At 47.7% G+C, this 281,636-nt stretch overlaps 7 protein-coding genes and 2 long non-coding RNA genes across 21 annotated transcripts; 6 read left to right on the forward strand and 3 right to left on the reverse strand.

Moving 5' to 3' along the window:
• Nucleotides 1-17,862: 17,862 nt before the first annotated feature.
• SDC4 (syndecan 4) lies at nucleotides 17,863-44,956 on the reverse strand. Its single transcript, XM_032767405.2, has 5 exons — nucleotides 44,791-44,956; nucleotides 23,038-23,182; nucleotides 21,747-21,790; nucleotides 21,278-21,467; nucleotides 17,863-20,822 (listed from the first exon to the last, which is right to left on the reverse strand). The coding sequence occupies exons 1-5, from the start codon at nucleotides 44,875-44,877 to the stop codon at nucleotides 20,671-20,673; spliced, it is 618 nt and encodes a 205-aa protein (XP_032623296.1). The 5' UTR covers nucleotides 44,878-44,956; the 3' UTR covers nucleotides 17,863-20,670.
• A 10,909-nt stretch (nucleotides 44,957-55,865) lies between these two features.
• SYS1 (SYS1 golgi trafficking protein) lies at nucleotides 55,866-170,737 on the forward strand. Of its 7 annotated transcripts, none has more exons than XR_012656992.1 (4): nucleotides 55,866-56,027; nucleotides 56,905-56,972; nucleotides 58,801-59,244; nucleotides 169,611-170,737. XR_012656992.1 is itself a non-coding variant. In XM_032767416.2 (3 exons), the coding sequence occupies exons 1-3, from the start codon at nucleotides 55,866-55,868 to the stop codon at nucleotides 103,612-103,614; spliced, it is 234 nt and encodes a 77-aa protein (XP_032623307.1). In that variant the 3' UTR covers nucleotides 103,615-103,692. The 7 variants fall into 7 exon arrangements, 4 of the variants coding, with proteins under 4 accessions (XP_032623307.1, XP_032623303.1, XP_074928395.1 ...); XR_012656993.1 differs by lacking the exon at nucleotides 169,611-170,737 and adding an exon at nucleotides 68,823-68,844; XR_012656991.1 differs by lacking the exon at nucleotides 169,611-170,737 and adding an exon at nucleotides 65,058-65,709.
• DBNDD2 (dysbindin domain containing 2) lies at nucleotides 56,930-106,057 on the forward strand. Of its 3 annotated transcripts, none has more exons than XM_032767407.2 (4): nucleotides 56,930-56,972; nucleotides 103,611-103,763; nucleotides 104,040-104,183; nucleotides 105,508-106,057. In XM_032767407.2, exons 1-4 carry the CDS (start codon nucleotides 56,960-56,962, stop codon nucleotides 105,708-105,710), a joined length of 513 nt encoding a protein of 170 aa, XP_032623298.1. In that variant the 5' UTR covers nucleotides 56,930-56,959; the 3' UTR covers nucleotides 105,711-106,057. The 3 variants fall into 3 exon arrangements, with proteins under 3 accessions (XP_032623298.1, XP_032623297.1, XP_032623299.1); XM_032767406.2 differs by lacking the exon at nucleotides 56,930-56,972 and adding an exon at nucleotides 94,160-94,331; XM_032767408.2 differs by lacking the exon at nucleotides 56,930-56,972 and adding an exon at nucleotides 102,054-102,133.
• On the forward strand, nucleotides 106,096-108,095 carry LOC116817375 (uncharacterized). The gene is made up of 2 exons (XR_004371891.2): nucleotides 106,096-106,783; nucleotides 107,130-108,095. It is a non-coding gene; the product is annotated as an uncharacterized LOC116817375 (long non-coding RNA).
• PIGT (phosphatidylinositol glycan anchor biosynthesis class T) lies at nucleotides 111,639-118,982 on the forward strand. Its single transcript, XM_032767349.2, has 12 exons — nucleotides 111,639-111,859; nucleotides 112,108-112,285; nucleotides 113,215-113,342; nucleotides 114,198-114,298; nucleotides 114,567-114,653; nucleotides 115,043-115,130; nucleotides 115,229-115,326; nucleotides 115,744-115,909; nucleotides 116,309-116,509; nucleotides 117,296-117,461; nucleotides 117,669-117,752; nucleotides 118,401-118,982. Exons 1-12 carry the CDS (start codon nucleotides 111,676-111,678, stop codon nucleotides 118,651-118,653), a joined length of 1,734 nt encoding a protein of 577 aa, XP_032623240.1. The 5' UTR covers nucleotides 111,639-111,675; the 3' UTR covers nucleotides 118,654-118,982.
• Nucleotides 128,531-148,576, forward strand: BLCAP (BLCAP apoptosis inducing factor). Its single transcript, XM_032767387.2, has 2 exons — nucleotides 128,531-128,634; nucleotides 146,763-148,576. Exon 2 carries the CDS (start codon nucleotides 146,881-146,883, stop codon nucleotides 147,142-147,144), a length of 264 nt encoding a protein of 87 aa, XP_032623278.1. The 5' UTR covers nucleotides 128,531-128,634; nucleotides 146,763-146,880; the 3' UTR covers nucleotides 147,145-148,576.
• SRC (SRC proto-oncogene, non-receptor tyrosine kinase) lies at nucleotides 168,004-237,824 on the reverse strand. 4 transcript variants are annotated; one of them, XM_032767383.2, is made up of 15 exons: nucleotides 237,313-237,824; nucleotides 202,001-202,075; nucleotides 194,898-195,147; nucleotides 194,484-194,583; nucleotides 192,524-192,541; nucleotides 186,234-186,266; nucleotides 185,087-185,185; nucleotides 184,030-184,133; nucleotides 180,775-180,924; nucleotides 179,376-179,531; nucleotides 178,551-178,730; nucleotides 177,565-177,641; nucleotides 176,264-176,417; nucleotides 175,217-175,348; nucleotides 168,004-174,745 (listed from the first exon to the last, which is right to left on the reverse strand). In XM_032767383.2, the coding sequence occupies exons 3-15, from the start codon at nucleotides 195,136-195,138 to the stop codon at nucleotides 174,537-174,539; spliced, it is 1,653 nt and encodes a 550-aa protein (XP_032623274.1). In that variant the 5' UTR covers nucleotides 195,139-195,147; nucleotides 202,001-202,075; nucleotides 237,313-237,824; the 3' UTR covers nucleotides 168,004-174,536. The 4 variants fall into 4 exon arrangements, with proteins under 4 accessions (XP_032623274.1, XP_032623275.1, XP_032623276.1 ...); XM_032767384.2 differs by lacking the exon at nucleotides 237,313-237,824 and adding an exon at nucleotides 237,036-237,247; XM_032767385.2 differs by lacking the exon at nucleotides 186,234-186,266.
• Nucleotides 237,825-241,150: 3,326 nt separating this feature from the next.
• LOC142047732 (uncharacterized) lies at nucleotides 241,151-250,702 on the forward strand. Its single transcript, XR_012656994.1, has 3 exons — nucleotides 241,151-243,660; nucleotides 247,754-249,013; nucleotides 249,904-250,702. It is a non-coding gene; the product is annotated as an uncharacterized LOC142047732 (long non-coding RNA).
• Nucleotides 250,703-256,681: 5,979 nt separating this feature from the next.
• Nucleotides 256,682-265,007, reverse strand: MANBAL (mannosidase beta like). Of its 2 annotated transcripts, XM_032767396.2 has the most exons (4): nucleotides 264,875-265,007; nucleotides 262,671-262,752; nucleotides 260,025-260,222; nucleotides 256,682-257,107 (listed from the first exon to the last, which is right to left on the reverse strand). In XM_032767396.2, the coding sequence occupies exons 3-4, from the start codon at nucleotides 260,172-260,174 to the stop codon at nucleotides 257,000-257,002; spliced, it is 258 nt and encodes an 85-aa protein (XP_032623287.1). In that variant the 5' UTR covers nucleotides 260,175-260,222; nucleotides 262,671-262,752; nucleotides 264,875-265,007; the 3' UTR covers nucleotides 256,682-256,999. The 2 variants fall into 2 exon arrangements, with proteins under 2 accessions (XP_032623287.1, XP_032623286.1); XM_032767395.2 differs by lacking the exon at nucleotides 262,671-262,752 and having other exon boundaries at nucleotides 264,875-265,006.
• Between the last annotated feature and the right edge of the window lie 16,629 nt (nucleotides 265,008-281,636).

Below are 281,636 nucleotides of genomic sequence, written 5' to 3' on the forward strand. Positions count from 1 at the left end.
CACAGCCCTGAAGCAGCAGTTATGGGCCCTGACTGAGCCCCTTGGTTGGGAGACTGCTGGTCAGTAGCTGTTAAGCCAGGCCAGGCAAGAAATCACTGTCAGACTGACTGAGACAATAGCTGCTGAGCAGAGGTTGTAATGCTGGCAAACCAGGTGCCAGCTCATGCCAAGGCCTCCATGTCTCAACTGAACACTGACAAACACATAGCTGGAACCAGCCTGGCTCACCTGTGCAGTAGTATTGTTAAATAGGTCTTAGTGTTACAAAAATGTGCTTAGTGTTTAGACTTTATTGAATGCTTGTAAATTGCCACTTTTAAGGTATGTCTACACTACCCGCCAGATCAGTGGGCAGCAATCGATCAAGCAGGGGTCGATTTATCGCGTCTAGTCTAGGTGCAATAAATCACCCCCCACCACAAGTGCTCTCCTGTACTCCACTGTGGCGCGAGACACACAGGCAGAACTGATGGGGGAGTGGCAGCAGTCGACTCATCATAGTGAAGACACTGCAGTGAGTAGGTTTAAGTATGTTGACAGCTACGTTATTCACATAGCTGCAGTTGCATAACTTGGATCGATTCCCCCCATTCCCCCCAGTGTAGACCAGGCCATAGCATCTGTATGCCATCTCAGAAGGTAACTGATGAGTGTTTGCACTGTAAGCCTCTGTAACTGTAAATCAGCAGGCAGCAGGGAAGCATTAACTACTGTGAAATACTAATCTCCAACAGAAGGGGTTATCTCCTGCCTGACAAAGAAGGGCCATCAATACCAGACAAACTATTGTGGAACATAAGATGACAAAAGACTTTGTTGATTGCTCCTCCCATCCTAGTGAATTCCTCCAGTCAGCTGAGTTGGCAGCTCAAAGAGGAGGAAAGGGAATTAAAATCCCTGTGACAAGGAGAAACAGTGTCTCAAAGAAAAACAACAACAAGGAGTCTGGTGGCACCTTAAAGACTAACAGATTTATTTGGGCATAACCTTTTGTGCGTAAAAAACCCACTTCTTCGGTACCTCTAAGCTGCTCAGACTCTCCAGAGTAAGATTTTCTAAGCATAAGCAAGAACTCTCTGGTGTTTAGCCTAGGTAGCCTTAAGGGACATATAGAACTTGCTCATTATAGATGCTTCCATTACCTCTGAAACATGAAACTGCAACTCTTTTGTGTGTGCATGTTTACCTGCTTTAACCTTGTAAATAACTCTATTTCGTTTTCCCAGTTTATAAATCTTTAGCTAGTTTATTATAGGATTTGTTACAAATGTTGGCTTTGGTGTGATAGCGAAACTGCAATTGCCCTGGGATAACTGCATCCTCCTTTGGGAATATTGGGGCCTTTTAATCTGTACTTTGACCCATCAACCTTTTACCCTCAATTGGGGATATTGCAGATTATGTGTTCCTTATGCCACCCAATCTTAAACCAAACTTTGCACCCTCGATAATCTGTACGTTATTCCCTGATAACCAGAAACTTCTATGCTCAAACTCTGTTCACTTTTTTTTAACATCATCTTAATAAAATTTTTAAATTTGTTGTGATGTTTGCTGTAAGGGATCATCTATCACAAAGGCAAGCTTGCTGAGGTGACAAGATAGAAGAGTTCCCTCTGACTCTATGGTTAGGCTGTTATAGGGCCTGAGGAATTCACACTTGATAGGTGAAATCTAAGCGTGGAACTCACCACCCACTTGTGGTTTGTGCCCAGCCTGTTTAACAGTCTGCCCTGAGGCTGATACTCATGTTCTTGAGCCGCTTCAGGGCAGCTTAACTGATATGGACACGTTTTTCTGGATCCTATTGCACCAGCAGCTCCTGTGCAGAGTGGGCTGGTACTAGGGTGGCCAACATTGTATTTAAAAAATAAGGAACCATTTTCTTAGCACCCCTTCCATCCTCCTCCCAATATTATATTATTATCATTATTAATATTAATAATAATTAATAATAAATAAGCAGTGCTCTCCTACATACACCAGGGGTATTTCTTGCTGCTTTTTGCAGCATTCAGGAACTCCCGATCTTGTTGTAGGGAGCTCAAAAAGTAAGGGACGTCCCTTGTAATAAGGGACTGTTGGCAACCCTAGGTGGTACCCGGCTGGCACCAAGGCAGGCTGCATCTCCTGCTGTTAGCTCAGCCGGTGCAGTGCAGCTCCTGTCCAATAGGGGGCGTGTGCACTCATAGTGCAGAATGTGAACGTCAGACCCATACCCAATAAAAGGGGTTGAAAGGAACAGGTGATAAATGCAGCTAATCCCTTATTAAGTGACCACTCCAGGGACTGACAAAAGGGTGCAGCAGAACTGTAGCCAAGGGGCCAAGTGGTGTAAATCAGTGTTATAGTTTATGACTTTGACACCACTCCCTACAGTGAGTTACACCGGCTGAGGATCTCATCCACTCTCTGTGGGACTCTCTAGGGTCTAGGGCACTCTGAAGATGAGAGGCACAGCGGGAGAGAGGGAGTGCCCCAAGTGCGGGTTTTCTGCACGCCCTGAATTCTCCCTGCAACACAATATTCAGGGTCTAAGAAGTGATTTTTTTCCCTTTATTAACTGTAAAGGTGCCGCACTTGCCCAATGGGTTCCATTCACCATTCGCTATAATCTATTGGATACAACTAACACTGAAGCACTAACCCATACAGCAGCCATCCACTCGCCCCACACTCAGCCATCACCCTGCACTCCATCACCCCCACCCCCCGATCCCTGGCAAGAATTCCTTGGCCCCCCATTCCAGCTCTGCCAGAAGGAAGCTGGCGCTTGGCAGTGGGTTTGAAGGGCTCTTTGTTATCCTGTGTAATTTTACCTGAGTGATGGAATAGAAATGTGCTGAAAACTCCTCACTGGAGGCTTTCAAAAGGAATAACACAGTTCAAACAGAGAGCCCATTGTTCCCAGCAGCGCCAGGCTGTTGGGGGCTCACACTCCGCACTCCCCATTTCATATGTTAGCCTCGGATAATCAGCCAGTGATAAAATGGGCCTTTCACTTAGCTAAAGTCAATATTGGGCAGAGAGCACCTTGAAAGTTTCTCCTTCATCCAGCAGCAATTATGCTCCAGGGAGGCAGACCCACTAGGGGATGGCTAGCCCTGTAAGGAGCGAGGTGGAACGTAACAGCAGGTTATAAAAAGTGGGAAGATGGAGGTTGAACCAAGTTTGGGAATGAGGAGGAATTTTGGCCCCAAAGCTGGTGATCTGGGCTCTTAGCTCAGCCACTGCCCATAAACAGCCCATGGGGAATATCCACCATGGTCCTTTATTATGCACAGTGTTCAGATACAAACAGTCCTGCACATGATGAGCTCCCCATCTCATGCTTGATGCCCGTGCCACACCACTGAACAGCCCTGTGCAAGCAGATGAGGAGGGAGCAGGGAGATGATTGGTTCATTCCCTGTGAATCTGGGTCTAAACATTCAATCCTAAGAGACTTTTTGACGCTGGCCTCAATTTTCCAGAGAGAACAGCTCCCACTTGGGTACCAAAGCACATGGCCAGGTTTTCAGGAGGTGTCTATGGTGGGCACTGAGCTCTTTTGGAACTCTGGCCCCATGAAGATTTGAACTTGTGTTCGTAAGTGTCTAGTCTGTCCATCTCAACCCCATTGATCTGTAGGGGCAGAGATCCAAACAGCATGGAACACACAGCACCAGCCAACCAATGGTGAGGCTACTATAGCATATTTGGCTATATGTATAATCAAACCAATAGGCCAGCCTAGGGCTGTGTAAATCCCAAAGAACCTAAGGCGAATCATAGTCATATAGTCTCTTCTGCTAGGTTATGTGGAGAGGAATTGGATCCTGCTATGCTTGACTTCCTCTCTCACTGTGCCGTGTGTTTCAGGGACTGTAAACACTGGGCAAATGGCTCCTTGATCAATGGCAGACCTGGGACTCTCTGCAAACTATATGGCCTGTTGGTTCCTAGGTATGAACTGGTGTTTGCCAGCATGAATATCTGGCCATGCAGCCTTTTGCTCACTGCTGGCCTCTCCCTGGTTCATTTACTGCTGCTGACCAAGCCCATCCCCCAAGTATAGTGGGTCTTAACGCATACTCTTAACAGGGAGGGGATGGGGGACAGTAAAGCAATTCTCTGAGCAAACATGGCGGTGTCTCTGCAGGAGGTCTTTGCCTTCAAATGGAGCCAATCACCGCTGTGTAAATGCAGCTATGCTGCATTGTAAAGTAAAATCAGCCCCTCCAGCTAGCATGTCCCTCTGCAAAGCACTTTGTAAACACACATCCCTGAGGCAGGGAACCTCCCAGAGATCTAGCCACTGGTGCTCTGTTTTCACACCATGCTCCACCTGTGGTGTCTGATACAAGGAGCACCAGACTGTGAACACAGCACAACAAGACTTCTCAGTGAGGAAATGACACAGTGCTGGGGGAAGGTTTAAGACATAGCAGGATTAGACCTCAGTGCCCTGGGAGCCCAGTTCATGCAAAACAATTGCTCCTCCCTGCTGACAGGCTGGATTTCCTGCAGGGGCAGCTCTAGACATTTTGCCGCCCCAAGCACGGAGGGTCCGCTGGTCCCGCGGCTTCGGCGGTGGGACCAGCGGACCTTCCGCAGGCACGCGGTCCACCAAAGCCATGGGACCAGTGGACCATCCACAGGCAAGCTGCCAAAGGCACCCTGCCTGCCACCCTAACGGTGACCAGCAGAGCGCCCCCCCGCAGCTTGCCGCCCCAGGCACGCGCTTGGAGCACTGGTGCCTGGAGCCGCCCCTGATTTCTGGATTTTCCCAGCTTCTGAGAACTGCTGGTCTTTCCAGACCCTCAACAAGAGCCAGAATCTCTTTGGTGCAGAGGCATCACATGTTGAGCCCTACAAATCCACAGATATTCATGGACCGTTTTTGGAGATTGCGGATTGGACACAGATACAAATTCTGTATCCGCGTAGGGCTCTAAGCACAAGGACAAATCTCGCCTGACGTTCTTCTTTCTTTCTTAGTTCTTTGGCACCTTGGCCAAAGTATAACCACGAAGCAGTCATTGCAAGCTAGTATTTATGAGACTGCCACATTTCTGAGCAGGAACTCGTTCCCTCCTCTGCTGTCTAGACCCAAAACCTCAGCGAGGTTTGCACGATAAACATTTCAAGCAGCTTTCAAAGAGTCCTGACCAGTGACAGGAGACTCGAGAGAAAGGGAGAGGTGCCAGAAGCGATAGTGAAAGCATGAATGAGGGGCACAGAGCCATAGGGAGGGCATGGGCAAGATGAAAGTGGGAAAGAGGGAGACATGCATGTGCGCACACACCTTCTACTATGGCAGGGATCTGGGCAGACTCTTCCAAACTGCTCTGAGAACTGTGGTGATCTAGGAGCAACCAGTATAGAATTCCACTCACTATCAGGCAGGAACTCCCCTTGGAAACTGGAAACATTGAGAGGAGGTGGGAACTGTGTTCTGGGCAGCCTACAGTCCAAATCTCCCCACAGTGCTGCCATGCCTGCAAAATTTTATTTCCTTTCCATGGACTGGCCAACTGTAATGACACCCTATTTCAGAAGGGTCGCCGTGTTAGTCTGTATCAGCAAAAACAATGAGGAGTCCCTGTGGCACCTTAGAGACTAATAAATTCTAGCCCACGAAAGCTTATGCCCAGATAAATGTGTTAGTCTCTAATGTGCTACAAGGACTCCTCCTTGTTTTTCCTATTTCAGAAGAGTACGTCCACAGGAAGACTGAGCTTTGGGAAGTACCAGGAGCAACCTGCTCATGAGTAGCCACAAGGCATCTCTCTGAAGGTCCCCATCAGGAATTGGCCCGAGTCACATCAGTTAAGAACTGTGGTGTACTGAGGACTGTGTTGGAATTGCAAGCTATCACTTTAAGACTGGAGGGTATTCTGGTAGGCTAGGATCCCCGGTAGGAACGTATGTTAGCAGCAGCCAGCCTACAATAAAGTAGAGTTGTGCTTCTCTGTTTTAGGGAGCAGTCTGCTTTGTTTCTCTCTGTTTTGGGGTTCTTACGTGTTCTGAATTTTTAGTAGTGTTATATTGCAAACTCCTAGCCAGTGTATTTATTTTTTCATCCAGTTTTTTTTGTACGTATGCCATGAAACATAACTAGAACAAGCTTGTGTCCAGTCAAATCAAGGCTTTGCCCAAAATGCTCAGGGCCTAACCCCAACCATTCGCCACGATCACAGGGCTAGAACCAAGGGTGACAATGTCATGTCAGATGAGGCAGGATCGGAAGAGGGGCAGGGGAGCTGCTGCTGCACACTCTGGCTATGGATTTTGTTAACTTCAGCATCCCCATTGACCAGGACTCTGGCTGGGCCATTGCCAGGCATCTTTGCTGCTGAGCACTGGAAGGGCTGCCCAGAGGGCTCAGAGAAGCTGCTACAGAAAGGACTGGAAGAGACTTGGCTCAGGATTCTTCTGTTCAGGCTCCTCTTCTCACTGTGGAAGGTGAGTAGCTCCTGCTTGGGGCTGGGTTTGCCAGGACAAGGGTGGCTCAGTCACTACCATTATTTAGGTAGCACCAGGGTGGCACAGGGCACTTAATGAAATGGACCCGACTGGGTTATGTTAATACAGTATCCTTACCCCAGAGATCCCTCTATTGACCTGGGGCCCAAAGAGGCAGTCATGATAGAACAGGATTTCTTAGATTGCTTTAAAAATCTGCTCTGGTCCATAAAACAACCTCCCACTCCTGCCCCCAGGCTCACACCAGACCCAGCCCTGGAGCCTGTCACTGTTTAGTGTAGCCCTGACACACCCCTGCTGCTGTGTTTACCTGCGTGGGTGCAGGTCTGTGCTCCTGCCGCGTCCGATTGATTAAGTTGTGTACAAGGCGGCTCTGCAAGGCGGGCTGGCGGCAGGCCGGCTGGCAGCTGCACGGAGTGTGGAAGGGCCTGAGAGAGGGGAAGAGGAAAAGCAAACGTCTGCCCTTGAGCAGGCAGAGATGGGCCCTGGTAGCTCAGCAGGACGAAGGGGCAGGAGGCTAGAGAGACCAGTCCTATTTGTGTGGGGGGACAGGTCCCTCCCAATTTGGAAAAAGGTGAAAAGGGGCCATCTTGAGAGTTCCGTAGGCTAAAAGGTCCAGTTTAATCCACAGAGCAGGGACAACACAGAGAGTGGCAGACCAGCCTCTGCCAGGTCACTCAGCCCCACCTGCCAAGGGCAAGGCCCATTCAATCCTTCCCTGAGCAGAACCCCCCAGCAATGGGTCCACTAGGTGCAGGTTGTGGTGGCAGGCTGTTTTTGAGATGTGTCCACCTGGAACTGGATTGAGACCCACCAGCTCATCCCACATATAGAGACCAATTGTCACTGGGACAGTCTCCTGAGCGAAGGGGCTTTCCGGGTCCCACTGGACATGAGAGACGCTCTCATTGATTTAAACAGAGGTTCTCATGCCCTCTCCAAAGGCAGGTACTCAATCCTTCTGGATTAGACAAAGGCCTGCAGTGGGGTGGAGGGAGGACACCAGGACCAGAGCCAATGAACAATAGTGCCAGCAGGGCTCAGGAGTCAGATTCATGACACGTGCAATTCACTGGCCTAGCTGCTGCATCCCTGAGCTGGGGACACCAGGTATCTCAACTGAAAGCTAGGCTGGGTGAAAATGAGCAAGAAAATGGCCTCCTTGTTTGAATAAGGAGCCCAGGGACTGGCTGGGCTTTTTAGCCTTAGTATAAGACAAATGCTCTGGTTTCTTGGGTAAATGCTCTGGAGACTTCCGGAGAGCTGGCTGGCGCTAAAAAAGCCACCTCGCTACAGACAGGAAATCCACAGACTGGATGCACTACGAGGGCCTGGTGGAGGTGAAAAGGTCCAAACTAGTCCCAGGCACGTGCTTCCAGAATCTGGGCTGCCCTTTATACGTGATTGGTGCCATCTTTGTATGCAGTGTAGCCGTAGCCATATTGATCCCAGGATATTAGAGAGACAAGGTGGGCGAGGTAACATCTTTTATTGGACCAACTTCTGTTGGTGAGAGAGACAAGCTTTTGAGCCACATAGAGCTCCCCTTAAGGCTGGGAAAGGTGCTCCCAGCATCACAGGGAAAGACAAGGAGGAACAGCCTTCTTTAACAAACAAACATTTTTCTCCAGTTCACACCACGGAGCCCAGCAGCAGCCCTGCAATAAACTGCCTCCAAGAGCGTGGGATCCTCAGGGCAGGGTCTGGTTTTGTTCACGTCTCCTACTGCACCAAGAACATCCTCAGTGCTTGTCATCAGTAACAAGCCAGAGCATGCACACAGCTCACAAATGACTCCACGCTTGAAAGCAACCCTATAATAAGAAAGCAGGGTGCAGCCCCAGTACTCAGGATTGATCTTCAGTGACAAACCAGTGTGTGCCGCCCAGGGCTCAGCAGTAACCCTACAATAACAAACCAGAGAATGTACGCACAGTCTAGGGAAATATATTGCAGCACAAAGTCACATTGCAGTACCACGCTATTATAAAGAATGAATTGTTTTTGGGGAGTTTTTAAAAACTTTTTTATTTGATCATCATTCATACCTATGGACTTTCCACAGGAGTAGTAACAAATCTTTTTCATAACCTGTACTTTTATCTTTAAAAGACACATTTGTCTGTGGTCACCCACTTCTCATTATTTATGCACTGATTTTGGTAACCCTATATTATAAAACCGACTTGTTCCTAGTATAAGTCTGTCATCTTTGCCCATTTGAAACACTTCCCACACTCTATTTCTCCATGTCACTAATGTTTAACTGTAACTCTCCCAGTTAATATTTCAGTGCACAAAGCATCAAATCATAGCAATGTAGGGCTGGAACAGACTTCAAGAGGTCAGCCGGTCCATCCCCCTGCAGAGGCAGAAGCATGCTAACCTTCAAATGTTCTGTCATTTGCAGAGAAGCTCAGCAGCAGCAGATCCTCACAGAAGGGCTTTTCAAAGTGATTTCTCGATGCACAAAGTGACTTTTATAATATGTTGATTCCTTTTTTTACAACTAATACCCAGTCGCTCAATCAGATACAGTTTAACTTCTTTCAGGTCTGGGCCTAACTGGCATCAGCCAATTGATGTTTCCTTTCATAAGACCACCGTAATGGTTTTTGCAAACACATGGCACCTCACGGAACTATTGTGCCACATTTGGTTCCATAGCAATGGCTGGAATGCTCCATTTTGAAAGGGACCTTGTGGGAACAAATGATGTGGCTTTAAAATGCAGCTTCCTCCCTCGAGTTACTGCCGCCAGAGGTTACTAAAACCGAGACATTTTTGAAAATCGAATGTGGGCTTCTGGCTCTTTCTGCTGTTTGTTCTCTTTTTGCCTTTCACTCAGCTAGAAGGAAAAAGACAAGGCCACGCCCCTTTGTGGTCTCAGATACTAGCGCAACATTGGAAGGTTTGGTTGCACTCAGGGCAGGATACGTTTGAATTCAAGCAAACTACACCTCAGTCAATAGGCATCTGCTTAAGTTGAATGATTCCTAAACTCCCTGGCATTGGCCTCTAAGGTCATCCTGGGAGGGAACAGCCTTTTCCATTTCAATTTATCCATCATCTCATTCACGCGTGAGACTGTAAGCTCTTCAGGGCATGGCTCTGTGAAGTGCCCACTGTGTTTTTGGGTGCTGTAAAAGACATAAGATCATAATTTGGGAGCATACAGGTTTTTTTATTTCCTACACCCTTGCGAAGGGCTTGCTGAGCATCCACAGACAGGAAACGTGTAGTCTCCTCCACTCTCTAGGCATCGGCATCAGGAAGAAGAGAGAATTCCCAGCTTTACTGATGGCCTCCTCCTTTCAGAGGTTGGTGGAGGCAGGGAATTGTCCTTTTCACAGCAGAATCTCTCCCTGGGAAGTAACCCCACCTTTTTTGACCAATCACAGCCAACAAGGGCTCATTCCCCATAAAACAGTGACTCTGGCTTGTCAGAGAATGAGCCTGGATTCTCAACCCTGCTCCATCTGGTTACTGGGCTGTGGAATTTGGAAGCTAAATCTTGGGAGCTGCAGATCAGGACAGGACCTGCATTCACTCTAGCTCACTGCTATGGAAGGCATCCATTTAGCAAGTCTAGAACATGAATCTTGAAATATTCTTGAGCATTATCTGAACATGAGGCCATCTCTGGGAGGATCCTATGCCTCCCCACTCCACAGGCATCACACAGACTCCTTTAATTCCTTTTTGTAGTGGGATGTTCTTTGTACCTCCTTTCCAGAATCCCTTAAAATCCCCCTCCCTCTTCAACCGTCCTACCCACTGGCCTGTTTTGCTGGCTGAAGTTTAGCCTCTTGGTTCTACTGAGTGTTATTCATCTTCTCTGGAGTCTTTTCACTGTGAAAATGATCTGGATTAGTAGGGCTGCTAAAAATTTGGATTTTGGAAGCCCCCTGGACTTCCACACCACAAATCTCCTCTCCCCCACCCCTTCCCAATGCCTCTAGATTAGGGTTTATTACAGCACCCATCACTGCACAGGCAATGCATGGGGGGCGGAACTGCAGGGTCACGTCCCACCCCCCTCCAGTTTCTGTCAGGGTGGGAGTCAGGCTGAGTGTTACTAAGAGGGATGTGCCTGGGAAAGGCATCGGCATCTAGCGCCCCCACTAAACCCTGCTAGAAGGCACCCGGAGGCAGGGAAGAGACATGGGGCTAGCTGCAGAGCTCTGCCAGGGGGGGCATGAGGAAGCCCGCTGAGTCCCGACCCTTCCTCGCCCACAGCTGCAGTTACCTGCTCAGCAGTAGGTGTCCGGAGCCTGCTCTGGCCCGCAGCGTGCCCACAGCAGGGAGGCAATGTAAGTGGGGGAGAAGCTGTGAGGGGGGTGGGAGCAAGGTGGTGCTGGCTTGAAGCAGATGTGGGAGGTGCAGAGGGAGTGGGAAACGGGCCAGAGGCAACACGTGGGGCGGTCACATACCCCACCACCCCTGAATCTTTAAATTGCGACCCCCCCCACCAACACCATCAAGAGTTACGGGTTGTCTCTGCACCACTGTGCTGTTGCATCTAAGAACTGAGGCTCTTGAAAATTCCATTTGCCAGCTGGTCATTGATTAGTGGCACTACGTACCTGCAAAATAGTTAGACTGCCAAGTCTTGGTAACACCACCACTTCCCCTGCTCTCTGCTGATGCAAGAGGAAGCCACACTGAATGATATGAGATTATCACCAGCTGCTGGTACTCAGGGCTTTACTGAGAATATACACCAGAAGGAATAACATGCCCTGTGGCATATAATGCTGCTAATCCCAAGAACAGCCCTCGGTCCTGCCCCTGAGTGGCCATGTCTGGGACAGTCTCCAGCACCCATCCTTGTTCAGGCAAGATGATGTGGCCTACCTGGAGCATGATTTGTGCAGACACAAAGCTTGCCGAGACTGGAGATTTGCTCTGACTCCCACACATGTAAACCCATAGTGTAGCCCGGCAAGCCCCCTCATTTGCACTGGCAGAGCTTACACTGGTTTCAAAGATGGCCACTGACGGCTGCAGTGAGGGCAAATCCTTTGCCTAGACAAGGCCCCTGGCTCCCTTATGGAACTGCAGCTTTTGACGAAGAAGTGGTAGCAGAAGCAATTAGGGAGTGCGTTGGGCTCAGCACACAAACAGATGAGATCAAGTGAAGCAGTGAGATGGGAAGGAGAGAGGAGAGTCAGAGCGGCTGGGGGGTGGGTGTTTGTTCAGCAGCTGTTTCTATTGCCACCCAGTGAACTGGTTGCCGTCTAGAGGAGTAGCCCCTTTGCCAAGGCAAGCTGAGCTGGTGAGCTGCAGGCATGTGGAAACTACTCCCCTTCCGCCTGCCCTTTTCCATTTTACCCAGGGTGGAAAATCAGCACCGTTGATTTGCAAAGCACGCAGAAGTGAGCGCTCTGAATGTAGCAGCAGGCCTAGGCTGCACACCGAGTGCTTATCTCGCCCCATCACACACGCTCCAGGGTCAATGGGGTGTGCCCGGGTCCACAGCTGGAAAAAGCTCCCTGCTGACTTCTGTTCCACCCTGACATCACGGACATGGAACGAAACCGTTCCCAGAGCAGCTTGCGGCACTTGGTGGCTTGAGGGTCCAGGGACGCAGGGAGCAGGTTAGTCCAGCAGATGGCGGTAGACTACAAAACGAGTGGGGAGTTATTTATGTACTGGGGATTTTAAATATTATCCTTGGTTCAGGCGTTTAGCTAGGTGCATGCAGCAATTCATAGTCCACATTTTACTGACACTTCACCGGTGTTAACATGCTGCAACTGGAGCCCTGGCTTGTCCCTCCCTCAGGAGAATGGCCAGTCCCTCTGCCCTCTTTTCCATTCCAGATTTGCAAACTCACTACATTCCCAGCCTTTCCGAGCTCACTCCACTTTCCTTCTGACTGGGTCTTGTCACCTTTCCTCCTAGGGCCCCTCTTATAAGGGTACTATAGATAGGCCCAAGCCAGAAAACCAGATCCTAATCCCAGACTTTAGAATCCAGGTCCAAACTTCATGTCTCAGGCCCATCTCCATCAAGAACAGAGACACCACTCCTTTCAAACAGCTCAGCAGTCCATCTGTCAGACAGGGACCTGTACAGAGATTTAAACTTCCATAATGCACGTATTTGTGCAACACTCACATGGCATGGGGGAAAGGGGTATTCTTACCAACACTCCTCCCCCGCTGCTGATCAACTACTGACCTAAGCAAGAAAATCTAGAGCCCTTATGCCAGTGAGTCACTGCAGATGTGATTTAGACGTAGTAAGAACTGCTCCCTTTTTAAATCCTACTATTCTGGGTGTTTAAATATGAAATTTTATCATGCAACAGCAAGTTCCGCAGGTTAATTATGGTTCTACTAACAGCACTCTCCCTCTTTTGGTGTCTTGGATTCTGTTTTAAATTTGGAGCAGTTAATAGCCCTGAATGCCAATGTGTCTGTAAAGGTCCCAAACCTTCTCTCCTTTTGGTCCCTCTTTGAATGCTCCGGTTTGTCTCTGGCTTTTTATTTTCAACAGCGCAATGACTGACACCTCCCCTATGCCAAGCAGAGCAGAATAACTACCTGGTGTGGTGTACACATGATGCTCCTTTTCATACGGCTCAGTAGAGCATTTGCCCTTCTGGCGACAGCCTCCCGTTGATTCACATTCAATTCACCATCTGCAAGGAGGCGGCAAATGTCCAGGGCGGTTCAGAGAGGTGCAACTCAAAAGGACGGGTTCCAATGGGCAGAGGGAAGTTTTTAGGCTGGATTCCAGGGGGAAAAAAATTTCTGACAAGAAGGGCCACGTGCACCCTGGGATGACAGAGAACATCAAGAACAAAGGCTTTTAATTGATGGCTGCCTCATGCCCAAAGGCAATCTGCCTGATTTCCTCCCTCAGAGACCTAGGTCTCACCTAATCCCCATCATTACAGATGTCCAGGGCTCAGGCTAGTCACCAGCTAACAGGGATAATGAAGCCAGCCCTGCTGTGATACTGGGGAGTGGACTGCATTGCCTAAGGCAGGCTCCCGCTGACCCAAAGCACTGTGGAGTGAACGCTCCAGATATAAACAGACTGGCCTAATCTCCAGCTCACTTCTTGTTAGCCAAGCTGCCCACACTCAGGTCCCTGCGCCTCTCCAAGTCCCTTCTGATGATATACCCTGAATGTGTTGACATCTCTCTTATACTGGGGGGGCCCAGAAATACATGCAAGGCTCCTGGCATGGTCCGAACAGGGTGGCTGCTGCCCATCCCAGAGCCCAGCACATTGTTTATCATTTGTATTATGGTAGCATGGACAGGCCCCATAAGAGCTCAAAGTCCCATTGTGCTAGGTGTGGTACAAACAGTGAGAGATGGTCCCTGTTCCAAGGAGCTTACCATCAAAATAGGCAAGACGGATCAAGGGTGGGAGAAGAAATGGGCACAGAGAGAAGCAAGTGACTTGCTTAAGGTTACCCAGCAGGCCAGTGACAGACCCAAGTATCCTGAGTCCCCAGTCCAGTGCCTTACTATAGTGCCCTCTTCCCTTTAGGTGACTGTGGAGGTAGGGAGAGGATGCGTGATCACCCACGGGGCATGGCCAAGGGTTCTTGAGATTCCCTTTGCTTGCTGCTTCCCTTATCCTTTGCCTTTCCAGCCCTGCCTGCCTGCAATTAGAAAGCTAGATGCATGAGCCTCCCCTCCTGCCACCCACCTTAGGGCTGGGCCCCTCTGCTGTTTGTGGGGGAAGTGCTGACAGGAAATACATTGTTTCTCAATTTAGGAAAATACCATTCCCTCTCTCCAGCTGACTGTGGGACTGCAGGACGGATGCAGTGCCCCCACAAAGCCCGACTCTGCTCTTCTCATGCCCCTGTGCCTCTATGTTTAGCTGAAGCCTCCGCGGACAGCTAAACATAGAAGCTGCTGCTGAATTGCCGCCACCGCAGAAACGCACGTGCTGCCCTAAGGGCATACGGACGGCCCCCACTGTCCCTGGTGGCAATTTGGCATGTTGTTTGGGGGCAAAACAACAGGGACTGCTGCCCCTTGCAGATTGCTGCCCCAAGCACCAGCTTGGAATGCTGGTGCCTGGAGCTTGCCCTGCCAGCACCTCCTCCCTCTTAGCCATCTCTGAGTCCATCTACACTTACTGCGGCATGTACAGACACTGTATGCCCATCTAACATGGATATAAACAGCAGTGTAGATGGTGAGGCATGGCTTAGGTGAGTATGTATACTCCACAGGGCTCTCAAAATGCCCAAGCAGTGCCTCCCACAGCTACTCTGCTCTCTTTAGAAGCACAGTGGCCCACTCCTTCCCCTTGCAGGCTCCCCCCTGCAAGGAGCCTGTCCCCACTACAGTGAAAGGCTCCAGCAGTGGGAAAGACTCTACAATCTCCCTGCTGTTGGAGCCTTTCCCCATGGCTGAAGCTTTCCGAAGCAATGTATAGCTACACATCAAAGTGCCAAGTGTGGACACAGGCGACAGTCCCTGCAGTGTTTAGCTATACATGTAGTGCCTATACTCTACGTGCTGCCGAAGCGTAGACATAGCTGTTACCTTCCTTCTCTGGCAGGGAAAGCCCAGCCTGGGTTCTCTTTGGGCCCAGGGACAGGGATAACTCACTGCTCCTCTCTTGAGCACTGAGATCTCTGTTAGCAGGGCCCTGGTAAATCTTCTGCCTGGAGCAGGAATCCTCTCTTTGCTGTAATCAGCAGCACATCCCTGGAGTCTCCTTGCCAGGTTTTCTTTTGACCGGTAGAGGCTTTTTGTTTTCACTTGAACTTTGCTACAAAAAGTCTCCTAGCTACTCTTCAGGCCTGGTCAAGCAATCTGTCTCCTCCCTCTGTGGAATGTCCCTGCAGCTCCCTGAGGGAGCGGCTCCCTCCCAGGGCCAGAGTGCACTCCCTTTAAGGTAGAAAGGCAGGCAGTTTCATCCATCTCCCAGGGATGGCACTGGCTTCCCACCCCACCCTTTTCAGATTTCATCCAGATAACACTAGCTTTTGAAAAACTGCTCAGCCCAAGAGAAGGGACTGGCAGAGTGCAGGGACTATACTGCAGCTCATTCACTCATGGAAGCAGCAATTGGGAGCAAAAAGACAGTTCTGCTGAGGGTCTCACATAAAACTCTGCCAATATCTATCTATCCACCCAGTTTTGTCTACACAGGGACTTCAGTCCTGTTAGCTACACTGCTCTGGAGTGTGGATTTTTCACACTGATGAAGTTAAACTGACCTAATTTTCTAGCATAGATCAGGCTTCAGTAGGGATGGTGTGAATGTCCCACCTCCCATTAGCTTACACAGAGTCTAGCCAACCCCACATCATCATAAATCATGAGTCAGACATTCCACCCCCCAAAATCATGATTGACATAAAATTAGATTTTAAACAAATTTTGGGTGCCTGCCCCCCCTTTTTTGGCCTTGAAGTAGCCCATGGGCACAGCCAGTCCTGCTGCATGCAATGCAGGCCTTCCATATACCAACACCATAACACTGGGCCAATGGGAGTTAGGTGCCTACATATCTTTAAGAAAGTGGGCCTTACCCTCTGTTTTCCTTCTTTAGCAGTGGGGCACAATTAACTGTCCTTAAAGTGCGAGGACAAAAACTTGCTACACTACATGGTAATGGCGGCTCATAAGTACCTATGACAGTCAAAATAGAGTATTGATTTAACTAAAGTTACACTGGCACAACTGGTGTGTAGACAAGTCCTTAGATGCCAAAATAGAAACATTTTTGAAAATAGACACCATCGCAACACACACAAGATACCCAAGAGTAAAATGAATGTGTATATTTAAGGCCATTTGGGGAAGCACACTTAACAGATTTTTCTTTTTGATTAAAACATAGGTTATCTTTAGCTCAGAATACAAGAGAGCTCATTAAGAGGATAAAATTTGTTATGTTGATTCCAGTTGGTGGGGTAGATGTGCCTGCCTCTGAACTTTGTCCTCCTTCCAGCTTTGTTTTTATGTAAGTCAGAGCTACCTGAATCCACGTGACTGGGCTGGACTGGAATCTGGGAGGGTTTGGGGGTGAAGTGAGACTTTAGACTTATTTAAGAAGTGCAGCAGATTTATACTACTTATGTGCCAGCAGGTGAAATGATGAAGTTACATCTCATGGGTCAGAGCTGTAGTATAATCAGCCTTTTTCCTAAAGTCTGTTATGCAGAGAGTCCGTGCTGTAAACTCTGAAAGGCAGCGAATGCTGGAACTGAACAGTTGAGCGCTGCTACTTTGCTCAACAAAATGTTGCAAATTCAACCCTATGTCTGAGAAAGCCCTTTCCCCAGGAGACTGGGGAAATGGAGCAGGGCCCAGGTTCCTGATGAGGGCAAAAGCCACCAAGCTCCCATTACAAAACAAGCTTTTGCATTATTATGTGTTTCATCTGTGCGAATAGTGTGGTGGGAGTTTTGGAAAGTTCAGGCAATTTCCTCAGCTCAAGAAGAGGAAGTCTGGGCAGAAGAGCTTATTCAGAAAAGTAAATCCACCCACCCCTCATGACTGTAGCAAGAGGCACGTGAACATTGAGAACCTAGGAACAAATCAGCCTGTTCCCTCTGCAAACAGCAAGTCCCAGAGGAGTAAACGTCACACATGATTCAGAGGAGTTGGCTGATATGTTAGCCTTACAGAAGTAGCAGATTGCTCAAGAGCCTAGTAGACAGGCCATAACATTAGCAAACAATGAGGAATGAAACAAACATTTCTGCTACAACCATGTAGGAGTCTGAATGCGTGAGCCCCTCTCCATTTCCCTAGACGTCTGCTAATTCTGCCCACTAAGCGCCTGGGGCAGACGTTCTGCTTCTAACACCAGCTAGAAGGGAATAAGGGCTTGTCTACACTTACGTTTTATAGTGCTCTAACTTGCTGGCTTTGCGGGGGTGGGGGTGGAGTGGGGAAAAAAATCACCCCGAGTGCAGCAAGTCTGAGCGCTTTAAAGCACGTGTAGACAGGCTCTGAGCGCTGGGGCTTGGAGCAAATCCCCTCCTGAAGGTGGATGACCAGGAGCATTTATCTATGTGTAGATAAACCCTTAGTTAATCTGGAATAAGGTAAAGTGTAAATTCAAAGTGAACTCACTTGGATTAAGCTAATTTGGATTTAAGTGCTCATTCTGGAATGAGAGCATCCATGTGTGGAGTTAATCAGAAGCAGCTATTTTGGAATAACTCCTCATGTAGACAAGCTATAGATGTGTGGTTTTAAACCTATTCAATTAGCTTGTCAGTAGACTTGCAGGCATTAAACCCAAATAACAAGTTTTCAACTAATGTGCATCTCCACACATGGATTTAACTAGATTACACACAAATTTGAGTCAGGTAAAAGCTTATGTACCAGATATCATTTATGTAAAACAAAAAAAAAAACAAAAAAAAAAAAAAAAAAGACACCAAACAAGTTTTAGAAAGTACCAGTTTATTTGATCAAGTATCAGTGGGGAAAAAACCCAAACAAAAACAAAAAGCAATTACATGAGAGAATCTCTTTCATACATTAAAAAAGACAATTCATGCTTCATAGGTGGTGCTGTCTGTAGACAAGAATTGCAAATGGGTCATTTCCATAAACAGAAGAATTAAAAATATGTAAGTTTCCACATATTAATTCATTCCAGAGCTAGGCCCTGGGACAGACTTGTCTTTGAATTGAAAGGACCCCCTCTCTCCCCCCCCCCCCTTTTTTTTTTTTTTTTTTTTTTTTTTAAATAAAAGGGACATTTCCTGCTGGAGACTGTTGCAGGGGTTCTCAAGCTACAGGATCAAGCCTTAGCATGGAGTCCACAGAGGAGACCTCTTGCCCCATAGCTATCGAGCAAAGAAGAAATCCACTTGTCCTCTCCTTTACACCAGTCTAGAATCAGGTGCAACTGCACTGATTTCAGTTAAGTTATACAGGTGCATAACTACAAATGGAAAGAGAATCAGGTCTAAGGTCTACAAAAAGGCAGATTCTCCAGGGCCTTCAGAACCAGCATGACTTCAAATAGTCTTGTGCAAGATGACATCAAACCATGCTATGGGTTATGTTGTATGCAGTTGCCCCCACTCTCCCCACACACACAAAAAGCCACCCTACAGTCAGCTATCTTCATTGTGTCTGGAAAGGCAGCGACTCAGCTCTAGCAAATAAGACTGATGCAAAAGGACCAAGATAAGTGGGTGTGTTTTATACACACCAATTCTGGAACTAGCAAAACCCTGTAGGATGGGCATGCATCTTCTACTCATTAAAAATGAGTTGTGGAACTGGACCAACTCTGACAGAGGTAGGATCTGCTTAAAATGACACACTAGAACACCTTTAAAAAAAAAAAAATGCAAATGGCTTGAGGAAGTCAGTGTTTCCATAGAGCCACCTTAGCAGGAGACACGATCAAATAATAAATCTAAATACTGAAAGCCATCCTTCAGAAGGGAAAAGGGAATAAAGGAGACTAGTTCCAAAAAAAACCTCTTTAAAATAATAGCTTAGCTATAAACTGAACAGCAATTTTGCAAGAGAAAAGGTAAAGGTTACTTCTTTTGCACAGTGAGCTTCCAACTTTTGTTTGCATCCCATACCATAAATTAGAAGTGTCACTTTGAAATGAGGGGCAAGGGATCTCGGGTCCACCACCTGGCTAGACAGAGCAAGGCTGGCATTTTCAAAACACAGCAACAGTTTCTAATTCATGGAAGTTAGTTAATCTGATGGCCACTGCATTAAGGGCACACAGAGCATTAGTGACCTGGCTAGTTCAGCAACCACTAGCCTGACCCCCAGCTGTTATGAACAAAAACACAAGGAAAAATATTACTGCATTCAATATAAACAAGACATTGCACAAAGAGCAGCATATAAACTAGACCAATACGCCCTTCCTTACACACAGTAAGGCTGCACAAGCCCAAAAACCTCTAGCCTTTATTCATAACATTTGTACACTTTGCTGGAAAAATATATATATATATAATATATAGCTCTATAGGACCGATTACAATATATTACAGGCTAAAAAAATTCCCCATCTTTCCCTACAACATACTTTAAATCATGTATTAAGAATCCAATTTTGCATACAGAGAAATTCTTGCAGAAGTTATTGCCTTCAGTTTATAATTTAAACAAGTCACAGAATAAAGCTTAAATAGTTTTGACAATCATAAGAGATTCATTATATTAGTGTTTTATATATAAAAATTAAAAAACCAAAACATGAGAAGGAACCATAAATAATCCTATAAAAATCAAATCCAAAAAAGTTATGGAAAATCCCCATAAATATCAAATTGCATACAGTAGCTGCTATATAGAAAGAGAAACCTGTAACATACTGTAGTCAATGCTGCTTCAGTTCAGAATATGAGTTGTATAAAACACAATATATACATCTAGAGAAATGCCCAGCCAAAGGAAACTAAAAGAATTAAAAAAAATAAAAAAAATAAAAAAAACTTAAGAATTTTTTTAAACTAGATTTAATTTCAGAACCATTTCTACAAACGTAAAACATTAGGCTACTTTTCCTACTAAAAAATTATACAATCCTACATTAAAAAGGTAATATTTCTCCACCTGTAAGAGACTTGATACAAGGAAAGGTTAGACTCAGAGCCAAGAGGCTTTCCTGATTTTTGTGGATTGTGACCCTACCAAGGGCCAAAAAGGAAGAGGAAACTTCTCCCTAAGGGCCATTTAGGCCACAATGTTATTTCTCCCATGGGCATCCAGAGCCAGGGGCACAGCTTCTCCCAAATAAGGCAATGGCACAATGTAGTGTAAGAGATTCATAGATAATTCTCTATATGATGTGGCTGTTCTGCAGCAGGCCAAATACTATAGGGGAAATAGAATAAAAACTTCTACAAAACAAGGCAAATTGGAGAGATGCACACCGGATGCAAACACACACAATTGGCTTCCATACAAGCTACATTATATACACCCTTCACTTAACCAAAAGTGAGGAATTTGGCAATCTTTTGCACTCCTCCCCAATACAGCCACGACAAGGTTCCTTCCCCCCCCACCCCCCCTAAGATGCTTTGCATTTTGTTGTGCCATTGTTAGTTTAGCAGGATGGAAGGGTTGCACAGAATTTTTTTTTTTTTTAAAAATCACTTTGAAATTAGATCCAAGAGAGCATTTATTTGGAGCATCTCAGCTGAGGTCCAAATGCTTTAGCAGTCAGCTCTTCTCCCCAGAGGGGCATAAGGTGCTGGTAGCTTTAAGCGTAGAATTCGTTTGTTGGGGCTTTCTTGTAGATTGGTTTTTTGCCCAGATCATAACTCCCCTCATCCTTTTTCTTCATGCGATAAACCAACAAAAGGATCAGGAAGACAGCGAACAGCAGCCCCACTGCCCCACCTGCAATAAGAGCTGGAAGAGTGTATGGAATGAATATAGCATTTAGAAGGAAACAGCTACCCTATGAGAAGCTGCCTCACTAGTCATAAACCCATGAAATCTATCCCAGAGTTGCAGCATTTTGGAGCTTTCTACTGGAAGCTTCCATCTTGCCGAGTGTGACATTGAGTCCAAATGGCATCTAGAGACCAGAAGTCACTTTCCACCCAGTTTATCCATAATTAAAAACCAGAGTAATAAAAAAAAAAGTTTCTTCTGATTAAAGCAGGACAGACGCTTCCCTAATACTAAGTGCCTCCCAGCTTACTAGAACAAAGCCAGCTGGGTTGTGTGCTTTGGTCACCATTCTTGCCCTCTAAAGTAGTGGAACAATCATACAACCCCATTTTTGGCATCCTCATTCCCCCCTCCTCCCACATTTACAGTGTGGCTAATGAGTCATTAGACTTTGGGGACAGTGACGTTACCTGCAAGAACTTCTGTTCTCTCAAAGAGGCTGCTGTTGGCTGTGCTGGCCATGGAAATCTTGTTGGATATGTTCATTTCCTCAGGGGGCAAGACTTTACGTGGAGTTAGTTCATTGTCTACCACCTGGTTTTCATCCACATTCTTTGTCCCCTTACCAGTATCTTCAGGGATATAGTTGTCACTCCAGAGCTGAATAAAGCAGAGACAAACCACACCCGGTCACGAACAGCTACAAAACACTTCAAAAACAGGAGACACAGGGCAGACACCATTTAATGGCAGGCCAGCTGAGGTCATTTAAGAGTTCAGTGCATTGTGAGCACCTTATTCCAGTGGACTGGATGTGGAAACTAGCTGCTGTGGGGGGTGTGGGAGGAAGAGGAGGAGTGGGTTAAGGCGACAAGAGCCTTTCACAGGCAGGCCAGATACCACACAGAGGGGCTGTTGGGCTCAAACACCACCACCTACCATAGGACTCTCTTCAGTGGTTGAAGTCATGTCATCTTCAGCATCTAGATAACATGCAAACAATACAGAATTAGTTTCCCTTTGCTTCCAGAGTGTTTCCCCAAAGCCCAGGCACACTATAGCAGCACTAGCTGCTATTGTCTAACTAGGGCTCTGCTTTGATTAAAGTTCCCTCTTATCTGTAGATATTTTCACCAGTTAAACACAGTTTTGATTACACAAAGCCACATGATGCAAGCTCAAGATTGCCTCATTCAGAGAGGAAATCTTCAGCTCCATTAAGTGGCTCTTGCTGCAGGGTACCATGATTTGCTCAGAAAGTGAAATATGCTCGTGTGCTATGCTGGCTTCAGGAGGGCACTCTTTTGAACTCCCATCCCTAAGGTACTAACCACCAGATCTGCCTGAACATGCCAGGTACTAATTTCAGAGCTTGTTCTTTACCTTTGAGAACACAATGTGCACATAAAAAGGGCAACAAGGAGCTGTTTAAACTAGTTTATGCTAGCAGTTTTGAAAGCCATTAAGAGTTCTCTGAAAACACTGACTTAACGAGCTTTCACTACTACACTGGTTTTAGGGTCAAAGTGGGAAGATTCAGAAGTCTTGGGGCTGGAGAAAGATGAGATTTAACAAAAACTATTTAACTTTACAGTCCCTTGGTATTAAGAGGGGGGAGGATTTAAGTAGTGCATTGTCTCCCCATTGAAGACAGCGTGTAATCTCATTACAGGGGTTAGTTTCTTGGATGCCCCTATAGAGAGGGAAGACCGAATGAGTCCCACATCATGGCATGGTGCCCTTTTGCTGTTCCTATCTGTGTACTGCATCCAAGCAAGCCACCATATGGAGGTATTTGATTAGGCTGCTCTACTGATCGCTCAATTACTTGCTACTCTTTGTTTTACAGACGGTGTAGCCCATTACAAGTCCCATTAGAGCAGGGGTTCTCAAACAGGGGTCGAGACCCCTCAGGGGGTTGTGAAATTATTATATGGGGGGTGGGGATTGCAAACTGTCAACCTCCACCCCAAACCCTGCTTTACTGACAGCATTTATAATGGTGTTAAATATAAATTTTTTTTTTTTTTTTAAAAGGGTTTAATTATAAGGGGGGTTGCACTCAGAGGCTTGCTATGTGAAAGGAGTCACCAGTAAAAAAAGTTTGAGAGCCACTCCATTAGAGAGCCTGTGAGACTCAGGGGACTATGTAGCTTTGCCAGGTCAGAGCTATGAAGATGTAATAGTCAGAGGAAGACTCCAATATAAAGGCTATTTCTTGCCTACATACCATCATCTCCAGAACCAGAAAACCAGTCACGCTCTTCGGTCAAGTCAGGCCTGAGGTCACTGATATCTTCATCATCTGGCAAGGCTCCAGAAGAGAAAGAGTCCTCTTCATACCTCTCTGGGTCCATGGTCTCAGTTTCTCTCACCTAAGAATGGAAAACCAGCATTAGATATTATGCAGAAACCCAGACAGTTCTCAGGCTGCCAGCAGCCATTGACAACCAGATCAGTTGAGCCGGCACAGTAATGTTTCACCATCTAACTGGTTCAATTCAGCCCAGCTAAAAGCATCATCTTTACTAACTTGAAAAGAGCTGAATTCCCCTAGTTTTCTGAGAGCAGGAACAAAGATCAGCCTGGGTGGGGATTTCCAGAAAGACTGTATTCAGAAGGTTCCCATGAAGTGACCAGGGTCTAAATTTACTGAAAACAGCTTTCTGGGCAAGAGCTCATGGCAGAATCCCTTGAGGTAGAAGGGAGGAATAAGTTCAGTGTGATAGGCAGCAGAGTAGTAGTGGGACGTATACTTAGAGAATCTTACCCAATCTAGCTCTTGACAGAGGCTTGAAATCTCACTGTAGCATTAAAACCTCAAACCCAGTATGTTTAATAGCATCATTATTTCATTTACAATTCAGATAGTTTTAACCTTTGTACGATAAAGTGAGATTTGTCTGCTCCCTCTCCCCATCTGTATATTCTGGGGAACATCACAAGATCAAAAGCATTACAAACAGGAACACATTTGTATAAAGCGTCCCCTCAACAACATGCACAATTCAAAAAGCAAATCGCTCAGCAGTTCCCACCTGAAAATAAAACCATGATACTGGGATCTGACTAACAGTCAGAGATACATGCATTAGTGTGGCAGCAGCAGCACATTTAAAACAGTCTGCAGGGCATACAAAGAAGCCCAGCCAAAAAATTGGATGTTAAACTGCCTGACAATGGTTTAAAATCAGAACCCATTTTTGCTTGGGCCTCTGAAGATTAGAGGGTGAAGGTAGAAGATTCAGACTATGATTATACAAGTTCCCATAACTATTCTGTATAACTCTAGTGACCCTTTAGGGTCAGTCCAGGCAAGGATTCCATAACTCTGAGATCATGGACTGTCCACACTTCCAAACTGGCAGAAGCCAGTGTTTGCTGTGGAATTGCAGCAGCAATTCACAATTCCACAGCCATTAAGTCATTTGCTTGTTAAGGAATTTAACCCTTTGCTTACAGTTGGAAGTACAATGCAAACTGAACGGACAGCCGCTGCTACCACCACCAGTTTCACTAGCCTTATTTTGCTAATGATTCCCATTGCTATCACCAGTTCTGCTTCACTAGCGATAGAAATGCTGGGAGCACTAGTGTGGCTGGCGGCACCTGGCCACTTGTTAAAAGCATGGAGATGCAGGATTAAATGCGGCGGAGGGAAGTGGAGACTTAGGGGGCAGGGAAGGGAACACAAAATGTTGGTTCTCCACCAAAGCAGCTCACCCTCCCTTCCTCTAGATGGAATGCTGCCTTATCTGGTAGTTACTGGAACCATTGCATCATCAGTGTTAAGTACTCTAAGTGCTTCAAGGCGGGGTGGGGGTCAGAAAGCAGCCTGTCTGCTGCCTTGCTCCAGGCATGGTCCCACTGCAATGAGAGACCTGTGGGATGGCTGTAGCTAGCCCTGTTCAACTTCTGGGCACAGGCTGCAGAGCTAAAAACTAGTATAGGTATAGCCATAAAAACTTTATTACAGGACCAGATACAAGTGGTCTCCCCCCACCACACCAACAATCCACTTCCACATCTGTAGATATTGAGGTTGCCCCAGCCACCAGGCTCTGCTGTCAGGGTATGAGAAGCTTCTCCTTATATCCTGAATTTGAGGGGCTAGAACAGTGATGCAATAGCTTTTCAGGCAGCTCTAGTTCATTCCACCTCTTCAGCGTCAAAAGGGACCAGAAAACATTCAAGTGAGCATCCTGAAAAACCAAGAGCAGCCTTTTGCTGCCAGACTCCTCATCTCCCATTATGCCCCAACTAAGACAGCTAGAAATACAGCCTGGAACAAACATTCCCAGCATCACTGGTCATTTATAGGACAACTTTTATGCCAACCTTGGCTAGCTTCAGATGCCTCCTTTCTAACTAAGAGACACCAGGGCTCCCTAACATGGTACTGCAGCACAGGCCACAGCTGGAATGATGAAGTTGCTGCTCCCATCCCAGACTGGATGTTTTAAGATACAGAAAGGGTTTGATTCCCATTTGCCACCAGGCCACTATTCGATAAGTCAGGGTGTCCCCCCCAGATAGTAGCTTTCATGTAGTACAATGGCAATAGGTGGAGGAAGTTTTCCCTTGTAGAGCAGACAAATATTGGCAGGTGTGAGTACTAGGTTACATCTTTGTGTCAGCTCAGCCAGACTGTACTCACAACTGGTGAATCACAGCCATCAGGCAGACAGAAAGCAAACGCCTAACAAGGGAGGCTCAAGAGATAACTAGGCTGGATCAGAGAGTCTGAAGGGACTGAGTAACCTGCCTTATGAGATCAAACCAACAATGAATAAGAATGACAGACATTTGCTATTAGTGGGTACTTTGGAATATACCAGGTTCAGATATCACAGAGGCTTATTCATCAAAATACACAGTGTGTGTGAGTGAGTGAGGTCCAATACTAATTAAATTAGTGACTCACAGCAATCAAGGAGATTCTATGGAGTGTTTCATGCCGTTGCTCATTTGGCCCTGGGCCCAGGAGAATGTAAGTGGGAAGCTCACGCTCCATCTATAGTAACTTCCTGGAAAACATGCAGACAGCTACACTGGGGGAGGTGAGCAGCAGCAGAGGGACTGACACCTCTACACATTTACCCATAGAAGATTAATTGAAAATTCTTAGGGGTGTGGAGTTGATTATTTGAGATCCTGGGGTGCTGTTGGGCAGTTCACTTCCTTCCTGTGTGGGTAAATGTGGTGAAGTTCATTCCATGTTTCTCCCTACACAAACTCAAAACATACCCACGTAACAAGCAGGCACCTCCCTGGGGCTAGGTGCAAATCCCACCTTGCAAAGCACTCTGAATGGAAAGAGTTAATGGGGAAGTGTCTGTGCTCTTTGCAGGGTAGATCTGGAACAGTGACATTCCTCACATACACACTTGCAAAGGGCATACAGGAGCAGTTCAGAGAGAGAGAGACCCCAATGGGGTTTGTGGGCTCAGGGAGAGGCACAGTGCAATGTTAGTTTCTTTAACATTGTCTAATAGGGACATTGCATTTCTAAAGCTGGAGGAAAGTCTCCCTGCTTCCCCATATTATATATATATGGTGCTTCCCTAGGAGCAGTTTCCAGGTATGCAGACCCCTCCCAAATGGGAATTTGAAGCCCATGGGGTACAGAGTCAATAACCCAGTGGTCCCCCACAGATTGAGTAGTATAGGATGCAGCACACAACACATTGGTAAAGTAGGTTGAGAACCACTTCCCCTTTTCAAAAGCATCTGGCACTTGCCAAATGTCCTCCACAGCCACATTTGGCCTAACTTTTGGCAGTCACCAGCTGGAGGCTGGCATCCGATCGAAATGGCTTGTGGCCAGTTGTTCTGCCACCCGCTATTACTGTGCTGGAACTGAGCTCAGCCACCCTTATGATGGGAGAATGACTAAGGGTACGTCTACACTACAGGATTATTCCGATTTTACATAAACCTGTTTTATAAAAACAGATTGTATAAAGTCGAGTGCATGCGGCCACACTAAGCACATTAATTCAGCGGTGTGCGTGCATGGTCCGAGGCTAGCGTCGATTTCCAGAGCATTGCACTGTGAGTAGCTATTCCTCAGCTATCCCATAGTTCCTGCAGTCTCCCCCGCCCCTTAGAATGCTGGGTTGAAAGCCCAGTGGCTGATGGGGCAAAAATCATTGTCGCGGGTGGTTCTGGGTAAGTGTCGTCAGTCATTCCTTCCTCTGGGAAGCAATGGCAGATAGACAATCATTTCGCGTCCTTTTTCCCTGGATTGCCCTGGCAGATGCCATAGCACGGCAACCATGGAGCCCGTTCAGCTTTCCCCCTCCTCCTCCACAGTCACCATGTGTGTAGTGGATGCCGCTGACAGAGGCGATACTCCAGTGTTACACAGCAGCATTCATTTGCTTTTGCATGATAGCAGAGATGGTTATTAGTCATTCTGTACCATCTGCTGCTGGGTTCTGTACCATCTGCTGGCCGGTAGTAAACTGCGCAATGAAGATCTGATGTGTTATCTGTCCTTCGCTGTACTGTCTGCGTGCTATCATGGTGCCCTGGGCTGAGATCGGCCCAGGGCGACATAAAGCAAAAACTGGAATGACTTCCCTGAGTCAATCCCTCCTTTATGGGGGTTCTAAAAATAGAAGTCAGTCCTGCCTAGAATATGGGGCAAGTGTGCATAGAGAACCAGTGTATCAGAGAGCACAGCTGCTCCATGGTCCAGATCCCGCAGAAAGAAATGATGAGCTATCGCATGCCATTCACGGGGGTGCCCCTGCAACAACCCCACCCGTGCTTCCTTCTCCTCCCCCCAACCCCCTTTCCTGGGCTTACTGATTGCAGTGTCCCCGTCCGCATTTTGTCATGAAGTTATAAGCAGAATCCCGCAGAATAAGAAAAGTGAACATTTTTAAGTGAGATGAAAATGAGGGAGGAGCCTCCCGCTGCTATGACACTCCCAGGGTGCAGGACATTAAGCACGTGCGGGGAGCGAGAGGCCAGCATTCCGCTATTGCTGACAGTCCAGAATGCAGTACAGAATCTTTCTCTTACACAATGAAAGGAGGGGCGTGATGGAGCTCAGCGCCCCGAGTTGCTATGATGAGGACGGTTACCAGCCCATTCATGTACCATCTACTGGGAATGACCTCAGAATCATTCCTATTTTTACCCAGGCTTCCCCCGGCCAGCCTCACCTGAGGCCAGCCAGGAGGCACTCACGGCTGATAACAAGGACAGCTAGCAGTCCTACTGCACCATCTGCCACCAGGGAGAGGAGAGGAGATGGATACTGCTCTTCACTGCTGCAGCATCGCGATCTACCAGCCCAGCATTCAGTAGACATAGAGTGACATTGAAAGAAAAGTCAAGAAACGATTCTTTCCCTTTTCTTTTCACGTGCGGGGGGGAGGGAGTAAATTGACAAGCTATTCCCTGAAACCACGCCGGACAATGTGTTTGAACCACAGGCACTGGGAGCTCAGCCAAGAAAGTGCAAATACTTTTCAGAGACTGCTGTGGACTGTCTGGATAGCTGGCAGTCCTCAGTACCCCCTCCCTCCTCCATGAGCAGTCCATTTGAGGGTCTCTGGCTTTCTGTTACGCTTGTCACGCAGCACTGTGTAGCCCTGGAGATTTTTTTCAAACCACTTTGGCATTTTGTCTTCTGTACTGGAGCTCTGATAGAACAGATTCTGTTCTCCCCATACAGCGATCAGATCAGTATCTCCGAAATGCTGTATTGGTCCATGGCTGGAGCCTCTTTTTGGATTTGGGACTGCATTGCCACCGTGCTGGTCAGAAGCTCCACGCTGGGCAAACAGGAAATGTAAATTCAAAGTTTCATGTGGGCGTTTTCCTGTTTACCTTGGCCCACGGCATCTGAGTTCAGATTGCTGTCCAGAGCGGTCACAGTGGTGCACTGTGGGATACCGCCTGGAGGCCAATACCGTCGATTTGCGGCCACACTAACCCTAATCCGATATGGTAATACTGATTTTAGCGCTACTCCTCTCGTTGGGGAGGAGTACAGAAACAGATTTAAAGAGCCCTTTATATCGATATAAAGGGCCTCACAGTGTGGACGAGTGTAGTGTTAAATCGGTTTAACGCTGCTAAAATTGGTTTAAGCGTGTAGTGTAGACCAGGCCTAAATGACTGCGCGACCTCACCTACATCTGGCAACTGAAGTCAAGCCTTCCTGCTAATATGCTTTAGCAAATAGAATCCTTTAACTACAGAAGGACGTTGCTTCTGCCGAAGTCCAGTTCCAGGATTTCTTCTGGATGTTAAGCAGCTTTTACCCACAGTGATGTGAGTGCCAAGTAAGATTAACAAACATCATTGGGGGAGGGGAATAGAAGGGAGGAGAAAGGGCAGGAGCTTTCCCTGCCTAGCAGTAGCAAAAAGAGGTTTACTTCTTAGCTGCCAGCCAGAGTGCGTGCAGCTATGCACGCACTCTGCCTTTACCTTCACACGCTGCTTCAGTAGGATCCACGCAGCTACTACAAGGATTAGCACACTAGACGTGCCAAAATGCACAGGAGGCCCATACCTCTGCATGGATCATTCATGTAGAAGAAGCCTAAGGCTTCAGGCTGAGGAGCTGGCAGGGCTGGGATACCTGATCCCCTCTCCAGATGAGGAGTACAATTTCAGAGTGGCTTTGGCTTGATTTCAAAACCCAGATCTGCACTAGCTGCTGAAGTCTGCTCACACTGCAGCCCACAAAATTCCCATCTAACATGTAACTTTCCTCCACCACTGACTAGTTCTGAGAAGGAAAAACGGTAAACTCTAACCAAGCCCACCTCCTCCAGCCCACACACTGCTACCATCGTTTACGTGCCCTTTCACAGGAGCGGAAAACAAGTAACATTCTCTAGGGCAAGGGCATGAAATGCACATAATCAACTTTTAGTGCCGGCCATTGTCTCTGATCAAACACACCAATGTTTGAATTCACTCCATGCTTCTTTGAAGGCTGGCAGAAATGAGTTGGACAGGGGTTGCACATGCTGGGTCCCAGGCATCTGAAGTGCAGGGAGCTCTTTATAGCGTTTCCAACAACCCAGATAATGGAGCCCTATAACTTGCTTCAGGGTCTCTGTTTCCCAGCACTGTGTACACAAGCCCAGGAGTAAACAGGAGTGAGTTGAAAGTCAAAAGAACATGGACCTGGGCCAAACTTGAGAGGGCGGGAAGTGATGAGAGGCAAGTCAGAACTAAGTTAACTATTTGCACCCTGCAAAGACAGAGGTATGGGGAGTGTGTCTGCAAAGGAGCCATCAGACCATCTCGTTTACTGATAGTAAAAGAGTTCTATTCTTAATTTTAACACCTAGGAAATCAAGAACTGATTTTCATCAGAGCTTCAACAGACTGTGTCTCACACACATACACATCCATTCATATGACCACTGGAAAGTGACTCCAATCTGACAAGTTTCCCCCTGCTCAGTGAATTTGAGAACAAGTCATACAGGATCAGACTAGGGATCCATCTGGTCCAGTATCCTGTCTGACAGAGGAAGATGCAAGACGTTCCATACTGGAACAATCATGGACCAGCCTGCCCAGATGGGAAGTTTCTTCCTAATCTTGTCAGTAGTTGATTTGTGCTCTGAAGCAGTCACCCTGCTCAGTACAGCCAGTTCACAATAGATATCTAATCCTTTTGAATTCTGCTTTAATCTTTGTCTCAATATCTTCTAGCAATGAGTTCCACACTAATGGTGCACTATGAAAATATTTCATAGTTTTGAATTTGCCACCTTTCAGTTTCATTGAACGTCCCTTTGTTCTTGTGTTACGAGACATGGGGGAAGCTAGAAGTTCCCCATCTACCTGCTCTATACACCATTTTATATGGAGAACCATCTTGTCCCCTCACTAAAGTCAGCAGTCCTGATCTTTTCTGTCTCTTAATGCAACACTGTGTTCCTCTAGTCATTTCCATTGCTATCTCTGAACACTCTGTGCTCTGAGGTTTGAACACTGTACTCCAAGTGAGGGTATATCATGGACTTATATAATCGAATTGAACCTTTTCAGTATTCTTCTCCAGCCAGTTCCTTGCTTCTTGTAGTTCTGCTGCACACGGAGCAGAAATTTTCCATTGGAGTTGTCCACAGGGAGGCCTAGGGCTTTTAAACTGTAGCCACTCAAGGAAAACTGCTCACACACAACTTAGTTGTAGGGAGGATTATTGAATCCCCAGTTACCCAGACAGGCTGGAATGGTTCTGAGAATATGCTAAAGCTTGTCGGGCCAGTGAACATTTGGGACTTCCTCCAAGACACAGCTCATAGCCTGGAGACCTTCAGAAATTAAGCCATTGTGGATTTAGGGACTAGCACAGAGTCTTTACAGGCCAAAGTATTAGTTGGGAATTCATGATAGAGACAAGAGCCCTTACAACACAGCTGACCTAAAACTCAATCATTTAGTGTTCTTGGCTTCACTTCAGAGGCTTCAATAAGAGCATTCGGAAAGGAGTGGCATGCGTTGTTTATCTTATGACACCAGAGCGTACTCCCATCCTCCCCAGACACACAGTGTCACATGCAGAAGTCATATTACTAAAATGCACATCAAGATTTCAAATTAAAAGGATTCTCAAAATGGGGTTTACACAATACTGAAGCCAGCCCTAGAGCCTGTACTCTAAGAATGTGTTTAATAGAAGCATGCCTACACAAAAGCCATCACAACTGACACTAATTAGCCCTCTTGCTGGATGAGTCAGCAGAGAGGCCAAGGACCTAGACTATGGAAAGTGAACTGTCAGCACCAGATGTAACCCCTCAAGGGCAGGGATGTGTGGCACACTGGTAGAGTACATACATGTCGCTTCACTGCTGATGCTTGTGACATGACTGACTGAAATCTCCATGGCTGTCCTGACATTAGCACTGAATTCACTTAAATACTTCATTTCTGCCCCTTTGCCCTTTGTTCCAGGCCAAAGAGTTGCTATTCTTTTATCAGGAAATCCCAGAAATTAAGCCATTGTTGAAGTAATCTTGGCCAAAATGGATCTGTCCTACCATGACACATGGCTGGGATCCAGCTTGTCAAACTAAGTGTAAACCACTGGAAATCTGATGCTGTAATGGAAGTGCTGAGGCCAGCAAGCTGCAGCATGTGTGCTAAGAGAGCTCTGAAGACAAAGCAGGCAAAAAACCCAAAAACCATTTTCCTAAAAACAAAGGAGCTAAGCCTGGGACAGGTGGGAATTTCCACCCACAGCCCTTTGTTCTATCTGATTTACTTACATGGGGCTCCTCTCTACTCCTATCTGTTGGAAGAGATTTTAACTGTGTATTATACTTGTCTTGTTATTTTTAATGTATTTTAATGCTAGATTGCCTTGCTTTTCTTTCTCCACCTTTCCCCTTTAGTCCTTCACTCCAGTTTTCTTTCTTTTACTGTATTTACTGTCTGATTTGCATCATTATAATTTGCATTATTTTCTTCCCATAATTTTTCCTCCAGTTTCCTTCTCTCTTCTCCTTAATCTCTTTCTGATAGCCTTGTCTACACTTTCTTATCATAGGTAACAATGGTGGGAGTGTTAGTGTAGACCACAAACTGACAGTTGCCAGCATTTTAACCACCATGTTGGCTAGAGCTGGTCAGTTTGAGTGGATGTAGATGACACCACCGTTAAAATTTAAAACGCAGATTGTCTACACTAATGATCTGGGGGCAATGAGGGTAACTTGTAAGGGGTGGGAGCGACAAAGCAGTGCAGACAGAGCTTAACTCACATGCTTACAAACTGGCACTCGCCTCTGCCCCCCTCCCGCTGTGCCCAGCCTTGCCTAGTCTCTCTTGTTGGAAGGGAGAGTAGTAGACTGTTACTTTAACAAGCCCTCAAGAAGAGCCTTCTAGAGAATTCAGTGATCTTCAGATACTGAACCACAGACCATTTTAGCATTTTACAATATCCACCAGACTGCTCTCTCCTAAAGAGATGCCTTGAGTAACATCAGGCTCAAAACACCTCCAAAACAAGAGCTACTTCTTGTTCCCTTCCAGCTTCTCTAACATGGATGCACTGTAGCACCATGGGGTAGGCCACCCGCCATCTGCCCCTTAAAGCACAGACAGACAAGAGCCTCCTCTCCCATTAAGAGCTCTGTTAGATACTTCAGAAGCAAGAGTTTCTAGAGACTTCTGTCTTGTGACTGCTTACTACTGTGGAAAAAGTCACATGACTGAACTTGAACTTTGAGGGCTCCTGCACGCTGTGGTAGTAGAGTTATCCCCAAGTTAACGAGCATTTCTGTATGTGGTGAACACAGGCTTGGCCTACACTTAAAATTTAGATTGACAGTTATTTCGCTCGGGGGTGCGCAAAATTCACACCTCTGAGTGCTGTAGCTATGCCAGTCTAGCACCTGCTGTAGAGCCCAAATCTCACCAGCAGAAAGTAGGTTGCTCCTTTTCCTCACTCCAAAACTCCTTCTCTTTAGATACGTAAGCTCCTTAACAGAGAGACACTGAAGAAACTTTGTCTATGCCTGGGAGCAGAGCAAACATTTCAATCCAGGTCACATCTTGCATCAGCGTTCATCTGTGCTGCAAGTACTGTAACAAATCCACATTAGCTGGCTCATTGTGCCCTCTGATCATCTTTGGTGACTGTTTGCTAGTTAGCTTGCTCCACATTATTCACAGGATAGATGGCCCCTTCTGGCTTTAGTGCCAAGGAAGAGTAATCAAGGTTTCCCTGCACGTGCATGCACTTAAATAGGCTGGAGCCTGCTGAGCCAATTGTGCTAGGAGCTTTCTGAGACAGAAAGTGCCAGTGTGCATTTCCTTCAATATACTTAAAGCAGCGGCAGCTCTCACTAGGCAAAACTACCTTTACACCCAAACTATCACAACTTCTCAGCTAGGGTGTCCTCAGGTCAACAAACTGCAAATAAACCCAGAACTTTAGGTTAGATCCTGAAGCATGTGCTGAGTAGGAAGTGGCAAGAGACAGAATGGCAGGCCAGGACTTCTGCAGACAGTTACCGTCTGGGTGGCAATGAGACTGGAGCAAGAAGAACAAGTTCGTAGGCAGGCATATTCTAGTTATCTGAGACTGGGAGACTCACTTTCAATTACAGTGCAGTCTTTCTGCATTTCCACCTCAGGCTCCCTACCAAGAACCTTAGCAGGTGGACAGTGGTAAGAGAATAGAATCACTTGTTATTCCTCCTATACATTCCTATTGTGATGTTTTAAATACCGTGGCAGTGAGGGGCTTACCCCCACCCCCACCCCCACCAGCAGCCAACCCTGCAGTGAAAGGATAATCTCACAGCAATATATTATAATTACTAAGCAGAGAAGTCAATTTGCCTTCAGCAAGAGGGCTTTACTGTAGCCAGAATCCAAGAAGAGCAAGTTCCAATATGGAATCCAGAGCAAGCTCTTGGTAACATTGTATTCTGAGTTTCATGCTCTCTGGGCTCTGTTAGCTTTTGACCCATGTGCATTTGCCTAACAGAGCCCACACTTCGGGTATGGCTACACTTAGAGCTGCATAGCGCTGCTGCGGAGCGCTCCCACGGCAGCACTTTGAAGTGTGAGTGTGGTTGCAGCCCCAGCGCTGGGAGAGAGCTCTCCCAGCGCTGCACGTACTCCAGCTCCCCATGGGGATTAGCTTACAGCACTGGGAGCTGCACTCCTAGCACTGGGGCACTGTTTACACTGGTGCTTTGCAGTGCTGTAACTTGCTGCGCTCGGGGGGGGGGGGGGCATTTTTTCACACCCCTGAGCGAGAAAGTTGCAGCGCTGTAAAGCACCAGTGTAGCCAAGCCCTTATTTAAGGCTAGGTGTGCATGTCACTTTAAAAAAAAAAAAAAAAAAGCCCCTCCAGAAGATGCAAAGAGGAGGAGAAAGAATTGACTGGGAGGGATTTCTTGTTTTAAAATAGTCTGATAATTAGCAAACAGAGCCATAAAAGAGGTTGTACAATTCCCATGAGAGATGGGCACATGCAGGGATCTATTTAAAAAACAAGGGGACTCATTAACTAGCATCATAACCTTTTCTGATGAACCAGCTATAGGTGTTTGGAATCTTAAGTATCTATTGGTTACAAAGTCTAATTTCAGCATCTTCACCACAGGGATCTACTCATGTTTTAGAGCGAGATTCAGTTAAGCACCTCATGGCAGGATGAATAAAGCCAGCCAGTGTCCAAATTCAGGGTGCGGGTGGGAAGAGTCCATTATGCCTGTTCTCCCGGGGAGGTGAAGGCACATGGATACTCAACAGGAGAGTATCCTCTTATCAGGGGATTTTCATTCAAACATCAAAGTTTGGTATACAAAAGACCAGAGTCAAAGAATGCAATGTAATTTACCTGTTTTCCAAAGTTTAGTCTTCTTCCCTCACATGAAGGAAACATATGGAGAACCTTCCTAGAGCATAACTCAATCCCACAAGTTATTTTGCAGGGTTTTTTTTTTTTTTTTTAAACTTTTACATGTTTATTACATTACTAGCTCATGTGTCTTGCACCTTTGTATTCCTTTGTAATAGTGTTAGAGATCAGACTTCAAAGAGAATAATGCACACAGCAGAAGTTTGGTGCCTTTCCTAGCTGGCCCAATACAGAGCTAAAATGGCCAGACATACAACTAATCTAGGCTTGTTTGTACAGTTGAGATCTTGATACTGCACCTCGAAAATGTTTCAATTCCCCACAATCTATTCAAGTTTAATCATATCAAGAGACTAGAGATTTAGGTTTGATTTACACTTAGCTATGTTAGTTTAGGAAGGTTTTGCTGGCATAGATGTGTTTTGTTTTTTTTTAAATTAACAGTGTAGTTAAACCAGAAAATCCTTTAAGTGTAGCTAAGAAAGGCGCCACTAAGGTCTTGTCCAGGCCCAGAAAGCTAATGCCCACATCTTAACTATTTCCAGGTACTCATACTTTCCCAGAATCATGCAAGTCACCTACTAAAGTTAAACATGTTTACAGCACCCCAGCATTCTAGGGCTTGGTTCCCCTGGCCCCCTCCTCCAAAGGAATATTTCAGCTTTACACACACACTCTCCCTCCCTGACCTCCCATCATCTGCATGGAGGAGAGGGGGGGTGTCTTTCTAAATGCATGCTAGTAATCTAGAAGACCAGAACATTTTATTGTTCACCCCTTCTTTGGCTTCTGGAATCCATGGACCTCACAGCACTAACAAGGCATTTAGTTACCAGCATGCAATGACAAGGCACATTAACAGTAGTAATGTTTATACAACAGTTTCTCAGGCTTGGCCTTTAGTTTAGTCAGAATTAGTGCCAAGACAGAGTGTATAAACAGCCTCCTATAGAAGAGGCTTCAGAGCATGAGAGAGAATATTCTGCATTCAGTATGCATTTCGATTTGCAATAAATATTTCTTTTCTGGGAAAAAATCCTCATAAATGAAGTCTCCCCCACCTACCATCAAAAGTAGAAACAAACAGTATTTTTAAATGGGCTCAGAAATAAAATTGGAATCCTTACCATCTTAAGAAAAAAAAGATACCTGTTCTAACGAGACTGGGGACTCCAATCACAGGGCCAAGAGGGCTTGCTGTGCTAACCAAATTCCTAATTCCATAAGGTCAGACGGAGAAGAAATCCCATTTAGGAGTTGCAGTTTAGCCTTATCAAATTTGAACAATGGTCCATCATTCTAGGTACATCTTCCTCCCACCATACTACATCAGGCCATTGGTCCAATAATTCAGCCTCTGGTCATCAGAAGTAGCCAGAACCTGATGTTATAGACTGAAAACATACTCATAATACGATACATCTGTCCAGCTGGAATAGCCTCAGACACAGGGTGTCTTCACAGCAAAGAAAGAAAGAGGGTGGGGGTTGTTTTGTTAATTAAAGAATTGCTAGCTCTCCAGAAAATTCAACTCCTCCTCACACTCCAGAACTGCAACATCAAGGAAAGTTTGAGTCACTGATTCTCAGAAGAGACACTAAACTATTACTCAAGTGCTGACAAGAGGTTTACAGAACCACAGCAAACTTCTGTCTTAGCAAAAGTAATTTTCAGACTCCAACAAGCTTCTGTTTTAGAAGTGTGACTTCCACAAGTCCAAATTAGAACGCAATCTCTACATTATTAGTAATAAGTTCTTGGAGAAGTTCTGAACACAGGCAGCTGTGGCTTTAATGCTTCAACAACTCATCTGTATGACAAAGAGGCATTAGATTCTAAATATGTAACTTAAGCTATGTATTTAACACTAAGACCTTGTCTACACTGGCGCTTTACAGCACTGCAACTTTCTCGCTCAGGGGTGTGAAAAAACACACCTGAGCGCAGCAAGTTACAGTGCTGCAAAGCACCAGTGTAAACAGTGCCCCAGCAAGCTAATCTCCATGGGGAAGTGGAGTACCTGCAGTGGCTGGTGCTGGGACTACACTCGCACTTCAAAGCGCGGCCATGGGAGTGCTCCCACGGCAGTGCTGTACGGCTGCAAGTGTAGCCATACCCTACGTGAAAATTCTCACCCACTCTGTCCTAACTGGGAGTCTGAAGTGTTTAATCCAATAAAAAGCCAAGGCGGCTGCATTCAAGTAAGATCTTTTATGGCCCAGCAATGCAGTAACTTACCACATCTAAAAAGTGTGAAATATTTAACACACTGCCCCCATCCCATTCACTATTAATGAATTCAGCTCTGCCTTACCACAACAGCTCCATTCTAGTGCTAATCATTTCATGCATTAATCTAAAGGACCTGCATTCTACCAGGTTTCAGCAAGCAGCCACTCGCTCACTGATAGAAACAGTTTAGAGGTCAGATATACTCACAGCTGGTCTACACAATTTTCGGCTGCTTTCACTATATTGTAGTTAGGGAAGTGTACAACCCTCTATTGTTTGACACAGTTATAGCAGTAGAAGGGTGATGACAGAAAAAAGGTATACCATCATGTAGCTTATTTCTGTCAGCACCTGTATACAGGTATAACTGTGTCAACATAGGGGATTCTACTTCCCTAACCACAATCCATTGCTAAACCCACATGGTTAAAGTGGTACCCAAAAGGAATAAAAACCTTTTTCAGATCAGCTAGGAGAGCAAGTCTCCTGTAGGGACAGGATAAAGCTAACCAAGTCACACACCTCTACACTGCTGTGAAGATATTTTCCAGTTTGGAGGAGTCCGTTATATGCAAGGTTACGCACCAGAGAATTACCCAGCTGTCAATCACTACACAAACATTTAATTCTACTCATCTCAGCGCAAAACAGGGGCTACTTTGACAACAGAGGTCACTTATTTTACGGATACTAGCACCCACTATACCACACTATTCCCAGAGATGCAGTTCCAGACCAAATCACACCAGGCATTTAGTGAGCACCATGTACAGAGCAAAACAAAGATTCTCCCATTTGAGTACTTTACTTATTTATTTATTTTAAAAAGCAAGAGAATCAAACCAACTGAGGATTCAGAGTCAGCCAAGTGGATTCTAGCAGCAAGTGAGATTTCAATAGAGTATTCAGCAGCAATAGAGTTTGAAGTGTGGTAAAAACAGGCTATGGGAATTCTGCTGAAGTTTGCACTGTGAAGGTAGACACTCACTCTCCTCCCCATTGTTAGGCTTGAAGTCAAGTTAACAAATCGCAGCCTTACAGTTGGGAAATAGGACAGAAATAGGGCAACACCAGACATTATGCTGGAACAGCAGGGTGAGACAGCAGAGTCATATCCTGAAATGGATTCAAGTCACGCACATTGGAAGGGCCATTGTCCCCTCTCCCCCCGAAAAAACACAAGAGTCCATGGGAAGGTGGGATAGCTCAGTGGTTTGAACATTGGCTTGCTAAACCTAGGGTTGCGAGTTCAATCCTTGAGGGGGCTATTTGGGCATTGGTCCTGCTGTGAGCAGGGGGTTGGACTAGATGATCTTCTGAGGTCCCTTCCAACCCTAATAATCTATGATTGTATCCTAGCCATAAGTAGTTTTCACAGCTGCTGGACTGGAGGTGGATTTCAGCAGACAAACAGTCCACGTATCTTTGCCGAGCCATTGCCAGCCACCTCAAGAACCTGGTGCACTAGCAGTAATGTGGGAGAAGAACAAGGTAGAGTATTAGGATAATAATAGACTTTAAGGTCAGAAGGGACCATTATGATCATCTAGTCTGACCTCCTGCACAACGCAGGCCACAGAATTTCACCCACCCACTCTTATAAACCCCTAACCGAGTGCTTCTCAAGCTATCTGACGTAGGGGACCAGCAATTTTTTTTTTTTCCTATTGTGCTAGGGACCAATCCCATATTGTTATCCTATTCAATGCTCTTATGAGGAAACTCGCCACAGACCGGCACCCGATGGCTCACGGACCAGCATTGGTCTGTGGACCACCACTTTGAGAAGCACTGCCCTAACCTATGTTTGAGCTATTGAAGTCCTCAAATTATGGTTTAAAGACTTCAAGGCACAGAGACACCTTCAGCAAGTGACCAGTGCCGCATGCTGCGGAGGAAAGAAGAAAAAAAAACAAACAGAAAAAAACACACACACACACACACAACCCCAGGGCCTCTGCCAATCTGCCCTGGAGGAAAATTCCTTCCCAACCCCAAATAAGGCAATCAGCTAAATCCTGAGCATGTGGGCAACACTCGCCAGCCAGACACCCAGGAAGGAATTCTCTTTATTAACTCAGATCTCACCCCATCTAACATCCCGCTAATTATTACCCCATCTATTACTGAGAATAGTCAAAGATCAGCCTAATTTTGGCAATTAATTATCCCATCATACCATCCCCTCCATAAACCTATCAAGCTTAATCTTTAAGCTAGATGTGTCTTTTGCCCCCACTGCTCCCCTTGGAAGGCTGTTCCAGAACTTCACTCCTCTGATGGTTAGAAACCTTCATCTAATTTCAAGTCTAAACTTCCTGATGGCCAGTTTATATCCATTTGTTCTTTTGTCCACACTGATACTGAACTTAAATAATTCTTCTCTCTCCCTTGCATTTATCCCTTTGATATATTTATAGAAGGCAATCATATCTCCCCTCAGTCTTCTTTTGGTTAGGCTAAAGAAGCCAAGCTCTTTGAGTCTTTCATATAACAGGTTTTCCATTCCTCAGATCATCCTAGTAGCCCTTCTCTGTACCTGTTCCATGTTTAACAAGGATGAATTCAAACTGGGAGACCAGAACTACATAATGGGTTTGGAAGTCTTCACTTTTTTAGAGAATTCTAATATTACAGAGTTCAACCCTGGACTGCCTCCATCTGTTCAGAATGGAAGAGCCCTCTTGACCTCTTTTCAAATAGGGGACTCAAAGTGATTTATGCAAGGAATGTGTTCCCCTGCTTCCATCATGGAGACTACTTCATGAGAGAAGTTCCTCTCAGCGACCCAATCTTGCCAGTTTCGAAAGGATTTCATTCTCTGGGCCACAAGGAAGGGCTCTGGAGACTCCTGCTTAAAAGCTACTGATGAAGATCTTGTTCTTCGTATTCAGAGTACTGAACTGAGGGACTATACAGATATCACTCCCACGCTATGGGTTGTAATCGATTTGCATATTAGAAACATTTCTGTGAAGTGCTAAAAACTAAAAGCAACTAACCACCTGTTCCAGTGGTTTTCAACCTTTTCATTTGAAGACCCCTAACAAATTTCAAATGGTGGTGCAGACCTCTTTGGAAATTCAACCTGTAGTCCAAAGACCCCTTCCACAGAAGTCTTAGACTAAACACTAACTGAACAGAATTCAACTGTAAATGCCATGCTGAGCACATGCTGCGTTTGATGCACCATGAAAAGGGCACTAAACTGTGGGCATCTATGGTAATGACAACACTTTTGATGGACCACAGGTTGAAAACCACTAGTCTATTCCCTCCAGTACAGCTGCTAGTTTGAGAAGATGCACTAAAAAGCACTTGATTTAGTGACAAGAGCCCATCATTTCCTCTTTTTCCTTCAAAGCTCTGTTCCAGGTGCATTAGTCTTTGTAAAACACTCTGCTGCTCTATGTCGGACAGGTACTGTTCTGGACAAGTTAAATCACACCCATTCCATGAGCCTGCGCAAGTCAGAAGATGAAGCAGATGGAAAATAAAGTTATATATGCAGATAGCTATATCTTGATTTGATTGGGAGGGACAGATGAGAAACTGGGCAAAGAGCAGAAAGACCAGGCCTCGGGAACTGAGGTAGAAGGACAAGCCAAACCGGTTTAAACATTAATAATGCTGCATTACTTTCCAAATACCACCACCAACAAAACATCTGCTCAGCCAGCCAGTTGCCCAGTGAGTTCTGGGAAGTGTTAACACTTTTTTGAAGCGTTAGTAATAAAGCAGGCAGGTGTTGCAGTAGAAAAGCAGCGCCTACCTACCTGCTTCACTCACACTCCCTCCCCTCTCACATCTCCCATTTAATAAGAGCTTGATTAAAGAGATTGTCTGGATGTTATAAGTGCAGAACTAGTACATGAAATGGTGCTATGATCCAACATGCCAACACCTAAAAGGCAGAAGCACAGCACCTCAAAGATTGATCCTATGTACCTAAAACCTATGGAGCTCATAGGAATGTTCTCACATTTAACTATTACATCATGTTAACATGATCCAGTCTGTTACTTAACAAACATAGCATAGGAATTATGCCATGGAGTTTTCCGGAATATGTTCAGCCCTTTTACATGTGGTAAGGCTGCCTCAGTCAGAGAAAACCTGGCTGCAGTGAGAGCCACATGAGGCATCACATGCCACTTGAAAGAAGTTAGAGCTTGCTCCAAAGCATTTCTGGTTCTTGCACTGTACAGGTTCTGAGGGACCATCACCATACAGGATCACATAGCCCTCAAGGCCCTGCCCTTACACAAACACAAAATAGACTCCCATGTCCTGTGGAGTCTCAACAATATGTCTGCACCCTCTCCATATCTTGGGTGTACAAAAGTTACAGGTCACATGCTGTGTAATCCAGCATGTTGTACCAACACTACAAAAAGGGACCAACTCCTCCCACACTAACCTAGATGGTGCATCACCAGAGACCGCTCCTCAGTGGGGGTTGGCACATTCTACTAAAGGAAACTTGGTGGTGTAAATAAATTCAATATTGCAACACTAGAATACAGCCAAACTAATTAAGCATGGGGCAATATGCTGTATTGCGTGTTCTGTAAACTCAGCATAAGAAGTTATAGATACAGCTATGCAGAAATGTTTTCTTTGGAGGCATCTTAACTCTTTAGGACACAGCCTACCAAATCCACAGCCCATTATATTCCCCAAGCACACTAGGTTGCAATGTTAATTTCATACCAAATGTGGTCAAAGAGCATCCACAAGCTGTACTACTCAAGAAGTTTTTGCCCTATGCTAGGCTTTGGCTTTAGTTGCTAGGAAGCCTGATGGCAGCCATGACAAGGATTTTGTATCTGATGAATTCACTCAGGCTTGCTGATCATAAAGTGGGCTGCCAAATGTTAAAGGAGTAGACACTGCACGTATTCTGGCCTGAGAGCTTTCTTGCTAAACCAGATTAGAGCTTCAGGGCAGAAACTGAACAAAAAGTAATAAGTAGTGACCTGCCTACAGAGCCTCAGGCTGCAAGAGAAACAATGTGGACAATTAAACCTAGTTTGGGGATATTCTTATCTCTTGCAATTGCCCCAGTCCCAATGCAGTCCCTACTAACCAGAATCAAAGTAGGAGTCAGAGCAGGATGCCTTCTGATTTGAGCACAGACACTTGTTAAAATTAAAAGTGAAAAGACAGAAACCCCTCTGAGTTACATACAGGCCTGGTGTTTGTACAGGGTCCTGCCTCATTCTGCAAGTTAGAGAGGGTGTAATGCCCATAAAAATGAGGAGTCCCAGTAGAACTCTTGTAAAACTTCTGATTACATTTTACAGCACTCTGTATCTGAGCACCTTACAAGTTCAAAATGATAATGTTGGAAAGGAATTTTTTAAAAAAATCCCTCTCCATCCTCCCTCAGACTTTTGATCTCCATACATCTTTGCTCTCCAATCCTAATCTATATCCTTGATATGCAAGTTCTCCCCCCCCTTTTTCCCCAAACTCTACCACTGCACCTCAAGCCTAACCTGCAGCACCCTTGTTGCTCATTCCTGAGCCTCAGAACTACTGGGGTACAGACAGGCAAGAGGAGCAGGGTCCATCCAAGGGCACAGTAGTCACAGAGGCAGAATCAGAAGGGAAAGGCACAGAGGTAAAGGAGCACAAAAGAAAGAGCATATATTGCGGTAGATTAGTTATCGAGTGAGCAGAAGGTGAAAGGTTGTAAGGCATGGGACTAATGCTGATAAAACTAAGCCTGCAGGGCAGGAGCGTGGATAAGTTGGTTGGTAAGAAAGTAGGGTCAGCATCAGAAGAGGTATCACCTGATGGGAGGAGAAGAGAGGAAGATTTGTGAATAATCAGAAGGAGCTGGAGGACTCCATGTTGGCACAGAGAAGGGAGAGGAAAGGAGTCTCTGACCCAGCAGAGGAAAATAACGTGGTAAGGACTGAGAAGAAAACAAGTAACTTGGTTTAGAGAGAGGCAAGTGGGGAGCAGGACAGGAGTTGAGCCTGGGGGGTAAAAGTCAGACAGGAAAATGGTATTTGGAAGCATAGCAGTGCAAAGGCAAGCAGCAGATTCATTTGAATGTCAGGCCAAGTCGACAGAAATCGGTCCTCAATACATAAACAGTGAGTAGTTCAGTATCCATCAAGCCACGCAGCCCTATCAGGGTATTTTCAGATGGAAATAAGCTAGTCTTCTCCCTCATCCCACTCCATTCAGCACACAATGCCAGCAAAACTAGGAACAGTTTAAAACCACAAGACAGGGACCGCCTTAGATAGATCTACCCCTTTCACCTATCCAAACTTTATGGAAGTGGGGAAAATCATGGCCGTATTTATTTCAAAGCCTCCTGCCAAGTAGCATGTTCCCTCCCTGGATAATGGCTATAAATTGGTTCAGGAGTAGGCACAAAATCATGTGGAAAGAAAGGCCTTTCCGTTCTCCCTTGGAAAAACCTAATTTCCTCCTGATGGGAAAAGCCAGGTTTCTGCCACCAGCACATCTGATATTAAGTTAGGTAAGGACAAAGTCTCACGGGACATTTGGGGTAGCTAAACCTGGAGTCCTGGCTCCACAGTTTAAACATTCAGAAAGATGGGGTGTGGGGGGGAGGGGGGAGAATAGGGTGTATGAGCGCTGGGAAAGCCTGCATAACACTTCTCTTAACAAGGCGAGCTATAGTCCATTACTCCCCCCCTGAAGAGGTGTTAGATCTAGTTCGCGATCATAAGGCGAGAGCGGAATTGGAGCAATGCTGCTCTTACCCCAGCTAGAGTATGGGTGCAGCAGCCCTTTGGTGAAGGAAACTCAGCCGCTTATCTGGGCTTCCCCTCAGCAGTCCGGTAGTCTCAGCAGGGGAAATCGGGGATTGGCACACGATAAAGGAAAACCCCAGCTGCGGGGCGCGCCGTAGGAGGGGGATTTCAGCAGATCCCGGAGACTGGAGGCGATTGCCGCAGAGCCGGGGTTTGGGGCAGCCTTACTCATACCCAGCTAGGAGGGCTGGGCACTATTTGCGCCATGGGCTGATACTGGCGCCCGGGGGCGGCCGCAGGAGAGGGGCATGAGATAACGTCCGGGCAAGGGCTGTCGCTGTCCACCCCCGGACGGTGAGGCCTCCTGCCCCACCCACGCACCCCGCCAGCAAGGGACGGAGAGGGGAAGAGACTCCTGGCAGAGCTGTCCCGCTTGGGGCCGCGGCGCGGCCGCTCCCCAGCCCTTCCCTGGCGCCGGGCCGTGGGGGACCATCTGAGACACGGCGAGTCACAGGAGGCCGGCCCGACCCGACCCCGGTAGCCTGCAAAGTAGGAGTCCGGACCCGAGCCCGCCCCCAAGCGCTGCCCCCCTCGCTCAGAGCCCCGCAGCCCGGACACCCCCCGGCGCGGGCGGGCGCGCACTCACCGACTCGGCGGAGACAGCGCTGGCGGCCACCAGGAGGAGCAGAGCGGCGCAGAGCGCCCCGGGGTGCCTGGCTGATAGCAGCTGCATGGTGCTTAGGTCGCAATAGTGAAGCAAGCAGCTCTGACAACACGATCAAACGGCTTGAACTAAGGCCACGGCCACGCTTCTTATAGGCGGCCCGGCCCCGCCCCTTGGGGAGGCGGAGCTGCTGGCTCAAACCCGGAGGGGAATGCCCGGAGCTGCTGGGAGTTCGGGACGTGCTGTCCTCCTAGTCCCGTAAGCAAGGACGGGGCACTCCTGGGCTGTGGGTAACCACCCACCCGGCAGCCCCCTCCCCCGCCCCCATACAATCCCCCTCCCCAAGCTCCTGGGGCCCAACACCACCCTGTTCCCCTCCCAACAACCCCCTCCCTAAGCTCCTGGGGCCTCACACCCCTCTGTCCCCCCCCTTCACCTAACAGCCCAATCTCCTGGGGTCCCACACCATCCTGTTCCCTTCCCTACAACCCCCTCCCCAAGCTCCTGGGGCCCAACACCCCTCTGTCCCCCCACCTTCATCTAACAGCCCAATCTCCTGGGGCCCAACACCACTCTGTTCCCCTCTCAGTAACCCCTTCCCAAGCTCCTGGGGCCTGACACCCCTCTGACCCCCCTTCATCTAACAGCCCCCTCCCCAATCTCCTGGGCCCAACACCATCCTGCCCCCCCCAACAGCACCCTCCCTAACCTCCCGGGACCCCACATCACCCTGTTCCCCTCCCAACAACCCCCTCCCCTAGCTCCTGGAGCCCAACACCACTCTGCCCCCCCTTCACCTAACATTCCCCTCCCCCAACCTTCTGGGGCCCTGTTTCCCCCTCCATCTAACAGCTCCCTTCCCAGGTCCACTGTATTTCACCCCCTCACCATGCCCTACATTTCACCGCCACTTTACATCCCCTTTCTAAATGCCACCATGTGCAACTCTAATACTTCACCTTCACCCTTGAAGGCTCTGCCATCCCCTTACACCTTGCTTCCTGAACTCCTCTGACATTCCCACCATCCCCCTTCCACCCCCAACCCAGCCCTGTACCACCTTCCCATACACCCCCACCCTCTTACACCAGTAAGTACTTTATGAATATGTAGGAAGAGAGGGAAATGGTAAGTCAGATTTTGGGCCATGCTACCTCAGCTTTCTCTTTTAAAAAACAAGGTATGAGAGAGAAACCAGCATATGAAAATACTATTCTAATTATGATTTTTATATATATTTATAACTATAGGAGTTTTTTAAAACAATCCTCCTGTTGTCCTCCCCTCCAGATTTGCCTTTTCTGCCCATCTTCTCTGGGTCTCTCCTGTGGATTCCAAATCCTTCTAGGTAAGGCCTGGCTGTATTTCTGGGTGTTATACGATGCTTATTATACTGTTGGCTGTTAATAAATAACAGATTATTGCAAAAGAGGTTAATGGGAATTAATGTTAACAAGAGTAAAAAAGAAAGAAATTTTAAATTAAAATAAAGATGGTTGTATTTTAAGGGTACCAAAAATGTTCTGTTAGTTATTCTAGTGAAACAAGCAGGGCACATGTTTTATGACAGTAATGAGGGCCTGATCCTGTAATTTGATTAATGCACTTGGACCTCTATGCCTATGAGGAGCCCTGTTGATTTCAATAAGACACCACTCCAACATAAGGGTCTGCCACAAGGATTTAATTACAGGATTCAGGCCAGTAGCTGAATCCACAACATTAAAATCAATACAAACCATGATGACAATGTTTTTCCAGCATTTAAAACTAAGCTGTGAAGGCAGGTGATGTTTCCAGGGCAAGTTTTCATCATCAGGCAATCTTTATGCAAAATAACTTCCAGGAAAACCTATTTTGCCCCTGAATACTGACTGCAACTACGAGACTTTTTAACACTGCACTTAGATACTACAGTGCCTAGATACAATATCTTTGATAAACATGGAAATAATCTGTTACTCATGTATGATAGGAGCAAACATTTTAATTTTTTTTCTGGAAGCTTCACATTAAGGCACTTAAAATCTATATCTGTTTTTGATTAATGCAATAGAATTTTAAGGAATATTCCAGACTTCATCAGATATTTAAAAGCAACAAAAGTGTTTCAAAAAGAAAAGGAGTACTTCTGGCACCTAAGAGACTAACAAATTTATTTGAGCATAAGCTTTCGTGGGCTACAGCCCACTTCATTGGACACATAGAATGGAACACATAGTGAGGAGAGATATATACAGAGAACAAGAAAAGGCGGGAGTTGCCCAACCAACTCTAAGAGGCTAATTAATTAAGATGAACTATTGTCAGCAGGCGAAAAAAAACTTTTGTAGTGATAATCAAGATAAAAGCAGCAATGAGTCTTGTGGCACCTTATAGACAAAGTGGGTATTCACCCATGAAAGCTCACGCTCCAATATGTCTGTTAGTCTATAAGGTGCCACAGGGCTCTTTGCTGCTTTTACAGATCCAGACTAACACGACTACCCCTCTGATACTTGATAATCCAGACAGTCCATTTAAGACAGTTTGACAAGAAGCCGTGAGGATACTTAACATGGGGGGAAATAGAGTCAATGTGTGTAATGGCTCAGCCATTCCCAGTCTCTATTTAAGCCTAAACTGATAGTATCTAGTTTGCAAACTAGATACTATTTCAGCAGTTTCTCATTGGAGTCTGTTTTTGAAACTTTTCTGTTGCAAAATTGCCACCTTTAAATCTGTTACTGAATAGCCAGAGAGGTTGACGTATTATCCTACTGGTTTTTGACAGTTATGATTCCTGATGTCAGATTTGTGTCTATTTATTCTTTTGTGTAGAGACTGTCCGGTTTGGCCAATGTACATGGCAGAGGGTCATTGCTGGCACATGATGGCATGTATCACATTGGTAGATGTGCAGATGAATGAGCCCCCAATGGCGTGGCTGATGTGATTAGGTCCTATGATGGTGTCACGTGAATAGATATGTGGACAGAGTTGGCATCAGGCTTCGTGGCAAGGATAGGTTTCTGGGTTAGTGTTTTTGTTCTGTGGTGTTAATATCTGGGACAGGCAGCAGTTTGATCCTGATCCTGCTATGACTCTCATGCAAGTGTAGGGCTCTGCTTGCATGGAGCTCATTGCAGGATTGGGGTTTTAAGTAGCTTTTGCTTTTAATATTTTAAGCTGCAACAAATATTGCCACAAATAAGTGGAATCCATAAAAGAACATGAGTAAGTAATGTAGGTCCAAAATGTAGGTTTTGTAACTTTTACACAACCTGACAGGAATACAAATGTATGTTACATTTGATGAAAAAATGAAAATAGTTTTCTGTTTACATTTAAAATTGCCACTGCTGTTTTTGGAAACTGGGAGATTACATCACTGTGTTCCTGAATGAGAACCTGAAAGCAAAACTGCGTGGTCCACTTTCTGTGTCTAATCAGAGGCAAATTGCCATTACACCTGGTAAAAAGAAAGACTTCTAAACATTTCAATTTTAATTAACTCAAAGTATTAGCAACACAAGTAAGGGAATTTGTTTATGCTTTTTAAACTGACAAAGTCCCTTTAAATAAGAACCTCATCTCTTTGTAACCAAACTGATAAAATCTTGGCTCATGCTCAGTCAGAAATATAGTGGGAAATGAGACTTGCCTCTAATGTGGTTTCCAACCTTTAGAGTAAATTTGCATAAATCCAGTAATGACAGACTTCCTGATCACATTTTGTCTATTCTCTCTCCTCTTTTGGAGATGTAAGTTTTCTCTCTACTGTCACAAAAAGAAATTGCATGGTAGGAAATACAGCCCTAAAAATCTTAATATTATGCTGTGAATTCATGACACAGAATTGCTTGGTTCATTTTGCACTTCTAATGTCCCCTTTCAAAATGTTTATATTTTACTCTCACTAAAACAGTGCAGGAGAAATCTTATGTACATGACACTGAGAGCGACAGGATAAAATCGGCAGAGAGAATGAGTAACTGACATTTTTACTGCTGAAATCTACTACTATCAAGTGGCATAAAAAGTCACATCTCAATGTTGTGATTTGATCAAACTTGTGAATTACGACATTTTTAGTTATATGTCAGCCCTTGTACAATGTAACATTACAGCTTTCAAAGAAACTGCACAAAAGTCAACGTGGCTCAGTCTCTGCTGTTCCAGTTCCATTGCTTAATAATAATTCACTGTTCATTAAATCTTAAAATCAAACCATAACTGAGTAAAAAAAAAAAACAAAAAAAACCCCTCAAAGTTAATTCACTTATAACTGAATCTGTGACAAAAACATCCAGGAGGAGGAACTGTGATTCCAGATCAATTTTAGTTCTAAATCCCACATTTTTCTTTTGTCATATATAAAGCACAGACTTTGTTATCTTCAGGAGGCCATGCAGAAAGCCAACAAAGACTAACTTCTAGTCAAATCCATCATAGTTCCTACTGGACTGGCCAGGGAAAGACAACTTCCAGCCAAGACTCGCCAAGCACAGTTTCTATGGTCAGATTTTTAAAAGAGCACAGGCCTGGATTTTGAAGTAGTCAGAACCTATTCCTGAGTATTTTCAAAAAACCTCACACCTAACATGCATTCAGCATGCTGAGCTCTTTTGCAAATCTGACCACTTGCTTTGGTGCCTAAATGGGAGCTGAGCATTTCACAAAATCTGGCCTCAGTTGTGGATACTGAGCTTTTTGAAAGTCTACCCTTTACTTTCTCCCTGCCAAGACCACCTTAGTGGTCTATTACTAGCTGCTTGTCCAGAGGGTGGTGAGTCTCAGCAGTGACCAGCTCAGCTAGTGAGGCTTCCATCACCTGGTAAAACCTGGCTAGTGTATGTGTAGGCTAATAGGTCAGAGTATTAGTGAGCCATTACTAGGGAAACAATATTATCTCATATAGCCATTTCTTATAAAAAGAATCACTAGCTAACTAGGAAATTCTTAGTCCACACCAGTGCTAGAGAAATGACTCTGAGGAGTGCAGGTGACCCTGGATAATCTCCACTGAAACCCATTCTCAGGGCATCTTATGTATCCTGGGCACATTGCCACTTCTCACATTTGCTGCTCTTTGTGACCGAGAGTATAACCATAAAACTCACTGCTGTTTAGGAAAATAAATGATTTTGATTCAGGAGAAAATAGCTTTTCTATTAAAAGGGTGAAAATAATTGTCTCCCATCAGAAAGTGATAGTGTTTCTATGTGGCCCCATCCCCCAACCCACATTCCCTGAAAGCTGCCTCCTCATTTAGCTGGGGCTAAGGGAAAGAAAGGGTATTTAAAATGTATTGTTAATTACCCCCCAATTTCTGCTTTTGAAACTCACATTAGTCCTCTCTGTGGGCTTAAAATCCTGGGGGCAGACTAGGTGCACATTTCCCCATCTGTTCCTTGACATTTTCTCCAAATATGTGAGGAGAATAACTCACTGTTATCTTCTCTCAACACAGAATGGGAATGAGCAACTCTCTGAAGTCTGTGCTCTTCTGTTTCTGAGGTGACTGCTGCTTGGTTGGCTCCTTCAACCATTGTCCAGTAGCCGTGTAAGTGGAAATCTTGTGATTTATCAGGTATTCAAATTCTGTAATTCTCAGAAATGTCAGAATCACATGGTTTCGATGATCACAAGTTGAGTCAGAGTGCTGGTTACTAAGAGTTCTAGCTGAGTTTTCTATAGTGGATTGATGGGAGATTATTATTATACAAGCATTTCTAAAGTTACCACTACCATAGTCTTTGAGTGCTTCATTTTGTATGTAAAAACTGCATAAACAAAGGGAAAGTCAGTCTGTAAAAACTGAAAACGAAACTAAGAAGAGCTAAAAACTGGAAACTAATGTGTAAAAGTACTAGAAGAAGCAGTGGTTTGGCTTGCAATTCTCTGTGATATGCAGGCAGCAGAGAAACTATGTGGGCCTCCATGCCAGGATCTGGGACTTTCCCACACTCATTTGTAAGGTCTAGAAATTACATCAGAATCAAGCTATATGGAGGGCACTTAGCCAAGTTTCTGAAAATGGTGCAGCCATAAAGAGCTTCCTCTCCCTTGCACAAGCCCTTTTGAGGGAGGAAGGAAGCAGCTGGCTTCAGAGGGCAGCAACTTGTCAAGAGCTGAGCTTGCATCACTGCAGTGACATCACCCAGAACGGGGAAGGAAAGGCAAGCATCAAAACTACACAAGGAACTTCCCAGCTGGGTCACTGGGAAAAACCAAGTGTCATGGAAGAATCTGCCAGAGAGAATGAAACTTATCTTCTTATTGCCAGGAACATTCCCCCCCGCTCTCCAGTACCTTCTCACACCACAAAGAGCTGGCTATTCTTCATCCTCCTCCATCTTACATGGACCTACAATTCCTGTGTTACCTCCTACATCCCGCAAAGACCTGGGATTCTTCCCCTCCCCTGTCCCACAGAGAACCTGAAGTGTCTCCATCATCTCAGTGTTGGGCATTAACTAATGAACTAACTACTCATGGTCCACAGGAAATGAACAAATAGTGACAGGGAGGATAATTGAACTATTGAATTATTTGTAGGTAAAGCATCCAGGTTTCCTTTTGGCCTGACAGCTCAATACATTATTTAAATAAATATCACACTATTCAGGAAGAGGACAAATCAAAAACCATGGAAAAAACTAGGTCACTCACCTGACTAGAGAAAAACAAATTCTAACTTAACTGGAGAATTTCCCATTTAGAGTAAATCAACGTGTGCAGTAACCTTCCCTAGGAAAACCCAGTATTCCATACTGCTTGGTACACTCTCTCTCACGAGGCTCCTTGTATTTAAATCCTTGTTGAAGACCCATTTCTGCTGCGATGCCCATGGGGAATCTAATGGACAAATACTATCTAGTCCAAGGTGCAGTCAAGCAGTAACTAGACCTACGTATATGTTGCACCCCTGTCTGTTCTTTTGTCATACTTTAGAGTGAAAGGTACTTGAGCAGGAATTGTGACTTATTTCTGTGTAGAAAGTTCTTATTGGTAGTGCCTACTGGTACTGCCCATATCTTGGGCACTACCAGCAATAAATAATAATAATGAAAAGCCAGGAAGCTTCAAGTAACTGCTATATATCTCCATTTAACATTTCTTAACGGTCATATTTATCCAAACATTGAGGATACCGAGGGTATGGGAGGAAGCTGCCAGGTCCCCTCAATCATCATATCGAGGGCAGCGACTACCCATGTCTGATCACAGTGTCCAAATGAATTTTTGGAATTTGGAAGATGATCAAAAAAAGCTTCAAGAATCAAACCCCAGAATGGAGAGGGTTAGACTAGGATCTTAACGATAATGGGAACAATATTCTAAACCAAAATATAGCATTTACCTTCTCACATGGATTGGCTCAACATGATTAACTGGTGGAGGGGATGGCATCAGTACGGAGCATGATGGAATACTATGTCATCCAAGACAGCTCTGAGTATTGTAGATCACAAATCCAGCACAAAATCAAGATTTGACATTAAAATGTGTGCAGTACCCCTCCTCAGTTTGGTTATGTTGGGCCATTCAGATCAGCATGGAATTCTACATCTATAGTCCTTCAAGATATCTAAATCATTATGTGATATACAGGGCCGGCGCTAGGATTTCTGACGCCGTAGGCGCCGGGACATTTCGCCGCCCCCCGCACGGGTCTCGCGGCTCTCGCGGCAGGTCCACCGGAGCCGCGGCTCCCTGACCCCGGCGGGGAGGGGGGCGCCCCGGGCCGCGAGCCGCGGCTCCTGACCCGGGGCACCCGACCGCCGACGCGCTTGCCCGCGGCTCCCTGACCCGAGGATCGCCCTGGGTTGCCGGACCGCGCAGCAGCTCCCTGACCCAGGGGACCGCCCTGGTTGCCGGGCCGCTGCAGCGGCTTCTGACCCGGGCGCCCCTAAGCTGCCGGGCTGCCGCGGCTGCGCACTGACCCCGGGGGTGCCCTAAGCTGCCGGGCTGCAGGCAGCTGCTGCCGCCGGCAGCTCAGACTACGCAGCGGCCGCTGCAACCATTTAAAAAATTTTGGGGGGGCGCCGCTTTTTGGCGTCCCCAAATCTTGGCGCCCTAGGCAACCGCCTAGTTCGCCTAAATGGTTGCACCGGCCCTGGTGATATAGATATATATGTACACATGCACAGTATTTGCCAGTCACCTTTAAGGAGAACCTGCTTTACTAAAACCAAACTGGCAAATACATAACAAAAGATAACTACCACCTAGTGACTACATGGCAGTAGTGCACCAAGACAAATGGCTCCATAGCTCTCTGGTCAGAAATTCAGCCCCAAGTTATAAGCAAACATTTCTGGAAAACAGAATTGTTTAAAACGTCTAAAGTGAGGAAAATTCCCGCATTTCCTTGGGAAACTGTTCCACGGTCTGATACATCTCATTGACAGAAGATTTCCCTGAAATTCAGCCTCAATTTTCCCTTTCTTAATTCCATGTTGTTAATCATAGTTATAATTCAGAGTAACACATGAAACAATTTCTCTCCCTCGTTGTTTTTCCCCTCAGATCTTGCAGACAGTTATTTTGTCACCATGTCCCATCTGCCTCTCGTTAGCCCTCCAACTCTCTGATCATTTTGGGTTACGGTTCTTCAAATGACCTCCAGTTTGTCTATATCTCTGGTAACAAGGTGACCAGAACTGAATCAACAGTCCAGGTCTAGTATTCCATCAGTGAGGAGAGGGGCTGCCTTGTCCACATTGCCTTGTCCCAGAATGCCTCTGTGAATGCATACAAAAACTGCATACAAAAACTGGACTGGCCTTTTAACTTGTATTTATATCTAACTTGCTGTCCATTATCATCCTGACTTGGTACCGTACCACCTTTTGATGAAAAAATATAATGATACAAAATTAATATTGCACACATTAAATGGATTCAAAACTGGCTAAATGATAGCTTTCAAAATGTAATTGTAAATGGGGAATCATCAAGTAGCTGTGTTTCTAGTATGGTCCCACAGGGATCACTTCATGGCTATGTTCTATTTAACATTTTTATCACTGACCTAGAAGAAAACATAAAATCATCTCTGAAAAAGTTGGCAGATGACACAAAAATTGGGGGAGTGGTAAATAATGAAGAGGACAGGTTGCTGATACAGAGCAATCTGGATCACTTGCCACAAACAAAAAATGTGTGTCTTAATATGGATAAATGTAAATATATACATCTAGGAACAAAGAATGTAGGCCATACTTAGAGGATGGAAGATTCTATCTTGGGAAGCAGTGATTCTGAAAAAAGATTTGGGAATTGTGGTGGATAATCAACTGAACATGAGTTCCCTGTGGTCAAAAGGATTAACGCGATCCTTGATTGCATAAAAAGGGGACTCTTAAGTAGGCATAGAGAGGTTATTTTACCTCTGCATTTGGCGCTCGTACTACCACTGCTGGAATACTGGATCCAGTTCTGGTGCCCACAGTTCAAGAAGGATGTTGATAAACTGGAGAGGGTTCAGAAAAAAGCCTCAAGAATAATTAAAGGATTAGAAAATGTGCCCAATAGTGATAGATTCAAGGAGCTTAATCTAGTTAGTTTAACAAAGATGGTCAAGGGGTGATTTGATCACAGTCTGTAAGTACCTACATGGGGAACAAATATTTAATAATGGCTTCTTCAGTCTGGCAGGAAAAGGTTTAACAAGTTGAAGCTAGACAAAATAAGACTGAACATAAAGCATAATTTTTTATCAGTGAGAGTAATTAACCAGTGGGACAATTTACCAAGCATTGTGGTGGATTCTCCATCACTGACAATCGCTCCATCACAGTGGGCCCATCTATGAAACCGTTGGTCTACCAAGGCTGCTAACTTGTAGATCATCATTGATTTGACCCTAATCACGTTAACAGTGAGGTCTTTCCCCATTGATTCTACCCCTCGGTATCACATTCTGATCCTGTGGCACCTTCACAGGATCAAAAGTCAGGGCATCACTATGACACCCCTTGTCTCTCATGTTAGCAGCACCTGGGCTAGGCAGGTGAGGTCAGAAGACCATCATTGTCCTGCAGAGTATCAAAGTGAGCCCAGGCCTGACAGGCAGCCGGGGTCAGAGGTCACACCACCGTGTCCAGCGAAGCTGCACTGGAGCCAAAGTTCACAAGGTCACGCCTCATTTTCTGCACAGCCCTGACGAGGTCAGAGGTCACCGGTCTCCTGACCCCTTGAGAGGGCGCCGAGCGCTGTACGTTGTTGCCCATGCGCAGGGGGTGCTTGGTCGGAGAGGCCTCTCTAGGCCCGAGTGTCGTCTCCGTGGTATTTCCGGAAATCCGGTCCCGGTGATGCTGCTCTAGGCATCTGGCGCCATGTCTATGGTAACTGGCTGAGATGTTGGTGCCGCTGTAGGCGAGCGTTGCGGGCTCTGTGGTCCGCGCTGTTTAGTCGCGCCGGGCCTAGCTGTGAGGTGGCCGTTCCTGTCTCGTCCCGGGTGAGCCGGAGCCCCGCGCGGGGCTGAGGCGGGGGTCTTTGTCCGGGTGGGGTTGGGTCGGGAATCGGAAGCTGACGGCAGCCGCTCGTGAGTGCGGTGGGAGATGGGGCGGGGGGGCGGTCGTGAGCTGAGTGAGATGCATGGGGGAGGGGAAGAGATGCTGGGGGGGAAGGAGGAGGAGAGGTTCAGGAGCTGAGGGAGATGCAGGAGGGAGGGGAGGAGATGCTGGGGGGAGGAGGGCGAGAGCGAGGGTTCGGGAGCTGAGGGAGATGTAGAGGGGGGGAGGGGTGGGGAGGAGATGCTCCGGGCAGGTGGAGGAGGAGGATTTAGTGAGTTGAGGGAGGTGCAGGAGGAGATGCTCCAGGTGGGGTTGTGGAGGTTGGAGGAGGGGTTTGTGAACAGCTGGTGGGAGACGGGCTGAATCCATGTAATAGTGGAGACCCCTTGGGGCTGGGCTCAGATGGGCGACCATTTAACAGGGCCCAGGGGGTGAGCTGGATGCTGTTGTTGGTATTACTCCTGCCCTTCTTTTCCAGGTGCTGAGGAAATCGTCCAGTGTCTTTCAGGGCAGACACATCTTTCCCCTGGTTGTGTGTGAGCTGCCTTGGGAATGGCAGGACAGTTCCGTAGCTATGTCTGGGACCCTGTCCTCATTCTGACGCAGATTGTCCTCATGCAGGCAGTCTATTACAGCTCCTTGGGGCTCTGGCTAGCTCTGGTTGACAGCTTGGTGCAGAACAGCCCTTCTCTTGACCAGATTTTCAGTTATGAGGTAAGATGCTTTTCCTTAGCTAGAGCATAGAGAAGGTCTCTCAAATTCAGAGAATAAAACACTGCAGTCTAACATGGTCACTGGCACACTCCAAAATGCGGAGACCTCAAACCACATTGGATCTTGAGTCGCCAGCACCACTGAGCACAGAATTAGGGTGATTCCACAGAGGAGATCTGGGTTCAGTCTAACAAAAAATTCATACATGAAAATATTTAGTTGTTGATTGTGGCTTCAGACCTAATCTTCTGGCAGTACCATTGCTAGAAAGAGGACCACAGCAATCCATACAGCATTTTTGTTTGCAGTGCGCACACTGACAGTTCTGCCACAACTCAAACCTCCCGTGCTCTAAGTGCTCCAGAAGAGTCAGTATCTCAGAGTGCAACTGAGATTCTACATTTAGTTACCACATGCAACAATCATGGGAATTCTAATAAGAGAAATCCCTGCTCTGAAACCTGAAGAGAGCTGTGTTGCAGAAGCTGGGATCTAATCTTGTCATTTTTGTTCTCCAGACTCTCTTTAGACCTACACGGCCAAACTCAGCCCTGGAGTAAGTTTACTGAAGTCAGTGCAGTTCCATCCAGGGTGAATTTCTCCCTTGTGTGTTCTGACACACAAGCTCTAAAATTCCCAGATGCCCAAGTAGAGTTACCTTGTAAATACAAACCCACAATTTAGGAAAAGCAAATGTTTTTGTTGTTGCTATTTTTGGCTTTTTTGTCATTGTTTTCTAAAATCTAGAAATATTAGTTTGTCATCTTTGTAGGAAGCAAATAGAATGGAACTGGGCCACTGGGAAGAGCCTGAGTTGAGTAGAGTCCTAGCTGAAGCAATTTATTTCAGTGTCTTTCTTCTTTATAACCCTATATAGATCTTGGGATTCTCTACCCCACCTGGAAGACTTTCCATGATTGCTTTCATCCTCAATGCACTCACCTGGTAAGTCAGCTCTCCAGTGATCAGATGTGAGATTTTTGAGTTTCTGTTTATCCATACTGGGATTGGACATCTTCTTTCTGGAATTAGCCATCATTGCCTTTAAATTAGAATTTAAAACTGTGATGTTACCATGTGCTAGCTAACACCTTGTAAAAGGCTACTGACTGTATACAAGACATACTGCCTTTAACACAGCGGGGAACCTAGGCTGTAACTCAACCAGTTTAGCACATGTTAAAGTCTACCCTGCTGCACCGTCTATGCTAGACTTTTCAAATATATTAGAACACATTAGCTAACATGCTAACAATACAGCTTGTTACCCTACTCTTGATGAGGCTCGTTCTGTGCTGATGATAGGAATGTGGACTGGGTTCAGAAATAGCCGAAGCCTTTTACTGTGCCCAAAATGTTATGTCTGAGTCTGGTGAACCTTGCAGACTCTGTGGGAAATTGTGTTTATTGCAGTGTGAAGGGAAATGATGTGAGTGCCTCTGTTGCATGTCCACAGTGTGAGCCTGAGGCTTTGTAAGTTAAATTTGTCCCAGTGAGAGAACCTATTTTTATTATTTATTTGTTCATAGCACTTGCAGCGTGCTAGGTATCCCACACTTACAAAGAATACAGAGCCACAAGTTCCCGGCTTGAAGAGCTTTCAGGCTAATGGTAGACATGATGCAGCAAGTGAAAGCTACAAACAATAGGTTGTGAAATAGAAGGATGGGCTATAGATGAAAACTGTAAAAAAACAGATCACACATTTATGCACATATTGTATCCCCAATTCCCTACATCCCAATTTACTAAAATGCTCTTCTGCGGCAAAGTGTCCCCTTAGGACCGTCATCTTCTCCATAGCCTTCCTTGCCATCCAACCACTCTCTGTTCTTTCTTCATATGTCAGTCCCAGGCACGTCATTCTGTGAAGAGTTTTCCATCTCCCTGGAACAATTGCCCTCTTTCTTCAGCACAACTTTCCTATCCCTCCTCATTGATCCTGCTCTCGAAAGCTATTCCTGTTCCCTGCCCCTTTGCCAAGCTGTCCAAGCAGACAGCTGGTCTGTGTCTGATTATGTCTTGTGTGCTAGAACTAGCCCATAGTAGCAAGGATCTTGCCCCAGGAGGTGCCAGCTAGGAGGTCATTTGAGCCTGGTGATTCTAGTGTCTCCTTGATCCTTCTTTTGTTTTAGGTGCGGATGTGTGCACTATGTTGTTGCAGAACAAACGTATCTTGTTCTTGTTGGCTGAGATCTGAGAATTCCCTCCATTTATCAGTAATGACTCCTGAATGGGACAGTTGGCAATTAGGAGGTCTAAGCGCAGGACTGGGAATGCGGAACTCCTGAGTTCTAGTCTTGACTCTGATGCTGATTCTTCTGAACCCTTAAGAAATCATTTAACTTCACTTCCTCAGTTTCTCCATCTTTTAGCTGGGGATAAAATCTGCACCTGAGGGATTTTTGTGGAAATTAATTAATATTTGTAAATGATTGTTTATCTATAAAATGCTAAAAAGGTGCAAAGTATTTAGTCTCAGCCAGTAGCCAAAGATTGCAGAGACAAGGCAGAAAGCCAGCCAGGAATTTTTAAACTAAAAGCTTATTCCTCTGCCATCACATAATTAAAATGCTACAAGCTGCTTAAGTTTTACTGCAGGAACATTGGGCAAGGTCAGAATAGTCCTGACTTGAGAACAGTTAAGGTTTATTTTTATGGATAAATAATCAGTACAGATAATTCCTGATGGCTGCTGCTAGATCCCTCCCTCTCAGACCACTGCAATTTACATATAGTTCCAGTTACATCTGTCTCTCCTTTCTTCTTGCAGTGCTTTGGGCTTATTGTACTTTATCCGGCGAGGAAAGCAGTGTTTGGATTTCACAGTCACAGTTCATTTTTTCCATCTGCTGGGTTGCTGGATTTATAATGCACACTTTCCCACAGCTCTAACTTGGTGGCTAGTGCATGTTGTGTGCACAGCACTCATGGCTGTGATTGGGGAGTATCTCTGTATGAGAACAGAACTCAAAGAAATCCCTTTGAATTCAGTCCCCAAGTCCAGCGTATAAACTTGTTCTGGGGATGCACTGCATCAGGCCAACGTTTCCAGCACCTCGGCCGTGACGCAAGACAATGCCAGAAAACTTCAGTAAAGAAGCACAGCGGGTCTGTTTGGACTTTTTTAGGTCTTGGTGGCTGCATGAGTGTGAAGTTCTCTGCTGTTGCCATTAAGACGTTGAACAAGGCAGAAGTTTTATTCTAATAACACAAGGTATTTAATATGACTATTCTATGTGAGTGCTTTCACTATTAATTCGAGTGATACGGACCAGGGAAAAATCAGGCAACAAAACCTAGAGCATGAGAAGCAACTGGAATTTAACTCATGTGCGAGGTCTTTGGAGCACATGTTGGAGCTGAGATGATCAAACCTTCGGGGAGAAACGCACAATGATTGACTAGGAGCTGCTTGTTACATCTTTTTCCTTTGGTTGGTTTTTGTTTTAAAATCAAGGAGCTAAACTGATGTAGGATTAAAAAGAATTGTGTTTGTCTCAGTCACCAGTTGTGAACCTATAAGGCCTGTACGCTCATATGGGCTTCGTTATTGTTCCTGTGTTTAGTTCCTAGAGTAGATGTAAGGCAACAGATGTTGCTGGATTGAAGACACTTTTTTTTTTTTTTTTTTTTAAACAAAATAGGAAAAATGGTATTAAGTTGCCTTCAATGTGTTACAATTCTCCTGGTGAGCTGAGCACTTTGAGCTACGTAATGAATATCCACATCACGGCAATGGAGTAAGGTCTGGCCAGAAAGGAACACCAGTGGTCACTTTCTAGGGTTTGTAAAACTTCCCACTATGAATGTTAAACACCACGCCAGAAATCCAGGAGCCAGTGAAAATCAACCAGCTTATTCTCGGCTTGCATGGAGGGTTGGCCATAACGTTCACCAAACATTAAACTGTAGGTTGAGTTGGTTGAGGGGAGCTTTCTGCTGTGTGTTACAAGTACCATTTCATCATTCCCACTCTAGAAACCTGCGTCTTCCTACCAATCATCAAATTCCAGTACTTACTCCTGCCTGAAGGCTGCCACCAAAGACTGTTTTCCAAAATTGGTAGGTGTTTCTTGCTGCAGGACGCCATACTTGGGACTGTTGTTTGTCTCTTATGCTGTTAACAGGATGGTGCCTTTGACTGATAGGCAATTTAAATAGAACGTCCTTTCTCATAAACCACTGACTCCAGTATTCCCAATGAAAGGAGTAGGCCAAATGGTTTCCTAGGGTCCTGCATCCCAAATGGTCAGACTTACCTTTAGTTGTGTAGTTTCCTGTAAGGGATGTTAAGTCTGTGCTGTCTGTGTGCCATTCTAAATTGGGGGCAAACTAGGATTTTAACATTGAAATTCCTTTTTTCTTGTGTGGCTTGCTGCTGCCAATCTCTTTCCTTTGTACATTAATATTGGTGAACGTTATTAGTTGGAATAAATTATATTTGCTAAATTAATGTGCAGTTTGTAAAGAATTGGAATTGGTGGGATGATTTGACACAGAATTTGATACACTCCCTCTAAAATGGGTCTGATTATTTTGTTGTGTTAATTTCAAAGCTAAATTGCAACTGTTCATCTCATATGTTCCTATATAGTGGTTTAATCCAGGGTAAAATATTTGTTTGAAACTCACCTGAGGTATTACGGAGGAGAGAGAATCTCTTTGTACTATCAGTGAACAGAATGCTGCTGTTTTCATGAGCAGATAACAATGGCATTCTGAGGGCTGCTGTCTCTTGATTTTCATCTGTCCTTTGTGAGTGGGGACATTGTGAGACTTGAGCCTATCCTATTGGACCTTTGAGTGCTGTCTGGAGAACACAAACTGTTTCAGTTTAAGCACAATTCTGCTAATCTGTATTTTTCTCCTCACTACTTTGGGGGTATAAGGAGGGGAAGCATTTGTACAATGACAAGGTCCTAGTTCCCTCAGGGTATGGCTACACTTGGAATTTCAAAGCGCGGCAGCGCTTTGAAGTGTGAGTGTGGTCAGAGCAGCCGCACTAGGAGAGAGCTCTCCCAGCGCTGCACGTAAACCACATCCTCTACGGGTGTAGCGTGCAGCCCCCGCCCTGATTACACTGACGCTTTACAGCGCTGTATCTTGCAGCGCTCAGGGGGATGTTTTTTCACACCCCTGACCGCGAAAGTTGCAGCGCTGTAAAGTGTGAGTGTAGCCATACCCTCAGAGTTCAGTTGCTCCCTCCTGCTCCAGTAAAGTCAGAATCTTCTTCTGTTGGCATAACAAGCCTTTCCAAATAATTCCATTCTGATTTAGGAAACCAAGAATCTGTTTCCATTAAATGACCCTAGGAAAGAAAGGAGGAAGGGAATATGCAAAACAATTGTGGCACAGCAGTCTTTCCCTAGGGCGTAGTTTAGGCAGTTTTTTCCTAAATAGAGCAAAGAGCTCTTTAGAAGGCCTTTTCCTGCTGTTTACAGTGCAACACTCCGGTAGCCAACCAACCTTAATCCCCCTTGTTCTGTTTTGCCTAGGCCAAAATTCTACTCCTTCCAGGTCTGTTTAGGGATGCGTCTCTTCCTTTACGCATGTTCAGTCTAGCCAAGCCTAGCCAAAAACTCAAAAGGTAATAATAAAATGTTTAAGTACATCAGAAGCAGGAAGCCTGCTGAACAACCAGTGGGGCCCTCGGACGATCGAGATACAAAAGGAGCACTTAAAGATGATAAAGTCATTGCGGAGAAACTAAATGGATTCTTTGCTTCAGTCTTCACGGCTGAGGATGTGAGGGAGATTCCCAAACCTGAGTCTGCTTTTGTAGGTGACAAATCTGAGGAATTGTCACAGATTGAGGTGTCACTAGAGGAGATTTTGGAATTAATTGATAAACTTAACAGTAACAAGCCAGATGGCATTCACCCAAGAGTTATGAAAGAACTCAGATGTGAAGTTGCGGAACTATAAACTATGGTTTGTAACCTGTCCTTTAAATCAGCTTCTGTACCCAGTGACTGGAAGATGATTAATGTAACGCCAATATTTTATAAGGGTTCTAGAGGTGATCCCGGCAATTACAGACCAGTAAGTCTAACGTCAGTACCAGGCAAATTAGTTGAAACAATAGTAAAGAATAAAATTCAGACACATAGAAGAACATAGAGGTTTATTCAATGACAGGAACAGTGTCTAAAACAGAGCTTGTAGATGCAGCGAACCGGACCCCTCAGCCAGGTCCATTCGGGGGGGGGGGGGGGGCACTTCACTTCTTGTCCCCACTTCTCATCCCCAGCCAGCTCTAGACTAATCAGCCCCTCCCCCTCTGCTCAATTCCTTTCCCGGGCCAGGTCACCTGATCCCTTTGTCTCCAACGCCTTCAGCTGGCACCTTTGCAGAGGAGGGGCCCAGGCCATCGGTTGCTAGGAGAAAGAGTGTCAGGCATTTAGGTGCACTGGCCCTTTGCTCTGCCAGATACTTAAGAACTGACATGGGGACACTGAGGCACCAACACAGTATTCAGAGGGTATGGCTACACTTGGAATTTCAAAGCGCTGCCGCAGCAGCGCTTTGAAGAGTGAGTGTGGTCAGAGCGGCAGCGCTGGTCTTGCACGTAAACCACATCCTTTACGGGTGTAGCGTGCAGCGGCTCCCAGCGCTGCAGCCCTGATTACACTGACGCTTTACAGCGCTGCATCTTGCAGTGCTCAGGGGGGTGTTTTTTCACACCCCTAAGCGCGAAAGTTGCAGCACTGTAAAATGTGAGTGTAGCCAAGCCCAGAGAAAACACTAAGAACATTCCTAGTTCATCACAGCGGTAGTGTCAGCAAACTGGATATTTTCACCCAGGATCTGTAAGGTTTGGCAGGAAGTAGGCTTGGCAGAGAGTACTAATCATTAAGACATCATTCCGTCTTCTAGAACTGTTTAAAAGCTTGAAAGTTTAACAAAGGGGAAGATACCAATCTGTTAAAGCAGCTAAGAAGAGGAAGCCTGTTAAGGCATTAGATAATTGTCTATTCTAAACCATACTATTGCTTTCTTTTAAAGCAGAATTAAGTAGGTGTGGCCACAAAGCAGTCTCTGCTTTGGCCGTTGGCAGTGTCCAGCTACTCCAGCTTTCCCCCACAGGAGAATGTGTAGAGAATGGGCAGGGACACTGATAGTAGGGAGAGGAGAGAATGGAATGAAGCCACAGCATATACTGCATTTTGTATCAGAGCAGAAAGTAGAACCAAGCTGAGTATGGAGTTGAGACTAGTTAAATCTAAATCCTACAATGCTCTTTGTTAACCGCTTCACCCACCAGCTACCATTGTGCCCAATGCCAGAGATGTTTGTCTCTCTGAAATACATATGCTACCCTTAAGAGAGTGCTATTAATGTCTTCCTCATCAGCCAAATCTCTGAATGCCCCATCTGAAAGTGGAGTTTAAATACCTGCTGCCCCTCCCCTGAGCTGTTTCAGATTTCTTGGGAGCTGCCACTTCATTAATGTTGTAGAGGACTCTCTCCTTGCTGACAATGAGAACAGGGTTGCTTAGCAGTGCTGTGGAGAGCAGGGTGGTAAATAGTAACTAGGGTAGCAAGCAGAGTGCAGGAAGTTACACAGGAAGGAACTTGACTTGTCAAGGGTGGCACTAATGGACCTTGTGTTTGCAGTGTCAGCAGAAAGATCGAAAGATGTGCCTTGCTGAAGGAGAAGCTTGTGTATGTGCCTGTAATGTACTTGGCTAAATCCCAAGGGCTAGCAGTGCCTCACTTACTCGTCCACTCAAGTCATTGTTCACACTTTAAAGAATGTTCCCGGATTTGCAAACGTTGTTAGAACCTTTATACCTATTGTTTCTAATTCATACATGCTGGTTTGAACCAATCTGTGGATGTGAGAGAGATTAACAGTAAACACAGGCTCCTCATTTGGGATAACTAACAATTTCTTCCCTATTATGGGAATGGGAATCCTTAGAACTGTGCAACTCATCCATACTGTATGATGCTAGATGCTGCTTCCCTCTATTCAAAATGGAGTGAGTGCCCTGCTCAAAGGCCATGAGTGTCATAATAAAAGTATATACAATTTATGCTACAGAGAAAGTAGAGCAGGAACTTCTGTTCTCCCTGTCTCATAACACAAAAACAAGGGCACCTTTAATACCATTTAATGATGGAAAATTAAAAACTGATCAAAGGAAAGCTATTTTCACCCAGCACATAATTAAACTGTGGAACTCATTGCCACAGGAAGTTGATGAGACCAAGTAAATCACAAGATTCAGAAAAAGATTGGAGTAATATCAATGACAAGAGCATCCCAAGTTGCTATACTTAAAGCTAACAAACACTTTGGAAAGGATATAAAATTATATATTTAGGTCTTAAACCAGTCTCCAACTATTAGGGATCAGGATGAGACCTTCAATGGGCACAGATTATCACACATCTGCCTACTGCAGATTTCTTGTACCTTCCGCTGGAGCCTGTCAAGGGATAGGTTACCACACTAGATGGACCTTGGGTCTGATCCATTCTGGAAATTCCTGTTCTCTTTGAAGTGCTGTAATAGGTGTGAAAAAGCATACCTGCATCGATGCAGATTATTATCTTAGACCCCCTTGCATGCCCAGGCAGGCCTCTAGGGCCCAGGAGATAGTTCTTAGTGCCCTGGAATTGAAAGGGCACAGTTAAGTCACTGCTTTCAACTGCCAAATAATACAATTGAGTTTTGCAACATATCTTGAAATCACTTGCAAGAGTCTCTTGGTATTGCAAATATATTTAATGGCAGTGCTGAAGCCGTGACATGAACAACTGTCTGGGCTGCACAGGAAGAGACAGGGAGTGACTGTCTATAGACCAAGAAAGCAGGACAAATGATTTCCAATTTGACAGGTGTATGTTATACACCAGACATTTGATATTTTTGAATTACACAATCAGTCACAGTGCTGCTCACAGGTGTCTCCTGGGATACTTTTGCTTTAAAGGAGTTATTAGACATCTTTATTTTGCCACTAGCCCAACTCTTCCCCTTTCCCCATTATGTTTTTCCCTCTTCTTTTCTTATGAAAGGGATTTACACACAACACAAGAATCACTCAGGTAGCCAGGTACATCTCACAAGAAACAGACATGTCCGAGATTGTTCTGCAAGGAGAGGCTTCACCATCCCCAAAGGGGAGGATTCTACGAGCAACATGACAAAGAATCCTTCCTGCTTTTAACAGGTTCAGTATATTCTCCCTGCACTTCAAAAACACCACCAGTAATTGCTTCCTCCCGCCCATCACCACTGAAAAAAAGTGGAGCATTTGTCTGGCAGAAACAGGCAGCTGAATAAACAGATTCACTTCCAGTGACTATGGATAGAGTGCAAAAGAACCTAGTGTTTAGCACTAATCCTGAATTTCTCCTCAGTCCTTTGACCCTCAGGCTACAGCCTTCAGCACTCTGCACCATCAGTCGGAGCTGTGAGTGCACTTGCAGCTGGGCAAAGTCACATTAAAGCAAGTGCTGAGTTTATGATTAATCATGTAAGTTACTTAGAGACAGTGCAACCAAGGAGATGCTGCCGAGCTCTTCTGAGGCTCACAGACCTGGAATAATAATAATCAAATGTTCATCCAGCACCATACACAATATTTCTCAAAGGTTTGGAAATACTACGTTTCTGATCATAACTACACTTATGACACTGATAATACCTCTTCATTCCAATACTTTCAGAGCTGCTCCATTTACAAATTAAGCCAAGTAACCATCAGAGAGATGCTTAAAACAACAAAATTTGAAACATTTGTCAAACTGAAGCTCTGGGAGCTGTTGGGACTGCAGAGATCAAACAAGCTGCCTTGGAATTTGATTTTTCTAGATTCCTTTTTCAAAGTCTCCCAGATACTTGCTGCCTCCTTCTGGCATTCCCAAAGAGCAGTCATGGCGCACATGTGAAATTCATCCCAATACCTGTAGCAGAGGGAAGAATGGAGGCTGTTAGTTCATTTAAAATGCTACGGAGCAGAAAGACCCAAGAAAAAACCTTTCTCCTCACTGGAAACTCAATTCAATTGGCCCCACATTTACATTTGGGGCACTTATTTGGCACGATGGCTATGTGGTCAGCATTGTATAATGCCTCAAGATAGAGAGTCTTAGTCCTGAATTGCTTACAGTTTAAGGCCCCAATCCTCCAATGAACTCCTCCCGTGAGAACACCTATACTTCCTTGAGTTCAGTTGGGTTTTGCACAGGCTTATGGCTCTACCTGCACTGAGAGGATTGCAAGACCAGAGCCTTAAAGAGAGGCAGAAGCCAGATGCACTGGAAATCTAAGGGAGATTGACCCAGTGTTGGTTTTTGTTAGTGGAATCATAGGGTTAGAAGGGACCGCAAGGATCATCTAGTCCAACCCCCTGCCAAAATGCAGGATTTGTTGGGTTTGAATCATCCAAGACAGATGGTTACCCAGTCTCCTTTTGAAAACCTCCAATGAAGGAGCTTCCACAACCTCCTTAGGCAGTCTGCTCCATTGTCCTACTGTTCTTACGGAAGTTTAGTTTTCTACCTCCCTGCTCTGGCATCATTAATCCCCCTTTGTGTGTCTCACAGAGTTCATTTGCTAAAAACTAAACCCCTAAACTTGTTGAAAGTGTTTCTACAATTTTTTTGAAAGTCAATTAAATCCATTGTTTTTCATAAACTGATGTCCCCCTTCAGTGCTTGGAATTCCAACTCTGAGTCCCTGAACGTGAAACAGATTAAGAGTAAATGTTTAACTGACTTCCTTGCTCTTCTTTGTCCAAGCTGAATGATGGGCTTGGGCACAACGTAATCACAGACTGGGGGTAAGGACACTGGCTCTTGAATACAATGTCAGTTTTCTAATCCAGTGTCTATACAGAATGAAGGAAGAGTCTATATTATTTTTTTATGTGCCTCGGTTTATTTGCTTGCTATCATGCCTAAGTGGAAGGAGTTAAATCAAAGGAGGCTGTTAATGAGGTGTGAGGGGAGGGGAAGAAACAGGAAATGAAACAGTGACAAAAATAAGATGCCAGAGAGAATACCAAGGGTCCTGGATAAAACTATGGAGAATTTGGAGAATGCCTCTGCCAGGCTCCAACTAGACAAACAAAGTTTATTCTTCCTATGCCTGAAACTAGAATCAAAGGGGATTCTAAAGCCTTAAAACCCTGGTCTAGGGAGGAAGGAGGGGTGAGCAGGCAGTAGTGACTGGAGAGGAATCTCTGACAGGGAGAGACAGGATGTTCAGGGCTGGAGCAGGGAGGTCTGGGCTGAGTGAAACTTACCCAACACTGGCGAGGAAAGAAGGAAGGTTAGTTAAGACCCGTATGGGCCTTTTGTTGTTTTACCCCTTCTCTCTGCAAACTGTGTGCCTTTGGTGAATGCATAATGCTGTTTTTGAGTCACTTTAATTGGCTGCTGTTACGGGCCTCTGGAGGAAAAGGGTTTACAGGGCCCTGATACAGCTGGCATGTCAACACAGTTGGGAAACAGGGGCTCCCACTCAGAGATCCAGCCCAAGAGTGGTTGGACTGTGGGGTTCCACCTTTGGAGAGAGGTGCAGGAAGCCAAGTCTGTCATCTGAAGGATGCCCTCAAGAAGAACTGAAAGGGGTCTGAAGTGCATCTTTCCCTGTAACTGTGACAGTGTCATCTGTAGATAGGTTGCCAACTGTCTAATTGCACAAACCCTTGCCCCACCCCCTGCCCTGCCCGAAGGCCCCACCCCTGTCACACCCTTCTGTGAGACCCCACACCCTCTCACTTCAGCTTCCCTCCCTCTGTCACTCACTCTCCCCCACCCTCACTCACTTTCACCAGGCTGGGGCAGGGGGTTGGGGTGCTGGCTCTGGACTGGGGCCGAGAGGTTTGGGTGCAGGAGGGGGCTCCGGGCTGAGCCTGGCAGGCAGGGGGTTGGGGTGAGGGATGCAGGCTGTGGGAGGGATTTTCAATGCAGGAGGGGGCTCAGGGCTGAGCCAGGACATTGGGGTTCTGGAGGGGGTGAGGGGTGCGGCTGTGGGAGGGAATTTGGGTGCATGAGGGGGCTCAGGGCCTGGACAGGGGCTTGGGGTGTGGGAGAAGGTGCAGGATGTGGACTGTAGGAGGGAGTTTGGGTGCAGGAGGGGGCTGGAGCAGGAGGTTGGGGTTCAGGAGGGGGTTCAGGGTGCAGGCTCTGGCCAGCAGGCATTTACTTCAGTGGCTCCTGGAAGTGGCAGCATGTCTGAGAGCGGCTCCTAGATTCAGGGGCAGCTCTGCACAGCATGCGCTGCCCCTGCCTGCAGGCACCGGCCCTGCAGTTCCCATTGCCTGCAGTTCCCCATTCATGGCCAGTGGGAGCAGTGGAGCTGGTGCTTGGGGCAAGGGCAGCATGCAGAGATCCCCTGGCCGCGCCTCCGCCTAAGAGTTGCTGCTGGATATGCTGGTTGCTTCTGGGAGTGGCGCAGAGCCAGGGCAGGTAGGGAGCCTGCCGTAGCCCCGCTGTGCTGCTGGACTTTTAGCTGTCTAAAATCTCCCGGATTGGCTTCAGTAGCCTCTGGGAGATCAAGCCCGATTCTGGGAGACTCCCGGCCCGGCAACCCTATTGTAGAAGAGGTGAAGAGAATTTTTCATAACACATTGGGCCCAATTCTCAGTTATTCTTTATTCCATAAAGGAGTAGGGGAATGCCCCCCTGAGAAAACCCTCTGTGCAGAGAGCCTCCCTGGCCAGCACACTGGATCTATACTGCCCTGCACCAGGTCACTGAAGGTAAATAGGTACATCTACAGTCTTTTGAGCTATTAGACTGACAGTGAATTCTCCTCTGTCATCTTACTAGGTTTGCTGGCCATATTCTTCATGGAGGGACACATCTAGATGTCCCATCTCAATCTGGGAGATTGAGCAGACCATCTGGCTGGGGTCAGCACCCCAAGCATGAGAAGACATCTTTTTACTTTTGTCCAAATCTTCCTTTCCTGGAGATGACACTATTTCTTCTTGAAGTATGGACATTAGTGCTTTTCTTTTTTAATAGGATTTATGTCAGAACACCAGCTGCATAGAATTCATTAAATAGAGCCAGTGTGGCAGAATAAATGTCCTGAGATCATAATGAGAAATATTGGTGCCAACCAAGGTAAGGTATTGTGTTCGTTAGGGAGCTGCACTCAGGACCTTACAGCAGCTGAACCGGGAAACACAGCTTGGTCAGGTAGGGGTTAAAAATGATCTCTCTCTTCAGGCAAAAGATTAAGTGGGGCAGAGGAGAGAGAATGTCAACTTTTAGTGGTGGTTCTACTTTCAGCTGGATGATCAAAGTTCCCACAATCCTTCACTCTTCACAGCCTCCATCTGTTCAGCCAAAGAGGCTATGATCAAATGACTTGTCAGTGTTGGACTCTAGGGAAATACTGCACAAGCAGAACTGAACAACAAATGCTGCTGATTTCATACTAGACTGCCTTCCAAGGCATCAATTATTCTGATCTCCATATCTGTCACTGACCTGCGTATCTCACTCCTGGAGAGAACATGCCACAGGAGGGGCTTGAGAAAACCACCCTACGTTAGCTGAATTGTAAATGGCATAGGGAGAGTTAAGGGTTAAAAGCCAATAACTGCCCAAGATATTCCTTGGCAGGAAAGGGGATCGTTACTTTTCTCCTTCAATCACAATAGCCCTGGTTGTCTTGCAGGGTTGGCAATTCACCAGGACCTACACAAGGACCCTGCTAGCGTGGTCAGGATGCCGGTGCTACGTAGCACCGTCTGCAGTTTCAGTGTTTTACTAATTTTTGGTATTTGTTTTCAGCCACCCTAGTGCCCTGTAGCTTCCTGGAAAATCAGGCTTTATTGCAATTGGAGCAGAAATCAGTTGTTTCTTTAGAAATGAAACAAACAAACTTTGTTTTTTAAAAACACTGAAAAGCTGTTTAGTAAAGCAGACAAATACATTGTTCCCATCCACAAAAAGGGCAGTGGTATGATATGCTGTTGTGTGCTGCCAGGAAGAGATACATGCTACGATTCACAGTATGATACATGGACTCCTCTGAAAGCCCCTTTAAAGGAACCTGGCCATTTTCTACCACGAGCGAAGATGCCATTTGTCTTCCATTCCCAATTCAAACCAGAATCTCTGCCCAGCATTATCAGTCCAGGAGGCTTTTCATTCTAACCCCCTTCTAATCTCTGAAAGTTCTAATTTGTACATGGGATTTGCCATTAATTTTTTTTTAAAATGGAAAATGTACAACATTTTCTATTATCAAAATTAAATAGTTTGTTTAATGCCAGGCGGACCCAACACAAAACATTTTGGTTTGTTGAAATAAATTGAAACATTTCATTGTGGGTCAGTTTGATGTTAATCTGTGTCTGTCTGAGTTGCCGTGGTACCTCATGGGAGTTGCAGTTCAGGCGCTTCATGTCCCTTTTCTTCTCTACGGGCTGGACAAGATCTCCTACGATTAAGGCTGCGTGTCTGTCACAGAGGTCATGGAAGTCATGGATTCAGTGACTTTCTGTGACTTCTCCAGCAGCTGATGCTGGCTCACGGGCTGCCAGGCTGGTCAGCCCCTGGGCCAGCAGCAGCAGTTTGGGTGTGTGGGATGGGGGTCCGAGCTGGGGGAAGGGATTGAGGTGTGGGGCGTTGCTTACCTGGTGGGGGTCCTGGCTCCCACCAGCATGTCACTAATTCCTAAGCCGAGGGGCCAGGGGCTCCACACACTGCCCATGCCCACAGACGCCGCCCCCGAAGCTCTCATTGGTTGCAATTCCCAGCCAATGGGAGCTGCACAGCTGGCACTTGTGGCGGAAACAGTACATGGAGCACCCCCTAGGAGCTGCAAGGACATGCGCAGCCAAGTAGGGAGCCTGTGAGCCCCACCAACCCTTGCCCACCCCCCCCCGCACCAGCTGGGGTCCTGGACACCCCCCTGACCCAGCATGCACAGCACCCCTGGGATGCCCTCCCAGAGCACCATGGCCTCCCAGCCCAAGTTTTAGTTCGGGGTATATAGTAAAAGTCACGGACAGGTCACGGGCTGTGAATTTTTGTTTACTGCCCATGACCTGTCCATGACTTTTACTAAAAATACCTTTGACTAAAATGTAGCCTCACCTATGATGCACCAGTTCAGGACAAAAGCAAGTATGAAATATTGGAATTTTCCATGGCATGGAAATTCTGATTTGTGACCAGCTTTACTAGCTTGGGCCTGATGTTTCTCCTCTTTACAGCTGGTCTACATTAGAAAATATGCGCTGGTTCAACTAGATTAACTAGACTTAATCGTAAATCAAAGTGGTACAAATCTCCAATGGTGAGTGTGTGTCTACATTAAAGCTCTGCACCAGTTTAAGTAGACCAATTTAAAATTGGTCTAGCTAAACCGATGCAGCGCTACTAACATGGGAAATGTGTGAATTTCAGATTTGGTTCACGCTACAGACCTGGGAAAGTTCATGTGTGCAATGATGATGGGGAAGATCCACCACAAAACAAGAGCACCTAGGTCAGGTTTACATTACAGCATACACCTGGGAGTGGGGGCAGGGTTATGTCACACCTGGTAGCTGGGTCAGGTTATATTATTGTGTACAACTGGGGATTGTGGAGGGAGAGTTACTCCAAAGATCCCCTAGGAAAACAGAAAGGCAGCTTTTCCTTCAGGGCACCTACTCTCTGGAACTCCAGTCTGTCCTCTGAACCAACCTAGTAAGGTAACAGAGTTTAACAAAGGTCTTTCCTCCTTTCTAATCCAGAGTTAGATTTCAGGACATTCCTATGAAGTGGTTAACGCCAACAGAAACAGGCATGCACAGCTCTCACTGACCAGCTGAAGAGGATGGGTTTTGTGGAGGAGCACTACTTGCTCAATCCAGGGAAAACTCCCCTCTACTTTTAGCCTAGAGGAAGCTCTGTTCACCTCACTCCACCCCCTGCACAGCCTCCCCACTTACTTCCACCTCCTGTTCCCCATTTCTATGTCCTTTGTTACCTTGGTTATAAGGCAGCATCCCTATCCCAGAAAAAGACCTTGCTGACACAACTGAATTCACTAAACAGAGACCCCGCCCCCTATGAAGCTGGAGATATACATAATCAATCAGCTCCTGGATTGCATTACTTCCTTTAGAGCTAGCTTAAATGATCTGTAACCCCATGCTGAGTTGCCTGGTGGCCTTGGCAATATCGTCTCCCTCCTCTGTGCTTCAGGTACACCTTCTGTAAATGGGGTAGTGACTCTTCTCTGCATGGGGGAATGGAGTGGGGTGTAAAGCTAGAGGGTCAGGGTTTGGGAAGCACTCAGATCCCTGGGTAGAAGGTTACAGGAAGAAGAAAGAAGCAATCTGTACCCCTTTCTAAGCAATGCTCCCCTTTGCTCCACACAACAACAGTGAGGTTGACTTCTGTCCACCTGGGACAAATGGATCCTGCACTCACTGTCAGGGATCCTGCAGAGCGCTGGCAGGAATCTCCACTGGTGCTGGAATTTTGTTGTGTTCTCCTTTCCAACTGCTTGGGCTGGTGGGCTCAGCTCGGTCCCAGTATTTTTCTTCCCTGGTAAATGGTTGCCTGTTGCATCTCACTCCTGTTCCCATGCAGGGCTAGGAATTCATTTCTGTTTTCAGCAGCTCCATCAATCCCACTGCTTGTCTCTTTCACTAACCCCTAACCCTGAGGTGTAAGAGAAATGCCTTCATTTGGATCCTGCCTGTCATTTCCACCCCTCCCCCTTCTCTTTGATTCCTCATTAGTTCAGATGCTTTTACTCCTCTAATTTTCTCAGCTCTCCTCCTTGTGCTTGAAGGTTTACACCTCCCCAGTGCATCTGTCTTTCCCTTGATTGCTTTCTGCATCTCCTTATTCCCCCCCTTGGCCTTTTCACTCCTGTGGATTCATTGCTGGGGATGCTCAGAACCTCAGCCATCTTCATTTCTCTCTGCCAGCTTTTCATTTCCTCCCCTTGTCTCTCTTCCCTCACTTGCTTTAGCTCATTCCCTTTAATCAGACCTTTCCCTCAACACACTCTGTGGTGAACTCCAGCAGCTTTACTATTTTACCCCCTTCCTTGCTTTCCCCTTGGTCCTGATTGGGTTATCACCCCTGGTAGCTGAATGGATCCTCCACCTTTTGAACTCAGCTGTGAAGCTCACCTGCTCACTTAGGGGCCTGAAATTAATGGACTTTTACCAGGAATGAACTGGGCCCCAGGCCTGACCCTTGAGTTCAGCTTGCTTGTAGGCTGCTGACATTCAATGCAGTCTGGCTCCAACTGCTATTGTGTGCTTAGTCCTTGGCAGGGTCTAGCCTGGGAGGGATTTCTTGACACCTTTCTTGCTATGGGTAAGAGAATGTGCCTTCTGCAGCCCTAAAGGCTAGAGCCATGCTTAGCGGGAGTTATCTCCACCTATGCTAGCTGAGTGCAAAAGTCATCTTCTCCATCGATCTCCTGAGGGCAGGAAAGAGTCATTATCAGGGATTGGCAAACAGTAGCCTCTGTCCCAGCACTTGCCTGAGGTGGGAAGCAGGAAGGTGAAAAGAGCCTGGTTTATATTTGAAAGAAATCTATTTTTGTCAGAGAAAGCAGCCAGAGGCAGGTGAGGGCCTGGGAGGCTGAGTGGAAGAGGAGGTTAGAGCAGGGTATCCCAGAGGAGTGGATTACCTAAATCCTCAGGAACCCTACGCTGTTGATAAAAATGCACAATAATAATAATATCCCAAACTAGTCTGCATGGGTTGCATCCTTAGCTTTGATTGTGAGTCCTTGGAGGGTTTGCTGACTCCCTGCTCTGCAGGCTCTGTGGTGCCCTACTGTCTCAGCCTGCATGAGACTGTGTGTGAGAGGGTGTGTCTGCCTGGGTGTGTGTGTTCTGCATCTCAGGAGGCTGGGGTGAGCATGGCAGTGTGTGCATTTGCCATGTGTTCGTAGGGAAGAAGGGCCAGACCTGGGGGGTTGCTACTCACCCGCAAACAGTGTGCAGCCCCTGTACCTCATCCCTGTCGTCGTCCTCGTAGATGGCCATGTTTTCCCCCAGTTTTAAGATGCAGTCAGAGAAGCCTTGGTAAATGTTTTCACATTTAGTTTCTGAAGCCAGTGACCTGACCAAATACCCTATAAACCAAAAAGGGGGTTTATGTAACAGTGTAGCAACCCAGCTCTGAGTCAGCCCAGTACCGTCACCTTCCATAGGCTTCCCCAAAACTTCTAGCATGGGCTGTGGGAAAAAACACCAGCATAAACCGGAGGGCAAACTGGGCAAGCTCATGGCAGCTATTTCCTGGGTGCTGTCAGCTTGTGCTTCAGTCTCAGCTTAAAACAAGCACTGTTGAGCCCTCCTCACTGGAAAGAAACTTGTATCAACATGTGAACCAAGTGTAACCAATGCAGTGACATGTGCCTGGGTTTGCAAGCAGCCTGCAATAATAGCTCTGAAAAGGAGAACTGCTCATATTCATTGTGATGGGACTTCAGCAGTGAATCCTAACGATGACGATTTAAATAGCAATGTTGTTAACTCTTTCTCCCTCTTTTTTTCTTCAGCAGTGAATCATATTAGGCAGTTTGGCATAAGCTACACAGCAACATGTCATTTTAGTGTTTTAAGTGGTCAGGTCTTGGTTTGTGGGAAGAGCTAGGGAGATTACCCTCCCCTACACAGACACCGTTCCATCCCTGGAATAAATATGGGGAAAAAAAGGAATCATTAATATTCTCTGTTCTGCTAGGAAGGGGAGAAATGCACTTTAGCCCTTAGTAAACAGGGTTTCTTCTTAAAACTCAGTGGACTCAGTGATGACACAAGTTGGGGATCTGTTCCTATTCCAGCCCTCAATGAATCCCATTCTACCCAAAGGGGAAATAGCAAGAAGAATGGCCAAGAATTCAAATCTGCACTGCCCCCTTTTTTTGATCTCTTTGGGATGGTTCCCAAACCTTCTGTGCCCAGGATTTCAGGAGGAAGATTTCTCGTGCATGACTACTGAGATAAAGTTTGCAGATGACACAAAAACTGGGGCTGTGGTAAATAATAAAGAGGACAGGTCACTAGTAAAATGGGCGCAAACCACCACTACACATGTAAATATCGCTAAATGTAAATGTGTTCATCTAGGAACAAAGAATGTGATACTTACAGGATAAAGGACTCTATCCTGGGAAGTTGTGACTGAAAAATATTTGGAGGGTTGTGTGGATAACCAGCTGTACATGAGCTCCCAGGGTGATGCTGTGGTCAAAAGGAGTAATGCAATCCTTGGATGCATGAGAGTACGGAGTTATTTTATTGTTGTTTCTGGCACTGGTGTGACTGCTGCTGGAACACTAAGTCTAGGTCTGGGGTCTGCAATTCAAGATGGATGTTGATAAATTGGAGAGGGTTCAGTGAAGAGCCAGGAGAATGATTAAAGGATTAGAAAACCTGCCTTATAGTGGCAGGTTCTCAAGGAGCTCAGTCTGTTAGCTTAAAAAGAGAAGATTGAAGGGTGACTTGCTTAGTCTATAAGTACGGATATGAGGACCAAATATTTAATAATGGGCTCTTCAGTCTAGCAGAGAAAGGTCTAACAGGATCCAATGGCTGGAAGTTGTAGCTAGACCAATTCAGACAGGAAATAAGGCACACTTTTAACAGTGAGAGTAACTAACCATTTACCAAGGTATGGCTGTGCTGTATTCACCATCCCTGACCATTTTTAATTGATTGGATGTTTTCCTAAAAGCTCTGCTCTGGGAACTACTTCGGGGAAGTTCTCTGGTCTGTGTTATACAGGAGGTCAGATGATGGAATCAATTGTGAAGCACTTGGAGGAGGGGAAAGTGATCAGGAACAGTCAGCATGGATTCACCAAGGGCAAGTCATGCCTGACTAACCTAATTGCCTTCTAGGAGGAGATAACTGGCTCTGTGGATGAGGGGAAAGCAGTGAATGTGTTATTCCTTTACTTTAGCAAAGCTTTTGATACAGTCTCCCACCGCATTCTGCCAACAAGTTAAAGAAGTATGGGCTGAATAATTGGACTATAAGGTGGATAGAAAGCTGGCTAGATCATTGGGCTCAAAGGGTAGTGATCAAAGGCTCCATGTCTAGTTGGCAGCCAGTTTCAAGCGGAGTGCCCCAAGGGTCGGACCTGGGGCCCATTTTGTTCAATATCTTCATTAATGATCTGGAGGATGGCATGGACTGCACCCACAGCGAGTTTGCAGATGACACTAAATTGTCAGCCACTGCCACCCACTAACTCCCCCAGCGGGAAGGGCCCGCGGAGGTTCCCGCCCACTCTGCTCCCCTGCCCAGGATGGGCTCGGGGTTGAGCTGGGCAGGGCCATTGGCTGCCTCCGGAGGTTGGGTGCGTCACACCGAAGGATGAGCCCCTGGAAAGCTGCAGCCAGGGGCTGCCTGGCAGAGGTAACTCGCGGTGCCCGCTGCGGGCCACACGCCCCCCCCCCCCATCCCCTCCCAGGTGTAAGCCGAGAAAAGCCGCCCCCGCGGGCAGCCTGGGCGGGGGCTGCCTGTAGGCTCCGGGATCGTAGCGCGCCGCGCCAGGGGGCGCCACCGCCGGCTGCGCTGGGGTGACCCCGCCGGGGCGGTGCTGCCCCCCAGCGGGACTCTGCCCTATTGCTGGGGGGCCGGTCCCTGCCTGGCTCCCCCGTGTCTCCTTCGGGACCGGACCGCCCGGGTTGCCCGTTTCTTACCCAGCGTGAGGAGCAGCAGCGCCGTGCCCAGCCTCTGGCCCATCGCCTCCTCCGGCGGCTCCGCTCCTCAGGGGCTCTGGCGCGGCTCCGTGCCCGGGATCAGCAGCAGCCCCCCGCTGCAAGGGGAGTTCATGGTCCTGGCAACTCCGCGATCGCTCTTCCCGCTTCCCGGAGCAGCGCCCGGCTCCAGCTGCCTCAAGCCCTTTGCATTTCCCGGGGGTTCTCCCCCTGGCCGCTCCGTCCCTGCTGTGTGATGCCCCTGCCCCCCAGGACAGCTTCCAGGGGGCTGGGGAACCCCGCGGGGAGTCCCCTTCCTTGGTCCTGCAGAGCTGGGCGGCTCAGGCAGCTGGAAAGTTCAGCTCCTTCCCCATCCCCTTCTCCTCCCCCAGCTCCCTGCCCCTCCCATAGCCCCGCCATCCTCACACCTGTCTCCTGATGGAGAGGAATAGCCAGAGCCCGTGTGAGCGCTGAGCTCAAGGGATGGGGGCGGGGGGAGGAAATGCTGGGGGGTAGTAATAGTCTCATGCACATGCAGCCACCAAAATCGATCCCGGGTGCAGCGCAGGTGGAACTGGCTTGTTGCAGGCTCTGTAAGAGAGGGACTTCGTATCAGAAGACCCTGGAAAGTGCATTAGTTCCCAGCCTTCGGCGTTCTTAACAACCCTCCCCAGATTGACGTGGCCCCTCCTGGCGCCTCCAGCGGGTGGCACTTTGGGCTCTGGCTTCCAGAGGAAGGGCAGCAGGAAACTTCTCCAAAGAGCAGCACCTGGAGCCAGCTAAGAATGGTCCAGAGGAGAGACTCAGGAGAAAGGTATTGAATATAGGGGTCTTCTGTGGTCATGCTGCTTGGCACTCAGGTACAAGCCCTTACAACCTAGTGTAAGGTGTAACCTGGTGTACAAATGCCTGGTGGCACACAGAAACACCCCCCATGTACACACACACACACACTCCCTTACAAACATACGGATCCCATCACACACACACACCCCTCCCAAACACACAAACTCCTCAGTCACCCACACCCACCGTGCTTCTCCCTCCCATGCACCCTCCCCCTCATGTTCACAGGTGGGCACATGGGGTCTTCATGCAGACTGTGGAAGGAATTTTTCTAGCCACCAGCTATTCTATGACAGGAGAAGAGGGGCTCACTGTAAGCATGTAAAACCATTTCTGTCCTTCAAATCCTTCCTTAAAACTCTCATTTGCCCTGATGCTTACAACATATTGGACAACAGTTAGGCTGCTGGTGTGCTGAGACCACTGCCTGCCATGCTGACCAATTTTGTAGGTCTCATTGTTGGTACTGCCCTGTCTGTCTGTATCCATCTGATGGCTCTCATTTTAGTCTTGTGTTGTAAGCTCTTTGGGGCAGTGACTTTTTGTACTGTGCTTGTACAGCTCAAAGCACAATGGGATTCTGGCCCACGTTTGTGGCTCCTAGGTTGTCTTGCAATACAAATAAATAGTAACAGTAATAACTGTGAACTGAAGAAATCGGAACACTCAGCAGTGGCAGGGAACTGCCATGTGACGTTCTCAGTTAAGAATACAGGGCAGCAAAGCCAGAGGTAGGGAAGGGAGCTAAAGGGAGCAGCAGCGACTGAAGCATGGAGATGGCAAGGGGTATAGAAGACTAAGGACACGATCCAAAGGAAATCGACTGACTTCAACACACTTCAGGTCAGGCCCTCATAGTAAAACCATCCTGGCTGATAACCTGATCTGGAATGACAGATGGACACAAGGGATCAAACTCCAAACACACTGTGTGACCCAGCCTGTGCAGGCAATGCCCACTCCAACCTCACACATCTGAGATGTCTTGTCTTTTTTCCTTCAGCTTGGCCACTCTTGGGTAACTTACCACACCAACTGAATTGAATTGCAATGTAAAATCCTAGTGCTACCTGCTGGCCTATTCTCATAGGTTTAATGGGGAAAGAGATTAGAAAGTTGAGGAAATTCAAGTGCCCCTTTTCTGTGGAGATTGTCGCTGTTTTAAACGTTTATGTAAAACAAAACAAATGGCAGTGGGTCTGCACTCATAAGCAATCTGCAGTAACAAACCTCTGCCTTGATGCCAGTAGCATGGGCTAGGCAGCTGTGACCACTGTTTATCATGCTGACTAGTATTGTTGCATTGTTTCCTTGAGCTCACTCTGTTTATCACATCAACCTGTTGTCTTTTGTTTTAAACTTAGGTTCTAAACTTTTTGGGCAGGGACCACCTCTTTGTTCTCTGTTTGTACTGTGCCTACCACAGTGAGGCCCTGATCCATAGCTGGGTCCCCCAGGAGTTACCGCAACAAACAAACACATCAATAGTAATTAATAATAAACCAGTGTGTGCAGGTCAGCCCTTGTAAGCAACCCTACAATAACAAATTGTTTATGTATTTATTTGTTAAGGATGATTCTTTAGCACCACGTTTTATACACACACAATCATTCATAATTAATTCATAATTCTCAATGATCTTTCAGGGTCCAGGTGATTTTTTTCCTGGAGGTCCCAATCCTGAAAACACTTATGCACATGCTTAACCTTATGCATTGTAAGTAGTTCCATTAACTTAATTGAAGTAAGTAAGGTTAAGCACATGTGTAAGTCTTTGCAGGATCAAGGCTGTAGATGTTATCACAGAAATAAATTTGCCCATAGTTGTTTCCATCACTCTAACCTGTGTGTGTTGGGGGATTATACACCATTTTGCATAGCTAGGGCCTGATTCTGCATCTGCTCTTGCTTACATTAGGCTCCATTGATGTGAGTGAGGGTCACTTTTCATTTACACTGGTGGTATTGAGGACAGAATCTAACCTTTGCCTAGACAAGCTCTTTCTTGCCCACTTTGACATCACTTCATGGTCTGGGTGTGTCACAGTTCAGCCTGTGTGACATCACATTGCTGTCTGTGACCAGTGTCAAGGCCTTCTGGAAGTGGGAGATGAGCACAGGATTGTAGTGTTTTCTATTCCCTCCTGGATCTGTGGATTAGGGAAAATGAAAGCTCTTCGACCAAGGATATCCCAAGAAATGCCCTTCCTCCTGACCCAGATATATGAACCCTTCATGGAATGAGATCAAAAAAATGACCTTCTGCTAGGACTGTTGGTTTAGGAGACGGAACTCATTTGCTGATAAACTATTGAGCTCCTGTTTGGGTTTCATTTAAAGGTAGCATACTGACCTAAATCCATCCCTGAAATAATGCCATTGACTTTAGTGGAGTTACAAAGTTACACCGGGGATTAAAGTTACCTGTTATAGCAAGTAGAAGTTCAAGTGTCTGCTTTGACACTCCCCCCCCCCGCCCCGCACTTGGTAAGGCAACTCCCATCTTTTCATATGCTGTGTATTTATACCTTCCTACTGTATTTTCCACTCCATGCATCTGATGAAGTGGGTTTTAGCCCATGAAAGCTTATGCCCACATAGATTTGTTAGTCTCTAAAGTGCCACAAGGACTCCTCATTGTTTTTGCTGATACAGACTAACACGGCTACCGCTCTGAAACCTGTCCACAAGCAGAGTGTCCATACCAGCCCACTCTTCAGAGATCTGCATTGCTGCGAATGCAAGGGAGGTGGAAACGACACCTTTGGCCACCTTTGCCAAACTCAATCCAATCGGCTCCCACTTTGAGAAATGATAGAAACACATTTTGTGTCTGAAGGATGCAGTTTATTCCCTTTATTTGTAGAATTATGGATCAGTGCATCACTCAGCTTATCTTTCTCTTGAAACCTCATCTCAGTCTCTGCCCAGCTCAGAACATCTGCAAGCTCTGAAAGGAAAACAAACATCAGTGCTGTTTCTCTAGAGAGAAGTATCGTGGAGTGCAGTGATTGGGGCTTTTCTAGGCCTAAACACCAACCTACAGCGAGAGGGTAGCTGCTTATCCGCCTTGGAATCTGCATGTTGGGGATGGAGCTAATGTGGATGAGAATTATATCCGGCATAATCCTATTAGTGTCGATAGGAATGATGAGACTTCATCAAAGAGGGGAAGGTCCTGTTAATGTGGGGTGACTTCCTTCCTGGGGAGAGAATGTATTCTGTTAGGGGCGATGTGTAACTCACAATCAAGGAGAGCAGGCTTTGAATGTGAGCTCTACATGGCAGGGATTGTCTATTAGACTGGCAAAGTGCCCTGCGTACGTATGGTTCTGTATAATGAATACTCAGTGAAGAATAGGCCCAACTGGTGACCTGGATCAGGCACTGCCATTATTGGGAATAACCTCAGCAAAGAATTCAGGGAGACACCTACAGGCTCTGCACTGGATTAACCCAATTTGCCCTCCCCCGTCTGTGCTAGTGGCAGAGACAAGAGTGTCTAGCTATGGAAGGAAAACAGGAAAGTATTAAAAGTGGCCTTAAGGCACAGCTCTTGCTTGTATTGCTAGCATGGGTGGGTTCAAACCCCCTCACACCATGGCTAGGGGGTGTGTGAAAATTCTAGGTGCTTCGAAACAGTGGAGAGGAGTGGGGTATAAGAACCTAGGACCCCCATGCTAGTCCAGCTGCCCCTTGTCATGCTGCTACATAGATGATTCCAGGTTAGGTCCCTCATTCAATCTCCAGCTTCCCAGGGCCAGCAAAGACTAGGAATCATGGTAGTGCATAGGCAGCAAGATGGGGGGAAGCACCTCAGCTGTCTCTGCAGTGACTCCCTCTGGCCATTGACAGGATTAAGAAGGATCCAGCCTGGCTAGGGGAGAGAAAGTCGCAGTGACTCAATGCCTAGGAGAGAAAGTTACAGGGGAATGCCAGAGATGTTCTCTTCAGTCAAAAGCCAGTGTCCGAAAGCTTACAGGGAGCAGACACTGTCACTCCTGGTACTTGATGGTGAGAATGTGCTCCAGAGTCTCGCCACATGACCGAGTGCAGCAGGGTTTGATCCATCGCTGGGTCGCTGGTCTACAGAGCACTTTGGGAGCTGGTACGTGGAGCCGTTTGGGCAGGCCTTCAAACCAGCAGTTCTGATGCAGATCAGGAGGCTGGGTTTCCAAGGGCAGCTCAAGGTTACTCTGCACAGCTGCAGCATCTGTATCCATGTCCTCAGCATTGGTGACAGGACTAGCAACAGCATCTGCTTGAGGCTTGTCTGGGTCTTTGGAGGAGACACTTGTCCTAAAACAAAATCCAAAATGAAACATGCTTGTTTTCCATTCCAGCCATCTGCAGATTTCAAAACAGCTTGTAAAACAGTCCTCCTAACCGAGCTCTCCTGGAACTGGCCACAGAGATGACCCTTTTGACTGAGCATGCAACCCACAGGGAATGGTAACTATCATTCTGGCAATTAGACACAGGAGTGAGAGAAGCCAAAAGGAAACGTACAGGGGCCATTCACACAAGAGACACCCTCCTCCTCAATACAAAAAGGAAGAGGAGGAACTGTATGAGTAGCTCAGAGACAGAGGGCAGGGTGCAAGCATTGAAAAAGAGCTACTGCGAAGAAAGAAGGATGTGGTCCTGCTAGATGACTTGTAGTGAGGGACCTGGCTACTTTGATGTGTTGCCTCTCAAGTGCCTGGACAAAGGGTTGAGGTGGGAACAATGACATGAGTGAAAGGAAAACAATGTTTCAGAGATGATCACAGTGATCCGGGCTGTGACTGCCCTCACATACCTCCATTATTGCAAATGCGTGGCATTTTCATCGTGCTGTCTATGTTCAGAGTACTGGACAGAAATTAACTAATTAATCTGGCTCACAGCACCCCATGAGGCCGGGAGGGAACTCATATTATCCTCCTTTCTCAGAGAGGGATACTGAGACAGAGAGGTGAAGTGACTAGAAAATTGAATGGTAGGACTGAAAGGGACCTCGAGAGATCATCTAGTCCAGTTTCCTGCACTCATGGCAGGACTAAGTATTATCTAGACCAGGGGTTCTCAACCTTTTTCTTTCTGAGGCCCTCCCAGCATGCTATAAAACCTCCATGGCCCACCTATTGATGGACAGCTACTGATTTTCTGCATATAAAAGCCAGGGCCAGTGTTAGGAAGCAGCAAACAGCAATTGCTTGGGGCCCTGTACCACAGGGAGCCCCATGAAGCTAAGCTGCTCAGGCTTCAGTTTCAGCCCCAGTTGGTGGGTCTCAGGGCTTTGGGCTTTAGCCGTAGCCGCATGCAGCGGGGCTTCCGCTTTCTGCCCTGGGCCCCAGTGAGTCTGATGCTGGCCCTGCTTGAAACCTGCTCGCAGCCCCACAGGGGACCCCAGATCACTGGTTGAGAACCACTGATATAGACCATCCCTGAAAGATGTTTCTCTAACCTGCTCTTAAAAATCTCCAGTGATGGAGATTCCACAGCCTCCCTAGGCAAGTTATTCCAGTGTTTAACCACCCTGACACTTAGGAAGTTTTTCCTAATGTCCATCCTAAACCACCCTTGCTGCAATTTAAGCCTTTTGCTTCTTGTCCTATCCTCAGAGGTTAAAGAGAACAATTTTTCTCCTTCCTCCTTGTAACAACCTTTTATGTACTTGAAAACTGTTATCATTGTTCCCTCTCAGTCTTCCCTTCTCCAGACTAAACAAACCCAATTTTTTCAATCTTCCCTCACAGGTCATGTTTTCTAGACCTTTACTCATTTTTGTTGCTCTTCTCTGGACTTTCTTCAATTTGTCCACATCTTTCCTGACATGTGGTGCCCAGAACTGGACACAATACTCCAGTTGAGGCCTAATCAGCGTGAAGTAGAGCAGAAGAATTACCTTTGGGATCTTGCTTACAGCACTCCTGCTAATACATCCCAGAATGAAATTTGCTTTTTTGGAAACACTGTTACATTGTTGACTCATATTTAGCTTGTGATCCACTATTAACCCCCAAATCCCTTTACACAGTACTCCTTCATAGGAAGTCACTTCCCATTTTGTATGCTGATTGTTTCTTCCTATGTGAGTACTTTGCATTTGTCTCTATTGAATTTCATCCTATTTACTTCAGTCCATTTCTCCAGTTTGTCCGGCTCATTCTGTTTCTGAATGCCTGATTAAGAAGGGGAAATAGCCCAAGGCCACCCCCTGAGTCAGTGGCAGAGCCAGGATTAGAACTCAGGACAGCCTCCCAGCCTCTTCCCGACTGTCATTTCATTCTGCTTCAACAATTGTACCTCCCTTCTCCACTGCCCAGCTCTCCGGACTCCAGCCAGCCTGTGCAGAATGGGCTGCTGCTGCTGCCCTTGCCAAGAATACAAAGTACAAGTGCATCTCTCTCATCTCCAGACAGCTCTCTTGCCCCAGGGTCATTACAGGATACAGCTCAAAATTGCCGCCTTTGATTTGAAATCCCTCTATTCCACTTACTGTAGGTCACTTCTCCTCTAGTACCTTCTCTGATCGCTCCAGTCCTCTGGCACTAGCCTCTTGGAGAAATCTGGGCATGACACCATTTCCCCCTTTCTCAATCAGGCATTTGGAAGCAGAAATCAGATTGTCTGCAGCCCCATGGAATCATGGCTGAGAGATGGCCTAAAATATTCCGAATGAGCTAATTTCACCATCTGCCACCTTTCACTTCCCCTTCTTTCCCCTGTGCCCCCCGTCACGCTTCCTGGCCCAGCCTGCAAAGACTCCCCATCCCACAATGTATTCACACAAAGCTCACCATCACATAACCATCCTCAGCTTCATACATCGTGCCCATTAGACAGAGTCACAGGGAAGCAAAAAGCCAGGGATTCCATTATACAGGGACTCACCCCAAGGGGACAGCAGCGAGGTTGGGAAGCTCCTGGAATGCCAGTGACTTCCAGTAGCTGACAGCTAATGCACGTAGCCGGAGGATCCTGTGATCAGCATTCTTCAGCAGCTTCAGGAGCGACAGCTTCTTGAGTATCTGTCAGATCGGGTACAGTGGGAATGAAAGGCTGAAATACTATATTGCCTTCCCTGATCTCATGAGGTTATCACAGCCAGAGAAGGAAGCAGAAGCTACAGGCCAGTCACATCCTTTCCAGCCCCTTGAGCCAGTGTGTCAGATAGATCCCCAGTTGTGCATCCCTTCTGGGCCCTTGGCCCAGAAGAAAGAGACACTGAGATGTTGACATGCACACCATTGCCCTCCCTTTAAATTCCAGCCAATTACCAGGGATAGTTCGAGATGAACAGACGCACAACTACTGGAAGAATCCATGCGCTGCAGCTCAGCCTGCAGAGGGGTAGGGAACAAGGCTCCTGACATGCAGAGACCCCACACTACCATCCAGTTTTACAGTGTCTATTGCCTCGTAAGGAAGGTAACACCTATCTGTCAGGGGTTGGTACATGTGAAAAAACAGGGTGGCCTCTTACTGTCTTTAGATGGTTCTTCTCTTGTTCCATGTCACTCAGCTGACATGTTCCAGTCTCCACATCTTCAGTCTGTGGAAAGGAAAGACCAGGCACAATTGAGGCAATAGATTTGAAACTAGAGTGGACAAAGCACTAGCAAATGCATTGTAGGGGACAATCCTGCCCTGTCCTCTGGGGGACCCATGTCTAGATGGGACCTGATCATTTTCTCTAATGTCTCTGAGCCTATGAGTCAGTGCAACATTTAAAAGGCCACTGCTGGATAACCCTGGTATGTGTGCAGCATCGCTTTAGACTTCTCTAAATCCATGGCCTTGCTGGGACTTTCCCTACTGCAAGTGTTTGTTATTGCTTTCATGGCTGAGCCCCACCAAGGTGCTCAGCATTATACAGAACATGTAGGAAAACCAGGTCCCAGCCCCAAAGGACTTACAATCTCCATCATTCCAGTCTAATGGCAAATACTCTCCTCCCCCACCCCACCTATTCAATCCCTTTGCCAGTTTCAAAGAGGTTGAGAGAGAAGGATCACTACAACTCCTCACAGGGTCTGAAGAAGGACTGACTGTACCTGGTGAACGAGGGCTTTCTTCTTCCCTGGGGCCTTCATTGTCATTCAGGGATAGTTCTGTAAGGGCTTTGATGAGAGGTTCTGTGGCAGACAGGCAAGATATCTGAGAGGTACCTGGGAGCTCCCTCTCTCTGAAATGCCACTGGTCCTCCCTAGGGTCTGAGGTCTTGGGGTGATGTCAATTCAGACAGAGGCTGTGACCTCATTTATCTGTGACACCAGAAACCACATGTCAATATTGAGGGTGATAGGGTGTGCTGGGGAGTTGCAGATGGGGTGGGGGAGAGGAATAAAGAGAAGGGTGTAACATCAGTAGTGAGGGGTTCTATCTCCCCCAGATAGGACAGTTTCCAATTTAACAGAGGAAACCTACAAGTGAAGCAGCACAGCAAACGTTCAGGGCAGGGGACTGGCAGCCAGGACTCCTGGAGTCCACTCCCAATCTGCCATCAGCTCAGTGGGTGACCTTGAGAAAGTCAGTCTGTGCCTTAGTTTCCTCATCCATAAAATGAGAACAGTCCTGAGGCTGTGGGGCTCTGTTAATTAATGTTTATAAAGCAGCTGAGATCCTGAGATGAAAGGGACGGTAGCAGTGCAAATTTAATTATTATTAAGAATAAATAAATAACTACCAGGAGCTCTCATGATTCCTGGCACAATACCTGGGGCTCTGGGTATTGCTGTAGGGGCGGAGGGCTGGCCTTATGGTGAGAAAAGGTGGTGAAATATGAAAGGAACCGACTTTGGATTTATTACATACAGAATGTTTCTGGTGGCCTCTGTCCTGAGCCGGCATTTCTGATACTAATAATTCATAGTAAAAATGAATAGATTTGGGGGAAGGGAAGTAAAAGTGGGTATAACAGGGTAATCTGCCCCTTTAATAATCCAGGAGGGAGTGGGACAAAGAGTACCGACCCTGTCCCAGAGAGAAGCCCAGCAGGCAGGCGCTGGGACTCAGCTGACCAGCATTTCATGATAGGCCCACACTCTCAGCCAGACAATAGAAAGGAGAACTCAAGCCATAGAGAAGGGGGCAGTCAGGACTGAGATATTTTCTTTAGTAACAGAGCTGGCTGGTTGGCCTCAAGGAGCCCCCAAGGATCATGCCTCGTAGCTACTGAAGCTCAGAGGATCCCAGTCAATGCTGACCAGGCTGATGTTTGTGTTAATTTTTTGCACACCTTCTTTCTTTCTTTCTGAAGGTGATATAAACAGGGCTCTGAAGAAAGGAGCAGAAACTAACCTGGGTGTATCTGATTGTCTCGCCTCAGCTGGTGACTAGGGCCACCAGCGTAGAGTGGGTCTAAAATGAGAGGCAAGTTCACAGACCTGAGTATTGTGACTTGTAAGCCTATTGCCACCAGAGTGGAGCATTCTGAGCTTACAGAGCTCCTGGCCTGATTTCTTTGTGTATATAGAGCAGTGATACTCACATCTCAGTCGTTCAGGAGCTAAATTACCCAAAAGAGCCACAATAGTGTGAATTCATTGCTTCATTTACTATAGTACTATTCATATTCAAATAGTATGATGGGAAATTGTATATACACACACACAAATAAGTTAATAAGTTAATAACTTAGTGCAAGTTGATAACTTAATTGGTTAATAACATAGTAGAAGCATTCTAACTGGTTAATAACAGAGCGTTTTAATATCATGTGTTGCAAAGAGCCTCAGGAGACACATTAAAGAGCTACTTGCTCTCATGAGCTGCAGTCTGAGTATTACTGACATAGAGTGTAGATGACTTTAGCTGTAATGTTGTGACTTGACCTTAACCAGCACAAGCTACCTGGAGTGAGTATGTATCTGACACAGGGAGCTCCAAGTCCAGTAGAGACTGGTGAGGAACTGCCCTATAGACCTCTTCCCACAGCTCCGGTGTGAGTACACATACAATATCATGTCCAGTTCTATCAGTACTTGATAGAAGGGCATTCAGGGGCTGGAAGGGCTGATTTCTGGGAGAGGTAAGAAGAGCTAAACAAACAGCGGGAGTGGGATGATTTGGTGTCATACACAGGGGGTGCACCTGAGATGAGTGGGATGAAATTCAGAAAAGGAGAGTGTAGTGTGAATATCAGAGGCAAACTTCCTGACAAGGGGAATGATTAGAGCAGCGGTTCTCAGCCCCTGTGAAGCTACCTTCATAGAATATCAGGGTTGGAAGGTACCTCAGGAGGTCATCTAGTCCAACCCCTTGCTCAAAGCAGGACCAATCCCCAACTAAATCATCCAGCCAGGGCTTTGTCAAGCCTGACCTTAAAAACCTCTAAGGAAGGAGATTCCACAACGTCACTAGGTAACCCAGTCCAGTGCTTCACCATCCTCCTAGTGAAAAAGCTTTTTTCGAATCCAACCTAAACCCCCCCCACTGCAACTTGAGACCATTACTCTTTGTTCTGTCATCTGGTACCACTGAGAACAATCTAGATCCATCCTCTACTCCTTTCAGGTAGTTGAAAGTAGCTATCAAATCTCCCCTCATTCTTCTCTTCTGCATACTAAATAATCCTAGTCCCCTCAGCCTCTCCTCATAAGTCATGTGCTCCAGCCCCCTAATCATTTTTGATGTCCTCCGCTGGACTCTCCAATTTTTTCACATTCTTCTTGTAGTGTGGGGCCCAAAACTGGACACAGTACTCCAGATGAGGCCTCACCAATGCCGAATAGTGGGGAATGATCATGTTCCCCGATCTGCTGGCAATGCCCCTACTTATACAGCCCAAAATGTCGTTAGCCTTCTTGGCAACAAGAGCACACTGTTGACTTGTATGCAGCTTCTCGTCCACTATAATCTCTGGGTCCTGTTCTGCAGAACTACTGCCTAGCCACTCGGTCCCTAATCTGCAGGGGTGGCTCCAGGTATGAGCACGCCAAGCATGTGCCTGGGGTGGCAAGCCACAGGGGGCGCTCTGCTGGTTGCCACGAGGGCGGCAAGCAGGTTGCCTTCGGCGGCATGCCTGCGGAGGGTCCGCTGGTCCTGTGGCTTCTGTGGACCTTCTGCAGGCTGCCACCGAATCCACAGGACTGGGGACCTCCCGCAGGCAAGCCACCGAAGGCAGCCTGCGTGCCGTGCTTGGGGCGGCAAAATACCTAGAGCCGCCCCGTTAGTCTGTACAGGTCTGTCACATCTTATGCGCATTTAACGTGCATGATTTCAGCTTTATGCAGTTGGCAAAAACAAAAAAAAAAGAAAAATAACAATTTTAATACTGTACCTGTAATGCGGACGACTCCGCCCGCCATTCAACTCAATGTAATTTGACTATACACGGTTTTCGCTTTACGCGCTAACCATGGAACAGAACTCCTGCGTAAGATGAGACTCGCCTGTACATTGCTCAGGCTTTGGCTGCAGACCCAGGTGGCTGGGCTCAGGCCCTGGACTTCAGCTCTATGCAGTGGGGCTTCACCTTTCTGCTATGGGCCCCAGCGAGTCTAATGCTGGCCCTGCTTGGTGACCCTCCTGAAACCTGCTCGTGGGCCCCCAGGGGGCCCCGGACCCCTGATTGAGAACCACTGCATTAGAGCAGCTACCAGAGCAAAGGCTGTGAATCTCATCATTTGGGGCATTTAACAATGGACTATCAAATCTACTGGCAGAGAACAATCTTGCAGCATCCCCCGCCCCAGGAAAGACTAGAGAAAATAGGCCTTCTCCATCTCCAGTTTGTACAAATATCAAATCAGTGCCTAGAAAGCAGGCAGGTGAAATCAAGCCTGGGATGCAAAGAACATGAGGGGAAGGAGGGAAACCTGCCAAAGAAAGAGAGCACACAGGGCTGGAAAGCTGAAACTGTGCATGCCTTTCAGTAGATTGATCTCTGAGAGAGTGGAGCTGCCCCAACGGGGCTGGAAACGCAGCCAGTGGTCAAATATACAGTACAAGGAGAATGCTAGTGTCTCCTTTTAATACCAGGATGCCTAGGTGAACAAAGATTGGTACTATGGCTATTGTCCCTGTTACTTTTGGGGATGGTGGACCTGTGTATGTGTGCCTGCAGTGCTGCTGGGGTGAAGGCACTGTTGTGTGTGTACATGGGTGTGAGCGTGTATTGACCTATTTATGTATATGCATGTGTTTTAAACTGGGTATATATATCCAGCAATGCATCTGCATCCATATCAGCATAGTAGTAGCATGTCTCTGTGCGTAAAACACTGCTGTATTCAGAAGTGCTTTACCTGTGTATGTGTGTGTGTGTGTGTATATGTTTCTGTGTGTGCATGCCACGGGGGGCAGCATGCCGGTTGCTGTGAGGGAGGCAGGCAGGCGACTTTCGGCAGCACACCTGCTGGAGTTTGTTCAGAACAAAAAAAAAAAATTAGAAATCTCAAAACCCTCCATGAAATGGAATTTCTGTTCTCTGCAGAGCTCTGCTGGCAAGTCAAAGTGTCTTTTGCTCTGGTGGCCATATTCCCCACTGTCAGGGCCGGCTCCAGGCCCGAGCACGCCAAGCGCGTGCTTGGGGTGGCATGCCACAGGGGGCGCTCTGCCGGTTGCCAGGAGGGCGGCAGACGGCTCCGGTGGACCTCCCGCAGGCTTCTCTGCAGAGAGTCCGCTGGTCCCGCGGCTTCGGTGGAGCATCCGCAGGCATGCCTGCGGGAGGTCCACCAGAGCCGCGGGACCAGTGGACCCTCCGCAGGGACGCCTGCGGGAGGTCCACTGGAGCTGCTGGACCGGCGAGTGGCAAAGCGCCCCCCGCTGCGTGCTGCCGTGCTTGGGGCAGCAAAATGGCTAAAGCCGGCCCTGCTCATTGTTTGGACCCCAAATAAAGCAGCTGGTCAGACTAATAGAAAATAAAGTTCTCACAAGGGTAAAAACATTTCCCTTTCTCCACTTCACACCCACCGGGGGCAGATGTTAACTGTGGAGTGTGAGGTGGTTCCTTGGAGGAGATGCATGGGACAGCATTTCAGGGGCAGTTGAGATGCCTAGTTCAATGACTTTCTGTTAGCTGAGTCTCCAGGTCTCAAAACATCTATGCTCTAGGCACATTGTGCTGACAGCAGAAGAGAGTGGGGAGACAGTAAAGATGCTACTTCCTGCTATGAACCTCTTCCTCAGTTCTGGCAAACACTAACTAGGCCAGTAATGTATTTGTGCAGTGATCATCACCTGCCCCAAGACAGGAGCTACCTGCTCTGAAACTTCAGCAGGTGACTTGCATTGGGGTTTGAACAGGGCAGGGTGGTGCATCCATCTAATGAAGCAACATAAATGGTAGACAGCCTAATTTACCCCATTGTATAACGTTCCATCACATCACTGACATTGCCTCAGAAGCTGCATTAATGGACCTGGAATCATCTACCATCTCCAGCCCTGCCATTATGTCTATGCTTCTCCTCCAAGCTTCCCAGCTCCAGTGAGACACGTTCACTTCACAGCAGCCACATTGCTTCAATCCTGGACCAAAATCTCCCTTTTAAGGGAACTGCAAAATTTCAGGGATCAGAGATGGCATTTCAGCCTGGATAGGCTGCACACTCTGGTGCTCTGCTCAGCTGTAATTTGTTAGGAAAGAAACCCTGCCCTGTCCATGGCAAAAAGCCAATTTCCTCCTTTATTCCTGCAATTTACTGAACAAATCAAGCCACATCTCATGTACAGCCTCTTACGCAGGGTGCTTGTAAAGAATAAGATCTATTTTCACTGCTTTATGATTCAGTGCCTGGCTGGGGCTCGTTCACCTTTCACTTGGCAGCTGATTTATTCTGTAATCTTCCCACCCCATCCAAGTGGCCAGGGACCCGAGTAACCTTCTGTTTTCTGCAAACCTATAATAGAAGAAAGAAACCAGAGCAGGAAATGCAGGAGGAACAAGTCATGTTGCGTTTTATTGTGACAGAGTGCTCAGATTACCAGCTTGCCTCAGGAGCTCTGGCAGGAACTGAACTTTGTGCCATTGTGATGAAAGAGCCATTCCCCTGCCACTCCCCCCACAGGTTTGCAATGGAGTCTTGCAGCTGACCTGTGACTATGATGTCATCTCAGTAATTCTGGCCACTAGTTACTAAGATGACCTGGAGAGAGACAGTTCAATTCAAGGAGACTTGATTGGCCCCACAAGTGATGCCAGTGTAAAGAAAAGAGCCGGGCCCTTCAGGTACCTGTCAGAGAGAAATAAGATTCAACCTGGGCCTGGCTACATGCTGTTGACCCCTTGTGTCCATTTGCCAGCAGTGTCCATTACTGACGGATTGCTGTGTAGCGTGATCTGTCTCTTTCCTTTCTCCCCAGGCCAGGCATTCATGGCCAAGAGCAGGGGGGACCAGGCTGGAACTTGCAGGGCTGTTTTACATTAAGTTAATTTGAGTAAAACTGATATTCAACAGGCAGTGGGGCCCTATTATAAAATGCCAGGATGCTTCAGTGTATTCTACATGCAGAGGGCGATGTTGCTTAATTCTAAGAATTAAGATACTGTGCATGGAAACAGTAAAGAGTGAAACAGCAGAGGGGTGCATGTTTGCTGTGTTATTTATTATTTGCCACATTATGCCTCTCCTATTCCCACTGAGTAGTATCTTAGTCTTCAGTTAGCTCTATTTAATATCAAAGGGACTATTCAGACTAAGGGAATACTCATTGTGAATAAGGGTGGCAGTATCTGGCCTTAAATTTCACGTTATGGTGCCAATTTAGAAAAAGAGACATACTATAGCAGAGATCTGGGCTGATGCTCTAGCCCTGGCCTCTAGCTCCCATAGCTGAGAGTGTATATCAGGGAGGTCAGAAAGGAAGGTGTGGGACAGGAATTTGAGGAAGTAATACTACCGGATAAAGCCACTCATAATGCTGATAGGTGCAGTGCAGGAGGTTTCTGTACATTACCAATGTACCTCAATCCAGATCTGCAGTGGCCCTGTTCTAATCTTGAGCCCCTCACAAACACTCTGCTGGGACCCCATAATATGGACCTGCAGTCCCTCTGCTCTTCCAATCCTGGGCTCCTACCAATGCTCTTTAATCCTGACCCCAGGCTATGGACAGAAACAGTCATGTGGAACTCTGGGGTGGGTTTTGGATGTGGATAAATAATCACATGGGCTAAACTGAAACCCCAGAATTAATTTAACTTACATCAGATGGAACCAGGGGCATCAGATCTGCACAAATAAACCTCCGTGCATGAGCTGTGAATCATCTCCCTCCCTCAAACCAGCCTCCTAGCATAGCAGGTTAACTACCAGTGGTGGGAAGGGACTTCAGTTACAACCACCAGGTACAGGGGCCAAAGTCAGCAGGGCAGCAAAGCAACAGTGTCCAAGTCAGGAACAACTGATGCAAACAAGTCCAACCTCTTTACTTGTCTGGTAATGTGGTGATGCAAACCCTCTGAGGCAGTGGGCTGGGTGGGATTGACAATGGTTGCGGAAAACTCCCTTTCTGGCTGTTTCGTGCAGAGGATGGGGAGTAAATCATGTTCTGAGGAGTTGTGAATTCTGGCTGTGATCAGATCCTGTCTGCCCAGAGCAGGGACTGGCACTATGGAGGGACTGAGTCACTCTGTGGAGACAGATGAAGGAAATAAAGGGCCTGCCTCTGAGAGCTCTGCCATTGACTCCACTAGGAGCAGAATCAAGCCCAGCATGTTTCAATGATAGCCAAAGAGCTAATGATGAAAACATGCTGGATATGAGGCTGACAGAGGCCTCTAAGGGAATCTGTGTACTGGAGAAACAGGGAATCAGTTATGATAAGAATGGAGTCTGCAGCCCATTGCCTGCTCAATGATCATATGTGCAGTGCATATAGAGAAGCATCGGACGTTAATTATTAATATTAGGCAGGGGGAGGCGGTTTTCCAGATGCACCAGTTCCTGCATTCTGTATATGTGAGCTCTCTCCACAGCAACTGCAGCCTGTTGCACTGTGATGGAGGGAAGCTGATATCCCACCCTCACCCCACTTCTGCCGTAAGTGCAGCACGGTACAGCAGGGATGATGGCTTTTCCCAGCTGGTGTCACTTTTTTGGCTTCCTTTGCTGGCAGGCCTCAGGCTGCAGTGCTGAGCTGCAGCCCCAGCTCCATGCTGCAGCCCAAGGAGGGGTGAGAAAAGGGACCTGAGAAAAGGGTCTCCAAGGCAGGTCACCTCTCCTCCCCAGCTCCCCGTGCCCTGGTTCACGGTGCCCCCTTACTGCAGGGTTCCCCAGTGCCCACCAGAGCCACTCATCTCAGGGTGACACTGTGCTTCTGGCCAGACCCCGTCCTGTGCAATGCCTGGAAGGGTGCTGAGTCTGGGATTGCAGGATCAGTGCTGAGAAGCTCGCCCCAGACACACCCGTTCCAGCCGGGTGCAGGCTGCTCTCTTGGGTCCCGCCTGCACCTGCTTCCCAGCCGCCCTAACGGGATCTCAGCATCTCCGGCTCCCTTTCCCGCCCCGCTGCCCCTGCGCCCTCGCAGGCAGCCCCCACCTCCCAAACTCCAGCGCTTGGCCTTGATACAGCCGGCGGGAGCCCGGAGCCCGTGCGAGCTGCAATCACCCCCCTCCTCCGGATCACGCAGTTGGTACAGTCTGCCGAGCCCCAACCAGCCTGGCCCGGGAGGCAGCCCCGGTTGCACGCTCGCTGGAGCGCTGCCTGCCCTGCCTGGAGGGATTAGCGTGCACCGGGCTGCAGCGCCCTCTGCACCCGCCCAGCCCTGAGCGTGCCCTGGGCTGCCTGCAGCAGACAGAGCCCGCCTGCCCGTCCGCTGCTGGCCATGTCCGGACCCGGAGCTCACAGCCAGAGCAGGAGGCTGCCCTGTAAGTCCCGTCTCGGGGAGGCTGGTGCAGGGGTGGGTATTTGGCCGGTGGCTTCCCAGCGAGGGTCCCCCCCAGCTCGGTGGGGGGATCACCCTGCCGCTGACTGTCCGGGAGTAGGCATGGAGGGACATGTGCAGGACCGAGCAGGAGGCCCCCCCCGGTGAAGTCTCTGCTCCAATGCGCCCCACAGCAGGGACCTTCCCTGGCCCGGACAGCGCCCCAGTGTTGAGACCCACGTGAGGCTGAGGGCGCGCTCCTGATGCCCGCTGCACTGAGCGGGGTTTGGAGCAACCGCTTGTATCCCAGCTGCATCCCCGGCACAGTCACAGCCGGAGGCCAGTGCCCGCTCTCACCCACGCACACAGACAGCAGCTGCCTCCTGCCTGGGTAGCCTCCTGCAGGAGGGGGGCACACAGCTGACACTGCAGCTCTTTCGTGGGTCCAGCTCAGGGGGACTTAGAGTGGGCAGGGTCGCCATGGGTCACAGTCCTGGCAAAAAAGAATTAAAACTGAGTCGGCTCACTAAGGGTGAAAACGCTGCCCTACCAATGCATGAACATTTATTGCAGCTGGGATTGTCATTACCCCACCACCACGCTTATTTTCCCAAGCCTCTTAAAACACTGAGTTTAGGGATTCACAATGATCTTGCAGTGGTCAACAGCCCAGCACAATCCTGACTATTGTCCAGAAACCGGCTGATTCACCCCCGTCCCCAAAGTGTCATATATCATGGGCACAGGCACTGGCCGTCACCCATGACTCACACACACTTCCCATCTGTTTCACACAACTTTCACCTACACACCCACTCGCTCCTTCTCTCACACACTTAAATTGCATACCCACTCGGCCACACCTGGATCAGCCTTGCGCTGCGTGCATCTCTCTCAGCCAAATGTTTGCTCTGTAAATTTACAGTCAAACATGAGCAATTACTGCTCAGCCAGAGTTTAGTCTAGATGCCTCCCTGTGTTCTGTCTGTGTCGGTCCCTTCTGTGTGTGCGTGACTGTGTGTGCATGTACACAACGGTACTGATTGACAGAGGGAGTTGCGGTTTTGTCCGCATGGAAGTGCTAACCCAGTGGCGCTCTGCTCCCCCATGCCTTGCCCCTGGCACACGACTCTCTGAACTCTTTCCTTTTTTAGTGAATTCTTTAGCTCTGGCTCATCCTCCGAAGCTGCTGTCAGGCCCCGGCTGGAGCAGCATAGACTTCACAGGCAGCAGCCACAAATTGTGCTGTGAACAGGCACCAGGCAGAGCACCCCCGACCAATGGTCCCATGGACACGACAGCCCTCTCCTCCCACAGGCATAGCTCTTCTCTGTCCTTCTCCAGACAATTCAGCCATACAACCCATACACCAGTGCCCTCCCACATACACCCTATAGTGCCCTTCTGCCAGTGCCTTCCCACGTCCCTCCGTACACCCCACAAAACCCGCCCACCAGCTCTTCTCCACCTCCCCCCCACAAGCAGTGCACCTCTCTACCCCACCAGGCAGCAGCTCCCTGACCAAATCCCTCAGCTCTACAATCCCTATTTCCTGGCCGCTCACCTCTGCACAGCCGCCAACCCCCCTGCTTCCATCTCGCAGTCACCATGCACCAGCCTCCCTGAAGTCTCTCTTCTCCTACACCCCATGGTGATTGGCACCTCCATCCTTTCACATCCTATTGTAATATCATTAGTAGTTCTACATGCTGAGATCCAGGCAGCCACATCTCAAGCTGCTGGGTCGTAGGAAGGGCTTGTCCTATCCTGGCATGGATAGCCCGGTGTCCTCCGCTGGGGACATTCCTTTTGGTGGGGGTGCAGGCTGCTTTCCTGTGAAGTATCTGGCACTGGCCCAGAGCTGGCTGGGATGTTGTCTGATCCGGAACAGCAAAACTCTCCCTGTCACCTGCGGAACCTAAGGACAGGAGCAAACCCCTGAAGCAGCAAGTGTTCTGGATAGACAAGGTCCATGGAGCCGAGCAGACAGTGAGTCAGTGAAGGACTCTGCACAGCCAGGCCAGCTCCAGGCAAAGCTGGGGAGGAGAAACGGGGTGGTATCCCAGCTCCTTTAATGAGCCTCTCAGCAGGACTTGGAAAAGCTTCAGTGTGTGGGGCAGAACATGGAGTGGAGGGTGCCTGTCCATGCAGCTTGCAGCAGAGAGCCTCTCAGCCTGGGTCGACAGACACAGGCTAGCAGGACTCATCCAAGTGCTCTAAAAATAGCGGTGTGGACAGTGATTTGAAGTTGTGGCTTGTGCTGGAGCTCGGACTGTGAAGACCACCCTAGGCTTCAGAGCCCAAGCTCCAGTCCGTACTGCAACTTCTCAGCGCTGTCTACACTGCTATTGTTAGAGCACTAGCGCAGGCTCCTGTAGCCCGAGTCTGTCGACCTGGGCTGAGAGGTTTGCTGCCATGGGCTATATAGATATCCCTTGTGTGGCTTGTGAGCCTCCCCACCTCCTCTCATCCTCCCGAATGCTTTCCTGGCTTATCCTGCTCAGGGTTCTATGTCAAGTGAATCAGGCCCTGTAAATAGCAGGGTCTTGTGACGCGGCCTCTGCTGGGGAGAGAGCTCTGGGTTGTGGGGATATTTTTAGTGTGGAGTCACGGAGGAGTTGAGGATTGGCTAGAAAAATACTGACTACCGTTCATGAAGAATCCTTCTCAGAAACCAGGGTCACAAGGTGCCACCTCCTCACCCCATTGACACTCTCGCTCTCCGCCCTCTTGTTTTTTCCTGCTCTGTCTCTGCTAAAACCACTTCCCTCCCTCTCCCTCTCCTGTGCATTCCCTTTCACCCGGCAGGCTTGGGTTTAAGTTTTTCCTTTTGCTGCGATACAAGGCCAGATGCGGAATCTGAGAGGGAGGCTGTGCAGAGAGTTGGTACAGGAGCATTTGGCAGGTTCCAGGCATCCAGTTTATGGTCACCTCATTGCCCCAGGCCTCTTCTAGGTCATTCCAAGGGTTCTGCTCCAGCTGCCTCTCCCGGAGACTGAAGGAAGTTGCAAATTCTTAGGGTGGCTTTACCCTTTATCCTGCAATGTTCTTGCTGAGAGAGGCTGAGACTGGAGTAGCTGTGAGCTCCCCCCACAGTCACTTCCCCCACCTGTTCCCTGTAATGCCGCCTCCTGGCAGGGGTTGTGTGTTCACCTCTATAGACAGGGCTCAAATCAAGGGGAGCCCAGGGTACTGTGATTTCCTCCACCACTAGTGTGAAGAGGGTCGGTGTGTCCCTGTTCCAATTCACAGGGCCTGGGGGGATGCTTTTGAGGGGATGCCCAGTCATGGCATGGCCAGATCAGGTGTGAAGCTGTGCTCCTTGGAGTTGCTCCCTAGAGAACTGATCCACACCCTGCAGAATGTGCCCTCTTCCCTCATTTATACTCTGTTAACCTCCCCTTTCCCCCTGACCTTGCCCCATTCATGGCTTACTCTGTTTCTTTAAACTCTTGGGGAGTTTTCAAGGGATTTAAGGAGACATCAATTAAAGAAAACCCTCTCCCCATCTCCTTTTGTATTGTGCCTCCTTTAACAAGCCCCCCTGCATCCATTCAGACTGCCTGGTGCACAGAGTGGGATTTGTACTAGGATCCGGCAGGACAAGGGGAAATGACAAACTTGTCCACTCCCAGCGGAAACACGGCCAGACAAGCTGCCCTGTGCTCAGCGCTCAGCCCAAGAAATCAGTGAAAAGATCTCACTGTGTCCTAAAGAATCCATTCAGCCATATCACCCCCAGGGCTCATGTCACCCTCAGTTGCTGGGAGCTACCCAAAGCCAATGCTTGGCATTGTTCCCTGCTGGTGTGGAATAGCCAGGACTTCTTTGTGGCAGGTACTCCTGCACCATTCACTATTGTGCTTCCTGCAGGAAGATGGCGAATAGAGTAACTATGAGCACCTTGTATGTCTGGCCTTTTCTGCAGTCACCCTACAGAGTCTCATGCTGAGAGACAGAGAATCCCAGCTGTGCAACCCAGCCAGCATATCTGCCGTGTTTCTTTCAGTACCTCTTGCTAAGGCAGGGTGGCACTGGAGTCTCTGGAGCCAGAACACCTCCCCGGCTCCTTATATTGCTTCCTGCTGCTGGAAGAGGCTGGGACAGAAGAAGCTGCGCAATGGCAGTAGAAGGAAATCCCCATATCTGTTTCCTTCTCACGGGCCTGTGATAGGCTGGCACCTCTCCTTTCAGTCCCCACACTTGCATTCAGGTCCAGTTCTTCTATAGGCTTTGGTGCCTAATGAGCAGGAAGAGCCGGAAGGATTTGAAGGCAGCAGGGAGCCTGGTGCCATTTCATGCTCTTGGGAAGTGACAGGCTGACGTGTTGGGGGGGTCAGTGATCCAGGGAAGGCAGTGCTGTGTCCCAACTGCGATTGTGCATAAGCTTCAGCCCATTGGTTGAGTGCCTTGTAAAAAAGACCACCAGCAGGTATTTAAACCTCGGAATGAATTCCCTGCAGCGCACAGGGGCTGCATTGTGTGAGTGTGTGTCACTTGCTGGGAACATGCCATCCTGATGAGACAATCACAGGGACTGACAGCGAGGAGAATGTGACCATCAGTCACATGGCGAAGGGCAGAGACAGGGAATGTTACTCTCTTTTATTTCCTCCGTGGCGGGTATTTAGCTGCAAATACATGAGCAGAGCTCTTGGCCTCCTAGAGTGCCTGAGATACAGGAATAGAGCGAGGGGGAGGGGAGAGAGGGAGCTGAGATGAGGAAATGGGGGGGAAAAGGCTCCATCTTAGTTTCAGTTTCTCACTGCAGTCACCAGTCACTCTGCTGCACATCTTGCTTGATGCCTGCCTTAGTTACATAATGGTATTTCAGTGCCGGCTACTCAGCTGGCTAATAAAAGCTCACAAGGAATTTACAGACAAGTTAGCTAATAAATCCAGGCACATCTTCTCCATTGAGGCTGTAGCACAACTCTTGAGTGAGAGTAACACACCAGCAGCCCATGTACCAACCCATGCCACCTCCCTGCATCTCCTCCTGGATGCCGGGAACAGCCCATGGCTGTAATTATTATGTCTTGGGAGAGAGATGTACAGTGTGTGCATTAACAGTGTAGAAAATTGCAAACTCTTAGGATGGCCTTACCCTTTATCCTGCAATGTTCTTGAGAGAGGGCCTGAGACTGGAATAGTTGTGTGTTCCCCCTTTCCTCCCCTGCATACAGACAGTGTCTCCTCCTGGCAGAGGTTGGGAGCTCATCTCTACAGACAGGGCTCAGATCAAAGGGAACCGAGGGCACTGTGCTTTCCTCCGACACTAGAGCGACTGGGGTCAGTGTGTTCCTGTTTCCACTGTGTCCTCTGTTCCAGTGGAATAGGTGCACCGAGGAGATCACATGGTCTTGTTGCTCTACTGGAAAGTGAAGTTGTAACATATCGGCTATTGGACCACCAAACGGCAGTATTATTAATCTGTTAGGTTCATATTGATATTGCAATAGTATCTAGGGCCCCTGAGTGAGGACAGGGCCCTGCTGTGCTAGTGCTGTACAAACACATAGTCAGAGTTATGCTGTAGTTGTAGACGCCAGCCTGTGGTTGTGGATGCTGTTGATGCCAAGGGTATGGGGAATGAGGGACCTTGGGAAGGAGTGTGAGGTGCAAGAACTTCAAGATCACCTTCTCCAAAGTGTCCCCAGCTCTCAGGGATTTCACTAGAGCAGCTTAACGCCCCCAGTACCTGAACCTTGGCTTCTCTGCACTACTTTTTTGCTGGCCACTTTCCCTGGGAAAATTGTGACAAGCCACTGGATGGTCCATCCTGTTAGCCATGGATTCCAACAATGCTACAGCTGCAGCTTTCCTGGAGCAATGGGAAGCTGGTGACTGCCCTGGTGGGAAAGCACGATAGGGCAGGCTCCATGCAGCTGGGCTTTGTCATTAGTAAGGCTAAGATTTTATCATGGTTATTTTTTTGTAAAAGTCACGGACAGGTCATGGGCAATAAACAAAAATTCACAAGAGCCGGTGACCTGTCCGTGACATTACTAAAAATAGCCTGGGGGCAGGGCTATATTGTGTGGAAGAATGGAGTCCCACGGCAGAGGGGATGGTAAGGCCAAGCCCCCCGCCAGCGGGCCACAGCTCCGAGACAGGGGTGTGTGGCCCTGGCTGCAGCTTCCGCCAAGCCTCAGCCGCAGCTGGGGGTGGCGCACAGCCATGGAAGCTGCGAGGGGGATACACTGCCCCCAGTGCAGCTGCTGGGCAGGGGCACACAGCCCCGGCTGCAGCATCTGCCAAGCCAGGAACGCCCCAGGGTTTGGGTGCGCGGCCCTGGATGCAGCCCCCACCAAGCCCAGGACACTGCGGAGCTAGGGTGCGCGGCTCCATCTGCAGCCCCTACCTAGCCTGGGACACTGTGGGGCTGGGGAGTGCACCCTGACTGAAGCTCTTGGCGGAAGCTGTGGGGCTGAGGCTGCAGGGTCCTGGGTCCTGTCAGCCCCAGTTTCAGGGCAGGGGCGCACAATCCCGCCTCTGCCTCGTGAAGCCCTACACGTCACGGAGGTGCGGGGAAGTCATGGAATCCATGACTGCTGTGGCCTCCATGACTAAATCATTAGCTACCCTGCAGGAGCTGCCAAAGGGGCCCAGAGTTACCTCAATGCTAATTGCCGGATACACAATCCTCCAGGGTCAACCTGTTCCTTGTGCAGCCCAGAGTTTTGTAATTAGACCACCTCAGTCTCCTCCCTGCCTCTGTGTCATAGCTGTTCCCTCAGCCTTTCTCTGACACAGCTCTGGAGTTGCTGATGGATTAGCGAGTATGTGTGGGAGCGAAGGGGTGGGGGGGCTTGGATTCTGTGTGGCCCTGCACCAGGATAAGGAGGAGAATGAGCTTCTGGCCAGTGCAGCAGCAGATGGTGAGACCAGCAAGGAAAGTAAAATGGGCTTAATCTCGACATACTGTTAAGGTGCTTTCAACACGGGGTTTAGTCTCTTGGCAAGCCGTGTGAGATCCTGGCTGCATGGGCATCTCGCCAGCCTAGCCCTTGGCAATGGACAAGGAGACAGACAGCAGCAGGGGCTGGCACTGAGCTCTCTGGCTGCAGTAAGTGGAGAGGCCTAGACCTGGGATGGGCATCTTGGAACCAGAACTTATGCCAGGTGGGTTGGAGCCTGGAAATGGACCCAGCAGTAATGGGACAAGCAGAACCAGAAATGAATACAGAATCCCGGGGGAAATGTGCAGGTCACCAGGAGCTATAAGTCACGCAGCATTGGCAGCTGGTTCCTGATCGGTATATTTCAGATGCAGGAGTTTAGTCCTGAGGGGTTTCCCTGGGGCAGATGTCTGATGACGAAGACGTTTAGCCTTAAGAGGTTTCCCTATGGCAGGTATTGAGAGGGGGGGAATTTAGCCCTGCTGAGTGTCCCTGGGGCACGTGTCTGAGCAGGGAGTTTAGTCCTGAGGGGTTTCCCTGGGGCAGGTGCTGTGGGAGAGGGAAGAAGTTGTTTGTTTCCTCTTGGGTCCTATGTTATAACATTCTGGTCCTGATACAGACACAGCCCCCATCCAGTCAGGGTGGGGATCCCAGGCAATTGCTGCCCTTTGCTGGGATCCCCTCCTGCCCCGCTTCCAGCAGCAGGAGGTGGGTTTGGTGAGTGCTGGGATGGGAACAGGCTAGGATGTTTGTTTGGTTTCCTTGGTTTCTTCCCTGCCCGGCTGGGTTGTCACATTTTCCTTGCCTGGGCAAGCGTAGCAGAGACGGATCCTGGAATGAGACTCCAGTCGGGAAGCATCCAGGCAGCTGCTGGAATAAACCAGCAAGGCCCAGTTCCTCAAAGGTATTCAGGCTCCTAAATTCCATTGAACTCAAACACCTGAGTGGATCTGGGTCCAGGAAACCAATTGGCCAAGCTAGAAGGGCTGCAGGTTCTTTGCTCCTCTGGTTTCCTAAAGCAGGAAGGACAGAGACAGGCCCTGCTGTGCTTAGGCGGAACTGGCCCTCCACAACCGTATTCCCTGAGGAGGGCTCAGCCCTCCTCCCTCAGTGGCTGCTCATTGCTCTTGGGAGCAGAGTTAAACCCTGGGCGGGATGAAAGGAATGCAAATACAAAGATCCAGGCTGGCTGTGTGTGAAGGGGGGTGGGGCGAATGGAGGAGCCTGTTTGTGTGTGTGTGTGGGGGGGGAGACTGGGATTATAGACTGGTGTATGGAGGGGAGAGTTTGTAGGCGGGAGTGGGGGTGTTAACGCCATTTTATGACTGTCGCATTTCCCAGTCCAGTATCCCTGGCACTCGGGGTCAGTTCCTGTTCCTGGGAGAGTTTCCACTGTGTTAATATTCAGAGGCAACTCTCTGATTAAGGCAGCAGGAAAACCAGTGTGTGACAGGCTGGAGCTGAGACTACCCCATATCACGTACACCCGAGCACTCTGGTTACACAGTCCTGAACAGTCAACATCTGGGCTGCCATGTTTCCTTTCTGCCAAGCAAGGCAGGAGTGTCATCTAGTGCAGGGGTTCTCAAACTTCATTGTACCGCAACCCCTTTCTAGATGCAAAATTACTACATGACCCCGGCGGTGGAGGGATCGAGCCTGAGCCCGGCTGCCCCAGGTGGTGAAAGAGAGGGGGTCGGAGCCTGAGCCCCACTGCTCTGGGGGGGAAAGACAGGGGACCGGACCCCAAGCCCTGGGTCCCAGCAAGTCTAATGCTGGCCCTGGCGACCCCATTAAAATGGGGTTGTGACCCACTGTGGGTCCCGACCCACAGTTTGAGAACTGCTGATTAGTGGTTAGAGCAGAGGCCTGTGAGTCAGGAGGACTTGGTTCTATTTCTGGCTCTGATACTGGGCGACCCTGGGCAAGTCACTTCTGCTTTCTGTACCTCAGTTTCCCTCTCTGGAAAATGGGGATAACAGAACACTAATCCCCTCTCACAGAGGGGGTGAGAGTTAAAGTTTGTAGAGCGCTTTGAGAACCCTGGAAGAAAGGTGGGGAAGCCCAAAGTATGAGATGGTCATTCCAGCTGTGGACACCAGACTGGGCTATATCACAGGAGCAGAGTCAGTAGCAGTGGCCCCCAGCTCAGATTGCACTGCTGGAGCAAGCTCCATGGCCTGTAATACCTCTTCCATTGCTACCAAATCACAATGAACCCCCATTGGTAAAGTAGAGCAGGAGAGCAATACCTATCCTGCAGGACACTGATAGACAGAATAGGGTAGACTTATGCAGCCCTTCTTGGCCTTGGCTGATCTCCCATGCCCCATCTGACTGCATCTAGCCTGTGCCTGATCTTCTACCTTGTTCCTCTACAGCTGACATGGAGCATGGGCAGCGGGGACTGGAGCCAGAGCAGATGCAGCAGCAGCTCAAATTACGTGACAGGCAGAAGTTCTTTGAGGAGGTTTTCCAGCATGATGTGGATTTCTTCTTCCCCATGTCCCACCTGCAGATAGAGCACAGGAGACGTAAGTGCCGCGGGGCTAGGGGGAGGCATCTGTCACACACAGAATGGGATGGAAGGCACTGCGGAGGGGGTGACCTGTTATTTATAGAGCCCTGAACAGGCCATAAAGATAAGGGCCCCACAGAGCTCACACTGTAAACAAGCCAGCAGGCTAGTCCCACAAGCTGGCCTCCCATGGCATCGTCTTCTCAGTGCTGTCGGTCCAGGGCTAAGAGGTTCTCATCTGACTGGCACTAGTGATGGGCCCTCCCTGGTTTTCTGGCCCGTGTCTCTGCAGCTCCGCTGGGCAGCATTTCCTCCATGGAGGTGAATGTGGATATGCTGGAGCAGATAGAGATGATGGACCTTTCTGACCAGGACACCATGGACGTGTTTCTCAGCTGCGGGACAGAGGATAACAATGTTGCCGGTCTCCTGCCAGGTATGTACACAACCCTCCCTGTTAGCTCCCCGCCCCCCAACCTTCACGCCAGCTGGTCAGTTCTTCGATCCAGTCCAAGCCCTGCTGTGACTCTCCCAAAAAACTTGGGGCTTTGGCCTGTGGGGTTTGAAAAGTTCACACCAGCACGGCTCTGCTAGTACGGCTCCATTGGCGATACATGAGCAGTGGAGGCTGCCGTGCAGAAAGGGCACAGGCATTTTCAGCATCACAACATCTAATCTTAGGGAAGGATACTGTTGTACAAACACCTGTCCCCTGCCTACACTACAGCCACCATTGCTGGGAGCAGAGAATTATGGATCCAAGTTTTTCAGGGCTGATGTGCACTCTGAGCTCTTTAAGGTTTGTGGGACTGAATTCGTGTCCCCCAAAACTGCTCTAGAGCAGCCACTGTCCCATCATACCCTGCCACACTCCTCACCACACTCACTCTCCCCTGGGCCCTGATTGCCCATGCTGAGCACTCTGCACAAAGTGTGGGGCTGCCAAGACCTTGACTGTCTTGCATTGAGCTCCCTGTTGGGGGTGGCGTCAGCACCATAGTGGCCTCAGGCTGGGCTCCTCGCATGGGGAGTGGAGAGCCAGGCAGGTTACCCTGTGTTGAGCTCATTGTCTGGGGAGGGGGACCCCAATGGGAGAGGAGGAGGCATTGGGAGCCTGATCACCCCATACTGCACTCCTTGCAGTGACTCTGAGAATGAGTCACTCTGAGAATGAGTCAAGCCATTTAGCGGCAGATTCTCCTCTGTTCCAGTTAAATGGCCTCACAGATGAAGGCTCCAAGCTGGAATTTTACGGAAAAGGCTCCACTGCCAAAAATGGGGAAGGAATGTGAGGCACATGCCCTGCTGCCAAAGTCTGGGACTGGGGAAGGAGACCCGGCTCCGGCAGCAGCCTGGCTTGTGCTGGGGATCAAAGTCGGGCTAAGGGATCGGTAGCTCAGCAGCTCAGTCCTGCTTACGGCCAGTTCATGTCTCTCTGCTCATGGACAATAAGAATTTTGAGCTCAGTGACTCCCACCCAAATCCCTCCTATCCCCCACCTCTCCTGACAGGGATAGTTCCAGCCCACTGCCTCATCTTCTTTCCTCCTAAAGGGCCTAGAAACACTGTGTACCCAAGTTGCTGCCCCTACTGATATGGCGCTCTGCACATATGTAGCCCCTGCTGTGGGATGGGAAAGGGATGAAGGCACAGCCTGTCTGCGGAGGGGTATGGTGGAGGTAAAAGGGGCTGGGCACAAGGCCTGCAAAGATGCTAGCATATGGGTTTCTTCTGCTAATCTTGCCTCTCTCCTTGGGCAGAGCCCAGCCACTACCAGGAGGAAATCACCTTGCAAGTGCCCAATGCAGCCGAGATCAAATCTCGGATCTCGTCCACATCCTCCGTCTCCACAGACCTGAACAGCCTGGACACCAGTGAGGAGGGGGTCGAGACCCCCGTGGTGCAGTCGGATGAGGACGAGCCCCAGGAGGACAGCCCTGAAGTGCAGGCGGCCAGAAGCTAGCAGCAGGCTCCCTGCTCTCTCCTCATGCACCCTCCGCATGGACCTGCCAGCATGAGAGGAAGGAAGGCTGCTGGTTGTTTGACTCTTGCTTAGTACAACCCAAGCCGTCTCCCCTTCCCAAGGAGCGGAGAGACGGCTTCCCCCAGCACGTTCTTCAGTCAGCCAGGAGAGTGGTGCAGAAACAGAGGGGTAGTGTAGTGCTTCAGAAATTAACTCTTCAGGCTTTGCTACTAACTCTCCCGCTTCACTCATCTGAACTGCTACATGAGCCATGGCCTCAGCTGTGCCCATTTCTGGCAAGGCCTCCCTGCAGGATCAACAGTCCCGCTAGTCCCAGTGGGACCCCGCCCCCCCCCCCCCCGCAGTCAAATATGTAACAAGAGAAATTACACTCCTGTCAAATAAGCGTAGGGATGGTGTGTGTTGTTGGAGAACCATGAATGCCTGGTGGTTGGTGGGGATGAGGGGCTGGCCTACGAAGTGGCTGCAGAAGGAGGAAGAGGAGAGCCTCAGGGAGGGGAGACAGGCTTAAAGGCAGGGCATGAAGCATTTACAGCCATACTACTGTTAGGGAAAATAACCCCCCCTCTATTATCTTAGGCCCTAGGCCTTTGAGCAAAAATAATTTAGAGCTTTAACTTAGCTTGTTTTACTGTATAAAGGGCATGCTAAGGCAGAAAGATGTACTCAGGGCCCAAAAGAGGAACTAGATTTGGATAAAGGGGAACCAGGAGATCTGTTTTGATAACAGCTGACCCTGCTGTCAAGACTACAGAAAAAGTGCTAAAACAGTAAAACCGCAGACTTGACTGGCAAAGGCTATAACAGGAAAATAGGAAAATGTGTGAGAGTTGCTTTTCCCCGACACTACCAAGGACAAGACCTCAGTAGCAGTTGGGCCAAAGTTTCCCAGTTGCCGGAGAACAAGGGATGCCAGCCCAATCCAGTGGCCATTCCTCTGCCCAACATAAATACAAGTGGTATAGTCCTCATTACCCACCGCTGAGAGAACTATGGGGGTTAATGGGGCAAATCACCAACCCATCCCAATAATAATACTGAGCACTTCTATGGTGCTTAGTATCAGAGGGGTAGCCGTGTTAGTCTGGATCTGTAAAAGCAGCAGAGAATCCTGTGGCACCTTATAGACTAACAGAGGTTTTGGAGCGTGAGCTTTCGTGGGTGAATACCCACTTCGTCAGACGCAGGTAGTGGCTATAGGATGGAAATGTTTCCTTTTCACTCTGTTTTCACGACGCAGGTAGTGGAAATTTCCAGGGGCAGGTATATATATGCTAGCAAGCAAGCTAGAGATAACGAGGTTAGTTCAGTCAGGGAGGGTCAGGCCCTGTTCTAGCAGTAGAGGTGTGAAAACCAAGGGAGGAGAAACTGGTTCTGTAATTGGCAAGCCATTCACAGGTGCTTTGCATTTTCAAAGGGCTTTGATTGCACTTGTGCTTACAGAGGAGACAGCCTGAGACCGCAGTGAGACTGTACTGATTCCCACACTAAACCCGCAGGGCTGGTGGGCGTGGGAGCACTGTGATCTGTAACATGACCCCATGAGTGTGTTCATGCAATTCCCCATGAATTGTGTGACCCTTCTAGCACCAATTATCAGGTGCAGCAACAGCAGAGTAGCCCCCTCAGCACAGCAGAATACCCAGCATGGCTGTTGGAGCTCTGGCTAGCTGCGTTACAAGGACAGATTGTCACTTTGACTCCTCCTTGCTGGCTATTTGTCTTGCCCTCTTCCTACTCTTGGGAATGAGGATAGCCACACCCAGATCTGGCTATATCACCATTTTAGGGAGGCATGCTACTGCCACCAGCTACTCTAATACAGGAAAGCTTTGGCCACAAGGAAACTGTAACAGGAAAAACAAAGTCACTGCCATGACGAAAATGGAGCATCCTCAAGGAGAGGAGTCTGGTATATAAATAACAGAGGCTGGGTATTGCTTTAGATCCAGGCCATTTCCCAGGGAGCATTCAGAGCTGCATAGTAGCTAGACACATACTAGTAGACACTGTTGGCCCCTGGGTGCACCATGTAGCATCCCAAGTACCATCAAACGAAAAGCCAGGTGCCAATGAGTCACATTCTGTCCACTATACTGCCTCATAAACACTTTCCAGAGAAAGGGATTAAAAGGAAAAGAAAGGTCTGAAAAGAGGAAGTGACTCAGCAGACTGGCAACTCCCGAGAGACTTAGGCAGCACAAATATAGTCCTAGCAATCAGCTAAACCCGTGGAAAAATCCAAGAAGTGAATGACCACTGCTGAGCAAGGACTGCCCCCAGGACCCTGATTTCAGAGCTGGTTTGCAGCAGTCTGTGGACAGAGTGGTGCAGGGAGTCTCCTAAGCCCAGAGAATGTGTGTCCAGTGCCTCTGGCCATCCTGGCTCATGCATAGCTGAAGCATTCCAGTACTGCAAGTCTCTACCCCTGTGCTGAGAAGCTTGGCATGTTCATTACAGGAGTGCTCTTCCAGGTCTCAGTGGTATTGCTTGAGGCTGGGCATACATTGTGAGTTTGGGGGTATTGCTTGGGGCTGCGTTGAGTGCTTGTTTGTGCCTTTGCAAGTCAGAATGGTGGCAGGTGTTCTCCAGATGTTGGGTGTGGTTCAAAACATTCTCCAGCCAGACCTTCTGCTGTGCAGCATCTGCAGCTCCCATCCAATCTCCTAGACCTGGAGTCCCTCACATTCTCTTATAAAGTCCTGGCAAGGAGCTCATGTGTCTAGATTCCATATGGGCTTCTGAGCAAGCACTTGTTCCTACAAGTTGCGGAGCACTCTGGCCCTGATGTAGAGAAGCATAAACATTTAAGCAGGTGGCTAGCCAATTGAAGTTAATGGGCTTACTCACAAGCATGTGTTTACCTTAAGCATAAGTGTTTCACTACATAAGAGCTAGCGTGCTCTGCCTGTTGCAGGATCAAGCCCTAAATGAGCTAGCTGAACTTCTCCTGCACGTCCATCAGTTCTTAGGGAGGGAGCACTTCCAACATCGGAGACTTGTCTCTGAACATTTTGTGTGGATCACAGTAGTCATTATTAAGGCTACGTTTTAGTCATGGGTATTTTTAGTAAAAGTCATGGACAGGTCATGGGCAGTAAACAAAAATTCACGGCCTGTGACCTGTCTATGACTTTTACTATATATCCCTAAATAAATCTTGGTGGGCTGTGGGTGCTCTGGGGGAGCTGGTCTGGGGGCATCATAGGTGCTGGGGGAGGTGGCCCACTCATGCTTGGAGGGGGTGGGGCAGCAATGCACAGCCCAGGATCCCTGCTGGTACTGGGGTGGGGGGTTAGTGGGGCTGGCAGGCTCCCTACCCGACTCTGCATGTCCCTGCTGCTCCTAGGCGGCGGAGGGGCCAGGTTGCTCCATGGGCTGCTCCTGCCACAAGCACCAGCTGCACAGCTCCCGTTGGCTGCGGTTCCCAGCCAATGGGAGCTGCAAGGGCAGGGTCTGTGGGCAGCGCATGGAGCCCCCTGGCTCTTCCATCACCTAGAAGCTGCAGGGCCATGCCAGAGGGAGCCGGGGAGCACCCCGACCCCAAGGTAAGCACTGCCCCGGTCCTCCCAATGCCTGTCCCTAGCCCTGAGCCCCCTCCCACACACCCAAACTGCTGCTGCTGGCCCAGGGGCTGCTGCAGAAGTCACGAAGGTCACAGGAAGTCATGGAATCCGTGACCGCCGTGACAGACTTGCAGCCTCATTCATTATCTTTGTTCATTTGGGAACTCTGGAATTCAGCGTACGCCCCAGACATTGGAGATGGCAGAAATGATACAACTTTGGACTGTGGTATTTTAGGAATGATTTTTTACATACACATCGACCCACAGCACTTTGTCTTGGCTGCTTGTCTGGCTGAGAGACTGAGGTACAAACTGATGTGAGTAGCTTTTATATATAGTTAAGGATAATCAGGGCAGGACCGGGGGGGGGCGGTCTCTTGCACGGCTAGCTCTTCGCACTGTATCTACCCTATAATGTAAGATCCTGCTCTTTGGCATATGTTAAAGCTTTGCTGAAAGGTAGGCAGGTCAGACTATTCTTAGTGAGATGCTAAACCTGCCCTGTGTTGTATAATCCATTAACTCTGAGGAGATTGCAATGTAGTCATGGGGTTAATGGTTCAATAAAATTTCAGGTTCAAATGTGTGTCGTCTGCCCTCTAGTGGGGAATGTAATTAGACATTAAAAATGAGTGCAGGGATTAAATATGATTGCCTCACACACAGCCCCTGTGGAAAATAAGAACATGTTCTCGCAGAGTAGGCCTGGTGAGATGTTGTTTCACGCTGGCACAGAGAGCAAAAACAAGTGCCGGGACTTGTAAAGTGCAACAAACTCAACATCCCAGCTCCACAAGAAATTAAATAACTGCCAACAAGCTTGTTAACCAAGCCCTTCAAACAAGGGAAAGTTTGCCAGGGTCCGAATTTGCTTTATCACTCCATCTGTTCAGTGCTGAGGGAAGTGGTCAGGCCTGCTGTCATCCATACTGACAGCTCCAGAATCCAGATTTTCAACAGACCTCAAAACCCAGGAACGCGGTGCTTGGAGGATATTCATTAGACAAGTAATCCCAGTGTTAAACCACAGATATATTGGAAACAGCAGCAAGCAGTAGAATGTTAGACAGCAAGTGACAAAGGCCCTAAAAACCCAAACATACTTCTAGAACTGGAATTTCCATGCCATTAAGTTCATGTAGAAAAAATTTATAAAAAAGCAAGGCAAAGTGGAGAGATCAGTACACCCTGACCCTAGTAATGGACTCTGGCATCTGCACTCAGTTACCGACACAGCTTTCAGACATGCTTAAGTGGATGTATATCGAGATATATATTAAGGTAAACATGCCTATAGAATATAAACCTTCCTGCTTCACAGCATACACCATGATTAGCTTTCAGTATTAGGAAGCAACTTCCTCTTTGGGCAAATTATTACATAACTGTCTATTGTGTGTTTTTAGCATCTGCTAAAGTATCTACTACAGAGACAAGCCACTGGTTTAGATGGATCCTAGTTGGATCTGATATAATTCCTCTGTTCACAGAAAATACTCATTTTCCCAGGATAATCCATGTTCTATCACCTTGAAAAACAGATCTTAACTTCTATCTCCCCCACCCTCCCCAAAAAATATCCATAGCTAAGAAAGGTGACAACTCCACAGAACTGGGAAAGGCCAGAGAATTTGTCTTTTCAGTTAGGCAATGGGGTACAGAGGCCTTCACCTCTAGGGTACAAGTTCCAGTGTGACTCTAGATTAGGGGTACTAGCAAGCAGGGGGGCAGGGAATAGGCTAAGGAGCATTTTGCACCTAAGGCACTGCATCAGATCCAGTCCAGTCCCAGAGCAGGCTGGAAAGTGACCCAAAAGGCCCCTCTCTGTAGCTGCTCCATGGCCTGCGTGAGCCCAGTTGGTGGGTCCCGCTCCTGTCAGTTCTCTGTGGGCACATGTCCCATTGCAAGCAGCACTAACCGGGCTCCCCGGCCCTAAGGGCTGATCAGGCCAGAGCGGGGACTCCCCGCTGCAGAGAGCGGGGTGCACACCCGGAGCTGCCAGCAGCGACGGGATTAGAGCTCCCGCGACCCCCCCACCCCGCGTCTAGGGGGGGCTGTGAAAAGGACGAGCCACGTGGGTCCAACTCCTGGCGCGAGAGGCCAAGCCCAGGGGGTGCGGCTGCACGCGCCCCGGGACAGGCACGTGTGTCGCGCTTGTGCCCCCCGCGGCCGCGCCAAACGCCGCCACGCGCCGTGGGGGACTCAGGGTCACCGCGGCAACGGGGACGCTGCTGGTGCGAGGCTAAGGCCCCGCCCCGTTGCTGCGTGAAGTCCCTGAGCAACCCTCTCCCCCCGCCCTTCCCGGCGGACTCTGGACGGTCGGTGCCGGAAGTGCCTCCCTATTGGATGAGCGGGCCGGAAGCGGAAGTGTGAAGGATGGCGGGGGTTGTAGCTGTGGTACTGGGGCTCTTGCTGCTGCTGGGCTCTCCGGGCGGCTCGACGGGCCCGCCCCGGGACAGCCTGCGGGAGGAGCTGCTGCTCAGCCCGCTGCCTTCCGGGGACCTCGCCGCCACCTTCCAGTTCCGGGCCCGCTGGGACTCGGAGCTGCACCGGGAGGGAGGTGAGGGGCGGGGCTGGTAACCTGGGTGTGGGGCGGGGTTCTGGGCTGCGGGGAGCTGGTCCGTTACCGTCCTGCCTCAGTGCCGGGGCCGGGGCTGGGGCTGGGCTGCACCAGGGAGCCGTGAGGCAGGATGAACGGTGGGCTGAGGCTCGGTTCAGGGCTGCCGGGCGCTGGGTGGGCCGGGATGACTGGGCACACGACCTCCTGGACTCACCGTGCACGTGCGCCGCTCATTCTGCTCCCGGCAGTCTCTCACTACAGGCTCTTCCCCAAGGCTCTGGGTCAGCTCATCTCCAAGTTCTTGGTTCGAGAGCTGCACCTGTCCCTCACTCAGGGCTTCTGGCGAACACGGACCTGGGGACAACCCTACTTGCAAGCTCCAGCTGGGGCTGAGCTCTGGGTCTGGTTCCAGGACTCTGTCACTGAGTAAGTGTCTCGGCTGGTACCAAAGTAACCATTCTAAAAGAAAGTTACAGCTAGAGGCAATGCCCAAGCTTCACCCACCCAATGGTGTGGCATTGGCCTCTTCCCATCAGTCCAAGGGCCACACCTGACTGATTCCCAGTGGACTATATTGAAGTTACTCACATTTTTAATACTGATTGGTAGCCTCTAAATATTGTGGGGTGATTAATCTGCTGGCATAAATGGGCATGCTTGGCTATTATGGCAATGAGGGCATAGAAATACTTATAAATAAACTGCATTGCATCTACTTGTCTCATTGTTGAATTTGACCCAAGGTCCTAACATATAGTTCTCTATCATCTGCTGTCACCTATAGTCTGGCTGTTAGCTTCACTGTAGGTTGGGCTGCAGTGTGGTCTCCCTTGGGTTAGAGAACTGCACTCACAAGGGAGAATTTGTAATGTTCTAGATGTCTGGAAGAAAGTGTGGAATAAGTTGCTATTCATTCTAAAGGTGCCAGGATCTGGCCCTGTGTTTGCAACGTATTGTGCACATCTGTGATGTTCTGTAAAGAATATTTGTATTCACTGTTGGAGCAAGTGTAATTATTTTGTGGGCTGTATGTTGACAAGATTCCATTTCTCTTGTTCCCGCCCCAACCATGATACCTTTGTAGTCCTTGTGTGCTGTGAAATATCATTTCTAGCTTACTTCCATGGACCTCCTTATATCCTCATTTCTTTCTGGCTGTCTCCAAAGCCCTTGTTTTATTGTTGTCTGGTTAAGGCTTAGTAGTGATATTTACACATTTATTAACAGTGCTCTCTTTGCAATGATCTATTCATTTATCAAATACACTATACAAATTTTTTAATTTCAAACAGACCCATATAGATTTGGGAGAGAGACAGTTGTGTAACTTGTTGCCTCTTATATTTTTCATTCAGTGTTGATAAAGCCTGGAAAGAACTTAGTAACATCCTCTCAGGGACATTCTGTGCCTCTCTGAACTTCATTGATTCCACCAACACCGTCACTCCAACTGCATCATTCAAACCTCTGGGTTTGGCCAATGGTGAGACAGGACGTGTGTGAAAGGACTGGCTTTGCTCTGTGGGGGAATGCTTATTGATTGTTGACGGTTCACTTCACTGTTGCTGTGGTACTGAGGATGCAGGTCCTGGGAGAACTCTTGGTTATGCTAACATCCTAAGGGTAGGTCATCTAAGTGAATTTGGAAGTGGAGAGGTATCAGATAGCTCTAGAAACTGAAACCATCTGTGTCCACAGGACATACATAGCATGGGCAGCAGCCATGCTAGATTCACCTCCACCAGGGTTTCATTCCTCACCTGAAGGAACCACTTTAAGGGGAAAGGGGGGGAATTTGGGTATTCTGGCTCATTCGGTCCTCGTCCCCTTTTCTGAGACTGCTGACAAGGGGGTCAGTTAGTGCCAGTTGTGGTGATTATTGTGATGCCGATACCTGCAGACTAGGAACTGAACTGAAATGTCAAACTAACTTCATATAGGCAGCTGGAAGCAGCTTCTAGTCCCCACCAAACTCAGCTCGATTTGAACCAGTGACCTAAAGGCCCTCTGATAAGAACCTGAATAGAATAACTTCCATACCTCAAGTTATTCAGGCCCCTCTGTGGCAAAGAACTGTAGAAAGTAATGAGGACTGGAAGCTTGCAGGCTATTCATCCAGAAACTAGACCAGAGGGTTTTTTCCTATATGTTGGAGATACACGCAGCTGTCCCCTCATCCATTGTTTAATGAAGTGGCCCCGCAGTGGTCTCCTCCCTTTTCCACAGAGCTCATGGGATTCTAGACCCCTTCAGAGACTGATCAGCTTTGAGAAGTGTTGCTTTGGTGCATGTGGACAGACTAACACCAGGCTACTAACCCTCCACTCCCCCATCCCAGTTACAGATCACCATCTCCTGAGATATGCCGTCTTGCCCCGGGAGGTCGTCTGTACTGAGAACCTCACGCCTTGGAAAAAGCTGCTGCCATGTGGTTCAAAGGTGAGGGCAAATTCCAAGCTTTCCACTGCCTGATCAGGTCATCGCCAGAGTCTTTGGAGCTGGGTTCCCAAAGAGCAAATGTTACTGCATCGCTATAACTCCCATTGGAGTCCTGCTCCCATCTCAGCAGGAGCAGGTGGAGTTGGGATACTTGGTGAGAGGTGAAGCCTCTGCTGGGCTCTTTGAAAGTTTGAGGCACCTGATAGCTTGGTGGTGGTTACATATGTAGCTGGTGATTGAATAATGTTTTCTCTTTCACTGTCTGCAGGCTGGTCTTGCTGTTTTGCTGAAGGCTGAACGTTTGTTCCACACCAGTTACCACTCCCAGGCAGTGCATATCCGCCCCATCTGCAGGGTGAGCCCCACTAGTGTCCAAAAGCTGGGAGTAGCGAGCATTTCTGGACAAGCTGATAAGACCCTTGATGCTTTAGGAATGAACATATAGACAGAACACTAGGAAGCATTTCCTAATCATTTGGGTTGGTAAACTATACCAGACAAAGCCCTGGAGCATACACTGTAGGGAACAGCTCTTCCCTGGCCCTTGTGAAATAGGCTGATTAAGACCTAATCCACCCACATTGAAGTGATATATTGTCCTTCTTCACTCTTATGAGTCCCATCTGGGCCCTGCAGTGTGTCTAATGACCCTATTATAACCTCATCTCCCTCTTGTGATGAGTCTTGCCCTTCTGGAAGGTGGGTTTGTGTTGAATACAGTCTCTGGTTTGTCTTGTCCTCCAGGATGCTTCGTGTCTGAGTGTCTCCTGGGAACTTAGACAGACCCTCACCGTGGTCTTTGACGCCTTCTCCATTGGTCAAGGAAAGAGAGGTAACTGGAATAACCTGCACTATGTTGTGTTCTCTGGGTGCACTGAGACTCATTTGCTCGCATCCTGGCTGACCGCTCTGTGTGTCTGTCTTCTCCAGACTGGTCCCTTTTCAAGATGTTCTCACGCACTGTCACTGAAGCTTGTCCTCTTGCGTCTGAGAGCAAAATCTATGTTGATATTTCCAGTAAGACCCAGGTAACACTTCCTATTCATTGTCCTGCTTAGTACCATGACATAGCAACCTGTTAGAAGGAATTTGGATTCCCTGCAGCATTGTCTGCTGTCTCCAATTTTCAGAGTGCGGAGATGAAACTGCCCTGCAGTGCCGTCACCCAGAGCTCCCTGTGGGGACGGGATTCTTGATGAAATGATTCATGTTGTGAGTTGTGGATGTGTCTGTTGAAAGAGTAAAATTATTAGAGTACTGTCCAGAAATGGAGATGTTACAGTAGTGTTATGGAAGGTTCTGAGCTGGCCCTGTGCTGGGGGAGCGTTCCTAGACAGAGTACGGGCCAGTCATTTCCATGCCGTGAAATGCTAAGGACCATCTTTCTGTCTACTGGTTAATGCAAGAGTTGCCTTTCCTCCTGTGTGCTCTGCTTACATTCTCAGGAGAACGAACTGCTGGAGGTGACCCCACTTCCACTGTCCGTGCATGAAGCATCTGTCCAAGGAGACAGGAGAACCTATGCAGTCTATGACTTACTGAGCCCCTCGCTCTTTAATGTGTCTCGCAGCCTCAACGTGCAGCTGAAATGGAAACGGCCCCAGGACAGCTGTGAGTGACTAATGGCTTCATTTTACCTGCACAGTGCATGACTCCAGCTCCCCCCACCCAACCAGTTCTTAATATGCCAACCTGGGATGGGGATACTCAGACTCTTGCTGCTATTAGTCACTTTGTGGGCCCTAAGAAAGAGGAGAGGACTGCATGCTTTTTGGTGGGGAGAGACATATAGCAGCAACATTCAGGAGACCCTTCCTCCATCCCACTCTGTGCTGGGGTGCCCCCTGCCCCCTCTTCTGCTCCATGCGAGATAGGAGGCAGTAGGAGCCATGTGAAAGGGAAGTGCCCCCGGCCTCTCAGCTCCTTCCTGAGTGGATAACAGTATTCTTGTGTTCAGAGTTACAGCTGGGCTTTGGTGTTACTAGCTCCTATTTGATTTCCCTGTTGCAGTGGATCTATCAACACCTGTGCTCCATGCTCAGCGCTATGTGAGTGGATATGGCCTGCAGACAGGAGAAATCAGCACCTTGATTTATAACACCCACCCATACCGGGCTTTCCCTGTGATACTACTGGAGACTGTACCCTGGTACCTGAGACTCTATGTTCACACTTTGGTCATCACCACCAAGGGAAAGGAAAACAAACCAAGTAAGGAATACACACTGTGCAGACTTCCCTGGCCCCAGGGTCTCATTCCAGCGACTGATCAGTCCCTGCCCAGTCACCAGGGGTTCAGTGTGAGCTCCTTGTACACTGTGCTGTTTTGGAAAGCTAACTTCAGAAACACCCTCAAGTTTAGCACTAGCAGCAGCATCTGCTCAGGAGAGTTCTGGGGATGGAAGAACAGCAAGCCAGCACTGGGGTGTCTGAGCAGAGCTGTGTGTTCACGAAACTTGTACGCATCAGTTCAGTTACAGCCATGATCTCATGAGCATTACACTTTAAGAGTAATGGGGTTGGCTTGATAATGGACACACACAGAACAGTCTGTCTGTGGGCATTCCATTATCCTCCATGGGGATGTGTAGCAGGGGTGGGTGAGAACTTCTTCCCTTACAGTAGTGTCTGATAGATGGGGTGAGGCATCCTGGGTATTTGTCACAGAGCCTCTCTGACATGAGAATTGTGTTTATCTTTCTGTGTTGTTTTGGGTTAGTGAGAACTGGTCAACTTGAGCATCTTTTGCTTTTTAATGTTGTTCCTGTGAATTACATGCCAAGCCCTGACTGTCCAGAACAGAGCATAGCACAGTCCCTGCTCTGAGTAGCTCATACTCCAAGTGGGGAGAGCAGAAGCCATAGGGAAAGGTTGTCTGAGGTGGTTGTAATCCTGTGCCCTCGTAGGGGAGGGTGGAGGCAACAGTATCGCTCAGTGCAGTCTGTGTTAGTGGGGAAAGTTCCCAGCAGGGTGACATGTGACTGTCTTTGGTGGTAGGTTATATCCACTACCAGCCGGCTCAGGACCGAAGGCGGCCCCATCTGCTGGAAATGCTGATCCAGCTCCCAGCAAACTCTGTCACCAAGATCACCATCCAGTTCGAGAGAGCCTTACTGAAGTGGACAGAGTATACCCCTGACCCCAATCACGGCTTTTATGTGAGGTAAAGCCATATGCCCTTGCTTTGGGGTAACTTACATATTGTGGGCCAGGCTTCTGTGGGGCTTTCCCTTTCTAGACCTGTCATGGGTTCTGGGCCCAATGCCTCACATAAGGCTTGGCTCCTGGTGTGTGTGTTGTTTGCCATTTGTTTTGTAGCATGACTGAAGACTGCATCTTTCAGACTCTGTTGCTGCTTTTGTCTCCTTAGTCCATCTGTTCTGAGTGCCCTGGTGCCAAGTGTCATAGCAATGAAGCCAGAGGATGCAGAACAGAGTCCTCTCTTCACCTCACTGTGAGTGCACCTTGTCTCTGGCAATTGGGGAAAGGGAGGGGTTGTTTGTGTTGGGCTGGAATTCCTAGGCACTTGCTGCACATGGATCTCACACCTGGTAGGTGCTAACGTACATGTGTCAGCACTCAGTTCCGTGTAGAGTTACTCAGTAGTCTTCTCAGTGACATGTTCAGAATCGGAGACACAAACTCCACCCCGTAGGAGCCCGTGTGAGGGGAATGGTCAGCTCCTGGAGTGGGAAGAATGAGAAGGTCACATACAACAATCTGTGTGTGTTTGGTCTCATGTAGGGCAGCCACAGGTTCAATATGAGCCTGCAGAGTTTGCAGAGTGGCTTCCCCTGTAGGCCCTGCACTTGGTGTGGGATAGTGCCCAAATGAACTATTCCTCCTGTGTGTGCTTTTCTCTCGGATGCTGTCGGCCTCTCCCAAGGGGGCTCAGGTTCATGATGGGACTTCAGAGATGACCAGGCAGGTGTGTCTAATGCTGGCTGGAGAGAAGGGCCCAGGTTCTGAGCAGGGTGTAATAAGTGCAGCTTTGGGGTGACTGTGAGAGCAGGTGGGCAACATTGCTTACCATCGCACTAGGAAGGATCTTACTGGAATGTTTTGCATGGAATGATGTTACCCCTCCTGCTTCCATCTCCAGATTTCCTTCTTCCGATGGCTCCAGCTACTTTGTGCGTCTCTACACGGAGCCACTGCTGGTGAACTTGCCAACACCTGACTTCAGCATGCCATATAACGTCATCTGCTTGACCTGCACTGTGGTGGCCGTGTGCTATGGCTCCTTCTACAACTTATTGACCAGAACCTTCCATGTGGAAGAGCCAAGCAGTGGAGGCCTGGCCAAGCGACTGGCCAACATCATCCGCAAAGTCAGAGGGGTTCCACCCCTCTGAGAGAATCCAATGCAGTGGGCATGTAATGTGGGCTTCAGTGGGAGGGCTACAGCCAGGGCTTGCAGGGAGATTGTGAGAGGACAGGAAAACATTGCTGCCTTATCTCCTGCTGCCTCATGTACCTCTGTCTCTTGGAGCCCTTGAAGCCAAGATAGCAGGGATAACTTCCACCAGTTAAGAGGCTGCTGGGAATTGTAGTCCCAAAGCTCCATGATCACAGGGAAGTGCAGAGCCAAGTGATCAGGAAAGAGGCATGATAGTCCTGTTCTGGGGAGGGGTAATTTATGTTCTGTAAAAAGGTACCAGAAATAAATCTGAGCTGTTTTGTAGGCCTGTGCTGTTCTTTTTTTGTAGCTGAAAGGTGGGGGGTTCCAGCTTCTTCTGTCCCCTCGTTTAGCCTCCCATGTCAGCCCTGCCCTGTAGGGACAGTTGTTCTCACTCCTGGCTCCTTTCCTGGGCCAGCTGTGGAGCTGGGCATCTTGGTTAAGTACCCTCTTACCCCCTGCCTGGAAATGTTCCACTTCAATGGCAGATCTGTTTTTGTTGCCCTGGCAACCACCATAAATGAACAGTTGTCCACCGTTCTTGGTAGTGATATTGCAGGAGCAGGTCAGCATAAGAGTTGCACGGGCTGGAGTAAGCAAGGAACTCTCAAAGTTCAACTGGAGAGTGAACATGGAGTGTGGAGACAAAACTGAAGGATTGCACAAGATTGAGCAGAGCACTGACCCTATCTACTCCAGTATCTTACCACCTGCCATTTTGAACCAGGCCATGGGTATGTCCTGCATGCAGCAGTGGTCAGTTCCTGTCGGTGAGACTTCAGGAGAAGCTAACAGTTCTCCATCGTGGCCTTTGCCGATGGGGCAATGCTGCACATAGATATCAAAGTCTCACCTGACCCCTGCCTGGATCAGTTTATGTTCTGAAGTAGATTTAATTACATTTCACTTAGCATGAGGAACTGCAGTGATGTGGGGGTCTCTGTTCCCCAGGGGCTGAAAGATTTGGCAGAAGGCCAGGGTTCTCTCTCTAGGGAGGGCATGAGGAGCAAATGAGTGCAAAGGTACAATGATCTGATTTGTGCACAGACAGCTCGTGAACGTGTGAATGCAGATGTGTGCATCTTCCAGTTTTTGGCGGTCGTTATTCAAGGCAGAGAACTGAAAAAACTTTTCCAAATACTACTTTGAAGTTTTCCATATGTTTTCTTGGAGGTTGGACTCAATTCTTTGGTGTTCGCTTGCCAGGAGTATGATAACTGCTCTGGCTGTTGCTAAAACTGAATTTTAATGGAATCTTGGAGAATATTTGTGGAAAGAAAATATAAGTATAATTGTGATTACCCTAGATCCTGATTCCAAGAGTCGCTCTCATCCATTTGGAACAGAAATGTATCACTTGCATGTAGCTGATCAAAAGATCTTGAATTTCCACAGTGATACTCAGAGAATCAGCTACAGACCAAAATGTATTCATAGAAAGAGGCCAAAGTTATGAATGATTCATTTAGCTCTGAGCAGGTTCTGATTGGCCACATGAGGTTGGTTTTTTTTTGTGGGGAGGGGGATTGGGTCACATTCAGCAGCCTGCACTGGGCTGGAGACTTTCCTCTAGCAGGATGAAGCTATTACTGTTACCTTTGTAGCCTCTGTAGTATAATTGTTAGAGGACTTGGATGTAGAATTATAGAAATCTCTTGGCAACACTGCCCTACAGGGGCCATCTTCGGGGCTGAGCTGGCAAAATTCTGAAGACAGAACAAAGAAGGGCATTAAATAGAGAAGCAACAGCCACCACCCCTCACAGCCCAACATGGCCACAGGTCCTACACTCTTCTGCTCTGGTCTGGGGTTTGTGGCACCTTCTCCCCATGGTGCAACAGGAATAGCAGGGGTGTGGCTTGAGCCTTGGCCTTGCTTCGAGGTTTAGCCAGAAGCTGTTTACAGCCTCTTTTTCCTGGGAATATTCTCTCCTGGAGCTGCTGTAGTGATGCTAAACAGACACCAAGGAGAGGAACCCTGCTCTAGTTGGAGCCAGGGCCATGGAAAATGCACAGCTCCTAAGTGGCAGAGCAAATAGGAGCTGGGATTGGTGGATGGGTGGCGTCATCGCACATGGAAGAGAACCAAACTTGAAGGCTGATGATTTCTTCCTGCCCACAGTGATATAAAGTTGACCTGCCAGGGCCCCACATCCATATGTTTCTTTTTTCATTATAAATCTGGTTTAGTGACATGGCCCCACTGGTGCAGTGAAGGAAGACGATCAGGATTTCAGAGTACTGAGCAGTCATCTGGAGCAAGAGCCGCCTACACAATGTCTTTGCTACGCTGCAGGACGCTAGGCTGGCCTCATCTAGGCAGCTCTGAGTAACGGGCAAGTCAAAACATCACACTATAAATGCACCTAGACAGGATCTGCATCTCCCCAGCCCAGATCTGGGATTGGTGTCCTTAGCAGGGCTCCATGAGCCTTGCCTGGTTCCTCAGGAGCTACTCCCTATATCTCAGTTATTGCCAGGAAGATGTGTTTTTATCTGTTAAAAGATATTATATCCTTGCCAACCGCTTATCTCTTAGAGGAACAAAAGAACAGCTGCACAGTGTCAGCCTTGAGCGCCATCTCCTCCAATATGCTGTTTCCCAGTGGCCAGAACTAGCTGCTCTAGAGAAAGCAACTCTACTGTGGGCAATAATTTCTTCCCAACTCAGCAATTGGAGGCATGAGGATTCAGATCCCTTATCTTTGCTGCCCTCTCTAGTGTAAGTGAGGATGCTCTCGTTATCTATGGATCTGACCCTTTTTTGTATTCTTGAGAGGGGGGAGAGGGTGAGGGGAGATGTCCTTATATCGGTTTTAAATAGGTTGTTGTATTTCTTTAACTGTCCTCTTGCAAAATGGGAAGATAAATAGGAGCACCTCCTGACCTTCTCTGTACTTGTCACTTGTATTGTCCTCTGCGATGTTCCCTTTCCAAACTAAACAATCCCAGTCTCTTCTGTCTCTATATGAAGTCTCTGCAGGCCTCTAGACGTTTTTTGTACCTGTCTCAGAATTCCCTTTATTTCTATTACTTCTGATTTCTAGAAATGGGCTGACCAGAACTGAACCCAGTATCTCAGGTGAGGGTGAACCACTACTAACCTAATTGTAGTATGATTCTCCATCTCATCCTTTTTATCCCTTAACAGTTTGCTTGCTTTTTTTTAGTTGCTCATTGAGCAGAGGTCTTCACTGAATGAAATCCAGCTCTGTTTTCTGAGTGATGCTTAATTTTAGATCCCAGCAAAGTATATGAGTGGCTCAGATTATTTCTTGTAGTGTGCATCACTTTGCATTTGTTAGCAATTGTTCTCATCAAATAATTGTGCCCATCTGGACTTTCTCCTACCTCCTTGCTAACTCTCTTTTCTAGATCATAATAATGGTCCTAATGCAGATCCTTGGGCAGTCTGCTATTGCCCATCTGCTATATTGAAAACTGGCCATTTATCCCTACTCTGTTCTCTGTTACTTAGTTTTTAATCCATGACCATATTTTGCCTGTCTTTCCGTGACTACTTAATATCCTTAATAGGTTTTTTGTGAGGGACTGTCAAAGGCTCCTTGAATGCCCAAATAAACTACTCCAACCTGTTCTCCTATATGCACTATTTTGTGGATTATGCTTAAAAGATTATAGCAGATTGGAGAGGCACAGTTTTTTCTGGCAGTGGCAGTACTGAACAAACTCTTGTGCAATTAAAGACTCACAAGCCATGTGGCTCACCTTTTGTTCCAGATATACAGCATCCCCTCAGCCACTCTTTTTCTCTTTGTTTTTAAAAAGTAATATCTGACCCTAGGGAGAGTAATTAGTAGCAAACAGTACCTTTGTTTTGAAACCTGTTTTCTATATAGTGGCAGGTTTGAGACCAGGCAGAGCCTCTTCAATGCTACTCACTACACTGCGGGTAGCATCTCTCTGGATTGTGTACATCTACCTTAAATAACAGATTGCGTGCATTTCCCCTAAATTCAGCCTCCTGCCTCAGTGGCTTCCCCCATTTCTACAGAATCACAGCGCAAACGGGTGAGAGAACATTACCAAGATTTCTTCACTGCTTCCATCCACATGAAACCTCAGCAGCAGGACCACAAGGTGTGAAAGTGTCAGTGTTTCACCCCTGGAATACTCCCCCTACGATGGTTCTCATGAGATTCCAGATTCACTCAGCTTCTGATTCTCCACCTCATTTAGTTAAGGCACCTTGCAAACTAAACATGAAAACTTACCAGGTCCAGACTAAAATGCAGCAGTGCACCTTATTGCTATTTTTCTTCCCATCAAAGAAAACCCTGCTTGCCCTAGGCTACTGAATAAGGAGAATTTTACAAGACCCAGCTGAGATGTTTCACATTTAAATGCTGGTGTCATCACTAGTCTAGGAGCATCATCCCACTCAGTGCAGAAAAATCATTAGTTACCCACAACAGTAGTTTCATTCTACTTTTCTCTCCTCTCTTTCTCCAAGTTTTAACTATATCCATTTCTGCAGTGGCTCATTACAGCCACAAGGTGTCCCCAAATCACTAAATGAGGAAGCTGAGACAGTAAGATTTTGTTGTGTTTCCAGGACTATGTCCTTGGGTACCCTTTTTGTGGCATGCACAGATGACAGTGACCGGGGTGATGGAACAATTTTTGAGCAGGGTGTTGAGAGCCGTTGAACCAAACTGTAAACCCTGTATGGGATGGAAACCACTTGAAGTGAGGGAGTGCTGCAGCACCCCCCACACCCCTGGTTCCAGCATCTATGGCAGTGACTAGCAGCTATCTACAATAAAAGTGGTGAAGGTGGCTAAATTGGGCACAAGGAAATTATTAGAAGCAGATATTTGCAAAGACCAGTTTGTTGATTAAATCCAACCTGCAAAGACGCAGAATAATGCAAAAGATAGGTAAAGGGACATGCCCATCCAGATTAGAACTGAAAAACTGAAAGATTTTAAAATTCTAACACAACCACACAGCCTTAATTCTGTCCTTTATGACAATAACGCTACCTTACCTGCACCTAACAGTATTGTCACTTTCTTTATGCCCATCACAATTCCAGATCAGGGCCCCTGTTAATGCAGTTCTATAGGACTCTCTATGCAGCAGTTTGACACAAGGATTGTCAACTCTTGGAGCCAGGGACTGTCTCTTTATTTGGCTTTGTACAGTACCCAGCATCCCAGGGTTCAGGAGTAATTGCAACTGCTTGGCAGACATCATGCAGGGCACATGGAGCCTCTTTGTTTTAGCCACACAGTCACCATTCAAATGGCTAACAACTAGAGTTGTGCAGCCAACGGAAATGCTGTTGTGTGAAGGATTTTGAAATTTTAAAGGTTTCAGAGTAGCAGCCGTGTTAGACTGTATCCACAAAAAGAACAGGAGTACTTGTGGCACCTTAGAGACTAACAAATTTATTTCAGCATAAGCTTTCGTGAGCTACAGCTCACTTCTTCGGATGCATAGAATGGAACACACAGACAGGAGATATTTATACATACAGAGAACATGAAAAGGTGGAAATACCAACTTGAAGAGTCTAATCGATTAAGATGAGCTATCCTCAGCAGGAGGAAAAAAGACCTTTTGAAGTGATAATTGAGATGACCCATAGAAGGTGTGAGGAGAAAGTTCTCCTTCAAAGGTTTTTTTTCTCGTGCTGACCATAGCTCATCTCAATTGATTAGACTCTTCCTGTTGGTATGCATACTTCTGCCTTTTCATGTTCTTTGTATGTATAAATATCTCCTGTCTGTGTGTTCCATTCTATGCATCCGAAGAAGTGAGCTGTAGCCCACGAAAGCTTATGCTGCAATAAATTTGTTAGTCTCTAAGGTGCCACAAGTACTCCTGTTCTTTTTGTGAAATTTTAAAATTCGTTTTCATTCTGATTCAAACTGTTCAGGTTTCACTCGATAATTCCCTGAAAATTGCCCCCAAACTCCATTTCATTTTGGATTGATCAAACTGCTTCATCTTGATTTTGATTTGCTATTAGTATCTTCTTTGTCCTCCTGCACCCTCAGGTGCCTAGGCATCCACCAGTTTCTGCCATTTATTTCAGACTTGTGCTAGTCTGTTCAGGCTTCTACGTGTCATGTGATGAATTTGGGTTCTGTGTTATGGTTCTCTAGGTTGCCCTCATTTTCTAGGTGGTGTCCATATTATTGCTTCCCATGAAAGTCATGGTGGTACCATCCCAAAGTGTGTCCTAAACAAGTCCATTGTTGTCATCTTACCCCACTCCCACAAGAGCGAGAGTACAGGGTGCTGGCATCCCTAGGGGGCAGAGTTAAGGTTGTGTTGTGTGCAAATCGGCAGCTTAATGGAGCACTTCCTGCATTTGGTGAGCCTGTGGCTTGCTTTTTCTTGTCATACTACCATCCCTTCTGGGGAGATCTTAACCTGAATATTTCCTGGTTTGCTACTGTTTGAGCGTGGGGCTCTGAAGTCCCATGGTTCAGAAGGGGTAGAGAGGAGGCGGCCCTATTGTGCCACTGCAACCATTTTTGTGCCACCTCAGTGAAGTTGTCAATGAATTCAAGCTGGTAGAGGGCAGGGGTTTCACACCCACTCACCTATGTATCATCCATGCAAGCACAGGTGGGCAGATGTTACAGATGAACACACACATTCACTATCTGACACGCTGCTTTGCAACATAGAAGCAGAGCCATGGCACAAGTTTAGGGTATTGTTTGTAACCCATTAGTGAGTGTGTGTTATAGGCTCTGGCTTACATGAGCATCAGGGGGCTGGTGAGCATGCCCCATAGCCTAGGTTGTGGGTGGGCACAAATAGTCTGTAGGGGGCCATGAGGATTCTTGATCCCTACCTTTTTTCAGCACTGTTTCAAACACACGTTTCTCCTGACTGTCTCATTTCCGGCAGCCAGTGCTGGGAGTGATGGAGCCAGTTCAGGTTTGTGGAGTTCCCCAGCCTTGCACAGAACTAGCAGAGTACTACCTACTTTGCCATTAGTTCCACCAACAGAGCTAAGGAGGATTCATGGTGGGGCCTGTGATGTGAGCGCTGACAACAGCATGGCTCCTATTGGGATAAGAGACCTGCATATGAGACAATAATAGAATATGTCATTGTGCATGGCACCACAGTAGCACAGCTGTAATTAAACTGACATTGCCAATCCATACGGCAGGTAGTTATCAGAGGTCTTAGGTACGTAAACACAGACATCCTTGCTTTGTGCTGACACTGAACAGCAGGTGCACAGACATTGACGGGGGAGGCTGGATCATGTGCTCCAGTGCTTCCGTTTGGAGCGGGGAACCACATTAGAACATTGGCAATCTACCAGTGAAACAGAGCTTCGTGCTCCAAAGTCCTCTGTGTCCTTTCACCCCTGAGTCTCCCTACGCGGGGTACTTGGGCCCTATCTATACTACAGCTCTGACCTCATCAGCAGTACATGGTTATCTGACAGAGACATCAGCACTCTAACATGGAGGTTTGTTTGCAATGTCACTAAGACAGCATAGTTATGAGTTGGTATCAGGAAATTGCACTACAGTCAGATCACATTAGAATTATGACTTGTATACAGAAGCTCCTAACAGCCCTGCTGTGTTCACAGCATGCACACAAAGTGTTAGGACCCATGTCCCCCTCCTTTCTGGAAGGTTGCAGTGTAACACTACTTTATTTCTAAGACTCCAGAACTCTTCCCCACAACAACAAAACATAGAGAGAAAACAGGCTGCTCCCTAAGGCAGAGAGGCACAACTCACCCCACCTTGCTCCAGATCACACACTTCACGACAAAGCCCCCCTGCCTGCAAGCAGGGCCAGAAAACCCCTTAAAACTTAAAGTGAGAGCCTGTAATTGTAAAACAGTTTTCATTACACTACAGGCCCCAACTGAGATCGGGACCCAATGTGCTAGGCACTGCACATACACATAGTCCCTGCCCCAGAGCGCATACGCTCTAAATATCTGAGACACACAAAAGGGTAGGGCAAAGGAAGTATTATTACCACCATTTATGGAGAACTGACGAACAGGAAGATCAAGTGATTGCCCAAAGGCGAACAGGAACTCCGTGTGGTATTAGGGCTGACTTTAAGGTCTGAGCTTCCTAGACAGAGAGTCTGGGTAGGGCACTGTGAAGTCCTTGTTGTTATGCAACACCTGTGCATAGCAGAAAGTGCTACCATGCTCATCTAATACTGTTTGGCCCCCGCTTTGCACAAGTGCCAAGGAAGACACAAGGTGCAATGTAGGAGATAGGAACACAGTGCTGCAGAGAGCCTGAAAGAGCAATTGAAAGCACAATGGCTGACCCTGAAAGAAACCTGAAGAGAGGCTTTTGGGTCAGGGATGCAGGCTGAAAAGAGTACCCTGGGTGCTGTGAACAAAAGAAGCTGTTTCCTTCTATTTGATTCCTTCTGCATTCAGAGACACAGGACTTTGTACATTCTTTGTGAATAGACAAAACTGCATCAAAGAAAATAGATCACTGTCATCAATTTCTCTTCCTAATTGGAAAAACCTACAACCCCCCACCCCCCCAGTTGTTGGCTAGTTATTCAGGTCAAAAGGGGCAACACTGGTTTTTCCCAGTGTGATCAGACATGTGGCACATTGCAGTCATGTTACAATGGAGGCTGCTACACAGAATGAGATATACATGAACAAACAACATGTCCACTACAGTACAAAGGCACAGGAAGCCTATAATTTTGGAAACATTAGCGATGTGTTCTCTACCTCTCCCTGCTATCCACATTATATGATGTTTCTCCACCAGAGACAGATGACAAACCAGCCACATGGCTCCAGTTGCTACCTAGCTCTGGAGATGGGCCAAAACCATTAAAACTGAAGTGCAAGGGTGTTTGGATCTAGTGTGTTCATTTTATCTGCTATGAAGATAAAGGTATAAGATAGTTATAATGACTTCTAAGTCAGTTTAATGAATTGGGGGGCCTGATTCACGATTTTTGAATATTTGAAATTGGCAACACTCTGGCTGGTGTCAATTGGTGTGCCTTCATTAAAGTCAATTAAGTTATGCCAATTTGCATCAACTGAGAATTTATCTCCATATCTGTTATGCAAGCTATGCAATGATAGTCGGAGCTCATGTTACTGGCAATAAACTGTTTTGGATTTTTCCTCAGTATATACCGCATTGCACGAGTGGTATGATGAATTGTGTGTATGGTAGAGGATGGGGAGGGATTGTGTATAAGAGGTTTTCCAAAACCTGGAGATGCCCGGAGGCAGGGGATGATGATCCAGTGGGGCTGACCCAGTATTAGCCACCAACACCGCACGCCCAATTGCATGCTCCATCGCAGTGCTTGTATGAGGGCAACCTGTGGCCTCCAGCTTTCCAAAATCGGATCTTTAATATCCCTAGAGAAATGTATTTATTAATTTTTTTAAAGAATGCACCATTACAATGGCGCTTGAGGAGAGTGATGCTGCAGTAATACAGAGAGCCATTCAATAAACATGGCCTCTTTAATGCCCACGGCACTCCCCTCACCCCTGAAGGAGGCCAGCCTGCTGCAACTCCCCATCAACCCCCGGCAGCAAGCTCCAGCGATCTCTGCAGCGCTCCCCCGGCCACCGCACGCTGCGTATCCACGAGACTGGAATCTCCAGGCTGCGCTCAGCCGGGGCTGTCTGTGGCGGTGCCTGATCAAAATACGCCCAGACCATCTACCCGGGGCCAGGTTTCCCCTGAGGAGGAGTAAGGGAGTGCGATAACTACCGGGAGGCCGGGCTACCGGGGTGACACGGTGCGGGATACAGACAGGCAGTGGGAAGGGCAGTCCCAGAGGAGACCCGACGCGACTCAGGCAGAGAGCGGCTAGCTGGGGACCTGCGGGAGTGACGGGCGCGGGCGCAGGGGAGCGCAGCGACAGCGGGACGGTCCAGGCAGCGGAGAGCGCCATGGCGGAGTGCGCAGGTAACAGAAGCTTCTGAGGTCGGGGGCCTCAGGGGGCCTCTCCTAGCGCGAGAGCGGCCCGCCGGCGGCAGGGTCCCTGCTCCTGGCTGCGGGGGGGCCTGGGCTGGGCGCCCGGGTGAGCCTGTGCCTGGCCTGGCCTCCGGGCCTCCCTCAGCGCCTTGGGGTCAGCGGGCCCGGCGGGCAGGGGTCCCGAGGCGCGGCCCCCGTCACCCGCCCCGCCGTACGGGCAGCGTGGCTCGCGCTGGGGTCTCCCTTGGCTCGAGGGCTGTGGTGGCTTCTGGAGCCCGGGCTCGGCGGTGTCTCCCTGGCCTTGCGCTCTCCCGTGGTGTCTAACGGGGGGTGGGGGCAGGTTCCTGTTTTCTGCGAAGATCCAAGTGTGGGGGGCACGTTAGAGGCTTGCCCCAGAAACAGCATGTAAAGCGCAGGTGGGGCCCACAGCTTGGCGAGGGGTTGGTGTGCGTGGAGAACACGACAGCGTGCCCTGGCAGATTATCCTTAGACAAGTCAGTGCAGAGTGAGGCCTCTGTTGCCATTTCTTTGCTGATCCATTTGTCTGGTTTCTCTAGATAGAAATACTTTGCCACCTTTGGACCATCTGTGCTCTAGTTCAGAGGTGGACAAGCTGCGGCCCACCTCTCATGAGCGCCTGGCCCGGGAGGCTCGCCCCCGACCCCTTTCCCGCAGCCTCGTTTCGCCCAATGGCCGGTGCAGTGCTCTGGGCGGTGGGGCTGCGAGTTCCTGGGGCAGCGAAGCTGCAGAGCCGCGGCCTGACCCGGAGCTGCACGGTGGCGTGGCTGGCTGCAGCCGGGCGGCGCGGCTCTCTGTCCTGCTGTTCTGGGTGGTGCGACTGTAGCGCTGCCAGCCACCGATGCTCCAAGGCAGCGCGGTAAGGGGCTGGATAGAGGGCAGAGGAGTCCGGGGTGGTGATTAGGGGTCGGGGCGGTCAGAGGGTGGGGAACAGGCGGGTTAAATGGGGGCAGGGGTTCCTGCGGGGTGGGCAGTCATGAAGAAGAGAGGGGGTTGCATGGAGGTGCGGGGAGCAATCAGAGGCAGGGGTTCCGGGGGCAATTGGGGACAGGGAGAATGGATGGGGCAGGGGTCCTGTGGAGGCAGTCAGGAAGGAGAGGGGGGTTGGATGGGGTGGCAGGAGATCCGGGGGCTGTCAGGGGACAAGGGAGTCAGATAGGGGGTGGGTGCTGGGTGCTGGGCCATGCCTGTCTATCTGGGGAGGCACAGCCTCCCCCAACTGGCCTTCCCTACAATTTTGGCAACAGGATGTGGCCCTCAGGCCAAAAAGTTTGCCTGCCCCTGATCTAGTTCTTTTCTGAGCCCCTTCATGTCCCTTGTGTCTGTAGATCTCCCTTCTTTCAGTTCTTGGCTTTCTATGATTTTTAACTTAAAAAAAAAAAAATTGCACAGCTCTCCTCATAAAAACTAGTCTGGGCTAAATCTGACAGTCACAATCAGCATTAACTCTGTTTCCTGTTTATATATTACATCCATTTCCTTTGCTGGTGCTGGACCATGCTTGTAAGTTGGCTGCAGTTTAGGGTGGTAAGGCAGTGCTGGTATGGCCCTCTGCACTGAACAGATGTGAAGAAAAATGTGTTTAAATGGTAACAGGCATATAATTCACTTTAGTGGATGTTGTGTTAATCCTGCTGCTTAGATGCAAATATAGATGGATGATATGACAAATGATTAACTGCAGCTGTTTTGATGACTACTTTGGTTTGATCTTTCTTCTTAAGATTATGATAGGGAGATAGTATTGTCACCTGAAGATCAATGGTGGGTTAATTATTTGCAAGGTAGTTCAGTGGCTCTCAAAATACTTTTTTTTTTTTTTTAGTAGTGCAATGATTATCTGTAATTTACCATGAAAAAAATAAAATGCATTTGCTGCTCTTTGCTGTCATTCTCTTCTACATATCTCAGTCTTCTCTCTCTCCTTTCAGAGTCAGGCAGATAGCATGAATTGCCAATCTTAAGAATGGCCATACTGGGTCAGGCCAATGATCCGTCTAGTCCAGTGTTCTGTATTTTGATGGTGGCTAGGGTCAGATGCTTCAGAGGGAATGAACAGAAGAGGGCAATTTCAAGTGATCCATCCTTTGTCATCCAGTCTCAGCTTCTAGCACTTGGAGGTTTAGGGACCCCTGGAGCATGGGGTTGTGTCCCTGCCAACTTGGCTAATTGCCATTGATCGACCTATTCTCCATAAACTTCTCTAATGCTTTTTGAACCCAGTTATGCTTTTGGGCTTCACAACACCCCATGGCAATGAGTTCCACATGTTGACATTGTGTGAAAAAGTACTTCGTGTTTGTTTTAAACCTGCTGCCTATGTATTTTGTCAGGTGATCTCTAGGTCTTATGTTATATGAAGGGGTAAATAATACTTCCCTATTCACTTTCTTCACACCATTCATGATTTTATAGACTTCTATCATATCCCCTGCCATCTTTTTTCTAAGATTTATAGTCCCCGTCTTTTTAATCTCTCCTCTTATAAAAGCTGTTTTATACTCCTGATCATTTTTGTTGCTTTTCTCTGCACCTTTCCCACTTCTAATTTATCTTTTTTGAACTGGGATGATTAGAACTGCAGGCAGTATTCAAAATTGGGCATACCATGAGTTTACATAGTGACATTATATTTTCTGTCTTATTATCTATCCCTTTCCTAATTGTTCCTAACATTCTGTTAGCTTGTTTGACTGCCACTGTGCACTGAGTGGGCATTTTCAGAGAACTATGCATGATGACTCTAAGATCTTTCTTGAGTGGTAACAGCTAATTTAGATCCCATTATTTTTTATGTCTGGTTGGGATTATTTTATCTAATGTGCATTTCTTTGTATTTATTAACATTGAATTTCATCTGCCATTTTGTCACCCAGTTTTGTAAGATCCCTTTGTAACTCTTTGCAGTCAGCTTTGGACTTAACTGTCTTGAGACTTTTGTGTCATTTGCACATATCACCACCTCACTGTTTGTCCCGTTCCAGATTATTTATGAATATGTTGAACAACGCAGGTCCCAGAACAGATCTTTGGGGGATCCTGCTATTTACCCTTCTCCACTTGTGAAAACTGACAACTTAGTACTATCCTTTTTTCCAACCAGCTAGTGATCCAGGAAAGAACCTTCCCTCTTATTCCATGACATCTTAGGGCATGGCCACACTTGCAGATGTAGAGTGCTGTGAGTTAAACCTGCCTTCAGAGAGCACAGTAGGGAAAGCGCTGCGATTTGTCCACACTGACAGCTGTTTGTGCACTGGCGTGGCCACATTTGCAGCACTTGCAGCGGCATTGGGAGCAGTGCGTTATGGGCAGCTGTCCCAGCATGCAAGTGACTACCAATGTGATATATGCCATCATGTGCCAGCAATGCCCCTCTGCCATGAACATTGGCCAGACTGGACAGTCTCTACGGAAAAAAAAAAATGGACACATCTGACATCAGGAATCATAACATTCAAAAACCAATAGGAGAACACTTCAGCCTCTCTGGTCACTCAGTAACAGACTTAAAGGTGGCAATTTTGCAACAAAAAAGCTTAAAAAACAGACTCCAACAAGAAACTGCTGAACTAGAATTAATTTGCAAACTAGATACCATTAACTTGGGCTTGATTAGAAACAGTGAGTGGCTGGGTCATTACACAAAATGAATCTATTTCCCCACGTTAAGTATCCTCACACCTTCTTGTCAACTGTCGGAATGGTTTCAGAGCAGCAGCGGTGTTAGTCTGTATCTGCAAAAAGAACAGGAGTACTTGTGGCACTTTAGAGACGAACAAAGTTTTTTTTTCTCCTGCTGATAATAGCTCATCTTAATTAATTAGCCTCTTAAGAGTTAGTATAGCAACTTCCACCTTTTCATGTTCTCTGTATGTATATATATCTTCTTACTATACATTCCATTCCATGCATCTGATGAAGTGGGCTGTAGCACACAAAAGCTTATGCTCAAATAAATTTGTTAGTCTTTAAGGTGCCACAAATACTCCTGTTCTTTAGGGCACTTCCATCAGCCGGAATAAGGCTGTAGTGTAGACACTGACAGAATTTGCTCTAGATACCTGGTGACTCTAAATTCCAGGGAGACGTTTGTGTTTCTGAAAAGCTGAATAGTTGACCATCTTCTTGGTGGTACGTGAGTAAGCTCTTGCTGTAAAGCCTTTTAGCTGCCAAACTGGGTAGCAGCTTGACTAGCATGCTGGGATGGAACGATTCATAAATCACCTAAGTTTTGCCTTCCCTCTGGACCAACACCTGCTTAACAGCAACCCTAAGGAGAGCTGAATAAGATTACCACTGAGCACTTCTCTGGGTGTTTAGTGGGGATAATCAGAGCTGACTTTCACTAGTTAGGGGTAAGTAGAGCCCTAAGGTAATTGGGAGTGGTACGCTCTCTCTGCAGAAGAGAGGGGATATAAAATGGGTATCCATGGACTAAGCTATAGGGACTATAGCTTAATGAATACCTTACAACTAAAGTTATGATGAATTAAGCCTTTTCGCCTTGTAAACTATCCAGGAACAGATCACAAGCTCCTCAGATGTATTTATTCTAGCAGCTTTTTGAATACTTCATTGCAAATACTTAAAATTAGGGTAGTGCTGGTTACTTGTGACTGGTTAAATAATTCATAATGTTGTTTTTGTTCCCTGACTGTGCATGTACTTATGCATGTGAATCTTAAAATTGTTCCTGTTAAGTTAGACCTTGGTGGTTTCAATAACTGAATCATAGAAACGTAGAGTTGGAAGGCACCTCAAGAAGTCAAGTGCATCTTCCTGCTTTGTGGCAGAACCAACTAAACCTAGACCAACCCTGATAGGTGTTTGTATCATGTGCGCAGCCCTCCTCACCGTCCGCCATCTCTGACAGAAGCACGGAGCGTGCACAACTCTGCACTGTCATAAGTGTTGCAAGCACAGGACATGTGATCCTCTGGTATTTGCAGAGCTGTAAGAATAATCAAATGAGTGGGGAACATGACAGTTTCTTGGAGGATAGGCTGCTATGGGATATAGCAAGAACCAATTCAGAGTTGTTGCTGCCATTTACAGAGCAGCTGAAGATGGTGGAGTGATACTTCTGGATCTGAGAAACAAGCACTGACTGATGGAATCGCATTGTAATGCAGGTGTGGGGAGAGGAGCAGTGGTTGCAGAACTTTCGGATGTGCAAGGCCACATTCCTGGATCTGTATGCCACGCTCGCCCCAGCTCTCCAGCATAGGACACTGAAGTGAGAGCCGCACTGACGGAGAAGAAGCAAGTGCCGATCGCATTGTGGAAACCTGCACCACCAGATTACTACCGATCAATAAGAAATCATTTTGGAGTTGGAAAATCCACTATGGGGGCCATTGTCCTGCAGATGTTCAGGGCCATTAATCAGGACTGTGACTCTTGGCAATGTGCAGAACTCATTGGATGGATTTGCAGCATTGCAGTGATACACTGCACACACGTCCCTATTTTGGCACCAGACCACTTTTCCACAGAGTGCATAATAGTGCTCCCTTCCTATGGTTATGCAAGCATTGGTGGATCACAAGGGACGCTTCATAGACATCAGTGGTGGCTGGTCAGGGAAGGTGCATGACATTCACATCTTTAAGAACACAGGACTGTTCAGAAAGCTTCAAGGAAGAACTTTCTTTCCCAACTGGCAGATTACTATAGGCGATGATGAAATGCCAATAGTGATCCTAGTGGACTCAGCCTACCTCTTGTTCCCCTGGCTCATGAAGCCACACACCAGCCACCTTGACAGCATCAAGGAAAGATTTAACTACTGCCTCAGCAGGTGCAGATTGACAGTTGAATGTGCTTTGATAGACTCATAGACTCATAGGTCAGAAGGGACCAACATGATCATCTAGTCTGACCTCCTGCACAAAGCAGGCCACAGAACCCTACCCATCCACTTTTATAACAACCCCTAACCCATGACTGAGTTATTGAAGTCCTCAAAATTGTGGTTTGAAACCTCAAGCTGCAGAGAATCCACCAGCAAGTGACCCATGCCCACGCTGCAGAGGAAGGCGAAAAACCTCCAGGGCCCCTGCCAATCCGCCCTGGAGGAAAATTCCTTCCCGACCCCAAATATGGCGATCAGCTAAACCCTGAGCATGTGGGCAAGACTCACCAGCCAGCACCCAGGAAAGAATTCTCTGCAGTAACTCAGATCCCATCCCATCCAACATCCCTCACAGACCATTGAGCAGACTTATCTGCTGATAATCCAAGATCAGTTGCCCAAATTAAACTATCCCATCATATCATCCCTCCATATAACTTATCAAGCTTAGTCTTAAAGCCAGATAAGTCTTTTGCCCCCACTACTTCCCTTGGAAGGCTGTTCCAGAACTTCACTCCCTAATGGTTAGAAACCTTCATCTAATTTCAAGTCTAAACTTCCTAATATCCAGTTTGTACCATTTGTCCTTGTGCCTACATTAGTACTAAGCTTAAATAATTCCTCTCCCTCCCTAACATTAATCCCCCTGATATATTTATATAGAGCAAGCATATCCCCCGGAGCCTTCTTTTGGCCAGGCTAAACAAGCCAAGCTCTTTGAGTCTCCTTTCATAAGGCAGGTTTTCCATTCCTCGGATCATCCTAGTAGCCCGTCTCTGAACCTGTTCCAGTTTGAATTCATCCTTCTTAAACATGGGAGACCAGAACTGCACACAATATTCCAGGTGGGTCTCACCAGCGCCTTATATAACGGTACTAACACCTCCTTATCCTTGCTGGAAATACCTCGCCTGATGCACCTAAAACCGCATTTGCTTTTTTAACGGCCATATCGCATTGGCGGCTCATAGACATCCTGCTATCAACCAATACCCAAGGTCCTTCTCCTCCTCTGTTGCTTCCAACTGATGCGTCCCCAATGTATATCTAAAATTCTTATTATTAATCCCTAAAGTGCATGACCTTGCACTTTTCACTATTATATTTCATCCTATTACTATTACTCCAGTTTACAAGGTGGTCCAGATCTTCCTGTATAGTATCCAGTCCTTCTCTGTGTTAGCAATACCCCCCAGCTTTGTGTCATCCGCAAACTTTATTAGCACATTCCCTGCTCTTTGTGCCAAGTCAGTAATAAAAAGGTTAAATAAGATTGGTCCCAAAACCGATCCTGAGCGATATCCACTAGTAACCTCCTTCCAGCTTGACAGTTCACCCTTCAGTATGACCCGCTGGAGTCTCCCCTTTACACCAGTTCCTTATGCCACCTTACACCTTCATTCATCCCCATCTTTCCAATTTAACTACAGTTCCCCATGCGGAACCGTGTCAATGCCTTACTGAAATCGGGTAAATTAGATCTACTGCATTTCCTTGTCTAAGTAATCTGTCACCTCTCCAAAGAAGGAGATCAGGTTGGTTTGGCATGATCTACTTTAGTAATACCATGTTGCAATCGTCCCATTACCATTGACCTCAATGTCCTTAACTACTTTCTCCTTTAAAAGTTTTCCAAGACCTTACATACTACAGACGTCAGCAACAGGCCTATAGTTACACCGGATCACTTTTTTTTCCCTTTCTAAAAATAGGAACTACGTTAGCATTCTCCGTCGTACGGTACAACCCCTGAGTTTACCGATTGATTAAAATTCTGCGCTAACGGGCTCGCAATTTCAGGCACCAGTTCCTTTAATATCCTTGGATGGAGATTGTCCAGGCCTCTCCGATTTTGTCCCAGTAAGCGTTCAAGTTTGGCCTCTACCTCAGATGCGTACTATCCACCTCCATATCCTCATTCCCGTTATCATCCCTCCATCTCCCTAAACTTCCCTCACTAGCTTACTTTAAGACTGAGGCAAAGTACTTATTTAGAGATACTGGCATGCCTAGGGTTATCCTTACCTCATTCCATCCTCAGTGTATAGCGCCCCACTCTTCTTTCTTTCTTTTCTGCTTATTTATGTGGCTGTAGAATCTTTTACTATTGGTTTAATTCCCTTTGCAAGGTCCATTCTATGTGGCTTTTAGCCTTCCTGCACTTATCCCTACATGTTGACCTCACTAGGTAGCTTCCTTGCTAATCCCGCCTTTCTTCCACTCCCTGTAAGCTTTCTGCTTTTCCTAATCCCCTCTCGAGATGCTTGCTCATCCCGAGCTTGGCCTAACTCTCTCCCATGGTTTTTTTTCCCCTTTCTTGGGATGCAGGCTTCCGACAGTTTCTGCAGCTTCGACTTAAAGTAATTCCAGGCTCCTCTGCATTAATCCACAAGTTCTCCGTCCAATGCACTTCCCTGACTAATTCCTTCAACTCTTAAAATTAGCCTGAGAAGTCCAACCCTAATCCCAGATCTACGTTTGTTTATCCTTCCATCTAGTTTGAATGATCAGCTCATGATCCCTCGAACCAAGGTTGTCCCCTCCCACCATTTCTTCTATGAGAGGTCCTCACTGCTCACCAAAACCAAATCTAAAATGGCATCCCCTCTTGTCGGTACTTCAACTACTTGGTGAAGAAATCCATCCGCTATCACATCCAAAAAAATCTGACCCCTATTATTCTTGCAAACACTTGTCCTCCGTCTATATCTGGGAAGTTGAAGTCTCCCATGATCACACATTTCCCCTTAGTGTTTACTTCATTAAAGACATTAAAGACTGAAGGGATGTTGGTTTTACCCTCAAGATTGGATTTCAGTGAGAAAAATATCCCAGTGGTTATAGGTAGGACCCTACCAAATTCACGGCTGTGAAGAATGTGTCACAGATCGTGAAATCTAGTCTTCTGTGAAATCTGGGTAGTATATGTGCTTTTACCCTATACTACACAGATTTCATGGGAGAGACCAGCATTTTTCAAATTGGGAGTTCTGACCCAAAAGAGAGTTGCGGGAAGGGTCACAAGGTTATTTTAGGGGGGTCTGCAACTCCTTTTTGGGTCAGGACCCCTACAATTACAACACCTTGAAATTTCAGATTTAAATAGCTGAAGTCATGAAATGTATGTGTTTTTTTAAAATCCTATGACTATGAAATTAACCAAAATGTACTGTGAATTTGGTAGGGCCTAGTTATAGCGGCCTAGTGTGCTGGATAATGTGGGAAGCAAAGGGGGAAAAGTTGCGGCTGGGGCAAAGGGTAGAGGTGGAGTAGCTGTCTGCAGTGTTTGAGCAGCCAGATACAGCTGACGGAGGCTTTGAAAGAGCTTTTAAACAGCAACCCACAATAATGTATTGTGGTGTACTGTGCTCTACCTGTCCCTGCTGTTTTGGGGTCTGTTAAGATTTGTGTGATGCTTGGTGTACATCTATGACGATACCACTGTCAGTGCTCCTATGAATTTTGCAGTGCTTGTTGTATATTTGATATTATACTGTTTGCCACTGATCCTGAGAGTTATTACACTATACAGTAACAAGTAGGTGATTTCAGAACTGCTTGGCACTCTGCAGCATATGTTTGTGAACTAATAAAGATCAATTATTTTCCAATAATTCCAAGAATTTTATTCAGTAATAGACCCAGTACAAAGAAAAGTCTGTGCAATTTAAAATCAAATACCGTTTTGTTCCATTAATTTATTAACAAGGGGAAGAACATTCATGTCCATTTTACATCCAGGTACAGCAACTGTGGCATTCACAGATCAGTGTTTGTGAAGCTGTGGTTGTCCTTTAATGTCACCTGGGTAGAGTGTTAGGTTAAGGGATGTGGCATCTGAAAAAACATGGTATGTAGGGGGTTTGTGTGGGTGTGCGCACACTCTGTAATGAAGTTCTCCATCCTCTGCAAAGGGTAGGGGGGGAGTCCAGGATTGTTGAACCTGTAGGTTCACAAGAGTCTGCAGCATCTGTTTGCTGTCAGTGAAGCCCCGTTATGTCCTAGTGCATCTCCCTCTCCTTTTCCTGCTGGGACCCCTGGGCCTTTCTCTTGTCCACTCTTTCCTCCTCTGGGCTATCAGCAGTGTTCACCTTCCAGGCTCTCTGCTCATGGTGTGATGCAGCACTGGCTTGGAGAATCTCACCGAACATGTCTTCTTTTTCCTCCATAGCTGGCTTAGGTGTTCAGTGGGTATATAGGGGGAACCCCTCAAGGCTGCAATGGCAGCAGCTGCAGCTAAAACACACAGAGTATAGTTGCAATGGAAAGTGAAAGTTAAGATTCAGAACTCTCTTTCCTTGTTCCCACAAAGTTTTAAACAAGATAGATATATTGACACTTCTGCTATAGAGTGCTTGGGCAAGCCACTGCTCTCAGGACCAGACATGGTGAGTATGGCCCTCCAGGGATGAGGAAAATGAGAAGGCAAATGCTTGGTTGTATGAAACTATGAGTATAGGGTATTGGTACTGAATACTAGCACCATATTCCACAGGCAGTGATGATTTTAGCTGATATCTCACTCCTGAAGGTAACAAAGGCACAGAAAGAACAGCTGCTGGTGGTATTCCAAAGCTGCCCAGGCCTGTATGCTGCTAGGTTGTGTGCTGCATTGGTGCCTGCTGAAGTTAGCACTGACTAGTATGGGAGAAGTGTCCTACAATAGAGGAAGAAATAAGGCTGCCATCCTAGAAATGATTGGGAGAGGATTGCACGGTACCTCCATGGAAGTTTCATTGAGATTTCTCAGGAGGATTCAAGGGACATTTCTGTACATAAACAAAGTGCTCCGCATAGCCCCCCCTACCCTTACCTAACTTTACAGGGGAATGAAAAACAGATAACCGTGCTACCTCTTCATTTTACCACTACCTCTTCTAGTACGAGTAAATTAATGAAGTGTCAGTAGCTGTGTCCTGTTAAATTTGGGGTGCCACCACTGTAATTTACACACTCATAGGAGGTTCCTTCCCCTGCATCAGGCTTGCCCATTCTGGACTGAGTGGAGTGTGGTGGAGTCTTAAACAGATCCTGTCTTGTGGCATAGCAGGATCCCCATGTTGCATGTCCCTCATCGTCCTTGCTGCTCACACCAGGGCCTCGTGGTTTGGGCTCCCTGGAAGTATCCATGGTGGTGTGCAGGGCGATGGTGGGATTCTGCCAAATATGGCTTGTAGCTCTTTGTAAAAATGGCAGATCTGCGGCTCAGCACCAGATTGATTGTTGGCCTCACTAGCCTTCTGATATGCCCGATGTAGTTCCTTCCCTTTCACGTAGCACTGCTGCTGGTCCCTGTTGTACTCCTTCTCCTGCATCCCCTGAGCACTCTGCACGTAGATGTCCAAGTTTCTACAGTTGGTCTGTAGCTGTGCTTGCAAAGCTGCTTCTCCCTACAAGCCCAGGAGATCCAATATCTGCTGTCTACTTCAAGCAGGAGTGCACCTGGAGCATGTAGCCAGCCTGGTCAGCTGTGGAGTTTTATGCAACAATGGAGAGCTGCTAGGTGTGCTCGCCAACTGGAACAATCAAGAAAAGGCTCTTTCAAAATTTGCAGGACTTTAAAGGGGAAGGGTGGCCTTCTGGTCTCCGTGTCTTGCGGGCAGTGGAGTTCACAGTTGTGACCAGAGCAGTCAGTGTCAGTCATTTGTGAGACAGCTGCTGAAGGACTGTTAGAGTCCATATCAGTAAAACAGTGTCTGTTCTTGCACTGAGTGGACCTCAGTAGACTGACCTTGGCTCAGTGCCCCTTAGGGAGTTGGTGATACTATGTAGCTATAACAAGACACTTACATCAGTAGGAGACAGATTTTAAGTGTAAACACATGCACAGCTAGGTTGATGCAAGGTGGCTTATGTTGACCCAACTTTGTAGTGTAGACCAGGCCTGTCATAAATAAATAGCTAAGGGTTAATGTTTCTTTCACCTGTAAAGGGTTAACAAAGAGAACCAAACACCTGACCAGAGGACCATCAGGAAACCGAGTTTTTCAAAGTCAGGGAGGGAATTTTTGGGGGTCTAAGTCTTTGTCTGTCTCTCGGCTATGAGGGGCTTCTTTCTATTTCAAGCTTCTACCTTGGTTTCAAAGTTGTGAGTACAAAGGTAGCAAAACAATAGCTTTTTATTGTTTTGTTTTGTTTTTATTTACATGTGTGGAGTTTGCTGGAATGTTTAAATTGTATCTCTTTTGAATAAGGTTGTTATTCATTTTTCTTTAAGCAATTGATCCGTATTATGTCATCTTGATACAGAGAATATTTTGATGTCTTTTTCTTTCTTTTTTTTTTATATAAAGCTTTCTTTTTAAGACTTGTTTGAGTTTTTCTCTCTGGGTAGGCTAAGGAACGAGGGGAGGGGAATTCTCTTGTGTTGATCTACGGAGGGTAAGCTCTGCAGCACACGGGAATTGGTGGGAGGGGGAAGAGAGAGAATCATTTCTGTTTCCTTATATTTGGGGTTTGTCTCTTTGTGGAATAGAGGAGACATGCTTCTTGGTATTGTGATGTAAAGAGATTGCATCAGTACTCTCAGGTTGCCAGAGAGGAAAGTCTGGGTGGGAGAGAGAGGGGAAGGAGTGGGTTATTTCCCTTTTGTGAAGACTTCAGAGTCTCTGAGTCTTGGGGTCTCTCCAGGGAAGGTTTTGGGGAGACCAGAGGGAGCCAAAACCCTGGAATTTTTGGATGGTGGCAGCGAGATCAAATCTGAGCTGGTAATTAAGCTTAGAGGGGTTCATGCAGGCACCCAGATTTCTGGACGCTAAGGTCCAGATTTGGGAAAGATGCTTATGATAAGGCCTTAATCTTGTTTGTTGTGAATTAAGCCCATTACTACTTGTCCTATCTCCTGTGGATATGGAGAACAGTTGATCACTATCCTTTTATAACAACCCTTAATGTATCTGAAGGTTATAACAACCCTTAATGTATCTGAAGGTTATCAGGTGCTCTCTCAGCTTTCTTTTCTCAAGACTAAACATGCTCAGTTTTTTAAACGTTTCCTTATAGGTCAGGTTTTCTGGATCTTTCATCATTTTTGTTGCTCTCCTCTGGACTCACCCAATTTGTCCTTCCTAAAGTGTGGTGCCCATAATTGGACACACAACTCAGCTGAGGCCTCACCAGTGCTGAGAAGAGAGAAACAATTACCTCCTGTGTTTTCCACACAACACTCCTGTTAGTGAACCCCAGAATATTAGCTTTTTTCTCAGCTGCATCCCATTCATATTCAGTTTGTGATCTACTATAACCCCCAGATCCTTTTCAGCCGTACATTTAGCCTCTTGTTCCCATTTTGTAGTTGTGCATTTGATGTTTTTTCTTCCTAAGTGTAGGACTGTGCACTTGTTATTATTGAATTTAATCTTGTTGATTTCAGACCAATTCTCCAATTTGTAAAGGTCATTCTGCAAAATGCTTGGAACTCCTCCCACCTGGTGTCATCTGCAAATTTGATAAGTGTACTCTCCACTCAATCATCCATGTCATTAATGAAAGGACTGAGTGACACTGGACCTGGGACATACCCCATGGGTCCCCACTAGATACATCTTCCAAATTTGACAGAGAACAATTGATAAGTACGCTTTGAGTATGGTTTTTCAGCTAGTTGTGATCCACCTTATAGTTATTTCATCTAGACCACATTTCCCCTGTTTGCTTATGAGACTGTCATGTATGACTGTCAAACCCCTTATAAAAATCAAGATATATCACATCTACTACTTCTCCCAATCCACCAGGCCAGTAACCTTATCAAAGAAGGCAAATAGATTAATTTGGGGATAATTTGTTCTTAATAAATCCGTGCTGGCTGTTCCCATAACCCTATTATCCTCTTGGTGCTTAAATGTTGTTCATGGGAGCAAGTGGAAAGGATGTGAGCATGATTGGCATGGATTCAGTAATGAGTATGAGCCACTGTCTGTGGAAAACCATTTGTATTTGCTTAGCTCTGATGTAGTGGGTGGCTCAGACCCTGAGGGTATTGCAGGAACTCTAGAGTAGGAGACTCCGATGCGCTGCCTGGAGATCATAGAAAGGAACAGTGAATTACTGAGTGCAGTGAGAATGTCAGTTAGTTTTTTTGTACGCTCTCTGACTCAGGGGTCTAAGTTAGTGGTGCTAACAGCTATGATGGATTCAGAGGAGTCACTGTTCCTGGAATGACTAACAAGTGTGGCTGACAAACCAGATGAGAGTGAGTAAAGGACTGCAATCTGTAAAGATGACAGTGCACATCTTAGCCAAGGAATCAATGAAAGATGAGTCAGAGGTGAATGAGATCAGTAGGTCTGGAAGAAGCAGAATGCCATTGTGAGACTGGGAAGCCCAGACCATGAAATGCTGCTGTATCGCATTTACTAACTTGCTGTCAGTACCTGGTAATCTACTAGACCAGATAACTTGTTGTTTCCTTGAGGAAAAAGAGAAAATCAGGTGGGGATTTGGTGTGCTTGCTGTGTCCCTGCCTCAGACTATTGCTCAGGAGTCTAGGCAGAAGTGGATACTTTAAAAGTACTCTTATAACTTATCTAAGAAATTGTGTGTCAAAGACCACAAACAAAATAAATATTTCACCATTTAGTAAAAGAAAGGTGATGTGGCTAAGATGACTGGAGTCTCCATGGGACATACTCATAGCCTTGTTGGATTTGGGTGGGTGGGGGAAAAAAGGGTGGGAAAGAGTCCTTGTTACTGTTAACAGCTGATCCTTAAAGGGCCCAACGGCTGTACCATGTGATTCAGTACACTGCAGTCCATTGGTGGAAATAGTGATTTTTGTGTATACTTTTTGTCAGGGGTCAGCAACCTTTCAGAAGTGCTGTGCCGAGTCTTCATTTATTCACTCTAATTTAAGGTTTCGCATGCCAGTAATACATTTTAACATTTTTAGAAGGTCTCTTTCTATAAGTTTATAATATATAACTAAACTATTGTATGTAAAGTAAATAAGATTTTTAAAATGTTTAAGAAGCTTCATTTAAAATTAAATTAAAATGCAGAGCCCCCTGGACCTGAGCAGTGTGAGTGCCACTGAAAATCAGCTCGCACGCCACCTTTGGCACACGTGCCATATGTTGCCCACCTCTGCTTTATATATTGGTTAAGCTTGTAAAGTGCTTTATGGGGAGCAGGGGACAAAAGTTGCTATATAAGTAACAATAAAATTCATGTTGTGCATATGATATGGAGCAGTTTAGAAGGATTCAAGGAGAGCTGCAGAGCACTGACTTGTCACAATTGTTTTACTGCCTGCTGTCATACCATGTGTTTGAATAGATAGGAAGGAAAAGTGAGTGTCTGAGTAGAGAGAAGAGCAGTGACTTAGTTGCTCAACTCCCATGAGAGATGTGCTGCTAGCTCACTTCTGTGGGAGTGGACCCTGGGGAGGAACTAACTAATACTTAGCTTCTGTAATGATGTTCATCTGAGGATCTCAATATGCTTTACAAAGGTTAATAGCCCTTCTGCACCTCTGTGATATAGGGAAGTATTATCTTATTAACTAACTATGGCCCATGGACACACAGACTGAAGCAGGAATAAAAACTTGGGAGTCCGATTCCTGTTTCTTGGCTGACCACTATATATACTGACATGTAAAACAAATAACTTAGTAATTGTGAGGCCTGAAAATAAGCTCATTAGTTTTACTGATAAAATAACCCCCACCTCCGCACTCTCTGCTGGATGGTACTTTCTCTCCTCTCCACCACACGCTCCCAGGACCAACACCCCATGCTTTCTCCAGAAATACTCCAAAATGCTAGTGATGTACTGTCTGCCGGGATGGAGATGCTGGGCTGCCTCCTCTTTCATCACTATTAAAATACACCGTCTCGCTGGTGACATGGGGAGAATGTTGCATATGAGGCCGGAATGTGTTCCCAGCTCTTGCTGGAGGAGCAGGTACTCAAACATGCCTGGGAACTTCTTAATCTTTGCTATGACTTCATTCTCTTTTGACAGGAATCCATTTTCTTTGTGGCTGTGTTTTGGCTTTTTCATGCAGCCCCTTCTTCCCTCCTCATCCCCACTCCCCTCGCCAGGAAATCCCATCCTTCTCTTCTAGTTTTAGGGAATGTGGTGTTATCTTCTCAGCTTCTTTGTCCCACTAGCCCTTCTGCAACTACAGTTTCTATTCCTGCTTGGCTTGGCTCAGCCCTTCTGCTCTCTGACACAAAGAGAACCATGCAGCTTAGTGTCTGAAGGAAGAAGGATCTTTAGGACAAGCCGTTATAAACCAAGAATGTGTTTGCTCTTCATGGTCACTAGGACCCCTGGCACTTTTCTAAGAGGAGGGGCTTGCCCTGTTGTCCTTGGGCACATGTTTGTTTCCCTTGCCCTTTTGTGCCTTGGCTGCCTGCCATCCCCTTCAGCTGAGCTGTATAAATGTAGTTATGATGCACTGTGGGATGAAAGGTGCTGTATAAATGTAAACTGTTCTCATTAGCCCTTGTTGAGAGAGCTGCTGCCTGTGCCTTCGTTTTTCCCTTTACCATCACCACCACCACATTTTTGTATGTATTGTTTCAGCAACGTACTGACAAGGAGTCAGAACCAGGTCTAGTACCCTAATCCTACCATTGACTTGCTGTGTGATCTTGGGTAAGTGTCAAAATCCTCTCTCAATCCATTTCCTCATCTGTAAATTGAAAATATGTCCTCCTTTCTAAAGTACTTCGAGATCCTCGGATGACATATGCTATCTGCAGCTAAGTATTCTAGCTTGAGCTGCTTAGATTGCTCCCTGTGGCTGCTGCAGATCTGTTAAAGGGAGCAGTGCAACTTAGTATTCTGGTTGGCCACCCTCTCCATTCAGATGCCTTCTCAAAACATGCTGCTTTCACATGGTTTTATTATGATAATCCAAGGAAGGAAATCCCATGTTTATGTATAAACACTGTCATTTTGAGATTGTCCTATATCTGATCCATCAGTGTATTTTGTGTGATATGAATGTGTCTGTCTGGCTTAAATTGTAAATCCTTCAGGCAGAGAGTCTTTCTCATTGTAGTGTAGTGTGCATGGTGTCATCGCTCAGAGTTTAGCTACACATGGCTTGAATTTCATATTGCATGACTGGGATCTCTGCTGTCAGAATGCTGCATTAGAAGATGCATACTATGTTTGGGGCTAGGGGACTTTTTAATGGGCCCATGTGCGTGGAGAGGAGATGGTAAATGGATGGGCTCAAGATCTGAGTTTTTCAGCAATGTGTCTAAATGCCATAAAGGCATCTTTCCCTGACCTTCACCCCAGCTTTCCCTGACCTCCATCCCAGCTTTCCCTCTTCTAAGATCTTAAGAAGTTGCTGAGGGAAACTGAGTTTCACTGTTGCTTTGTACCTCCTCCCCAAGGGCTTTCTTTGCAGTACCTGCATCTGTGTGAAATTGACTCTGGGTTTGCAGCTGCTGAGGAAAGGAATGATAACCTTTCATTCCGCAGAGCAGACTCAGTAAAATTCTCCCACTTTAGGTGCAGGCAGGAAAGCACGAAGCAACCTGGCAAAGGAGAGATTCCCACGATCCCATCCTCCGTTCATATGTGAAGATCTCATCAATCATCACAGTCCCTCTCACATGCTGTCAGCCTTATGGTGAACCACTTTTCCAGCTGTGCCTATTAAACAGATGTGATTTTTCCCTTTGGAAGCAAAATTAGGTTCTGTTCCTTGTCTTCCATTTCTTCCCACGCAACCACTCTGTGGTGATCTTTGTAAAGTGCACTTACTGACACCACCTTCCAAATCTCTTTGCACAGTTTGAGCTGAGCATGCACACTAGTCGGAAAACCAGCCACTCTAGTCTTTCCCCATGGAATCCTTTGCTTTCCCTCTAGCCTCCTATACTGTGCGAAGGGACTGGGTTTTTTACTACTTTGTTAGAATTTGAGCCAATGACCCAGATAACAGCTGGCCTTTGGGAAAGAGAAGCATTGACCAGGAAGTTAGACCAAATCCATCTCCTTGTCAATGCAGGCTTGCTCCCCATTGTACATTTTTTAATGTTTTATCTAGTGTTATGTACTAGTTGGTGGTATTTTCACCATTTCCCCGGGAGGCTATAGTACAGCCTCAGATCTCAGTGTGAGGAACTCCTAATACTAAACCATGTTAAAACAATGCCATGATTGTTAGTGTACAGTAAATTGGGAACAAATAAGTGACTTGGTGTATAAGGAGAATTGGTGTTAGCCTCTCTAGCACATTACCCTGATCCTGACTGTTTTTCTTTTTCTTTTAAAGCTTTAGCTTCACGTTACAGAACAGTGTTGGGAATCCTGCTCACCTGAGAAGCTGCAGGAAAAAGCTCTAGGAGTGCTTCTAATTGCTGCTGACCCTGGGTCCCTGCCTGCCAGTCACTATGTACTGCCTTCAGTGGTTATTGCCTGTCCTCCTCATTCCTAAACCTCTCAACCCAGCTTTGTGGTTCAGTCACTCAATGTTCATGGGCTTCTATCTGCTGAGTTTCCTCCTGGAGCGGAAGCCATGCACAATCTGTGCCTTGGTCTTCCTGGCAGCCTTGTTCCTTATCTGCTACAGCTGCTGGGGGAACTGCTTCTTGTATCACTGCAGTGGCTCCCAGCTACCTGAGTCTGCTCATGATCCTAGCATAGTCGGTACCTAAAAGTACCTCCAGCTTGCTGACAGCTCTGGGTTTGCTTTAAAGAGGGAGGGTTGGGTGAGGTTGGGGGCGGAGGGAGAGAGGGCTTTTTAGGCATGTGACTGAAGTACAAGCAGCCTGTTATCTATAATGTGTGTGGACTACAGCAGCAAATTCCTGATCAGCCCTCCCACTTTGCCTATGAAATTTGATGTCAGTTGTTTACTGTGTGAATTCTGGCACTGCTACCTGCTTTTAGAAGCAGAAGAGTTATATGTTTTCCCTTCCCTTATTTCTGGGAATGGACACGGGCCCTTCCCTCTGAGAAGTGGTGGAAGAAGGACATGTCCAGCTGTTGCCTGCTGGTCATCTGTGTTTGTCTCTCAGTTGTCTGTATGAGGCCACAGCTGTCTCTGTGGGAGCCTTGGGCCCGCCAATTTTGCTGAAGCAGTTGGAAGATTCTCCATGTTGCTGTTTTCGAGGGAGCTAGTCTTCATTGCACTGCTGTTCAAGGGGATTTGCAACAGTTAACAGATACACTCAGCTGAAAGCTGCTGGAGCCAGAGAGTGCTGAGTCGTCATCTCTTGCTCATCATGCCAAATTGAAAAGTGTGCGCTGCCCAAGTGCTTTCTGAACTACTTGCTTTCTCCCAAATCATAACTGAAAAAACTTTGAGTTGTCATGATGCTGCCTTTGAAGCGCTTCTCACTGGCATCGAAGCCTGCCTCCCTCTCTGCTGGATTTCCAGTTGACAGAGGTCTTGATTCTTTGGATACAAAGCATGCTCTGCTGTGGTGTTTGGGGTTGTTTTTAATTTCACTGTTAGTTGAAAACTGTAAACATTCCTAGCTGGAATGAAGAGGTGAGAGCAGGGAGGGAGGATTCAAAGTTTTTAGTAAGCATGATGTAGGGTGGTTCAAAATAGCAAATGGTTGTATCTATTTAACTGACAGTGTTTGCAGGCCGGGACTATCTGTGCTTTTTCTTTTGTCCCAAGCAAACCAGCTGCTGGTAATGTGCAATGGAGGGAGGGAGCAATAAATGGCTAGTGAGCAGTACTGGGATCTCTATTCTCTCCTGGCAGGCTGGTTTTGGGGAGCCAAGGAAGATTTCCCTAGTGGCACTTGCTGTACAGCTTTCTTTCCTGCTCATCTTTTCCAGTGCATAGTAGCAGCTCCCAGAGGGAATGGTGTTCCTTGCTGTGGCAAATGTTTGCTTGTGAGAAACTTAACCAGTTCTTGAAATACACTGGGTCTATAAACTTTCAAGGTTATGTTCCTGTCTGCCATCCATTTGTCTCCACACAAGCTTCTACTGGAGAGCAGCATAGATGGTTGCTGCTCTCTCAAGGGAGGTTAAAACTAAAACCAGCTGTGAAACTTCCAGAGCATTGTATTATTTGTTCACTGCACAGCTGTTCACAATGTTCAATAAAGCTTTATAAACTTTGGTCTATGGACTTGTGCCAGTTGTGATGCATTCACTACCCCTTGACTAAGGCATTTGGATGAGTAATTCTGACCTTTTCTGCCCTGCTCCACATTCTGTTCCCAGAACAAGCTGCAGCAAAACCTCCAAAAAAGTGGTTCAGGAGTCTACACCAATGTTTGTCCTGTAGCACACAGCTCCCCGAATACTGATGCTTTCCACTGATTATTTAATGTTGATTCAGGTTGTAAGGTTTAAACTGCCTTACATGTGGCTTTGGGACCTCATCCAACTTGCAGCCCTGAACTGTGTGTGTGTTTGCTTTGACCTGCCCTTAGAGCTTGAAATCTAATACTCAGGATATGGGCACACTAGCAAAAGTGAGACCTGAAATTGCTGACATGCAGCATCACTGGTGGAAGTGAAGAGAGGGCTCTGGTGCCTTCACTTGAAGGGTTTGATGACAAGTAGAGGCAATGCCTGAAACCCCGCCTGAGTACTTCCTGCATCATGGCTTCCATAGCTGTTACCACCACTGGAGCTGTGCTGGTGTGAATTGATAAATGCCAATTTTGCAGGTGTAGACTCAAGGTCAGTCCATCACTGTGGAGGCAACAGCTTCCAGCAAGAGTGGTCAAAAGTGTGGTGAGTGAGCGTGTTGGCTCTATCCCTTTAAAATATGATCCATTTCCATCACCAGGCTTGTCCAATGGTACAGTGTGGGGCTTTGAGTTATACAGGTCTGGAGTCAGGCTAGTCTCTACTATGGCACTACATCGGTGCAGCTGCAGCGCATCTGGTGAAGACATGCTCTTTCCTTGACATAATTACTCCACCTGAATGAGAGGCGAAGGCTATGTTGGTAGGACAACATAGCTATGATGCTCTCCTGCTGACATAGACTTAAAGCGGTGTCTCCACCGCACTATGTAACATGGCATCCGGGGGGAAGGGTGGCTTTTTTAAACCCAGAGCCAGGTAAGTTACATCTACTTAAGCGGTAGTGTAGACAAGCCCATAGCAAAAGCTGAAATGAAACTGACATTTCAAAGCTTCAGTCTGTCTTCAGTGCAAAAATGTAAAGGGGATGACATGAGTGAAAGAGACCTGGCCTCAGAAATTCTGAAATTAATTACTTGCAAAGCACTGAGACCCTTTTTTCATCAGTTTAAAGAGTCCATAGAAATTATACTTGCTTTTGACTTTTTTTTAAATAAATTGGGCAAGAGTGAGAACACTGCAGAGGTGAGTGCCTGTCTGAGTAAGGAGAGTTGTCTTCCAACTACTTAAGAGTCCACAAGCGTGGAAGGGAGATCTTAAAGCTGGTCAAACAGCAGAGAGTAATGGACTTTGAGACAGAAGTCATAATGACTTGGGATGAGGTAGAATAACAGATGCTCTCAACTGTGTTTGTTTCAATTCAGGCCAGTAGACTTATGAGTCAAGAGAAGTTCTGTGAGCTGTGCCACATGAGCTGTTGGTTCTTACCTAGGTTCCACAAGAAAGGTGTCCATATCACACATCCTTCACATTTGTTGTTGGCAGCAGTTTCAGCATCAGATGGGACAGGGAGACTGACATACTTTTGCTTCAGCTGGAAGGGATCACCCTTTAGGAAAATCAAAGTAGCTGCAAAGCACCAAGAAGGATTTTGCAAAATTGCTCATCTGCACCTGTCCTGTTACCAGAGGACTGCAGTTCTTGGAACCACCAGTCTGACATCTTTATAGTAATAATTTCACATGCATGAAGCTAAGCTGCAAGGCTGCAGCATGATTATTCCAGCACTACCAATTCAAAGTATCCTGACTAACACAAGGTGCCAGGGGTTTCTGTCAGTGATGAGGTAAAAGAACCCTGCTAAAATCACCTGTTCCGTGTGGAGATACTCCAAGGGGCCGTAGTGCATCTGTCCTCTGATTGCAGGACTCTGTTGCAGGGGTGGGCAAACATTTTGGCCTGAGGGCTGCATCCAGTTTCCAAATTTGTAGGGAGGGCTGGTTAGGGGAGGCTGTGCCTCCCCAAACAACCAGCTGGGGCCTGGGGCCTGGCTCCTTCCCCCATCTGAGCCACCACTGTTTCTTGCCCCCTGATGGCCCTGCCCCGGGACTCTGGCCCCATCGCCCTCTTCCCCCCCCAGACTCCTGCTCCATCCAACCCTGCCCCCCGCCCGGTTTCCTGACAGCCCCTGGACCCCCTGCTGCCCCATCCAACCTCCCCTCCTTCCTGATTGCTCCCTGGGACCCTTGCCATCCAACCAACCCTTCTCCCTGTCCCCTGATGCCCCATCCAACCCCCTCTCTCCTTCCTGACTGCCCCCCTGGAACCACTTCCCCCCTGCTTTTCCCCACCCTCTCACTGCCCTGACCCCTATCCCCACACACACACCCTGATCACCACCCCAAACTCCCCTGACCTCTATCCAACCCCCCTGCTCCCTTATCATGCTCCCTGGAGCACCAGTGTTACAACGGTGCTGCCCAGAGCAACAGGACAGGCAGTCACACTGCCCGGCTGGAGCCAGCCATGCCATCGTGCAGCACAGAGCACCAGGTCTGGCCGCAACCCTGCCACCAGAGCCTGCCGCTGGCAGCTGGGTGAGCTGAGGCTGTGAGGGAGGGAGAAGAGCAGGCGAGGGGCCAAAGGGGAGCCTCCCGGGGCGGGAGCTCAGGGACCGTACAGGAGGGTCCCGTGGGCTGGATGTGGCCCGCTGGTCGTAGTTTGCCGACCTCTGCTCTATCTCATTCTCCTGCAATAATCTTACGCTAGCTAGCTCATGTCTTAACTGGCCAAATGAAGACATATCACTGTTGCCACAGGAGTTGTGTTCTGCTCAAACTGAAACCAGTTTCCTCAGTCTCCTTACCCTTTGGTAGTTGAAGTCCAACTCAGCAATGATTCAAGGTCCACCACTGTTATGAAATGTAGAAATTAAAGGATAGGCAGTATTATCTCTGGATTTGGGAACTAGACAGTAATTATACCCTGTCAGTATACTATGGTAGATGTGAGTAAACCTTGACCGGAAACAGGCTTAGTACTAGTGAAATGCCTGCCATTAGGCAGTTATGGTGTGATGCGAATGAAAACCAATGCTTTTGCTCTGGAAATAATTATGGCTGTGATTGCATTAGCCCATGTAACTCCTCTTTAAAAAAAAATATTTGGATGGTCTTTGCTAACTGAGGCCAGCTTCACTCTGATTATGACTTAAATATTTGTAAAGTTAGAGCCTCCTCTTGCACTAGACCATGGAGCATCCGCGGGGGACAAGATTTGGCCATTGTTTTGCCATAACTCACTGCACAGCTGGTTCACAATAGTTCCTTCTGCTATTATATTCAAAATCATATGGTGAGAGCTGTGAATTTCTTCATTCCAAGACGAGATCGGACTTGGATCAAATATTTTAAAATGAGGTTCTGACCATACTGCACTAAAGGTGTGTATGCAGGAGTTGGGGTGATGCTAAATTTACACTTTACCGAGAGCCCCAGCCCAAAGCTGTTTACAGTTACATATTCCTCCCTCAGGTACATACAGGGTCCTCATTACATTAGTATCTCAGTCCTTTACAGTCTGTGGTGTACTGAGCCTCATCCCATCCGTGTGAGGGTGTAGGGAAGTACCGCCTTTTTTTTTTTCTTTTTTTCCCCACACAGATGGGACACCAAAGCCCAGATCCTCAAAGATATTTAAATACCTAAATAAGTGAGGATTTGGGCTTAAGTCAGGGTCACTTAGGAAGTCTATAGCACAGCAGAGAATTAAACCTGGGCCTTGAGTCCCATGCCCTAACCATCAGTCAGAGCCTCTTTCCTCACTGTAGAGCACCACTGAAGTGCAGCTGTCAGGGTGGGTGGTCTACTAACCAGCCCACACCACTGTATAGAACAGTGGGGCTTGAGCTATGGAGCATATCAGCTCAACCCCCTAAACCGTAGAGTCTTTCCATTCCATACACAGCTGACCAGATCTGTGTAAGGGCTCAGCTGAATCCAGTGGCCCTGCTCTAATTTAAGCTGCGTATATGAAACCATTTTATTCAGATGGACAAGCTGTTTTCCACATCCCCTTAAGAACTGCTTAGCTGAGAGTGAATGCCACATGCCAGGGAGAGCTGATATGATGGACAAGGTGAAAGTCTCTCTCTGCGTATGTGTATGTCAGATATTTGTATATATTGTTCATGTACACACACGCATGCACATTCTCCTCTTGCCTCAGTGCCTCTCCCACCCCCTCCCCCAAACCACACCACTAGGCTAGCCCTGGAGACATGGATTGTGAGTTTATGGTTGTAGGACCATTCTAACATTGCAGTACACAACTGTGCCACTTTGTGGCACCAAAAATTTTCTTGAATATTTGTATTTTGGAATATTACTCTTGTAGCCTTTGATTTTAATTTAAAGTGACTTTAGTAATGTATTACAACACTGCAGGTTTGGCTGTGGTTGCTATAGTTTCAAGCGCAGAATGAAAGTCACCTTAGTGCTATTTGTTTCAGTTTTAGAGTCCCTAGGATCACAAAGACCAAGGATGGTGACCACACAGATTTCACAAGTACAAGGTCTAGTCTGTTTTACAAGTTTACTAACGTTTCAGTTAAAGTTATGATTACCCAAGCATAGAGAAATTCTATGAAGACCTATGCACAAGTTACAAATCTCATACTTACATCCTTAACTGTGTTCTAAGGTCTGATGGTTGCCTTGCCAATTGATCAGCAGGAGAGAGATGAGTCCTGCTGAGGTTTTCCCATAGGGAACTCAATTTTCCCAGTCTGGATATCCTCTTTTTATAATGTGATTCTGAGTATACCTTATTAGCATTGATGCTTACAGTGCACTCTGCAGTTAGGGCATGTGTAGAAAAATGTAACTACAGGTATCATGTAAGCAAAAAATTACTCATTAATTTTCATTATACCACCACAAACTTGCAGTATGACCTTGTGTAAGTCACCTAACTGCTGTCATAACTAGGGCCCTAACAAATTCACGGCTGTGAAAAATATGTCATGGACCGTGAAAGCTGGGTTCTCCCGTGAAATCTGATCTTTTGTGTACTTTTACCTTATACTACACACACTTCACAGGGGAGACCAAGATATCTCAAAGTGGGGGTCCCAATCCAAAAGGAGGTTGTGAGGAAGGTCGCAAGGTTATTGTAGGGAGTTTGCAGTATTGCCACCCTTACTTCTGTGCTGCTTTCCGAGCTGGGGGGCTGGAGAGTGGTGGCTACTAGATGGGCACCCAGCTCAGAAAGCAGCACCACCACCACCAGCAGCGCAGAAGGGTGGCAATGCCACAATGCCCCTACAATAACTGTGCAACCCTCTTTTGAGTCAGGACCCCTACAGTTACAGCACTGTGAAATTTCAGATTTAAATATCTGAAATCATGAAATTTAGGATTTTTGAAATCCAATGACTGTGAAATTGACCATAATGGACTGAGAAGTTGGTAGGGCCCTAGTCATAACTGGGGAGCAAGAAAGTCTCTCTCTGGTGGTGGAGATGCCAGTTTTGCTGGGCAAAGCACAAAAATGGGAAATTCATGTTTCCACAACCGCACCCCCCTTGTGGCACCTGGCACTCTGGAATAACACGCTGGGGTTTGAGAGTCAGGGATCTTTTTTCCCCTTTCAGCACAAGTCCATTTACCTTTAAAATACTGAACCCCTCCCCCCACTTGGGGGCAGATGTCGGCTGAGCTTCTCTGAAACGGCTCAGCAGACTGGAATTAGACTGCCAGGGTGAGTGGTTCTCACTGAGGAGCTGAACATGCGAAGGGGCTCTGCAACACTCCTACTTAAAGGGACAGATTTCGAGGAGAAGATCTAGTAGACCAGAATTAATCAGTTTGTCCTGTAAAACTCATGGATGAATTTCATGCTTGTTGGAGTGGAGGAGATGGAGGCTGAAGCATCATCTCAGCCAGGGCAAGTTCCTCTCACCTTGATCCTGACCCCCAAGACCACAAAAGTCACAGCAAGAGACAAGTACAGGGGGCAATAGAGAGAATTTAACTGGCTGGAAGGGAAAGAAAAATACAATCCGTGGCCTGAGTTTTGCTGTGTTACATCTTTGTCACTCCTTTGAATCAAATGGAGGTCTGATGTCACACCAGGGCACAGTGTAAAGCAATTGCTTCAATCATGAAGTCATCTCTCTCCAGCTGCAACCTCCATTCCAGAACACTTCCCTCACTGGCCAACCTGCCATTAAAGCCCCATTTTAACTCCACTGTTAGCAACTCCCCTGAGAGCCTTGTCACATGAAAGCAGCTTGGATTTCCCTTTCTGGGGTGTGAGGTTTTGTTTGTTTTTCAATTTGAATTATTCCTGATCAGAATCAACCTTTCTACTTAGGGAGCTGATGCATTAATAAAGCACCAAGACATTGTGCAGTTCAACAGCACCGATTGGTGGGGTACTTAGCCAGTCAAGACCTGACAATGCCAAGAAGTTACTACTAGGAGAGGCGGGGCAGTTAGGGCTGTTTTGATCTGTCTGTTCAGCAGGCTCTCACCATAGGGACAGGATGAACAAAGCAGCACTATTGTGCTACACTTTCAAAACTAGCTTTCTGCATTGGAAGAACATAGAGAAAACAGACAAGTGAACGCAAGTGACCTAACAATGCTCTTACGGACTGCCCTTTCCAGAGTCTTCTCGTTTCTTTCCTCCCCTGGGACTTTGGCCCCAAGTCAGTGTGGCTGCCTGCCATTCTCAGTGTCCCGCACCCCCAGTCGCAACTGCAGGCAGAGCCAAAGGACAGATTAGCTTGTCATTGTAATCCTCCAATCAAATTGAAAGTGACGTGGCAGGTGGAGAAGAAGAGCGCAGGGAAACCTCACAGCTTCTCTATGAAGTTCACAGCAGTGTCTTTGGGGGTAAAGGAATGGTTTAAGATTCCCTATTCACTGTATGCTTAGCAGGCTGCTGGAGCACTTGCTAATACATTGCAAGGCCTAAACCACTTGTGCTGCTATAGCTCCTTCTATCCAAGGAACTCCAGGCGGTGTCCAAGGGGGGAATTAAGCCTGACAAGTCTCCTGTAAAGTAAATTATTCCTGTTTTACAGCTAGTGGCAAACAGTTAGGTGACTTACACAAGGTCATACTGCAAGTTCGTGGTGGTATAATGAAAATTAATGAGTAATTTTGCTTACATGATACCTGTAGTTACATTTTTCTACACAGTGACAACCTTTTGGCCTGAGAAAGGCAGGTTTCATTCCTTGTCAGGATATGCCCATAGCTCCCTATTTTCCCTTTATTAATAAGCAGAAAAGAGATGCACAGTGGGCACTGGAAAGATACCTTCAAAAAGAGCTGAGGTCCAGTAACTTAGTAAATGGAACTGAACTGAACTCAGGAATGCGGGCTCCTTGTTCCTTGCTAACCAGACTTGCAGCATAGCCATAGTGTTAATCAGTCTTTTAAAAATGCTTTCCTGCTGCTGCTGCAAAAAATCACAAGGCATCCCAGAATCCTCAGTGCAATCCGTAATGCTTTCCTGGATATCCCCAGCCAAGCAAGTAGCATGGAGTATCTCGTGAGCGGGGTGAGAATTGCACAAGTATTAGCTGAAAAGCACTGCCGTACATTCCGCCTTAGGAAAGGTGGGACCACTCTGCAGAACCCTGGGCGGAACTCAGTTTCCTTTTTTGCTCTGCTGGTCACCTCTAAGTGTGATATTTATGCAAAGCTTTGGGGAAAATGAATCAGGGAATTAGAACTTTTGCCCTTTGACAAATCAGCCTCAATAGTACTAAACTGCTGCTGATTTTATGAACTCCACTGTCCCACTTCTAAATCTGTCCTTGCAAGAGTCAAGCACTAGTGGTAGATTTTAGAGGGAGGTTTCAAGTGGTCAGGCATCTCCTAGGTATGTGGCTGGCTTATGTGCTAGCCTGTAATGTAGTTAGTGCAAATGGTCAACTGTATATGTGGCTTCTGCTGTCTGGTACGTTTCCACTCCTCTCAACACTGCTGTCTCCCTGCCCTGGGATAGGAGTTCAGACTGTAGAGCATGGGGACAATAGTTTTGGCTTTCTTCCGCCCTCATTCTCCGTGTATTTGTGTAACATGCAAATCCCATGCCTAGATTACAAAGATCAGGGGAGAAGCAAGCGCATGAAACAAACAGTGAGATTAATTCCTTTAGCAGCCAACGTGTGTAATCCCCCAAGGCGCATCTGCCAGTCTGAGTGAGGTTTAGCCAAAGCGAGTCTGGGAGCTAGAGAGGAATTTCTGCTGGGCTCTCTCTAGCTGGGGGAAGGGGAAGGCAGAGTGGGGTGGCTGGCTGCAGCTGCCAGAAGGATGTGTGCCTGATTTACACCCACCTACACTTCATACAGGGATACTCACTTGGTGATACATACAACAGCCTTTCTTCTCCAAATTGCCCAGAGTCCAGCAACTCCATATGCTGTCCTGCCAGCTTAGCCATGAGTTTTGCCCCTCCCAAATCCAGCAATCCTAAATGAGACCTCCCCCGACCTCCCAGTATCTCCCTTTACCTTGCAGCAGAGATAGGCAAATCCTCTGGGCTCCTGTGACTGGAGACCCAGTCCCCTTGGGAGGTGGGCTGGATTGTGAGGCGAAGAACAGGTCTTTTGATTCTTGAGGTCGGTACATTTCCAGTGGGTGGGGTTGGAGCAGATCTCCCTGCCTGGGAGGGTGGCAGAACGGGAATCCTGGCTCCCTATCAGTACCAGCCTCTGGGATGGGCGGGGCGAGGGGTCACGCAGAATGGGAAGCAAAATAAACTGCTTGGTTCCTTTGCAGTGCAGCTGCAGCTTGGTCTAATTTTCTCTCCTCCTGGTCTGCTGCTGGAGTGGGGATTCTGGGATAGGTCACGCAGGTACCCTGGGGCAATCCAAGAAGGGAGGACCATTGGCCTAGTAGCCAGGTGCACCCAATAGAGGGCTGATACTTGCAAGGAGCAGAGGCAGCCGTAATGTTTTTGGGTGGGTTGCAAAGTGGTCTTTTGCAGACTCCCCTTCCCTAACAGCACTAGTTCCTGCCCACCCTGCTCATGTCCCAGTGGATAGGGCTGGCCTAGAGATGAGTTAAGTTTGGGATGTATCCCAAGGCATCATCTCCCTACCCGACTCATTTTCCTTTAGAAATGTGAGAGCTGGAGAGAGGTTGTAGTAGCCGTGTTGGTCCTAGGATACTAGAAAGACAATCTCTCTCACCAACAAGAGTTGGGCCAATAAACAATATTCCCACACACCCCTTGTTGCTCTCGAGTTGGAGAGAGTCTGTTCAGTCCCTGCCCACCTCCTGCTGCAACAGTGGATCCCAGGCAGCAGGCTCCATTCACACCTAGCAAGCAGCTCACCAGTTAGGTTTTCAAAGCACTTTGCAAGGGAAAGACGTAACAAAGAGTCTAGGGTCTCTTCCACTGGTGCCCCCTCCAGCTCCTCAGTGCCTAGGGAGTGTTTGAATAGTCCATTTGGTGAACAGTTTGAGCAGAGAGAAATTTCTGCTATGGAAACATGCACAGACTGGCATCCCTGTAGCATGGCCACTGTCCTGTTAAGAGCTGGGGGTGTTTACTGAAGCAATCCCAGGAGTTCTGGGGGAGCGTTTGTGGAGGTATCACTCTGAATTTTGGCCTACAGCTTTTCCCTCAATATTATGAGCAAGGCCCCGTTCCTCTTCCCCACCCTACAAGCATCACTAGCTGATACCTACTAGAGGTGAGAGGTAACTGGAAGTGGTTTAGTACAAGTGGCAGCCACAGTTTGGTAATTTCCCCTGCTGCTGCTAGTGCCGGATCACATCAGCCGCTGCAGCCAGAGTGGGGAGGAGGTTGCTGTGACAGCAAAATTTTTCCTTTTTCACATCTTGAGAAATTTTAGGATGACTCTGCTGCTGACCAAGCCTCCTGGCGCAAGGCAGCAGCGCAGCTCCTTCGGCACACTAGGAGGCAGGTGATGGCTAATGAGGAACCTAGTTCCTCAGTGCAGATCTTGGCTCATAGAAGTGTGGTTACATCATCTCCTGTGTGACATGGGGCGGCTCCAAGCACTAGCACTCCAAGTGTGTGCCTGGGTGACAAGCCGTGGGGGGCGGCCTGCCGGTCGCTGCAAGGGTGGCTGTCAGGCTGCCTTCGGCGGCATTTCTGCGGGAAGTCCGCCGGTCCCGTGGTTTCAGCAGCGGGGGTGACAAACGCACAGGACTAGCAGATCACCCGCAGAACCACTGTTGAATCTGCGTGACCGGGGCAGACCTCCTGCAGAAACGCCGCTGAAGGTTGCCTGGACTGCCGTGCTTGGGGCGACAAAAAACATAGAGCCACCCCTGTATGTGACACTTCTTAGGCTGAGTCTACACGTGTGGTGGCAGGCAGAGGATATATACTGTGTGCCCCCCAGCATGGGATAAAGAGTCGTGAAGAGGGTGAGGTACTGCTTAGGTGAGTGAAGATGCTCCAGAACATTGCAATATATACCTTACGTGGCTCTTTCCCCTGCCAAGCAGGGTCACTCATGGATACACTGCTAGCTTTAGCAGTATAGTGTCCTGCTGCCTGCCCTCTGCCAGGGCCTTTCCCTGCCACATGTAGCTGCACCCAGCAGTGAGCATGGATGCAGCCTGCTTTTCAGTGTGGTGTGTAGCTACGTGCACCCCACACACCACCAGTAGAGACAAAGCCTTATGAGCAGCTTCAAGCCCAAAAGGACATTATAGGCAGCACCCCTCTGGTAAGAAGGGCCATGCTTCATGATAAAATAGCACTCTATTGTTCATATGCCCCATGAGGCTGGGACATTTCCTCTTTCACTAGAAAGAGAGGAGAGACTCTCTATGCTCCCAGATTATTCTCTGCCCAGCTGCACTGCACTCTGCCTACTGTATCAGCCCATAGGCCAGATTCGCAGGAGAACTCAGCACTCCTCTTGACACCAAACAGGTGGCCAAAATTTCAGAGGAGCCCAGCACAGCAGGTGCTGAACCTTCTTGAAGAACCTAGCCCCGGTTGAGGATGCTGTGAAGCACTTGCGCTGGCTATCCAGTTCAGGTTAAGAATCGGGGCCTTTTTTTTTCCAATGGCACATGCAGAAGGCATAGGTTTACAAAAAAAAAAACCACAACAGCCTGCACCTTACCTAGTGAAGTTAGCCTAAGCCCTAGTTTGTATCCAGGGAGGTTGTGGAATCCCACTCATTGGAGGCTTTTAAGTACATGTTGGACAAACCCATCAGGAGGGGTCTAGGTTTACTTGGACCTGCCTCAGTGCAGGGCGCTGGACTAGATGGCCTCTCAAGCTCCCTACCAGCCCCACCTGTCTGTGATTCCATAATGTAGTAAGAGGGCAAATGGAAATGGTTGGTGGTTGCTTTGCCATCTCCAGTGGTGAATTGATTACTTATCTCATGTCATTAACCAGTAGTGTTGGTGTTTGTTAGCGCTTAGGCATATATGCTTTCTATAGACACTGACAGCTATGGAGCAGGGAGTCTCAGCTCTGCTTATGCCTAGATTTGCAGAAGTGCACAGCAGCGCTAGAGACTCTGCCTAACCCTTGAGGCCCGTTAGAGCCGCTGAAGGCTGTTGAAAGCCTGACTCGTAGTGCGAGAGCAAGATTGGCCTCTGCCCTCCTGCAACAGCTCTGGTAGTGCTTGTTAACAGGCACAGTTACAAGCTTCCAAAGCAAAATCCTATGACCACACCTAGTGAATTAGACAGCAAAAAAGCCTCCTATTTAACTGTCTAAATGTCTTAGCTTCTGCTGGCCTGGATATGTGCCCCACTTTCTCCCTGTAGTCACACCGCCCCATGCACAACCATTCCAAGAGGGAAAACTGAGGCCAGAAATCCTCCTTAGGTTGAGTAGAAACAAATATGCCAGTTAAGGAATCAGCCTGTATGTCAGAGGCTTACAGAAGACATTTGCTGCTGAGAAATATTCCCTTTCATTTCATGAATTGCTTTAACAGGCAATATACTACAAAGCATTAAACATTTTAAAAGACAAGACTGTCTCACTTACCAAACATAACAGATCAGACAGGCAGACAATGCTTAGAAAATTCATCTTAGCAAACGTACCAGTTCCTCCATAGTTCACCACTGGGCTTTGTCATCAGTCTGTCCTTAAATGGATTTTCCTACTGGTGTACTGTAGGAGATCAACTGTCCAATCCATTTGATGCCAATCAATCAGTTTCCTTTTAATTACCCTAATTAAGCAGGCCTGCCACTTATCAGACTGTTGATCAAGTGGATTCTGCTGTCTAGATGATCACATGCCTTCCCACTACACCCCCCTAACAGCTAGAGCCTTTTTGCAATAAGGCTTTTGCCAGTTTCTACTTTTTGATTCATTTTCAAAACTCAAAGGCTCCTGGTGCATTTGTACTGACGTGGAGAGGACAGGCTGGCCACCCAGGGTAGAGCTGACCGTGCAGCTGCCAACCAGAAACCAAACTGCCTTTCTCATAACACCATTTTAAAAAGATTACTGGTTTTATGAATAAGCTGGTTTCTGATTACACATTTCTCCCCACCCCAGAAATGAGCAACGGCTGGTCAGTAGCAGGGGAATCTACGAGCAGCTGGAAGAGATTGAATGCTGGGCTACTGAGTACTGTACCCGCCCTGAAACCCATAGTACATTAGGCCAGGTGTGCAATGTGCATCAGAGGCAAAATGAGTCTGTGTGCCCCTTCTATTGGGGGGGGGGGGGGGGAAGTCTCAAAATTCTTACAGACCTGGGTCAGAATTAGTATCACCATGTTATAAGTAGCAAAGAGTCTTGTGGCACCTTACAGACTAACAGACATATCGGAGCGTGAGCTTTCGTGAGATGCCTGCATCCGACAAAGTGGGTATTCACCCATGAAAGCTCATGCTCCAATACGTCTGTTAGTCTACAAGGTGCCACAGGACTCTTTGCTGCGTTTACAGATCCAGACTAACACGGCTACCCCTCTGACACGTTACAATGTTATAAGTGGTGATGCAGAGTCACAGGCTAAGTAACGTGCCCAGGGTCACAGAGTGAATCAGTGACAGAGCCAGGTCTCCTAAGGCCCAGTCCCCTGCTCTAATCATTGGAATACCCATCTCTCCACGTGTCATTAGTGCTGATAAAATTACCCAGCCACTTTCTAAACCCTGCCCCATTGGTTGACACAGATATTCTTTGGTGCAGCAGCCCTGGAACAAACCCCGTGGTCTAACTGCAGCACTACATGTGTAGCTTCCTAGCATGGTCCTAGGGGGCCTAACAGACAGGGGTTCAGTGAAGCACACACACCCCTTTTTGTACTGAAATCTTGGCCCGGGGGGGGGGGGGGGGGGGGGAGGAGGCGGCTGGGGTGTGATAGGAGTGGGGCAGGAGGTGTGTGGGAGAGGGCAGGGTCTCTGCGTGGTGGGCGATCTCTTTGATTGGACCTGGAGGCTCCCAGAGCCTGGGTGAGTAGTCGAACCATAGGGGACAAAAGAGTGATTCACCTTTAAGACAGAGCCCTGTTCAAAACCCTCCCCCCCAACGGAAGGGAGGGGCGGGGGAATCAAGCCAACAAACAGCCCCATGAGGAGCCTAACCCCTGTGCTACACAGGGGTTCTCACACTCAACACCTGCTTCGGCCCAATTAATAGTTAATTAAAGTGGAACAGCTGCAACAGGGCAGCTCCTTTGTGACATCCTTACACTTCAGCAAGTAGCTGGTGGCCTCCAGCCCACGCACAGCAGGTACTACAGAAGGCTTAGGGGGTTGGTGGTTACCCAATGACTAGTAGCCCAGCATCAAACCACTCTGCCAAGCCCATCTCATCAGGCACCAGGAAGCCTTGACCCAGGGCCACTAACTGCCCAGGGGAGCCCCCCACCCACAGGGTGACAGAGTGTGTTCTACATTTGCATCTCACTTTGGTGAGTTAATTAAAGTGGAGCAGCTTCACCAGAAGAGCCTGAGGCAGCACCAGACCAGGTTGCTCCCTCCCTACACCTCAGCAAACCCTCGCCGTCCAGCAGTCAGGGCCGTGCCGGGAGATGTACTAGAATACTGCTTAAATCCATCTCCGCAAAGAGCAGGAGGCTTGACCCAACTGCTCCCATAGGCTAGGTGAGTACCCAAAACGCTGGGCTACAGAGGGCTTCTTACATGCTATGTGGCCCAATTAATATGCAATTATTTATTTATGTGAAACAGCTGCCATAAGCCCCAAAGAACACTCCATATCAGCATACCCCTGCTGGCAGTGATTTGGCTACGCACATGAAAGCGTGCAGACCCCCCTACTCCCAGCCATTTGCACCAAGCACAGATGAAACTGAACCCAACGGTCTGTTCTCCCGCCCCCGCCCGCCCCCTCCCCCCAAATATTCCACCCTCAAACCGAGGAGGAGGAAGGGCCTAGGATGAAGGGAATGCCAGCTACTGTCACTTCTACCTTGGTCAGCATTGTCCCTGGCTGCAGACGAGTAGGAGGGAAGGTGGCAGGGCGCTGGGATGTGCGCGGGGTGGGGATGGAGGGGGATAATTCCCAAGGTTATAGCCCAGCTCCTGCCAGAAAATGTCAGCAGCTCCCCTCTGCTCCCAGCCCTGTTGGCATCTCTCTTCCTGCCACAAAGCTCGCCATCCACTGGCCTCCCCCCTTGCTCTCTCCACTGTCCCTAGCACCTGTTTCTCCCAGTCCTAGTGGCTCGGTGCCAGCGCTTGGTCACGCACCAGTAACATTTCTCCCGTTTCCCCCCCCCCCCAAATATTCATGAGGCAGGCTCCAGGCTGCTGTGTCGCTTGTTACAGCCACATGATTTGCTTCTTCGTGGTGCAAAAGCAATTTCTTGTCTTGTAAATGGCTCCTGGTTTTGACTGACTGGGCTAGTCCCCAGCCAGCAGCTGCAATTGAGACAGGATTCCTGGTAGTTAGCTTAGAGACTCCATTGAAAGAAGCCTCTAAAAGCTTCCCCACCTCCCATCCTTCCTCCTAAGCCTGGACTGTCCAGCCCCACATCCCGTACAGTTGCCCCGCCTTCCATTTCCATGAACTACCCAGGGAGGAGAGGCCTATAAACAAGCAGCACCCAGTGCTAGCTGTTATTTCTGCTACAATCATTGCATATTATAGTTCCGTGAGCTACTAACATGTTACAAGGGAGGCTTCAGGGAATCCCTGGCTGCCTTTCCAGGGTGAGAATTTTGCTAGGGACAGAATCACAGGGCCTGGGCCATGCAAGACTAACCCCACCACCACAGTAAAAGCACCCCTCTCTGTCCCTATCCCCCCATTCCCCCGCAAGGGAGGCAGCTGGAGGCTTTAACCAGTGCTATAAATGCTTCTTCCTTTCTCAGCCATCTCCCACCTTGGGCTGAACAGAACCCAGCGCTGAACAGCTGAAGAGAGGGAGAGCGCCCCTTTGCTGTTGGCAAGAGCAGCATGATCCAGAGCCTTGACTGCATGATGGGTGCCACCGAGCAGAGGGGACGCAGCAGAAGGAGGAAAGGGGAAGCCACAATTTGTTTCCGTCAGGGGCCAGGCATGTACTAGGGCTTGCTTGACAGCCTGGTGCAGCCCCCTCGTGGTGTGGTGATAAGATCCCAGCCTTTCCATGCTGTGGCCAAAGCAGGCTCAGTGCTGCTAGAGGCTCTCCTGAAGGTTAGTCCAGTTTGAAGCAGGGGAGAACAGCACCAGTGCAAGAGCAGCTTGGCCCGTGGGCACTACGGTGTCACACTGGTGCAGTTCCAGTGATGGTTGGGCCTGGAGCAGACAAGGCTCAGACTGGCACCCTGGGGAAGTGGGGATGAGCTACTAGGACATGGATCCTTTCCACTCCATCTCATACATAGGCAGCAGGCAGAGTCCACAGCTGCATCCCAGCAAGCACCGTCCCCACTGGGAGGAGGGGGCTGAGGAGTGTACAGGCCGCAAAGCCTGGACTTCCATCTTATCCCTAGAAGATGCCCCTCCTGGACATGGGTAAGGTAGGCTGGTTGGCACAGTGTATGTCAGCTTAGGGTGCCACTGCCCAGGCTCCCCCCCAGCTCTGTAGATGGATCTCATATGCAGGTCCCCAGACTGCCACCCGACTCCTCTCACTAGTCTGAAATTGACGTGGGGGAATCAAATCTCAAAACTGTTAAAGAAAAAGCAAGAAATAACCAAACTGTGAGTGCAGAGCTCCAAAAATGAAGGCAGGAGCCTGCAGCCGGCCCTAGCACAAGTGAGGGTATCTCAATGACTGCACATTCTGGTGTCCATAGTGCACATTAGGCTTCATGCTGCAAACACAAGAAGTTGGAGCGGCAGGGAAGGGGGATCAGGGTGAAGAGGCAGGATTTTGGTTTTATTCACACAAAAAAGGCTGCAGTGACTGGAAGGAGCCTGCACAGTACTAAGGAAATCAGAATGAAAGGCCTTGTCCTGGCATGGGGGTTGGTCCTAATCCCAGCCGTCAGTGTAGATGTGTTCAATTTAATTAAAATGGTACTGGAATGCCTCACCACTTAAGTGGAGTTTCCCCGATGGGTGGTTCTACTTCCCCTGCTAGAAGTATTGGTGTGGCTGAGAAGGGACAGCAGAGCACACTGCACCAGCTAAGCACCCAGCAGGCAGCAGAAAAGGTCTGTACAAGTACCCCCATGGGTGAAACAATCTGTGTCACACCGTAAATCCAGAAGCAGCAGAGCTGGTCAGTTAACACATCACAGGGTGAACAGGAGGCAAAACGTTGTGCACGCTGGTGTGAGTGAAACCTAAACAGTGAAGCAACGTAGGCTGCCCATCGGGGCAAGATAGTGGAGCCTGGTGGTGGGTAAAAGGTCCCACAGAACAACACAAACACCTGTTAAAGGCCAGCAGAACAGAAGGGAAGTCCAGGCAGTAGGGTGAGTAGGACACACCTCCTGGAGCAACCATCTCTGGGCTTGCTGCCTTCATTATCTTGTCAGAAGGTAACTGGATCCTAGGGTTTTTTGTACAGTATCGTAAATTAGCCCACAGCTCTCCTGACCCAGGTAATCTTGTTACAGGATTCCACAGCCACCTGCGAGTCCCACACCATGCGCACCACTGGCTGATGGATACACGACGAGCGAGCCTAAAGGGGGGGAAGTGGCAGAGGGGAGCTTTCTCTGCAACATCTTGGCAGACCTGCAGTTTTCACAACAGTCTGATGCATCAGGAGCGTCCAGGGTCTCAGGCACAGAGCACGCTGCTGCGAGCGGACTGCTCTGCACTGAGGGCCACCAGCCTTTTCTGTCCTGCACGGACCATGAGTCAGTCATGGATTCCATGATTTTACGTGACCTCTGCCACTTCAGGCCCGGGTGGCGGGGCTTGGCCTGCTGTGATTTATGGTTTATTGCCCACATCCTGTCCCTGAGCTCCACTGAAAATACCCCTCACAAAATCTTAGCCTTCGTGATGATGAGTCCCTGGCCACAAGGGGGCAGTGGGGGAGCAAACAGGGAGCCCTGTATCAATGACACCTTGGCCCATAAGGATAAGGGGATTTTCACAACAAAGCAGAGCCCAGGACATGCCTTCTATCGTAAGTAGGGTGACCAGATGTCCCGATTTTATAGGGACAGTCCTGATTTTTGGGTCTTTTTCTTATATAGGCTCCTATTACCCCCAGCGCCAGTCCGGATTTTTCACATTTGCTGTGTGCTCACCCTAATCGTAGGTAAGGTTGCCAATTCTGGTTGGACGGATTCCTAGAGGTTTCATCACATGACAATTTTAAATTAAATATTAATCTTTAATTCCTGGACACTCCAGGCCAACCCGAGAGGGTTGGCAACCCTAAATTTGTAGGCCGTATGTCACACCTTCAGGTGCATTCAAGAGGCACAGGCACCAACCCTTTGCTACAGTGCAAATCCAGGGGATGGTTCAGGGTATAAAGATCAGAGCTGAAATACTTAGAATCGCTAGAAATGTAAATACCATCAGAACTCATCCAGCCTCTGCCTTCCCTGGCATGGCCGTAAGTTGCACTGGGCTGATGAAGCAGTTGCATGTGGACAGTAAGGATCATGCAAATCGGGGTCAACTGCAAGGTTCATCTGTTTGGAGCAGCACCTGATCCCAACTTCTGCAAACAGATCAACTTTGCAGTTGACTCCTATTTCTAAAGTCTACCTCATCTCCAGCCCCCTTTTCCATTTCGGGAAAATTCACATGCAGCTGTGATCAGGTTAGTGTGAATCTTATCATCTGGCAGGACAAACGCACTAGACACGAGTTAATGTAGTAAGACAAGTAGCATAGATCTGCTCCTAGCACAGCCTACACCATGCCTACATTACTTTACCAGACATGTGACTTGCTGTCTTCATTCAGCAGTCTTGTTGAGGTCCTACAGGGAGAAGCAGCTGGAGGTGAGCTGCAAACCAATCATGCCTCCAACTGCATTCTATTGTGGCATGGCCAGCAGGATGGCCTACACTCTCCCCCTGAAACAGTGATGCAGATGGGAGGAGATGCTAAAATAGGCAGCAAGAGCCTCTGGCACGGAGCACATCAAGCATGTTGTGTTTATTTTAAAAGAAAACCAGCTCCATCCAAGTGCGTCAGGGGAGGGAAGATTCTCCAGCTTCTTCCCAAAGCTTCAGCACACACCCGTGACCCAGTACCAGCTGGGAGAGCTGTAAATCAGTGAAGGATGTGATTATCTGCAGGCTGTGCATCCAAGATGAAGCAGCTACTAGTGTTAAGGCCCAGCTCGAACCTGCATTAATTAACATTTAGAGGACATATAAAGAAACCAAATTTTGTAGAACCACTGCTAGTCAGCCCCTCTCCTTTTTCCTGGGGAGCAGCAAAAGGAATAGAGATTCAGTTTGCCAGTAGTTCCAGCTGCTTTAATATTTGTACCCAATAACCCAGCTCTGCCGCCAGTAGACTCCAGGGACTTCACATGACCCTACCCGAGGAGCTTGTCTATTTTATGATAGAGCAGAGTTTAATTTTTTGCAGGCCTTCTGGAAGCCCGTTCCCAGCAGGGCAGAGAGATTCACTAAGGCTGTGCAGGCCCCGAGATGTTCATTTGCAAGGAAGGAGTTGTTGGCTCAGCAGGCTGTGATGCATTCGATACGGCTGAGTGTCGCTGGCTAGAGACATGCTGTTGAGAAGGGCACCGACTAAAGCTAATAGTCTGATGGGCCTTGCTAGTACAATGCCTGGTAGAACTCGCTGCCTTGATAAAATCTGAAAATTTAAGTTGATGGATTGGGGAGGAAAAATGAGGTTACCGAAGGAGAGAGCCAGCTACTCAATTAGTGTAAAGCATCCTAGCGCCAGTGAAGTCAATAATCGGTATGCCAGTGAGTGCCAGCTGAAGTTTGGCCCAAGATCTGTAAGAGGTACTCAGCTATTGCAGGTTGGAGCTCATACTTGTTTCAGGACGTGCACTGGCACAGAAAGCCATGCACTGCTGCACACACAAGAAGCCAATCTTTTCATTCATACACAAGATACAAGTTTTCTGGTGAGGTGTGTGTGTTTAATCAGACAAACTGCAAAATATTTACACCAATATCAGAGTTTCAAAGAATCAGCACCTTCCACTCCACAAATCTGGGGACTTTAGGTTTTTCCAAAAAGCTTTTTTATAAAAAAAAAAAAGCGAGGGGGGTGGACTAGATAGTTAGATACTCAAAAGGCAGTGGGGTGGGGAGCAGGGAAGAGAGGCAGATCACCACCTTCTCTGCACAGTCAGCAGCCGGAAATTTTACAAAACACTTAAGTTACAATAACAGAAGAATATCTTGTAGGGTGTTATTTATTTCCCTGAATCAATGCCAAAGAGCATCAGACTCACTAGGTAAAGAGACTCCTCTTTAGTTTATTGGCTTAAAAAATAAAATTGGCAAAACACACAGTCTGTCCATCCTGCTGCCTGCAGGGTATTAGTCAGTTCCAATGCCAGTATCCAGCCCTAAGACATAACAGACCCTAGATTCTCTCGTGTCCACACACAGGAGGGTCACCCTGCTCTATCACACTCTAGATCATGCACAATGAAGAGGGGTTTACTCTGAACCTGGGACAAAAAAGAATTCAAAGAGTCCTGCTCTAATCTTCTTCAAAGCTCACCAAAGACAGGGAACGAGAGCATCCCGTGTTCACTTAAATTATTAATAGTCATTATTGCTACACCAGCTGTAGTAAAACCAGACAGAGCTGGAAACAATCCATGTTTAAGTCATTCTGTTCCCCTGTCTTCCTTTGAAAAATGTACATATTAAAAAAAAAAAAAAAAAAAAAAAGAAGAGTCTTTTCAGTATGTACATCTTCCATTGCCACCTCCTCTCCAGTTCCTGTCGGCCTGCTGTTCTTCAGCATATTCCAATTTTTGTTTCTGAAGCAACAATTTCTCCTTGGTGGTAGGTGTTTAAAGATATATCATGTCAATTATACAAGCATCATTGGCACAACACACACTTAATGCCCCCCACCCCCCCGACACACTTTCTTTGCATGTTAGAAACCTTACCAAAAAAAAAAAAAAAAAAAAGTGAGGGGGCAAGAATCTGATCTCGCTAGTAATTAGGATTTCTCCACAACTGATCAACATATGCAAAAAAAACACAGAACATGAAAAAGGGACCCAGAGTCCCTGCTCATGAATGCAGAAATCTAGACACAGCAACTTTTATGCTGTGCAGAAGGACCTTTTAGTCCAAAATTTACCTAAAAGAATACAGAAAATTAACATTCTAACCAAGAAAGGTAGGAACTTTTCCTGGAGATGAGTGGAAACCCAGCCTTTTAGAGAAAGAGAGAGGAAAAAAGTTTTAATAAATAAGAGAGATGCAGGGCTGGGTTTGTGTTTTCATCAGTCCCATTTTTCCTGGGCTCCTAGGGGGAGGAATGCCTAAAAGGAAGATTCTCATTTGGGTCCCAGCAGCTCTGGGAGAAAATGAATTATCCCTCCCACCATGCCCAGGTTTGGAAGAGAATGCCAGTAAAGCTCGATTTCTAGCCACTTTTGAGGGGATAGGTTGGGAAGATAATTACCTCATCCCTCTGCACTTACTTCTCCCCTGCTGGACTGGGAGGGTTTTATTCTGAGAGGTCCAAGGCTGGTGCCACGTCAGTTAATGGGAGTTGTGTCCTGGATTTCAGTAGGGCCTGTACGTGGCTGCCAGAGCTCAGGAGAAGGCGGCTTTAAAGAGACTCTACAAAGCCAGGATGGAGTCACACTCCACCTAAGTTTCTGACCCTAATGATTTTTAATCAAAGGCATATCAGCAAATACAGACAAGATACGCGAGTTAAAGCAGATCTATAATAGCAGCACTGTTAGAATATCTCCCAAGGTTGCTTGCATTGTATTATGATCAGGCAGGGGTACAGGGGACTGAAGGATAGATCCCATTGAAACCAACTGGAGTTTTGGCACAGATGGCAGTGGAAGAAGGATTTAGCCCACATGCAGCCAGTCATTTCCCTGAATGCCCCTGGGCACTTCTCTCACCCCACTAGCTCCACCTGGGGGATTCACCACAGCTGCCAAGACATTTCTGCAATTTGCAGTTGTGATACACATGGACCTGGCACCTGGTGGAGGTTTGGCTCAATTGCCCTAAAGATGGGGAACGATCCCAACATGGAAAAAGCGTTAGGGCCATGATGGAAGAAAATGTACGGAAAATACCAAAGCCCACTTTGCTCCACAGGCTGGGGTGGTCAGGGACTGCGGGAAACACATCAGAATCAATCACTTGAGTCCACTTTCAAGGTCATGCGTGGCTGTGCCACATGCTTTTCTAGGGTTTTTTTAATCTCATGTGCTTCTGAGATTTCACTCACCTTAGAGGGCATTTCTCCAGGGGAAGGATTTGTGCCTGCCCAGCACTCCTTAACACTTCCCAGAAAAGTAGTTCTTCTCTGCATCAAGAACAGGCAGCTGAGCCAGACCAAACCCAGCCTTGGGCAGAATGGATCATTTTGAACCATGATGCCAGCCTATAGTTCTGGAGAAGAGAGGGTCAGGGGTCACTCTCAGCCAGTGTACCAAAACACCCCACAGGCCAGATGCCACCTAAAGGAAGCAGTTAGGACAGCACTTGTTTGAGACAGCTAAACTCTTTGAGGAATGCATGGACTAAGCAGGCCACAGGTTGGGCTTGGAGCAAAGTCCCTCAGCTGCCAAAGGGGTTCGATCCGTGGGGATTATTGGCACACTGAAAAGCATCCAAAAATACAGACAAAAACGAGCGAGTCATGACAATAACCAAAGCTTTGCGGGCAAATGGCAAAGAATTCCAGTTACATCCAACTGCAGACACGAGCGTCACCTTAGAAAAAACACATGCAACTAAATTCAACAGGGGGCTCTGGGTGAGCACCCAGGCGACTCAAGGGCTATGTACAAAACCAGGCTATTTTACAGCTCATTAGAAGTTCTCCCTTTTAAGACGCCATTACCCCACAGAAAACTGCTGGGCTGCTCCAGTTGAACAGCGTAACTTTGCAAGAAAGAGGTAATTTAAATAGGGCTTCGGTGGCTGCTTGGGTTTTATAGTTTGTTTAAAGAATCATCCATCATGAGGTGAAGGTAGGAGCAAGATGGGTCATTGAAAATGGTCAAACTCAGAAGCATCTCCAGCCCCTCCTTGTATGTGACATAGGAAAGGGCAGTCCTGCAGCCCCTTTCTACCTCCCCACCCCACCGAGCGCCCTTCCTTCTAGAGGTTGGTCAAGCGCATCTCAATCCTGCTCCAAGGACAGGCCTGCACCACATGAGGCTTTATGACTGGAACTCATTTAGAATGAAGAAACCCTTCAGGACTGAGCAGGTGGGACCTCACCTGGCGCATCTGGAGACCTGTGCTGAAGACCAGCCAGCTGTCTTGGCCAAGCACGGGGCAGTGTCTTTTGTGTTCTCTCCTGTCTTTGGCACAGCACCTGCCCATTAATGACACTTTGCCCATATGGGCACAATTTGCTATTCCACCTTCCTGTCTCTTGCATTCTGACATTTCAGGTCTACCCCGAAGGGGGAAAAAATGCTGCTGAGCAGCAAGAAGCCTTTCTTCTGCAGCAAAAAGAGAAATGAGACGGCTGTTCCTTCGGTAGTGCTTAGGCCTCACCTCCAACACGGGGGTGTGCGCTGCCAGCACACAGCTGCATTAGGGCACCATATTGATATAGAGTCCCATGACAGTCTGGAGTTAATGAGAGTTGGGGTTCCCTCCCTCCGCCACTGAAGAGAGTGGGTTTTTTGCTTAGCACTTTCACTGAAAGGCCAGGCTCACTCTCCATTTTAACACTCCCCGCTGCAGATCTCAGCCCAGCATTCCTCCCTTGTCCGTTTGGGACCAGTATCTGAGACACAGATCATTCATTTGCAGTGTTGTCCTAGAGTGCAACTAATGACCTGAAACCAAGTGCTGGGCCCGCCCAGCTCTTGCTGCCCTGCATACAATCCATCCAGCTGCCTGTTCTCCCTGGCAGCTAAGAGCAGATGGAGAGTTGTGTCTTGACCCGTGGCTACTGTAATCTCTCCTGCACCATGACTGACTTGGCAGTAGATGGCCTATTAGCTTCTCTATCAGGGTAAGGCTCACCAGAAAACCCGCCTTGACAGCAGCTTGAGCTAGAACTGGAGTCTGAATCTGCCTTCCACCAGCTCTTTCCGCCTGAGGAAACAGCAGAAGAGAAGATCAGCAACGATCTGGCAAGAAGGGATTCCTTAGAGATTTTAATAACTATATACACACACAGGGCAAAGCTTGCAAACTTAAGTCTACGTTTATTCACAAGCCTGATGAAAAACACAACCAGCCACTTGTGTGTCAACTGCTGTCAAGGTAGCCTCTGCCACGTGGCTGCATAAATACACGCATGGAAGCCACTCATGCACCATCAGAGCTTGTTAACTGGGAGCAACAAGCTGTTTCCTGAAGAAAGTACCTAGGATCCAATCCTAGAGAGTGCTGAGCAACCTGAGCTCCCAAGGATTTCAGTGGGAAGTAAGGGCTCTTAGCACCTTAGAGAATCAGGCCCTTCCTCCTCCCTTTCCCCACCAAGGCTTGGAACAGAGATTTTGCCTGATTTCTGCATTCATGGGCCCGAGGCCAGTTTGCAGCAAGGGCACAACGAAGCCAGATTCCAATACATGATGAGGCAAGGAGGTTGCTTCCCTACCTTGCCACGCTGCACACAGGGCAGGTGCAAAGATCTCACCAGGATTCCAGAAGAGCTCAGCTCCAGCTGCTGAAGCTTGGGGTTGAGTGGAAGCACTGAACTAGTAATCTTCCCCATGGGAGCCTTTTCTCAGACCCTCACCCGCACCCAGGGAAAACAGCCATGGAAGCTAGGCTAAAGCAGCAGAATCCAGAGTTTTAACTTTTAGGTAGGGTCTGGAGTTTAGGTGACGCCCCCTGGTAGCTCAAGACCAATTATGGAGTGAAGACGGAGGGGGAGGCCCCTCGGCTCTCAGGCAGAATGGAGACTTCACCTCCACCCCGAATGCATTCACAAGTAGTTCTTGAAACCACACCCCCATGGAGTGGGTGATGCACTCCCAGGATTCTCCCAAGCTCAGCAGCCTGTGGAGGATAATACAGTGGGGCATGGCCAGGGCCCCATTACCTTAGGTAAGAAGCTAGCTCCACATCAGGCCTTGATTCAGACACAAACTACCCTTTTCTTGGCAGAGGCTTTCCTGACTGTGGCAGAGCTGACACCAAAGTGTCCCAAGAATGACCGCCCCTGCTTCTCTGGCACTAAAATCCTTGCAGTAAACTAAGATGCATCTGAATGAGTGGAGTGAGGAGAGGCAGGAGGGTCTGGCTGGGTGTTCCCCAGGTGAGCTGCTTAGGGTGCTGGCTGGAAGACCAGGGGTACTTCGTTGACGAATACCCCTCAAATCAATAGGGGATTGGCAGCAAAGGTAGGAAAAAGGAGGGGTATCCTGCCCCATTGGCATTTGCCTTAGTGTGTCTCTAAGAAGTAGTCATCAAGATTACAAGGTTCCCTTCGCTGGGTCAGACGAGACTGGAAGACAGAAACCTGCAGCTCATGATCTAATGTGGTCCCGATACAAGTCAGAAGTCACTGGACCCATGAGTAGCAACACTGAACGCTAATGCAGCCGCACGTGCAACTCGGCCATGAAGTCCTTCTAGCTCTCCAGTAGAACCTCGTCCAGGGAGAAAAATCACCTCAAGAGCCTCCAGGTCTATATGGCACAGTCAGCATCCCTGATCCAAACTCACATGTGCCTGGGACCTGGAGCAAGGCAAGGGGGTTGGCGCTAGTGTCCCAATGCCATGGCCTGTACACCAGCAGGATGGGGCAGTGGAGACCGAGTCATGCGAGCAGTGAAATGTGAACGTCCTCTCTGGAAGAGTCTCTCAGTCTGAAACCACAAACATTCCTGTAGCGAACTGCAGCCAAGTCTGCTCTGGGAACAGGCATAGGGAGCAGAGAGATATGGGAGGAACATTGTGCTGGTTTAAAAGAAAAGAGAGAGGCTGGAAGCTGCGTGATTGGAGATTGAAAGTTGTCGATCTGTAGCACTAGCATCCAGTCCCAGCAGAGCCAAGCGCTCCAGTGAGAGGCAGGCTGCAAGGAAGGCTAGGTCACTGTTAGGCAGAGATTGTATAATGCCTTTCATTGCACTTCAGAACTACTAGGAGGAAGACCCCTGAAGGCCCCTCCAGCTTCTGCACAAACCTTTCCTCCTAGGTTTCTTCTGGAAAGGCTCCTTCTCCAACCTCCAGTCACTGCACGCAGCCAGTTCCCTTCAGACTCATCTCCAGGTCAAATGGTCACACTTTGTTAAACACAGACCATAAATCAGTAATTCATGATCAGGAGAACCCAGCCCCCTTCACTTTGCAGGACTAAAAAGCACCAGTCCCACCCTCTGGGAGAAGGGCTAGTCACCAGACCCAGACTCTGCAAGGAGTTCCTGAGATGCCGTGTGTCTTGTGACATGTGCATGGACACACCAGGAGGAGAGCAAGGTCTTTGGCACCAGGAGCCATCCCCATGTCTATAGGTTCTCGCCTGGCTGGTACTGGGGCTCTGTTGACGTGAAGTAGTCCTCCAAGAAAGCCTGAAGGTACTCGAAAGTGGGCCTTTCCTCTGGGTCCTTCCTCCAACACTGGCACATCAGATCATGCAGCGATTCAGGGCACTCTGGAGGACACGGCATCCGGTAGCCACGTTCCACCTGGTCCAGCACTTCCCGGTTAACCATACCTGATAGCCAAGAGAGGGAATAGTGAGACACACCAGGACTAGCTGACTTGACTAAGATCATGTAACTAGTCTGTGGTAGAGCTAGGAACTGAACCTTGATATTCTGCTAGCTAGATCTTCCTCAGTCCTAAATACAGCCCGTCACTCACTCCAAGCATGAATGGGAGAAGAACCTATCCAAGGCAGGAGGTCCAGGGCTTCACTCAAGGCTCAGAGAACATCTTCGTCCAAGTACAAGACCCCCTCAGGTCTTTCCCATATGGGAAAGGCCTCATTATCCACCCCTATGCCTAAGCAGTGGCAGAAACACCACAGCAAGTTTCTCCACTGAGATGTGCCTAGGAGTCACCATGGCAACTTAGACAAAACACTGCTCCATAGATCAGCTGGGATCTGCCACAGCCTGAGCTGATAGAAGAGCCTGCAATGGTCAGTGACTGCATAGGATCTCCTGGTGCCTACAGTCGGTACCTGGGTATGGCACTCTGCCCTTCGTGGTCAGCTCAGTCAATAGGATTCCAAAGGACCAGACATCTGACTTGATCGTAAACCTGCCATACAAAGCAGCTTCCGGGGCTGTCCACTTAATAGGGAACTTGGCACCTAAGCAACAGAGATAGAAAATAAAATTCAGATGCAATCACCCTGTATGTCCACTACAGGAGCCTCCACACGGAGAACAGAGAGATAGTGACACCACAATGTAGCTGAGAGCTACTCTAGGTGGGAGGTTTCACCAGCCAGACTCGCAGACCCCCATTCAGAGGACTAGGCTACAGAACTAGCATTGGAGAAAAGTTATGCCTGCCTCCTCTGCAGCCCGTGGCACTAGTGATGGTGATTGCTTCCCCCTCCCCTCTTACAGGGTCAGCAAGCACCTTACTAAGTTCTCATATCTAGGCGGGGACAGAGCCTGCATCAGGAGTAAGTCTGAAAAGCATAAAGTAGGGTCCCAAGTCCCATCCCCTTCACTTTCCAATAGCACCAGCAGCGAAGGGTGCGTAGAAGCAGTGAACGGGAGTTAAAGTGCTGGTTTAAAAAGTACCCAATATGGAGCAGCAGGGTAACCCCATACACATCTGAGCACAGGAGTGTGACTGCAGACTCCTGAGAAGTGCTGGATCAAGAGCCCTGCAGAGCCATGTCCCTCCACACCTGCAGTCTGTGCAGGCTCCCTCACCGGTTGGGGGCAAGGGATTACTTCAGCCTCCATGCCCTGTGTAAGTACTTGGCCCCTCTGAAGAGACCACCTGTGCCAGCAGGGTAGTCTATGCAGTGTGGGGGCCTGCCTGCCTGCAGGGAACCAGACAGACCCACAAACAGCAGCTGGAAGGTCATTCCTGAGCTGGACTGGACTTGAACCTAGGAGCACATACCGATGGCTTGTGCCACCTTGCTCTCACCTGCCCTGCTCCGGTTGGAAATGCTAAGCAGTTTGGGCCTCAGTCGTTTGCATTTTCCACAGCTCCCTTTCACAGCCGCACATAAAGGCTATGCGCCCTCTCCCACTGTCCATACCTTGCCTGGCCGTGTATTCATTGTCCTCAATCAGTCGAGCCAAACCGAAGTCGGCTACCTTGCACACCAGATTTTCCCCCACCAGGATGTTGGCAGCTCGGAGATCCCGATGGACGTAGTTCATCCTCTCCACGTATGCCATTCCAGATGCGATCTGTAGCTCACACATGCGACAGTGCGCAGAGAACGTTAGATGCTACAGGACACGGTTTGCCCAAGCACTAGACCTCACAACTGTGCTTGTGTTAATGCAAGCTGCTTGCAGCTGCATTGTAGGCATGGTAAACATAGCTGGCACTCCAGCAGCAACCTGGGAGCTCTGCCGGAGGTACAATAGAGGTGGTAAAGTGACAACCCAACATCTGCCCGGGCGCTTGGTCACACTGAACTGATAGGATTTGGAAGGGACTTGCAGTTATTTTGCAATGCTTCATCAAGTGAATGCAGGTTTGTGGCCATTAAAAAAAAAAAAAAAAAAAAGACACCAGGGCGGGGGGGACGACAACAAAAGCCTTGACAGCAATGAGGTATTTTCTTCCCCAGGATTCTACGTGAAATACCACCCAGAGCCCCAGACTGGGGGCCTTTTCTATAGCAGCCAGGTCAGGGCAGTAAAACCTGATGGGACAAGTCCAGTGGCAGGAGCCAAGCTAGGGACGACAGCTGCTTTTTGTTTCTGTGTGTGCACCATAGAATCAGGGCTACAGATCTAGCACAGGACCCCTCATGGTTTTCCAGAGTACAGCTCGAAGTTTGTGACCCTCCAGAGCCCTATAAATCTGCTTAGGGCAGGCTGCTATTAACCTTTCACCGCGGAGGTGCCATAACACCAGCAACTGCTGGCAAAGACCCAGAAGGCAGGCGATCCAAAGTCTAGCACTTTCTGGCTCTGGCTGTGCCCTGACCATTGATACAGCAATTGTGGCAGAGAAACAGAAAGGGGATAAGGGCAAGTGGGACAGAGGCCGTCCCATTCTGAACAGATTCTTCCTCTATTCCCCGCCCACCCTGCTCCCATGGGATTGCTGGCTTTGGATCGGGTTACCCTCAAATTCAGAGGACAAGGACATATGAGGCAGCGCCTCAAACTCTGGGGGACATTTCACTTTGGTGCTCGTGGATTCCTGTTGGTCTTGGATTGTGCTCGTGAAGGCTGGCGTGATGGTCCTGCCCTCTCTGGCAGCTGGACTCCCACACCCCACCCAGACCAGGCAGGAGAAGGCCTGAAGTCCAAGGGCCACAGCGACTAAGAGGATAAAAAAGGAAATTCAAATTGCAGCTCTCTAGTCAGCCAGACCCACCTGAGCCGCCATGTCCACCAGCTGTGGCAGCCGCAGATACTTGCCCATCTCCCCCTTCAGGAAATCCAGTAAGCTCCCTAGGGTGGAAAGGTACAGCCATCAGCTACTGTTAGGAAGCAGCGGACAGACTCTCGGTGTTTGAGCAGAACAGCAAAGAGGTGTCCTCATGCAGCTGCCCTTGGAGTTACTGGATGATGGGAAGTGGGGGGCTGAGGAGTCTTGTGCTAAATCAATCTGCAGCCACCTGGGATTTCATTGCTGCACACTACAGCCACTTGGAATGCCATGGCAACAGTAGGGACAGAATCCAAATCCTCTGGCTCCAAAAAAAAAACACAGGCCCCTGGCCGCTGAGCTAAAGACCAATCTGTTAGCAGACCAGGGCCTATGACACATTGAGCAGCTCCAGTTCCATCCAGTCGAGGGCAGCAGTGCATGAACCAGAGTGGGAGCGTTGTAAGGCAGGAAGTTCTGGCCCAGAATCGGGTGTGGTTATTCCTCTCTTCACAAACTGTGCCCTCCTTCTCCCCAGTCAGCTCCCAAGCAGGCCGTCTCCTTACCCCTCTGCACTCTAGTGGGCCCCAGCTCCCTTAACTCTGTCCCGTTTAGTAGGGAACGCTGCACACTGCCAAGGGCGGGTGCCGCCGGTAAATATCCAACACGCCTTCTATGGAGGAATGGGTAAGACTGTGCTCAGCTGGCTGGGTCATTTATAGGTCTCCACCTCCGCCCACTAGGATCCGGCTTTCCATGTATGGGAGCACTATGGAATCAGTTTTAGGAGAGAGATTCCTTCCAGCCCTCTCAGGTAGCTGCATCTCGCTGCTGCCGGTGGCCAGTGCAGCTTGGCCTACACGCTTCTCTCTGCTCACACAGTAGGTTCAGTTACATATAGGAAGCAGTTCCTCAATTATCAGAGCCTATGACTGCCCCAGCCCCCCCTGTCCAGCTGCCCCAGCCCTACCCCCTGGGTGCCAGGCACTCACCTTTGCTCATGTACTCCGTTACAATGTAAATGGGCTCCTCCGACACCACCGCATACAGCTGAACCAGCTTCTCATGACGGAGTTTCTTCATCACCTGGGCCTCCTGCAGAAACGCCTCTGGAGACATGGTGCCAGGTTTCAGAGTCTTTATGGCCACCCGGGTGGTGCCATTCCAGGTTCCTGGAGCAGAAGCCAGAGCCAGTTTATGAAGCAGCCCCTGGAGGATTAGGCACTGCCTTTACAGGCGCTCACCTAGGGGCACGGTGCCCAGCATCCAGTCACCCTGGCACAGCCAGATTATGCCATGACATACTATCAACAGGATGTGCAGGGATGATGCTGCACCAGGCGTGGAAGTCCTACAAGTGCACAGCCCGACTAGCACAGGGAGAGCTGCAGAGTTCACCGCGTCCCACCCGACTTCTAACACATCAGCATTCCTTGGCCAGTGCTCACTGCACTGGCTGCAATCCACGGCTCTCTGACGGTGCTAGAAGTTATTCCCTCCCACCTCATTTATACGGCCTGTTTGGTGGGCAGAGACGCTCCCTCAGAGTGCCCTTGGGGGCACTTTCAGCACTGGGGATGCTTTGCATTACTTCAATGAGCACCCCTTACTCCCACCCAGGTGAGAGACATCAGCCAGGAAGAAGGGATTACTCAACTTGCTGCAAGGAATAAAAGGCTGAAATTTCTATTCGCTCATCCAGCCCTCGCTGTCAGAAATCCAGCTGGCTCATTAACAAGTCAAGATGAGCAGACACTCCATGGCCCAGGCACCTGCTGCACGCCGCCACAGGCATGTGTGTTTGGAAGAATCCTTACCCATCCACACTTCTCCAAAGCAGCCTTGGCCCAGTTTCACCTCCAGTCGCAGAGACTCCCTGGGGATTTCCCAAGCATCTTTAGCAAGTCCTTGCGTTTGGGGCTTGGCAGTTGGGCACACGTTTGTGAGACGGTGGCACAAGCCATCAGCATGTTCTGGCAAGGGGGAAGATAGACAGGCATCAGGGGGAGTTTAGATAGATGGCGTCTGCCAGCCTCCAAAGCAGCAGAGTCTGTTCTGATCATCATCCCCTCCCTTCTTACTTAAAATCCCACTATTGAGCTCTTCCCTGTTTTATTTCAGTAGGAAGGGTGCCTAGGACCCTTTTGCTTGGGGTGCTACGTTCCATGTGGAAGACAACATCCCCCATCCACACTTCAAATGGAGCCAGCCATTCACTGCTTACCTGCTACGGCATTTAGGCCAGAGGTCTCTAGGGGGTCGTTCTCTGCATTGCAGAGGGGAGGGAGAAAACAACCAGTCTGCCTTCCTTGATAATTTCCCTCTTAACATCTAGTATTTGTCTCCCCTGCTGAGACATGACATCTCCTTAGGAGACAATGGCTAGAGGGGAGGGATCCTCGTGTTTACTCGTCTATCTAAAATCACCAAGTCTCCTTGCATCCTGTATATTTTCAGGGAAGTGAAAACAGACCTTTGGCGTCTCTTTTTGGTTGCTCGACCTGCCAAAATAAAGCTGTGGGCCAACCCCGGGCCTCCCATCCCCACCACAATGCAGCCCTGGGGCTTTCTACACTGGGGATTATTTTATTGGCAAAGTCATTCATCATTGCCAACAATGGTGCAGCTGTGTCGGTGGTAGCTTGTAAGGAAGCACTAAGATAGAAGATGTCAGCAGCCCTGTCTAATAAAACCTGATCAGAGCAAGTCTAGAGGGACGCAGTGTTGAATGCCAGAAGCTGCAGGAGCCTTGTCCACACAAAGGTCCCACCACTGCAGCCACTGAGGGAGCTGCTCCAACCTTCTCCCCACTCCCCATTGTGAAGAGGGAGCCAGACACAGCCTCAGTTCACATGCAAGGCCCTACATAGCCTGCCCCTAACTACCTCTCTGTGCCTCCGTACACCCCCCTCGGATGTCTCCATCTCCTTCTCCCACTCTCAATGCTGTGCTTTTACCAGACTGTTCCCCATATCCCGTACCCTCGCCCTAATCTCATCTGTCCAGCCCCCTCTCCCCTCCTTCAAACCCAACTCTTGGGGCAATACACCCTCTCCTCTGTCATTACTAATCCACAGGCCCTTCTTTTCCTAGGTCTTGTCCCAGGCCTGGCTACACTTTACTTTGCGTAGGCCGTAAACAAATGCAGGGCAGGAAATGGGTTCAGCTGCATTCGGTACAAGTGCAGGGCACTGATACCGGTCTCACAACACCTACTGGAGTAATACGCCACCAGCTGCTGCAGGTTGTTGAACTGTGTGCGGGAGGTGATGTAGAAGCCACCGCTGTCCAGCTTGCGGATCTTGTAGTGTTTCACGTTGAGCCCCTTGGCGTTGTCAAAGTCAGAGACCGAGAGGCAGTAGGCACCTGTGGAGAGACCAGGTGCACCTCAGTCCTCCTGCCCTGGTTACCTTGAGGGGACACTCCAAGAGCAGGGGGAAAATGACTGAGTAGGGTGCAATACAAGTGCACGTCTCGTTCCTCTGAGGTTTACAGGAAGGGAATGGTGGGGCAGCGGCGCTCATGCTCTTTAGAGACGTAACTCGGTTGATGTGTCATCCTAAGACTGGGACAAGTTGAACAGGCCTAAGGTAGCCAGTGTGACCGAGTAAGACAAGAGGAGAAGCAATGCAAACAACTGTTGGGTGTGACAGTTGCATGTTGCTTTCTCCCTGGTGCTGTACAGCTGCAGGGCGTGGGAATAAACACAGCCTTGCTGACAGTCCCATCCCGCTGGAAAGTCTTGATCCTGTGTCCATGGAAGAGATTCTGGACATGCTAGTGCAACAGGACAGCAACTTCACAGCAGCCACTCACACAGGTGTACCCCTGACCACTTCTCTGCTCATACATCACATAATCTTTGTTCCAGTTTCACTGGATTGATTTAACAAGGCATCAACAGGAGAGCGGAGGGGAAGAATCATGAAACGAGTAGCACCAAAATGCGGAGTACACGAAACGGCAGGCACAAAACCCAGCCACTTCCTGTTAAATGGGGACATGGCTCTTCAGTGGAACGTATAGGGAGATACAGAATATTTTGGTGAGATGTCTAGGATCAGCTGGCCCTGCCATCATCTCCCTGTGGGGAAGTGATGGTATGAAGACAAAGGTACCTCCCTGTGTGATTCCCAGATGAGGTATGAATAGGAAGAGTCCCTGCTGGCTTACGGGAGCCAAGCCAGGAGAGGGGAAACAGCTGGAAAAAGGGAACGTGATCTCTGGAGCCTTGCTAGTGCTGGTTGGGTTGGCAACAGGGCAAGCAGCCATGTGAGAGGAGCGAAGATGAATGCACGACTGGGAAAGGCTCCAGATAACAACAAAAGCAACAAAGGAGGAATCTGCCTAGGCAGGAACCAGCCGAATCCCAAACCCCAAAGAGGGGAATAGTTGGATTGTGGGAGCTGGAAGGGTGGGGAGGAGAGCTCCAAGCCTCCCCCTTTCTAAGAGGAAGTAAGAGGGTGTTGCACTGCCAAAGCACCTCGGATGGGTTGTTGCTAGATACGAGAGAGTGACAGACCCCCTCTGGCTAAAAACCATGTTTAAAGCCAATCTCAATTTTCTTCATCAGCTTCTCAAAGGAAGAGCCCAGGCTAATCCCCAAACCCCAACACTCTCCAGCTTTGGAGGACATTGGGATTCTGGAGCTCACTGGGGGCTTCAGGTCAGCGCTTCATGAACTGTCCCAGCACTGCCATGTTTAGGCTGCCAGCTCTGCAGGGGACAGCTGGTACTTTATTTCACTGGAATTAAAAAAAAAGAAAAAAGATCATGCTGATTCTAAGACTTAATGAAGTATTTTCAGGAGCTCCCAGACCTCCATTTGGTGCCAAAATTTGACCAGTGTCCTGTTCATTAACAGGAGTGCCAACCTGTCATAAGTAGATAGGTAAGGTAAGGGTTAATTTTCTTTTCCTGTAAAGGGGGAACAAAGAGAACCAAACACCTGACCAGAGGACCAATCAGAGAACTGGATTGTTTAAAGTCAGGGGCGGAATTTGGTATATCTCGGGGTCTTTGTTGTTCTCAATCGGCTATGGGTAAACAAGTTTTCTCTAACTCCTTCTTATTTCAATCTTTCTCCTAAACATACATGGTAAATACAACACAAAGCTCATCATAAGCCGAATTACTTTGCTTCCTTTTTGTACTACATATTGTTTTAGAGAAGATTGAAATAAGAGGGAGTTAGAAGAAAAACTGTTACCCTAGCGAGGAAAAAACAACAAAGACCCGAGTATACATATTCCCGCCCCTGACTTTAAACAATCCAGTTCTCTGATTGGTCCTCTGGTCAGGTGTTTGGTTCTCTTTGTTTCCCCTTTACAGGAAAAGAAAATTAACCCTTACCTTACCTATCTACTTATGACACAACCCAAGTGTTCAAAAACAGTGGGTCAGCCCCCCCCAAAAGCCATAACATTTTTAAAAACAAAAAGAATCAAGAGTCTAAATGCCTCTGATTCTTGAACCTTTGTAGGGGCAGGTGGAGTGGATAGGGATCACATCTTCCAGCTTTCCTCTGCAATCAGGAAGGGCTAATCAAACCACAAGACTCCACGAGCTGGAGCTTCATTGCAAGTCTTGCAGTATTTGCTGGTTCCCACCTCCCAATAAAGTCATGAGAGCTGGAAAACACTGAATTAAGCCTAAAAATACCCCTTGTGAAGTGCAACACCTTCTATGCAGATGGGGAAACACTGGCAGAGCCACAAAGCAATTTGTTCACGGTCTCACAGCAAGCCAGTGGCTGAGTTAGGAAGAAAATCCATGTGCCCTGGCTCCCAGTCCCAAACATTATACCATGTAGCCCCCTTAGGGTCTGTCTACACTGCAGCTGGGAAGCATAATTCCTAGCACGAGTAGACTACCACTAGCTCTGCTCGAGAAAGTGCATTAAAGATAGCAGCGTGGACATCACAGCACAGGAGGCAGCTCAGACTAGCTTCCCTAGTCCAAGCCTACCCGAGCCCCTGGGTCCGAGCTCAGGTGACTAGCCGGAGCCACTGCCAGCTCATGGGGGTGAGGTTACTGAACTAAAAATAACTCTCTGTAGATGTGGGCTGGAGCTGGGGAAAGAGAGGGGGGAAACTGCCCATTGGAACAGGCTGGCTGAGCGAGGACAGATTAAAAGCAAGAAGGTCACCGATTAAGGGTGAATACTGGCCCTTGGTGCAGGACAAGGGTACTGCAGACAGGCTGCCCTATAGGCACAGGATGGGGGGCACTATAGGGGTTGCGTGTACAGAGACAGGGGGGCTCTCAGCAACGCCAGCTAACATCTCCTCCTTCCATCTTTGTGAGAGGGAGCGCAGAGCCTAGGGAGACGCATGGACCCAGCAGACTGGCCACCCACTGCATTGTGCCTCCAGATCCTGACAGAAGCACCGTATAGGGATGGTTCTCCAAAACTTAACCACCCCATAGGCCTTCGCCATGGACCTAAGCGCCTGCCGGGGACCCAGTTACCTTTGGTGGTTTCACTCTCCCTGACCAGGAAGGTTCCTCGGGGGTTCTCAGAATTGAGCAGGAGCCGCTCTGACTCCCGGCGAGTGATCTTGCCAAAATACCACCTAGAAGAGCAAGCAACAGATCAGCACAAGGAAAACCCCTTGGATTTAGATGCGCCTCATTACTGCTACCACGTTTTAGAGAGGGATGCCCCAACATCCCCTCCCCCACAGCTAGAACCAAGGGTTGCATTAACAGCCAGAGGCATTCATCAGAGTTCTCAAATCCCAACAGCTAGGAGGCTAGGGATCTATTGGGAAAGATATAATTAGGTAAACAGCAAAAGCCTCTTCCCCAGCCCTCGCGCAATTCTGTGTCATACGCAGTCACTTGTCTTTTTTAATTAAAGTGTCCCCCAGGCATCCCAGCCCAGTGTTACTCCAAGAACTCTGTCCCCCCCAGATGTGGAGCAGAAAGTGGGTGTTATTTTCACAGCGTAGTGGAAGCTGCAGGAGCGCCTGCAGCACTGTTCAGATGAGAGTCTGCGTGATTTGGGGTTAGCCCTGTCAAGCCTTCCAGCATGGTGCATGCAACCTGTCAGTGTAGATTTACATAAAAATTAGTGGTGCAGCCTATTGCACATGCCTAGTTTGCACAGACCACTACCGTGACTGCATACACAAATAGGGCCATTGCAGGTGCAAATGTGCCTATTGGCATGCTACCCCTAATTTGCATAAGCAAATCAATCAACATCTTGCATATGCAATTAAATGCCAATTTGGTCGGGGGGGGGGAACCACACAAAAAAACCAGATCCTTTAGGGCCACATTTACTACACAGGCCACCCCAGGCAGTTGCTCAAGATGGATTTCACTGTATATGGCACGAAAACATCTCTAGTCTTAACATTTGGCTTTCAGCATGCCTGAGAAAAACAACAAAACATTTAACAGAGTGGCAAGCTCAGAAAGCCCACAAAAGCCTTTAGAAGGCTACAAAAATGTCTGAAAAAATATACTTGGCAGGCTGTTTGCATTGTTCTTTTAAACTGTCTAAAAAGATTTCAATTACTCTTCAGCCTGGATGGAGTCTGAGGGTGCAACATAGTTACTGGGGATGTAGCCCGTTTGTCCTGTTGTGAGGGAGTGAGCCAGCCACCAGTCTCCTTCCCTGGAAGAGAAATAAAGAGAGACAGATATTTAAAAAGAGGAACTTCGAGCAGTGACATCATCCCCAAGCAGCTGGCAACCAAGAGTGGACTCCCTGGGCTGGAGGTATTGCAAACAGACAACCCTGGCCCTTTCAGGGAGGTCATTGGCACCGGGATTATTTCCAAGTTGGTTCTTCTAGATTGTTTTGCTTAGGTCACTGTTGGGTGCCCACAGCTTTACTGAATTGGGAGATGTTCACAGACCCAAAGCTACAGTCAGAATGGACTGAAACCTGATTTAGAGTCAACAGGGCAAGGGAGAAGCTCTCGGAGGTTCAGGGCGAGTTAGTTCAGACTGTGAGCCCTACTAAATGCCCACCTTCCCATGTTCCCTGTGGTCATTACTAGGGTTGCCAACCCTCCCAGATTGGTCTGGAGTCTCCAAGAATTAAAGATTAATCTTTAATTCAAGACTTGCGTGTGATGAAATCTCCAGGAATATGTCCAGCCAAAACTGGCAACCCTACATTACAGGTGAGCAGTGCAATTGGTTAAGCCACAGAAAGCATTGCTCTTTGCTCTCAATATTATTTTTACCATCAACTACAACTGCTCCCCACGACAGTCACTAGAAATTCACCTTGAAGTATCATCTCCAAAGGACTATTAGAACCACTGGGGGGCAACAGCCAAGCTGGCAGGGGAACTAATGACGGAGCTTTGCTCACAGAGGGCTGAGTTTGAGGGGCTGCGCACCTGCAATTCCCATCAACATGGGGAGATTTATCACGGACCATTATGACAGCCCACGGCACCAGCAAACCAAATGCTCTAGGAAATACATTGGCAACAAGGGTCAAACTGTTCTGGTATCAGGGTGCCCTATGTTAACTCAGAAAGGCCATTTGACCAGAGATTCCAGTGCGGATACCATGTTGATCCCATAAGGCATGCGATGGCCACAGTCACTGTGCGATCACTCTCACGTACACACAGCACAGGTGATAGCCTTTTAAATAAGGAAACTCCTTACTTAAAAAGGGCACATCAGATACCCATTGAAAATACCTTTGGAGCCATCCGAATTTGAACCAAGTCTGGCTGAAGTGTGAAGCATTGGAAATCCCAGAGAGCAGAAAGAACAGGGAAGCAGAGAAGGAAAAGAAAAAAGAAAAGAAAAGAAAAAAGCAGAATGACTGTGATAATTAAATAAAGCGTGCTAGAAAAGACGGCCAAACAAAGGAGACTTGTTTGTTAAATGCAAATCACATAAAAGCAACAAGAGGGAAGAGAGGAAAAAAGGGGAGGGACAGGACATGAAAAATAAATGATTAAGGCATAAACGTCACTTAGCAGGGGCTTGGTTGGTGCTGCCATTTACTTTGGTGGCAAAACACCTTCTGAATTCAGTGGGAACAGGATGGTCATGACTGGCGTCAGGTTTCATGTAATCTCTCCCTATCGCTGATCCCGTATAAGGAGCTTACATGACTGGGTGAGGGACTCTCCCAGCAGAAATGGATCCAGGCACAGGTGCCGACTTTGTGGGTGCTCCAGGGCTGGAGAACCCATGGAAAAAAAATAGCAGGTACTCAGCACCCACCAACCACAGCTGTTTGGTGCAAGATTGGCAGCTTGGGGAAGGTGAAGAACAGCAAGCCAGAGCCTGGGGGTGGGACAGGCAGAGCAAGGGCAGGGGTGGAGCCTCATGGAAGGGGCCAGAGCACCCCTGGGAAAAGTAAAAGTTGGCGCCTATAGATCCACGCTTCAGTATTGAGCTGCATGGGGAGCTCAGAGCTACTGCTGTGTTATTCCAGGAGTCACTTTAAGAAGCTGTCTAGGAGCTCAGTTATTCATGTGGTCATGCACAAGTTACTGGCTGCAGCCCTGGTGAGATGTGGTACCATAAGCTTTATGTGAAGCAAGCAAGAGGCACACAGCAGTGACTTCTGCTCCATGCAGTACATGCTCCTCTCTCTCTAAATGACTAACCCTGAAAGCACTCCCTGAATGCCAAGGTGGTTTGGAACGTCTTTATCTTGCAGAATTTCACAAGTGAGGCCTTGGCTGCTGGGTGGACAAACCCTCCATGTGGATTTGAGAATACATTTCCTCAGAACAGGGGGGTCTCAGACTCCACCAAGCTGTTTCATAGACTACAAAGACAGCACTAACTCCCGAAAAGACCACCTCCCTGCACTTTGAAAGGAATGAGTATATGTACCCCTAACACAGCTATACACAGATCAGATGGCACAGGGAGATAGTAAATTAAGGGAGATATCCTATTTTTTATTTATTCACACAGTAACCTGGGAAAATGGGCATGAAAATTTTCCAATCCAGACACAAAGCTCAAATATTCCTAATTGAATGGGCAAAAGTGCATCGTTTGCCCATGGGATTATGCACAGTCATTTACATGTACAATTACTGCTACTGTGCACATGTTTAGTGACGAGATGTACAAGTTGTTAAAATCTATTTTAAAAAGTCTCCTTCTTCACCTACACCAGGAAGATGGATCCAATGTATATGCCCACAAAAAATGTTACTTGCCCAAGTACAATTTTACAAGGCTGGAATTTGAGATGAGCCAATCTAGATTATTCTGATTCATCACTGTAGTGTCTAAACACATCTAGGGGTTATTAGATGGATAATGGGATAGTCAAGCCCACCATCTTGCCACAATAAAGTACGGCCCTCATTTCCATTAGCAGCGATATGTGATGAGCAAGCTGGTGAAGTGAGAAAACAAATCCAGGGCAACGACTTCATTGCACCAGTTCCCAGATTTTCACTGGGTGTCTCGGGGGATTCTTGTAAGTGGGTCAAGAGCAGAAAGGAATGCCAGAAGACTGGGGAAGTTTTGTTCTACGGGAGATGGCAGTCATATTACGGAGACCGTTCTATCAGAGTCAGATGGGAGGGAGGAAGGAAGAGCATGTGTCTAATTTACCGTGACTGCAGGATAAACAAATCTACAAGAACTTGGCAGATTCCTGATAAGGGTCTTGAGAGACTTTACCAGAGGATTCATATTTTCAGAACAATGTTTCAAATGAATGGATAACTTGAGGTTTTTTTAAAGGCACATTTTAAGAGATGGTCTGAGCTAACAAAAGAAACCCAACCACACATCTTCCAGATCTGAACTCTTCGCCTTCAGCCCTGGGGAAATTCAAATCCACTGCTAGTCCCTCCCTGCACAATGGGCTAACCCAAAACCTGGATCCAGACCCCTCAGTCTTTGGTGGCTCAGGCCGTCTCATGATCCATTTTGCAGGTGTTTTCTCTCTGTATAATGGTGAAATATGGTGCATCTGCAGGTGCACCAATACTGCCCCATTAGCAGGCACATCTATTTACAAGGCCAGTGCAGTGGTGTTTAACATGTTTGTGACAGTCACTTGACCCAGTGAAACTGTCCACACAACTACCCATGTTTGCATCTACCATGCTGCCCAATGAGATCTTGGGCAAGTCACTTTCCCTCGGTGCCCCACCTGCAAAATAGCACTGCCCTGTCTCTCAGGGGTGTGGCATACACATACATTGAAGGTTATGAGGTGCTTAGATAACACAGGAATGGGGGCCAAATAAGTAGCTAAGATAGATAGCAACAATGAATTCTGGGAAACTCAGGTCAACTATGCCATCCTGCCTCAGCAGAGGTTACAGTGCCAGAGGAGATGCATGTAGAGCAAGCCAGGGGGCAATGCACTCTGGGAGCTCTTACTAAAGAGAGCTGGGAGGCCTGGCCAAGCTGCTTACATACCCATAATCGGGATCCGGTCTCCACTGCAACATCCAGGACGCTGGCAGATGGTGGCATCCTACCAAACTGTTGCCTAAGTAGGTAGGTATGCTGCCAGTGGACCACTCTGAAGAGAGATCCCTCTCCATGGAAAAGCGTGGGGAATAGGTCAAGGGATTCCACAGCTCCTCCCATGCTAAGCTGATGTGCCAGCCACGGGTCTGTGCTGTACTGAATCCATTACAGGGGGACAGACTGGGCAATGAGGATGAACAAGAGCTGGCTGAAAAGTGAAACTGAGATGGGAAATTCTGAGATTTCAAAATTTGGTTTCAGCCCAGATTGGGACAAAAAAGAAAACAAACAAACAAACAAACAAAACGACCCACCCCCATATCTGATTTTTTCCCCCATGAAACAAAAATATCCCAAAATGTTTCATTTTGATAAAGGTTGAAACATTGTTTTTATTGTTTCAGCCATATGACAGTTTGAGTAAAAATGATTAAGTCTAAATAAAATATTTAGATAATATTTTTTGACAGGGAAACTAACAAAAACCAACACATTTCAGAAGAGCGATTTGATTTCATTAACTCAGCATTTTCCAATCGAGAACTGTTCCACCAGAGAAATTTTTGACCAGCTCTACCGAATGAGCAGAGTAAACCTCAATCTTTCCAGCCTGGCCAATGTGACAGGAAAGTCCATCTTTGTGGGGGGCGTGAATGTGTTGGGGGCAACCCATCCTGGGACAGAGGGGGAAGGCAGGCATGGAGACAATGATTTCAAGTGATTCTAGCTGTATCAAGGTTCCTTAACTGGGCCCCTGTCCCAGGTTATGCCTTGGTTATGCTGCAGCCAAGATTCCCAGAAGTGACTTCTCCACATGAAGGCCTCAATGTCTGAGGCACATCAGAGGCATGACTTTTCAGAAAGTGCTGAGCTCCCACCCTCTGAAACCTTTACAAACATCTTCCCCAAAACAGAGGCAGCCAAACTCCCAAGTCACTTTGGGAAATCTTGCCCTGCTAATTTAAGCTGCATTGTAACCAGGTCGGGGATGACCGTGCCATCGGTTATCACTGTAGTACAGAGTCCTGCAACTGAACTGTGAGGTGCTGGCGATCCTGATTAGTGGGTTTGGTTCAGCTCACTGTTAGATTGGAAGCTCCTTGGGGCAGGGTCTCCGTTTGTACAGCACCTAGCACAACGGGTCCATGGAGAGGGCTCCTAGGTGCTACGAGAACACAAATTATTCTGGCAGTTCTAAACCAGGGGCGGATTTCTAACCACATCAAGTTTGGGAGATCCAATTATTCATTGGGGGGGGGCATTATTTGGGGGCCATCTCTACAGTGAGTATCATGAGCATTTAAAATGGTTCAGTCAGCCCTGACATTAGCTCTCATTAAGGGGTGGTAAATGGAGTGGGGCAGCTCTTGTTACAAACTTGCTGTGCTATTCCCCAGTGACTTTGGCAGGCCCACACACCTTTTATACGAGCTATGGCTATAGGCTACCAAAGCTCAGGAGGCAGAGGAAAAGCCTTACCACTTACCACCTTCCCAGCTTTGCAAAGGTGTAGTCCCCTCCTGGCTAGGCACTTAAGTCTCTCCTCTTTAACCCAAGGATGGGCGACACTTGGCTGTTTCATTCCACAGGGGTCCATGCAATAATCCTCTCTCACTCCAAGCAGATCCTTCTCAAGTTTAACTGAGTCGAAACAAGGTCAGCAACTCCAGAAGAAAACTGCTGAAGACACTGAGCTTTCTGTGGTTTCGGAGCAAACCCATAAACGAACCCAGATTGACTCAAAACCAGGCGTGGGTGGAAGTCTGTAACCCACTCAACCAGACACATTTCACGAGAGGTTACATGACTCTAGTTCCAATACCAAAGAGCCTGGATGTATCGCCAGGCAGGATTTTCCATCTGCCACATATTTTTCTAATAATACTTTGCAAAAGGAAAACAAAATGACTAGGTTTCGGGCTAACTGCATTCAGAACATGTGGCTAGAATGCCAGCTCTACTGCTAGGTCAGCGAGAATGCTCGACAACATGGGTGGTTATCCCAGGAATGTCTGCACATCTCAGTGTGTTAGGCAGAAGATGAAGTTTTTTTCAATCATTTAACATGTATAGGTTAGTCACTCCCCTAACAGCACTGCATGAAGCTGCTTTCTAAAGATGTTTTTTGACTCTGATAAAGTGAAGGTTGCAGCAATGCGGTTACACTGGATACTGTGGGGCATGCAGCTAGAAACTGATGTCTTTTCTCCTGCATATTGCACCTTAAAATTTCCAAGAACTTTACCCACCCTACAGAGATAGCCATTTTGTTCTCAGAGTTCCTGCAGCATGTACAAAGGACACACACATACTTTGGAATAATGAGCAAATGTAATTCAGATGGAAAGCAGAGGTGCCTTTTGTGCACGGGAGCCGGGGGAACCTCCCCCAGATATTTGCACAATCCAGAATCCCCAATAGGCAGATCCCTCATTTTAGGAGTACTCATTAGAAACCAAAGCTAGCGCTGGTACAAAATTAAGATTCCAAAAGTCAAACGTTCAAAAAGGGGTCAGGAAACTCCCAAAGTTAAGGTTTCTTCTGCAACCGTGAACTCAGCCACTTCGCACATTAGAGAAATTTTATGGCTTGCGTTAATAATCAAAACCACATAGGAGTTGGAAACTGAAAAATTCCATTTGAGTAACACTACATAAGTAACATAGCAGGAGAAACCTCACAGTCAGGGAGTTATCGGACCTGCCAGTGCTCGATGTTGCAACCTTTAAGTGTTCCCTTCACATTTTAAATTTCCTTAGTTTTAAGAAAGTGGCAGCGGAAAGTGTAAGAACTCAGACAGATGCGTCTCCCACAGAACAGCCTTTGCCAGCAGAGCATGCACATTCCTTGAAGCATGGCTATTTGGCCAGTGCACTTTAAGAGCTCTGAAATGTATCTGTTGATGGCTTGTCTGTGCATGCATACTTATTAAAAAGCACACACTTGGTTCCAACGAAGAACAAAATTCAACATCTCTCCTACAGCAGCCCTTTGCACCATCCTACTTCCAGCTGCATGCAACGTGCAGTGTAAAGAGCTGGCGAGAATGCCACCGGGGCAGCTGAAGTGATCAAGGAATGCAGCGCCAGGAATTTCAGAGAGGCGGGGTGGAAGCAGTCCCCACTCAGTCCTGCCTGCATCCTCCATTGCAGTTGGAAAGCAGGGGGCACTGGTGGCTTGGATGAAAGGGAGAAACAAAAAAGGGAGAGAGAAAACAGATAGGAAGTGCTTTGTTGGAAAGGGATGAGGGAGGAAGGTGCCAGACCTGGATGAGAAGAGGGCACTGAATTCACACACTGCAGTATGGGCACATGGATCTAGACAGGGCTAATTAGTAGTTACAAAATGAACCTATAAAAGCTCCATGGGGATGGGGGGGGGAGAGGGGGAAACAAAGGGACCCAAATGCAACTGTCATCGGGGACCATAAATACACCACGAAACAACCCTCTCCCCAGCTGCCCTTTAGCTCACCCGGGAAGGAAGTTGGCTTTAAATAAAAAAGTAAAAAACGGATACACACCTGACATCCACTTTTCTCCTACATGAAAGCATGTTGTGCATGAGAGAAAGAGACAGGGCTTAGATTAGAGGTACTGCACAGGTGCTGGCGCCGTTGAACAGTGACTGGGAAGGAAGTGTGCATGGAGAGACCTCACAAGGCAATCAAAAGGGATTTGAGATCCAGTCGCCTTGAGTGAGGCTGTTAGCAACAGAGGAAAGCACAGTAAACCCCCGGAGAGGTGTGATTTATTTAAAGACTGGGGAGACTGATGCCACTAGGCAGAGGAGAGATTTGGCAGCAAAGGGGCACCACTAGTAACAGTACAATACCTCCGAATGGTAGTTTGTTTTGGTGAGTGGTGGTGGTAGGGCAGGCAAGGTGCAAGCCAGTTCTTGCTCCCCCTAGAGGCCAGTTAGGAAGAGGCCTGGCCCCAACACTAGGGCAAACTAAAGCTGATCCTGATGATGATTCTTTCAACAAGAGCCTCTAGGTGCGGCTCACCCCAGAAAGCACCTAACCTCACACTCTGCCAGACATCTTAGACGTGCCGAGCAGCCAGAGAAACCACCAGCCATCCCTCTCCACAGCGTCAGCAGCAAAGGGCTGTTTCACAGCTTACAGAGTGGAACTGTGAAGTGGTCCGAGCATAGAACTGGGAGCCAGGGAGTCCCGAGTCAGATGCCAGCTCTCTCTGTGGCCCTGGGCACATCACTTAACCTCTGTGTGTTTCCTTTGAAGTGGTGACTTTAGTGATTGTTCTAAGGGGAAACACCACTTGCATTCTACCAGTCGGCCCTTTGCATGCTCGCCGCTCACCTCTCTCTGCTGTTCCCCTCCAGGACCTTCCCAGAGCACAGACTGCCTCTAGCTCCATACCACCAACCCCACCAACCTAGCAGTGGGGAGAGCAGGCCAGATGCAGGACTCAGCTCTAGGAAGAGAGCAGGACTAACTCAGTAACCCCCAGGATTTCCCAAATGCCTCATTCTGCTGCCCAACTCCCGCAGCGCAGGCTGCCCGGGTTAATGCAGTTCCCTTGGCACCTAACCTCCCCCCCCCCCCCCCACTGCAGGGTGTCACATGAAGACACAGAGGGCTTCACAATCTTCCCAGTGGACCCTTTAGCAGGGTTAGCAGATGTTTGTTACCCACTTCCATGGGAGACCCTCTGCATGGACCATAAGATGCTTGTCAACCTATCCGAGGTGCATTGACTGCCACTGCCCCTGCTCCTGCCCCTGCCCCTAGATACACATCACATCCAGTGCTCAAGGGGTGGGCAGGACGCTGGGGACTGAGACCTGGGGGCACCATTATTTCACAAAGCAAGGGAGAACCACCACATGACTCCTTAGAGCAGGTCAGTCTCCTTTCACTGCCTCCTTGAAGGGAGGGACTGGAGCCTCTCTGGCAAGACACCTTTGGCCAGTGCTCTGGGCAGTGCTGCAGGGAACCATACCCAGCCCTCCCCAGTCCTGGGGCAGAGGGTTAAGGAGGTACGAAGGGAGGCTGCTTGAATGGAGCAAGTTGGAGGATCCCACTAGCTGCCCATTACCACCTAGTGCTGCATGGGCTGCTACATGGCCCCCAAGCTCCTTGGCTGGTAGCAGCCTCAGGAGGCAGGGATGGCACCTTGTGGTGCTCTTGATAAATCCCCTGGGTCTAGTTCAGGGGCTCTTTGCTGGCACAGGAGGCACAGCCCAGCCCTCCTCGGCCAGACAGGCAGACAGCTGCACCACCAGGCTTTGGGAAGGAGAAGGATCCCTGAGGAACCACATACAAACACCAGGCAACAGACGTGACCAGTCGGGGGTTAAACGTGGAAGAAAGAGGAGAAGCAAGAGGGAGAAGAGCAGTTTTGAGGCAAGAACACTACCAGTGGGGTTCCCCTGAGCAGCAAGGGTCAAAGCCCCTCCAAGGGAGATGCTAGCCCACGCAGCAGGTGTCCCCAGCCCAGCGAGCAGGCTGGCGCACTTACGTGTTGTTGACAATTTGGAGGCGCTCCCCTTTCTTGAAGGAAAGGTCTGTTTCCGTCCGTGACTCGTAGTCATAGAGGGCCACAAAAGTGGTGACTCCACCTGAAACAGACCCAAACTCATCCTGTTAGCCACCCTCCTGCTCCAGGAAGCATTTGCCCCTCCATGGCAATTAGCCATGAGCCGTGCTCAGCACAGCCTCTGCTTTCCTCATGGCACTTGCAAGTCTGGATTCTCCACTGCAGCCTTCCTTGCACCTGGCAAAAATGGCACCTACCTGCCATACGGCCCCCACTAGCCTAAGGCTCAGGGTTCTTCCTCATCAAGCGCTTGGCTCCCTTCTAATACCCTTCCTCCTCCAGAACCTCCAGACACCACCCCCTCCCCTGGCAGGTCAGAGCTGATGTCATACTGACCAGCTAAAACCCCCGAGCGCTGCGGGGACATGACAGTGTCGGATGTATTGAAGCCTCCGAAGAGCTTTGGCTCAGCTGCCATGCTCCCAAAGGAGCGGTTGGGGGTCCGATGGGCGTCGGGCACAGGCGTCTTGCTGGGCGTTTGAGAGGAAGGGTAGCCACCATGGTGGGCGTTCTCGGCAGATTCCAGGCTGCGCCTCCTCTGGCTGGGGTCTTTGGGTTTGCTCTTGCTGCTCCCCATGGTCCAAAACTAGAGGAGAAGACAATGGGGTTAAGCTGATCCCTGTGGTCTGGGTGACACAAACGTCTGCCCACTAGGGTCCGGACTGAAGCCTCCAGACCCCTTGTGTGCTGGCCAATCAATCACTGCTCAGCTGGCAAACCTCCCATCACTAGTGCCTGGGGATGGGTTCAACTTTATTATATTCTGGCACACTTCCCTTGCCTGTATTAGCTAGTGAAAGAGACCCAATGCACTTGGTAAGTGATATTCCAAGTACCAAAGAGAGGCACACTCAATAGCATTACAGTAGAATGAATAATGCAGAGCCGTTCACGAGTAACCAAACTAGACAGAGACTAGCCACAAAGACCTGGTCCAGAGTCTAGGAGTGTTCAGACCCCTCTGTAGTACATGGGGATCATTCTCCACCCAACACTGCCAAGCAGCCATCTCTAGGTGGGATGATGCCTCAGCAAAAGGTAGAAGAATGCTACAAAAGATCTAATTTCACACTGCAGCAGGCACTTCAGCTATGCTGAACGTACTTACCAGAGTTCAAATTTGGCCCGGGCAATAACAGGACTAGGCACTCCAGGAACTCTATGGGAAATTTAAGGCCTACAAGCAATCAGGACTTCAGGCAGAGGAGCCGAAGACCACCTGCCCTAGCTCAGCTGAGGGAAAAAACAAGTCCTGGGCTCCAACATTAGACAAGTCTGAACTCCGCTGCTCCCCTCGGACCACCCCCACTCAACAGGGGAAGTGTTCAGACATCAACTCCTTTGTGGGCCCACTTTCCCTAGTGCATCCCCTCATACCCACGCCCTGCAGAGGGCCTGAGGGTCACAGCATGTTTGTGCATTACTCTGTGGGAAAACTGGACAGCGGGAGCAGATTCAGAATGTTCAGCTAATGGCCAAAGGTTCACCATTTCCTTTGGGGGCAGATAGGATAGCCAGCACCCATTGCTCAAAGGGCATCAGACAGGCACTTGTCTACAGATCAGCCAAGGCTGGGGAGATGGGTCTCTAAAATCCTAGAGCCATTCAAGATGTGCTACCACCATTGGCTTCCAAAACAAGCCTTTTCCATAATCCTCCTTTGACTTTCCCCTCCCCCAAAGCTAGCCTGAACAGCAGCAAAGGGTCCTGCCTGTCCCATAGCTTGCAGAATTATTCCAGTTTCAGAGAGGCAGCCCAGCTTTCTGAAAGCAGGGCTCACAACACCACAGAGGCATCACTAGCACTTCATAGGACGACAATCATCCCACATCGCAAAGCAGCATTGTGTCCAACAAGAACATTACATGGGACACAGCAAAGGGTGGTAATCGCATCCAGCAGGAGACTGTTACGTACAAACGCTCCATTCTATGTCCCTATTAGGGGACAGGCAGGAGCAGGGGGGCTGGAACAATTTGTATAGTACAGGTGCTGAGAGCCACTGAACCAAACTATAAACCCTGCATATGATGGAAACCACTTTAAGCCAGGGGGTGTAGCAGCAGCCTCAGTGCTTTTCATTCCACCACCTATGGGCAGGAGGAGAGGAGTCAGATCAACTTACACAAATAATAACCACATCAGAAGTTCAGACACAACTGCTGAATCATCACTGGAACAATGGGATTTTAAAAATTCCTAAAGATTGTGAGAGAGACCAGGGCTGGCTCTAGCCATTTCGCCGTCCCAGCACGGCGGCACGCCGCGGGGGGGCGCTCTGCCGCTCGCCGGTCCCGCGGCTCCGGTGGATCTCCCACAGAGGTGGCTGTGGAAGGTCTGCTGGTCCCGCGGCTCCGGTGGACCTCCCGCAGGCATGCCTGCGGATGCTCCACTGGAGCCGCCTGCCGCCCTCCCAGCAACCGGCAGAACGCCCACCGCAGCATGCCGCCCCAAGCATGCGCTTGGCGTGCTGGGGCCTGGAGCTGGCCCTGGAAGAGACCCTACTACCCATAAGTAGCCCATAGGATGCAACAGTTGAGCATTAACACACATACTGCATGCAGATGTGGTCGCCCCATCTCAAAAAAAGATATATTGGAATCGGACAACATTCAGAAAAAGGGCCACAAAAATGATTAGGGTATGGAACAGCTACCATATGAGGGGAGAATAATAAGACTGACTTTTCAGCTTGGAAAAGAGACAACTAAGGGGGGATATGATTGAGGTCTATAAAATCATGATTGGTATGGAGAAAGTAAATAAAGAAGAATTTAATCCTCCTCATAGCACAAGAACCTGGGGTCACCAAATGAAATTAATAGGCAGCAGTTTTAAAACAAAACAAAAGGAAGTATTTTTTTCACAAAATGCACAGTCAACCTGTGGAACTCCTTGCCAGAGGATGTTGTGAAGACCAAGAAAACATGGTCTAGGACAGTGGTTCTCAAAGCCATCCCTTGGCCTGCACTGCTTCCCACAGCCACCACTGGCCTGGAGCCGCGATCAGCCAAACCTGTGGACGCAGCAGGTAAACAAACCTGTCTGGCCTGCCAGGGGCTTTCCCTGAACAAGCGGCCGACTGGCTTCGAGAACCACTGATCTAGGAGACTGCTGTTCCTCATGCTCTGGAATACTTGGTTATAACATTCAGACAAGGAAAGACAGAAACATTCCTCCTCTTGCCCCAAGTTCAGCCTTTTGTTTTTCCTACCTTTGTCTCAGGTGATTCAGGTCTCCCGCCATTTGTTTCCATTACTAGATTCTGCCTTGCTAAATTCCATCTATGTGCAAAGGGAGGAGGAGACACGCACAATGCAGGACAGGGCCTAACCACACTGCTTCTTTTCCATCATTACATGGGCAGTCACAAGTACCCAAGTTGGCTCAGAATTTCCCCTGGAAACAACACTTCCCCAAATGGAAAAAGACTAAGTCTCGTAATATGGTCTGTGTGTAAGCGCAGGGATTTTTCCTAATCATTCTGAGTCACTTTTTTTTGGCCTGGTGAGCGAGTATCTGAAAGACAGACATAATGGGCCTAACTTAACCACGCTGTAATGCATTGCAGTGTCTCTTTTCAGAGTCCCACAAGAGCCTAGTGTCAGAATATTTCACTGGGACTTCCCCAGATCAGTGTGCAGTGGTAGGAGAAGATAGAAAGACAATGGGCCAAATTCTTCCTCTGCTGAAATCACTCACGCTGGCAGTGAACTTGGCCCAGAGAGAATGACTTCTGGGGAAGACAATGGGCAAAGGGAGTAGGAAGTAGGACTGACACTTTACCGCTCACACAGCAATTGGGTCCCACAGGAGGTTGTGTGTACATCACCACCACAACTCATTGACACAGGCTTCAGAAAAGGACCAGGCTTTTTACATGAGTAAGACCCGCCCCTGCAGTTGCACTAGCTAGAATACAATTGAACAGGACCAATCATCCTCTTGCTTCAGGAGCCAACCCCTCATCTGGTATCAGAGAACTGGTGTACTGGGGGAGGGGGGATGTAGGCCTTCATCTAAAGCACCCAGAAATGGCCACTCATGGCTAGACCCATGGTTCCTTGTCACCTCCGGAGATACTTTCTGATCTGTTTAGGCCCCAACAGGCAGCGCAAGTTTTGATGCCCTTGTTTCAGACTCCTGGGGATGTTTCTTTCCCCCACCCCACGTCCATTCACAAGTGGCGCATGTTATGGCAACCCTACTCTCAAGAGAATCCTTGTTCATCTGCAGGGACTTGATTAGGAGAGATGAGTCCTGAACTCTACCTTCCCCCACCCACTTCGAACCACTGCCCCATGTCATGAGTTCTGCTGGTAGGCTCCAGCTGGGAGAGCTGCCATGCCGGGCTGGCATACCTTGCAGCATCCATCGGGAAGTCGCCTATGAGAGCAAGATGCTAGTGGCAGCCCACTACCCACTGTGGAAGCATATCAGGTGTCTCCAAGTTAGGGACTATCCAAGCAGCCTCTAGAGGGACGGCTCCACCCTCAGTACCTTTCACAAGTGCACAGTCTGTGCCTTGGCTTAAGAGTCCCGAGTGCTGGAAACCCTCATCCCTCCGCGGGTTTACCCTTTTGAAAAAGGGACGCTTCAGACTCCTGCTGAATCACAGTGTGCACTGCTTTGAGGAGGCCTAATTTGGCCTCTCACTCACTCAAGCTTCTAGGCCTTTGGCTGCAGAGAGAGAACGCACAGACCAAAAAGGAAGCGCTGTAGGGCACTGCCCTTCGTTATACTGCTCCACTGGAGAGAGGGAAACAACGGCACATACAGGGCCACTGACCAGGAGGCACAGAAAAAAAGTCAGACAGACACCAGGCTCAGAGTGGGACAGAATTCAGAGGTGTGGAGGTGGAGAGGTGAGCAGCTCAGACCTATCCTGGGGCAGTCCTTCTTCCTTTACTTATGCTACATACTTCCCAAGCTCTCCTCTGCCCTATGTTCTATCCCATCCCCTACTCCACCAGCTCAGCACCGCTTACACTGGCTACCCCGACTAATCCAACAGCAGGTCCTCTCTTGGAGCCCAGCCTTCACTGGCCACCCAAACTAGAAGGGGGGGCAACAGAGATGAGGATTGAATGGCAAATTCACTCGGGTCAGGTGTGCTTTTTATAATGCCTGATTTGTAAATCTTATATGAGGGGCAGGCAGCTAGCCCCTCCCATCCCCCACTGCCCTCCTCCCAGGAAACTTCCACCTGTTACACTCTGTAGGATCACAGCATACATAGGGAAGGGCCATCGGATCGAAGAGAGGATGTACCAGCAGCAGTTGATACAGTGAGCCTCAACATTCCTCATATACCCACTGGCTTCTTAGCAGGCCCAATGCCCACCCCAAGGTAGTGCCCCAACATCACTCTTCCCTCCTGGACATGCTGCCAAAAACATTTCTCTTCCTCCACTCCCTGTGCAAAATAGAAGTCATGTCGAGTCATCGAATCAACCGTCGGGGAAAGAGCTGTGCCTCTGAAAGAGTAAGAGGCAATGCCAACCCTCCAGCTAATGGTGACCCATCAAGAACTGGCAGTGGGCAATAAGTTGCCACAATGGCAGAATCCTGACTGAAAACAGCTGGCGGCAGCCACGCTTCCTCTTTCAGGCAAGGACAGGGTTAAAATTCCAACCTCTGCCTGCAATCCAGAAGGATGCAACAGCAGTGTTGTGAAAGCAGCAATACAAGGAGATCTCCAACCACCCCCTCCTGATAAAACCAGGAGGATCAATGCCTATTTACTAGTCTAGCAAAGGAATTTGTATTGCTAAAGAGTGGCACAGGGAACGCCTGGGGGAAAGGCATTATTAATGACCTGTCCGGGAATGCGCTGTGTACAAAGGTCTCGGGGTGACTGTGAGAGAACAGACACACTCTGCCAGGAGGGGGAGAGAAAGAATGAGCCATGAAAGAAAAGGGAGTAAAGATAGGCTGCAGGGAGGAAGGACAGAATACAGCTAGTTGAATCTACTGTCCAGTTAGCCTCCAGGAGGCTGGCTCCTCTGCTCCCTCCCACAGCTAGTTCCATCTCTTCTAGCCTTGTTAAATGAGCTACTGGGCTTAAAGGAAGCTACCAAGCTGAGACGCTTGTAATATCAGCCCCAGCAGGAAACAGATATTGGATGCTTCCCTGGGGAATCTTTAGTCCTAGCCACAACAAGATCAGAACGGTGCCAACTTCAGTATGGTTGCAGCTGAACATGGCTGCTTTCACCTCATGAGAGAGGCCTTTTGCCTTGTGAGCATGGCACGTTACAGGCAGAGCTTGGGAGACAAACATTGGCACAGCACCACGCTCTCTACACTGGTTTCTAGTACAGTTTTCCAGGCTCCCACTACACTACCAAGGAGACCTGCTTGGATAACTGGAAGCTGCAAAAAATGGGTCCAAGCTTCAGGTGGACGAAGAAAGCTGCCTAAATCATCATCCCCAAAGCCGTTACTACATCCTGGCTGTATTGCAGTAGCACCTTGGAGCCCCAATCCTGGAGCAGCAACCCATTGCACTCGGCACCGCACCATGCACAGAACAAAAAGATGGTCCCTGCCCCAGAGAATTTACAGCCGGAGTCATACGGGTTCCAAACCACGTGCAGTGCCGTACAATAAGGAAACAGAAAAGCAGATTGTGGGGTGGGAGAGGGAACAAAGTGCTGCCACTTTTCGGGAGAGGGACCGGAATCTGTTGGCTTGTACATTTCCTGCCTCCCATGCCCGTCCTCCCCTGGCTCCAACAAAAACCCTCTTGCTTTTCACATCATTTCCCCCAGTTTAAAAATAAAACAAAAACAAAACAGCAGCTCTAGATTGTCACAGGGAAAAACATATTTGTAGTTCCAGGTGACATCTAGTTTGTCAGCGATTAGGATCTCACAGAATCTTTCATTTGAAATCCCCGTCCCTTCTCCACACAAAGGTGAAGTGCAAAAGCGGCCAGCATTCCCAAACACTTGCTCCTGGCTGATTAGACCTGGTATAAGGTGGCAGGCTTTTCCGCAGCTGGATAAGCACAGAAGGCAAGTTCAGGTATGTGGTAGCTCTCTGATGGTTTCAGCTCAAGGGAAGAAATCACAACGGACGAGTTTGAGGCCATTGGTGGGATGAGTTTAAGGCTTCAGCTGTGTGTCCAACAGGCCAGTTAGAACTAAAGGCATAATGCCCAGTTCAGCACAGCCAGTGGGGTCTGCTCTGGAGGCACCAGCTGATATGGAGACCAATCAAACCAATAGCTGCACTTTTCTCCACAAAGCTCCCTCACCTGGCAGGACCAGGTAATGTGCGTCATTCCTACGCACTGTACCTGAGCTGGGATGAAGCTGGGATCTAAGTGCCGTGAAGCAGAAGATTTCGGTTTCACTCTGTGATCTGTTGAACAGTCACTGGCAGAACTCTCACATCCTCTTCTCCCCTCTGCCCGAAAAAGAAAAAGGTCTTACCGCAACGTGTCCAGCTACAGCCTTTCTATAGGGACAGTGTGGCCGTATGTGAAGTCACCTCAGCTCTTCAGGAATCTGAGACACAAATGAAGTGAAAGGTTAGCACAGAGTTCTCAATATGCTGCTCACTGCATGCCCCATAAGCAGTGCCACTGCCTGGGCATCTTCCCAGCACAGATAGCCCCATGCTTGCAGCATTCAGTACTCCAGCTTAAAATCTGTTTCACACTTCCTCCCTCTACCCCCGCACTCCCAGAAAGGGGGGAGTTTCCCATCAGCTTCCCCACTGGGGCAAGAAGAGCTCATGGGAAGGGCTAATTCCCACAGTGAGGCTGTGATCTCCACCCTCCTCACCTTCCCCAAGAACTTTCTAGCTTGGTGGAGCTCTGAAGTCCACAACAGCCAGCCAACAGCTGCCCCTCTGATAGGTCATGAGTAAAGAGGGGACGAGTCTCTGCTCCACTTCATCAAATCAACAGGGTAAGGAAGGGGAGGTTGTCAGTGGCAGCCCAGGGCTAACCAGCCGAGCTTGTGCCTGAATGGGTGTCTGCGTAGTCACCAGTGTGAGAAACTGCTCCCTGCGTGAGCCAGGTGGGCCAGTGCAGTACCCAGAACTGCTGTGTCTCTTCAGAGGAATTGTGGGTTTCATCTCAGAGGGTTTAGACACTGATCCGAACTAGCCTGCACAGATCAGCCTGAGCAGCCCTGTGCACAGATGTAGGTTTCCTACTGGGCTGGCTGGGCGAGAACATCATCGTGCTTGTGAGAGATGCCGCAAGTCTTGCCCCCAGAGAGAGCACAGGGACAGCACAGGTAGCGGCAGAGCAGATAGGCCCAATATGCCATCTAAAACATGCCAAAATCCCTGGGTGAACTGGAGGCTCAAGTCTTAACTGGTTTCTACCACTTAGGTTCCATTTCTTGAGCATACTCAGGCTCTCGGACCCCTTTCTGCTGAATTTCTTCTAGTCTGAAAGCAAATCCTTTCACAAGTGTCACCAGTACTCTCACTGACATGACGTGGGTCCAATTGCATCATTTCCACAAACTACTCCTTGGAGTAGTTATTAGTTGGAGTTCCACCTTCAGAGAGTTCTTCCTCTAACCTTCACCCCCAACAAGGGCACAAGGAGTTTAAAAAAAAAAAAATCCACTAAGTCGCTCAGTTTGTACTTCTATAGCAGCTTTCAGAGGCTCCCAAAGCACCATACGCACATCTTCAATCCACTGGGGGGGGGGGGGGGGGAAGATATACTGAGAACATTTATGCTACCCTGAAATGCAGCCACTTCTGGGATGAACGCCGCAGCTATAACAATACTCAACAATTTAAGGCTTAGTGGAGGTATAACACCACTACCTATTTGAAAATTCAGGGGAAACTCAGACTATAATTACTGAATTTGGGGTTTAACTAGGGCACCTCGAGCAACATCCTTACTCTTAAAGTGCTGTGGGATCATTTATCACGAGAAATGGCCAGGCCCATGATTTCACATTTCATCCAAATGACAAAACCTGTATAAAAAAAATCTAATGTAGACAAAGCCATGAAGTGCCATTGATGTTAGCAATGGTGGGTGAACTAGAATAGATCAGTCACTGGTGTATTTACCATAGTATCATCTAACTTGGCTCAGAGCTGGGCTCAATACCAGTGGCTGCCTGTACCTTTCACCTGAGAACTCTCACCAGCAGAGTGGCACAGGTCAAAGGTTTTAGAAAGAATCAGTGTAGACAAGGACCAAATGAGAGCACACACTGATTCTGAGTATCTAGCTAGATTGCCTTTGAGATCTTCCATCAAAGACCTGACCCAGCCCCTGCTTAGCTTGAAAATTAACAGGATCCCAAGACAAGGAGGTATGGCAAAGGCTAAAGCCATGGGGGTGGGGGAGAAGAGGAAGAGGGTGGTTTTGTTTTTTTAATATTCTGTTGCACTGGGGTGGATATGATCACTGGATTTTATTGCCAGGATCTATGCAGACCCAGCAACCAAACATCTCCTCTCAGTCCCACTGGGACATTTTGGCTGGCAGTTTCTGAGTACGTTGCTTAACATGCCGCAGACGCACTACAGTACAGTTTGATATCCCTCTCTTCTCCCTGCTAATAAGTTTTGCCACTATTTTTAGTGAGGCTGATTAGAAGAACAAGCAGCATTTGATTGACAGCTCTCTAAGATAGAACGGTTTGTAATTTGTACTTGACTAATATTTGCTAGAAATAATTTCACAGCAGGATGCATGGATTTCAAGTTACAGTCTCAACTCAGAATTGCAGTACATACAAATAAGATTCCCTTTCCACATCCATACTCCACTGCATTTGACAGGTCTACGGAGGCTGCATCCCTTGGCTCTGTCTGATTCTGTTAGAGCCACAGTGAAGTTCTGGAAAGGGAATCTTCCTACTTGCTCAGTACTGTATTTGAGTTTCACTGTATTTAGCAAGATGGATGACTAGTCTGAATCACATTAAAAAAAACCACCCTCATGGCTTGAGCTGATCAGCATGTCTGATCAGATGAGATGCTACCAGTGAATGAGGGGATATTAAAAAAATTCCACCAAAACACAGAAGAAAAGGCATCCATGGGAAAAGAGATGGATTACAGGTCTGGTCGGGAAGATAGGCAAGGTAACAATTCAGGCACTGGACTAGGACTGTAAAGATTTGGAGTGAAGTCCTAGCCCCACTGAAGTCAGTTGGGCCAGGTCATCCTGGTTCTATTCCCATCTCTGCCACCGACCTGCTGTGTGACCTCTGGCAAGTTACTTCCCCTCAGTTTCATACCCCTCTACCCTACATCTCTTGGCTGGATTGTTAGCTCTTTGGGGCAGGGGCTGCCTCTCACCAAGTCCATACAGTGCCTCTAGGTGCTCCTGTGGTACACAATATTACTAAGGGTGGGAGGATGGCAAAGGAAGGAAAGTAGTTACAGGAAGGAATATTGAAAACCCTAGACAAGCTGTACAATGCCTCCTGCCCCCAGCACTGCTGAAGCCTCTAGATGAGCACATAAGCATGGCCTACCCTAGCTCCCCGGGGTCTCTCTCTGTTTGGCATCAGCCACAGTGGGAAGCGTTTGGGAAGTTTGTCTAGCATAGACCAGGCTAATCGTGTTCTGGAAGCAGACACCTTTAGGGCTCTAACTGCTGGGTTAGGTGGGCTCACCCCAGGGCAGATGGTAACACCTTTTCGGAATTTCCCCTCTTGCTAACATTCCACTGTCCACTCTTTACAGGGCAAGTTGGAGGTGTAGAAACAATTTTTTCCACCATCCTGTCTGGGGATTTCGAGAAATTATGGACTATTCTTTAAGATCAGCAGAAGCCAGTGTACAGAATATTGCTGCCTGCATCTATGGTGCCAAGTGACAAGAGCCCATCTCAAGATCTCAAAGCACTGGAAAGTCCCCCCCACTCTTTAAAAAAAAAAAAAAAGAAGGGGACACAGGGGCAGTGAAATGACTTGCCCAAGGTCACACACTACATCAGTGGCAGATTTGGGTTCAGGTCAGCACTCGAGGACCTTGAATTCCAGCCCAGCACCTCTCCACCAGACCATGCCACAGATGCAAGTTGGTCTATGTTGAAGTTGAAAGACCTCCATTCTAATTAGGGACGGTTGACAGGCAGAGCAGTACTAACAAGTAACGCATGCACGTCCCTAGCACCTTCCACCCAAGGATCTTAAGCACTTCAAGCTAATGGATTAATCACCACCACCAGGTTTAAGCACAATCCCCATTTCACACAGAAATCTACTGAGCCACAGACGGGGTAAGAGACTTGCCCAAGATCACAGTAAAGCAGTGATGCGGCCAGGATTAGAACAGGCAGTTGCCCAACTGGAGTCTTCTGCTCTTAACCAGATAGACAACCATGCTGCCACCCTGCCTGGCATTAAGTCATCAGAGTCTGCTCTGCCCATCTTTACTCTGCCAAATAGTGGCAGCTTGCAATCCTCTATTCAAGAGGCTTAAACGGCCAGCTCCCATAGACACTGTTGGAGGGGCAGGAGGGAAGCGAGATACCAAGTAGCGAAGGAGTTTGTGATCCATGAGATCTGCCCTTTCCTTGGAGCTTTGTAGCATTTTCCAGCAGCCACAAGGAACATTTCCCACAAGTCCAGTTCCAGGTTTTCACAACAGCTCTTCCCTCCATCCACTTCCCTCCGCCCACCCCAAGCTGTGGCACTGATTAAGACCAAACAGAGGGGAGGGAGCTGGAGGGGGAAGCCATGGATAAGCTGAGAGATGCAATTCCTGCCCTTAGGAGACAAAACAAGATAGATCTTAGCAAATGGCCTCCACCCCCACCCCCCAAAGCAATTAAAAACAAGGCACTCAGCTGCATAGTTCAGTTTGGTTCATTTCCTCCCGCCCTCCCACTTCCCCCCCTTTATCCATGGAAAGCTGTGGGGTTGTTAATTGAATGAGCCACAGGGTGTGAAAAGAAAGCGTTGGCATATGGAGAGTAAAAATTAACTGTTGGGGAATGCCTCCAGACCTGGCCAGAGCTGCTTCCACTCCTTCTGCTCGGGCAGCTCCCGGAGGCCCCGGAGCGGGCGGTGTTTCGGTTTGTGCTCTGCATCCCATCTGCAAGCCCATCGCCGCATTTATTCTAGAGAGATTCTGCACACGCGGCACAGAGCCTCCCGCCAAGGAAATGGGCATACCAAGCTAGCGCCTGTATCGTCTGCTCCCCTCCGACAAAGTCAGAACTGGCCTGGGAAGGGGAAATGGTGGAAAGGGCAAGAAAAAGAGCCCTTTGAAGTGAAGGCCTCACTATCAAATCCATGGCATTAGCTTGGCGTGTTGTGGTAGCACCTAGGAGGTCTCAGTCATGGTCCAGGACCTGCACGAACATGGACAAGGCAGTTTCCGCCTGAGAGAGCTTGCAATCCACTTCCAATACAAGAGACCCCAGGCGGATGCAGACACAGGGGAACCTAGAAGTTCTGGTGTGCAGCATGCTGACAACGCTCACCAGTGGGGTCAGAGCCTCCTGCCCCAAAGCAGAGCCTCTGCCACCTGAACCAAGGGGAATCTCCACCAGCTGGTAACAGAATGGGGCCTATGGCACAGTTGAGAGGGCAGCAATCTGCACTCACACACTACAGCATATATTCATCACAGGGGCGAGAGGCTGGCTAGGTGCCTACAGGTCTCATCTGCTGCCTCCGACAGGACCCACAGGGAAGAGAGAATTTCCCTCACAAGCTGAGAGCCACCCCATGGTGGGGCAACGAAAGGGAGAGTCTCCCAGCAGGTCATACCAAGCGAGGATCTCCTGCCCCAAATTCCCCCTGGAGCTGCTACCCCGGGAGTTGAAAAGGGCAGGAGAATGACCCCAGTGACTTACGTCTCCCTCGGCAGAGCAACAGTTCGCCAGCTGCAGCCCAAGGAAATCCAGCTGTATTGAAGCCAGTCTGTCTCCTTGAGAAAGACTCGCCCGCCCACCACTCCCGAGTAGAGAGGCTCCTTATACCCAAATATCTCAAGGCGAGAGTGCTATCAGTGTGGCTTTTACAGCTTTCCAGACTGGTGGAGGAGGGGAAGCGGTCTCCTTTCCAGAAGGGCTAAGGAGAGAGACACCCACACACCCACCATGTTACCAGACCAAGATCTGGAGATACCACATTCTTGTTTCTGTGACAGGAAAGCAGAGGCCTTGGCAAATAGCATCATCTACAAAGCAAAAGTCCCAAAGCAGTAAGAATGGTGGGGATCAGGCCCATAAAGGAGGAGACTATGCTCCCCCCCTTGGGGTACTGTACCTAGAACAGTGTGCTAAGAGGCTGGAGGTGTGAATTCTAGCACTGGTATGCAGATCCTATGCAGAGCATGAAAATCTCCTCTCCCCCTTACTGGCAACTGCAACCCGTGCCTTCAGCCTGTGCAGAATTGAAGCTTCTGCTAACCAAAAGTCCATGTTTCTAGCCTCTGTGGTTGGCAGGAACTCTTTATATATGGGAGCCAAGTGTGAACGGATGCAGTGTTGCCTTCCTGAGTCAGCAGATAAGCAGCTGTAGTGCCTCTGCTGCAGCCTGGGAAAGCTCTGAGTAGCAGCAGCAGAGTGAAAACATACCAATGTCTTTCTGTTTTCATGGCTGCTGTTCAGAAGAATCCTGTAATAGGCAAAGGGTCAGTTCCACTTGGAAATAAACACCCAGCAGTAGGTGAAGCAGGCACTGGAGAGGATCTCTAAAATGCCACCGCATTAGCAAAGACACTGCTTATTACAGCACCCAGGAGGCGGGGGCGGGGGCAAATAGAGATGGGGAAACCCTTTGCCCTCCCCAGTGCCAAAGAGATCCGGGAATGAGACCATCCTCAACCTTTCCAGTTGTTGGGAGACAGCTGGAGGGGAGGAATCTTTTGAGTCGGCACACACATCTGCTAGCCCCAAAGAGTTGGAGACCCCAGTCAGGTCCAGAGCCAGCACCCTGGTAAGAACCGCAGCATCTCCCTATTTTCTGTAGCTTTTTTGTGAGGAGATGGAGCAAAAAAGGGAGACTTCTCACAAGGGCAGTGATTGCCCCTGGATAGAGCTGGCTGGGAATTTGACAGACTCCTCTTCACTGAAGGGTGTCAATACCTCAACACTGAAACTGACCCTGTTTCACAAACAAATAATCAGGTGAGTTGAAAAAAACTTTTTGGAAAGAGCTTCGAGATTGGAAAACGTCAGAATGGAAGACTTTGACAAACAGCTTGGTTTTCAAGCCAATGACTTTTTGTTTTGAAACTTCAGTAAATTAGACAAAAAAAATCAAAACTGAGATGTTTTTATTGATCCAAATTAAAAGCTTATTTTTGGATTTTCAGTGTGAGGTTGAGTTTTTGTACCAAATTTGGATGGTTTCAGATATCTCAAGATGTTCACAGGATAGGAAAATAGTTTCCAGCCCAGCTCTGCCCCAGTATGGTAGGCTCTGGCTAATAGGAGCAGCTTCAGCTCTTTGGTTAACTGATGTCTGGGAAGTTTTGAGCTCTGATCAGATGGCTGTAATACTGAAGTCACATGCTGTAATATGAAAATTAGAGCAGTTGCATCCTCCTATCTCCCCATCCCTGAGATGGGAGGTGGGGAAAAGAGAATGGTGTGCAAGGCTCCTAGCTAGGCCCTGTTCAGAGCCTAATTCTGAAGGCAAGTACAGTCAGTCAAACTGAGACAGGCTTTCCCTTTCAATGGTTTGCAGGACCAGAGGTTAATAAATTCACCTGCTTCTGACCAGACTAAGAAGTGGATCTTTTGCTGGCAAGGGGGACAGAAGAGACTATGGCTATGTCACACTACAAGTGTTGTGTAGACATTTCCTACATTGCAGAAGGGGGTTTTACTGTCACTGTAAGTAATCCATCTCCCTCAGTGGCAGTGGCTAAATGAATGGAAGAATTCTTCCATTCATCTAGCCACATCTATGCTGGGGGTCCAGGGCAGCGTAGCTCTGGCTCTCTGGGGTGTGAATTCCCCGCTCCCCCATCCTTGAATGACATAACTAGGTTGATCTAAAATTTTAAGTGTAATCCAGGTCTCCATGCAAGAGTGATTGATGTGTAAGACTTGTACTTTCAGAGAGTTTGAGGCAATAGAAATTTGAGGGGGGGAAGGGAAGAGAGAAAGAAAATGGTATTTCTCACCCACACTCTCAGAGTGCTAGAACTACATAAGAGAGAATTTGTTATAATTGGAGATATACTTATCTCCTAGAACTGGAAGGGACCTTGAAAGGGCATTGAGTCCAGCCCCCTGCCTTCACTAGCAGGACCAAGTACTGATTTTTGCCCTAGATCCCTAAATTGCCCCCTCAAGGATTGAACTCACAATCCTGGGTTTACCAGACCAATGCTCAAACCACTGAGCTATCAATGCTACATTAAATGTCACATGGCTGATCTTGTCTATTCCATCCCTAAATCTTGAACTTTTGCCTGTTTGGGTCTCAGTCCTCACAGAAGAGGCCAGAAGAGAGAATTGCCCAGAGCAACTGTAGCCTGTCAAAGTGGAGTGGGTGTAATTAAAGGGCAGGATTTCTGATTACAGGAGGGCATGGTGCCAATCTCCCCAGTGTAATTCTTGCAACATCCAAGGCAGTAGCTCCAAGGGAACAGATGTTTTTATGTCTTCTGGTCTTGCAGGCCATTTGTTAGGGGGAAGTGATGCAACTGGAAACTCGCTGTCCTGTTTCAGGATGCTGTTGGGATGAACAGATTTCAACGTCAATCCCTAACATTTCAGGGTCTCTCACTTGCCACATAAAGACATTCGAGTGCTTGCAGTCAAAGATGTAGGATTGTTCTCAACCAAATGCTCAGATCTAAGTTGCTGCCAAGACCTTTGGGCAAGTTTAGATCCACACTTTGCAACCCATGACCAGGGGAAGGGCCACACTGGCTTCATCACAGGAAGAGACAAGACAGCATGATAAGTCAAAAGGTTCTCATGCCAGAGTCATCTGTAGAGTGGGTTGTTCCCAACCTCTCTCGCATCATCATGATGGCTAGCTCAGTCCAACAGGAAGGATGGGCCAGTAGTTAATTTGCTGCCTGGGTCTTGGGAGACCTGGTTCAATTACCTGCTCCACCACAGACTTCCTATGTGGCCTTGGACAAGTCATTTAGTCTCAGTGCCTCAGTTTGCCAACATGAGGGGGGAGAGACTAGCATTACCCTGCCTCCCAGGGGTATTGTGGGGATAACTACATTACAGATTGCGAGGTGCTTGAGTACTATGGTGATAGAGACCACGCAAGTACCATAGATACAAGATCACATTGCCTTACTTGCCACAGAGGCCTGATGAGATTCCACTCTGACCTTGTGAGCTGATTGGTAGGGATGCAAATCTGTGCCAAGAAACATTACAAACCAGGCCATGACAGTTCACAGCATGGCCAACCCCAGGCATTCAAAAATTCATGAGTCAGGCCCCAAAATACCACAGGATGTTTAGAGAGGAAAAAGTGCTTCTTTCTCTTTGCACATTACAGGCTCAGACCTGAAGGCACTCAGGGCACATATCAGCTTTTCTCCACCACCATAACGGGCTAGAAACTTTATTTTTCAAATGCAAAGTGATTTGGGGAGACTCTGCTGACTCCAGGAGCTAGGGTTTTAAGAACATACCAAACATTACAAGGCTCACAAAGCCGCAAGGGTGGGCAACAGTGAGTTTAAACAGCCAGCTTCCTTATGAACCCCACCGTTCCCTGTACGGCTGCCTGGAATGAGAGCTCTGCTTTCAGTAATGCTCAGCAGTTACCCAGCAAAGATGCGAGTGAAGGAACCCCATTCATTACTTATTCATGGCAATGTAGCTTTCCTCCCCCATACCTCTTAATCCAGCTAAAATTTCTGCAAGATAAAACAAATAGACGGGAGGGGGGAATATGGTAAATTACGTTCCTGGAACTGTCTCACCTCCCACAAGACCCAAACTAGTGTATTAAAGAGCCAGCCCCTCCCACCAATCCTGTCAGCTCCTGTTAAATTTAAAACCGTCTTAATTAAAGCTACACAGCCAAACCTAGCCAGGGCCAATGGGTCACAGAAAGGAAAGGGATAATTAAATTAACAAGCAAATTCACTCCATCCCCTCCCCCATGGAGGGAGAAAGAGGGAAGGAACTCAGAAAATGAGAAGGAATTAAATGCCTTAAACAAATAAGACTGAAGATTGAATCAAGAGTTTTGGACGCTTTATCTGACTAAGTAAATCGTGAGCACAACACACACAAATCTGCATATTCAGGCAGCAACAGATTGGAATCTTCGTCTATTGCATGAGCATGTGTCATCTTCCTAGGTTTTGGACCAATCCTGGCAATTATTTTGGCTTGTCGAGTAAGTTATGAAACTACTTGCCTAGGCGGGCAGGGTTCCATGTAAATTATCTGTAAACACCCAGCACTGACTGCAATTGGCAGAGGCCCAAGTGAAAACAAGAGGCAGGGAAACATGCACTATCCTAGTCTGGAGGAGGGTTCCTTTCCCAGCAGGAATTTGTGGAATGAGAGTCCCACAGTATGGGCCAGGTGCCTAAGACTCAGAGGGAGAGGAAAAGGTTTTGAGTGGCTCATAAGAGTTTTATTGTACACAATCTTGCCAAGCCCATACAAGCAAAGATTATTAGCTCAGACCCTAAAGATCATGATATTTAAAAACCTGGGGGTTGCTTCCTGCTTTTTGAGACCTTAGGGATTAGAATCCAAGTAGGGACCGCAAGGGGTGCCTAATTTAAACCCCCTGCCAAGTTGCAGGATTTATTGTGTCTGAACCATTCAAGACAGATGGCTCTTCAGCTTCCTTTTGAAAACCTCCAATGAAGGCACTTCCATGACTTCCCTAGGCAGTTTGTTCCAGGGTTATATAATGAGCTTTACTCCACAACCATGCAGGCTAGACGTTTTAGGAGGTTGGAGTGGCGGGGGGGAAGAGGCAGGAATATGAGATTCTTGTATCCCATGACTCCAGGAGCTGGGTGTGTGTTTGTATTTTTATTTTTTATTTTATTTTTATTTTTTTAAAGAGCTCTGGGTGGTTGGGGCTTGTACAAAAGGGCTGTGCACACCTGGGAAGCAAGGAAAAAGGAGACAGCCGGAGCACCGCCATCCCATTCCCTCCCCCCCCCCCCCAAAAAAAACCCTGTTGGGGGAGAGATGTCTTCAGCCTCTCTCTCGAGGTAGGGGGCAGTGTCACTCCCTGTCACAGTGGCAAGGCAGCTGACGCAGGCCCAGGATACAGCAACAGCCGTCTGTCAGTGCCTCTGTCTCTCTCCCCCGTTCCCAGGGCTGGGAGCTAGGGATTTGGCAGCTGTTGATACAGGGGAGGGACCAGTCATGTCTCTTTCTGAGCCACAATGTCTGCTTGCAAAAATCCCAGACATTGCCTCTTATTTGAAAGATCCACCCAGCCAGAGGATCAAAAAAGAGGCAATGTCCAGGATAACCTGTATGTCCGGTAACCCCACCTGAGCCCTTTGCCTCTGAAAAAAAAAAAAAATCAAGCCCCTTTAAAAGGAACCTGAAGTTGGGCCCCCAAAGTCATTTTTTAAAATGTAGGACAGGGTTTATAAACCCCGTAAGTGCCAACGAGTGTCACTTAACCAGGGAAGCTGCTGTATTGTGCACAGCTGTTTGGAGAGATGCTGTGGGAGAGCTCACAACTAGTACACTCGGGGCAGACCGCTAGGTGAGAGAACTTGTCAGGATCAGAGAGCACCGTGCACGCATCCTGGCAGGCCAGTGCCATTCCCCTATGTTAAACACAGCGATATGTGCCATCTTGATGTTTGTGACATAATCTTAAGTGATGTGTGGCTGATTCCCATCTCAGACACCTGACTCACCAGCTTTTTAAACAGGCATTGCCAGGACTTGCTGATTCCTCCTTACACTTCATGCTGCAATCAGCAACAGAGGGGAAAAAAAGATAGGTCTTTTTTAAAATGGGTAAATACAACTGATCCCAAAATTCTGTGGCAGCAGGGAACCAGCCCCGACCCCCAGATTATTACCAGTAGGGGAGAACGCCAGACAGTAATACTACCCTAGCTCTGTCAATACACCTGCAACGGGCCCATCCCTGGGCTGAGCTAGACAGTCTCGCTACACTGGAGATCCAGTTACATTAGGAAAATTACACGCTGCTGCTGACAATGGTTGTCAGCCACAGACACCCTGCCTACCCATCTCCTCAGGCGGGTGCTGAAAGCAGCCTGTAAATTGCTATTGTAGACATAACCAATCCATTCTCAGAGAGCATTCACTATCATAACAAAGTCCATTAAAGAGGACACAAAGATCTAGCTCATCCATGCTAGCCCCCAAACCATTTTCTACCTCATTTGAGGGGGGAAGACCACAAGGAGAGCCTTTGCTAATGAACAGCCAACACCAGACTACTTCTCTAGCACAGAGAGGGCATGAAGCCACTGAGGTTGGCTTATGGCAGATAACCACTTTTCACAAAGGAAGCCTTCCATTTCATGTTGGTCTTACTCTGGGATATGAATTCAGATCTGTAGATGCAGGAGGCTTGTGTATTAGCCTTGTTTATCCAGTCCCACCCGAGGAGAGACACCGATATTCTGCAGTCCTGTATAATCACCACACAGACCACGGTCCTTCCCTCTTCAGTCAGTTGCCACTCACACCCTTTAGAAGCAGCCCTTTTGCCACTCTGAAGTGCATACAGGCAGATTAGAGACCACAGGAGATTCCATGACAGCTAGAAAACAAGCCTTACTGGAATTGCTTATAACATATGCAAGTACATCCAACCCTCACCTAGAGCAGCAACTGAGTCCCTCTCCCTCCTCATAAGAGACACCATGCTGGTCAAACCAATGGTCCTTCTAGCTCAATATCCTGCCTTCTGACAGAGGCTGGTGCCAGATGTTTCAGAGGGAATGAACAGAACAGGCAATTGAGTGATCCATCCCATCATCCAGTCCCAGTTTTGGCAGTCAGAAGCTAGGGATGCTCAGAGTGTGGGGTTGCATCCCTGAGCGTCTTGGCTAATAGCCCTTGATTGACCTATCCTCTGTGAATTTATTTAATTCTCTTTTGAATCCTTTGGCCTTTATAACGCCTCATGTCAATGAATTCCACAGGTTGACTGTGTGGTGGATAGAGAAGTCCTTCCTTATGTTTCTTTTAACCTGCTGCCTATTAATTTCACCAGGTGACCCCTGGTTCTTGTGTTATGTGAAGGGGTAAATAACACTTGCCTATTCATTTCTCTGCACCATTCATGGTTTTATAGACCTCTATCATATTTCCCCCTCCCCTTAGTCATCACTTTTCCCAGCTGAACAGTCTCAGTCTTTTTAATCTCCTCATAGGGAAGCTATTCCATACCACTAAGTCATTTGCTGCCCTTCTCTGTACCTTTAATAATTCCAATATATCTTTCTGAGATGGGGCAACCAGAAACACATGCAGTATTCATGAATTGGGTGTACCGTGGATTTACACAGTGGCATTATGATATTTTCTGTCTTATTAGCGATCCCTTTCCCAAGGATTCCTAACATAGTTAGCTTGTTTGACTGCCACTGCACACCGAGTGGGATGCTCTCAGAGAACTATCCACAATGACTCCAAGATCTCTTTATTGAGCAGTAACAGTTAAATTAGACACCCTCAGTTTGTATGTATATTTGGAATTATGTTTTCTCAATGTGCATTACTTTGCACTTATCAACATTGATTTCATCTGCCATTTTTTTGCCCAGTTTCCCAGTTTACTGAGATCCCTTTGTAACTTTTTACAGTCAGCTTTGGACTTGGCTATCTTGAATAACTTTGCCACCTCACTGTTCATATATGATCTGGAAAAGGGGAAGAATATGGTGAACAGTACTGGTCCCAGTACAGATACTTTGGGGACTCTGCTATTTACCTCTCTCCACTGTGAAAACCAAGCATTTATTCCTGCCCTTTGTTTCCAGTCTTTAACGGGATAGTGATTGTGAGAGAGGACCACCCCTCTTATTCCATGACTGCTTAGTTTGCCTAAGAGCCTTTGGTGAGGGACTTGTAAAAAGGCTTTCTGAAAGTTCAAGTATGCTATATCCACTGGATCATCCTTGTCCACATGCCTGATGATTCCCTCAGAGAATTCTAATAGATTGGTGAGGCATGATTTTCCTTTACAAACCCCATGTTGACTCTTCCAACACATCACGTTCATCTGTGTGTCTGACTGAAACTACAGTGAAAAACAGATTTATCAGTTTGCATAGCACTGAAGTTAGGCTTATCAGCTTGTAACTGGCAGGATCACCTCTGGAGCCTTTAAAAAACAACAACAAAAAAACACCCGCCCCTCCCCCCTAGTATTACATAGGTATTATCTGTTTCAGAATCTGATTTAAGTGATCGGTTACAGTAGTTTTGCAATTTCATATGCGAGTTCCTTCAGAACTCTTGGGTGAATCCCACCTGGTCCTGGTGACTTATTACTATTGAATTTCTCTCCTTTCAACAGAGTTCAGAGAGACCGATGGATGGAACGCTGGCACTAAAGAGCAATGAAATAGTGGAAGCTAGGCTCTTGTGCCAGTCGATGGCCCCTTGTTCACTTAACAAGGGGCCTGAAGATGGAAGGTTTGATGGAATGTTTTTTGAAGGAGGTGGGGAAACAGAGGCCCCTGGGGTCTCTATGAGCCAAGGTGCTGAGACTGAGCCCCTCATACTCTGTAGAGGACTGAGTCAGTGATCACTAAAGGGAATCCAAGGAGCTGGCTGTTGCCGGTTTAGAGGGAAACAAGCCATGAACTCTGCCCGCTTTCAGTTGTACCAGGTCAGGCAACACTAACGCATTTTCACAGCAAACAGCCAAGCTCCACTCAAATGGTCCCCTGGGTGAGAATGTAGAGACTGCGTTTCCCTCCAGGGCAGTGTGTGCTGTCAAATTAGTCTATGGCCTGGTCTACACTAGAGGTGGGGGGGAAATCGATCTAAGATACGCAAGTAGCTGAAGTCGACGTATCTTAGATCGACTTCGAATCACTTACTTCGCATCCTTGCGGCGCAGGATCGACGGCCGTGGCTCCCCTGTCGACTTTGTTTCTGCCTCTCGCCAAGCTGGGTTCAGCAGTCGACGGGCTAGTGATCGGGGATTGATTTATCGCGTCCGCACTACACACCATTAAAAAAAATAAATCTATCCCTGATAGATTGATCGCTACCTGCCGATCTGGCGGGTAGTGTAGACATACCCTATGTGTAACACCTACAGACCCTGGTCATCGGCAAGTGGGACAAAACCTGGGACCTCTGGAGCTATATGCATGAGCCTGTACTGGATGAGCTAAAAACCATACGGCCTTTAGCTAAGGCTCTAGAGCAGACTCATTAATCTCTCTCTCTAAGTGGACTGATGGGACAGAACACCACACCCAGCAGGTGTGTGGCTTACAGATGCAAAGTGCATGCAGCCATGCAAGCTCTTTGCAGACACCAGCTAATCTAATCCACTCAACACCCACACGCGTGAGCCAGACACAATTGGATGCCACATAGGCGAGAAAGATTAAGAGTAGGTGACAGAGGTCTGCAATAAGGAGAGAGAAGAAAGAGGCTTTGCAGGGTGAGACAGTTACTAAGCACCGATTTGTGGGGGTAGGGAAGGTGGGGAGTGGGGATTTCCCCATCACCAAGCCAAGCAGTCTTTGGGCTTGAACCAGGAAGGCTCTACAGCCATAAGCTTTGCTTGGAGTTCCAGGTTTGGCCACACGACTGAACAATTTCAACACAAAGCCAGGTGAAACTCAGCTGGCCACTTTGGCCAAGCCAGGAGTTGTTTCAGGGTTCTGAAGTGAAACCTGCCAGCCAGTCCAGTGATCCACAAGGATCTGAGTTTCAACTGCCTCACAACATTCTGAAGTAGTCCCAGTTTCCCCGCAATTCACTATGAAAACATTTTGCAGGGCTCTGCAAAGCCCAGCTGCCTGGGAACAGCTGACAGCCCAGCAAAGCTATCTTTAAAGAGCATCATCTCAGGAGACAGGCTTTAGCAGCCAGGAGTAGGAAGCTATAAACCTGTCTAAGAGCAGCTCTGGAATGCCAGGAACAAAAGTGGCCCATTCAGACCACCAGAGAGCACAGGCACCAGATGAAAAGCAGTGGGTCCTGCATTCAGGATCCTCTAGTATATAGCTAGATTTAGAAAAACCTCCATTTTGTTCTTGTTTCTCTTCTAGCCATTTCCCCAGTTTTAGCCTTCCTAATAATGAGCTCCTATTCCTCATGCCTTCACTCCTTCAGGGCCTGCCCAGCTCCTATCACACCTCAAGCAGATGGTGCAAGTCAGTAATGCCAATGATACCACAAGCTTTCCAGGAAGAACAAGAGTGTGACTGGAAAACACACAAACCCAGAGGAAAAGCAGGAAATATGACCTGGAACCTTTAGCCCCAATGACATGTTCGTTACTGCAGTGTCATTAGTCAGAGGGGAGGGTTGAGGGTAGATGGCTTTAGCGCCTCCATTACAGAGTTTTCCTATCCGGCTGGTGTTGATTTGGAGTGAGGCGGTGTCTCAATTCTGCTTCAAGTTCCAACCCATTCACACTAGATGGAAGGGCTAAAGAAGCATCAAGGGCTCAAAAAAGTCTCCGACCTGGCTAGGGAAGGATTCTCCCAATGCAGGAGCTGCAGAAGACAGCCTTCCAAGGATATCCTTGCAAGCCCTGTCTTAGGGAAAAGCAGCACTGTTGAGATTCTGAGCAGCCGAATTCTTAGGGCAGTCCAAGAGTAGTCCACACCACACACCCCTCTCTCTCAGATACCAATGGGCACTCTTGCTGGCAGGGTTAGAGGCCACAGGTAGGCTGGGTCCTGGAGATGGGGCTTTCCTCTCTTGTAGGCAGTTCTTATAACTCTAAGGCACACAGATGGGTTGTGTCTGGGGAGGAAGCCCTCCCAGCACCTGTTCTAAGAGAAAACCACCGATCTCAGGACTCAGATTTCAGCACTCTGTTCCCTTTAGAAAAGTGGTTCTCAAGCCTATTTGATCAGGCTCCTCTTCTTTGTGTGTCTGCAGTCAGTCATTCAGCCACCCCCCGCTTAAAGTACATATACCACTACCCAGCAGTGAAGGCAGTGCTATGCCAGCAGCAGCACAGAAGTAAGGACGGCAATGTGAAAAGTGCTTTTTGTCAATATAACTTTTCACGGCTAACTTACTGCCCCACTGCCACCTTTACCTCTGCGCTGCTGCTGCCATCCCGGGGCAGATACCCGAAGCCCCTCCACCTTCCGGTGAGAGAATGGGATGGTGGGGCTCTGGCTGTCCCCTTTATCCTTGCCCCCCAGGTGGGCAAGGCCCTTCTGTACAAGCCCCAGTCACCCAAAGATTTAAAAAAAAGCAGCGCACACACCGTATGCCTCCCACGACACATTCCAGTGCCTCCCCTGAGAGGCCCAGCCCATAGTTTGAGAACTGCTGCTTTAGAAAGAGGAATCTCTTGGTCACCATTCACACCAGCCAGCGCACACGTCCCATCCCCCTCTCCCAAGGGCGGACAAGTGGCACAGATAGCAGACCCATGGTTTGGCACTTCCCATCACTTGGGGCTCATCAGCTTTCCCTGCCCTTGTGTAAACATGCCCATCAGCAGGCTCCAGAACCACACCCAGAAAGACTGTCAACTCAAGGCAGAGAGAGGAAAGAAGATCATCAGTGGAAGCTTTGAGTTTAACACTGGTCCTTGCAGCACATGGGAAAACTGCTGAAGCTCCAGTGAGCTGTATTTTACATGCTTGAGAGAAGTAACAGACATTCACTTGAGAGTGGGGAGAGGGTTGGGCAGCAAATCCAGATGGAGGTTCCAAGCAAAGCAAGTTGTCATCTCAGCCCAGCCCACAGCAGACAAACACCCCCTTGGCCCCACAAACTTCACCAGCCAAAATGGGGCCAGGCAGGATCCAGGGACCTTTCCTTCTTGCCACTTCCCTAGTCCTTCAGGCCAGGGGGTGCCTGCAAGCAAGACAGCACAGGGAAGTGAGCTCTGCAGCTGGGTCAGCTGCACCACCAGGTGTGACAGAGCAGGAAGCAGGGCGGATTTGACCTGAGAATGTTGCAGGAGAGTTGCATTCGGGATGGGGAACGACCCTTGAAGGAAGCTACCTGAGCTGTAACCTAAGCCAGAAGTGGGGTTGGGAGAAGTGACACCTTCTGCCTGGGAGACTGAACAAAGGAGACGAAGAGCTGGGGGGAGGGGGCAGAGAGCTACTGGAGGAGTTTTTGTTTTCAGTCTTGGGCTGGATGGTGCAATGCAGGGAACCCCAAGCTGGGGTCTAAGCTCCCTGAACCCCCCAGAAGGAACTTGATTGAGGGGTTATGGTTGTACCTACATGCTCTGCTTGGGCCTGTGTTCCTGTCATCTATAAACCTTCTGTTTTACTGGCTGACTGAGAGTCACGGTGAATCTCAGGAAGAGAGGTGCAGGGCCCTGACTTCCCCACACTCCGTGACACCAGGCCTGGGGATTTCAAAATAAAACAGAAGCACTTTCAGTTTCTGGCCATGGAAGTCCCTTCACTGCCAGCAGCACTAGTTTGCTAAGTGAGAATCTCACAAGTGTATGAAAAGCCAAGAGAAGTAACTCCATTCAATGCAACCCACATCATTTTAGCTGGTGTCCACCGATTATGATTAGCGTTAACAATCATCTCACTGTATTCTAGTGCTCTCCTTCCCCTAGCTGTCCGTATCCACCTGCTGTCTCATCTTAGATGCAGACTGTCAGCTCTTTGCGGGCAGAAACGGTCTTTTTGATGTGTTTGTACAGCACCTAGCACAAGGGGGTTCTGATCCCCACTTAGTGCCTCTTGGTGGTACTGTAACAATATTCCCTTCCTAGGGAGGGTGTTCAATTGCAGAGATCTCTTCCCCCCGCTTGCTCCTCCTAGGGAGCTGGCGAAGCCCATGGAACGAGAGCTTGTAGCAGCCAGCCACACACTAAAATCAAACCCTGAATCACCTTGATCTGACACATGAGTTTAACTTTCTGGCGCTGGTAAAAAATGACCTCATTTACTCTGTGCAGGCAGACTAGCTTCCCTCTAATTCATCAGTTCAAGCCTTTTTATCCCTCCCCTTTCATTTTAACGAACCTTTTGTTGAGTGAAATGCATTCAGAGGGCAGGAAAGAGCTCCTTGAAGGCTCCACTTGATATTTTGAGGCCCTCATAGACGAGCTCTGTGGAGGAATCCTGCTGTGAGCAATCTGGAGCATCTCCTCTTGCTGAAGGGATGGACAATAGGGCTTTCTTTCCCTTTGTTTACTGCTGAAGATTAAAAAAAAAAAAAAAAAAAGGGAGGGGGAACCTCACTCTGTCCTTCCCCTCCTCCCAGCACGCAGGCTTTGATCTCTGAGCTGGAATACAGAATTGAAAGGCAGGCCATAACCTTACTAATGTGCACAGTTCAGCTAAGCTCAGATTTCAGTCATGCCACCTTAGAGATTTCCCCCCCAACCCCCAATAATGGTACCCATCATTGCTGCTTTCTTGGCAATGGTTCCCATCACCCCTCCTCCGCTCCCCAAGAGAACCCCCTCTTTTCCTGCAGGCTTGGCACAGCCTCACTTGCAAGTGTAGCCAAGTCCTGAGTGTAAGTTGCAGCGCTGGTGAGGGGGTTACAGCACTGCAACTTACTCGGTGTCCACACTTACAAAGCTCAGCCAGCACTGCAACTCCCTGGCTGCAGCACTGGCTGTACTCCTGGGTCTGCTACGGGTGTAGCGAATCCAGCGCTGGTGATGCAGCGCTGCTCATCAGGTGTGGTCATTCACTAGCGCTGTTATTGGCCTCCAGGGTATTAAGAGGTATCCCAGAATTCCTGTCTACAACAAACCGGAAGGTACTCCCCGGAGCTACCGAACACAGCTGCTCTTTGCTCCACCAGACGAGCCGAGCCGAGGCTTTAGAATGTTAACAGCTTGTTTCATTGAGAAACAAACAGCATGGCGGGGGAGAGGGAATCCCTCGAGAAAGCTGTTTACTGGTCTGAAGCTTTATTTTTTTAGAAAAGTGATTGAGAAGAGGGTGGGGGAAATGGCCAGAATTTGCAAGGCAGGGAGCTCACAGTGTCTGCTCCAAAAATCCGTCTCTCTGTCTCCCGATGCTCCCTGTCACCTCCACCCCACCCCCCGCTTTTGAACTTGCAAGGCAGGGAGCTTCACAGTGTGTCCTCAAAATCCGCTCTCTCTGTCCCCGACGCTCCCTGTCACACTCCACCCCACCCCCCTCTTTTGAAAAGCACGTTGCAGCCACTGAACGCTGGGATAGCTGCCCACAATGCACCACTCCCAACAGCGCTGCATGCTGCAAATGTGGCCATACTGCACTGCAGCGCTGTTCCTACACAGCTGTACGACCACAGCTGTAACTCCCAGCGCTGCACATTTCCAAGTGTAGCCATACCCTCACTCTCAGGAAGGGAGAGAGACTAGAGCACAAGCATGGCAAGCCAACCAAAAGCAATACGGCTTTTGCTTGCAGACAAAGTCAGCTGCAAGAGGGGCCAGTTTGTCGTGCCACTGGCTCACCCCATGCAGTTTCACCCCAGGAAAATTCTGACCAGCTCACTTCCAGTGACAGTCAGAGTTGTGGAGATGGAAGAGCCCCTTCCTAGAAGAGGGCGTCTCCACTAGCTTGATGCGGTGTTTGATCTTAGCCAGCTGAGATAAACAAGTCCCCATGTACTTCTACCACATGGCATGTTTAAAGCCCTTTGCAAACAAACTGTCTTTGCAGTGTCGCCCCCCCCCCCCTTCCCCTTTAGGGAGGTGAATATAGCATCATCCTTTCACAGATGGGGGAAGTGAGGAAGAGGTTTATGGCCTGGTTCAGGACAGGGCTGAGCTCCTGCAGAGACTCACCATGGACCATACCAAGCAAGCAGCAGCATCGGAACAAGAAGCCCAACTCCCACCTTCCAGGCCTGTGCTCCGAACACTGGACTACGCCCCCTCACAGAACGCCACCTCAAAGTTTCAACCAGCCCGGAACCTGGGCTCTTTTGAGGTTCAGTCCATTCTTTCCATTAGGTTTTTATGCCTCGCCCTTTGCTGTGACACCCGATTCCCTTTGGCCTCCACCCATTTCCATGGAGATCCCACTGGGTGACCAAGGCCCTAGTTAAACTAACAATATTCCCCCTTGCCCAAAGCCCATGGAATCTACAGTGAGGATCCAAGGGGCCTGTGCTCTGTGATGCACTCACTCCTTGTGCATTTCATGGTTCTCTTTGCTAGGGCCCTGGGCAAGTATTCATCTCTCCCTTTGCTTCGGCCTCAGAGGAGTTCAATGCTTGATTCCCCTCCCCCGCAATCTGCTTTCTCGCTTCCCCTCTCAGGAGTCAGTGTCAGAAAGGCTGGAGGGCCGTGTGAGGTGCTGCTGAGCTGGGTCAGGAATGGATCCACCCCTGAAGCCAGGGCTGGCTCCAGCTTTTCTGCCGCCCCAAACAGCAAAAAAAGAGTGGCGGCACTTCCCCGGCAGCTCAACCATGCCGCTTCTTCTGTGGCAGTTCGGCGGCAGGTCCTCCCTCTTTGGTGGCAGCTCAAACAGGGAGAGAAAGAGAGAATGAGGGACCCGCCGCCAAATTTTCGCCAAAGACACAGACATGCTGCCCTGATACCGGACGGAATGCCCCCTTATGAATTGGCCGCCCCACGCACCTGCTTGCTAAGCTGGTGCCTGGAGCCCACCCTGCTTGGAGCTCACCATGACCTGCTGTTGCATCTCCCCACGGGTTTGCATAGGCAAACACAGCTCGACTGTCAGTGGTAAATTAAAGCTTTCAATGCACAAAGGGACACTTTGCTGACTAGCCCTGCCTGGCAGCCGGCACCTTCTGTTTCACTTCTGTTTGCTGTGCCGAGCAGCTGTAGTGCTGCACCCATTCCTGCTCCTCTAGGAGTGTTCTCTTGCCCTTCTGGGTAAAGGGTGTTGTGTTGTATTTCCGCTGGTGACTCATCCTTCCTCACCCCACTATCTCTTGACTGTACACCAGTGACAAGGTGTATCACTCCTGTTTGGAGCCAGATCTCCCTCGCTATGCTCATGTCAGCACAAGGCTGCTCAGAGCTCCCTTTGATTCCTGCTAGTTGGCATCTGCGATATGATATCTTGACCCTATGAACAGGGAACGTTCTCCATGCCCTGGAGGGGAATCCAGTATGGGTTCAGAAATCGCCGATCTCTGCAGTGACCTCTATTTGAATCTGTCCCCTGCTAATGGTGAATGCAGCACTCATATAGCACGGTGCATGTGCAGCATAACACCTTTGAGATTCTTTGAGTGCTTTCTGCTGATGGGTGGCCTTGCAATCCTTATAGAGAGGGAGAAACTGAGGCAGTGAGGTCACTTATCTGGGCCAAGGCCATATAGCAGGAGAGACAAATAGAGAAGTGACTTGCATTAAACCCACGTGACAAGGAGGATGGAGCACTCTGAGAACAACTTCCCTATAGAATGGAATAACCAATAACCTTATGTCCTTTTGGGATCATCTTTATCATTGCTATAGAGTTTTGAAGAATAATTCCTATAGATCCCTATTGCCTTAATCCCTATTCAATTCTATAGGGCTCTTCCATAAGGGATCAGCACACTTGTGATGTACGTGTTCCCCCATCTCTGGATTCATGCCTCTAAGAGCTGGAGTTGCAGCAGAGGATTTCTTTGAAGCCTGCAGGAGTTCCTCTCCTTGTCAGACTGGCCCTGCTGGTTTCTAGTATGGAAATGCTTGGGCAGTGACACCAGCACAGCCAGGGATGGTGAGCACTTGTTCAGACCTGGAACGTCTCTTCTATGTGGCCCTGCTCTTCCTTCCCTTCAAAGGATTCTCCCGCCTGGCTGAGCTGGTATCCTTGCTCTGGCCCAAGGCTTTCAAGCACATGAAGTGGCTCCAATGATCTCTGGTGTGTCATTCCCTCTTGGCGCTTCACCTCTGCTCGAACAGGTAGAGAGCAGCACTTTGGCTGCCCACAGGCAATATCGTGGCTGAGTCACTTCCGCCCTCTTTCAGAGTGTGTGCTCCCCACAGCTCTCAGGAGTAGGGAGGCATCTCAGACTGAAAGCAGAAGCTTCCCCTGTGGGTTCCTGTCATTGCAGTGGCCTGTCAGTAGCTCTGGGAGAGAGCTTGCCTGCATGTGGCTCCTGGCTCTGTCGAAGCAGCTGCAAGTGGAATTTGCTTCTCTCCTACAGCTGGGAACTAGTTACCGCTGGAAGGAAGTTTCTGCCTCCGGATCAGAAATCCACTCCCATCCACGTAGAGATCAGATTCTAGTTGCTAGGTTGCTCAGGTCAAGCTGTTGCGTTGCATCTCCATGGGCCACATCTCCACCCTAAGAATGGGAAGGCTGCAGTTGGTTCTAGGCCCTAGCAAGGTGCCAATATTGCCCCTCACCCTGGTCAAAACTGGTCTCGTCTGACCCACTATGGCCATTTTATTTACATCTAATGCCTGATTTTTCGGTGTCTCTTATATCCTATACACCCCTAGCCTCCAGAACACATCAGCGGAGCCAATATCATACCCAACTGTAATTAACAGACAAGTCTGGCAACTGATATGAATGCAGTGAAGATTTGAATGGCCATGCAGCGCGGCACAGAGACCATCTAGTCCCTTAAGAGGCCACTGACTCTTTGCACAGTGATAGAGAAAAACAGATCCTCCAGCTTCAAGAGGACAGGCCTCTGCCGCTGAAACTAGAAGGAGAATCTTCACTAGCTGGTGGTAGTGTAAGGTCTATGGCAGAGCTTCGCATATCCAGTTGAGGGCAGTGGTCCACAGGCATAACCAGCCAGTTTCAAATGAATACTGTGCATGCAGAGAAAGAAAGGGAAAAGGAATCAGATCCAGGTGTTTGCAGGGGTGCTGGAACTAGGGGTGTTGCCGCACCCCCTGGCTGGAAGCGGTTTCCATTATATGCAGGGTTTACAGTTTGGTTCAATGGCTCTCAACACCCCCCGCCCCCCATACAAATTGTTCCGGAACCACTGGGTGTTTCTGTACAAAACTACATAAGACAAGAACCCCGTGGCTGCAGACTTCAAGGGGGTTCCAGGCATGCAAGTGGCTGGGTAAAAGTGAACAGCTAGCCCCGATCTCTTGGTAATATGAAGGCAATATTACAACACAATGACTGCCTGTTTCAAGGCTGGAGCTAGTGAAATCAACTTGAGGAACAGCATGAACCAATGCGTAGGAGACGTAAGTTCTATTCCCAGCACTGCCACCAGCCAGCTGTGCAACCTTGGGCCTCTCTCTGAGACTGCTTCTATGCCCATCCATTGTTTGTCTTGTCGATTTGGACAGTACACTCTTTGGGACTGTCACATGTATTTGTGCAGCACCTAGCACGCAAGGCCTGATCTTAGCTGTGGCCTCTAGTCTCCCTGATTTGCATCGTGTTTGTTGCCTGTATTTCCCCACAAGTACAGTATTTACTCCCTCAGAGGCTGTATCACGGAGGGATCTTTTCCTATATTGTAACAATAGCACAGATGGACTTGTCTGAGCTGGCTTTCCCGCCTTGGTAGGGAATCGTTTGTTATTGAGACAGGACAACTCAGGTGTGTAGGCCATCCTGGCCCACCAGCACCTGCATCTCTAGCAGATCATGCTTGCTCATAAGATGAGCAAATCAACTTCCTGTTTGCATCAGATTCCTCAGAACTGCTCTGGCTGAGAGAGCCTTGAGAGGCAAGAAGGCAGCGAAGGCTGTACCAGAGAGTGTGGTCAGGCCAACCTCAGAGTAAGAGACAGTTGGAAAAGCTGAGAGTTTGTTTCTTTTCCTCCCCATCCCTCCAAGATAAGTCAGCTCCAGGCACTTCCCAAATGCAAGACACACGGGGCTACTGTGCCAGCCACAGCCATGAGTCAGTCAGTAGATGCTGTGGCAGGATCTAAAGGAGATCCAGAGGTTCCAGCACCACAAGGCTGCCTGGAACTGAAGAGAGGGGAGGGTTTCTCTGAGTGACGTGAGCAGCATTTAACCAGGAGAGCTTTCACCAAACTAGCAATGGCAGCAGCTTGCTACACAGGGGCTGGAGATGTGCTGGAACCCGTGGGGTGATAAGAGTTGCACTGACAGGCTACAGACATGACCTCTCTCCCTGACAGTCCCTATATTTAAGGCTTTCTGCATTAATCAGGCGACATGCTGCGGAGCGCTCACCAGCTAACAGGGCACCAGGTGGGTGAGGAGTTTGTTAGACCACTCCCAACCCAATCCCTCAGTTCTACCACAGGGTCTCCTTCCATTTCTGCTGCCTTTGTTCATGGTGTCCTTTGTGCCCAACACAGTCACACCCTCACCTTTTGGGCTTCCAAAAAACCCCTGTTAACCCACGAAGCTGTGCAAGGAGAAGGGCCACCACCCACCCTGTTTGCTATGGCAAAGCGGGCATGGCAGGGCTGAGACCAGCTCTGATCTCTGTGCAGCACCATGCACGTAATCTGCAGCCACTCTCCGCCCAGCCTGGAAGCTCTACTGTGTCTCTGAAGAGAGAAAACTCCCCCCTGCCTGCTACCCCCATGCATGCCTCACTATCTCAGCCAGTCTCTCAAGGGTTAATACTGCTGCCTCAGTTTTCCCCTACCAGTCTGCAGCTGGGTGACAATGGCTCCTGGCAGGCCAGGAGTTGAGCTGCTCAAGTACTCAGAGGGCTGTGAATGCATTAAGATTTCCATCCCTGCTACTTTATGCACTGGTATCACTGATGAGCTCTAATGAGAGCACTTTGCCACTAGCGCTGCTGAAGGTGAATGAGGGCACCCAGTACCGTTTTGGTGCAGGGCAGACAAAGCGCATCATTCACTGGCGTTTCTCAAATACCTACTATAAACATTAACGCTAGTGGGGCTTCCCAGTCAGACCTCTAAAGCACAGTTAAAAATTAACCCTTATGGAGAAGTCTATACAATGGCATAAGATTTTTAAACCAGCCTATGCAACCTATAGCTGGGATCCAGTTTCCTCTCAGAGTCCACAGGATGGTTCCGGCTCATTTCTGTAGAGCCCTGTTGGGTCAATTTCATTCCCCATCACAATCAAGGGGATTTTTTCTTAAGGGAAGGGCCTAACTTGTTGCAGTCCCTTACAAGCTCAGGGATAGGAGGAAGGGTGCAACATGAAAGGCAAGCGTATCAAATGCAGAGCTGTCTACTCAGCCATTGCAAACAGGGTCAAACCTGCCCTCCTTACGTGGCTGTTAGTACCCAACTCCGCAGCAAGAACAGTGCCAGATCTGCACCAGGCTTTACAGAGAGGCAGGCAGGCAGCACAGAAAGTGAGATCCATGCCCTGCATCTCAGGAGCCGGCCGAGAAGCTTACAGCTATTTCCCCTCGGGCAGCAGAGTCCAATGCCATAGGAAGAGGACAGCAACTTCCTCTGCGTTACTTCTTCCCATTTCCCTAGGTTCAGCAAGTTGGCCCCCTCCAGACCTCTGCCAGGACCCACACGACCCCTTTGAGTCCACACACTGCTCTGAAGTCACATGCCTGGACAGCTGCGCCACTTGTGCTCATCTCACCCAACAATCAGACATTTATCAAACCAGAATGGCAGCTAGAGGCCTCCCCTGTGCCCTGCTTTAGGCCCCACCCTGCCCGCTTTAGGACTCAATTGCCTTTAACATTGGAGCATGAACCTAATTCCCCCTCCTAGCCTCACAAACTCGCTCGGCCCCCTCCACGCTGGACCTTTGTCTGGTCAAATCCATCTGAGGCTATGCTGAGGGAGAGGTCAGAGGAGGAGAAGCAGCCTGTTCATAGAAATCAGATTGGCTCCAGAGAGGCGTAGCAGAACATGGCTACAAGCAGCAAGCAGGCTGTACCCACAGAAAACCCTCAGTCCCACTTGCCTGGGGCTGTCATTTGCCATCAGAGGCTTCCAGGGCTCCTGCAGTGTCAGAGGATTGCACAGAGGATCATGGTGCAGAGCTGGAATAGGCAGAGGAGGACAATGCTGCACACGGCTGTGTTCCAGCCCCAGTTACCTCAGTACCTCTATCCACCCTCACTCATTCTTCGCTGTAGTTCCAGGTCTCATGAGTATAACAGATTCCATCCCCCCACCGATGTTATGGAAGCACCCTACGCAATGACAAGCATTTCTAGAGCTTCGTCAGCAGGCATCGAAGCACTTCTGAGACGGCAGGTACTAGCCCTATTTCACAGATGGGGAATGAGACAAAGTGAGGTTAAGTGACTTGGTCACAGTCACAAACCTGATCAGTGTCATAGTCAGGAGTTAGAAGCGAGGTCTCCTGGTCTAGTGTCCCATCCCCCAGAAAATGATTATAGGAAGAGTGAGATTCAAGCCCACCAGGAGGAATTCTACAAATGCTCAAATGGTGTAGCTGTTTCTATAAAGTGAATTGGTTTTCTGCCTATTAGAGTTTTTCTTATTGCATTTCCCTGCCACACAGCCAGCCAGGGCTCAAAGCACCCAGTACTCAGACTTTAAAGTCAGAAGGAACCATCATGATCATCTAGTTTGACCTCCTGCACATTGCAGACCACATAATCTTGCCTTCCTACTCCTTTAACAGATCCCTAACCTCTGGCTGAGGTACTGAAATCCTCAAATCATGGTTTAAAGACTTCAAGTTACACAGAATCCACCATTTACACTAGTTTAAACCAGCAAGTGACTTGTGCCCCATGCTGCAGAGGAAGGAGGAAAACCCCCCAGGTCAATAGCTCAGTGGTTTGAGCACTGGCCTGCTAAACCCAGGGTTGTGAGTTCAATCCTGTGGCGTACATTTAGGGAACTAGGGTAAAACTCTGTCTGGGGATTGGTCCTGCTTTGAGCAGAGGGTTGGACTAGATGACCTCCTGAGGTCCCTTCCAACCTTAATATTCTATGAACATGAGAGAACAGGAATAGGGCAGGGACAGGGGTAGATGGGTTTCACTTCTAATGAATGTTTCATGTCGCCCAGGCCCAGTTTCATGCTGGCCTGCATGAGAAGAGGGCATTGCCATGCACAGCAGAACTGAGAAGGATTCCACAGTTTGCAGAAGTCGAGGACACGTTTCTGCACTCCCCAGGTTTTGATTCACAAGAGTTTCAGAGTCAGACAAATGCAAAGTAAAACTCAGCTGCAGCTGCCTCACTTTATTGCTTCCACATTATAGCCACAGACCAGCAGTCACGCAGTGTCAGTGAGAAACCACAAGCTGAGAAGGAGACATGCAGTGTGGAAGCTATTTCTGTAGTGTGCTGTCAGGTTTTCCTCCATTTGTTTGCACAGCACAGCAAGCCTCGTGCCAGTAAAGTTTACAGTCACGGAAATGAGACCATAATATGTCAAACATGAGACATGGCTGGGAAATTTAGAGCCAGCCTCCAGGATTTTCCTACAGTACTAGAAGAAAGTCAGGGAGTAAATACTGCACAGGAGAAGTCACAAGCAAGAAGAGAAAATGACCCAGCAAACCCAAGCAGGAGACAAAGTCAGTATCACAAGAGATCAGAACCTTCACCTTTCTCCCACCCACCTGGAACAGAGGGTCAACCCCAAAACAAGATCCTCCCACAAGGATACCTGAGCACCAGCATGCCTCTCACTGGGAGGAGAGCTGACATTTTCCTTTGCAGTTCCCCTTGGAGAGCACACCAGGAGCCAGCTACTGTACTGGCCTTGGGGAAAACCATTAACATTACGGAATTTGTAACCTGCAAAGTTAGGGCAGAGAAACAAGTTGGACTAATCTTTACTGAGCAAGTCCTTGGAGCTAGCCAACCTGGAGAGTGCCCATAACAACATAGATGGTACCAGGGACAGAAGTATCTTCCCTTCCCTCAAAACAACATCAGGACCCCATCTTCATTTCCGTTATGATTTACAACAGCTATTCAGGATCCTTCAAGCCCAGAATCTCTGTCTGCCTCCTACTCCAGTTCATCCCAGAGCGGGAACAGCAGCAAAATCTAGTTGGCTAAGCCTGATCAGACCAGCGCAATGGTGATTATAGCTACCTCAGTGCATCTGGTCATGAAACCAAGGGAGATCTGAGCAGAGACGTTCAGATCCTCAGACTTCAAGGAAGGAATCTGGGGGGGGGGGGGTGGTTCAGACTGCAGGCCCAATGTTTTCTCCTCCAGATGCTCTATGGCATTGTGTTTCCTCTCCATACTCTGTTGCCCCAAAGCAACCCTGTCCTCAACTAGTCTAATGAAACAACCTTAAACAATCGACACAGCCGGCTAGTCCAGTTCCAGGCTTCCTCAGTTTCTGGCCACTCACTTGAGATAGGTTTCAGGGAGCAGGCTCCCCAAGACCAGTCATGAGGAGGGAGGAGCACCAATGTCCTGTATGCAGGATTAGTTTAACCAGACTCCCATTTGGAGCAGGAGTCTCCCCAAGCGTGATGTTTTGTAGGTCCCTCCACTGGACAGCTGGTCACCTAAATGCCTGATCCTGCAGGGTACTAGGACTCTCCCAACTAGGGGCTCTGCTCCCATCGACTTCAGTGGAAGCTGAGGGTGCTGAGCATCTTGCACCCTGGGGCATTGGGACCCCATTCTGCCGAGGCCTCTACAAAAACGGACACCTGCTTTTCTTTCTAGAGTCACAGTTCAACGCATCGGCCCCACCACTTGGGGTGGCCACATCCCTGCTTTACGTTAAGCCAGCAACACAGGAACATTTGCAGCATCACACCCCGGGAATCAGGAATCCACCTGGTTTAATTAAAGAGATTTGGCAAATGGAACAAGAGCCAGACTGGAAGCAAGCATGGGCCAGCTGGTTCTCCCAAAGGGGATATTCATGCTTAGCCTTTATCTGCAAAACACTTCATAAACATTAACGAATTAAATCTCACCATGGCCCCGGATCATCCCCATATTACTCATGGGGAAGCTGAGGGCAGAGAGGTTATAAATGGCCTCAAGGGAATGTGGTGGCAGAGCTGGATTTACATCCCAGGAGCTTCTGGTTCCCAGCCCTGTGCTCAGACCATGCTCTCTCAAAATACCTCCCAAGGTTTGTTTTCAAACCACACTTTGAACATTAGAATCCGCAGCCCAGGCACAGGTTGCTGCACAGAGTAAAGGCCCAATCCTGAAATAAGATCTTCACAAGTTGATGTCCCAGTGGAGCTCTGCCTGTTGCAGGATTAGGGCCTTGATGTGGGTCTGGGCATCTAGGTGAAACCTCTGGAGAAAATACTGTCAAAAGCAGCTACTAGATGACATGTAGCTGCATTTCAGAGTTGAATCTCAACTAATTTCTCCCTCCCCCACACAAAAGAAAGAAATCTACATGTGATTTTACTACAGTGCCACAGGCTTACTCTTTTCTTCTATGGAGAGCTCGGAGACCTCTACTTATTTTGTGGTTCTGTGCCATTTAAAAAAATTGAAGGCAAGAGAAATTGTTTTTGTAAAGTTTGGTTTAAATAGCTCCACATACTTTAAAACGTTTGCTCCTAGGCAGACTTTTGCTAGCAAATTTCAGCCTGGAGGGATTTGTTTTGTTTTGTTTTGTTAAATGACTCAAAGTTATAAGCCTCAGAAAACAGGGCTTTATTGGAATGGAAACACTGACCATTTTAACTAGAGCAGCATGAATAGCATTAGCACAGACAGTTATTTCCATGTTAAGTGATTTAAGCTCATATTTCATTTACAAGCATCAACTTAAATGAATCTGCCTCTTCCCTGTTAAAACAAAAACAAACACACAACTCAGCAACTTGGGTGGAGGTGCCTCGTGCTTTCTTCACTGAGCACAGAGGGGATGGTTTGGGGGGGGCAAATGGGCAAGGCAAGGGGGAAGAACTTCTTTCATTCTGGCATGTTCTGCACCAGAGTAAGTGAAATGCATCGGAAGAATTTCCAACTGGGTTCTGTGAAACGAGATGCTACACGTTGAGGAAGTGAGGTCATATGGGAATGTTCTGAGAGATAAAAGGGAGCATGTTAAAAAAATCAAGCAGTAAGACAGACAGTACAGGAAACAATAGTGCTTTAGATAGGCTTTCAAACGTCCCCAGCAATGCCAAAAACACAGCCCTTTATAGAAAGGATGCTTCCTTTTTGTGTTAAGCACTCAGAGGAAGCAGACTAAGGAACTGAAGTCGTCCACTTCAGCCTATGGTTAGCCCCAAACTCCTTTATTATTTACATTTGTGGGTAATTAAGTGAGACTTGGGCCCAGTAGTTCTATTCCAGATCATGTTCAGAGAGTTTTACCAATGATTTCAAAGTCCTGGCTTAATCCCATCATTAGCCCTAGTTCCCACCAGGAATAATGCAATCAGAGACTGGGCAGCTCTCAGCCACCCCTCTCCAGCCACACTTCTGCCAATACACAAATGGGCAGCAACAGTCACAGCTCTTCCAGCTCCAGATGCCACAGAGCAGGTTTCATTCTGCTATTCAGAGGCTGCACAATCAAATCCAACTGAGGAACCACTGTGGAAAAAGGACAAGTGCCCACTAAGGCCTGATTGGGCCCACCTAGGAAACAAGTGAGGCTTCAGGCATCAAGTCCTGCTGTGGCAGGGACAACAGCATCACCTTCACATGCTATTACATTTCAACATGTGTCCACCAGCAAAGGCTACTACCCGCTTCAGTACGAGAGAGTATGTGATTTTGCCTATTACGCGCAGATTTCGTTTCACACGCTCAGACCTTTGAACATACACCCCTTCCCGGGTAACCAGGCTACAGAAATTAGTGAAGCAGCTCCTCTGGTTTCTCTCACTGGCCAAGCTTCCCATACACATTGGTCATTTCTAACTGCATAGCCTCTTTCCAGGTCTCCAAAGTGAGACTATCCTCCACGTCTGTATCTAGGTACTTGCTGGCTGCTGGCCCCCTCCCCCAAACTCCAAAGCACACCCGGGCAGTTCATCAAGTTGTAGAGCTACTTTTCAGGCAACTCTCCTGATTCTGCACGTGCACTGGAGTTTCACAAGCCCACCATGCCTGCCCAGTGGAAGGCAATCCATCAGTAGGACATACATATCTTTCTCTTAAGTCCAGCACATGGCCACACACAAATCAGCCTCCTAAAATGTCAGCTGATCCACTATTTCAGCAGCAGCCGCCACAGAGAGAGATTCCCCCACCTACCTCTCTTGCTCACAACTTGGAAGCAGATTCCAACTCCAGCCTCCCATAGTTCAAAGCGGTTTGGCTTAGACCATCTTTTTGTTTAACATCATAATCATTGAAGGCCTGAGTGCAGAGTGGGCAAAACTCTCATCAGGCTGGATCCTCAGTTGGTGAAAATAGTATAGCTCCATTGACTTCAATGTCTCCAGAGTTCTAGCCCTGCTTGTTGTGGGATCTTGGGTGAGCCTAGACACTATAAGCCAGCTAAAAATCCAGCCCATTGACTAACAAGTTGTAGGTGCTGAGCAATTCTCAGGACCAAGTCCTCAAACTTAAACATAACATTTATATTTAATTGCCACAGCTTCATCTTCAGATGCCCAATGATCTGTCTTCTTCTGCATCTCCCCCAATCACAGGTAATGGCACTGGGATCATCACACATCCCATACAGCTTTGGGGGCCCCCCATTCAGTAAAGGTGAACTTCATAATGTACTTGAGTGCTTTGATGAATGAAGGCCTTAGACATGTATAGAGCTATCCCTGCTGAAGGGGAACTCCAGGCTTGGCAGATACGACATGAACGGCTTTCCAATACAGTATTTGAAAAGAAGAAGTTGGCAAGTGGTTACCTGCACTGGTACGGACCACCATAAAGGCTGTGGCGTAGAAAGGATGCAGGCATTTCACCATCACGTCCCCTAATCTAGCTCACAGAGTAGCTGCAAGACATGCCTGCATTCTGTCCATGCTACAGCTTCCACCTTGGAAACGCTGGGGCAGGCGTGTGTGTTGGCGGTGCAGGGGGTGGGGAGTAGGGAAAAGGGGGGAGATCACCAACAAGCTTCACATGCTTTCCCAATGTAGGCAAGCTCTTAGACAGCACTTCTTGGAGGCTCTCAAGTTGTTTTACTAGTGTGGGTCAGGTTTGCTATTCCTCCCCACCCCCGGCCACCAGCACTTTGTAGGTGGCACAGAGACGTGGCTCACTCATGATCCCATAGCAAGCAGGACTAGAGTCCTGGAGACTTCCAAGCAAAGCAACCAGGTTGAGTTCTCCACCCTGCAGCTCCCACACACAAGCCCAGCATGATGGAGAGCATTCAGAAAGCTAACACTCACTGGCAGCAGACAGGCCTGCCCAAAACAGAAAGCCAACCCACACATCTCCAGGTGAGCATTCTGCCGCATGAGCCAAGAGCAGCTACCTGCTTCAAGCCAGCAGAGGCAAACTTTACCAGGGATTTGTTACATTCTGGGATGACCTAAAATACCCTTCACAGTCTGGTGGGTCACCTGCCGTTTAGCTGGTTTGCAGAACAGATAAAATAGTTAGCCACCTTTTTTGGGGAAGGAGAACATACACACTACAATCACTGACCATCTTGTTTCTTTATGAACTGTAGACTACTGGATGCCTGTTCCCAGTCTATACTAGTACAAAGAGACTGTGTGAGACAATTCTAAGTTCCCAGTGCAGCCTATTCCCCCCCAAGGGCACTCAGTCACCACAGGGCAAGAAACAAAATGGGCTTCTAAAGCCCTAGGTTTTATAAAAATGGAAACTTATTTGGGAGGGCTTAACATCTGCTAGTCTCTAGGTAAGTATCCCAACAGAGCTAGTATAAGTCATTGCGCAAGTACTCAGGGACAGGGGAGGGGAAGGAATGGAGGAGCCAAGGGAGTGATCCCAGGGTAGAGAGAGCAGCAGGTTCTCATTCATTTTTTGCAGAAAGACGTACAGAAGTTCGCTGACAGACACCACACAGTACCAGGAACATCCAACAGAAGAGGCAACTCACGCCTTGCCAGGGTCAAGATGTATTAAGCACCTCCTGACTGCCCCTTCCATTCAGGGGCGGCTCTAGGCTGCCTTCGGTGGCTTGCCTGCTGGAGGTCCTCCGAAGCCGTGGGACCAGCAGATCCTCCACAGGCAAGCCACCGAAGGCAGCCTTCCTGCCGCCCTCGTGGCACCGGCAGAGCGCCCCCTGCAGCTTGCTGCCCCAAGCACGCGCTCAGGGCTGGTGCTTCCATTTAGGCAACCTAGGCGGTTGCCTAGGGCAGCAGGATTTGGGAGGGCGGCATTTTGCCACTCTCGGCAGCAATTGGGCGGCAGAGGGTCCTTCCGCGCTCTGGGTTGGCGGCGGCAATTCTGCGACAGGTCCTTCACTCTCTCCGGGACCCGCCGCCGAAGTGCCCCGAAAACCAGGAGCGCAGAAGGACCCCCCCGCCGCAGAATTGCCATCAACGACTGGGAGCGTGGAAGGACCCTCGTCTAGGGCGCCAAAAACCCTGGCACTGCTCCTGCACGCGCTTGGTGTGCTGGGGCCTGCAGCCGCCCCTGCTTCCATTGGGTCTAACACATCTTCTTCCAGCAGGTACAAATAAGTGAACCAAGATGACAGCAGAAATTCTTACAGTGTCTCAGAATGATAAAGCAGAGCATGTGCACCACCCATACACTCATCGCATACACCCAGGAGAGCTAGAGAGTAAAACAACAACAAAACCCCATTGAAGTTTGCCCGCTCTGACCCCAGGTGTTTAGCTTCAGAAGAAGGACCTAGGACTCTGTGTAGTTCTAAAGCAGAAGTCGGCCCAATAAAATATATTACCTCACCCACCTTGTGTACCTAGGACTACAGTATTTAGCATGACAGCCACTGATTACTACAGATATGGTAGCTCTAAAGCAGAATATATTTTATTGGACTGACTTCTGCTTTAGAGCTACCATATCTGTAGTAATTAGTGACTGTCATGATAAATATTGTAGTCCTAGGTACACAAGGTGGGTGAAATAATATATTTTATTGGACTATTTCACCCACCTTGTGTACCTAGGACTATAGTATTTAGCGTGACGGCAACTGATTACTACAGATCTAGTATGAATTATAAAACCTTGCGTGTTACTTTCTCTCTTATAGTGGTGTTCTACTGATCTGAAGAAGCAGAAGTTACAGGGCTGGTAAGTAATAAACAGTTTTCCAGTCTTCCACAAGATTAACCCTAGTTAAGACAGGGCCAGGTTAGAAAGAAAAAGAAAAAAAAAGAAAGAAGTGAGGAGCAGAGATTCTCCTACACTCCTCAAAATGATGTAAACACACAAACCCCCAAAGAGCACCTTTTTTTTTTAATCCCACTGAAATGAATATTTAACAAATAGTAAAAGGGAAATGAATCAGAAGACATCAAAGCAGCTGAGTTATTAATATTTCATCTTTTGGCCTATATACAGCTCCTGCTCCCTCCCTGTCTTGCTTCCCCAAGTGGTTTGATTAAATGAACTACGGAAAGTCTTCGGCTAGACAGAGCAGCCCCAACCTTTCAGTCAGCCCTACACCACCACAAAAGAAAGTGAGGGGCTCTGAACAAGTCCCACATCCCCCTCCCTTTCCAGCCCCACCAGACAATACCTTTCCCATTCAGCTGCTTCAGCGAATTCATCCTCAGCCGTAAGGAGGCAGCTCCCAGGTGCCACACACAGGAATTGCTGCTGCTGCTGTTGTTGTTCAGAGGAGAAGTGTAACGCCCCTACACAACCCCAGCAGACACCCCCCTCCCACACGCACACACCCCGCCAAGGCAGGTTAACGAAGCTCCGGGTCAGTCAATATCCCCGAGCGTATCACCAGCCCCTTTCCCCCGGCCAGTCCCTATGGCAGCGCAGGCGACAGCCGGGCGGTTTCTTACCGTCTCTCTCCGCGAAAAACTCCCCGAGCCAGGCGGCTTCCTAGCTCAGCTCCTTCCTCCCAAGCGCGGCAGCCCCCACGTGCAAAGCCCTCGGCGGCTCGCAGGCTCCCCGGCCCCCGCACTTACACGGCTCGCCCGCGCCGCTGCGAGACACCAGCGCGGAGCTGCAGCGAGCCGGGCAGCCGCGCCGGGGACACACGGCTCATGCTTGGCGCGCCCAGACAGACACAAAAACCCGGCTCTGGCTTTGTCTCTCTCGGGGGTGGGGAGGGCGGAATTAACCCCCTCGGCTGCTCAGGCCCCCGGCCCCTTCCCGGCGCGGCTGCAACGCCAGCAAATGGCTAGAGAGCCGGATTGTAACTTGGAGCCGTGATGTCAGCAGCGGTTCACGCCCGCCTGCGGCTGAGAAACCTTCTCCCCACTGTGATTCATGCTGCTGCCTGCTTGGATTTAGCATCGGGGGCCAGGCGAGGCCAACGCAATAACCTCCTCTCCCCCTGCCTTCCCTCCAGGTGCCTGGGATCAGGCGCTCACGGCGGGGGTGGTTCCTGGTCCGGCCCTGCCCTTCCTCCTCTCCCTGCCGCTACCACCCCAAATCTTAGCATCGATTCCTAGTTATTTGCAAATGCTCCCCTCCCCTAACCCACCCCAAAAGGGGGAATATGGCAGCAAACCGGAAACAGATTAAGGGAAAAGAACCAGCCCTTCCCCCCGGATATTTTTTTCTTCTTTTTAATAAGGAAAAAAAAAGGCTCCGGGCGCTGTGCCAGCGGCTGGAAACTGGCATAGCCCGGAGCGAAGCTGAGACGTTTGCAAGACAGGGCTTGACGTCGCTTTTCTATGGGGAGAATACGGAGCTCCGGTCTCCAGCCCCCGCCGCAGCTAGATGGGTGGCGAAGCTGGAGCTGTGGCGGCGAGGAACGGCCCGCCGAGGTGGGGCGAGCTGTGCACAGCCCCCAGAGCAGCTGCATCTCTGCTGGCTCTCCAAGGCTGCAGGGAAACCCCGGCCGCTAGCAGACTGGAATTGTTGTTGTTGTTGTTATTTATTGTACTCTCTTAGCAACTAGGAGACCCAGTGGTCATGGACTGGGGCCCTCATTGCTCTCAGTGCTGGAAAAACAGAACAATTGCTCATGCTCCACTATGTCTTAGTCTATGAGGTGCCACAGGACTCTTTGACGCTTTTTGCAGGACAAAAAAGACTGTCCCTGTCCCTGCCCCTGCCCCAGTCCCAGCCCCAAAGGGTTTCCCTGGTAAATATGGGCTGTGCCAGCCTAAACCCATGCAGGAGGCCTGTGTGTTTGCCCATGTGCTTGCCTCTGGGTAGCCTTCTAGAGCACAAAGAAATAGTTGTATTTAAAAATTTAAAAAAATCCCACCTGCCTGCAGATGAGTCCCCACTGTTCCCTGAGGTGTCTAGGGGCACCCCAGTGATTACTGAGCTAATCCTGTGTCCTAAAAGTGCTTCCTGGGGGGGGGGGGGAGTATTCCTGGGCTTTTCCATGGCACTCATCTGAGCCCATCACAAGCATTAATGAGAAGGCCTGGAATCAGGGGTGGCTCTATGGTTTTTGCTGCCCCAAGCACAGCAGTCAGGCAGACTTCCGCAGCGTTTCTGCAGAAGGTCCGCCCGTCACGCGGATTCGGCGGCGGTTCTGTGGGAGGTCCGCTGGTCCTTTGCCATCAGCGTATCCGCCGCCGAATTACTGCCAAAACCGCGGGACCGGCGAAGCTCCCGTAGAAACGCTGCTGAAGGCTGCCTGACTTCTGCCCTCACAGCAACTGGCAGGCCAGCCCTCCGGCTTGCTGCCCCACGCTTGCTGCACTGGTGCCTGGAACCTGGACCTACCCCTGCCTGGAATTGTTGTTATAAGGCCTCAAACAAGTTTAGGACCTAGAGACAGTCCTTTCCTCTAAGAATTTGCAATTTAAACAGATAAGACTGACAAGGGAGGGGAAATGAGGACAAAGAAGGAAAGTGACTTGTCCAAGATCACACAACAGAGGGAGGACTAGATGTCTGAACTCCCAGTCCTAGGATGTATTTACTAGATCATGCTACCTCCTGTGAAAGGGCCTCAGCTACCTGTTCCCCAAAAAGGCAGGTGGGTGGGTGGAGGTTCTGCTTAGACTTTTACATTAGCATTCCAAGTCGGATCTGGTTTTTAACACAGAAGCTCTATGGGCAACTGGAGAACTAAGCAGTTGATATCCCATAAAAGTGGAACCTGATTAATGGAGAAGGGAAGTGATTTCCATGCAGTCTGTTTAAAATGCTTTGGGTTCATTTTTATTACTTAACTCTTGACACCAAAAAAACAGTTGGAAGAAAAGCTATTTTGTTACTTACTCCAGCCCTTTCAGTTAAGAACTGAGAGAAATATAAAGCCTCCTCTGCATCCTCCAAGAAAGGCTTTCAACAAGAGAAGGAAAACCAGCTTTGATGCTCCTGATATTTCTAAAGTGAAAAACAAAACCTCCCCTCTAGAAACTAGCATGCAAAAATAAACAACCTTTCAGGCCTTCTTTATGGATCATAGAGAAATGGAAAAGACCAGCCTTAATTGTATGTTATTTTGCAGCTCCCTTTAAGGTAGTCAGGGAATCTAGCCCCACTGCCCCACCATGTTTGAAGCAGTAGTAATGGTACATATCTGAATGATCTCTAATACCACTGCTTTAACAGGCTCTGTTTCCACTATATTCTCTTTCCCCATTCACCTGGGATCAGGATTTAAAGAACCTGGAGATCTCATTGCATCCCAGGAGGCTGTGGTCTACCAGTTAAAGGTTGAGCTTCTTTGTGACTCCACAGGGGGAAATCATAAATTGCTCCGTAACCAAATTTACAGACTTGAGTAAACACTGAGACTGCATTCCCCTCTCTGCCCACGTGGCCCCTTCAGGTCAATGTTTTGGAAGGTTGGTAAATCACTGGTGGGAAAGACCCCTACAGTCAGGCAAACCAACTTCCTCTTGGCCCTGGAGAAATGGCCTTTTTGGAACAGGCAGAAGCATTCAGTAGATCAACATGAGGAAGTGTAGGGCTGAATGTCAGTGAGAACAGAAGTGGAAATGAAATAGGATTCCACCCACGCAGCTCAATACCTTTGCTCTTTTTAAGGCACATGTGATCTTCCCAAAGAGGGACATTTTCAGCATCCCATCCTAGCCACTAATTGGCACTAATTTATAGATGCAAATTTGGCTCACTGAGTATTGGCAACCATGAGGTCTCCCGCACAAGCCAAAACATGGACACATCAAATTATTATTTATATGCACTTTAAGAAAGGTACTTGGATTGACGTAGCAGGAGTCCAGATTCCTCTCATTCTATAGAGAAGAACAGGTACAGCTCAGGAGAGTAAGCTTTTTCCCTGCTAACTTGTCCTTGTGCCTTGCTACTGACTTGGACATACTGTTGTTATTGATTGAGGATCCTGGAAGGTCTTTGAATTCAAGCACTGACATCACAGTAATGGTATCTACCTACTTTAGTGAGCATGTCTCTGCTGCATGAGTATCTTTACAGTGCTGCCTAATCCCTCCTTCAACAAGTCCCTCCAATCTTTCCTTGTCATATTTTATCCAAGGAAGAAATTGGGTCCAGTACTTAAAGCACACTTGTAGCTTTTCTATGAACCGTTAAATCACAGGCAGAATAAAACAATCTATTGTCCGTAGCAAACAGCACCTCAGGTCAGGAAATCCCATGGAACTCTGAAGTGGTTTGATTTTTTTTAAATCAGAGTATTTCAGGCAGCTGCTGACACTTCAAGAAAGTTGGAAACGTTAAAGCATTCCAGAGACTTGCATGACTGATTTTTTTCTTTATTGAAAAAGCATTTCCTGTGACACGGCAGAAGGCGGACAAGCCTGTGAGTCACGAGGAACAAGGAGTCATACCGAAAGCTAATTCCATTATCTGAGTGTCCAGCACATAGTCACTTGGAGCTATTACACTGAGGAGCTGTTCACTTGATACCTTCCTTACCAGTTTATCATTGGAGCATGCTGTTTGCAATCTCAGTTAACAGGTTTTGATCATTGTCATACTGAGGACAGGCCCCTGCCTTTTCACCAGAGAGGGCTGTCTCCCTTACACTGCCTTTAACTCATGTATGGCTACTGGGCACTGATGCACAGATATATTTAGTTATTTGCCTAGCTCACAGGGTTGCTGTAAGGACCAGAGCCATAAAGCAATTTGAACATGAGAAGTACTGCACAAGTGTGCTTATTACTGAATAGCAACTGTTACTTCGTTACCAGAAAGCCAACCAACAACCAGATTTATAAAGAGTTTTGGGTTGGGTTTTATTTGTGACTAGGATCATATATGCTGTGCTAATTCCAACCACCACCTCCTCTAGTTCACTGATGCAGGAGTTGATGATGAGGGGTTCCTTTATCTTTTGGTGACAGACTGTCAGGCTACTACTGGTGCCACTAGCAAGTATGAAACAGGTGCTGTGAGATCTGAATGATGAATTCTTGGCTGGGAGCCACAGAATATATGGGGGAGGGTATCTTGTCGATGCCCCTCTCATGATAAATACTTAACCACTATGATGATTATTATTAGAGTCATGTAAGTGCCAAGCTAGACAGGATTTTGTCTACATACATTTCAGTTTTTAAATATCTTGGGTACAGGTGCAGAGTTACCATTGTGATAGCAGGCTCTCCATTCTCCACATTCCCTCCAGCATAAGCCAGGGCTAAGATTCCTTTTCATCCCCCCTCACAACTTTCTGGATTTTTGGTTACAAAAGGCTGTAGGTTAAGCTGGGCCATTTTTTAGGACCAGATTGGGAGTCCACATCTTCTCACTGCTCAGAAATGTAGTCCCAGTGAAGTCAACGCGAGCTACTCGTGCAAGTAACTGCTCGCCAACGAGAGTGAGGGATTCACCCTCAGGCCCAATATGAAGTGGAGTTTGTACAGCCAGGTCTTTTAAGGGATGCTGATCCAATTTAATGGAGAGTCCTTTGGGTAGCTGAATTTTATTTTCTCTTTTGTAGCCAAATCTGTTTCTATAGGGTGTGTTGTCATCACAAAACTCTCCACCTCTGGGAGCTGTTCAGTGTTGCTCAAAGGAGAATAGCAAAGGGTTTTGTCCCATTTAACATGCAATAACCCAGTTTATGTTATGATGAGGGTGATGATGTGTAGACTTAAAAATCTGCAAATATACACATTCTGAAATCAATCCACTCCTCCTTCTCTGACCTGCTAAAGCTCCGATTCGAGAATACAACGTAGGCACAACAGCACTTAAACACAAAGCATTGATATTAATGGAACTTAAGCATGTGCTTAAGGCTAAGCATGTGCTTCGGTATAGTCCAGAATCAGTCCCAAGTGCGGGGCTGTCCCTTGGAGCTATGCATGCCCCTGCTAGCACCGAATGCCAAGCATTTTTGTTTGCTTTCCATCCTGCTCAAAATGTTTTTCTTGGTCCTTTTAAAATCTAAACAGAAATTATGCTACTAATTGGGGACCCTCAGCTCTTATCTGAACTTTTTTTATTCTCGAACGATTTTTCTGTTAACTGGTGCCAACAAAATTCACAGTTTCGAAAGCCAAGGGAGGGGAAATGGGGCATACAGCAAGGTTTAAATTGACGCATAAAAGAGGCACTTTCAACATGAATATAAAAACCAAATAACCAGACTATCTAATTGAAAACAATTCCACTTTCGGACAGGTCCCACACGTCCTGATTTTTTTGTTAATAATTTCTTTAAAAATGTGTAAGTGTTTTTCTGCTCCCCTGCTGGTGTTTATACAAGTCTTTTCAGCAAAGGAGAAACTGATGAAGAGTGAAACTGACTATACACAAAATGCTGTCAACTGCACAAAATAAACAAGCAGAAAACTAGGAAAACATTTATGTATTCTAATTTATTTCTGTTATCTCCTCCTAGATGTTACTTATAACCAGTAATTGTAGGTGCACATTTTTCAGACAGAAATGTGAGTTGCAGATTGAAACGTCCATTTAACATTCATCTAAACAGTTTTTCATCACTTATTTTTAAGGCCTCTGTTTGACCTGAAGTCCACAGCATCTCTCTTATACACACTACACATAAGAATCATGCTCTCCTCATGCAGGAGGAGCCTTCAAGGTCAGGAGTGAACTAGAGAGCATAGATATGTGAACTTCCTTCACTCTTTGTATAAAGTGAGTAAGAGGAACTCCACTGAGTAAAGTAGCTGAGCTGAGTCCCAAGCTCTCACTCCATAGCTGTGGATTTACACAGTGCATCTATTCTACTCCAGCCAGATTAATTTTTAAGCATCTTGGCAAATTTTAAAGCTTTCGTCGTGTGGATCCAGGTCATAGATTCATAGATTCATAGACTCTAGGACTGGAAGGGACCTCAAGAGGTCATCGAGTCCAGTCCCCTGATAGACATTTATCTAACCTACTCTTAAATATCTCCAGAGATGGAGAGTCCACAACCTCCCTAGGCAATTTATTCCAGTGTTTAACTACCCTGACTGTTAGTTTCCTAATGTCCAACTTAAATCTCCCTTGCTGCAGTTTAAGCCCATTGCTTCTTGTTCTATTATTAGAGGCTAAGGTGAACAAGTTTTCTCCCTCCTCCTGATGACACCCTTTTAGATACCTGAAAACTGCTATCATGTCCACTCTCGTCTTCTCTTTTCACAAAAATAAACAAACCGCAGTTTTTTCAGACTTCTTCGCTAGGTTAGTGTCGCAGACTTTAAGTATATTATTGTTGCCTTGCTCTGACCTTCTGCCATTTCTCCACAGTCTTTCTTGAAATGCGGTGCCCAGAACGGACACAATACTCCATTGAGGCCTAACCAGCGCAGGAGTAGAGCAGAAGGAATGACTCTAGTGTCTTGTTTACAAACACACCTGTTCATGCATCCCGAATGCAGTTTGCTGTTTGTTGGGCAACAGTTACAACTGTTGACTCATGATTAAGTTGTGGTGCCAACATATCACCCCTAGACTCTTTTCTGCCGCAATCTCTTCCTAGACAGTCTGCTTCCCATTTCTGTAGTGTGAAACTGATTGTTCCTTCCTAAGGGAGCACTTTGCATTTGTCTTTATTAAGAACTTGTCCATGACCGGTTACCTCAGACCATTTCTCCAATTTGTCTGAATCATTTTGATATTTTGACACTGTCCTCCCAAAGCACAGTTGCATCCACTCTCCAGTTTGGGTCATCATTCCGCAAAACTTAAATAAGCGTTACTTTCTATGCAACATCTAAATCATTGGATGAAGTATTGACAGAGCCGGTCCCAAAACAGACCCATGCGACCACCATTGTATATACACCTTTCCAAGCAGCGATTGGGAGCCGATAACTAACTATCTCTGATAACGGTTATCAGCAGTTAGCACTCACCTACAGTAGCCCCATCTAAATCTGTATTTGCTAGTTTATCGATAAGGTATCATTGCGGAGACCGTACTCAAATGCCCTTGACTAAAGTCGAGGTTATAAGCCACATGCCAAGCCGCTTCTCCCTTATCACAATGACTCATTATCCTATCAATAGAAAGAGATCAGGATTTGGTTGACACGATTTGTTCTTTACAAATCCATGCTGGGCTATTCCATCACCACTACTCCACCTTCAAGTGTTTGCAAGAGATTTTTTAATTACTTCTCCATTATCTTCCCTGGCACAGAAGTTAAACTAGATTGGTCGTGTAGTTTCCTGGTGGTTTTTATTTCCCTTTTATAACCGATGGGCATATATTGCCCTTCCAGTCTGTCTTGGATCTCTCCCGTCTCCCATGAAACTTTCCAAAGATAATACTAGCAGGCTCAGATACAGCTCCTCAGTTAACCCTTGAGTTCTTAGATGCATCTCATGGCCCTGGGACTTGCAAAAGCATCTAACTTTTTTAAGTGATTTTAACTTAGCCTCTTTCTTTTTTATCTTCAAACACTACCCTTCCCTAAGCAGTTCACGATGTTGACATTCCTTCAGACTTCTCAGTGAGACCGAAACAAAGAAGTCATAAGCAATCTCTGCACCTGCCTTTCCAAGTTTCTGGTTACCGTTTCTCTCCTCCTCACTGAGCAAGTGGCCTACCCCGTTCCTTGGTTTCCTCTTGCTTCTTAATGTATTCGATAAAAAGTCTTTCATTGTTTTCCTTTTCCCATAGCTGTTTGAGCCTATTTGGCTTTGCCTTTCTAATCTGCCCCTGCATTCCTTGTTTTGCCTATATTCATTCCTTGTAATGACCTAGTGTTTGCCATTTGTTTATATGACTCCTTTTTATTTGTAGGTCATGCAAGATCTTTGCGGTTAAGCAACGCAAGTGGTCTTTTGCGCACATTTCTGTACTTTCCTACCCATCGGAATAGCTTGCTTTGGGCCCTAATAATGTCCCTTTAAAAACTGCCGAAACTCTCCCTCGGCTGTTTTCCCCTCAGTTTTGATTCCCATGGGACCTTCTTATCAGCTCTCTGAGGCTTACCAAAAATCCGCCTTCGCTGAAATCCATGTCTCTATCTTTGCTGTACTCCTTCTACCCTTCCCTAGAATTGCAACTCTATGATTTTCCTGATCACTTCACCCAAGCTTCCTTCTACTGCACAAATTCTTCAACGAAGTTCCTCCCATTTGTAAAATCAAAGTTCAGAACAGCTTCCCCCAATAGCTTTCAACCTTCTGAATAAAAAGCTTGTCTGCAAGCGTCCAGGAACGTTAATTGGATAGTCTGGTGCCTCCACGGTGGTTCGTTCCGCAACAATATCTGATAGTTAGTCCCCCATCACCACCAAATCTGGTTTGGATGTAAATTTGTTAGTTGTTTAAAAAAGCCTCGATCCACCTGCTCTCACCTGTTAGGGTGGCCTTAGTAGATCTCCTAGCACTGACAGTCACCCTTGTTTTTTACCCCTTTTAATCTAACCCAGAGACTCTCAACACTCCGTCTCCTGATGTCCATACTCCACTCAGTCCAAGGGCACTTTTTATATATATAGGCAATAATACCTCCTCCTTTTTCTCCCTGTCTCTATCCTCCTAGCAAACTATACACCATGCACACACCGAACATTTCCAATCTGTGTAATTAATCCACCAAGTTTCAGTATGCCAACAATGATCATAAGTTTATGTTATTTATAGTCCTATCCAGTTCTTCCTGCTTATTACCCCATACTTCTCCACTTTGTAAAATAGGCATCTTAAGATACTGGTTTGATCTTGCCTCCCAGTTTTGCTCTGATCCTCCTTTCTCTCTGCATTATAGCCACAGCTCCCTCTTGTTTCCGACCCATCTCCCAGGTCTTCATGTTCCCACTTACCTGTGGGCTTTGCTCACCTGTCCCTGTCGACCTAGTTTTAAGCCCTCCTCACTAGGTTAGCCAGTCTGTGTGCAAATAAGGTTCTTCCCCTCCTCGAAAGGTGAACGCCATCTCTGCCTAGCAGTCCTTCCTCAATATGCATCCCGTGGTCCAGGAGCAAGCCCTCCTGGCGACCATCTTCGCAGCCAGGCTTCACTCCATGATGCATCTGTCTCTGCCCGGGCCCCTACCTTTGACAGGAAGAATCGAAGGAATACACCTGTGCTCCAAACTCCTTCACCCGTGCTCTCAGAGCCTGCTAGTCTCTCTTGATCCGCTCAGCGTCACGCCTCGCAGTATCATTTGTGCCACATAGGATGAGTAGATATGGGGTAGTAATCAGAAGCGGATAATCCCCAACAATGCCTCTGAACATTTCGGATAGGGGCCCCCGGCAGGCAGCTACTCTCGAGATGAATGTCAGGGCGACAGATGGGCACCTCTTCCCCTCAGCAAAGAGTCTCCGACCACCACTACCCTACGTTTCCATATTTCAGTTGTGGCAGCAGACCTCCCAGCCTTAGGGTACGGGCTTCTCTCCTTTACTGTAGGGATGATTCCTTCTCTCCTGTATCCAAAGAGAGCATAACGGTTACCTATTCCACGGCGGGAGGGTTCGCAGCAGGGTGGAGCTGCCTTTGCTGTCAGAAGTAACCAGCTGCAGTGTCCCCTGAGCCATCTCCTCCTCACATGGTGCGTACGCAGTCCTTGTGAACTGGGACACGCTGCCTCAGCTGTCTCCCATGGACACTGTCCGGAATGTTTGTGGATACGGATGCTCCTCAACCTAGCCACTTCTCCTGTGATCTCCCACCTGCTGCCGAGAGATTCACCACCAGTAGGCACTTTTCACATTGGAATGCCCCTCCAGCCTGGATATCAGTAAGTGGAAATTGCAAGTTACAGTCTTTGCAAAACCACACCAGAATCTGGGTAGAGGCATCCGTGCTCTGGTGCTCTGTCTGGCTACAGGTGCAGGTGGAGGAGACAGAAGTAGTGCTGGCACAGGTGTTGCGGGTCCTCCTAACCATCGTAAGCTTTCCTCTATCGAACTCCCTCTCAAACTCCCCTGTCTGCTCCTTAGTTCCTTAGGCTGGCTGTGTTTTGCTCAGTGCAAAGTCCAGACAGCTCTGCACAAATTGTGATGATTATTTAGAGTGCGGTAGTGTCAGAGATGCTGGACAGACATTGAGGTAGACACAGTCCTTGCCCCAAAGAGTTTACACTCTACAGCCCTGATCCTACAAAGACTCATGCACATGCTTCACTTTTAGCCCATGAGTAGTTCTACTGAAGCCAAGCTGAGTAGGTGAGTATCTGGACTTGTCTACATGGGGAAGCTGACTGGAATAGCTTTTGCGGAACATGCTCCACAATTTCTCAGTGTGAACTCTTATTCTGTTCAGTTTTCCCATATGGACAAGAGCTATGTTTGCAGGCTCAGGACCTAAAAAGACAAACAAAAGACAAAGACTAAGGGATTACAACACAGAAGCAAAGTGCTCAAGGAGATGGTTGATGTGCACTTATTAGTTCCCTTTTTACTTCTGTATATGATATAGAAACAAAACATCCCCCATGACCCTATTTCACCTTTATTGGTTTGCTGCTGTCTTGCAGGCGTTGCAGTAGAAATGGGTCTTTAAGAGCAAAGTGAATGGTGAGACGATGGTGGCTGTGTGGGGCAGCCCAGGAAGGGGCAGGATGAAGGGAGGCTATCATGAACTTCCTTGGCATGACAGCCCACTCTGTTCTTTCTAATGTCATTAGCAGTACTTACAGGTGGGAAAGCAGTAAAGGGTCGTTACCCTAAACAAGGATGTTTCACACAGCAGTATCAATTAGAGCTGGTAGAAAATTTTCCAGTGGAACATTTTTCCATCAGAAAATCCTGAATTCACAACATCGAAATGTTTTGTGAGCCTGTCGCTTTCACTGACATTTTTTGATGGGAAAGTATGAAAACATTTTGTTTCAATAAGGCCAAACCAGTTCATGTGGTCTTTTCCCTACACATTACAATAACATATAAACCTCAAAATGATAGTCAAACCTAAAGATTTCAATTGGGTCAAAATGAAATATTGCCGCTTGCACAAGATTCAGAGATTTTGATTTTTTTCATCCTAATTTGAGGCAAAATCAACTTTAAAAATCTCAGAATTTCCTGTGGGACAGAAGTTTTATTTATTTATTTATTTAGACCAGCTTTAACAGGGCTAGAGAAGAGCAATACCAGAGCCTCAGGAAAATGTTATGGGCCAGACCTTCACCCCGTCTGGCTGATTTGCGAACACTGCAGCTTGGGAGTCCTCTGGTGCTGGAATTGCAGGGTGGCACTGTGGTAAATGTCTGTCTCAAATCTGGACTTAGAGTTCAACATCTGAGTGTTTACTGTGAACCTCCCCCAAGCTTATACCCAGCTTGGATCTTATTTCGCTGCCACCAGATAATATTGAGGCTACTATCAGCCTGGGTTCCCCAAATTCCTTGGGGGGACCCCCCTCTCTGGCCTCCCCAACGTCCCTGGAGGACCCCCAAGACCCAGACCCCTGGGTCTCCCTATCTCAAACGGGAAAACAAGTTCTCCCCCTTGTCTCCTCATTATCTGCTCCCCTGCTTCCTCCCTGGGTGAGCCTGGGCGATGCAGTACTTAACTCCTTGAAGGCAAAACAAAGAGGGAAATCACCCTCCCCTGAGGCGATGCATTCAAATCTAGTAAGAGCTAATATAAGAGATTTTCACCCCCTTTCCGGTAGCCTCACCAGAGAAAAACCAAAAACCTCAACCAGGTTTTAAAAAGAAACTTTATATAAAAAGAAAGAAAATACAGAAAATATAACCCACTGCATTAAGATGTCAATACAGGCTCTTGCTTATAAGAATTATGAATAACCAGTCTGATTCAAAAGATAGCCAAATTAAACCAGTCCAGCACAGTACAACACACATGTAAATACAACACAAAGCATATAACAGCCTATTTGCCTTGTTGCCTTTGTACTCACACTTTGTAGGAGAATGTTAGAAAGAAATTGGAGTTAGCAGGAAAGCTGTTTCCTCCATAGCCGGGAGAAACAAAAAGACCCCGAGTTTCCAGTCCCCTCCCAGACTTTTAAAAAAAATCCAGGTCTCTGATTGGTCCTCTGGTCAGGTGCTTGGTTCCCCCTTTGTTCACCCTTTGCAGGTAAAAGAAAATTAACCCTTATCTATCTACTTATGACAGGCACAAAGATGGTGAAGCCAGCCTACGTGACCATCACCTCTAGCATAACGGATGTGTCTAGAGTGCATTGAGCTCCGGCAATCCTCAGACAGCAGAGCCATCCTAGGCACAGTTCCTATCAGTATAGGGCTGCTCTGAGTTATGGTAGTGGCTGTGTCAGGGAGAAAGAGAGTGGTTAAAGCCAACTTCCCTCCCACATTGGGTATTGTGCCAAGTGCAGCACAGGCAGGATGTTGCCCCCGAACTATTGTATATTGCTCGTTTTAGGTAGGGATGGGTTGAGGAGACTAGATTCTGGTTCTGTGAAATTGAAACCAGGTGTGGTTTGGCTCCATGGCTTCTTTCATCTGAACTACAGTTTGAGGTGGGGGAGGGGATATATATATCATTCCAGCCCCTTGCCCCATCGCTCTTCTGAACCAAGCACAAATACCACACATCTGCACTGGTGCATAATCCATGCATCTCTCCACAAGGGTTTTTAATCAAGAGACAGACAGACGTGTATTTCAGCCACTCAAATCAGTCAGATCCAAGGGATTGGGAGTAACGGCGTCACAGGGAACACAGCCTCAAGGAACTTTCTCTACACAAACCTCAACAGCAACAGTAGATCCTTGCTGCTATAACATCCATCAATTAGTAGATGAGCTGATTAAACAGTTGCCCTCTGAAAGGAGGAGAAATGTGTCCTAACAGGCCCCATACACGTAACCCAGCTCTGTGACTGTACCAGCTCCAGCAAGGAGCACAAACAACAAAAGGAAGTTGTCACCGTTGGGACTTGAGTCAGCATTACTCTAGTCACAGAGGGTATGGCTACACTGGCACTTTACAGTGCTGCAACTTTCGCGCTCAAGGGTGTGAAAAAACACCCCCCTGAGCACTGCAAGATGCAGTGCTGTAAAACCTCAGTGTAATCAGTGCGGCAGTGCTGGGAGCACGGCTCCCAGTGCTGCACGCTACACCCGTAGAGGATGTGGTTTACATGCAGCGCTGGGAGAGCTCTCTCCCAGTGCTGGCGCTCTGACCACACTCACACTTCAAAGTGCTGCCGCGGCAGCGCTCCCACAGCGGTGCCGCAGCAGCGCTTTGAAATTTCAAGTATAGCCATACCCAGAGTCAGGGAGCAGCTTTGTACTCTAACTGCACAGGGACCAACTGAGAGGCTGTATCTAGTGGGATCCCACAGGAATCTGTCCTGGGTTCAGTACCATTCAATATTTTCATTAATTACTTGGATAATGGAGAATATGCTCATAATATGTGCGGATGCGACGATGCTGGGAGGATTTGCAAGCACAGTGGAAGACAGACCTAGAATTCAAAATGACTTTGGCAACTTGGAGAATTGGTCTGAACACAACAAGAAGAAATTCAATAAAGACAAGTGCAAAATGCTATACTCAGGATGGAAAAATCAATTGAACAGCAATAAAACAGGGAGTAACTGGTTAGGCAGCACTACTGCTGAGAAGGATCTACGGGTCAGAGTGGGTCACAAATTGAATATGAGCCAACAATGTGGTACAGCAGCGAATATCGTTCTAGGCTGCATTAACAGGAGCGTTGTATGACGACACAGGAGGTAATTGTCCCGCTCTACTTGGCATTGATGAGGCCTCAGCTGGAGTACAATGTCCAATTCTGGGTACACACTTTAAGAAGAGGTGGACAAACTGGACACAGTCCAGAGGAAAGCAACAAATATGTTAAAAGATTTAGAAAACCTGACCAATGAGAAAAGGTTTAAAAGAACTGGGCATGTTTAGTCTTGAGAGAAGAAGATGGGGAGAGGGGATCTGATAACAGTCTGTAAATATGTTAAGAGCTTTTATAAAGAAGACAGTGATCAATTGTTCTCCATGGCAGCTGAAGGTAAGACACGAAGTAATCGGCAGCAAAGACAATTTCTGTTACATATTTGGAAAAAGCTTCTAACTATAAGAGTATTTAAGCTCTGGAATAGGCTTCCAAGGAAGGTTGTGGAATTCCCATCTTTGGAGGTTTTTAAGGACAGATTAGACCAACACCTGTCAAGAATGGTCTTGGTATACTTGGTCCTGGCATCAGTGCAGGGACCTGGACTAGAATCAGTGTTTCTCAGCGCCAGGTCTGTGGACCAGCATTGACTCTGTAGATCTCCCTGGCAGTTAAGAAGTCAGCCATCCGGTCCCTGGTATCAAAAAGATTGAGAAACACTGGTTTAGATGACCTCTTGAGGTCTCTTCCAGCTCTAATTTTTATGATTCTATGAAGCTTCCCTGTGCCCTCGTTAGTGAAACTGGGGTGCTGATACCCCCTCACAGTGGGAGTATGATGCTTAATGAGCTATTTGGACAGCACTTTGATAATAGAAAGTGCTAGTGCTCATCAGGGCATTTAGGATCAATGGGATTACTTGCAAATTCAGGTACCACTCAGCATAAAAAGGGGGTGGCAGAATCTGGCTCTCAGAGTAAAGTCCTGGCTAAGCAATAACTGTGAGTTGGAGGATGGTAGTGGGAACATAACAGTTAACATATATTGGATGAGTGGAGACATCAAGAGGGGGAGAGGAGTTAATTACGATAATGCAAATGCAAGGAAGGTTAAACTAGGAGGAATGGCATGAAACTGGGAGACAAAATGGAGGTGAATATCAGGGAAACTTTGAGCTGGTGGGAGGTATTAGACTGTAAGACAGTCTCCCGAGGGAAGGGCTTGGAGCCCCATCACTTTGGGAACATTTCAGTCTAGATGGTGGCCAAAATATTAGCAATGGCCAATAGGGAATGATTCAGTAGTGGCCCCTGGGACAGACAAGATCACTAACCAGGTCTTTTCCTTGTCTGCTTTCTTATGTCTCCTCATTTCCTTATGCGTATCACCTCCAGGCCTAGCACATCCCAGCATTTGAGTCATATTTTTACATTCCTGGCAGCAGAAATGTAGGCTGGGAAATAATCCCAGGCCATACCTTTTGACTGGGGAAGGGGGCGGATCTGGGCAGACATCAGTCTTCTTCAAAGATGGCCCGAGGCAGTTCATTTCCTATCAGTGGGGAACCTCACCAGGGTGTATCTGAGCCGAACAGAAGTGTGTGCATTAGAATTAAAGTAAATTAGGTCTGAAAAAGATTAATAGGGATTTAATTGAACTGTGTGAACAGAGACTTCGGTCATGAGCTACTTATTAGCCAGCCTCAAGGGATTGTGCTACTTGTACTGGAGAAGTACAAGGATGTATTGTTTGTGTAATATCTGCGTTCAAAGGGACAGCAACTGCTGCAGCTCTAAAATGAGGGGAGGAAGCTAGGATGGCAACCAACTGGCAAATTAAAAACAATCCCAACTCACAAATGTATTTCTTACAAAACACAGACCTGCCCCGATGGAGTGAAAGGAACTCAGCAACCACAATTAACTGAGGGCATCCAGCTCCTACTTCCTGGGCTTTGGGCTCCCAGGACACGCTGGTGCTGACTAGGGCTCTGTGCAGAGATCAGTATTTGGATTCAGGCTTTTGGACCAGTATTCCTGTCTGAAAGCAGGACTTAGTCAGGTCTTCAGCTCTCTTTGGGAGGGTAATGACAAACCCGCCACAAGGAAAGATTTCAGGGATTAAAGGATTTACCACAGAAATGCAGTTGTTCTTTGTACCCTCTCCCTTAGCTTTTCTGCTGAGGGTTCGAGAGGTGATGGTCACCAGACCCTTGGCTGAACTACCTATTTCCATCCAACTCAATGAACCGCCATCAGACAGGACTACACTTCAGCCACTATTAAACTGGTCTAGATTCAAACCAGGGACCTAGAGGCAAAAATCCCCATTATCAATCTATTGAGCCATCTGATCCCAGTCAGTATCATTAACAAGCAGGGTTTTAATCATTACTGCACCTTCCCTAGAGCTCTCAGAGCAAAAATATCCCACGAGACACAAATTAATTTAGTCATGGTATTGTTTCCTTTCTCAGGGGGAGAATGTATATTAAAGGACCGTTTGCCATCTTTCAAAAGAGTCAAACAAACATCTACAGTACCTTACAGTATTAATTAACTAATTCCTTACAGGTGAGGAGATCTGAGCAGTTTTTTTTCTAACTGTCAGACTATTCTTATGACTAAACACTCTTTATGCCCCTACCCACTCACTCCCAAATCAGTGGCTATTTTCACACTGAATACTCAAGAGGAGGTAGCAAAGTTTAAAAAGTCTGTCACTGAATTTTCCCAGTTATCTTTATTACATGTACATTTCAAGAGAAGTTAAAATACAATACATATTGTGACAGGTTTCAGAGTGGTAGCCTTGTTAGTCTGTATCAGCAAATCAATTGAGATGAGCTATCATCAGCAAGAGGAAAAAAAAACTGTTGAAGATTAGACTCTTCCTGTTGGCATGCGTACTTCCACCTTTTCATGTTCTCCGTATGTATAAATATCTCCTGTCTGTGTGTTCCATTCTATGCATCTGAAGAAGTGAGCTGTAGCTCACGAAAGCTTATGCTGAAATAAATTTGTTAGTCTCTAAGGTGCCACAAGTACTCCTGTTTTTTTTGCAGATACAGACTAACAAGGCTGCTACACTGAAATCTTCCCCCCTACTGTTACACACACCTTCTCGTCAACTGTTGGAAATGGGCCATCCTGATTATCACTAGCAAAGTTTTTTTTCTCCTGCTGATAATAGCCCAGCTTAATTGATTACCCTCATTATAGTTAGCATGGCAACACACATTTTTTCATGTCCTCTGTGTATATATATCTTCCTACTGTATTTTCCACTGCATGCGTCCGATGAAGTGGGTTTTAGCCCATGAAAGCTTATGCTCAAATAAATTCGTTAGTCTCTAAGGTGCCACAAGTACTCCTCGTTCTTAATACATATTGTATTACTCATCTGTGAGCAGAGCCTATATGTTTAGCTAATCAGAGGGCTGAACTACATGACACTAAAAAATAGACAGGAACCTTATCTATTTTTAAAAAACAACAAACTAAATATTAATGATTCCTGTTTACCAAAGAGTGACTAAAATTCTGATGGGCAAAAAAAAATGATAGGTTGACATGGAGGCCTGTCATTTCAAGGCAATGACCATACAATCCCCATTAACTAGCATGCTATTTAGGCTGCAACACAGTCCCCTCTGCCTTTCCAGCAATGTGCATGTTACCACAAAATACTTTGTGCCTCTGTTATAACAAATCAAAAAATCCATCAAATCACAAGAAGAGTGACTGCTTCACTGGCTCAGGACACACGACAAGTGCTGATCTGTCCTCATTTTTAAAAGAATGGCAAAACTTAACTGCACCTGTACTGGGACAGCAACAATTATTTTCATTCCCTTGGAGTCTCTGGATAGGAATATGGGGCATACCAAGGAACTCATGGCCTGCAAAGATGAGTGTTCTTTACCATCTATTTCATAACATTTTTTTGCTGCATCGAGATTTCATTCTAGCTATGGAGTTGGGGTAGAGGGTGAATGGGGTCTTCTTTTGTCTATTAGTGCTTCATTCGGTACTCTGTTGAAAATTGACTTTAGAACAAATAAAGAATGAATTCACAGAGGGATTTTCCAAATCAGGTTTTAACCACCACTAATGTGCTTCCAGCAACCAATGCCAGTGACATTCTGTGTGAGCAGGGAGCCAGAGCATCTGGGACAGTACCTACAGCACAGTTGAGAAGCGATCAGAAATTTGAGTCAGACCCCTCTGAGTCCAAAAACCCCCAGAAACACAAAAAGGAACAGACGGTTCAGTCTCTCACCTCAGCAGTGCTAATTTGTAGAAGTGTAAACATATTGTTTTGCTTATGTTGTAGAACAAATGCAGTGTAATATCTGATACCCACTGACAGGCATCAGACCTGCAGTTGGATTCATCCTGTGACCATTAACATCAGAGAGATGTAGCAGAGTGGCAGGGATCTGTCCATGTGGATCTGACTGCAGGACGGGAGCATTAATCAATAGAACACTTTCCTTCAAAGCAGATCCTAGTGCTGCTCTGAATTCCGAGCGCATTTAAGCAGCAGTTCTCATACTAATGACCCACGGGTGATCAAACAAGCTGGCATGTGAGCTATCATCGGGGGTAGTGCTGCCCTATTGAGGCTCTGCCGCTGTATCACCATGTATGTTTCCAATCCTTTCCAGCCACATTTAAATCTAACATTAGGTCTCTGGCCTCAGTGTGAGAGCCTGAAGGTGCCTGGCTATACAGCAACAGACACCATCATCTCTGCTGTGCTTCACAGTGAGCTTATTGTCCTGTGGATTTTGCATTGTCTCCCAGGGCAGGATAACAGTTGACTTCAGAAGGAGTTCAGTGAGAGGAGACACAGGATATTATGCTAGGCAAAGCTGCATGCACACCCAAAATTTCCCTAAGAGCACTATAGATGGGAGGACTGATAGAATGATTTCCATACTTTGTTAGCAGCAGAACGTGGTACATAAAGTTCTGTTTGTTGCAGGCAGTTTGCAATACTCCTAACTTCTCTGCTGCTGCTTCCTATAATGGAACATCTCTGTATTTCTGAAAGCCCAGTAATCACCTAGTCCTTGCATTTTTTCAGCCCCTTTCATCACAAAAAGTTTTGAGGTTTCCATATTTCTTTCAGGCTGGAAGCAGACAGGAAAAGTGTTTACATGACTAGAGTGGCTGAAGAAAGCAATCACAGAGTGGTAGCGACAGGGGCAAGTGAAAGCCCTGAGCTGGGCGAGTCTGGACTCAGGGTAGTTATTACCTATGAAGAATATGTTTTTTAAAAATCTAACAAAGCCATTACTACTAAGCAATAAAATGCATTGATGTATTTTAGATGTAACAACAATATAAGTGAATACGAAGCTGGGTAGCGTGATGTCCTTGATCCATTTGAGCCATCTATCTTTAAAAGAATGACTTAGAAAAAGGTATCCTCAGTGGCACAACACATGTTCCCCATTCCATGCTTCCCTTCACATCCCAGCCAGAATGGAGGACATGCAAGTGTAAGCTTTCCCACCCCACCGGAGGTGAGATGATCCATGCTGACTAGGACAGTTAAATTAACCATCTGGCTGTGTGCAGTTCACTTGTCTTTAAGGTTCCTTTACAAGGCCTTTTATCTCTTCTTCTTGGTTTCCTTCTTGGGTTTCTTGCTCAGCTGTGGAGCAGCCATCTTCGGCTTCTTCACCACCTCTGAACTTTTAAACTCAAAACTGTCAGAGTCCTACAACAGTCAATTAAGAAAGGAACAGTCAGTAATGTTTTCAGGCATGAGATTTGTATTTCACATCTCATCCCAGTTCAGAATCTGAGTGTCTATACCAAAAGGAGCAAGCAACTAATGTAAGGCCTTGTCAACACACACATGGCACCCATTGGTTTAAACCTGGTCACATCGCTTTAAACATGTGTAAATGTTTGTAAATTACTGGTGCAAGCTAACCCCATGTTATCCAGATTTAATCTGATTTAGGAGTATCCATCCTGTTTCTTACACGGGTTTAAAACCATACACGGTTACTGATGCAACTCTGGGTATAGACCAGACCTCAGAAGCCAAACAGAACCACATTCCTTTACCCAGTGAAGTTACACTCTTTAGGGAAGACTTGGAGGAGGAAGAACAAAAGGCAGCTGTGATGGAGGGCAGGAAACAGAGAAGGGAAACTAAAAAAAAATTCCAAATGGGAAGAACAGAAAAAGAATTCTGAAATCAGCTGTACATGTGCTGAAACATTCAACAGGGATTTTGCAAAAATAAAAACATCATCATGCAGCAGACAACCCCCCACTCCTCCAAAAAACAAACAAACAAACAAAAAACAGCAGCAGGAATTTAAAGCTCAAAGAGTTTGTAATCAAGCCCCCAGATCTAGGAGAGAAGTTAGAGACAAAGCTCTCTTCACCTGGACTAAGAAGGATAGCTTAGAGACATCCCAATCTCTTCCTTCAAGGGAGATGATAGATAACATTTCTATTAGGGGAAACAAACTCTTGTCATCTTGGAAAAATGCAAGGGAACAGAGCCAGCCTCATCTCAGAAGGCGCACACACGCAGATTGCCTCGTTTCATTAAATGAATTTGGATATAAATATTGCTTACGCTTCTACATTTCTATCAATCAATATGTGCCAACTGGAAAAGGACACACAAAAATGGCAGAGAAAGACGTGTTAGTTTTAAGCTTCCAAGCCAGAGTTGCGGATAGTGCAGGGGGAGGGCAGTAGCTGACAGTATCCTTTTAATCAATGAGCTTGGTTCAAATGTTTCTCAAGTTGCTGCACTATTACTATTCATATCTGTGTGGCCTTCCAAGGGAGGAGTCTTGGCTGACATGCTGAAGGATGCAATTGGTGCATAGGTGGCTGGCAAACAGTGCACCAATACTCGGAGAAATAAAGCACTGTGCGGTTTCTAATCAGTGACACAGAGTTCACTGCTGCCATACGATGATCACTGCTGCCTTCTAATGTTCAAAGCAAGGTAGTCTTCAAAGCCTGAAGCCTCCTCAAGTGAGAGAGGCTGTTCTGAATTCTACAAGTAGCTGGTGTCACTCCCATGACCAGAAGACATCTATTCTTGTTCATTAGCTTGTTAATCGATCATATGGGACTTTTCTGCAGCTCCTCTAAGAGGGTAGAGTATGCATGTGGAAAATTTAACCACAGCATGTGCACACCACGGGATGGTTCCTTAAGCATTATAACTCCTATTCGGTGCCTGGCTTTCAGCTCCCTTGGCCAAAGTGTGAGCTCTCCTTATTGTTCACTTTCAAAGTTCAGGCCATTAAACATTCCCCCCAAACATAACAGGGTCAAGAAAATGAAAGAAACCACATCTCCCCTCAAGCTGCAGTTTGCTCGCACACACACAAAAACACACCTTGAGCAGGTTCGGCATCTTCCATCTTAGAAATATGTCTATAAATTTGTTAGTCTGTAAGGTGCCACCAGACTCCTCATTGTTTTTGTGGATACAGACTAACATGGCTACCCCTCTGATACTGTCTATAAATAGATACTTTACATTCAGTGCATTATTGCAGCGTTCCAGGCTTCAGACACACAAAGTAGAGTTAACACTGTGAAAAAGATACCCTTCATCTTTTCACAACAAGAATCAGATTTTTCTAACCAAATCTACTGCCAGCTGTAAAGAGAACAAAACTTCCCATGTTAAGTTATTCCTGTAAATACTGGTCTCCACTCTACACATCATGACAAATATAAAATCAGTATGTATTGTGCTCTGATTGCCATCAGGAAAAGTTGGTGTAAAGACTAAAGACCTTACAAATACAGAGGTTTCCAAGTGCATTTGAATCTTGTTCTATCAGAATAGCCAGTTGGACTTTGATCACTCCAGTTTAGCTCATATTTTACATTTTAACTCCATTTTATATTTGTTTTGTGCCCTGTAGTTTACATCATCCCCCTCTTGTGCTGACTACAGCCAGATGGCCTTCCACGTGTCTGCACAGAGGTGGGGGTCAGTCCTGAGAGCTGTATTGCTGGTGCCAGCAAACACCAGGAAATTCAGCTGTATCGCATGCAGTGATGCCCTTTATCAAGGATTATGCACAAAGGAGAGCTAAAGGTCTCTTGGTGAAAAGGCAGACTCTACTGAGGGTAAGCCTTGATTGGCTTCTTGACCAACAGGGTAAAGAATGGACCAGACCAATACTAACGTGGCAATGTAGATTTGAGACTGAGGTCAGCCCTTTGTTTGTGTTCTGGAAGAAACTGGGAGCAATGCAGAGGCAAGTACACTTAGCCTACATGAAAAGTGCTGATCCCTTGTGCTGATACTCAGAGAGGCCCTGGCAGGTTCAGCTGTTCCCACCTTCTGTGGCTGGGGAGTGGGTTGCAGTGACGTGAGCAGGGCTGATGGGCGGGGGGGGGGAAGCCGATACAAATTACCGGGGTCCGGCAGTCCAGAAGGGGGCCCGGGCCCTGGCTTCATCGGCCCTGTTTAGCCAGTCTGCCCTTGCTGTGGGGCCCGAACTGTTAAAGTACAAGAGAGGTAAAGGGATCCTTGCAGGAAGACAGAAAGTGCAATGAACTACAGAATTACTGATCAACTACTAGGTTCTGGCTACCACCTGTGCCCACGCATGCTGGTACTGAAGAGAACAACTTACTGTCTTATGGGACTTTGAAATTGGGAGGATTATGGCCAATACACAGATCAGCTGGAAAATGGCTCCAAAAAAGAGTCCATAGCGCAGCACATTCTCCAGGAATGTGGGCTCTGGGACTTCAGGGGGAGAGAAATCCAGCTCGGCAGCCATGGCAGAAGCAACTTCCTCCTTCACGAACACTCTCAAGAAGTCTGGTTTCTACAGTGAAATAACAACAGCAGATTGTTTATTTTGAGTCATAGTTTCTAGAATTCAATCAATTTTATTTTCCAGTAAAAAACAATCCCACAGAATAAAGTATGTTGGTGCCTCTAATGGCATTGTCAGGCTACAGAGCCAATAACAAGGAGGGCACTGGAAGTCACACTTCAGATGCTGTAACCTTTTGCAATCTGCTGACTAGAATAGCCTTCCGATGACTAGAATAGCTTGCTTATGGGTGGGAGGAGGCCAAATAAATTGTTATGTATGTGCTGGCCATACAGTGATAGGGGGACAGCAATGAGCAAGTATATATTTACTCCTGAAACTGTACATGTGATAACATAACTGTCTATTGTGTGTTTTTAGCATCTTCTGCTAAAGTATCTACTACAGGCCACCATCAGAGACAAGCCACTGGTGTAGATGGACCCCAGTTGGATCTGATATGATAATTTCCTCTGTTCACAGAAAATAATCATTTTCCCAGGATAATCCATGTTCTATCACCTTGAAAAACAGATGTTGATTTACATTCACTCCTCCCCCCACCCCACCCCCAAAATACCCATAGCTAAGAAAGGTGACAACTCCACAGAACTGGGACAAGCCAGAGAATTTGTCTCTGCAGTTAGGCAATGGGGTACAGAGGCCTTCACCTCTAGGGTACAAGTTCCAGTGTGACTCTAGGTTAGAGGCACTAGCTAGGAGGGGGGCATGGACTAGGATAAGTAGCATTTTGCACCTAAGGCACTGCATCAGATCCAGTCCAGTCCCAGAGCAGGCTGGAAAGTGACCCAAAAGGCCCCTCTCTGTAGCTGCTCCATGGCCTGCGTGAGCCCAGTTGGTGGGTCCCGCTCCTGTCAGTTCTTGGTGGGCACATGTCCCATTGCAAGCAGCACTACCCGGGTTCCCTGGCCCTCAGGGCTGATCAGGCCAGAGCAGGGCCTCCCTGCTGTGGAGAGCAGTGTGCTCCCAGCGATCCCCTGTGTTAGTGGGGGTGGGGTGCGTGGGAGGGAGGGTGAGGCTGTGAAAGGGACGAGCCACATGGGTCCAACTCCCTGCGCAAATCCCAGTTGGGTGCTTAAACCGTAGGACCATTCTTCCTCTCCTTCTTAAATGTTATTCCAAACCGTTTGTTAATGGAGAAGCCTATTCCTTTTGTGAATCAGGGAAACAGCTTTCTACAATAATGATTAAGTCTCTTGCCAGAACTGCTAGATAAATTCAGAGGCTACACCTGCCATGGTAGTCACAAGAGTGACACATAAGTGATATGAGATGCTATCAGCACCCTTAGAGGCATGCTCACAGTTTTCCTATTTTTACTTGTCAGAGCTGATTTAACAAGACATCCCGTTATATTGACATACGACATTAAAGGGACAAGGTCAACTTGAAAAGTACCCACATTGATAGGTATGTGCAGGATCAGGGTCTAAAACACCAGGACCTGTGATTTATTTACTTGTGCACACAACATTCTCCTGTCCCCAATGTTAAGGCTGTTTGCAGGATTTTGCTATCGGTGTGTTTCAGTTAGATCCCCAAAGCAACCTCTGTGTTTGTCTGACCGAGAGTGATGTGAAAAAGGAGTAAATGGCTTCTGTAAACTCTGTTCAAAATACAAGAGGCCAGTCCTTCAACTAGATCTGCCCTCAGAGCAGGGGCTGATGGGGCTCTACACAGGCACCTCTGCAGATCCAAATGCAGGACTAGGTCCAAAATGATGTCAAGCAAGTATGCTCAGAAGTAATTTGTTTCAACTTTCTTATTTTAAAATCTCCATCCAAACCAAGCAAAGTCTGCAATTCTTAGTAAGGAACAGAGGCAGGGCAAATTTTAAACTTTACTTATTTTGTATCTGACTTTGTTTAAAAAAGGAAGAAGTTCTAACTTTTTTTTTAAAAAAAAAGATTGTATTCCCTGCCCTCATCCTTCTCATCAAATTGAAAAATAGCAAAAAGGATTTTTGCTCAAACTTTCAACATACAATAACTTTTTTTATTTTTAAAACACACTCCCACTAACCCCCACTCATAAGTCAACCTACCAAAAATAAATCTGCAAAAATAAACCAAAAAAGGGAACTGATACATGCAGTGTGAAAATAGAGAACTCCTGATCTCATACTGCACAAATCTCGCTTCCATCCCTACCTATCTATTTCATATCTCATTGTGGCTGAGGGAAGTTTTCTAAAATTTTCCCCGGGGTGTTAGCAGTATCAGGAGCCCTAGTGTAGAAAGCTTATCAGCTGCCACCACCATTTTAAGCACTGTGCCATTAGATCTGCTCATAGATTTATACAGAAAAGGAAAAAAAAAAAAAAAAAAGGAAAGAAAAAAACCACCACAGAAAAGTTTCCTAGTGTAGATAGGACTCTTGCATCTAACATAAAGCCCAAACCTGCAAACATTTACACATGCATTTAACTTTACATACATTAATACTCCCAGAGGGTCTAAGTTAAATACAGGATCAGGGCCTTACTGCTGGGCAGAACACTTCCAGGCTTTTGTCTTCACTGCAAAAAAAGTGAGTCTTTACTTTACACCAAGTCCTCACCTCAGTGTAAAATCCTAGTGAAGACAAGGCACAGGTAGTTTTTATCTCAAAAAGCTAGTCAAGCTAAACCATAGCAGGACATGGGGTTGACTACAACTAGCTACATCAAGTAGTCACATCAAGGGAAAAACTAGCTGTGCCTTGTCTCAAAGGAACGGCCATACCGGTCAGACCAAAGGTCCATCTAGCCCAGTATCCTGTCTTCCATCACTGGCTAATGCCAGGTGCCCCAGAGGCAATGAACAGAACAGGTAATCGTCAAGTGATCCATTCCCTGTTGCCAGGACCGGCGCTAGGGTTTCTCGCGCCCTAGGCGCACGGTCATTTCTCCACCCCGCGCCGCTCCCGCGGCTCCGGTGGAGCTGCCACAGCCATTTCTGTGGAAGATCTGCTGGTCCGCGGCTCCGGTGGAGCTGCCGCAGCCATGCCTGCGGCAGCTCCACCAGAGCCGCGGACCAACGGACCCTCCACAGACACAACTGTGGCAGGTCCACCAGAACCGCCTGCCGCCCCCTCTGGCAAAATGCCACACCCTAATAATGCTGGTGCCCTAGGCGATTGCCTAAGCCGCCTAAATCCAAGCGCCAGCCCTGTGTGTTGCCCATTCCCAGTCTCTGGCAAACAGAGGTTAGGAACACCATCCCTGCCCACCCTGGCTAACAGCCATTGATGGACCTAGCCTCCATGGACTTGCCTCAACCAGGATTTTACATCAAGCTAGCTATCTCAATGTAAAAACACACTATTATTGCAGAAGCGAAGACATAGGCACAGAGTTGTAACCCTGAAGCTAACTTGTCACAGTAGTGGATACCATGGGCTTAATCTGGCACCCACTGAAGTCAATGGAAGGTGTTACAATTGCCTTCACTGAGTGCACGATCAGGCCCTGTGCCCAGTGGTTAAGAGTTTTCAGGATTAGGGCCACAGGTTGTAAGTTCTACAGAGAAAGGAATGAATCTGTCATTTATAATGTTTGTACAGTGCACAAAACAAAAGGGAGGAGAACAATCCCTCATTTGGGGCCTACCACAATATAACTATACAGCACCATGCACACTAAAGCCACTAAAAATAATACATCATAAATCCATCTTTGGGTAAAGACAAAGAATGACAGTGTTAGAGCAAAAGGTGAATGTTTCCAGTGATCAGCCAAAGTGGCCAGATCTGGGTATCTGAAGCTAGTCAGTAGGCCCTCAATAGAAACAGCCTGAATTTCAAGGGCGCTGGGAGCCAGCAGCTCCCATTAGCTTCAGGGTGCTCTGCTCTTCTGAAAACGAGATCACTTCTATTTATAGCTAAGGGTTTAGGGGCCTAACTTTAGGTAGTCATATTTGACAATTCTGGCCTGGGGCTTTAATGGAAACAGCTGAGCAGCCTTCTAGCGGAGTGACAGGCTTCATGTTCAGGGTGTCTATTCCCTCTTTGATAAAGTCAGTTAAGAGGACACCTGGTCCCAGGAAGATTATAAAGAAAAAGAAGTGAAGCAAGGGGATTCATTTGGTGCATGTTTTCAACTGTGAGCCATGCAGGGGCTGGGCTGGGCTGGGCTGGGCTGGGCAGGAGGATTCCCATTAACCTGATGAGACTCCTCCTGTCCGTAACACACAAAGGGGAGACATTTTCCACTCTCTCAATCCTTACTTAAAACAAAATAAAAAAATCCTTTCCTGATTTAGCTCTGGTGACTCAGAGCCCTTCCTTACTCTCTGTTCTCCTGCCAGGTGCGGGGCTCTCCTCTGCACCCCCAGCTGCACAAAAACCTTTCTGAGCATCCTGAGTTTGTATCTCATCCTCCCAACCTGTCCTGAACACCCCCACATCCCTACCCCAATCCTCGACCCCCACCCCATCCTCTGAGTCCCCCATCCTCTGAGTCCCCATATCCCCACCCCAATGCTCTGACCGTCCCCATCCCCACCCCGATCCTCTGACCCTTGTCCCATCCAGTGAGTCCCCTTATCCCTACCCCAATGTTCTCAATCTCCCTATCCCCACCCCGATGCTCTGACCCCCGTCCCATCCTCGAAGCCCCTTCACACGCCCCAACCCCCCGACCGTCCACCCCCGCCTCTCACCTCCCGTTCCAGCGGCCAGGCCTCGCCACCACGGGAAGTGATTCCTCCCAGCGCCGCAGGAAGCGCTTCTTCCCATAGCAACCAGCTCCGGGCCGGCGTAGCTAGGGACTTCTGTAGTGACCGAGAGGGGGGCGGGGCACATGTGACTCTTTGCCCCTCCCCCCGCGTGCATTGACATTTACCCCCCGTTGTACCGCTACAGCCTCCGCTGGAGCCGCCTGAGGGGAGGGGGGCTGTGCACTCACCGCACAGAGCCGGGCCCTGCCCGTCACGAGTCCGGCCGGGCTGGTCCCACGAGCCGGAGGCTGCCCGGCCCGGACCCTGCCTGCAGGGTGGAGCTGGCCCGGGTTACAGCGTTCAGAGCAGGCCCCGAACTGCCCCCACGCCCTGGGTGTCACGTACAGGGCCCGGACTCAGATGGGGCCCTGCCCCATCCTGCAGCCAGCTCCCCGGGGGAAGGGTTGTGCGTGCCAACGCTATTCCAATAGTGGGGAGTTTAAAAATTAGCCATTGCGCACGAGCTCTCCTCACCCTTGGCTTGGCCCTGGGGACGCAGACTCTTGCAGGGTGGCCAAAGTGGCTCACAAGCCGCATATGGCTCCTTTAAGTGCGGTTCGCAAAGCCCCATCCCACCACCTACCAAACTGGGGCAGGGGGAGCTCAGAGCTTCTGCCCTGTGAGGATGGGGGCGGTCTTGAGGCTTCAGCCCCAGGGCAGGCACCTGCTGGGGCTCGGGGCTTTGGCAGAAGTGGGGCTGAAGCCCCAAACCATAACAGCCACACCCCACATGACTGAAGCCCTGAGTTGTGACAGGCACCTGGCTCTTGAGCTTCTGAAGATTATCATCTGTGGCTCGGAGGGTCAGTAAGTTTGGCCACCCCTGTACTATAGTAATGAGGACACTAGAGAACCTGAATAGAACAAAGGGTTTAACTCTGCCCCATAAATATATTATGCTAAATCTAAGTGGGGTCCTAATTATTCCCCCCTAGCCCATTCCCTTCATTTTGGGATTACCATTTTTCTTTCTTGTAATTCCTGGTCCCTCCTCTCTTGCTTCTCATAGGTTTGCTCAGGCTATTTGGCAGCTGGTGGGGTTGCTGGAGTTGGTGGCCTTTTGACTAGATAAGCCTGTCTCCTGTAGGTTTATCATCTCAACCCGATTGTTCTGCTTCTGCAATCCCTTATCTCACCATCAAAATATTTAGCTGTCATTTAAGTTTATTTCTACTGTTTGCTTCAGTGACCTCAAGCAATTTATTCTAGATGTGTCTTGTTCTGTATATAATCGGCAACCTGTTTAATGTTACTTTCCTGATTTTCAGAAAGCAAGTGGTTTTGGAAACCCTTTCTGGTCTGGCTCTGTCTTATATCAAACCCTTTTATAATTCTGAATACCAAGGTAAGGTCACTTTGAAGTCCCTGTGCTTCTTCACATTCAAATGGGACTCCTATCTCAAGGCTTCTCTTTTAAACCATGCCTTCGCCTGAATGCTCGACCTTGGGGCCAGCTGTGGCACAGTAACATCCAGAAGGGCATGTTTCCAAATACCAGGTCCAAAATAGGTTGTGATTCTGTTGTCTATTCAACAAACTGCTTAAGGAAGTAGTCTTGCACAATGCTGCCCCCTCTATCTACATGTTCCTCTGAAGACTGGTGCAATTGTTATCTAAATAGATATAATAATTAACAGAGGCCATCCTCCCATCTACGATCAATCATCTGGCTTTTCCGTTTTCACAGGCTTCTTTTTACCTGTAATTTTCCTGAGCTTGTCTCCTTGAAGTGCTTAGGCACAACAATAATGAATTGCACTTCAGTCTGTGCTGTGTCCAAGGAATCTGTCATTTAGCTACCCTGATTCAGGGCCCAATCATGAAAGGTAAGGTGATCTGCAAAGAAAAAAAAAATACTTTCCCCCTTCCTTGTCATGTATTAAAAAGTCTGAAAGGTTTTTCTTTTCTTCCCTACTTTTTACCTTAGAAATGTCAGTAATATCAAATCTAGTTTTCCTTGTTTTTTTGTTTGTTTTTTCCCTGAGTACTCACTGACTATCCTAAATGGGTGTGGGGAGTTTTCTCAGCGCTGTGAAGGGTCAGACAACCGAGTCTGTAATAAATGGATTTTCTCATTGCTTATCAAGTGTTTGACTTCAATAGGTGTTAGTAAAAACAGGCAAATAAAAATCACTTCCTCCTTCACTTAACAGGTTTCACTTATTTGGTACCTGAGATGTCATAGTCCTACTAGTTCTCTGGTTTTCCATAGAGACTTCCATGTTAAAAAGGGTATAGAGGACATGGATGTTTAATGTGAAAAACATTCAGGAAAAAAAACCCACCTTAGAAACAATTCAGGGAACTGACATCGCCCATAGCTGCTTACATTTAGGGTTGAGCTTGGGGAAGGCTGTGAGATCTGCCACTATTGGCCCAAAACACTGAATTAAAAAAATAGTTTCAGGGACTGAAAAATCCTTTCACCAATAATTCTGTGGAAATGGACATCAGGGAAGATCCTGCCAGCTTAGCAAAGGCGGCCAGATGACATTCCTGACAGAGAAAAGACTCAGGGTCAGGTTGTTAGCTGGTGTAAAGCTAACTAATCTATTGAATTCAGTGGAACTCTGTAGATTTATACCATCTGAGAATCTGGCCCTCAGAATCAGAAGTTGCTGGCTAAAGAGGGCAAAATACACTATTGTGTGCTTATGTTCAGCCTGATACAAATAGGTATTACAAGCGAAAGGTCTTTTTTCCAAAAAAGAATTCAACTAGATGTTTTGAAATATCAAATGGAAGTCAATGTGGCTCAGAAAAACAAACACTTTACCTTTGCAGATCTTGCATTTATAACAATAATCCCCACTCTGGATTTATATAATCCCTTTTATCCAAGGATTTGAAAGCCCTGTAAAAACTAAAACTCACACCTAGATGATTATCCCAATTCTACCAATGGAGAAACTCAGGCACAGGAACTTATTTATTCAAGGTCTAAATCCCATATTTAAAAGTGAGTGAGGCCCATAGGACCCTAAATCTCATTAAAAGTCAGTAGGACTTGGGCTCCTCAATACCTAAGGGCCAGCTCCTCAAACTTAGGAACCTGACTCCCCGCTGATTTCAATTGGGAGTTAGATGCCTAGATACCTTTGATTGAGGATCTGGGCCTAAGTCACTTTTGGAAATAGGTTTTAGGCTCCTAAATTCACTTGGGTACTTTTGAAAACTTTAACCTGGATCTTCTGCTCTAAAAATTTCCACAGAATCTCCATGTTCCTATATCAATTTAATACCATCAGAGCTCTCTCTGGTAACACTGGTCTACAATTTTTGAGAAGTCGTCTGCTTCAGAGATAAAATGTATTTATTATGTATTTTGATGTGCTGAATTCAAATATGACAATTAAAACGATTGGCTACTGTTTCTAAGATATTTAAGTTTTTACATTTTATGTCTATGTATATTGTGTAGATAGTAAAGTTTTAATCAAAAATTGTAAACCTAGGTCTTTTCATGTGTTTATGTGGCACATCTTTGGCAATAACAGACAAAGGGTCAGACAACTACAGTGTTGTTGGAAAACACTTATCAAAATCCGAGACGCACTATATTACATTTTGTGCCCTCTAACCTTTTTTCCACGAACTCCGCGTCATCGGTGCTGACCTTCGCTGAGCCACTGGCGTGCCGCGGTAGCAATACATTCTGCACAAGGGACGCTCGGCAACAGGAGCCTCAATGGCTTGCAGCCTATTGGCTGAAAGACAAGGTGTCTAGACAAGAGATAAAAGCCGGCGATAGACACTGTAGGATATAGTATATATTGTTGTTTGTTTCATAAACATAAACCCCTGTTCAAGTGTTAATATAAGACAGGTGAAATAAGTCAAGTCAAAAAAAAAAAAAAAAATAAAAAAACAAAAAATGTTTATCTTTAGTGACATGTTTGAACCCAAGGTTTTTGTATGCCAGCTGAGGAGTGTTTTCCACCAACGAAACCCTGTAGTTGGTCTGCCCTTGTTGTTCCAAGATAAAATTTATTGCTCAGCTAGCCTAGAAGGCTTTGCATGCCGTTTGTTTCCCTTGCTCTACGCAGGTGCATGGTCAAGATTGCATCATCTCGAAGAAGTTCTCAACGAATATGAGGACCGCATACACAAGACACCTCTCTTTATCTTAGCTTTCACTTTACCTTGGAAATTTCCAACGGATGGTTACTTGAAAGCTGCTTGTGTTTTGTCATAGGCCTTGACAAAGGTTCTTCCTCAGACCCACTTGATGTGATAAGGCGTGGTAACAAAAATCTTCCTTGATTCTTCAACAAGTGCGTGTGATGCTGACCCATTGTTCCTTGCCCAGGCTCCAAGAAAACTGTCGGAGTGGCCAAGTTTTTTTGACTTCTGTAGTTGGAATCTTCCGTTGTTACGACTATCCCCATTCCGCGAAAGAAAACGCAGTGCTTTGTTGATATGCCAGTCTGCAGGCAAAGCACAAGAGCAAACAACCTTCAAACTCGCCACAGCCAATCTGCCACTCGATTAGTTGGTCTATATGTATTATAGCTGCTCACCAAAAGTTTGTTTCATGTTGTAATAGGTTTCCTTACATATGGACTGGATGACCACACTGGGATTGATGGCATAAACATTTGCCATTATTGCATGCGCAAACAGCTTTAGACTCCATTATCTTCGATGAATCAAATGAACAGGGTCTCCACGTCTATCTGGATCGTGATGATTTGTTGAAGGGCCTGCCTCCATCTTCAACTATCGATGGTCGTTGCAGTGCTACAAGATCACCTTCTGGAGAGAAGACACTGAAGCACAGAGGTTCCTTGTTGACGCGGTCATGTCCTTTTGACGGTCATGGAACATGGAAACCCTAACATCACCTGCCAGGAGATTCCACTGCTGTATTCTGGAGCCCAACAGCTAGACTAGAGCCAATCAACAATTTTAAACATCATTTTCGTTCTCAGTGACCCAGAATTAGTAAAGTTTGACTACATTTATTTCAGAAGCATTTTGGCTGTAGAGTAGTGAACAGCATTTCAGATGCCTATAGAGTGAGATCTGTGAGCAGAGGCACCTATAAAGAGCTTCCATGCTTTGTACTTTGGTCCACTTTTCCTCCCCCATGCATTTTGCCATGGCAAAATATCAAGACAACAGCTGCAGGCTTTGGAAAGGCCCCATCCACTCTGTAAACTAGCAGCCTGACAACCACCAAACACTTCAACAGAAATCCAAACATTGAAAAGGCAGGTGATGCTATTGGGCAGGGTTGGGAGCAGCTTGCATTGCATGATACCTACCACCATTATACATAACCACCCATTGAGTGTATTTTAAAAATATAGAAAAAGAAGGGCATTTGTCAGATTGAATATACTGTGTGAATGATGCCTTAGCAAAGCCATGGGAGATTTGAGAGGATTCCCTGTCCGTAAGATGACTTTTACTTTTTAGATACTTTTCAGACACTTAAATAGCACCTTTCATCTGAGGCTCTCAAAGCACTTTCCAAAGGTGGGTATTCAGATCTGCATTTTTACACATGGGGAGACTGAGGCACAAAGCAGTTATGCCAACATCTTTAAAAACAGCCTGTGATTTGGGATGGGGCCCTAGTTCTGGTTCCCTAGCCTCTGGGCTGGCTCCAGACACCAGCTAAAGAAGCAGGTGCTTGGGGCAGCCAATACCAAGGGGTGGCCCTCCGGCCGCTATTGGGGCACATCTGGGTCTTCGGTGGCAATTCGGCAGCGGGTCCCTCAGTTCCTCTTGAAGCGAAGAACCAGCTGCTGAATTGCTGCCGAAGAGTGGAGCAGCGCAATCACGCTGCCACAGCTTTCCTTTTATTTTTTTTTGCCGCTTGGGGCAGCAGAAACCTGGAGCCAGCCCTGCCTAGCCTGAGACCTTTGGGGCCTGATTTTTAGAGATAGCTCCCATTGACTTTCAGTTTGTATATGAGGTTGTCAGTGCCTCTGAAAACCAGGATCCAAAGCCTTTCAATCTGGGTTCCCAAAATCTGAGGAACACAAAATCAGAGGGCAGTTTTGAAAACATGGGCAAGGTTACAGAACAAGAGGAGGTCAGATCTCCTAGCTCCCAGTCTAGTGTTGGAATGTGACCTGTCGGCTTTTTGGAAAATTATCTCTCAAAATTGCAAGAAGAATGAAGAGTTAAGTACAATTCTTGATCATCTGGGAAACATTTCTAGGACCTGAATTTTCTCTCCTTCCCCGAGGCGGAGAGGATACATACAATGAGTCATTTTGAGAGGCTGAAATACAGAACTGACTGTAGAATAGTGACATCTGCTGGCCAATGCTGGGGGCATTTCCCACCTGCTGGTGAAACATTTCCATGGTTCTACCAGAAAATAAACAGAACCAGACAGACACAAGTGCTAAAAATGGCATCTCACTCACACTGCCACGTCAGGGCTCCTGACAGATTCACATCATGCAGGCTGGTGCCACTTGCTCTATTGTAGTCTAAGTAATATGTTAATATGTGAAGATTAAGCAGGGTTTTCAAACAGGCTTTTAAATGCATGAGACAGTCTTTCATTTTGCTAGCACCTTTTACTTTTTGCATGCCACCAATTTAATCTGTCTGTTTTTAATCTGATACATTGCTTCATATTCATGCTTCCAAATACAGAGTATACGGACAAAATCTGGGCTGCTTTTCTTCCATGGGAACCCTTTTCTAAGGAGATTATTTTGATAAATATTTGTATTCAGTGTGCTCCAGTCCCAAATTCCTCAAGGGAAATATATTGGTGTTCTAAGCATCAAATCTGGAGACTCCAAGAATCCACAGCATCAAATCCTGGCCCTTTATCCTTCCAAAGTAGAGAAACTGAGTCCTGTACAATTTACCAAGGATTTGTTTTTAATTAAAAGAAGACAACCTGCTTGCTGTGCTTAGACATTACAGATTCTGTGGCTCCTCTGGAAGAGCAGAGGGTGTTTCCCAACAGCCCTCACCAATATTTCTTCTCGCTCCTTTTGTTCTTGTGTGTTGGGTTGCTGCCATGTCCCCCCACATCTTCCCCTCAGCCCCACACCACGCACCAAGAAGTGCCGCATTGCTACATGCCAATGGCTTGTGAAGAACTTTAGGCTCCCTTGGATTAAAGGTACTATATAAATACCAATTCATTAGAAATATTATTAAATTATTGATGATGTGCAATAGCTCTACCATTTGTACTCACACATAAGATGAGAAATATGCGCTAAAATAGGTCTCCCAGTCAGTTTAATCAGTGCTGTTTAGGCTAACAAGTGATTTGTGGTAACCTAATTGCTTCACTAACTGATGAAAAGAAAACCACATGGGGTTTGGAAAGTCATGAGGTGCTGCATAGGGGGTCATGGGGACTAGAGGACGCATGAGTCAACAGCCATGCTCAGGAAAGCTTTGGGGAGGCTGGAGAAAAGGCTAGGACAGCTGGAGATAGCAACAAGGTCCAGGGAAGTTTTTTCTGGCCTTTTAGCTGAATACCCAATAGAGTTAATTCCAACATCAAATCAATATCTAGGGAGTTGCATCAGGATTTTCGAGCTCTGCCCTTTGTTAATGAAGGACTGGAAATAGAATGTAATAGCAGCAGGTGTCTGCCTCACACTCTGGGCCACAGTCAGGCTGAGTGTAAGCAGCTGCAACTTCAAACTTCAACAGAATTTCAATCAGAAAGGGGGCCAGATCCTCTGCCAGTGTAAACTGGTGTAGAACCATGAACTTCAATAGACCTAATCCAATGTACACCAGATAAACTGGGCCGTTGTGTACAGGAAGTAATATATCCCATAACATCCACCTAGCACTGACTGCTGGATTATGGGAGGTCACTTGCCCTGCCAATTACATCATGCTCTGGGACTGGCTGTAACTCTAATGAAATGAACAAGATCAAGAGAGAAAGAAAGGAGTGGGACAAGAGAGGAAAAGTTCTAGGTACAAATGCAATCGCAGGACATGTAACTCCCTCTAAAACCACTTAGCAGGAAAAAATACATTAATACCTCTGTTACATTTAATGGCCAAATTTGCACCCACTGAAATAAGTGGAAAAGCTCTTATTGACTTCAGTGCTTGCAGGATTGATTCCTAAACCCCTTAAGCAGGAGTCTTCCTATTGGTCTGTACGGTGCCAGATCTGCCTTTGCCACTATATTAGTTAAACACTAAATAGTGGTCATAAAATGCTCTCAGGGATGAGCATCCACTGACTGCAGCAGGGATGAATGCAGGACAGGCTCTGCACCACATCACACCCCTTCATAGGCTGGGGTAGATTAAGACAAAATGCACAGATGCTTGAGATCCAAGCCCCTGTTGGGAGAAGCCCCAACTCAAGAGCAAAGCCAGAACATAAGAACGGCCATACTGGGTCAGAACAAAGGTCCATCTAGCCCAGGATCCTGTCTACCAACAGTGGCCAATGCCAGGTGCCCCAGAGGGTGCGAACCTAACAGGCAATGATCAAGTGATTTATCTCCTGCCATCCGTCTCCACTCTCTGACGAACAGAGGCTAGGGACACCATTCCTTACCCATCCTGGCTAATAGCCATTAATGGACTTAACCTCTATGAATTTATCTAGTTCTCTTTTAAACCCTGTTATAGTCCCAGCCTTCACAACCTCCTCAGGTAAGGAGTTCCACAGGTTGACTGTGCGCTGTGTGAGGAACTACCTTTTATTTGTTTTAAACTTGCTGCCTATTAATTTCATTTGCTGGCCCCTGGTTCTTATATTATGGGAACAAGTAAATAACTTTTCCTTATTCACTTTCTCCACGCCACTCATGATTTTATATACCTCTGTCATATCCCCCCCTAGTCTCCTCTTTTCCAAGCTGAAAAGTCCTACCTCTTAATCTTTCCTCCTATGGGACCTGTTCCAAACCCTAATCATTTTAGTTCCCTTCTCTGAAACTTTTCTAATCCAGTAAACAGGGCCGGCGCTAGATTTCTGATGCCCTAGGCGCCGGACATTTCGCCGCCCCCTCGCGCGGTCTTGCGGCTCCGGCGGAGCTGCCGCCTGCGGTAGCCACCGCAGCGCGGCTCCCGACCCGCGGGGGGCGCCCCGGGCTGCCGGACCGCCGCGGCGGCTCCCCTGACCCGGGGCGCCCTGGGCTGCCGCGGCTGCGCGCTGACCCCGGGAGCGCCCTAAGCTGCCGGGCTGCAGGCAGCTGCTGCCGCCGGCAGCTCAGACTACGCAGCGGCCGCTGCAACCATTTAAAAAATTTTGGGGGGGCGCCGCTTTTTGGCACCCCCAAATCTTGGCGCCCTAGGCAACCGCCTAGTTCGCCTAAATGGTTGCACCGGCCCTGCCAGTATATCTTTTCTGAGATGAGGAGACCACATCTGTATGCAGTATTCAAGATGTGAGAGTACCATGGATTTATATAAGGGCAATAAGATATTCTTGGTTTTATTCTCTATCCCTTTTTAAATGATTCCTAACATCCTGTTTGCTTTTTTGACTGCCGCTGCACACTGCGTGGATGTCTTCAGAGAACTATCCACGATGACGCTAAGATCTCTTTCCTGATTAATTGTAGCTAAATTGGCCCAATCATTTTGTATGTATAGTTGGGATTATTTTTTCCAATGTACATTACTTTACATTTATCCACATTAAATTTCATTTGCCATTGTGTTGTTCAATCACTTAGTTTTGTGAGATCTTTTTGAAGTTCTTCACAGTCTGCTTTGGTCTTAACTATCTTGAGCAGTTTAATATCATCTGCAAACTTTGCCACCTCACTGTTTACCCCTTTCAGGCAAAAATACAGATCACAGCCAGTTGTATTCAGGCACCCACTGCAGCCTGCAGTGTCTGGTCAGAGGGTAAGACCAAAGATTCAAGAAAGGCTGACTCCTTTCAGTTCTAGAGACATGGAAGGATTCTGAGTACAAGCTGGGATAGGAAGTGCGGATAATATAAGAGCTACAGCATTTATATTGTTTGTTTAAGGATGCCTAAACTGCATGAAGGGAACATGGCTAGAGACCCTGTATGTTTGTGTTACTTTGCTTGGAACCTGTACATAAATCTGAAACCCTTGAGGGGATTGTTTATTGCTTAACTTGGGCTCCCAGCTGGGTCCAGCTGTGCAGAATAGGACCATGGACCTATGAGAGCAAGGAAACATCCAGAACAGTGTGAGTTTTAAGACTTTCCTTGGAAAGCAATTGGGATCTGAAATAAAAACAGAAGCTAAGCCCCCAATGCAAAGTGCTTGGTGGATAACAAATAGTATGGCAGTTAAACAGATAATACCCTTCATAAGCATGGATTCTCCTTGTTCAGAGGGGCAGTGTACAGTCAGTTACCTGCAGCAGCTTAGTCTCAGGCAATAGGCAAAGCTGATATGAAACTCCCTTATAAAATATAATGGTCAAGAAGAACAACTGAATACCCCGAGACAGTTGATAACTGCTCCAGAGTGGCACAGGGGTTAACAAAATAGAATGATTCATGTGTGAGACAGGGAAGCATAGCACCGATTTACAGCTGGGAAAAAACAATTTGTGCTGAAAAATTGGTGCTACCAGCCTCACCCATGAAAGAGCAGGACATTATGTTTTGGAAACGTTAGCAATGAATGTAGAGCTGAACGATCCCATTGCAGGGCTGAAAGACAGCACGTGGCTGTGTGGCCTAGCACATTGATTTTTAAAGCTCTGCTGTGGTATTCAGAACATTTTCCTTATTTGGTGTTAAAATAACAAAAATATCTATATGCAAATGTCTGATTTGCACGGCAAACCTTTTCCTCCTGCACAGTTTTGTGTGGAGGTTTCTTTAACTCAGATGTGGAATAAAGAGAGTCAGTCTTCCTGTGGCTCTTCCCACAGTTGCTGCGCACCTGAATCACATTTTAAGAAATAAAATAAAAGGGGATGTGGAATGGGGGGTAAAGGAGGGTGTTGGGGTGTGGATAGGGGTCAGGGGACAGGGAACAGGGAACAGGGGGAGTTGGATAGACGTGGGGTCCCAGGGGCCTGTCAGGGGTGGGGGTGTGGATAAGGGTCAGGGGGGCAGCCAGAGGAGTGGGAGCATGGAGGTGGATGGGGGTGAGGTTCAAGGGGGCAGTTAGGGGACAAGGAGTGAGGGGGGTGTTAGATGGGTCAGGGGTTCTGAGGGGGGCTGTCAGGGGGCAGGAAGTGGGAGGGGGCAGATAGGGGGCAGGGCCAGGCCGTTTGGGGAGGCAAAGCCTTCCCTATCTGGCCCTCCATACAGTTTTGCCACCCCAGTTTGGCCCTCAAGCCAAAAAGTTTGCCTATCCCTGTGTTAGACCTTTCTCTGCTACACTGAAGATCCCATTATGAAATATTTGTTCCCTGTATAGCTACTTACAGTCTGTAATCAAATCACCACTTAACCTTCTTTTTGTTAAGCTAAAGAGAATGAGCTCCTTGAGTTTATCACTCCAGGGCATGTTTTCTAATCCTTTAATCATTCTCGTGGCTCTTCTCTGAACCCTCTCCAATTTATCAACATCTTTCTTGAACTATGGACATCAGAACTGGACACAATATTCCAGCAGCGGTCACACCAGTGCCAAATACAGAGGTAAAATAAACACCATACTCCTACTTGAGAATCCCACGTTTATGCATCAGGTTCGCATTAGTCTTTTTGGCCACAGCATCCCACTGGGAGCTCATGTTCAGCTGATTATCCACCAAACTCCCAAATCTTTTTCAGAGTCCCTGTTTCTCAGGATAGAGTCCCTCATCCTATAAGTATGGCCTGCATTCTTCGTTCCTAGATGTGGACATTTACACTAAGCCATATTAAAACAGTGTCCGTGCTTACCAAGCAACCCAGATCGCTCTGAATCAGTGACCCCGTCCTCTTGATTATTTACCACTCCTGCAATATGTGTCTCATCTGCAAACTTGTTCAGGGATGATTTTATGTTTTCTTCTAGAGTATTAATAAAATGTTAAGTAGCCTAGGGCCAAGAAGGGATCCCAGCAGAATCCCACTAGGAACACCTGTTGAATGACGATTCCCAATTTACAATTACATTTTGAGACCTACCTGTCAGCTTTTAATCAATTTCATGCGTGCCAGGTTAATTTTGTATCTTTCTAGTTTTTTAAATAAAAAAGTCATGCAGGACCAAGTGCAAATCTATTGCATAGATCCTCTTTAGGGACAGATCCAGCTCCATGATGTCTGTTTGACCGCAGTTGGGATGGAAGTGCTATATTTATCTACAGAGCAGGTACAGTCCCAGACCGTGGCAGTGCCAGGGGCGGCTCCAGACCCCAGCATGCCAAGTGTGTGCTTGGGGTGGCAAGCTCTGGGGGGCACTTTGCCAGTCGCCGCGAGGGCGGCAGGCAGGCTGCCTTCCGCGGCTTGCCTGTGGAGGGGTCCGCTGATCCCGTAGCTTCGGCGGACCTCCCGCAGGCAAGCCGCCGAAGGCAGCCTGCCTGCCATGCTTGGGGCAGCAAAATGGCTAGAGCCGACCCTGGCAGTGCAAACTTCCCTCATACCACCCTGCCAATGTGCATCAACCCTGACAGAGGGACTGCCTCTAAGAGCAACAGAGGAGTTTTATCCTTGCCCTCTACCATGGCAGCCAGAGAAGACTGAGGATTAGTGTCTATGGGGATGGTGTGTTTTGAGAGAAGGCTGCTGAGCCACTAGGAAAGAGATCACTGAGCAGAGTTAGGCCAACACTGAACGCTTTTGAAAATCCCCCCCCTCCATACCAGAGAAGACCAAATGGGACATCTTGGCCTGCATCCTTGTCTGACAGTAGCCAGAATACAGCTGCTCCAGAGGTGCAAGAAATTCTGCAGAAGGCAGCTCTGAGATAACCTGCCCAACAGAAAGTTTCCTCCTAACACCCAAAACAGCTGGAGGTTGGCTTATGGTCTGAAGCAGGAGGATTTAGATCCCTTCCAATCTTTTGGTAGTAACAACTTTTCCAGTCTGGGTTCACACTGGTCATGAAGCAAGGAAAGTCTTATTACCAGCCCCCAGAGCCATCCAGTTCCCTCTGAAATGAGACTTCGTAAAAAACATTTCCCGAACGGTTCCTGCAAGAATGGAACAGGCCCCTGGAAACCAAAATGGAGGGACGACATGGCAAATGGAGCAGGACCTCTGATTTTTCCAGAGCACATGCACAGAGTGAGGCTCTCCAGAAAGATGCTTTGCTTGCCTGACGTGAGTCTGCGATGTTTGCGAGAGATTGAAGCATGAACTGCCCTGCTAACAACAGCAGGTGCCAACAACAAAGGGAAAGAAGGAAAAGCCTGATAATCAGGAGGAAAAGAAAAAGGCCAAGAGATAAACCTTCCTACAAAGGCAGCAGGAGAGAATATTAATGGTTAACTTCCCCCATTGTGGGTTACAAGGAAAAATTACATTTTAAAGGGAAGAGAAGTTTACCCTGTAAAGCAAATTTGTCATTCATTGTGCCAAATTATTGTTGTTATTCTATATCTGTAAGATAAAGGGAAAGCATGCAAATCATCCTCAAACTGCAGGCATAGCCCCCCCTTGCCTCCCACACCTCCCTGCCTGCATCTTCATCCGCAAAAAGAGGGGCTGCTAAACACAGCCCTTTGAATGACTGGAGGGTAATTGATCCTCTGACGTTGAGAAGCCCACAGAACTCCTAAGGGAGCACAGGTATAAAAGAAGGTGCTCCTCTCGCAGCAGCAGCAGAATTGCCACGGTAGTTGGGGAAATCTGAACAAGTCTTGGTCCCAGTCCACTGGGACCCTGCACAGGTAAAGAATTAAGGAGGAGGAACCCAGTCCAGTTCGCTGAAGCAACAAAAGCTTGCAAGAGAGCGAGAGAGAAAGAAGTAGTATTTTTAACAGGGAAAGGAAATCACATAGAGAGCTGGGAAGATCCCATTTCCTCAGGGAACGGTAAGTTTGATCCTTTGTGTGTGTGTTTTAACTGCTATTTGGAAACTGGGGACAATTCAGTTACACTAAAACACAATCAGATTTGGCATTTATCAGCAGCCTCAGTACTAATCTCAAAGGGCTTTATGGATTAAGTTATAGACAAACAATAACTGAAGTGTCTGATACATGTAAATATACAAAGTAGTGTTATAGAACAGCCTTGCAAAAAAGTCTGGAAATTTACGAACTCAGGCACAGAATCTGCACCCTGCTCTTACAACACTGATGATGAAAGCCACCACAAAACTAATATTTTACTCATCCATTAATAACTATTTAGTTGAGCCAAACAAAGGGATGAGTAGAAATTTGAAAGACTTAACGGGCAACGCACATCCAATTACAGGATAGCAGAGGAAGCAACTGGAAATATCTTTGTACTTTTAATTGCAATATTGTACAGTATAAAAATCAACCTTAGAGTGCAGGAGTAATTAAGGTTTCATTGCATCCTCACAGCAGTATTTTCAGGACTGATTAGACGTGTATCCCAGACACAGCAAGGAACAGAAGTAGTGATTGATCTAATCTATCCAGCAGTATTTTCACAAACACTGCAACATTAAAATTGCATGAGGGGGTGTTGGGAAGGTGTTGGGAAACTGTTGTGTTTTATCTTTTACAAACACATTAAATGCTTTTCATCTTAAAGGGAATTTATATTAATCTCCCTCCTCTCCACCCCGCCCCCCCCAAAATGGAAAGCAAAGAAGTGAAATTAACCCTGTCATAATTAAGATGGGGACAAGATTTTCCAGGGCTGTCAACTTGGCCATGTTCAGAAAGCGAAACTTGAACATTCTTCTGTTAACTCTCTGAAATAACAGCCACAATTATGAAGGTGAGCAGGAATCCAGGTTCAGTATCCCTTGTGTATGGGTTGGGAGAAAGACCAAAGAGGACAGGACCAAGGGGACAGAAATGAAGGGATATGAGAGAGAGAGAGAGAGAGAATGGGAGAGGGGAAAGAGAAGATAAGGAAGGTAAAACAGATGAGGAGAGAAAAGGAAAATCAAAAAAAACTTCTTTTAGAAACTAATGGGGCCAGAGGGGGTGCAGAATAAAGATTTCAAAATGGATGAAAACAGTCTGGAGAAACACCTGGCACTGAAAGAAGAGGAGATGGATATAGAATGAAAGTGGGGATAGCAGTGTGTGGCGAGGTGTCTTACCCTAGGAATACAAATGGGAAGGAAGGGAAAAGCAACGGGCTATATTCTCCCCCAGTTGCACTTGTGCAACCACACCGCCATTTCATTGCTATGCTCTTGCAATGGTTTGGCTGTTCATAATATAAAGAACATTGATTGGCACCCAAGTCTGTTTTGGGTCCTTTTGGAGTGTCTAGATCACCCTCATTTTCTTTATCAGAAGTTGATGGATATAATTTGGGATTCATGTTGGGGTACCAGGAGGTGGGGCATGCTTCCTCCAGAAAGCAGCAGTGTAAACCTAAAACCAGAAGCCTAATTCTGTCACACAGGAGTGTCACTGGTTCGCTTTCCTGGCATTCTGAGGGTCTTCATGGGGTTGACATGATGGTTTCTAAGAAGCAAGAATCCTTTGGGAGGTGGATTCAGTTCCCTCTTTTACCAACAATCAGCTCTGTTCTAAAGTTAGGTCAAGCTGCTTCACTTCCAAAAGAACAACAGATGGAAATAGTGTTGAAGGCTGACCCAGCCTGCAGGTTTGAAGCATAAGCAGCGGTAAACTGGGAAACCAGAAAGCAGGCTGAGGAACTGTTTACAGTAATTAGTACCATCCTGCTTCCTGGGAGGCTGATTTCGCACTCACTGAAGTCAGTGGGGGCTTAACTTTGGGGCAAGGACTGTCTTCGTGTTGTGTGTTTATACAGCACCTGCCACCATGTGGTCTGGTTCATACCTGGGACTCCTAGACACTACAATAATAAATAAATAACATCAGTAGCAGCGAGATCAGATCCTATGCCCGGAACGCCTTTCTACTCATTTTGCCCCAACTTTCCTCTCCTCATTCAAATTGCTCCTTAAAACACAATTTGTCCATGAGGCTCTTCAATGATGACCCACCAAACACAAAACCTCTTTATGTCTATCAAAAGCACAAACGCACTCAATGCTCCTGTGTGTCACCACCGTGTTGTCAGATTTCAATTTTGAGTACCTTGGCTTAGGGATCAGATCTGTGCAGTGCCACGTGCACTGATGACACTCCATCAACGATCCACAGCAGCAACAATGCCCTGTCCTTAGGGGTAGACAAACCTGGCTGTGCTGGTTACAGACCTGGCTGGACTGGATTGTGTTCACACAACTCTCCGCTGAATCTTCAAGGTTCACTCTCCTTCATCCACACAGTCCTTTCAATTATTTTGCATTTCCATTTAATCTCCCATCCCTGATTATTTCCATATTTGCATGTGCAGTTAGATTCCTTCTCCTTCACTGTCAGTCTCCTGCTGCCTGTTTGATCCTTTCAGACACTGGAAGAGAAGAAGGATGCCTTTGTGCCTATGGCACAGGGCCAGAGATCTGGGTTTGAGCCCCGAATTTGTATCAGATGATAAACAAGCCATTTAGGGCTTGACAGTGGCATACAGGTGCTGCAGCCTGTTGTGGGCAGCACAGAGGAGTACAGCCTGGCAGGAGCTCTGCAGGGAGTTGTGCCAGAGCTAGCACAATATGTCCCGGAGGGCAGAAGGAACTCTGCTGCTGCTCCACCCATGGAAAGGTCACAGCATCCTCTCCTCCCGCAGGCACCAGTGCAGAGAAGGGAATAGCCCCATCCCTGCTCCTCACTAGCCACTTTG

The sequence above is a fragment of the Chelonoidis abingdonii genome, chromosome 14 (genome assembly GCF_003597395.2).
Source record: "Chelonoidis abingdonii isolate Lonesome George chromosome 14, CheloAbing_2.0, whole genome shotgun sequence".
In the NCBI taxonomy this organism is placed as follows: domain Eukaryota; kingdom Metazoa; phylum Chordata; order Testudines; family Testudinidae; genus Chelonoidis; species Chelonoidis abingdonii.

Bases quoted from the DNA above. Each gene is read 5' to 3' on its own strand.
- SDC4 (XM_032767405.2), bottom strand. From the start codon at position 44,877: ATGCAGCTGCTATCAGCCAGGCACCCCGGGGCGCTCTGCGCCGCTCTG. The intron at 23,183-44,790 runs GTGAGTGCGCGC...TTCCATTCTTAG, and splicing joins GCGCTGTCTCCGCCGAGTCG to GTGAGAGAAACTGAGACCAT. The intron at 20,823-21,277 runs GTAACGTCACTG...ACACTCTTCCAG, and splicing joins GAGAACAGAAGTTCTTGCAG to CTCTTATTGCAGGTGGGGCA.
- SYS1 (XM_032767409.2), top strand. From the start codon at position 55,866: ATGGCAGGACAGTTCCGTAGCTATGTCTGGGACCCTGTCCTCATTCTG. The intron at 56,028-56,904 runs GTAAGATGCTTT...AACCCTATATAG, and splicing joins ACCAGATTTTCAGTTATGAG to ATCTTGGGATTCTCTACCCC. The intron at 56,973-58,800 runs GTAAGTCAGCTC...TTCTTCTTGCAG, and splicing joins ATCCTCAATGCACTCACCTG to TGCTTTGGGCTTATTGTACT.
- DBNDD2 (XM_032767406.2), top strand. From the start codon at position 94,289: ATGTCCGGACCCGGAGCTCACAGCCAGAGCAGGAGGCTGCCCT. The intron at 94,332-103,610 runs GTAAGTCCCGTC...GTTCCTCTACAG, and splicing joins CCAGAGCAGGAGGCTGCCCT to CTGACATGGAGCATGGGCAG. The intron at 104,184-105,507 runs GTATGTACACAA...CTCCTTGGGCAG, and splicing joins TGTTGCCGGTCTCCTGCCAG to AGCCCAGCCACTACCAGGAG.
- PIGT (XM_032767349.2), top strand. From the start codon at position 111,676: ATGGCGGGGGTTGTAGCTGTGGTACTGGGGCTCTTGCTGCTGCTGGGC. The intron at 115,910-116,308 runs GTGAGTGACTAA...TCCCTGTTGCAG, and splicing joins GAAACGGCCCCAGGACAGCT to TGGATCTATCAACACCTGTG. The intron at 117,462-117,668 runs GTAAAGCCATAT...TTGTCTCCTTAG, and splicing joins AATCACGGCTTTTATGTGAG to TCCATCTGTTCTGAGTGCCC.
- BLCAP (XM_032767387.2), top strand. From the start codon at position 146,881: ATGTACTGCCTTCAGTGGTTATTGCCTGTCCTCCTCATTCCTAAACCT.
- SRC (XM_032767383.2), bottom strand. From the start codon at position 195,138: ATGGGGAGCAGCAAGAGCAAACCCAAAGACCCCAGCCAGAGGAGGCGC. The intron at 179,532-180,774 runs GTAGGTGTTGTG...CCCCCTTGCCAG, and splicing joins GCTGGTGGCGTATTACTCCA to AACATGCTGATGGCTTGTGC. The intron at 178,731-179,375 runs GTAAGGATTCTT...CTTCTGCTCCAG, and splicing joins CTTTGGAGAAGTGTGGATGG to GAACCTGGAATGGCACCACC.
- MANBAL (XM_032767396.2), bottom strand. From the start codon at position 260,174: ATGGCTGCCGAGCTGGATTTCTCTCCCCCTGAAGTCCCAGAGCCCACA. The intron at 257,108-260,024 runs GTAAGTTGTTCT...TGACTGTTGTAG, and splicing joins TTTCAAAGTCCCATAAGACA to GACTCTGACAGTTTTGAGTT.